This window comes from Ixodes scapularis, unplaced genomic scaffold (assembly GCF_016920785.2).
Source record: "Ixodes scapularis isolate PalLabHiFi unplaced genomic scaffold, ASM1692078v2 PGA_scaffold2__306_contigs__length_199485367, whole genome shotgun sequence".
Lineage (NCBI taxonomy): Eukaryota > Metazoa > Arthropoda > Arachnida > Ixodida > Ixodidae > Ixodes > Ixodes scapularis.
In genome coordinates, this window is record NW_024609857.1 from 175,497,656 (window position 1) to 175,780,379 (window position 282,724).

At 45.8% G+C, this 282,724-nt stretch overlaps 1 protein-coding gene and 1 pseudogene across 1 annotated transcript; one reads left to right on the forward strand and one right to left on the reverse strand.

Moving 5' to 3' along the window:
- Window positions 1-111,486: 111,486 nt before the first annotated feature.
- Window positions 111,487-112,244, forward strand: LOC121836670. Its single transcript, XM_042291629.1, has 2 exons — window positions 111,487-112,120; window positions 112,180-112,244. The coding sequence occupies exons 1-2, from the start codon at window positions 111,487-111,489 to the stop codon at window positions 112,242-112,244; spliced, it is 699 nt and encodes a 232-aa protein (XP_042147563.1).
- Window positions 112,245-115,550: 3,306 nt separating this feature from the next.
- LOC115328070 lies at window positions 115,551-240,118 on the reverse strand (annotated as a pseudogene).
- Between the last annotated feature and the right edge of the window lie 42,606 nt (window positions 240,119-282,724).

Genomic DNA, 282,724 nt, shown 5'->3' on the forward strand with positions numbered 1-282,724 from the left:
CGACTTGTACGGGCCAGAGCTCAACAGGGACTCGCTGGTGGGAAGGACATTGAGTTTTGCTGGATCCCGAGCCATGTGGGCATCGCAGGCAACGAGGCTGCAGATAGACTAGCTGCTTCTTCACAGAACCTTTTACCATCGAATGTCTGCATGGTTTACCAAGACCTTAAAGCGTCCGTAAAATTTGCACTTTTGCAACTTTGGCAATCTGAATGGAAGTTAGCCGATAACAATAAGCTTCATGTCATCAAGCCAGAACTTGGTGCATGGGAAACCTCGTATAATAAAAATCGTTTCCACGAAGTCCTCCTGTGCCGGCTGAGAATCGGCCATTCTTTCCTAACCCATCAATACCTGCTTATAGGTGAGGAACCGCCGATATGTGAGCACTGCGGGGAAGCTTTATCTGTTCTGCATGTTCTCTTTCTTTGCCGTGGCCTTTTACAACAATACAAGATCTATTTCTCTGAGTTTTTCAAGTACAACATCCCATTTCACCCTGTCTTACTTCTAGGGGAGCAGCCTCTCATATCACTTGAACGTCTTTTAGCTTTCCTCAAAACTACAGGTATCCTACATGAACTATAGCCAAGTTCTAGTCTAGTGAGTGTACTTTTACCAGTGTTTTTTAGCTTACCTAGTTTGGCGCAGTATGGCCATCGGAGCTCTTGCGCCATAAAACCCGTAAACAACAACAATCTTCTTCACTGCGTGTTCGTGGGACTCGGCGGACATTAGTAAAGAGTATAACTGTCACAGTACGTTGACTAATTGACCAAAATCTGTTAGCTTTGTAATTCATGGCTTTATGGACCATGTTGCAACTGCAGTGTTAAAAGCCAGTCAATATTTGAAGGCTATCCCTACTTAAACCATTCACAAAAAGCCAAGCTGCTTGGAGGTGTTCATTGTCCAACTTTTGCGTTTTAATGTCGGATGCAAAAACCGTGCTCAGCTTGAGCTCAAGATTTCGTGCCGTTAATAATGGGCAGAAGAGTGACCTAGTCATACCGGGTACGTCGTCACTATCTCGACAGTGTGTCCTTGGCGGAAGCATCGGCGTCATACTTCCAGGATAGTGAAGGTGCGTCCGAAGCAGCCACGTCCGCGCGACATCCTGAGGCCTTCTGAGCGCAAGATTTTGGAATTGGGCGACGAAAAGGCAGATTTTTAGCACTGAATATTTCGAAACTTGTTGCCATGCGCAAATTGTGTAAATTGTGTTAGTCTTTAGTATTCACTGCCTTTGAAACTAGAATTGAAACATACCCCATAAAACCATTATTAAAAATTTTGGTTAATTAGTTTTGAATAATATACTGCTAAGGGTTTTCCCCTTATGTAATGTCCTCTGAGCCCCACAAACACACATTAAAGTCAACATCCAAGTAACACTCACGCCGTTTTTTTTAAACTTTGTTTGAATCAAAATAGAAAGCTTCGTATTTATGTATATATAAATATAATAAATACCGGGTGCATGTGCATGCAGCCGTGCACCATCCCACTATAGAGGTCCACTTTTTTTCTGAAGTAAAACTGGATCAAACGGACAAGGCCAGTTTTACATAAACCCCCAGCACTGCATGTACCAAAGACTGCCAAACATGATTGCTCACCTCATAGAACACTGCGCGGCTTGAAGATAGCGGCTTGCGGTCTTTGACGGTGAGTCTACTCGCTTGCTGCAGCTGGGACCTGCAATAAATGCAATACCGCTTGCCACATCCCACGAAGTAACAAAGAAAAGCCAGTAATACATAAGTCTACAGCACGACATGTCCCAAGGACCGCTAGAAATTCTTGTTCGACTCATAGAACATTTCATGCGACAAAACCCTGCATTAAGAACCGATTGAACTTAGTATAAATGTTGCAGAAAAATAAGGATCTGTATTCAGCTGTTTCAAAACACGTGATCCAATGTAATAATTGTGTGGCCTTAAAGGGGTAGGGAAACGAAATTTCAGCGCTCATTTTCTAGCTTGAATGTGTTGCATGTTGCACCCTAACCTCAAAAAGACCAGTCTTCCGTTGAAAGGCACAAGAAAACTAATTTTAAAGCTAAATAAACGATCTCTCAATGTGCACCTGGTGGATGCATGCGGAGTCTATTTGGGAGGTAATGTAGCAACACTGAGGAACTTGCTACGTAGTCGTGACGTAGCAGATTCCTTCGGAGCAGCGCCGCCCTTTGGAATTTCAACATTTTCTTTCTTAGCTTTCCTCCTGGCTCAACTCACAAATCGCGCATTGTACCAAACGGTCCAAGAAGACGGAAAGGAAGGACTCCCCTCATTCTCGGACCCTCGTTCGTGCAACCGAAAACAGCCATTCTCCCCCTATACTCCGCGACAACTTTTCTTGGCAATGCAGCGGAAGGTACAGGCCCGCGTCCCCTCTCCCATTTTGAGTGTACGCAGGCAACGCAGGCTCTCCTCCTCCCCCGGAAATGGGGGAGGAGGATAGCCTCCGTACACTCAAAATGGGAGAGGGGACGTGGGCCTGTACCTTCCGCTGCATTGCCAAGAAAAGTTGTCGCGGAGTATAGAAGATTAGCCCGTCGCTCAAAACTCGAACAAAAGTTGCTTTCCCCATCCCGTTCAGCCCTAAGCTGACAGTGTTGTGGAAGCTACGTGCTCCTTGGGCCAGTCCACGTGGGCCAGCCACACGCTCGTCACGCCACGGGTACTTCGAACGGCTCGGTTGTAACGCGCTGACGCTATTGACACCACCACAACGCTGACAACGCCACCAAGGGCAAAGCTCATAACCACGCCTGCCTTGCTACTCCACGAACGCGGGGAATCTTTTCTTTCTGTTTTTGTTTGCGCCGGATATCCCATGACTCATTGCGCTCTCCGTTCGCTTCTCTTCAAGCGCTTGCTCGAGTGCACAGTTTGGAACGAAAAAAATAGCCAGTCGTTCAAAATACAAACGTGCGATTATCATTTACGGTTATCATCCGTCATGCTTGACTCACTTCCGAACGAAATTTGAATATTTCAATTTTTGTTTCCGTACCCCTCTAAAGAACACAACTGTGATGATGATTTAATGAATGATGATGAAATAATTTTGACTAAAGAGAGTGACCACAAGTGTATACTGAAATAATCACTAACAATGATGAAACCTAGAAATCTATTAGTGCCTTCCCTGTGTTTTGCCATCGAGTGGAAGAAGTTTCTTGGCCTATATTTTTATTAGAAACAGGTGTGATGAGTCCGTCTGTTTTTTTTTTAAATCTTGATGTTGTGCATATTTTTTATTTCCTAGGTTAAAAGCTCGAGGCATTCCCTGTTGTTTGTTCAATCACATTTACCCAAATATTAGTAGGTTGCTTTTTTATGTTTACTGTCCTTGGGTATGTCAGGGGTTGTGAACAGTAAAACGCTGTAAGGCCCAGGAAGGAATTCCCTTTGTAAAGTGGTGGCAAGCAGAAGAGAAATTGTAAATACTGACTTTATGTCTTCCCCTACGTTTTCTTTTTTGGGTCGCCTATTCATTTTTTGCCCATTAATGCTCAGCTGTGTTTGATACTTCTCTGCGTTTGTGTCATCCTTCAGAGAACCCGTCTTTAATAAATTATGTGTTTAGCCTGTTTAGCTAGCTTGCACTCTCGTTTTTGTTTATTAATAAATGACTGTAGGATTCAACTGCAAGCACGGTGTTAATGCATACTAATAAATAGCAGCATACATGTATTGACTAGTGCTGATGATTGGACTAGTTAGTAGGCAATTATTGAAAAGAAATCATGAAGAATGTGGGAACAGAGGATATGAACATAACACAGCGCTGTGTTGATCTCCTCTTTCTTTTTCGTGCCATTCACATTCCATGTTTTTAATAACACATTTATTAATAATTTTCTGCTTGGTATCATCTGTATAGGGGTTCACTGGAACGACCCACCTGCTATTGCATTCACTTTAGGGCAGCTCCCCCTTCCTCATGGTGCCATCGTTCAGGAAGTGCAAGGCGGGTGTCACTGTCACTCTTGTGGTTCAGTTCTCCAGGTTCCCATAGGTTTCAAGCTGCCTGCCAAACTGAGTCAGGCCTTCCAGCCCTGCAGGAAATGTCAATTCCACTCTTTTAGACGTAGACACCCACATTTTGCGTGTACGTAAAATAAGCTCTAACAGAGAAGAAACAAAATGATTGGCCTTTTTTTAATGCATCCTTTTCTTTTGCTGAGAACATACATAAACGTTACACGCTACTGTACATTCTGTGGTGTGGCTTAATTAAGGAAGAGCACTTTTTTCATATAACTTCTATATAAAGAAAAAAAACTGAATATAAAGGGTCGGGCATAAATGGTTGCTATGAACTGCCCTATAGATTTACACATTACCTGATATCATCAAAAGAGTAGAGTAGCGTAGGGCTGCACTGCACCAATTACGACTTTGTAACCAATTAATAGTTGGCATTTATTTGTTTATTACTATTGGCTATTATTCTTTGACAGAAAGAATAACCGGGCGAGTTGGTACGGTGGTAGTCTTTGAACTCCATCAAATATCCAGGTTTGACATTAGTTAATTTTTTCCGCCTTTTTTCATGTTTTTGCTTTTTCTTGCTGCTCTCATTTTTGTAAGGGCTTTCGCCACTACTAAAAAACATGACATCTAAACTCCTTTTATTTTTTGCATCACACAATCGTAAACTTAAAAAGTGGGCCGGTTCGGTAAACGCGAAGAGACCTAATTTCCGAGGGTAAAAGCTCTAAAAACAACGGACAAGTAAAAGAAACAAACACAGGGCGTTGTTTGTCCGTTGTTTTTAGCGCTTTTACCCTCGGAAATATGACGAAGAGACCGCGTGTGTCCAAGGCACAGGCATTACCTTATGCAAAAAATCATGCTGCATTCATGCTCGCTCTTGTAACGTTTTTCTCGCTCCCGTTTTATAAAACAAATCGGTGGCGAGCGGCTGTTAGGACAAGACGTCAGAACTAGCATGACCTGTGATTAACACTTTGGAACGGCGACTGAATGCTTGAACTGCCGTCAGACGGCACTTGAACGCTCCATAAAAGCGTCGTCGGAGGAGCGTTGGAGGACGGCGCCCAGAACATGCCCACAGTTCCGCCGCACGACAATCCTTCACACACTGCGGAAAGAGCCACAGGTTTTGAAGAAGATACGTACTTTCCCAATAACGAAATAACACAGGGCAGAAGCATAGTTAGAATCAAGCATAGCTTAGCAAGCACACGGTACACGACAAAGTTCGAAACAGCAGCCCACTTCGCAGAAACAAAAGAAAGTTGCTTATCGGCGTTTGCACGAGTCGTGCATGGGCGGTTCTGAGCTTACGGGCGTTGGCAAGACGCAGCGTCTCCCAGCTCTCAGTCATCGGTTGTTATTCTTGAACACGGTATTCGTAAGGAAGATACTTAAAATATCCACTAAAACGGCTAAAACGTAAAAAAAAGATTTCCGAAGCCTCTGGAACTTCAACGACCATTCAACCGAGCCCAACGGAAGCTGATTGCAATAGCGATGGTCTTGCGCAGTCTTCAAAAGTCTCTTTTCCTTTTTATTTATTGTTATTTTTTCAGAACGATACTAAGCAAATTATTATTATATTAGTAACAATAAGAATGTCCTTAAAATAATAATGTAAAAAATTAACAAAAGTTAGTAAATCTTAGGTTTTATTTAAACTTTAGGTTGTTTCTTTTTTGTGTAAACCGAAACTAACTTAAGCAACGTTTTCTTCGTCGTAGTTGTTTGCGTGTGTGTGCGTGCATGCGCGTGAGTGCTTGTGCGCGTGCGTGTGGATGCGTCCGCGTGCATGCGTGTGTACGTGCATGCGCGCGTGTATGAGTGCGACTGCGAGTGCGCAAGCGTCTGTTTGTGCGTTCTATTGCACTGCGCCCGCAAGAAGAACAATTGGATGTCCCTGGACACTGTTAAAACACTAACTTATTGATTACTAATATCAACAAGACCATTCTAAGCCTGTTATAAAACGTTTTGCAATAAATCCTGACCACACAAATTACTTAATTGATCAAAATGCTGCAAATCCCTGTCAATTAGCGCAAAGTGATTGTAGTATTACAAAAGATAGCTTACACAGAATTGAAAAAGAAGCATTTGAAAATGCATTCAAAGAATTAAATACCCCGGGTATTTATAGTGTGTTTGTTGATAGATTTGAATGAGAGGATATTAAAGGTACCAAAGGTCCTATTACTGGATGGAAATTTGAATATAATGAAAAAACTCAATCTACTGTAATTCATGCTATATGTTTGTGGAAAGAATTACATACATAAGGAAATTATAAAATTTTTTTTAATAGACCCTAGTAGTTAAAAGTTTACTAGTTTTCTTAAAAATCCCTTACATTCCTTATTTACTATTCAAAAAAATCTATATTTCCAACAATATACTGGATATACTGCCATAGAGATAAAATCACATACTGGTAACACATTTTATGCTCCTCCACTCGGAACAAATTATGAAGATTATGGGGATTGTATAGATATTGCTGTTAAAATCGCATTTAAATTAAATGAACAACAAAATATAGAGAGTATAAATGAGTTATCTAATCAGGTTAATTTAAATCCTGCTGCTATAGTTAATAAAATTCTTATAAAGGAGTTGCAAAGCTCAAAGTTACAAACTCGAGAAGTAACTAGTACCTTACTTGAGAAAAATAAAGGGATAATAGATACACCACCTTAGAGCAACTAAAGTCATTAGATGAGTTTATAGAACATTTTTATAAACAATTCCCTGATCTTGATATAAAGATTATAGGAGAAGAAAGCGAAGAAGCATATATGCGTACGTTATTCCAGTTAGTGCAAGAGTTTGGCTTAGATTTTCAAAACATATTAAATAGATTTGAGAAGTTTTTACATACAAGTAAATCAAATAAAACAATTGAGGATTGTCTAGGTAATAATAATACGCGAGTTTCGTATTCAATTTGTTTTAAAGTGAGTACAAAATCTCTTCGCCTGAACGGCAACCTTTCATAATTTCTTCTTTAGTTATCTGAGAACTTTAAGAACTAGTTAAAGGGAAATAAGCATCTATACCTACAAAATCGATATAAGGGGAGGCAAATAACGGATCTAGATTATACCAGCCACCGCTAGTGCGATGATATTCCGACCAATCGGCAGCATAAGTAAATTGTACATTACTTCCTACTATTTTTTTACTAAATGTGCAAGATTACAAAGTTCGCTTACTGTCGGAAAATTATTGGCTGCATCTTTTATAGAACGCGAGTTTCGTATTAATAGAGGAACTGAATAGCTGGTAGTAACTGGGTTACGAGGATATTAGTAATATTGTTTTTTTTATTACAAACCTTGAAAGGATAAGGATTATAGCATATTGATTAACCATAATTTAGGCATCTTAATTCGAAACTCGCGTTTTTAGAAGTTATGCTGATTAGCTCCGAGCATCGACATAATCTTTAACAAGTCGTGCATAGTGTAGGATGAAATTATTATAACCCTTTTTAACTCGGTTAAGTAACGCACTAAACTAGCATCATTAATCGTGCCGCCGTAATGAGGGTTGTCACGCTCATCTTTAGAGATAATTTTAGCATTCTCTATTATAACTACCGACTTGCCAAGTGCATGAATATGAGGTTAGAGGGTCGTTAAACTCTATAGCCGGTTTTATGCTGCAATAGCCTATATCTTAAACTATCGCCGAACCAAGAAACTACAGGTGCTATCCATTTAATATTAGGGCAGGTGTTTTGTAGCTGATTAAGACTAAATACGCTATCTGCAATATTATAATGATTATGGGAGTTAATAGCCTCATGGCTTATAACACCGTCGTAAGAACTTTCTTGAGTTTTATATTGAACTTCCGTATCGTAAACAAATTCCCCTGATTCCGGGATCATGTTAATGCTACTGATCAAATTTTGAACTTTTGCATAATTACTCGGTAAATAAATATTTGGTTTTCTTGTTACCTCAAATGAGAAATTTGGAATAATATTGCCGAAATCTTCTAAAGGTAATTCTTCAAATACTATATAGCTAAGTGACCTAAAAGCAGGAGTTTTACCGCTACCTAAGTTGGTTTCAATTAAAGGATCAGGTAATTGCGTTTCTGATCATTTATATAATCTAAAATTATACTTACCTAAATTTATAACTTCATCACCCGCCCATACTCTATTAATTTCAGTAATTTCTCTCTCACAAATACTAACTGAAAAAGAAAAGAAATAGCTATATTCAGTGAAATTAGTAGCGTATTTTAAGTTATGAAAATAATGGAAATATTCTTTATGACGGGTACTATTTGCGGCTTCTTTTATTGTGTCTGCCCAAATTATTTTTCTGTTAACTCTTGCAGTACCGAAAATTAGAGGTATAGCTTCGCCATAATTTGCCGTTACATACTTAAAGCTTTCTTTGAAATTTTTAATATTATCATACTCTATCGGTTCATGATTTAGTTGATCTAAATACTCCCCGAGCATTTTACCAGCAAATCTTCCCACGCTTGAAAATATGCCGCCGCCAAATGCATTTCCAACAGTACCACCAAGCGAACTAAAAAAACTTTCAAACATATTTATCATATTATAGTTTAATATGGATTGATATTAGCAGTATGATATGGTAACACTAATGTATAATAATTGTCATACCGTGTCTTGACCACGGTATGACACGCACCTTGAAAAAACGGAACCATAAATGTTTAAAAAATATATATTTATTCTAATATTATTTATTACGTCTATAGCTTGTGCAGAGATTATCGAAGTAGATAACTTAGATAAAATAAAACAAGATTTTAAAGAAAACTATAATAAAAATTATGTACCTCAGGATTTATTAGTAGTAACGGTTTTAATGAATTTTTGTTTAAGTCTTTAGGGCCTATTGGTGAACAAATTGATAAAGATATTTATCTTACACTAACCCCTCTTTTGCGTAATATTGATAAAAATCCAAAAGCTATTTATATAAATCAATTGATTTTAACTAATGATAGTTATAAGAATTACAAGAATCTGATTTTCCAAATTTTGTAAATGAAATGAGTAATAGTAAAATCCCTATAATAGCAGTAAATGATGGCTTTACCGGTAATTTTAATAATATTAATAAATTTGAAATATGGTTTGCCCATTATTTAAAGAAAAATTTTGATATTGATTTTTCAAATAGTTTTCCAAACAATAATTATATTATTTTAAAAATTTAGACAGTTTTGCTAATACTTATCCGGTATTTTATAAGGGTATATTGACGAGTAATAATATATCGGAAGCGGAAAAGATGATCAATTTCCTTGTTCAAATGAATTTTATACCGAAATGCTTTATAATGATTAGTAGTAGCGTAGAATTGCTAAGCTCAATGGAATTTCAACTTAATAGTTATAGTTCTAATATATTATTTATTGGTTATCATTATAATAATAAAAATACCCCGGAAAATAAAGATGCTGCATACTATAATAAAACAATTGGTGATTTAATACCTCAAATAAATAAGCTAAAAAGAAATAATCCACCTTTAAAGAATAATATTGCGAAAGATAAAAATCCTGATGACACGAATAAATAAAGTTTTATTGAGTTTACTTTGCTTAGTTATTTCGTATGCAGGCTACGGTCAAATTATTCCTACTTACTCCATAGATTCAGTAACAATGAAAAATTTATTACCGAAGATAGATGCAGATACGCTCGTACTTATAAATATAGATAATGCTATTATAACACCGAAATCCAAATTATTTCGATATCAGGATAATTCTTATATAAATTTTACTAAATATTTATATAGTCTTGCAGCGGATAACGCATCAGTTAATAAAACTATTGCAAAATTGATAGTGCAGCGTCAAATGAGGCTTGTTAACTCTAAGTGGGTAGATTTAATTAATAAGATGAAACAGCAAGGTGCAACAGTTTTAGGTCTTCAAGAAATAACGGCTCCATGTAATTTAATTGAAAATTATGAAGGATGGTTATATACCTTACTTTACGGACTCAATATTAATTTTACTAATAAGGTTAATGATAAAGATGTATTTAGATTTAATCCAAGCGATGCTGGAGCCCCTATTTTTTATTTAGGTATAATATTTACCGGTAATTTAAATAGAGTAAAAACTCTTATAGAGTTCTTAAAAATTATACCAAAACAACCTGCAAAAATAGTAATTTTTGCAAATAATAAAAAAAGATTTAGAAAATATGGACTCTTATTTAAGTATGGTTGATATAGGGTATTATGGAATTGAATATTTGGGATGGCAAATGTTACCGGGGTCACCTGATCATCAAATCGCTGAGTTGCAGCAATCTACGTTTTTAAATACCGGTCAGTGGTTAGAAGATGATACAGCTGCAAAGATGTTAAATAAATAATTATGAATGACAATTTAATTAATGCTTTAAAAGATTTAATTATTAATACCGGTGAGGTTGCATTAGATATAAAAAAGGCAGGAATATTGACTGATACTAAATCAGGTGGGTCAGTAGTCACTAATGCCGATAAGGAAATTAGTAAAATTTATCAAACTCTACAAACCTTAACTTCTCAAATAGCTATAGCATGTGGAGAGCAGCCGCTACCTATATTAAGCAGTGATACTTTTTGGTTAATTGATCCTATTGACGGGACACGGAGCTATGTAAACGGTAAAAGTACATATACGGTAAATATAGGGCTTATTGAAAACTTTCAAGGTTTGTAAGAAGTGTGACAAGTTTTACAATTTAATAGTTATAGTCAATTTAATAGTTATGGGATGTCTCGGACTGGTTTATTATGGGATTTGCCTCTTTATGTGTGTGAGTTTTTGTGCACGTCACCATATTCTCAAATGAATAATTTACTCAGGTTGACATGGTCATGTGACAGGTTCTAGCAGCATGTCATGAATATTTGTCAAGCATTTTCACTATGTTTTGATTTCATGTTGCCAGATATAAACTCGAGACTAACTGATTTTTTTACTGTACACTTCCATCAGTAGATATTTGTAAAAAATGCTAGTATAGAGCATTTCACCCTACTTTCCAATTTCTGAGCATGGAGTGATTTGTAAGAAAATGAAATATGAACTCTTATATAAAATTTTGTTTGCAAACAAAAAAATTGTACGGAAAAGAGGCACTTTATTATCAGCTATTTGCATGGATTACAACTGACATTATAAAAAACTAGACTGCTAACAACTGTTGCTTTTCAAGCGGAAATCTTACCTGTACATTATGGACAGAGCCATATATAAGCTTTCCAAAACCATTTCACATTATTTATTTAGCACCCTCTTCTTCACTAAATGTGGGGTGTAACACGAAACAGCACCCTTTTCGGTAAAATTATGAGGTTGTATTCCTAGTTTGTAGGGTGTTAAAAGGGTGTAGCCGAGGGTGTAAGTTGCTACAACACTCCTTTTACACCCTTCAAGGTGTAAAAACTTTTACTGTGTAGTACGGCCGAGCATCACTGGCGTCAATCACCACGATAGCGTCAATAGCGTCAACGTCAACCACCACCCGCCAACAACCACGTTGTTAACAACAAAACCAGCGTTCTGCACATCTAGGTCGAGATGTTAATTTTTGTTCTTTTACGTGTGGTTCGATTTTGAACGTTTCCGTTGCGGTTTTAACCGAAGCTGTTAGCTTTCGTTTGCTCAAGAAATCAGTATCCTAGCACCTATATAAAACATTCCTGAGACTAGCTTAAGTTTAATCAATATATGAGAGACGTCTTGTTTAGGCTCTTCCAAAACACAAAGCCTGAAATATCCAATCTTATCCGATTCAAGCACAAGCTGATCGGGAAGCGTGGCTAGCGTGGCGGTTTACTAAGCTGAGTGCATTGATACACCTATAGGTTTTTAAGGTAGAGGAGGGGGCTTATGGTTGGTGTACAAGTACACTGGCTGGGTAACGGAGGGTGCATCTTCCAGGAAAGGGGAGCATGTGCGCCCGATGCACCCGACTACAACTTTTTTTTCTTCGAGTGCAGTTGGGAAGTAAATACGTGGAGCACTAACCGAAAAATCGCGGATGTGGTATTCGCGCTAAGAGTGCCGCGCAGCGACAGAGCTGTATTGTTAGCGCGAAGATGACGTGGGCGCTGTTTTCGTATTTTATTTTCATAGAACAACGAAGGGCACAATATTTTTCCCACTTCTGGTAATGTTCCAAATGAACATATCACACGACAGTCCTAGTTAAGACAATACCCTAGCAAAAATAACGGTTTGAAATCAGTCCGGAAAGTGAAATCCGGACTAAGATCAAACCGGAGTCACACCGGAGAGGCGGCTTCCGGTTCGCACAAACCGTGAATTTTCAAATCCGGTTCAAAGTCAAATTGGAGGAATTCCGGAGAGGCGAATTCCGGTTCGCTCATACAGTGAATTTCCTAATCCGGTTCAAAGTCCAATTGGAGGAATTCCGGACAGGCAAATTCCGGTTCGCTCTAACCGTGAATTTCCTAATCCGGTTCAAAGTCAAATTGGAGGAATTCCGGACAGACAGATTCTAATTCGCACAAACCGTGATTTTCCCAATCCGCTTCAAAGTCAAATTGGAGGGATTCCAGACAGTCAAATTCCGGTTTCACACAAACCGTGATTTTCCTAATTGGTTCGAACAAACCGTGATTTTTGGAGTCCGGTTCAAAGTACAATTGAAGGAATTTCAGACACACAATATGCGGTTCGAACAAACCATTCCTTGTCAAATTCGGCTAAAAAACAAATTGGACAAAGTCTAGAATGAGAATATCCGCTTTGCACAAACCATACTTTGCCATATCTTGTTCCAAAGAAAATCGGATCAGCCGCCTGATGCCGAAGACTTTCAAGCGTATGGTTGAAATATCAAGTTGCAAACAATCCATCCCGATACCGTACGTACGGGCTGGTGCGTCGATCAAAGCTCAGACCGCAGAAGACAGCCAGCTGATATGCGGCGCCAAAAAGGCGACATCACGGCGATTTTTGTGCAAGTCATCGCCATCTGATTCCATCTAGCATTTTTATGCGCTCTGCAATACTTGTTCATTATTATGCTTAAACTACGTTTCGTTATTTTTTTAGTTATTTTTTAAATAATTGCTTGATAAATGTCAAATAACCTTTTTTATATAATTTTCTCCACATAAAAACAAACAAAAACAAGAACTAATTCGATGCCACAGCTAGATGTACACACAATCGGAAAGTGTCATTTCAGTATCCTTGACAGCTTTCCTGCGGTCTCCTTGTTTATGCCTGCATGCTGAACATTCTATTATGGTGCACATGCAGGCAATTTCAGGGGCTTTTATCAATATAGGTACGCAAAGCGGGGATTTAAACCGAAACCGAAAACCATTTAGGAACGAAAATTTTCAGTAACCATAACAGGAAGAAAATTGTTATTTGAAATTAAAAAAAAAAACAAAAAAAAAAAACGTAACCGTAAGCGTAACCGTAAAGTATTTACCGGTAACTGGTTTTAACCAATATTAGCCGAAAAATAATTTTTTTTTTTATTTTTATTTTGTTGATGCAACGGTCTGAAACTTCGGCACTTTGCTTCAGCCGATAGGTCTACATTCTTGGAGAGTTTGAGCTCGCCGTGATGTCTAGTTTACTGTCGCAGCCCGAAAAACACTGCTTGGTTTTCTCGCAAACTCCTTGCACTCTCTTGCCTAGGAACGCGGAGCGGTTACAGATGTAGCAGAATTAGAAAAATGTAGTGTCTAGAGTACCGTCCGACGGCACTCTTGCAGAGCATTCAAGTGCTGTCTGAAAGTCTCGTATAAAACAAGTTCTCAAAACAATTTTTTCTAAGCTGTAATGTAGCTTAGTGGTAAGATGTGTGCTTCCTAAGCAAGCGGTCCCGGGTTCGATCCCCAATGCGGGCTTATTTTTCTTTCTTTTGCTCGAACAGTTTGTTTTGGCGACGCATTTGGCGATACTTACATTTCTTTTTTACGATTAACAATTGAAAAAACGTATGTTGTTGACGAAACTTCGCTGAACAAAATGGTATGGGACTTCGTTTTTTGTAGGTGCATGGGGGACACTGGGGCTTGGTTTGCCGGCTGGACGTCGCGAAGCGGCGTGTACGGCGAGGTCAAATGAGCCAATAAATTTGTAATTAGCAGCGACATACCGTCACCGCGAACCGGCGTGTACGCAGGCGGGGGGCTGTGTCAAGGGGTGTCTAAGCAGGACACTACAAAACGCACGACTCCGACAAATCGTGAAAATTGAAGCGGACGCTTCTATTTTTACGATTTGTCAGAGTCGTGAAACTTTTTCCAGGAGTCGTGAAAATTGTCACGACCACAACTTCTCTCCTCGCCTCCTCCACTTTTCTCTGACGTCGGTGCCCGTGAGATTTGACGTCACACGCCACCTGCGTCTGGCTCACCTCGCCAACGCCCTCGCGTACCGCCGTCGCCTCGGCTCGAAGGCCAAGGAGGTCAGGCTTCGGGTGGCTTTGGGACATTCCTGCGTCGAAGGGTGCGTTTCGGCCGCCCTGGCTCAGCTTTCTTTGTCAAAATCCACGTTCGTAGCTCGAAAAAAATAAATAAAGTGCAGTGCGCAACAGTGAGACTTTTAATTGTATGTAGAAATACTGAGGACTTAAGAATACATAATTTATTTTATTAAACTCCAAACCAACCAGGTTTGTTTGTCTATGAGGTACGTTAGGAACAAGAGCCACGGGAATACAATCCAATCCACAGAAGTGCTGGAAGATGACACGACTATGGTGCCTGGAACGCGTCTCCGACTGGTGTGTTTACCGCGGCCAAAAAAGTGGTCCCTCGATTTCCGCCTGATGACGTCATAGAAGCGTCATGCTGTCGCCGGTCGCGACCCTGGCGGTGTCTCAACAGCTGTGGTGTCTACAGCAGACGCCTGTTCTGCTGCAGGTCGCTCCCCACTGTGACAATCTACGGAAGCAGCTGCCGAAAGTTGGGACGCCTGGGACGCCGTGACGAGAGCGACACTCGCGTTCGCTCGCGCTTTTCGCCAGAATCTCTAAAGCCAACCACCGGGATCGCGACAGTCAACAGCATGACACTCCGGCTTCTGTGACGTCATTTGTTGCCACTTGGGGACCACTTTTGATGTATGGGCAGCATAGGACGCTAAACACACCAGTCGGAGACGCGCTCCAGACACAAAAACACGACCTTGGATACCACGCGCGCTCGCCTGGCTAGCCCCCTCACACTCTAATCTTTCATTTCCCGTTTTCGGGACTTGAAAAACGGCGGAGGTCTTGAGCGATTGACCGACAGCCAACAAAGCGTATGAGTGGCTCTCCAGACCCAGGTGATGAGCAGAGCAAGGCCGCCGTGGAGGAAGCGAGGGGGAGATTTGACGGGGGGAAGTTTCCCCCCGGCAGCCTTGACGGAGGGAAATTTCCACCCCGACGGCCGGTAGCGGAGCGCGGCACGATTTGCCGGAGTCGTGAGTTTTGTAGTATCCTGCTTGGACAGGCCTTTAACGAGCTCCCGTGATACACGCGTCATCCGAGTTTCTTTCGGACGGCACTTGTAGGCGCGAGTGGAGTGCCGTCGGACGGCACTGTAGACAGAGCAAAAAATCTGTTGTGGTTACCATACAATACACACAAATACTTACTCTTGGTCGAACTTCAGTACTCTCAATAATGACGGGAATTGCTAGGCGGGCACCTTGCATCTTCTTGATCAGATCTTTTTTGGTCTCTGTTACAATAAGCAAAGAAAGTATTGAGTACGTCAAAATAGACCGCAAACAGAAAAGTAATACGAGGCATGTTCGCCAACTGAAACCCAGATGTCATCTTTTGATTCTTTCTTGATAGCATCAGAAACATCAAATAACTAAGCGGGAAACAGGAAGTAAAGCACTCACCTCCGAGCATCATAATATTAGCCGGATAGTAATTTTCCTCTTCGCCCGCCTCCGAGCGCCAGTAGGCGAGCTTCACGACTGTGGGATCGAGGTCGTCGATACTCGCCGGTCTAAACTTTTTTTATCAAACTTACCGGCAAAATCGATTTTTCGCCATCGAGGTATTTGACATACGCGTACATGTTTAGTTTCTCAACTAAAGTTTCTGGCAGCGCGCTTTCTGATCGGTTCACATTGTTTCCAGGCGCCGTGGAACTTTTTGGACTAAACGTAGACAACAAATGGATAAGGTTTTTCAGCAAAATATTTCAAACAGTGAATGCGGTATTTGTTAGCAAACATACACAGCCGTACACATTAAAGATAAAAACTATTATAAGTGAAAACAATTAAAATTAATTAGCCAGTGACAAAAATGAACTTGCAAAGCCAACAGAAAAAGGCACCAAAAGAACTTGTAAAGCCAATAGAATCCAATCCTCCTCGCCTCCCTCTCCTTTCTTTACCCCCCCCCCCCCCCCCCCCCCCCCCCGTGATATTGACGCATGTTATAGTGTCGCTTTCGCTTTCCTTCCTTTTTACGTCCACAGTGAAGCGAACTGCAGGGGAGGCCTTTGTACACCGCAAATGGAACATTCGAACCAGCAGAGGGACTCCTTCAGCCAGGTGCGCGATCAAAGTTACCGGGGAATGCTTGTTGTCTGTGTCGAGTGACGAGGAGCTGAGCTGTCGGGCGCCGAAGAGCGAGCGCGTCGTAGTTCTCTGGTCACGAGCAACGAGAGGGTGACCGCCACTAGCACAAAACGAGACTCGTCGGCTTCAGCCAGCCTTTCTAACTCTTGAGAATCATGGGGAGAGTACACCGAAGGAAACAATACTTAAGGAAGAAGCCTTTCGTCGTGCCAAGGTCCACACGGCATAACAGAGCTTTGCGGGCAAATCGTGCGGAAAGTACTGCCAGCACCGAAACTTTCGCGGAGCGCCAGGACGCTCGCCCGGGTTCCCCACGCGAAGCTGACGAGAGCCGTGACATCGAACAGGTCAGTGGATTTCCCCGTGTCAGGTGCGCGAGCGAAATTGACACAAATCAACAAACCGGAGAACAGTCGTTGCCAGAAACTTCTGCGATATCCGACGACTACGACGAGATGACAAGCGACGCCAGCAGCTCTGCACCCCCTGAAGACTCAGAAGGAGTTAGTCAGGACAGTGATGGATCTCTCCCAAGCTCTGACGACGAAGTGCACTCTGATGACGACAGAGAAGATGAGGCCGGCGATCCTGAGGGCGCGGGTGAGGGCGTTGGTGAGGGCGATCAGCTTCCATTTGACGACGTTCGTCTGCCGGGTTCAGGCACCACAGTTATGATGGCCATCGTGCTTTTAGCATCGTTCGTTATCGCTCATGCGCTCTCTTGGGCGGCGCTGGACGATTTGTTGTGCATCATGAACGCTATCTTCGGCTGCATTGCAATGCCACCATCCAAATACCTTTTCCGCAAGCTGTGGAACAAGGACAAGGCTAACTATTTCTACTACTGTGAAGCCTGTGAGACACTTCTGAACTTGGACATGACCTGCGAGATCTGCAACACCACGTACGAGTTAAGGAAACTTCGAGCCAATGGCTGCTTCTTTGTGATCATGAATCTTCGGAATCAAATTCAGCACCTAGTGATAAGGAACAGGCAGGCACTTCATGAAAACCTTGAGAAGATAGCTGCAACTGCCGCAAATGAAAACATCAATGACATCACAGCAGGGGCCGCTTACAGAAAGCTTAGGGAAGACGGAACATTGCGGTATGGTGATCTGACCATTACATTCAATACGGATGGCAGCCCACTTTTCAAATCATCAAGAAACTCAATCTGGCCCATCCAGTTCATTATCAATGAACTTCCTCCTAAAATAAGGTTCAAGCACCCAACACTTGCTGGTCTGTGGTTTGGGAAAAAACACATTAAAATGACCCTGTTCCTTGGCAAATTCGTCGAACAATTCAACAGCATGGAGCCACTCACGTGGACGCACATGATGAAGACGTACCACAGCAAAGTTTACGCTCTCTGTTGTTGCGTAGACGCACCAGCACGAGCAGCAGTGCAGAACTTTATGCAGTTCAACAGCTTCTTTGGGTGTCCATGGTGTCTCACAAAGGCTGAGCATAAAGAAGGTAAGAAACTGTGCAATATGCTCATGACTGAAATAAGAGTTGAAACGCAAGCACGTCCTGACAGTAATGATTTCCCTACTAAAAAGCTCAGAGACAGTCGGCACAAAGAACGGAACAGTCGCAGCACTGGCATTTTTCAGCATAAGCAATGTGCTGAATGCATGTGATGCAACATAATGACGAGGTTTCAGACTAAGTATATGTGATTTTTTTTCTTAGAAGAGCCAAATCCAGAAACCAAAGCTGAGCCAATTCTTGTTGAAATTCTGAATATATTTGGGTGTGCAGTTTCCAAAAGGCACCACACTGAAATCAGTCGTATGTAAGAAAAGGCACTGTACAGGTGGCTGCGGTACTGGGCTGAAATCTATACTGATGAGCAAACTTTCATGTTTATCTCAGATTTGCTCCACATGGGTTTGGTTCTTTTGAAAACAAAATAAATAAATAAAAAAAAAAACCTATGCATTATAAGATAAATAGGGCACTTAAATAGATCATTTTTAATGTCCACATTGCTCTAAATATAACCAACCACCTTGATTCTGAGGAAAAGAAACCCTAAAAGAAGCTCATATTACTTGAATAAGTGTGATGGTGAGCAAGCTCAATGGTTCAGTTATCACAAGTGCCAGGTAATAGCGTAATAGATTTCAGTATCTGAAAGCCATTCATGTGTTGTTTTCATTTAAAATATAGCTTTATTAAAGAAATATTTGCACCTCAAATCTTTTTATTTGAAGGTGGCTTGAACTATAATATCTAATTAAAAATGAACCAATGATATTATGAGTCTGTCTCTTTAATTATAGTTATATGTGCAATTACACTTAGACACATTAAGCACTAAAAACTTACAGTTGTAAAAATCATCACTGCCAGTAATAAGGTGCAATTTGTTTCCCTTCAAAGCAGAAATTAAGCCCAGTATTTTCCGATTTTTAAATTTGCAGAGACCAGATCTTATTATTCGTTACCTCATTTTTAGATTTCCGAAAGCTAAAGGAAATTAAATATTGTGATGCTCTCAGTTAGCAAAATATGAAAAATTGGAAAAAAAAAAACAAATTTAATTTTGAGCACAGACTTCTTATAAGACGTCTCATTTCGACCTAAAATTTTGTATGAGGCCGATTGTGAGCAAATCTCGATCAACTTACAATAAATCCAGTTCATCCACTATGGAAGTCTGCTAAAACAGGTGTCCGGGTGCACTTTGTTGTTTGCAGGAGGCATGCGATATCTATCATCGACCCCTGGACCAGAACGAACACCAGCAGGAGTAATTCGGGATGCACAACTGGCAGTTGAACTAAACACGGACATCAATGGTGTGAAGGGGCCCTCACCTCTGACGAACCTGATGGGATATAACATTGTCTGGGGCTACACGGTGGATTATATGCATTGTGTGCTCCAGATAACCGAGTTCCTTGTCAACTCATCCCACTCACAGGCGTCTTTCTACATTGGTGAGGACTTTAAACTCTTATAGCTAACATGGTTTATACTGAGCGAGTAAGGAAGGCATGATCGGGCAGCACTCAAGAAGTCCAAACAGTGACACCGTAGGCATGCGGATCATGCATATTTTCTGGCTACCTCGCTACAGATAATGTCAAGAGATAGAACAGTCATTTGGTTGTGATATAGAACCTTTATGCATCCCAGGCTGTATGCAAAAAAAAAAAAAAAAAAAAAGCAGGAATGGAGGAAGGAAGAGACAACAGCAGGCAGCATGCGATTACACCTAGTGTTGTCTTTTCCTCCCTCTGTCCTTGTTTTGTTTTTTTTGGCATTCAATGTGTGATGAAATACCGACTACCCTAACTTAGTATTTTGCTTTATGTGCCTTCTGTCAAACGGATGCTTCAGTCCATCCTTTATGAACTGTGCCACTCTGACATGATAGACTAAAGAAGGAACATAACAAAGCACTTAAAAAGGCACTGCAAAGGTTTTTGAGATGATCTCTTTATGGCCACAATGTGATCTACGTGCTCTAAGCGTACCAAAAATAAAAATAAATTACACCGCTGTGCGGCCTATTTTAGTATTGAAATGTGCTCAAAGTTTGCGGCAGCTCAGACCTACAGATGGCGCCACCGAACCAGGCCGAATACAGTTGAACGACAAACGGCACTCATCAGCCAACAACGAGCGATGGCTTTCCATGCAGACAAGGAACCGACCAGTCATGCTCACTCATGTGGGAAGCAATCGCTCGTGATCCTCTGACGGCGCCGTTCGTCATCTGGCAATAGTTCAATTTCTGCGATATATTGCAAAAAAAAAATCTTTTGATCACATTTTTAATACAAAATTATGGGGTGCACAATTGTAATATCTGAATTTTTAGAATGCTTAAAGCCTGTAGAATTGGTCATGACTAGGGTTCCATATCGTCTGTGTTTATTTTTCTTCAAAATCAGGGATATTTTTGCAGTGTTTTTTTTTCTCCCGAATTCGGTGGTTTTGTGAGTCTATTTTTGGTGTGTGCCAGAAATCGGGGTGTATGTCGTAAAAGCAAATGCATATCTATGGCATTTTTAGGAAAAATAACTCTTTATCTGCTGTTTCACAGATAAACACATGGAAACAATGTACAAAGAAAAAGGCGGCCTCACGGGCAGTTCACTGCGGTCAGTGTTCGGGGCCACCACAAATAAGCCTATTGATAAAAGGTTCTTGTTGCACAAAACTGGGGTTTTTCTTCTTTCATGTGAGCTACTATTCAGGATTTTTTGTTGTTACACATTTTGTGAAAAACCCTTCGGGGGTTACGTTTTCAGTGCTTATCGGGATATACCGAAAACATGCAGCCCTATTTATGGCAAAGAATAGACGATATTGGAACCATCTTTAGTGCCCCTTTAAAATACAGATGTGAGTGATCGGAAAGCTCAGACAGCTCAAATGTGGCCGCTTTGCCTCCTTATTCCAGGCAAAACAATTTACGAATCATTTCCTCACTAGTTACCTATAAATGACAATAACTATTCCATCCCACCCCTAAAATAAATAGTTTCATGCATGGTAATTTTTTTGTGACTTCTATGTATATCGCTATATATTTCCAGTATCATAGCTAGCGGTCCACTGCGGTATAACCATGTGGCTGGTTCAGGGGACAAGCCTCCCACCAGACCATTTTGCCTAATTTCTTGTATTTACAGCTTCTGTGGAGCAAACTACAAACTGTCCTTAAAATAGATTTTTTTTTTTTTTGCTAGATTTGTGATTAAAACTTTTTAAATATTCTGGGCCCGTTTGCTCGAAGCGCATACCGCAGCTAAAGTTAGCCGCAGTACCCAGGAGAGGGATTTTGAGATCACGTGATTGGTTCGGTAGGGATGCGGGGAAACATGGGCGGTGCCCCAGTGAGTGAGCGCCGGTCGCTTTGGAAATAATATGTCGTTTTAGCTGCAATATCAGGCGCGTGAGTCAGCAACGAATAATGGAGAAGGCCTTCGCTCTGCCTTACCTCACTTAAACCGCAAAGCATGGGCAATGACATCGCCGCATTTTTTAGAGTGTTTCGATTCTGGGCATTCCTAAGCCTAAAAATGAACGCGATAATTGTTGGCATGGCAGCGTCTTTGGAAAGCGGATTGTTGATAGCAGACAAAAGCAGACAGCGTCCCGACAGACTTTTTTCTCAATTATCCAAGCATCGCGAGGAGAACGCTGCAAGTGTAATTCTACGGCTCACGCGCACTGGCCTTCCTCTTATAAAAGATTTGAAGTAAAAAATCATAATAAGGCTTCGACGAACGCGCGTGCAAGGCAAAATTTGTTTTATACTTTTTGCTTTAGAACAGTTACTACTGCAGACGCCAGCACGTGCGACGCATGCAACTACAGTCGTAGCATGCACCTCGGTGCTTGGATAATTTAGAATAAAGGTCTGTTGGGACGCCGTCTGCTTTTGTGTGCTATCAACAATCCACTTTCCAAAGACGTTGCTATGCCGACAATTATCGCGTTCATTTAGGCTTAGGAGTGCCCAGAATCGAAACACTATCTAAAAAATGCGGCGATGTCATTGCCCATGCTTTGCGGTTTAAGTGAGGTAAGGCAAAGCGAAAGCCTCCTGCACCATTCGTTGCTGACTAAACCGCCCGATATTGCAACCACAACGACATATTACTTCCAAAGCGAGCGGCGCTCACTCACTGGGGACCCGCCATGTTTCCCCGCATCCCTACCGAGCCAGTCACGTGATCTCAAAATCCCTCTCCTGGGTACTGCGGCTAACTTTAGCCGCGGTTAGTGCTTCGAGCAAACGGGCCCTGGAAGTGCTCCAATAAGTTTGCCAAAGCACACTGCAATTACCTGCTTTAACTATGACATCCTGTCAGACATGAATACCTTGTTGAATATTCCAAAAAGTAGACTGTGCTTTTGCATGATGATGCAAACTTACAAAACACGTCATGTGAATGGATCTCTGGAAAAGCCAATCTATGATAACACAGGGATGTACTAGCTAACAGGACCTATCCCTGCACTTGTTTCCCTACGGGCAGACCAGCTTCTCTGAGGCTAGTTAACAAGCGCCTGCTGAGTATACGGCCACCCCATTGCTTCACACGACTGCGACGAGCCCTTTCGGAACGTGGGTTCTGGAAGGCGAGTGAGTGCAGACTGTGGCTGTTATTCTACAGCTTGTCCTGCACCATTAACATTCTACCGAACCGATATTGGCGGCACCTGTCCAAGTTGTCCGAAGCAATGTACATCCTGCTCTCCACGAACCTCAACGAATCTCGGATAAAGCATGCCGGTATGATTATAACCGTAATTTGTCACATTTCATATTATAACGCTGAGTTACTGGTGAATGTGTTATATCTAGATTTACGAATGAAGAATTAGCCATGAGACCGAACGTTTCATAAAGACGCAATTGTTGCGAGCCTCCGTCCCCGCGGGTGTTAGTGAGTGTGATTGGCTCGTAGAAATATACACAGCAGATTGCAGTAGGTGACATAGATGGATGTTACAAAATTACATTCTAATTACTTCAAAACTATCCTACGGAACTGCTATTGTGAAACAGCGGCTCCCTTTTCAGAGCTAAAAAGATAATAGCAGCTCTGTTTTGATTGAGGACTCTGCTCGTGGCTCTGTTTGAGCTAGAGACAATGGCACAGCCACAGTGGGGGATATGGGGGGTTCAAGCCCCTCCGAAAAGTTTTCCAAGACTGTCCACCTTGTCAAGTGACACAAGACTAACAAAAACTGTTATGACATTAAGCTATCGCTTATGTTAAGACATTAAGATATCGCATAATATGAGAGACAGCAACAGCTGGTAGTAATGATTCAGAATAATCAGCTATAAAAGGTGGATTGAATAATTTCTGATTTTGAATTGTAACCATTTACCGAAATGCGATTGATAATTTTTCAGTTTGAATAGAAGACCAACTTGTAAGTCTCTTGTGCGCCGTTGATGTATCGCTGGAACCACAGGTGGTCAGACACGTCACAGGAGTAGCCGTATGAATTGTAGACGAACATCCACCAAAATTTGGCAGGTGTCGTCTCGAACCTTGTGGCGTCTTGAGCTATCCCTCAACGCTCTCGTCGAACTTTTGTATTGTGCTAGCGGGTTTCGGAGTTGACTCTTCTGGGCCGAAGCTGCTCCGCACTGGCGCAAGAACCGTTGTGGTAGGCCACGACTTTGCAGGCGTATTGTGCAAACCTAAGCTCTCGATCTGCTAACACTGCCTAGCATAGTGGCTGAAGCCAGAACTTTTTGCGATGGACCCTGCGAATGAAAGAGAGCGATGAAACGAGGCATGCATGTGACAACATACCGTCAGAGTGCTCTTCCTGGCATCTTAACTGGCTCACGGAGTCCGTAGAAATGTTCTTAGCCAACTCATGGTGAAGCGATATAGAAACGCCAACCCTCGGTTCTGCTGGCACTGCCTCGTCATTGCAGGTTGCGCATAGTGATCAGTCGGTGAGCCTGCTGTTTTGCGTGGCCCAGGGAAAGCGATGAAGCCTCTGCGCGCTCACAGTCTGCTTCCTATCGGCAGTGGAGCAGCTGAGCACATTGGCCGCATCACTTTCTAAAAGATGCTATCAGCTCCTTTCTCATGAATTGAAAATATTCCCAGAAACCAGGGTGTAAGATAATCTTCAGGCATGTACAGCACGCTCTACGCAGCTGCCAGGTAAAGTTCGCTGGTTGCTTTGATTTCAAGCTGCGCATGAAGACGACTCGTTGAACTGGAGTCATCTTGGGACTTGTTTCTTTGCTTTCTTGGGGGAAGTTTGTCGGCTCTCGCAGTTGTGCCATTTGGCCGGCCGATAGCACTCAGCCGTGGGCACGGTGGCCGCGGGATGATGCGGCCTTTTTGAGCGCTCGTTGACTGAATGTTATCGGATTGATCTCACCGTGTATTTAGGAGCACTTTGTCCTCACTTAAAGGGTATATCTTACTCCGTGCCAGAAGTATTTGCCAATGGCGTCAGCCAGAATCCGGCGAATTGAGCCATTAACAGCTGTCGCTGTAGAAGTTACTGTCACCTTTTGCTGTCATTCTCTTTGGGATGCACATTCCCGTAAAGAAAGGAAGGGAATAGTAACTGGTTCCGTTTTGTGAACTACTAAGCAAGCAAAACAGCTGAAACTGGCCTTCCTGAAGACCACTCTGGATAAGAAGTTTGGCACTCAGCGACAAAAGATGCCATGAAATTGAGAACATTGTTTGCCGTTTGTCAGCTGGTTGCAGCGTGAGCAGGACAGACAGACATATGCTTATAACCGCCCCCCCTTCCCCCCCTCTTTATAAATTAACTGACAGTTGCATAAAGGCGCTGCTTGCTTGAGTACTGCCGTTCACGATGGCGGAGAATAGCGGGTACGTTGGAGTTGTCATTATGACCAGCAGGTGAAGCACTAACAAATAACACTTCAGGTGCACAATCTGTGGAGAAAACGCATTTGGAGACAGAAACTGAAGTGTAAAAGAACTATGTATGATCTAAGATATGATTCTGTTTGTTTAGCAGAAATTCATAACACTTTTGTGTATGCAACCTTACGCACTGCCAGTGCAAGAATTTGTGTTTCCCCCCGGGGTCCTTTTTTAAACTTTTTATTGTCCTAAGTGGTCGAACACGCTCCGCAACTAAATCCTGGCTGTAAGGTATCACCTTACACCCTTTTGTCCCATATAATACACCCCAAAACTTCATTTCGACGTAGAGCGCCCTATACCCGAGCAGACAGCACCAAATTTTGCCACGAGCTTGATAACGGTGCGATATAACTTATTAAATTGCTAAAGTACGTATCAAAGGCCAAAGAAAGAAAATACGGAGCTTTTGCAGTACGGCCAAGAAAACTCCGATAATCTTTTTTGTAGTCAATAATATGTACATCAGCTATCTTAATAAGTTGTACCACACGGCTATCAAGCCCCTCGTAAACTTTGGGGCCGCCTGTTCGATTATGGGGCGCTGTACGTCGAATTGAAGGTTTGGGGTGTATTATATGGGACAAGGGGTGTAATAATACACCTTTTTTTCTGAGAGTGAAACACAGTGCTGATCTTGAGACTAGATAAACATGAATTAATGTGTTGTCATCGTAATTACAATCCTGCTGTTGTGAGCGAAGTGCAACGAGGTAGAGGGCTTAGAGCGATGAACTGGTATCCCGTTCACTAGGCAAAAGTGACCCTTACCCCGTGGCTGTTATCAGATTGGTCTCACCGCTGAATACGTGATCGTAGCAAATCCTGAGGCTTCCACGAAAACCTAAGCCGAGATTTGTATTATGATCACTGTAAAAAAACATGATAAACTATTTTTCAATACTGTGAGCCTTAAAGATCAGTGTCTAGCTCGGATAAAAGCCCAAAATACAGCACTGTGGCTGATGGCTGCCCGTGTTTTTGTCGTAAAAGCACGTTTTGGACTTAAAACAATGGAAGCATGACTTATCTCGTCGGTACTGTTATTAAATATCAATAATTAAGCAATTATCTGTGTGCAGTATTTCGTTAAAAGCTAGACATTGAAACTCTAAGGTCACGTGTCTAGTGGTAAAAAATGTGCAACATGGTGGCCACCGCTGGGGGTCACTTTCAGCTGCCAGTTTATCGTTTTAAGCGCCTCTGTACCTTGTTGGCGAAGTGCCAGGATTGAAGACAAAACATACAGGACAGCACAGATGCAAGAAGCCCCACCGTTATATGTTGTTACGCGCATTCTGTTCTGAGGTCTTAGCGTACGTGTTCATTACAATAAGTATAACCTTCATACTTCATTCCTGTCTTTACATTTTGTTCATTTGTATTCTTGTGTTTCAGAAGACCTTCTGCAACAGTTCGTGGCTAGTGCCGCAAGCCTGTATGGTGACTCATTTATGCGTTTTAACATTCACCAACTGCTTCACCTTGGGAAGGCGGCACGGCAGATGGGCCCGCTGTGGGCACATTCAGCCTTTGTGTTTGAATCCGGCAATGGGAGCATCCTCAACCTTGTGACAGCAGCGAAGGGAGTACCACTGCAAATTGTTGAGCGGGCATTAATGGCTCAGCAAGTGGATGCGATCGTAAATGCTGACAAGTTGCCTCAGAAACTCACGGAAATCGCCAAGCGACTTCTAGGGGAAAAAAGAGTTCAGAAGAGCACTTATGTTAGGAAGGTGTGCCTTCTCGGCACAGGCAAAGTCGTCATTTTCACGTTGGCGGAGCAAGAGTGTTTTGTAAACATGTTCGGACAATCCTCAGGGACTGGCCAAGAGTATCTAAGAATGATATGCAAAGGTAAAGAAAGTGTATCACAGTGTAAACTATGTGAGAGCTGTCAAATCTGACACAACAGTATTTTCTACAACAGAAGGCCTCTACTTCATTATTAACAAAATTGTCACCCTAACTATCGCAGACGAAGAGAAATGCGTCCTGTTATGCACAAACGTAGTGCCCATTGGATCAACTCGGGTTCCTGGCCACATTAAAGAATGCTTTGTGTCACAGCTTCTGACACCTTCTGTAATTGATCCAGATGACATTGAGGGCTGCTGCCTTTTGATGGACTTCAGCTTTGAGGATTGCATTTACGTTGCAGACCTCCCGAATTACATCGAAAGAGACTAATGTCATGTCTTCGAAACTTTCGAAAGGGGTAACAAGTTTAAACTCATACGTACCAGGTCCACTGCTGACTTCTAGATCTCTACTCGACGGTTCACCTCTACTCCTGAGAGGACGAGGAGACGGGAGGAGAGACTGGTTCACCCACAGCGTTGTTAAACAGGACTGTGGAAAACAACACCCTGGGTTGAGAAGTATTTATTCCTTTTTTCTGCTGTCCTCACAGCAGTCGAGGCAAACTATAAGTCAAGCTAGCTAACTCAGCGGTGAACCTGGAGGATAGCAATACAACCTGTTGGTCTTTTTCAGCTTTCGAAAGCCATCTTTGTGCTTCTTACAAAAGTTGGTTTTGGGCAAGTGTAAAGCTGGGTAGACTGAAGCATTTCTTTTTGTGTCAGAAAGCAGAGCCAACTTGTGAGCGTTTCATTACACAGCCTGAGATCGACAACTGGTTTTGAGATTTGGCGACACTGGTTCATGCTGTAGATGAGAAATTTAGCCAGCGCTGTATGGCTGCTAGTCTGGGGTATTTAACATGCATCACACAGCAGTGATATCAAGAGCATGTGGCAGTACAATGCTCATGTAGCTCGAAATGGGCCAGGATCCTTGGAGTTTGTGGGTGACAGCATTTGCTTGGAAAGAATGATGCAGAAAGAAAGGACAAACCAGAAACGTCCTCTCTGAGTTTTTGACATGACCTCTTTGACCCTCTCTATTTTTTACCTACACTTATATAGTTCTTGATTTTAACAAAATGAAAACCCTGAGTTGTGCTATAATTCAACCTTTTTGTCAACAAAAATGTTTTTGGTGGATGCTTTGCAACAGGATTCTCTATTTACCTGGAATGGAGAGCGTGATGGTAAGGATAATATAAATAAAGGGAGAAACAAAACACAAGGTCGGGCAAGACAATTTCCCTACTGGCAGCAGACGTTTAATGAAAACTCCGACGACCCTTCTTTCCACCATTTATATTCGGATTGTCTTACTTTAAGCATTCAGTGCACATTAAACCTGCAAATTTGAAGCCCACAATTACTTTGAGCATATAAACATCTCACTGGGTGCCTTCCATAATGGTGATCTCACATACAAATCGAACTAAAAAGCTACCTTGTGAAAATCTCGTATGATAACAGCTCACCGTAAAATGCCTATCAGAGATAGTTAACTGCAGAACTATACGATACACTACTAAGTTTGCCAGCATTCTGATGAAGCTCCTCTGAACTTGGGGGTGTATTCACTTTTATGTCTCCAAAGCACATGTGCATACCTGCGATAAACATTTGTGTGCAAAGCTTTTTGTCAGACTGTCCAGCATTGGTCGACATAGATGTCTGCATACTTGTGAATTAAGGGTGAAAAGCATGTTCAGTGGTATCTCTATTTCCGGTTCTTTTCCTGTGTCTGTTTGGGGGATCGACGACACCTTCCAAAGCTTTTACGGCTGTGTTGGATAAACGGGCTTTTCGTAAGTCCAAGCTTTTACAGGCACAACCCTTCTATGGTTGCGAGCAGTCGGGGCAACGTGGAAACTCACAAAAGCCGACAATAGTGCAAAATTCCACAAAAGCAATGATACAGAAACAACCATTCATACACATGAGTTGAAGAAAAGTGCCTGTGAAGAGCTAGGACAAGAAGAGACCAACGCCTCCGAGGGCTGTAGACGACATTGTTTTGCTTCAGTTGTATGGGATGTCATATCGAACTGGTGGCAGCTACTCCTACTCATTGCTTGCTTTGACGTACGACGTCTTCTGTGTAAAATAAATGCAGTGAAGAAAACGCTCGAGGATGTTCTGTCACCAGAAAGGACAAAATTAGGTTGGTGCAAGCTATCTACTAGAGAAGCATGATTGGAATATGAAATTACTCAACCCTCGCATGTCCAGTGGTTAGAATGAACCGATGGAGGATGATTCTTGCAGTCAGAAACTTGTTACAGCATTAAGCAGTTTGAATAGCATTTATTAAAGTCTTCGTACAGCTTGCTCAAGAAATGGCAAACTGGGCATATGTATTACATCCTTTAAAGCTGTTCATTCGTGAAATGGTTTAAGCTATCAAAGAATCGACAGATGAGCATAATGAACAAAGGGAAATTAAAGGTAGTATACCGAGTGTCCCAAGTAGCGGCCAGGCTCTTTTAATCGACCGCAAAATTCGGTTTCTTAATCTATCGGGCTACAATTTTGTGCAGCGTTGCCCACAGATGGTGTATTTGTTTTTGTAAAATTTGCAAAGAGCGAACTTACTTGAGGAAAAAGTAAAGAAAGAAAAAGCTTAGCTCTTATGGAAACGCAGTGAAGCCACCGGTCTGCAAACAACACGGCACCGTTTCTCACGCGAGACGAGATGGTGCAAGCGGTCGCGACGCCAACTACCGCCAACGAACAAGCATACGACGCCGAGAGCCAGCGTCTCTGGCAGACAATCTTTTCAACTCAAAAGCGGCACGAGATTTTTACGTATCGGTTGCCAATGCATTATTTTACCATCCTTACTAATAAAACACATTGAATGGACACATAATGGATTAAAAATGCCTCGTCACGTTATTTAAACTGTTCTTTTCGTAGTACTAATGTCGTCTGCTTTGCAGTTCCTTGTTACGCCCGTTTTGGTTTCTGCGACTGTCGTCGTCTGCGGAACATGTGCCGCTTTTGAGTCGAAAAGATTGTCTGCTAAAGACGCCGGCTCTCAGCGCCGTATACTGGTTCGTTGGCAGCAGTTGGCGTCGCGACCGATTGTGCCATCTCTTGTCTCCCGTGCGCAACTGCGCCGTATTGTTTAAAGACCGGTGAGTTCACTGCGTTTTTATAGGAGCTAAGCCTTTTTCTTTCTTTACTTTTTCCTCAAGTTATTCGCTCTTTGCAAATTTTGCAAAAAAAACGACAACAAAAAAACACTATCTATGGGCAACGCTGCACAAAATGGTAGCACGATAGGTTAAGAAACCGAATTTTGCGGTTGATTTAAAGAGCCTGGCCGATACTTGGGACCATACCTCGGCAAACCTCATATATGAGGTTTGCCGATCCCCTCAAGCCTCACGCACTCACCCTCATCTTCACGGGTGAGGTGAGGGTGAGTCAGTTTCTGAACCATTCAAATTCATGAGTGTGAGGGTGAGCGAGGGCCGTGAGAGCTGCGAGGCCCGTGAGTGCGTGAGGGCGGTGAGTGCGTGAGGGCGGTGAGTGCGTGAGGGCCATGAGTGCGTGAGGGGATTGAGGGCGGTGAGTGGCGTGAGGGCCATGAGTGCGTAGGGGTATGAGGGCCGTGAGGGCAGTTAGTGCGTGACGGGTTTGAGGGCCATGAGCGCGTGAGGGCGGTGAGTGCGTCAGTGGCATGAGTGCGTGAGGGGTGCGAGGGCGGTGAGTGCGTGAGGGGCATGAGGGCGGTGAGTGCGTGAGGCCCCGTTCAGACGGAGCAACATTTTCAGCAATTTTGGTGTTGCTGGCGGGTTGTTCCCTAGCTTTCCCTAGATCGACAGGAAGTGCCGAGATCGGGTCCGGCTCGAAATAAGCGAGCAACTCTGAGCAATTCGAAAACGTTTGAAACGGCTGCATCCAATCATGGATGCAATATTCTCACGTGATTCCTCGTGCCGGTGATGATGACAACGAAAGACTTGTTTCTGGTTTGAAATTGATCGTTTGTGGAAATAAACTGTTTTAGAAAGATGCACTAGTATTTTCAACGAGATTTAAATGCATAGAAATATGTTTATAGCGCGTAATTGTGCGTCTAAATAGTGCAAGTAAAATAAAATTTCATGACCATGACAAATCGCAGCAATTGGTTGCTGCGTGTGAACGCGGGCGGCCCGTGTTGCTGGTATTGCGACGTCAAGTTTCTGGGCGATGTTGCCCCATCTGAAGCGAGCCTGATCGAGTGGCATGAGGGCCATGAGTGCGTGAGGGGTATGAGTGCGCGAGGGCCATGAGGGTGGTAAGGGACGTGAGGGCTGCGACGGCCGTGAGTGCGTGAGGGGCGTGAGGGCGGTGAGTGGCGTGAGGGCCATAGGGGCGTGAGAGCCATGAGTGTGTGAGGGCCGTGAGGTTCAGTGAGGGTGAGTGAAGGGCTGAAGGCAGTGGCGTCACAAGGGGGGTGCTGGGGGGGAGGGGGGGCAGATCGCCCAGGGTGCAGCGCTCCTAGGGGTGTCGCGGCGGGACGCGAGGGGGGGGTCGCGGCAGGCGACGAGCGGGAGTGGGGGGGCGGGTGTAGCCGCGGGCCACCGCCCCGGGTGCCGCTGACCCTAGTGACGCCACTGGCTGAAGGTGAGTGTGACTGTGAGGATGAGGGTGAGTGAGGGGCTGAAGGTGAGTGGCTGAAGGTGAGCGTAGCTGTGAGGGTGAGGGAGGGGCTTAGGTGAGTGTGGCTGTGAGGGTGAGGGTGAGTGAGGGCGACCTAAAATGCAGACCTCTGCTTGGGACACCCGGTAGAAAGACACCGAAATGCATTTTTTTAATATTTTTTGTACTTGGCTTTTAGTGTTTGTATATTGTTTGTGTTCCAAGTTTTTCTTGTACCACTCCCCTCTGTAATGACCCAGGGCCTTGATGGTACTTAAATAAATAAATAAATAAATTGATAATATTTGCTCTCTGGAGACCACAAAAGGGAGTGGAAACATTTATTTTGATATATATTTTCACTTAATTAAGCAGATAATGTCCGATATAGTTAGCTGAAAAATAAAAATACGCAGTCTGACCCCCAGGTCAAGTCATCCGTACCCGACCGTAACATCGGCACTTTGTCAAAATTCATGATGCTACTAATCGCCAAGCTTCATGGGCCATGAAAGCAACCGGGAGGGCAAGGGGCATGGACGTACCAACCTGGGGGGTGGGGGGGGGGGGCAAGGCCGCTGGCCCCCCCAGTTCTCAGAGTGGTTGGGGGCAAGGTATGTGTTTTGCCCCCCCCCCCCCCCCCCCCCTGAAACAGCCGCCACTGCAGAGGGCCAACACTGGCCTGCGGCACCCAAGGGATACCAAGGGTACCACCACCCACGGCGTGTATGGTTTGCTTCCCCACTCAAAAACAAGTGCGTACGCCACTGAAGGGGGGCACTTGTCCCCCTAGTTTTTAGGGTGGGGGGGGGGGGGGCAAGGCATGCGTTATGGCCCCCCCCCCCCCCCCGAAACAGCCGCCTCTGGGCAGGGCAAGCGCTGGCCGGCGGCGCCCAAGGGATACCAAGGGCACTGCCCCCCGGCCCTGGGTGTGTGTGTGTTTGGGGGGGGGGGCGGGGCGGGGGTATTGTTTGCCCCCTCACTCAAAAACAAGTTGGTACGCCACTGCCAAGCTTTACTAACTTTGTTGTCAATGTACTATCGTACATCGACACGTACAGCTATTATTGCACATACGGTTGTCCTTCGAAGCAAGCGGAGTTCGCAGCCTCGCCCGTGTAGCCAGGAGAGGCGAGCGCAGCCGTGTCCTGGCGTGGTTCCCGCCGGCAGCGACGATTAACCCCCGTATAGCCATGAGTGTGCTGGCGTGGTTCCCGCCGGCAGCGACGATTAACGCCCGTGTAGCCATGAGTGTGCTGGCGTGGTTCCCGCCGGCAGCGACGATTAACGCCCCTTGTAGCCAGGAGAGGCGAGCCCAGCAGTGTGCTGGTGTGATTCCCATCGGCAGCGACGATTCACGCCTTGGCCGATCCTGGTAACTCAACCCGACCAGCAGGAAGAAGATTGAGCGTTGTGTTCGTTGATGCACCCTTCACGTCGGGCAGAAGTCAGTCAGTCAGAGTTTTGAAAGTAAGGAAATCAAAGGAAGTGTTGTTGAGCCGGAGGCTCAATATGTCACCTTTGTTTTGGGATAGGGGAGGGGGATGTTGCCCCAGTGTCGCGCCGCTAACTCGCGCCGCCGCGCCACGCCAGCCGCACAAAGAAGCCAGCCAACCCCCCCCCCCCCCCCCCCCCCCCCCCCCGGCCGAGCAGAGCGGCCAGTGAAGTGATCGGGGAGAGGTCAATTCCTCTTCGCAGAAGTTGAGCTAGTCTTCTTTAAATCTTCTTAGTAGTGGGCCGTCACGAAAAACACCAGCGCCAAGCACCACCAAGGAGGCCTGTTGTACAAACCTAATGTTAAGCCCAATTAGGACCGAATCAGAATAATAAATAAATACAAATTGGGCCGGAAGGATAAAAAATTGTGGCCAGATGGGATTTTGTTTCCTTAGCCTTGCGCCGCGATTGAAGTGTCAATCGTAGTAGCAATTTGTCACCGAGCGCCTCGCGCGCCCGAGCTTGTCTAGGCGTGCGAGTTGCCCCATAACACGCGACCTTCCTTATTCAGGATTGTCGGTGCTCCTATGATTCAGGCCGCCGGTACGCGGAAACGCACCGCGGTGAGAATTAAGTTATCTCCGCTGGCGACGCAGAGGCCCCGCGAGCGGAGAGCCCTGCGCGGGAAGCTAACTCAGCGCGAAAGACAAGGGAGCGGATCGAAAAGACAAAAGTCTCCACGATCGTTAAAGAGGAAATACCTTTGTGTTCGGTGTTAATCCAGTTGGTTGGGTCGCCCAGTTGGTTGGGTCGCCCCGTGGTCCGGAACATATCAGGCGATCGTATCCAGAAGTGGCCTCCGCGAGCGAGCCGTCCAGGAGGACCGCGGCGCCGTAGAGTAGGAAGCGACGTCGGCACTATATACCTAGGACTACTCGGACCGCCGGCCTTGGATGCAGCCGCCCGGCCGCCCAGCGAGACGCGGCTTCCGTCGTGGATGGCACAGCGATATGCGATATCGCCAAGCCGAAGACGGAGCCAACGGAACGGAGAAACCGGCGGAGCTGGCGGAGCCACGAAAAAAGCTGATTTGACCGAGTACGAGCCACGAGTACGGCCCACGGTATGAGCAATGGGCCGTTCCTCGTTGCCGACCGGTGATGCGGTTTCTTCGGATTGATGTCACGGTCGGTTTGTTGCCGTGCCGTCCACGCTGACTTTGCTGTGCTGGTGCGGCTGTCGGCTGGCGCGGCTGTCGGATACTTGTGATGCACATTATTCGAGACAGTCGCCCCAAGACGTCGCCGTTACGAGTTGACCGAGGAATTCGTGTGAGCTCAACGTCGGTCTATGTTCCGTTTCGACATGTATGGCATATGTAACGATACCGGTGGTAGAAGATGGACGTTTTAATGGAAGATGTCGGTTGCCGTTCTGCATGTATGATTTGGTGATACCGGTGATCCTGAGATATAAGCGTTGCGCTGGAAAGATGTTGGTCGCCTACGTTATCGCACGCAAAATCATACCAGCCACACCCAATTTTATAGGCAAGCAAACTGACTGCCAGTATAGACAGACGCGGAGCCATAGCGGTGCCGGTATCTCCAGTTATGCAGAACGTCAAACCATACCAGCTGCATGTATAATAACAAGAAATTATGGTGGTGTCATACCAGAACTGTAGAGGCAGCAGGTATATTTCTTGTACGTTTTTCCAATAGGGGAGCATGAGATGCTCCGCATCTAAAAACACCCTATTAACTGTTTGCAGTAAACGTTGTGTTGTGGTAAGTTGTGAAAACAACTTACCATTCCCCGGCGCACGCTCCAACAGCCTCCCAGTACATGCTTTTCGGCACGTCCGGGTCGAAGTCGCCAACCCTCGCCGGTTTGAACTTCTTGATACGGTTCACGCTGACTATTGCCTTCGCGCCATAAACATAAATCACGTACGCTTAGTACATATCGACACCGATACACACCGATCGAGATAGCCCTAACGTCAATGCGGCTTTGGTTCAGAGAACTGGCTGGCACTGGCCAGCTGGCCAGCGGCGCGGGTACATAAGGATTGGATTGGATTGAATAAATAATCTGCCTTAGTTTATATTAGTACTATTATTACTTAAAATAGTTTTAAAACATTTAAAAGCATAAAGACTTACCATGTTAAGTTTATTTCTTGTTAAGAAAAACATTGTCCGTCGTTGGTTGTTTTTCTGCACTCTGGCTTGCAGCTACGAAATCCAATCCAATCCGATGTCAATAAACCGAAACCGAAACTACCGCGGTACAGGGCTCAAAGCTATGAAGCAAACTTTTGTTTATCTCGGCCTCGCTTCCCAGGGATTTGGTTTTCGCATTTTATGACTTTAAATATGCATGTCATAAAATGGTTGAGTTTGATAGCTGAAACTTTTAAACTGAAATGACCTAATATGTGATTTTATGATTAAAATTCTTTATTGAAAAAATATCACAGTTTAGTTTCGCGGTGCGCGCGTTCCCGTCGAGGTCTGATAATTTCTGGTCGCGTTAAATAGACCGATCTCACCGGCCAGTTGGACTACGCCACCGCTGCCGCAATGCAGCGAGGGAACTTTAGTCTTTGGGCACGTTCGACAACCTCGCTGGAGCTCTTCGCGTGTAGAGCACGAGAAGACACGAGCCCTCGCGTGCACGGCCGTCTGCCTCCTGTGAACTAAAGTTATGGCGGCTTTACGCATGCGCCCAACGCTTAGTGAGATCGGTCTATTGTGTATACCGGTAGAGCCTGTACAAGGTTACCGACCGCCGGTTTAAGTGCCGGCGCCGGTAAGGCGTTACCGGTCGCTCCGATACGTGGTTGCTGTTCGCCGCGCATCGATTTCTGGCCACCGGTACGTTATTACGGCCCACCAGTGTGCCGTACCGACTTCGCCTGTACGTGTTCACTCGCCGCCTGTGCATGATATGGGCAACCGGTACGGCGTATCGGCTTCGCCGGTACGTGGTTACCGGTTACCGGTGTGGCCTACCGGCGGTGCCCGTACGTGTTTACCGGTCGCCTGTACATGGTATGGGCAGCCGGTACGGCGTATCGGCTTCGCCAGTACGTGGTTACAGGTTGCCGGTACAGAGCTACCCTACTGAAAAAAGCCATTTGGCGCCCATATGAAAATAAATGGGTCCATACCGGTAACCGTTTAACCATACTGGTCACCAGTTTGTCAAAGGGGTCGCCCGTATGGCTCAAAGGGGTCCCCCGTATGAGCCATAACGGTCACCTATTTGGCAAACGGGTCGCTCGTCTGGGCAAATGGGCGACTCGTTTGGGCAAAGTTGTCGCACGTTTGCTCAAACCGGCGACCTTGTTGCAAACTGCACCGGTTTAATCAAACGGCTCTCCGGAGCCCGTTTGATATTGAACGTACAGATCGGCGGCGTGGGCACGCCTAGCGTTTCAGCCGTGGCAGCCAATGTTTTCCGGAAGGCTGGGAGCGCCGGTTCATCGATTTCAGATCGTCCGCGTAATGCAAGTAATTATATTTATATTTCAATTGCGCTGATTTTCGATTATACTGCAACTAAAACTAACACCTTTTTTTTTTTGTTTTACGTAAACGCGCGACGTTGGTGAGCCGATATTTTTGACAGACCTTTAATACTTTGTCCATCTTTGTTGCCTCAATTTAGTTATTCAGCTCAAATCTCTCTCGCAGAAGACGCGACCGCGTGAAAGAATGTACGTCTAGACTCCGTTTCACTTTAATTCAAGACGCAGCGAAGGTAGCACGCGTACACGCGGCTGCAAGAACATCGAGCATTGCTAGAGCACGCCCGCCGTTGCAGCACTCAAACTACGAGCTTGCGCTGAGTTCTTTCTTCGCTCGGGCGCAAGCCGAGCTTCTGGCAGCCCCGCCGCCATTTCCAAAGTTCGAGCGCGCGCGCGCGCGCGCGTTTCTTCTTTGGGACTACAAAAACGCATCTCCCTGGAATGCCTGGGGAGAGGGAGAGGGGCTGTCCCGGTGGTCCCAGCGCCTTGACCTCGCCCCCTCCCTCCTCTCTTGTCACCCCTGTCACGTGACCCACAGCAGCGCGCGAGCTACACGCTGATAAGCATCGAGATCCGGAAGGGCGCGCCTTGCAGCCGCTTTTTTCTTTGTCTGCTTGTTGTCAGTTGCTGCTCGAAGTTCGCTCGTCCTACCTGCTTCAATCTGTCGCCTAACCCTGCGGTCTTATTGGGATGTCTCTCGACAACGTATTGGATGTGCACCAAAGCTATCAGTGTTCGAAAAGACCCACGTGTATGTCGGCAACGAGCGATTCTTCAAAGAAGTCGCAAATTCTCGCGGTTTGGTTGGGTTCGGCAAATGACAGCTTGTGCGCCGCATCGTGTTGAAACTTCCAAGGAGCCGTTCCCTCTCGTTTGTGTTTGTGCGGTTGTCCTGCTTTGACCGTGTCGACAAATATCACGGATTACCTCTTTCAAGTCCGCTATTGTTATGGTAAGTGCACTGCAACCTACGTGTTGGCAACGATTGACTGTTCTTCTACGCGTACTCTTCTAAATTATCTGAAGAATTATGCAGCGCCTATTCGCGCGGCAGCCAGGAGAATAATTTCCCCGAAAGTCTACCTGTATAGTCTTCACAGATCGCTTGCACGTTTGTACTTGTCTACAGAAGAGGTAATAAACTTCGAGGAGAATTGAAAACAATCTCTTGTGTCGGTTTTCCTGTCCACTTACAAGCACCTACGCGAGTGCATTTGTTCTACGTGTTTTCTCCATGTTATAAATACGTTTATGAGTTTCGGGACGTCTTAAATATGTTTAAGATAACCAACCTCCCAGATGATACCCATTTAGGGCTAGCGCATAACTTGACATTTCGAAGTGCACGTTCAAACGTGTGGTCACGTGCCATGTCGAACGGGTACTCGTACCATACGGCACCCGTATCAAACGGGCACCTGTATCAAACGGGTACCGTTTCGAACGGGTACCGTTTCCAAACGGGTACCCGTATCCCATAATCACGTTTGATCCAAACGGATCGACAGGTTTGATTCAAACGGGCGACCAGTTTGCCACCCGTTTGAATTTCAAATGTTTTTTTTTCAGTAGGGTACCGGTTACCGATATGAGAATACAGGACTCCGGTGTGAACCGGTATAGGCCGGTATACATTTGTACAGGTTTTTTCAGTAGGGGCAGGTCAGGCACCGATGAGCAATATAACGAAAAAGAACACCTCCTCCAGGAGATCGCCGATCTGACAAGAGAATTTACCTACAAGTACAAGGCGCTCACCGCAGCACCACGTTGACGTCCCGTCGCGACCGTAGGCTGATGATCAGCGTTGCCATCCCTCTAGCAGATAGTTTCGGTTTTTCCGTAGATGCCCGAAACGAAACTTTGAGCCGTTATATTTATAAAACTACACACAATGTCGAGAAAAATATTATACCTTGAAATTCAGAGACACTGCTCAGGGTAAAAACAGTCGTAATCCCAAATTCAAGAATATATTGGCCGAAGTAGCACTTTAAGCATGTTTTGAATGCTGCAATTAGCGACTACAGCGAACTATAGAAAGCGTGCTTTTGAGGCAAAATGGCGGTCGAAAGGAGGTAGTTTTCGTCGTTCAGCACGTGGACCACCGTAAATTTCTTGCACTGCAGCGTGAACATTTGTGAACATTTTGTTGTGCATCATTACCAAGGCGTCAAGCTGTTCATGAGCACAGAAAATAAATAAATGAAATCAAATGAATAATCGGTGTTACATAAGAATGCAAAGCGATTATCGACAGTAGAAAGTTTCTTCTAGTCAGTGCTTAAAAATGACATGGCGGAAGCATAAGAATGATTACGGGAAACGATGTATGTTTCTATGCTGCCTGCGAGAACCAAGCAGCGATAGCAGATGACAGAGTCGAAGTGACCTCCTCTCTTGCTCTTCTCAGCGTGGCCGCTACGCGGAGTTGATTTCGCTGGAGTCACCAATTCTGCGGCCAAAATTACTGCCGCTAGCGGTCGCAGCGCCGATAATGTGGAATTGCTTTTAAGCTCAAGCTGTTAGCTTTATTGCATGGTACAGTTGCATTTTATTGTATACAGTTTTTTGTATTTTTTCGATTGAAGGCCCATAGGCTTTCGACTTTAGTTTATCGTAGGGCAAGACAAAACGTATGCCTACGCTTTTTATTATCATTGATGCTGTGGCCAGTGCTGCATACTTGAACTATTATTGGAAGCACCAATTAAACTACCAATGAAAAACATAATATCCAAAAGTTAAGATCTTCAGGGGTAGTGCTTTTCATATTTTTCCAGGGACTACTTGTGTTGTAGATACGGCAGAGCTCCTCTCGACTGCAGCTACGGGCGACACATAAAATTGTGGCTCATGACCAGAGCACAGAGTTAACCGCAGCTGCCACGGGCACCCCTTCGATCGATGTTGGAGGCCATGTACCTGCAGCTTCACCCGAGCAGACCATGAAACCTGAAGCTAGCCGTCAGGTGCAGAGGGGTAAGCTCCAGGCTTCCCAAGCAGCTCAAATGTTCTATAAACTGCACAGAAAATCCCTTGTGATTAGGTGAAGGGCTTGAGGTAACGGGGAGGTTCATAAACCGACACAACGAGTGAAACGTAAGCACTACCTTTTGCAATCGCCACGAACTGAAACCCACAGTGCCTGACACCGTTCAGGAAAAAAAATGTTTTGCTCTGTATGTTTGTATTTTGAAATACCTTTTTACAGTTTTTACCGAAGTACCTAAGGGATATCCTGTTACATAGAAGACAAATTCATCTTAATATCTGCATCTGCATCGAAGACGAAAAGTCGAATATTAGTTGTGACCACTTAATGTAATTCACGTGCAGTAAAAGAAAAGCGACTACAATAATTCATTTAACTATCTGGGCACCTTGATCTCACCTCTGTTCTTCAAGGCCTAGGTTGCCTGACGTTCACGTTGCCTGACGTTCACGTTGCCTTTGTGCTTCCGACGATCATTCTGTGCTCGTTCATCTTCTTTGTATTGGCGCGTTCCCGACTATTTCATGACTGCATCATGTTTCCTGTGCCTGCGTACGTTGCTGTGGGGCTTCTTTTCTTCTAGGGAGTCGAGGAGGCTGCAGCAGCGTAAATGAAGTTGTTATATGTTCATGTCAATTTGCAACTCCGTGATATCCTTGTCCGGTGTTATTCTTTCGAATCAAGTATGCAGCTGGGCAAAGTGACCACAATATAGACCTTCAGGAAATGTTTGTGCACATATCTGGAAAAACATTTGTGTAACATGCACTTGTGTTTTTTTTTTCTTTACAGAAAAAAAGAGAAAATTAGAATATAATACTTTTTAAAAAAAGGTTGCGGTTTAACAGGCAACCGAGGAAGGTAGAACAACCTGGAAGAGTGGCGCATTCCACTCGAAGAAAAGCGCCTCGTCCTCGAGGAGAAGCGCCTGGCCCTCGACAGAGACAAGCACGAGCAACAAGTTCGTGAGTGGGAGGAAGAAAAAAGTAGAGAGCTCAAGAAAGGGCAGAAAGAGAAAGGAATCGTGCACAGAAAAAACACTTTTTGCTCGCACAGCAGCAAGCCATGCTGGAGCTCGAGCAATCAGTGATTGCTAATAACTTCAAATAGACAGCAGGCTTTTAATTTTCACCTTTATTTTGTTTATTTACCATAACATAAATACTTAAACGAATGTTGAAATGGAAGCTCCGATAACGATTACAATAGCCAAAGAAAACTTGTTCAAAAGAAAACAACAACCTCTTTTAACTCGGCTCTCAGAAAATGACTAGAAAGGCCACATTATGGTAAATGAACAGTGTCACCAAAATTATGTAGAACATGCAAACTGTATAATCTCGTGAGTACAATGTCTTGACAGCAGCTAAAGAAGTGCTACATGAAATAGCGCTTAATGTGCAACGCTTAAAAAGAGACTAGAAAGACCACGTGTAGGTAAACTTGCAGGGCCCACCAAGCCTATACGAGACAAGCAAACTGTGTCTTATTTCATGAGGATGCTAGCTGCCACGGTTTCATGGAGGCAGAGCACCACCCTACGGATACCCAGTTTATTTGAATGTTGGTAGAGCTGCCCGTAATCTGACGGAGGCTTATTGCAAAGAAAGTGCCGCGATATTGAAATGTCTGTTGTACGTCGGAACATCCCCATATGGTTGAAATTAATCCTCAGTCCTGCGCTGGGCTACGCCTGATGCACTTTGTCGGTTTTGCATGTAAAACTTCAAAGATAGTGCTCATTAGAATGGCCCAACCAGGGGAGGTCGCTCACTCAAAGTTGAGATGGCGACTGGGCCGAGGAGAACACGCCAATTTTCCTTGGTGCAGGTGGCGGCCAAAGGTGACTGCTGAAATCGCCAGTTTTTGAAGGGCTCATTCAGTGTGAACATGGAACGCCCACTGCTTGAGTCATCTAATCACTGACGGTTTAGGCAGTCACCTAAGCACCCTAATGCGAAAGGGTGCTAATAAGTGTAGATTGACTGGCCAGCAAAACTTATGTTTTTCTTGGCCTAGTTACAATTTCGGCCTTTAGCGGGCGACCTCCCCTTCTCAAGCTGTTGTATTGAGCGCCATGTAATGGAGCACTTATCTTAGAAAATAAGACAGTTTGAGTGTTCCATATAAGTTTGCTGAGCACTGTACCAAGAGTATTTTAAAGGTTGTGTCTGTCCCGTACGATGGTTTCAAGTTTTGCTCCAAGTACGGTAGCCTGACATAAATCTGGCTACCGTACAGGCATGTATGAGAGTCAGTAAAAATTAGTAAAAGAAAAGTTAGTAAAACAATTTTGGGGTGGTCGGTAGCCGAGTGGTCTAACGCACACCAGCTTGGAGCACGTGGAGCGAAAGCTCGCGCTGCAGAACCCAGAGATCCTGGGTTCAATCCCCACCCCTGCCCATTTCGATCTGGTTGAGCAGCGTACCGGCGCGCGGTCGTGTATCACTACTGCGTGGTGCACGTTAAAGACCCCATGCTAGCGGTTGTATCGCACTGGCTAAATTGCTCATCTACAGCTGAGACACCAGACGCCCGCTGAGCCTTACTAACTTCCGGCTCTATAAGCATACACACAACAATTTTGTTTTTGCTTAGTAAAAAGTACCCGCACCCGATACATTTTCCCCACATCCTGCAAGTACAGCTTCTGATTCTTCTTGAAGTCTAGAAATGCGAGCTCAGATACTATTTTGCCGGACCCCCACTCAACAGCTTGTCGCAAAGTACTTATGCCACTGTTGAAGAGCACTTGCTGTTGCGTGAGGGTGGCACCTGCGTACGGCCTCATGAGAAGCCGCCGTAATGGGTACGCAGGGTAGCCGTAGATAGTGTAAGAGGGGCCCTGCGCAAGCTTTTCCAGCTTTTCGCAGAGGTCACTCTCGCGCAAAATGCCTGCATGAAACAGAGAAACAAGAAAGCACTGTTCTTTTGACCACTTTTAAAAACAAAAGTTGCATGGTATTTATTTGCCAGTGTGCTCATTTGGCATGCTCCATTTTGCAATGCAGTGTGAATGCTGCATTACAGTTTTTTGCCCTCTTCAGAACAGCACACTCTTTCAAAAAACTAAGTATTGTTGTAGCGAACCTCGAAGAAAGCAAGGGCTGCATGAATTGGAAGAGATAGTTAAATCGGAACATGTCTCTGCAGCTCAACAAAAAATGAAGCACAACACAGCATTCCAAGGCTTGTTATTTCAAGCACAGCGACTGGACTAGCTCATTTGAAAGAATTGCATTAATAATTGTATTGAACACATGATTTCCTTCGGGATTTCCCCGCAAGGGGCACCTTTGAAATCAGGTGTTTGATGAGTGGCATCACCACGGACCCCGAGCCTTGCGGGTTCACCCGCCAACGTCTGCCTGTGCGTGGCATTCCCGTGTCCGGGGAAACGGGCATCCTGGTGGTTGAGCCGAGCCCGGGGTAGGTATGAACCCTTCGGGGCCCCCCGGGCGAGGCAATACACCACTTCGGCCCCCTCTTCCCGTAGACGGGTGTCCTGGCCTGGCTCGACCAGGATGATTCAGTCAGCCGCCACTTCTACTATCCCCTCCCTTCTTTTAGCTTTGTCTTCTCCTTCTTTTCACTCTTCTCTTTTATCTTCTTTCCTTTTTCAACTTCTTTGGCGGCAAGGGCTAACCTTGGGTGGCGACAGACCCCTTGTCCAAAACCACACTTGGTTATAGTACCTGTAGAGTGCTAATACTCTAACTGTTCCAGCAAAGCCCTTTTTGTTATGGTTTGTTAACTATTCCCTCGTTGGGCTCCGTGGTGGGCGGCACACCACAAGTTCTGAACACTTTCTGCCTCTTATGCCTCCCTCCCTCTCTAGACCCGGTTCCAGGCCCTGTCCGGAACAGGTCATCGCCAAAGCACCAGAAACAGAACACTTTCTAAAGTTTTTTGCAGTTCACTCTGAAGACAATCAACACCCTGCCGTTAAGCTGTCTTCGTTCATGGTTGCCAAAGTTTTTGAGCACGTAATCGGACACTCGTACCAAGCAAAAAAAGTGCATTCTGGGGACGTTCTTGTTGAGGTCACCACACAAGCGCAAAGTGTGGCCATTCAAAAGAACAAAAGCATCGTCGATACCGCAGTCACGGTAACACCGCACAGAACGTTGAACACTGTGCGGGGTGGCATCTCTGAAGAAGACCTCCTGGATGTAAGTAAGGATGAGATCCTTGAAGGCCTACAAAATTTGGGTGTCACTGCAGTAAAGCGGATTATACTTCGCCGCGAGGGTCAGGAGATCCCCTCAAAACATCTTATCCTTTCTTTTGAACGGCATAGTCTCCCAGCGACAGTAAATGCAGGCTATCTGAACTGCCGTGTCCGTCCTCATGTGCCAAACCCCCAAAGCTGTTTCAGGTGCCAACGGTTCGGGCATGGGTCCGGGAGCTGCCGTTGAAGAGAGATCTGCGCCAAGTGTGGCAGCAACGAACATGTCGCAGACGTCTGTGAAAACACTGTGTGCTGCTCCGATTGCAAAGGCACCCATGCAGCGTACTCCCGTGTTTGTCCCCTGTGGAGGCAGGAGAAGGAGATCGTGAGTTTAAAGGCTAAAGAGAATACCACATACCTTGAAGCCAAGAAATGCTGGTCATTCCTCGCACAAGGCTCCTATGCCGACGTGGTGCGCCGGGGTCCTGCGTCACGTATGGAGCCGAGGGCAACCCAGGTCTTGCTCGAAGACCTGGCTGCCGCCCTCAGGACCCCAAAGCCTATCCAGGGGCAGCAGGCTCCCTCTCTTCGCGGAGAGGGTTCGCGGGCTGCTCCCACATCCCAAGACAGGCCAGCCCTTGCTGCGCCTGTACAGTCTAAACGGTCTACTACCAAAAAAAAAAAAAAGCGAGGCCCCCGGCCTCGCTCCCTGGAGAAACCGCCTGCAACCAAGGAGCTGCATGGGCCTCATGCAGCTTCTGTAATGCAGAAGGAGGTGGAGCCGAAGGACGGGGTTGAATCCCTCCCGACTACATCTGCCACCCTTGCGTCAGGTTCTAGTCGTGACCGCAGGTAAAGATCTCGCAGCTCCGACCTTCCCAAGCCGGAAGGCAAGCCTGCTTGCGGAGCTCAGGAGAGCGGTGCTCCTGCCCTATCCACCTCCCCATCTACCCCTGAGTCTGACCAGGAGGAGATGGAGTGGCAGAATCTGAAAACCAAACAAAAAACTAAAAAACATGTGATCCCTCCGAAGTGATGACATCTCTTTCACTCTTCACCCGTGTGCTCATAATTTCATATCCTAATAATGGTTTCAGTGCTAATGCAGTGGAACTGTCGAGGGCTCCTAAGTAACCTGGATGATGTGGAGTTTTTGCTGGAGGAACACAAGACACGCGTGCTTTGCTTGCAGGAGACTCATTTAAACCCTAGCCATACCAACGTCCTCAGACGGTACCAGGTATACCGGAAGGATCGTCCGTGCTCTGTCAGTTCTTCTGGAGGAGTTGCGGTGGTTCTTCCTAGAGAAGTGCCCTGTGTACAGGTCCCACTGTCTACCTCACTGGAAGCAGTGGCTGTACGGTTCATGCTTCACAAAGCTCTGACAGTATGCTCTTTGTATCTACCACCATCCTTTACTTTGAAATCCTCAACTTTTCATTCGTTTTTAGACCAGCTTCCTGAGCCATTCCTTTTGATGGGCGATTTTAATTGTGAAAACCCTTTATGGGGGAGTAAACGTCGTGCCATTCGATTGATTCATTGATTGATTTGGTGTTTATGGCGCAAAAGCTACTAAGGCCATAGGGCAATAAAAACGAGACTTTTGCTGGAAAAGGTTTGGAGAAAAAAAGAGGCTTTAGTAGCCAGTTATTAGATAAAAGATGGTAATGGGGTACCAAAAGGTAAAAGGGTGATGGGCATGATCTGTAGGTTAAGAAAGATACAATCGGTGTAGAAGGCCGATACTATCTAAAAATTTGAAAACATTAGTATGCGTCACAAGAGAATCATCACTTAAGAGCAGAGCTGGGTGTAGTGGGACTTGTTCTTGATACAGTTACGAAAAATACAAAAGCCGTTCTTCATGATAAGCAGGACATTCAACTAGAATATGAAGAATGCTTAAGGCATTGTCACACTGCTCACAAGTGGCGGCAACTTCCCCACGAAGGAGGTAGCCATGAGTCAGATGAGTGTGACCAATCCTGAGCCGGCAAAGGGCAACCTCAAAAAAGCGTTCCTGGTGGCGTGCACTCTGCCATTCGCTCAAAAGAGGTTTGATCATGTGCAACTTGTTGCCGCTTTCTTGGTCCGATTCAGCCTGCCATTTGCACTTAATGTGACGCCTGAGAAGGCCTTTGTAGTCTGCATAAGGAATGCTGTGGAGGTCAACTGTTCGCTTTACACAAGTACTTGCTGCGCGATCTGCTGCCTCATTGCCTGGAATGCCCACGTGGCTGGGAATCCAGCGAAATATAATTTCGTATCCCTGTCTTGAGGCACCAACAACCTTATTTTGCAGTTCAAGGAGCAGGAAGTGCTTGAGGGGTGTTAGTGAAGACAGTGCATGCAATGATCTGTGGGAGTCGGTGTATATGATGGAGCGAGAGAGTTTGTTTATCAAGTATGAAGCCTATGGTAAGAAGCAGGCCATAGAGTTCTGCTGTAAAAATAGAAGCAGAGGAGTTGATTCGCCTAACAAGTTGAACTGTTGGGCCAATCATTGAACACCCAGCAGCAGATTCCGTCTTCGTGCCATCTGTGTAGAAGCTTACATATTCGGAATACTGACTTTGCAGTGCTAAGAATTCCTGAAGAAACACACCATTAGGAGTATCAGCTTTCTTGTATCGCGTGAGTGAAAGGTCACACTTAATGACAGGGTGCTCCCAAGGTGCTCCCGCAACAGTAGACTGCACTACCGGGGGACTCCAATCGAGTCCCATGTTCTCACTGGCACTTTTCAATCTCAAAGAGAAGGGAGGCACAATTGTGGCTTTGTTTTGAAACACCCTTTCAGAGCGCATGTCTTCCACAGCCATTCGCGCAGGGTGATCAGAGATGGACCTGACTCTCAGGGAATACATAAAGCCCAGTGAAAATCTTCTCTTCTCAAGAGACAGCTCGTTGGCCTCTGCATACAGACTTGGCACAGGAGACGTGCTAAAGGCACCCGTCGCCAATCGCAATCCAAGATGATGAATAGGGTCGAGCATTTTTAGAATGGAAGGCCTAGCTGAACCGTAAACAATACTGCCTTAGTCCAGTCGTGATCGCACTATCGAGCGATATATCCTCAAAAGGAACGTCCGGTCGGAACCCCAGGATCGGTGGGACAGGACTTTAAGAATATTAAGTGATTTGTGAGCTTTTAATCTTAGATTATTAATATGGGCACCAAAGGTTAGTTTGCTGTCAAATGTAAGACCCAGAAACTTGTGCTCAGGCTTCACATAAACTGTGGAATCGTTTAGTGCAAGAACAGGTTCTGGAAGTAGTCCGCGTTTCCGAGAAAAGCACACACAAACTGTTTTATCTGAGGAAAGCTTAAACCCATTTTGATTGGCCCAGGTTGATAGCTTATTGATAGTTAGCTGAATTCGTCGCTCACACAGTGACAGATTGCGAGACGACACAGAGATGTGAAGATCGTCTGCATAAAGTGAATATTGCACCGAGGGGGCGATAGCCAATGCAAGGGAGTTCATTTTGACAATAAACAAAGTGACATTAAGAATGCCTCCCTGAGGAACGCCATTTTCCTGGACAAACACTTTAGATAAAGCTGTTCCTATCTGAACACGAAAGGTGCGCCTGCTGAGGTAGCTCTCAATGGTACGAAGCATTCGACCATGGATACCCATATCATACAAGTCCCTCAGTGTACTAAAACGCCAGGCTGTATCGTAAGCTTTTTCGAGGTCAAAAAATACAGATAGGCAATGTTGTCCATGAACGAAGGCCTCACGCACGACTGTCTCCAGGCGTACTAAATGGTCAAGAGTGAACCGAGACGAACGATAGCCGCATTGGTTCACATCTAGATGTCTACTTAGTTCAAGGAAATACATCAATCTTCTATTAATTATTCGTTCAAGAGTCTTTCCAAAGCCGCTGGTCAAAGCGATAGGCCTATAACTAGCCGCACAGGATGGATCCTTACCGGACTTGAGTATGGGTATGATTGTTGCCATTCTCCAGTCCAATGGAAAGTAGCCCTCAAACCAAATACGATTAAAAAGGTATAAAACAATATGAAGAGTGGAAGGATGGAGATGTTGAAGCATATAATAATGAATACAATCTGGACCAGGAGCCGATGACTTAGAGTTTTGGAGCACTATGTTCAGTTCGTGTAAAGGGGGCATTATAAGCTTCGCGTTCACCACCGGATGTTTTTAGTACCATACTTTCAGCTTTCCTTATATGTTGCAGAAAAGCAGGCGAGTAATGCTGCGAGGGTCGAGCTCCGCCCTCTCTCCAATGATGTGCACGATGCTCCTCAACTCCGCGCAGCGGCTTCTCTCGCTTTGAAAGTGCGGACGTCGGCCTGATCACGGTTAGGCCTGCACGGACTACTGCGCCGAGGCCATGCTCCTCCAACCCGCACATTGCATGGCTCATGCTAATTGCCGGGGACATCTCTCCAAATCCCAGGCCATCACCAACCTCCCCTTGCTGCGAGAATGCGGTTTACGACAACGTGGCCGCCCTACATTGTGACGTGTGTGATCGGTGGCTCTATGGGGAGTGTGAAGGGCTGTCGCTGCCCGCCTACCTACGCGTGGCCTCCTCGCAAGGTACTGGTTTTGTGGTTTATACCAGCTTCCTCCCTTAAATTACTCTCACCCCGCACCCATATCCACCGGAACGCCCCCTACGAAACTGCCAGGCCCATCGCCCGGGGCACAAAACGGGGTGACGCTAGTAATCGACGTACTCCTCCCACACCGAGGAAACGGCAACACATCGACATCTGGAATTCAAACGCTCTATCCATCAAGAACAAACTCGTATACCTTGCCGTCTTGTTTGAAACTTTGCGGAACACAATCTTTGGAATCTCAGAAACCTGGTTTGATGATACAATATTCAAAACGCAAACTGTTGACACCCAAAAATTTAGCATCTCCCGGAAAGACAGGGTCTCGTCGAGAGGGGGCGGAGTTGCCCTGATTGTACCGTCTCAGTTGACATGCCAACGGCGAAGGAACATCGAACTTATAGTTGCATGAACGCCAGCCTTCCCACAGCACCAGCACACCTACGTACATTCCCTACATACAAAGTTCAGTAAATATATCTACATATATCTAATTCAAATAAGACGTAAAAAAACTTATTTTGGGACACTGAGACGTTTATTCTGGCTGAATGAAACGAATATTATGTTTGCCAGTTTTATTTCCTACCAATTCCACTGGTTGCTTAGCCGTAATAAACACCAGATATGCCCAAAATTATTTTTGATCAGTAAAAAGAAACAAAAAAAAACAAAACAACATTATAACGTGTTTTTTATAAGAATTTTGTGTGTCTTTTTATTTAGGAAGGCACATCTTTTTATACTTTCAGATAATTAATCCACCATTTTCGGACACCTCTGTAGTAAATCGTTGCGTGATGCAGGTCACTTCAAGAGGGCCAAGAAAACATTGTGAGCCTTAGCAGGATCAAGCTGGCAAGCCGAGATACTGACGGTTTATCAAGAAGGGACGTAAGGGCTGTCGTGATACACATCATTGCTTTACTTATCTACTAGCTCCATAGTCAACATAATAACAACCTCTCCCCTGAGGCTTTCCTGGTAAAAGGAAGTAAATCTATTCACGCAAAACAAAAAACCAACAAACAAACAAAAAAAAAACAAACAAGTGAAACAAGCACATAGTATTTATGGTCGTCTTTCTATGGATCATATCCTACAATTAGGTATCCAAGATTTTCCGTTTTTTGAAGTTAGCCGCTGCTACAGAAAAGCTTAATCAAAACGCTTCCATCATTTTGGGGCAAAAGACATGAAATAAAAAAGTAGCATAGCATATATTTTCATTTCCCTTGCCTTTTTTGTACCCTCATGGTATATTTCAATATAATTTGAAAGTATTAAATATGTACATTTCAGAAGCGCATGACACACCTCCCCTGAATCTACATCTATAAAAGCATGCCCCTTCTGAAGGCCAGTCGGGGCACGACATCGTCAATGAAACTTCGATGCAAACCCATCTCTTCATCCAGGTTTAGCTACTACTTTGATCCTACCTGTTGTCGTAGCGACAATAGTTGCCTTTTAGTCATGTCGTGCCTTGACGACTTTTTTTGTGTTTTACAAGAGATTCCGTACTGTTATGCACATTTTTGCTTTGAATTGCGTCCATTTATTGCACATGCTTCTCATTTTGTCTGGAGACGTCGAGACGAACCCAGGCCCTGTCGATGTCTCTCAATACGATCTTATTCTAGAAGGGATTACCAGAACCGAAGTTGGCCAGTCAAGTAGGCTTACCGCTATCTCAACCCTTCGGATTGAGAAGAACACTACTGACTCACGCGTCAAAGAGCTGATGGAGAGAGTTACCGCTCTCGAACAAAATCTTGCCTCGGCCAATCTTCCTCCCGCCCAGTCTACTCTCGTCACAGACCATAGCACAATCCCAGCAGAGCTCAGCGACATCAGGGCCAGATGTGACGACGCCGAAAACGGGCTTCGACGCTCTAATCTGCTGTTTTTTGGTATGCCTGACTCGCTATCTGAAAATTGGTCCCGATCAGAAAAAGAAGTGGTTGACTTCTGCTTACAGCATCTTGGCATTGAACTCGATCCTTCGAATATTGAGTGGTCTCATAGGCTGGGGCGCTTTTTACAAAACAAGAATGGACCAATTATTCTGAAATTCCTACGTTTCAAGGATAAAGAGAGCATATTGGGCTCTGGTTCTAAGCTTCGGACAGGTCCTGCCGGACTTTGCTGTCCGGCAGGACCTGTCCGAAGTCGCTCGCTTGGCTCGCTCTCAGCTTTTTCTGCACGCCTAGCCCCAAAATGTGCCCTTTGAGATCCGTTTTAATAAACTGTATATGGCCGGCAAGTGTTTCATTTACGATGCCGCGACAGATTCCGTTATGGAGGTTCGCACCTTACACCCTCCGAAATCAAGTCACCGCAGTTTGACAACATCTTTAAACTAAAAGAAAACAAAAAACATTTTGGTTACTTAATTGTACTTACGAGCATACGCAACCTCGTACAAAAGAGGGACGTGTTAAGTGCTTACTGCGATAATAGTGACTCGGATATAGTCGTTCTTACTGCAACTTGGCTGACGCCTGATGTTCGGAATGACGAGTTTTTCCCCCGTCACTTAGATTTTTCGGTCTTCAGATGCGACAGAACGCAACAACGCGGTGGTGGCTTCCACATCGCAATTAAGAAGCACATTTCATCTTTCGTTGTATATGTGTGTTATTACTTTGCACTCTTTTGTGTTTGTATTTGCTCGGCATATAGCAAACTTGTACTTTTAGCATGTTACAGACCACCCAGCTGTGACGGTAATTTCACTACAAAACTGCACTTTTCCTTGCTGGAGATAATAAACCGCTTTTCGCGTGCCAACTTTTTAATGTTTGGTAATTTCAATTTTCCGCGTATATGCTGGTCAAGTCTCGTCTAAGGGCCCTAGTGAATCGCAGACATTCCTTGAATTATGCTTTAACTTTCAACCTAACACAAATGGTCGATTCCCCGACTCAGTTAAACAATATCCTGGATCTTGTTTTGTCATCGTCACCCGATCTGGTTTGCTCCATTGACTATGGCAATGGTTTCAGCGACCATAAGTTATATCAAGTCACCCTAACAGATTGGAAGATTTTAGTTACGGCGAAATCTGCAAAACGCGCCGGCCTTTCTCATCTAATAGAGGTGAACTTCGTCTTCACTTTTATACTGAAGAATGAAGTGGTGAATTTTCTTGGGTCTAAAAAGACGAGTCACAAGGTGTGTGAATTTTACTTTACAATTAGAAATACAGGCCAGCATTTTAGATCAAAATGTAAGCATATCTTTCTGGGTCTTTTATGCAGCTATAACGCTGTCAGGAAATTCGGATATGCTGAGGTGCTCGCACCGTTGCTTGCAGACTTGAAGAAATTGGAAAAGGGTGTGACACTATATTTCGATGCGTCAACCACGTTTTTCAAGGTGCAATTGCTACAATAAGCACGGACAACATCTGACAACACTGTTTAGCTGGATTTTTGAAGTCCTTCTCGTCAGGATATATTTGCCGCTTTTGCCTGGCCACTTCAGCTGACCTTCCAGTGAACGACGAATCAAAACTTACCCTGAGGACTGCAGTGACACATGGTTTCCACGTAGATTCAGTGGACAGAAATCCTGCAAATGTTCCAGTCTACGGCATCACTGAAAAATGTGCGTTTGACATACTTTCATACTTCGAAGTGATGGAATCGCGCCCTCCTTACATAATGCAAGATTTCCTCGAAGGGACTCCACCGCTGGTCATGACACTGTTCATAAAACCTTAGTAGCTGAACGCTGCTTTACGCTTGAAAACTTTAACTTTAACATGGAAACCTTCCCGTATCGCCGGTGTGGCTCTAAGGACAAGCTTGTTCCGATACAGAAAAGCTGAAGTTTCAAGGTTACAGGACGAGCCATTGAGAAGCTATGCTTGTCCTACTTACTCCCGTTGTTTCCAGCGGAACGTGTGCCAGAAGACCGTGAAGCTTGGAATGTATGTCTGCAGTTATGTGAGATTTCTGACATTATTCTTGCTCCAGTGATTGACTCATCTTGGTTGTCCTACGTGGATCACATTGTTGGGTGCCTTATTGCGGACTTCAACAAGGTCTTTTCGGGACGGGCCATCCCTAAAATGCAATACATGCTTCACTATGGAAGGCTTATGTATCTGTGTGGCCCTTCGAAACATCCGTGGTGCGTGGGGTTTGAGAGAAAACATCAATTCTTCAAACTGGCTTCAGTAGTGCGAAACTTCAAGTATATTTCGTTCACTTTAGCCAAACGACACCAGAGGAGGCAGTGTGTTAAGTTATCTACGCCCATTCCTTTGGAACCTGAACAGCAGTCTGTTGGCTCAGCGTTTTCATTCGCCTCACCTGCCCTCTGCTTGTTCAAACCACCTTCAAGTGTAGAATGGTGCTGGTCCTGCAGACCCTGCGCACTGAGTGCGTGAACTCAAATACATGGGCGTGGTGTAACGTAACGGACTCGCTTACATAACCGATATTAGGGGTGCCCTTGAAGAACCAGTGTTTCTTGTGCTGAAGTTCATTCTGAAGCTAAGAAACACTACGCCAACTTGCGGAAAAGTCCTTTACACTAAATACTTCGATACACACCTTCATGCGTATGTCGTGAACGAGACTAAGGAGTGAAATTCTATCTGGCCTTCTGGAGAACTCGACCACAGCCCGCTTGGTGTCTATCAAACTGACTGTGGCAAAACTGTGATCATTCTGAGGCATTGTGTATGTACTACAAACCTTGAAGTAAACCAGGGCAGATCCAGGTTCTCGACAAAGGGGGCGTTTAGCCTCCGAGGATTTGGGGAAAACATGCTCTTCGAGCGCCCGTGCAAAAGCGCACACAGACAACATATATGTAAATGAAAGGTTTTTGGAAAATAGACTGCTAGAGTGCACAAATGAACTCGCACATCACAAATGGAGCTCCAGGTGTCGTGCCTTCAGTGCGAGCTGTTTGCCTTTCGCAACACTTCAACAGTGTTCCGTGCGCCTTGCATGTGCACGCATACCCGAAGCTTGCCAGGGAGCAGCGAGTGTGCGCTGGAGGCCAGGCACTTGAAAGAGCTGCCCTGCCATTCTTACCTTGTTTCTTGATCATAGTATATATATATATATATTGATAAGATGCAGTCAGCAACATAGATGACACGACATAATGACAGAGCAGAAAATGGTTTGATGGGCACCGGACATATCTATTGTGCGTGCAATGTGAGGGTTATGCATTCCACTGCTCCATGGTTGTCCCCTTCTTCGTCTTCACTTTCTTCACACTATATATATATGTACACCATCAGAATTAAAAGGTAAAGAAATGTGGTATAACTTCTGCTATTAACATATATAATATACATGTATTAAATATAGTGTATGTGCAATAGTATTTTGTCTCCTTTTACGGAGAGGAAGAGGTTGATGGAGGAACGTTACTAAACTTGTCAGAGGGGATGATTCAGCAGTTGCTCCCTACTATGAAACTGCAAGTCAAACTACTGAAACTAATTGAACAGCTTTTTTATTATTATTTTACAGACGCTGTGTAAGGGCAGATGTAACCTGATCTTTTCTCCCGGCAAGATGGATGCCGGCAGCACTCCCAAGTTCACGGCTTGGATGACGGCCTTCATCAGTCGCGGGTAATGATCGCAATCGTCATTTCGCGGTGTCCCAAGAAGCATCGGAGGCCCGTTGGAGGCACCTCACTCTCATTAGCTTGAGGTCCGACTTGGTCAGCCCCAATTACAGGAGGTCTCTCGCACTGTTCCTAAAACCAAATGCTCCTAAAGTTCATGGTTTGGTGACCAGCGGTGGCTCCTTTCGGTTTCCCCGGACTTGTTGTAGCAGTCCGGGACTGTGTACTTGGCAGCGTTCTGCTCGTGTAAGAAGGCCAACTCTATGCTGGTGCCGACGACCTGGACATCGATGTTGACGGCCATGGCTCCCTTCGTCGCCATCAAGTCAGGCTTCATCACTTTCCCCTGGACCTTGTAGTGTGGCTCCCAGAGGAAGCTCCACTTGAGTTGGTTGGGGCGCATGGCAATGTGCCGGGCTATATTGTAGTGTCGCTTGACGCAACCCCGGTGCCCCCTGTGCCAGGCTTGAAACACATGGCCGAGAGACTCCCTTGTCCTGCAGCCGGCCCTGCAGGACACGCCATCCGGCCTCCCTATCTTGGTCCTCGAGAGAGTTGGTAGTGCATTGACCCGCAGCTTGATGACATTAACATAGTGCCACCCTGGTAGAAGTCGTGTGCCGTCCGAGATCCAAGGCTGCGCGGCTGGAACATGTCGGGTGTCCCGCAGTGCTACGCCATCATGGCTGCAATGAAGTCTTCCGGCCCACTACTTATGGACCTCGGCCTTTGTAGCCAGGGGTAGGCCGTTGAGGTTCGCCGCTTGCTGAGCACGGCGAACTCGGTCCAGCAGCATCCGGCATCGAAGGGCTGCTTCGCACCCAGGGTGATCGCTCAACCGAAGACCCTTGATCTTGGCCAGCGTCATTCCCGGGATCGCCGTCCGGAGTGAAGTCACCCCCAGTCCTCTTTCGCGGACCGGGACGTGGAAGTATCGACGGGAGTGTCGTGGGGTAGGGCCAGCCATTTACGTATAGCAGCCCTAATAATCCTGTCAAGCATTGACAGGATTCCTATCCCCAGAGGCCCAAGCGAGCCTATGGTGCAGCCGAGGTAGTAGAAATCCACGACGGATGAAGAGCCTTTTCTGCGGCTTCAGGGGAGCCCGGGTAACTTTCTCAGGGAGCTCCCGAAGGTCTCGGTCTACCCCTCCGCTCCTCCTTCCCTGGGTGGGGAACTGCACCCCCAGGTACCACCAAATCGTGGTGGTAGTCGCCACTGGCAGCGGCTGGTCCTGGATGCAGAAAAAAAAAAAGCCAGGTCGGTCTCCACCTTCGATTCCTTCTCTCTTCCGGAGGGTTCCAGGACGAGGGTGAAAGACTTCGCGACATTGACGCGCAGTCCCCGCGGCTCCAGGAATTCCGCCAACTCATCTAGCCTTTCCTGCAGACCCCTCCAGGTGGAAGCGAAAACGAGGAGGTTATCGGCAAAGGCCATGGTTTCCATTCGAAAATTTCTGCTCCTGAAGCCAACGTTGGTGTCTGTCGTGGCCAGGTACTCGTCGAGCTCTAGGTTGAACATGGTGGGGGACAACGGGTCCGCCTGCCACACCCCGGTAGTTGGCTTCACCAAGGGCTCTCCCACTTGTAGCTCAGGATCAATCGAGAGGTCCGGTACAGGTCACAAACGTGGCTCACGAAGTTCTCAACCCGACCTGCCCGCTCAGCCCCTCGTATGATGGCCTCGGTGCTAACTTTGTCGAAGGGTTTCGTCAGGTCGACAGAGGCCATGCACAGAGGCCGCAGCCGCTGCTTCACCTCGGCGATTGTGGTGGCCAGGAGGAGCACGTTTTCCGCGCACCCGTCCACAGTCTGAAATGCCCGCTACCGGAAGTTGAGGCCGACAGCGGCGGTAAGACACCGGGGGAGAGCCTTGTGGAGCAGGCGGTGAATCACCGGTGCCACCGTGCTTGGGCGGAAGTGGCACACCGCCGTCGCAGGACTCCAAAACACCGTACGCTCCGCTTAAAGTCCCGCAAAGACCCGGCCCAGGAGCATCAGCAGGTTGACCAGCACCCTCAAGATGGTCGAGGATTCTGCCCGGAGCAGTCGAGCAGTGAAACCGTCCGGGCCAGGAGCCGAGTTGAGTGGGAGCCTCGCCTCCCGCAACTTCTTGGCGGTGACGGGGAAGACGATATTTATCTCCCTATCTGGCTTGGCCAGCGGTCCCACGATTGGGGGAAGGGGGGGGGGGGGGTGCAATCATAAGTCCAGCCCAAGTGGCGAGGAACCCATTGACATCCTCCACTTCTGCCTCAGCTGGCCCGTCCAAGACCTCTCTTGCACAGTCAATGGGGCGCTTGTGGAACAGGTCTTGTGTCATAGCATACTCTCTGCGCGTCCTCCTCCTCTGGCTATCCTGAGGTGGTGTTCGCCCGGGACTCTAAGGCGGCGATCTTCTTTGGTCCAGGAAGAAGACGTCTTAAATATAATCGTTGATGAGATGCAGGAAGTCATCACCGGAGATGGCCTCTCCGGCAATGGCCCGGGGTCGTTGCCCCTGGAAAATCTCCGGCGGTTCTTCGCCCACCGCCTCCCGCACCGCCCGGATCAGTCGCTCTCTCGAAAACGTCCCGGGCTATCTCTCGCGGACCTCGCCCTCCCTGGAGGTAGACACCTTGTCTCCGAGGGTGATCATGTGCCTCAGCGGTGCCTTCTCCCAAAGGGGTGGCTCGGGATTCCCGGGGCCGGGAGTTCACGATTGCCCTCCCACCACCAGGTCTCCGCCGCCCCAGCCTTTCACCCCGCAGGAAGGCGGCCGGAGCCTGTCCCAGAGTCTCCCGGGCAGAGGGATGCTCATGTGTCGAGTCCGGGCTCTATGTCTTCGTGCTCAAAGAATCACCAGACGAGGGCAACGCCGGCGGCGAGAGTGCCACCAAATACCGTTGACACTAATACAGGAAACTTTGGGGTAAAATGGGAGACGGAAGTAGAACCGATCTTGCGATAAGGATTGCACAACTCGCCACTTTCCCCGGCAATGAATCAAGTGAGCCTGACTCACTAGAAATTTTGATAGTCTATGAAATATTACCTCTTTTTGAAGTAGCATAGGAAGCATGAGCTTGTGACACTGGACCTTTTGGTATTTTGATGTCAAAATGCAGTGTGCTGTATGGAGCAGTCAGGATTTGTATAGCGATTTCTTCCAATCTAAATAATCACTAACCTTTTCTGAGTTTGTTGATTTATTTCTTTTATTCCTATCGAAACGCGTCTTTTTAGATGTCCTTTGTTCCAGGTGACCATAATTGGCAATAAGCATCAATTTTATGAGATTGACTTGAAGTGACTGTAAATGACTAGAACTTTATTAATGTTGATGATTATGTGATTTCTTGTTTGTTTACACTTAAGAACGGCTTCAAATAGCTTTTTTTGGCTATTAGCCTTTTTCTTTGACCAGATTGACCTTAAAGGGATGCTGAACCGAAATCTGGATTCCCCAGAACACGTGGCAAAAGCGTGCAGCGCGATGCTACAAACACCAAAACATCACTCATACAGCGATATCTCGAACGGATGATCGTATTTTTCAGTAAAAGAGGCGCATTTGGCAGGAATGTTGACGTCATGTTTCTCTGAGAATAAGAGGAAACGGCCTCGCGTCTTCTCCGCCTCGCGGCCTTGATGGAGCGAACCGAAGAGAGGAGGAAACTAGGTATCTTGACGGTCACGCGCCTGTCGGCCTGGTTCAATCTCGACATCTTTTTCCAAAAATGCGGCCGTCCATTTGAGATATCGCCTTACAAGTAGTGTGGTAGGGATTGTAGCGTCCCGCCTACATCTCCTGCATTGTTTTCGGAAATCCAAATTTCGGTTCTCCATCCCTTTAAATGGCTGCCAATGGCTATTGAGGAGATAATTGGCAATTATCTGTTTCGGCGTTGGTGTACGCATATGGCTTCAACTGGCTATTATTGGCTATCAGCCTCCACTTTTATATATATTTGCTAGATATGGCTACAAATATTAATAATGAGTAATGAAAACTGACCTATTTCTGTTTATCAACTGGAATGACTTCAGGTGGCTATTGTAGGCTGTGGGAATATATTTCTGTCCAGATTGGCTTAATGGCTACTAATGGTTGTTAGTCAGTATAATAGCAATTATCTGCTGTTTGAGTGTTTATGAATGAGAATAGCTTGAAGTGGCTATTATTGGCTATAAGCACCTCTTTTTGATTAGATCGGCTTCAGATGGCTACAAACGGCTATTACTAGCTACTATTGCTTGAGCTATTTTTATATTTACGAAAAGTAATGTCTTCAAGTGGATAATGTTGGCTATTTGTATTTATTTTTGACCAGACTGACTAGAGATGGCTGCTGATGAATATTGTTGAGATCATTAAACAATTATCTGCTATTTCGGTGCTTAAAATGAGTATGGCTTCAAGCGGCTCTTTTTGGCTTATGAATCAAATTTTAGATAAATTTGATTGAAATGGTTACAAATGGCTATTAGTGACTAGTGCTGATTGATATGGGCGATTTTTGTGTTTACTAACTAGAATGACTTTAAGTGGCTATTGTTGGTTATTAGCATCTATTTCTGACCAGATTGGCTTCAAATGATTAGGTATGACTATTAGTGAGTATAATTGACAATCGTATGCTATTTCAGTGTTTATGGATGAAAATCGCCACAAGTGGCTATTACTGACTGTAAGCATTTATTTTTATTGCTATGGCTTGATATTGCTAAAAATGACTATTAGTGACTAGTGTTTAAAGTTATAAACGATTTTTGTGTTTACCAATTGGAATGACTTTAAGTGGCTATTGTTGGCTATTATCTATTTCTGACCAGATTGGCTTCAAATATCTAGCTATGGCTATAAGTGGGTGTAAACATTTCTGTGCAATTTCAGTGTTCATGAATAAAACAGGCTACAAATGACTATTATTGGCTATAAGCATTTATTTTTTTATTAGATTGGCTGGCTTGAAATGTCTACAATTGGCCTTTAATGAATAGTGTTGATAGTCATGGGATTTGTCGTTTGGTTTTCGAAACGAACGGACGTATCGATATGCACTCTAAGGAAAAGTTAGCACACCCCCCCCCTAGTCATCATGCGTTTTGACGGCTGTAACTACCCCACAGGCTTACTTAACTTCCCACTGGGGTTGAGCCATTGAGCGTTACAGCCCTGTTGGCAGGTGACAAGCATGGGGTAGTCACGTTTTATAAACTCTTCAATTGAATATTGAAGTGCATGCAGTAGTTCAATAATAAAAAGTCACTTCAAAAATAAAAAAAAGCACTTGAAACTTGTTTTATTTGTGCGTTGGTTACCAATTATTTAAAGTAGAACCTGTCAAAACAGGCGTGTGGCTCAGTTCGCCTAAATTGGCAGAAAACAAACATTGCCAAAGAGTACAGGCAACCTTGGTCGGCACCAACTAACACCCGAGACAGATAAGTATCGCGGTTGTCCTTTTTCCTTCTATCGCGGGTTTTACCATGTACATCAGTAAAGAGCTGACAGCTGGCGTCGTACTCGAAGAATTTAACCAAATCTGTAGGAAAGCACAGAAAGCTACGCACGGGCGTGAGTTGACTTGAATGTTCGCCGCAACGAGTCAAGGATACTCTTGTCGTTTTTCTATTGTGCGGTTCAGTAAAGAGCGTGCTCCCATTAAAGGTGTGATCGGTCAGTTCTGCGTGCAGATCAATGGCAAATGGCCTCCTCGGTTCAGCCGAACTTGCACGCCTGTCATACCCAATTTTTTTTTTTTGCCTTCGAGTGCAGTGAAGTGTCAAGCATTGCACACCACGACAAAGGCCGGACAGGACGAACGTACACAGATATCTGGGATATACACCAACTCATGTTTACAAACAAACCGGAGCGCCTCTAGCGGACGCCACCGGCGCCGCACATGCGCGATGGGGGTGTGGGCAAGAAGCTCGCCGTCGCCCATAAACAAACCATTAAAATGCGACGTTGTCGGCGTCGGTGTGAGTCCCCCTGCCCTTTTTCGCTTTTGAATTGTTAATTCTACATCTTCCTGGTGATGTCTGACTATCTTGAGCGGCGTCAGCAAAATTACTGAGGCTCGTTACACCGCAAAACTTCACGTGAATAATGGGACATGTGGCGATTCATTCCGCGTTGGTGCTGCAGTATGTACGCTAAAGCCTGATTCGCATGGTGAAATTTCGCTCACAATTTTCAGTCCTGACGCCACTCGGGTTGCAAAAACGTGAACCGTAGCTGAGATGGTCGACGTCGATACTGAAAATCGCAAGCAGAATCGGACCAAGTGAATTAGGCATTAGAAGTTAGTGATGGTCACTGCTAACAATGATCAACGTCTCCTTGTATCTTCTGTTTACATCGAGCCTGCTTACCAACCTTCAAATTTAAGTATTTTGAGGCCTGCACTTACTTCTTATCGCAAGTACCGGGCCGACGTTTGGTCGACGGGCCGGCGTCGTCTAACAGAGCAGACGACAAGCAGAAACGTTTGAAAGAGCAGACGACAGTTCGAACGATCAGGCGGCTGTTTGAACTTGGAGACGCACTGAACGTAGTCCGCAGGTGGTCCGCACAACTTGTTGGTTTTCTGGCGTTCATGTTGGAACAAAACAAATAAAATCTGATGATCACAAGTATCCGTGAATTCAACCCACAGTTCTTCCCGCCCAAGCAATTGTTGTCCAACGGCGTCTGTATTTCCCTTTTCACGGCACACATCCAGATTCTCGGTCTAACCGAGCACGCGAAAACTGACCTTCAAACATTTCTTGACACTTTTGGTACGGCCCCAGTCGCGGCGTTTTGACGAGAAGGCAGGTTTTTGTCTGGTTCCTTTCAAAACAACGCAGGAATACACGTCTGGTATGGGGACTTCTGCCCACAGCCCCAGACCGGAAGTGCGACCGAGGCGCCACCACCGCGCCGTGACGTCAGAGAGTTCATTGTCCCCTTAAAGAGCATTCCGTTCACCACAGATAGTTCCGATGCAAAAGTATCATTGACGATAAAGAGGCAGTCGACAGGATCGTGTGCAGACCAACAAGAACGTAGTTTAATAGACGTCGGCGGTATCTATCAGATAGCGCCGAGTGCACTGCGCATGACTAGTGCCTTGTCATGCGAGGCGTTATACATGATAAGCCCGATACATCTCTTCACGGATACAAAAAAACAAAGTACAAAGTACAAGTGCGTGTTGCTTGATTGAAGTCAGAGTCGTAATGGAGACGCTCTGGAGGCTTCACCGTGCGAGTCGACTTCCTGGCTTGTGACCCTGACCCGGGTGCTGTTGGCGTGACGGTGCTAAGGGCTGCGTCGTCGTTCCAGTAGCCAGCTTTCTGTTGGCCCTAGGTGCTGCACCGCCGTTTGGAGTTTCCTGAATCGGCGACGTCGCCTCGTTGCTCGGTGTCGACTCTGTCTGAACTGGAAGCTCGGTGCCATTCTCGTCTGGACGGGGCGTACTCCAGTCGTCGTCGTCACTCGCTTCCGCATAGTGCTCTCTGGTGTGTAGATGTGCTGCCAGTTAGGTCTCAGCATTCGGTGATCTTCTGTCAACACATGATAAGACCTGGGAGCGGCCGTGTCAACCACCTTGGCTCTCCACGACCATGCAGTGTCTCTAATCCTTACGACGTCTCATTGAGCTAACGGTGGCAGTGGTTGCCCTTTTCGAATTTGAACGTGTTTCTTTACTGTAGTGACTGTTACTTCGCCAAAGTCCGGAATGTTAGTCCGAAAACGCCTGCCTTGAAGAAGTTCCCTCGGAGATCGGTTGTATTCTAGTGGCGAAGAGCGGTGGGCCATCAGGCCTAACCAGAAGTCGTCCCTGGATTGTTCAGTTTTTTTCGTAATGCGCTTGACAATCTGCACACCCTTTTCTGCGAGTCCGTTAAGGCCCGACCACAGTAGCGTGAACGGCGCCGCCGGGCGGCGCCGCCGGGCGGTACCGCCGTCCGGCGTCCCAACGCGAGGAGTCCACATTGGCCTCCGTTTTGCCGGCGTCACGTGACAGCACTGGTTCCCGTGATCGCGCCTACCGTCGAATTTTCCGCTCTTTCGTCGTCTGCTCTTCGTTAGATTCTTCCGTTCCGCACTCGCTGTCTAGACGGTAAGAGTTCATAATGACCTGGTGATCAGCGTGAATGTGATTATCCTAACCTGCTCGTTGATCTTGCGACGTCGCCGCGCTCTGAAGGGAAGGAGGCGCAGGTTTTGGGTCCGGCCGGGTTGGTTCTACCGAAACACCGAAGGACAGGAGAGGTCTGGCGCGCCGCCGGGGCTTTGCTGCCCCGGCGGCGCGCCAGAGACGAAGGCTACTTTCGAAAGTGTCACCAAATCAACACGACATCCGTCACAACAGAGACGACATGCAACAAGTGCCACGGAGAAACTCACTTGTAATTCTGAATTGGTTAGTTTCAAGGAACAGCTCCGTTGGGGAAGGCATCGGGGGGAAATAGGGGGAGCAGACGACACCAAACACGTCCTTCGCTTCGAGAGGCGCCGAGGACCGGCTTGAGCGTTGCCATGGCATCGCGACGTCACTATCTACGCCACCTCCCATTGGCTCCTCTCTTCTGCGGCGTGCGGCGTCAAGCTCTGAACCGCGCACGGAGCGGTTGGGTGTGCGGCGCCGCACGTCGTGACGTTGAAGCCGAAAACTGGTTTCCGCCGGCAACCGGCAGCGACGACCGTCGCGCCGCAGGCCTCCGAAACGCCAATGTGGTCGCGCCTTTAGACTGAGGGTACTGGAGGCTGGAGGTGACGTGTTTGAAGTCATACCTCTTCGAGAAGGCGGAGAACTCGTGGCTGGAAAACTGCGGTCCATTCTCGGTGCAGACTTCGAGCGGTATGCCGTACCTTGCGAACATCGAGCTGAATGCCGCAATTGTGGTTCTTGCGCTTGTGTCCGTGAGCTTCTCGACCTCTGGGAAATTGGAAAGTGTGTCAGACGCAACGAGGTATGAGTTTTCTCCAAAAACAAAGATGTCAACACCAACCCTGCACCATGCAGAGCTCAGAAGTGGGCACATTACTAGTGGTTGTACTGGTTGCTTGTAAGAGAACGTTCTACGTGTAGAGCAGTTCTGTATCCGCAGGGTGATGTCGCCGTTGAGACCCGGACAAAAAACAAGACGCCGTGCTCTTTCTTTGCATTTCTGTAAGGCGAGATGACCGGCGTGAATTCTTTGTATGATTTCTCTTCGCATGTTTTTCGGTACAAACACTTTTGTTCCCTTAAAGAGTACTCCGTTCACCACAGACAGTTCCGATGCAAAAGGTTTGAGTTCACCTTGGAGTGGCTGGCCAGCTGACAGGCTGCTGATGCTCGACTGCACGTAGTCGTCCCGAGCAGTCTCTTCAGCCAGTTTTTTTTTTTTTGCGTTGCTTCCGGCACCATGGAACCCAGGAGCTGAATCGCGTGTAGTTCCACGTCGTCTGTGGCACCAGCCTTGTCGACTTGACCGACGGGAGACGCCCGCGACAGCATGTGTGCCAAGATTAGGTGCTTCCCTGGAACATACTGCAGGACATAGTCGTATTTGAGAAGTCTTAAAAAAAAATCTTTGTAAACGAGGCGGCATATCACAAATTCCTTTCATTGGAACAGACAAAAGCGGCTTGTGGTCTGTCTCAATGACGACTTTCTGCCCGTAAACAAACTGGTGAAATTTGTCGCAACCAAACAAAATGCTAAGCGCCTCTTTTTCGATTTGTGCGTAACGTTGTTCCACTTGCGTTAGCGCTCGGGATGCGTAAGCCACTTGTAGCCAATGACCGCCATGACACTGCAAATGCGCCGCACCGACGCCGTCTTTCGACGCGTCACACGTTATCTTCGTCTCCTTTCGAGGATCGAAGATTGTTAACGCGGGCGCTGTAGTAAGAATCTGCGTGATGCTGTTCCACTCGCTCGCATGGTTCTTGGTCCACTCAAACACCGAATGGGTCTTGATAAACGCTCGCAACAGCCCCGTTCTTTCAAACAGGTGCGGCACATATTTTCCGAAGTGGTTCATCACCCCCAGCATAGGCTGAATGTCTGCTTTGTTGTTTGGCACCGGCATTTCCAGCAGGCCTTGCACCAGCTTTAAATTTGGCGAGATACCTTTCGCTCCGATTATATCACCCTGGAACTGTGTTTCCGTTAAGCCGAACCTACATTTTTGTGCGTTAAACGTTAAACCAGCTTTTTCAGCAGATTTCAACGCTGGCACTAGGCGGTCATCATGCTCTTGCTGCGTCGCGCCCCACACCAGAATGTCGTCAATATACACGTGCACGCCAGGTAGACCATCGAACACTTGGCTAATTGTCCTTTGGAAAACTTCTGGCGCAGACGAGATACCAAAAGGCAGCCGGAGGTAACGGTATCTTCAAAAAGGAGTTGCGAAATAACATATTTTCGACGGTTTCTCGTCCAGTGGTATCTGGTGGAATCCAGAGTTTGCGTCTAGGCAGCTAAAGTAGTCTGCGCCGGCCAGTTCCCATTTTATGTCTTCCCGCTTGGGAAGCTGGTAGTGCTGCCTCTTCAAATGCTTGTTGATTCTTCTTCGGTCCATGCAGACCCGAAGTCTGCCATAGTTTTTCTTGACCGAAACCAAAGGGCTTACCCAATCGGTGGGGGAGCCTTCTCTTTTGATAATTCCCGCCTGCTCCATTCTTTGGAGCTCGTCGCGGAGAGGCTGATGGAGGGGCAGGGGCACCCTCCGGGCTGGCTGGACGACGGGGGCGACACCAGGCTGCTGTACCATGCTGTAGGGCTGCCTATGGCAGCCTAATCCATCGAAAAGGTGCATGAAATTTTTGGTAGCCTTGTACTCCTCCGAAGTTCCGATGGCGTCCACTGTGCGCTGCACAATTCCTAAGGCTTCGCTTGCGTCCAGTTCCAGTATGGCCTGGTGACCATCTTTCACGACAAAGAGCTTCACACTAGTAGCAGCTTTTCCGACGATCGCCTTCTAACCACGTCGTTCCAAAGTTTCTTATAACTCCTCCTATGTACGCTCGCAGGACAGAGCTACTGGGCTTCAACACTTCTGGCGCTTCCAGCTTTTTGTACATTGAAAACGGTAGCAGGCTTACTTGAGACCCGGTGTCAACTTTAAAAAGAATGCTCGAGCAGAAAATTGAGCTTTGATGATCCAATCGTGTTTTCCGTTTTCGCCGCCTATCTCCAGAACGTCAAAGTCATCGTTGACGTCATGTCTTTACTTCACCAACTACGGTCGAGCTAGGACAGCAAATCGCGAAGTGATTGAACTTCCGGCATGAGTTGCATTTTTTCCCGTAGGCGGGACACCGTCTGTCTTCGTGTCGCCGATTGCATTTTACGCAGCGTAATTGCTTTTTGTCTTTTTGGTCCGCCTTGCTGCCTTCCGGTGCCGCTTGTTGTCAGATAGCGCCAATGCGGTTAGCCGCCTTATTCCAGACCTGGTTTCGTTTCGCCAGAGTTTCCGCTACTTTGCACATTTCTTCTGCGAAGCTTCAAATCATTCGTGCCGAACACGATCTGGTCTCTGATCAATGAGCCATGCAGTTCTCCAAAATTGCACTGGGCAGCTAGCTCTTTCAGGTCTCGAATAAACTTTTCGACGAGTTCTCCCTCGGCTTGCGCTCATGAGCGAAATACGTAGCGTTCATGCACTGCATTGCTCACCTCGGCGAAGTATGCTTCAAACTTTCTGACGAGGGTTTCGTAGTCGTCCTGGCCTTCCCCGTCCTCAAACTTGAAGTTTTTGAAGACGTCGAGTGCTTCGTCGCAGGCAACGCTCAGCAGGACTGCAGCTTTTGCAGCTTCACTTCTTGGAGGTTCTTTCGATGCCGTGGCCTTCAGGAACAGCTCGCCCTTCTGCTTGAAGCGCTTCCAGTTTTCGAAAAGGTTGCCCGACAGTTGCTAGGGCTCCGGCGTTTTGAGCAGATCCATCGTCGTCATTGCGTCGTCCGACTACGCTTGGGCCCGCACCGGCCACTCCTGACACCATGTATCATTGACAATAAATAGGCAGTCGACAGGATCGTGTGCAGAGCAACAAGAGCATAACTTAATGGACATCGGTGGTATTTCTCAGATAGCGCCGGGTGCACTGAGCATGACTAGTGCCTTCTCATGCGAGGCGATGTACATGATAACCCCGATACACTTTTGGTACGGCCCCAGTCGCGTTTTTTTGACGAGAAGGCAGGTTTTTGTCTGGTTCCTTTCAAAACAACGCAGGAATAGACGTCTGGTATAGGGACTTCTGCCCACAGCCGCAGACCAGAAGTGCGACCAACGCGCCACCACCGCGCCGTGACGTCAGAGAGTTGATTAAAGTAGAAGTTTGGGCCAGTTGGTATTTCATGATTAAAGATTAAAACCGTGGCGTTTCAGAATGAATCTGGACTTAGCGTGAGTCACTTTCTAGAACTTTTATCTTTTTATCTCAAGTCGACGTTCGCGATCTGGAATGACGGTGTTTTTATTCAGAGAAATGGCGTGTGCATAGGGTCATGTATAGCCCCAGTACTAAGCGATATATTTCTTGCGTTCCACGATAAAGTCCTGTCAGGCAAGCTAGAAGGAACCAAGGTGGGGAAAATTTTTAGATTCGTAGACGACTATTTGGTGCTCCTAGATTGTGACAATGAGGAAATTGATTCGGCTGTGTCGTTTGTCCTGTCAACGTTCAAAGAGTGTCTGAAACCGCTGGTGCTGACGCATGAAGTACCCGTAAATGGGGCCATTAGGTTTCTGGACCTGAGCCTGCAACTTGGTCATGGCCATGTGTGCTGGATATATGAGCCAAGAGCAAAGAAACCCATCTTGCCTTTTTCGTCAGCGCATTCCAAACTTGTGAAAAGAGGAATTGCTAACCTCTGTTTTAGAAATGCCCTGTTTAAGTCCTGCCCCCACAGGGTGAAAGAAAGCTTCGATGCACAAGCGGCAAGGCTCAGACATGCGGGATATCCGTCTTACCTGTTGACGACAGTTGCTGAGAGCTTACTTAAGAAAGGACGTGAGGAAACTACCCAGCAGGCTCGTAGGGTTAACAAAAAAGTAACTGTTTTACCATACCTCCATAAGATATCTCACAATCTTAAGAAAGTTGGCCGTAGGGTTGGAGTTGATGTGGTTTTTTCGGCTCCAGAGAAGCTATCTGGGCTGTGCAGAAAAGTGAACCCCTGTTCTAAAGAAAAACAGGGCTGCACCAAAAAACACCAGGACCAATTCGTAGACTGTGTGGAGGGAGTAGTGTACTCTATTCCCCTCTCGTGTGGCAGAAGATACGTCGGGCAAACGGGGCGATGCCTCAATGATCGGCTGCAGGAGCACAAGTATAACGTGTTTAGAGTTGTGTCAGGTCACCTTGGCCTGCACTGCCGAGACTGTTGCTGCGCTCCCGTCTTTGACAAATGTGAAGTGATTAGGAAAAATAAAGACAAGCTCACTCGGGAAATCATTGAGGCGTGGGAAATTGGAAGATTGGGGCAAAACTGTGTCAGCATTCCGTCACTAACTTTATCAGATAAGGAACGTTCCTATTTAGACAAACAGTGAGAGTGCATAGCGATGGCTAGTGAGCACGTGGCATCCAGGTCAAGCTTTTTATTCATGTTTGTTTGTTGTGACAATACAGTATTTATACTCGCTGTTAGAACGAATAAACTTCAGTTGTAAGTCAGCGCCTTGTTTGTCTACCTTCTTGTTCTTGTCCGTGTCCTTGCGCTGTTTTAATCTTTAATCAGAGAGTTGAGTTCGTGTATAGGATTCGCCTTCACTGGCTCATTTCATCGAGCATATTTGATATGTGCTTAGAGTTTTGGGACGGTCGCACGACAGACAACGTCCTAGCGTGAATGTTAGTTCAACCGGTCGTGCGTTCAAGAGGTCGTGCGAGAAACTCCCACATGTCTGCCCCGCACATTAATCGAATTTCCTGAGGAGGTTGCCGAGTTGCCCGGTTGCACTCGCTTATTGAGATGAGTAAAGCTATGCGCAGTACGTCGTGTCCCTCGACCGCAAATGGCTATTCGTTCGACGCGGAGTGCTCACGCCATTTGAGTCACCCTTTTCAGACAGCGCGTGTGTCACTGGACTGGGGAGCGTCTTAAGCCAGCGCCCCACCTGCGTTCACTCCGCTTCGCGGCGACAGTGTGCGGCTGCTAATTACAAAACTATTAACCCACTCGATCAGCGAATTGTACAGGCACTCTAGGCGAAGGGATTTTCCCACCGCAGGTTAGCACAATTGTTTATACTGCTGTGCTCGTCTCATTTCAAATGTGGACAGCATACCTCGAAAGAAACCATTTACATTGCCATATAACACAAACTAATACAATAAACATATTAACAGGCTCTGAATGGGCTGTTTAAAATAATACGTCATAACGAAGACACACATGTCCACCATTGTATATGACCAAGTGCTGATATGAGGCCTCCAGTTCAGGACCACATTTCTAGAGTTAAAGCACACCTGTTTTAGTCACCTCATAGGCACAGATGTGTTGGTGAAAACAGTTTGTAGCAAGTCTCTCAAGCAATAGGAGAGCGTCATTCTTTGAGACATAAACGTTCCGTACCTGTGCGAACTGGGGGACTTCCCCGGTACCTACTACCAGAATGTCTTCTACCCTGTAGTCTCCGGCGTCTAGAAACACACTTTTAGTTTACAAGAGATCCACTTTGCTTCAAGCTTTGGGCAGCGGCTGGCAAGCTGTTTTAGTCAACAGCTCGGGCACACAGCATTTTTGGGCATGGAGGGAACTTGAGAAAGTTCATTTCGTAGCTTTGCAGCAGTTGGTGCCGAGTCGCAAGGGTTTTGTAAATGTTGCTGAATATTTTTTACTTTTTAAGCCACGAACTTAAAGTACTGGTGCTTCGCCTCGAAACGAAGACGCGTGGCGCAGAGGTCCAAGGGCCGCAGTCAATCTTGCATAGTGCACCATGTAGTGCATCTTTGGGAGGACTTTAGCTGTAGGATACATTGCCGTCAATGCTTCAACAAAGTCTTTCACTAGGACTTCAAGGTATACGACCCAGTCCTCAGTAATCTTTTCAGACAGCACGAAAGTGACACTGTTCTGCAGCTGGAGGAGCACACTCCAGTGCTTGTTTTCTTCCGGGACAGATGTACGGAATATCATTAAAAACAGCCTGAACACGCACCATTTTTGGGCCGCTGTGCCTTTAAGGCTTGCCCCCCCACCTCCCCCCCTTGAAGGAGTGCTGCTGTCAGTGATTCCGGACGGCTTTTCTTGTCATTGTACCCATAGAGAAAAACTTCTACCCTCTTAAGATCCTCCAGGGTCAGTGCTGCTTCGTCAATCAGACCATTGGTGACTTGCCTTATGATGTGAGCAAATGCACCCTCAAAGAGGTCGTGCATCATGTCGGGGGCCATTTGTGTAGTGACATCAAAATAAGCCAATTGTTCCATCGGAGATGGGCCCATAACGCCATGCAGCTTGCGACCTTCTTGCGGGATTGCTTCGGCTGCGACTAGGTGAGTGCTGTGGTCAGCCCTCGACGTGATCTGGCACTGCTCTTCACTTGTCACTGCATGGAGGTTGTCAGTTGTAGCCGTGCAGTAGCGGCATACATGCCCCTGAGAGAAGCTTGCCGAAAACCGTCACAACTTGTGCTGGGACAAGTTGTCGCCGCAGACTGCCACCACAAGAATCTTTATGGTTTCTGGGACGCCAACTACTATGACGGTAAGGCATTGGCAGATGAGTTCTTCCAACTCATCGAGGACTGGTTTTGAAATGGCAGAAAGCCCGGACTTTACTACGTCTTTGAACTTTGCCAGAACTACCAAGTAGACGGACCCCAACTTGGACCTGTAGCGTTGGTGCATATGCAACAATGTGAAGTACAGTGTTGTGAGTTTATGGATTCCACGTCTCGCACCTAATGGATTGGCTATTTCGACCTCGTCTGAATACAGTATCAGAAAGAGTGTCGTTACGGACGCGTCTGTGAGATCTTGTAACGCCCCGTACACGGTTCCAACCCTGAAGTCTCTGTAACACCTGAATTCTTCGTCCGTCAAGTTGGGGTTATGCGCGTCAATGAAGGGTCCTGGTTTCGCCTTCAACTGGAGCAGACTGCTCAACACTTTTCCGATCGACACGCATTGAAAAGTATCCCCGTCATCCCCAAGTGCCATTTCTTCTGAACTTGCGAAGGGAAATGCATTTTTTGCAAACTGCTGTCGTGCATTTTTTGAGTTCACACAGCTGAAAATCTGGTCAACCAAGCTGCAGTGAAGCAGTGATGCCACGTCTTTGGGCAGTGGATCCAAACTGAATGGCAAGGCCTGCTTAACCTCTTCAGCAAACCGGTCTAATTGAGTCTGCAGCATGAACTTCATGTCCGAAAACGCAGTGTCTGCTGCACTGTGCGGCACCTTGTGCTCCTCCGTCAGCTTAACAAAAACATGCAGACGGTCTCGGTGATGGTAGTGAGGAACTCTTGAAATGTTTGATGCTTGCTAATAGATGGTGGTTCATCATGACTTTCCGCTTGTGGACACGGGTCATCCTGCGACGTCGCTTCACACTTCGTGGGCTCTGTGGAAGTTCACTTAGGAAAATGACATCCTTGTGCCTCTCGTATAGATGTTTTCTATAAGACTGGATGTTTCTGTATGACTTGCCGCAAGACTGAGAAGTCCTGCTCACCGCCGTGCACAAGTCCAAGATGAGAAACCACCAGAGTCAGTTTGGATCAAATAACGTGCAGCGTGGTCAATAGAAGAAGGAACTCCCCTCCATGGTATTACCGTATTACTACCGGACTGCACTATTAACAGACGTCACCACGAATGAAATTTCGACCAGATTATGGCATACGGGGCCACGGAGCGGCACTCCCGAAAATGGAGCTCCTCATAGTTCTCGTAGATCTTTACTTCGGCGTGTAAAGTGGGGGAAGGGAGGAACGAATCCATAAAAAAGAAAAGGAAAAGAATCAGTGCTTCTTTTTTTTTTTTTTTTTTTTTTTTTTTTACGCGGAGCGCGTGCGCGCGCATGCTCCGTGTGCTTGTTTGAGCGAAACCGCATCGAATTTGCGCGCTAGTTGCTATTGCACACTTCAGCATTATTACCCGTGTCCCGGAAAAGCATGAGTGTCACCTGTGTAGTTAAATACAAAGAGTCCTATAAAAGGCTCGTTGTGAACGGCGAGAAAACGGCGTCTGATGTGAGGGCGGCCGTTTTTACGTGCCCTTTTTTTAAAGACCTCGTCGACACCATCCTCATACAGGTCTGTAGTTTCTTTGCACATAATTGGCGAAGCACGGGCCGATAATTCGGGGCAAGGGAGACCAAAGCCCCACTTCAAAATCTCCGAAGGGAGGGATTGTGGCGAGTTGCAGTAACCGGATCACGTTGTGACGCATCCGAGTATAGCTGCAGATTGCTGGCCTAACCGGCGCGTGCTCAATCCGTGTTCAACGTGACGGCACGAGGTCCCGCTAGCATAGCAAAGCTCTTGCGAACGATCTACGAAAATTTACTAACCACTGAATAGCGCAGAACAGTATGTTCTGCTGTGGCCTATTCTGACGACCCGCTGCATATCTCATTTTAGAACGTGCCCTAGCTCATTCGCTGGTGTCTGCGGTGGCGGTCTTTTAGTTATTTTAATAAGTAGGTTTTTATACATTTTTTATTTGTGTACGATATTTCTCACCGCATATGTTTTTTTCCTGTTAAAAGTCGCAAGAACATCATGCATAGTCATGTCATTCCTACTCTTGACTTCACTGCCCGTGCTCTTTTGCTACCCTACAATACCCTACCATTTAAAGTAAAGGCAGTTCATAGTGCACCATGTGTGCAGTCCCTTATAAAGACTTGTCTTTCAGTTGAACATTGTTTTAAACCTAAATTACTTTAATTTATGCCATTTTTTTAAACGAAAGCCTTCTGATTTAAATTTGTACTGTATATTTTGAAAATAAGTACACTAAAAACAGTGGTCGTCTTTATTGGAACAGGCATCATCTTCTGTGTTTTTATAGAAATTTAGAAAGTCTGTTCATAAATTTTCACAAGCATTGATTAATAAGCATACTTCACGTTCACCTGTCACATTGAAAGGTATGGGATCACAATGAAAAAAAAAGTTGCTCTCCTTATGTACAGCATAACTGAAAGCTCGGAAATACCACCTTGTCACCGGAACCCAGGTGCTGTTCTACTATTAATAATGTTTCAATGAAAAGGTGGTTTATATAGGAATGAAGACTGAATAAAATTGTTGCAGAAGGCTGGACTCGTGCTGCGCGAGTTAGTTGTACTTCACCTCGTCTTCTCCTAACAACTGCAATAATACACCCCTTCACGAAAGCATGACGTCTCGTCGTAGAGCTTCGAGGTCTATGTCTAGATGTAAGGTTTGAGATAGAGCACGTGAATGGCGTCTTTTTGCGTGCGACGTCTGTCATATTGTTGGTTCAGCACTTCTATGATGTACATTGAGAACATATCGGATAAGATTCTGTTCAAACGGTAGCAAGCCCATTAGTTTGTGGGTGGTAATCGGTCTTAATCTGATGGCGGATTGAGCCGCCTGGCAGAATTTCAGAAGTGACTTTGACAGGAAGGCACATGCACAGTCACTTGGAAGTTCTCGCGGTGTGCGATATTTCAATAGCTCATCAAAGAAGAAGTTGGGTTGGTCACGGCTGAAAGCTTGTTCAATGCTTGGAAGCATGTTGCTGGGGTGGAAGAAGCGTTCAAAAGAGGCAATGCCATTAGTGTTCACATCCAGCCTATCTTCATCAGGCTGGATAAAGATGACACCGCGGAGAGTGACACGTCTGGTGTGGAGCCTCTTGATTAAGCGTGATGTCTTTCGACTAAGCTTTGAAGAGGCAAGAACATACCCTGTACGGCTTCAGTGTCTGAATCTTTAGACCCTACGAGCAACACCCCAGACCACAAAACGGTCCTCTTAAAGATACAAGATCAAGAACAACACGTGAAAGAGTCGAAGGGAGCTAAATCTCACAGTCCGAACTGTTTTGAAGCATAAATAATTCTGAAATGCATTCGCTTCACTGACAGGCACTTTGACAATAAGAGTGCATAACCTGTGGTAGCGCGTTACGCCCACCCTCTGAGCCTAAGCACCCTCTGGCTACGTGCCTTTGCCCTCTCAGGTTTTGCCTGCCGCATTTTGCAGTATGTGTTAAAAGTTGAAAGGAACCAACAACTATACGAGGTCTTCAAAAGGTATACGACCTAAATTTGTCCCGCGAAAACAAATGAAATGAAGACAGCATCCTCTGGTGTGGAGGTGAAGGGAACATCAATGCAGAGGCACGAATTCTATCTGGCCCGCAGAAAATATGAGTCGCTGACAATCAGCCTTTGAGTGAGTGATTGTAATCAGTTTTCATGTTTTTCTTCTTTTTTTTTTTCTTTTCCTCAAGATGATGGTATGGCTTGAACATATGAATTGCTTCAAATTTTGTTCAAGCTTGGTGACACTCAAGTCGACACAATTAGAAAAATTCAGGAGGCTTTCGGCGACAATGCCATGAACATTGCACAAATTAACAAGTTGTACAACCGGATCAAAGATTGCCGCACGTCTGTGGAGAGCGACGCACGTTCCGGAAGGCCTTCAGCAAGTCCAAATAACGAGGTGATTAACCAAGTGCGGACTCATTTTGTGCAGGACCGCCGCAGCACCATTCAAAAGCCTGACGTGGCAGTATGTTCCAGTTCAGTGCATTCGATTTTGAAGGAGGATTTGGCTATGCGGTGAGTGTCTCTGAAATTCGTGCCGACGTTACTCACTACACTCTTAAAAAAAAGGCTCGCTATAACTTTCTTTGGGGGTATTGGCACGCCACAGAATTGACTCCCACCCACGACTCCAGTTTGTAGAGTCCCTCGACTCTTTTTTTAAAGAGAGTCGCCACGACTCCCTGTGAGGGGTCTTTGCGCGCTACAGATTTGACTCCTCCACGACTCCAGTTTGTAGAGTCACTTGACTCTTATTTAAAAAAAGAGTCCTGCGACTCTCGTCAGGGTAGTGTATGGGCGACTCCAGGTGACGTAGTCAACTGCGACTCTTTAACGACACTTATCCAACGGAGAAAAAGAGTCACACGACTCCTTCCTGGTAATCCTTGTGACTCTGTAACAAGAGTTGTGAGTACCCTCTTTTTATGGAGTCCCCCGACTCCTATCGCAAAAGAGTCATGGGAGTGCATGAGCGACTTTCCGAAAGATAGTCAGTGCTGACTCTCACTTTGTCCGGAGTATAGCAGCCCTAGTCAAGTATCAGTTTGTTGAACAAAGGGACGCATTGTGATCGTTAGGAGACTTCTTGCCGCCTGCGAGGTTCAACTTGAATTTCCCTAAAACAAGGGTAGTAACATCAACTGTGTGAAAGTATAAAAGTTGAAATGGAAACTTCCGATTTCACCTAAAGGAGACGGTAATATCAATTGTCTGCCAGTGTAAACGTCGAAATGTAGAACTGATATCTTACAATTTCCTGAAATGAAGCATAGAAAAATGAACGATGATGATCTTAACGATGCTGAACTGAATGCTGCTCTAAAATTTATCATGAAACACAACAGAAGCTTTCAGGACAGCATTGTTTTGTTACATTGAAATTTGCACACAACAAAAAAAGTAAAAGTTTTTCTTTTAATCGGCAGCTTAACTTTCTATTAGTTTGATTATACTTATCATTTACAATAGGTTGTATATTTTTTATCACATGTCTAGACTATTGGCACGAGCTGGTGTGAACGAGCATGTTCTGTTGCTTCATGCCTGCTTTAAGTGGACAGGTGGGTGGCAATAAATTGCAGGAGTCTCCAAATTTAACAATAAAGCTAGCTGTTTTGTCTCAGCTCACATCACTGCCATTTGTGCTAATGCAACTTCATGAGTCCTACCATGCAGGTACTGCAAAACAAACCAGAAGTATTTAAAACAATTACTTTATTAGAAACTAATGTGATACATATTGGCTCAAAAGCCTGCTTTGGCTTATGACAGGGGTTTTATCACAATAACTAAACAAATAACATCATAAGAAATAATACTAATACACAAAACTGGTATAACTATTAGACAAGAACGAAAATAAATTACAATGGCAAGTTTTGTGAAGGCTTGCTTTGCCTAGTTGGTGTTGAGGATTAAATATAATAAAAAAATGACACGTTTCCTAATAGCTTTGTTTGCCTACTTGCTGTTTTTTCAAAGCTTTGTTTTTCTTTTGGCAGTTTCTTCTTTTATTGTTTGGATCCTCAGATCAACAGATGCACACAAAAAAAAGAAAGAAATCTAATAGAAGTTTCGATACACAACGGAACACACAAACCTTTGTATGATAGCTGGAATATTCACCAAATACATATGGAAAACATTAAAACAGTAACCGTTATTGGTAATTATTTTTCCCTGTTCTAGGAATGTGCTCCGAGTGCTGTCACAACTTTCACTGCTCTTACCGAATTCTTTGTATTTTTTTACCCATGAGGGTGCTCAAGCACAAAAAGCGTGCTTCGTCGATCCCCCCCCCCCCCCCCCCCCCCCCACATATTGACCTTTCTGTGCTCAGTACATGGCTAATACCCGAGAGATTCTTGCTGAAAAGTCCAGGGCGTCAATTCATAGGTCCTCGCAGACAACGCCCATGCTGCCAGATGTCCATGAATGCTTTCCAGTGGAAAGACCCGCCGGGTTCGCGAAAGTCTTTACTGGGTCCTGGAAAAAAAAAGCCAATGATAAGAAATAAGTGCTGGACGTCAGACGAAGTTGTAGGTGAGCAAAGTAAAAATGTCGAGGACATGTTAAGTGCCTACAGTGTCATAGATGGAAAGTTCATGCAGCAGAGTGAAGGCAAGTGAGGCAGACACCCATTGCTGCCTTTCTATATTTCGCTTTCCCCAATTCTCACTTGATTGTGAAGTGTTTGTACGGTGGAACCAGTGCATCAGAGTGTCTACCAAATAACTGATTTCAAATTCCTTGACGTTTTTGGAATTTCCCTTGACTATTTTGATAAAAACTTCCTGACGACTTCTGGGTCGAAGGATCATAATTCGGAAACGTTATTCAGCATGTTCGTGCCCATGCGAAACCATCAAGCTTTGTTTCATATCGCCATTCCACTTTCAGTGGTAATGTTCCCTGATGATGCCAACGTTTTGACAATTTCCCTGAGAATTTCAGGTTGGTAGACACCCAGATGATGTATCAGGTTACAGATGGACACTATAAAAATGCAGACTATTGCATTCAAAATTATTTTAGCCATCAGGAGGAACCTAAAATATTCCCATGGAGAGAGATAGAGAGTGGAGGGGCGGGGGAGGCTGCTGCTGCTATTGTCTGCTTTTTATTTTAAAAGAATATCAATTTAAGGCTCAAAGGGAACGTAAATAATAAATCAGTAAGTGCACTGAGAGCACTTCAAGCACAAGGGGCACGGTCCCTAGTGAGGAAAGAGGGGAAGGTACCAAGTCTAGCTGAACCTGTTCTGCAGCACCCTGCATAAGCTAGGTGCTAGGCAAGACTGGGGCTTATATACTGAGAGTGTCTAGTACAGTCAAAGAAAGCATTATACAATTTTGGCTGGGCGAGGTGCTTCGTGGCTGCAATGAAAGAAAATAGTTCATTAAGACAGGGACAAGAAAGGAAGGGAAAACTTTTTTTCTGAATAAACTAGTTGGTAGTGAGCGCTTGTTTCTTCCTTTCTCGTCCCCGTCTTATTGTGCTTCCTTTTTAGTTGTAACGAAAGCAAGCCACGATGGAATTTAGAGAGCGCTTAAAGCTTGCTTTAACATCTGTGTGCATGTGAGGGAATGCTTCATGTACAAGGCCTACTACAAGGTAGTAATCATTACAATTTCCATCATCACTCATCGACAATGAAAAAAAGAGTACATAATGCATCTCTGCACTACAAAGTCTCCTATAACTTTTCGTGTGCTGTACCTATATAGGCATCTTTTGCATGCAGAAATGGCGGGACACTAAAACTAATAGTAATTTCTTTATCATCTTTGCTTAGATAAATGTTTCTGAAGTTTGGCAGGAAAGACCCGCCTTCCAACATGAGCCCGAATCTGGTCTTTGGTTTGTTTTGAAGTCAAGGCCAAGTACTCCTAATAAAATATTGAAATAACCAGTTGAGAAGACAGCAGATGATACTTATCTCACTTGGTCTCCAGCTTTAAAAAAAAAATATGTTTACATATGGCATAGCGAAGACACCCTTTCAAACACATTTATCTTAAACAACCACAGTTACATGTGATTTATCTTCAGCACGAGTAGTTACATCGACCACGCAAACGGCACGGCTTTCCTCTGCTCTTGTCCCTTCCCCCTTCTTGTTTTCTTTTGCGAAGATCGGCATTGATAAGAATAGCGTAGGCCCTGACGACAGCAAACAGAGCTTGTTAGTGGTTGTCCGCACCAATTTAATCATAACAGTCTAACCCTTTTTTTAAGAATGCAAACAAAAAGATGCTCTCCCACTGAAAAAAAAAAGAGGAGTGAAGTGGATTAGAGTATGACCATAGCACCTCTATACTCACAAAGCCTGCCAGTTCGACGACTGAGTCATAGAGTACCTGGTCACAGATTTGGAACGTGAGGATTTGGTAGCACAGAGCATTAAAGAGCCATTCCTCGGGGAACCTGGACGTCAGCACACAGCTTTTGCGGTGGTGAGTACCCAAAACATACTTTTTTCGTGTTTCACGTCCGCTGCGGCGAGACTCTTCTCCGTTGTATGCCACTCCACCTTTTCCATTTCGGCGACCGCTCCTCGTGGCAATCTGCCAGGTTTTGTCAGTATAAAGGAGGCTATGGTACGACATAAACTGGTGCTCTGTAGCGGGGCGCCATCCTGCTGTGTAATCTTTGGGCAGCCCCTTTGTCCACAGAACTATTAGAATGTAGAGGTTATCTATCCTACCTGTGACCATTATCTGCGACTCACAAATTTCAGTGCTGCATTGGATTGTTTACAGCAAGGCATGCAAGTGAGTCATGTTTTTTTATCCGCACAAACGCAAAACTTTCAAATGGCCCAATTGTTTACCTCGGCAAAAACTGCACGGTTCAGGGCACAGCCACGCAGGCGGCAAGGCGTTGACACCAAGAGGTCCCATTCTCTTTCCCTCGCTGGCTCTTGTGGTACCCTTGTCTCCGTCGACTGAAAGGAAAGTCCCTTCAGTGTCGTGCATACTTGAGCCTCCACTGAAGCAAAAATGATTCCATATGAACCTACTTGCCATTAAAGACCAAAGCTCACTTCTTCACTCTTATTTTCTACCTACCTAATACAATGTTTTGTTAACAGGAACACCACCGTTAACTAGAAAACTCATTCGTAATGCAAGTCTAACGTAGTAAAGAATCATGTTCAAGGTCTAATTAAACAACAATTATGGGCACTTAAGACACCCTCTTAAATGGGTGGGTATTAGTGGACCCGATTTGGCTAACATTTGCGTGGCCTAGCTTGACAACATAATAAATGACATTGTTTCTGGTCACATTATTTTTTTAGATGCCTTGGCATTAGTTCTGACCTTGGACTGGTTTTGAGCGCAGCAATATAATGTTTGAAACTTCGCCATGGGAACTACGAAGTTCTTTCAAAACTAGATAGCGAGCTTTAAAATAAAATAACAAAAAACGTTGTACAGATGCACGAATATAATTACCATTGTCTATGCCCGTACCTGCTGGCACCTGTTTCCAGAAAAATCAACAAATACCAAAGTAATGCACATATTATACATCGTGAAGAGGCCTGCCGACTACCTGATGAAATGCCAAGAACGCATGAACTGTTAAGTTTTCCGTTCACTGCATGGTTCTCTAAAGGCCCGTTCACACTCTTGCGACCTCTTAAAACTGGGTTCCTTAAAACCTCTTTCAACGGATGGATAAATGGATGAATCCGGCTGAGCCCTTTGGATCGGGCGGTAGCTTATGCCACCTAGCCATTTTGTTTCACCATTTAAGCTTAGAATATTTATATGTGAAATCTATATTCACTCCGCACCGCAAAGAAAGTGGGACTATGAAACCCCCTTGCCATTAGTTAATAAGAAAATACCTAGTTTTCTCTCGCTTTCTGCCACCATTCACTTAATCTTTGCTTGGTAATCTCTACAGTCTTGAAATCCACACTCCCTTCGCTGTCTCTAAAACCCAATGACTTTATTAAATCTATGTTGTCTTCGGTAGGCATAGGGTGAAGCCCTTTACAGTAGAGTATCAAATGCTAAGCCGTCTCGTCCTCCTCTCCACAAGCAGTGCACACTGTATCCATTTCCTGGTACCTCGCTCTGTATGATCTGGTTCGCAGAACACCCGTCCTCGCCTCAAACAACGAGCTTCCCGTAGAGTTGTCATAAATGATTTCTTTGGCAATAACTGTTTTGTTTAATCTATAGCTTTCCAGAGCCGTCTTTGTCTGCATTCCGTCTAGCCACCGATCTCTTTCTGTGGCCTTAAATTTCTTCTTAACTGAGACCTGCTCTTCCGCATCTCCACTATAGCCTAAAAACTTTCCTCTTAATTTCCTAGTGCGCTGTCTCCACCCTGTGTCTATACTCCTCATGCATAAATAGATGAAAACCTTTCATGCCCATTGGTCCCCATTCATTTGCCTCGACCGATCCTCAAATTCTATCTGGCTCACCACTTCCCTGCTCTCAAAAGACGCCCATCCCATGTCTCCTTGTACTCCCTGGTTTGACGTTTTATAATGTGCCCCCAAAGCCAGCCTACCTTCTTTGCGCTGTTTTATTTCTAGTTTTGCATCCACTTCGGATTTCATGCATAGCACTGCGTTTCCAAAAGTCAAGCCAGGCACCATGGCCCCTTTCCAAATCTCTCTCACCACCTCATACTAGTTGTAATTCCAAAGTGCTCTCTCTATTTTTCATTACAGGTGCATTTCTGTTGCCCTTACCTATTATATACTTTTCATGCTTACTGAGATAGTCTGCACCATCACATGTCCATACTCCTAGATACTTGTATTTACTAGCTCTCTTAACTGTAATATTCTGTATTTTCTGCCTCTCAACTTCATCACTGTTAAGGGGGGACACTACCCAAAAAAGTAAATTTTTGAACCACTTGTATGATTTATATTATATTTACAAGGCTTGTTTCTGTTGATGTTGAGAACATTTCTGCCAATATTTGTTAACCTGGGTGAAGTACAAAAAAAACTGCAAACAATCAAAGACGAAAGTGGGCGTGTCTGCATGGGAAAACTTTCGTTTTGAAATTACTTATAAATTTGTCGCTTTCGTGTGTTACATTGCATTAGGACAGTTCAGACCAGATAACCATGGAGCTATATTTCTATGTTATTCCATCTTTCATGACAAAAAAGCCACATAAACACAAATACAGTTTTTTTTTTAAATTTCCATCCTTTGTCCAAACTTTTAGTTCTTGAGCATGAAAAATGACAAAAATAAAAAAATACAAGCTCATAGTTATCTTCCCCTTAAAGTTTCACTCCAGAAAAGCTCATACAAATGAATCCAAGTTGCGTAATAACAAAAGAATAGTTTTCCTAAAGTGAAATTTATGCAAAAAAGTGGAATGGAGAAAAATGCGTTCAAAGTGCTCCAACCTCTACCTTTTCTTTAGCATCAGTGGACCGAAAATAATTTATAAAAAAATAACTAAGCAGTATAAACTAACGAAACTTTCTGGGAATACTCTCTAGATGTTGGCGGAAGTAAATATGACAATTTTCAAAATCAACTTTTTTTTGCTGAAATTGTTTTTTGTGGGTAATGTCCCGCCTTAAAAATCATCACTGCTGATTTTTCACTACTGAATTCTAAACCTAATTCCTCTCCTTCCTTACCACAGATGCTCATAAATTCCTGCAACTCTGTCCTGTTGTTAGCCATTAGTACAATATCATCCGCATACATCAATCCCGGTAAGGATTGCTGAATTTTTTGGCCTAGTTTACTGTATGAAAGGTCGAATCCAAGCCCACTCTTCTCTAGTCTATCCTCCAATCCTCTCGGATACAACATAAACAGCAAAGGCGATAACGGGCACTCCTGCCTAAGGCCTCGTCTTACCTCTATTTCCCCCGTCGCCTTTCCTTCCCATGTTATAATCACCTTATTATCTTTGTAAATGTTCCTTAATAGGGCTGTTAGTCCTTAATTTAGGTTTAAGCTCTCCTGTATGTCCCACAGGTTCCTTTGGTTCACATTGTCATAGGCACCCTTGATATCCAAAAATGCCAGCCAGAGCTGTCTGTTTTGTTTTTGCACTATTTCTATACACTGTGTCAGAGAAAATATTTTGTCCTCCAACCTTCATTGTTTCTAAAATCCGTTCTGTAACTCGCCCAGTATGCCCTTGTAATCTACCCATTCCTCCAGTCTGTTCTTCATAATGTGCATTACCAACCTGTAAATAACTGGTGGCACGGTTATGGGGCAATTATTCCTAATATCAGAATTATCTCCCTTTCCCTTATATATCATACTAATCCTACTAAGCCTCCATTCATCTGGAATATTTCCTTTTGTTATCATAGTGCTCACTACCTCCCTTGGTTTTGCCTCAGATTTAGGACCCAAATTCTTCACCAGCTTGATTGGGATCCCATCTGTGCCTGTCGACGTGCCACTAGGGACTCTTCGTTCTACCTTTTCCCATTCTCTTTGTCCAAAATCCGCGATATCACAAGCTGGACTGCTACTTCCTTTGGTTCTCCTATCTTCCACATGTACCCGTTCCCGAAATTTCTCCTCTATCACTGCTCCTATATATCGTATCGCATCATCTCCCTCTAATTGATCTCCCTGATGCGAGAGTATGAACCTCTGTCTAGTTTGCGTCGTTTCACCGAGTGAGTTCAAGTGCTCCCAAAACTTAGCTGCGTTTCTATCTTTCTTGCTTACATTACTCATACATTCCTGACTCTTTCTCTGAATTTTCGCATTGATCAAACTGGATGCCTCTCGGCGACAAGTTATAAAAGTGTCCCATTTTCTCTTTACTTCCGTTTCTGAATCCCCACTGCGCTTGGAATACCTGTGTTCTCTAGAGGCTTTTTGACGTTTTTGTATCGCTAGCTTCACTTCTTTGTCCCACCAGCTTTTTGGTCTATGTCCTTGCTATGCCCGTACCTGCTGGCACCTGTTTCCAGAAAAATCAACCAATACCAAAGTAATGCACATATTATACATCGTGAAGAGGCCTGCCGACAACCTGATGAAATGCCGAGAAGGCATGAACTGTTAAGTTTTCTGTTCACTGCATGGTTCTCTAAAGGCCCGTTCACACTCTTGCAACCTCTTAAAACTGGGTTGCTTAAAGCCTCTTACAACGAGAGGACACACTGGCACCATCTATTGGGTAGCAGTGTAAACTTGGCGGTCTGGCATATTTACTATTTCTTTTGCGCATTATCCTTTCTTTCTTGGCTCGAAAAACTTTTGTCAACGTTATAAACAAGCCTTTCTTACAGGTATTACACACGTTCCACCTCGGTAATTCCGCAAAACCTTCGCTCTTGTAAAATGCAGTTCCAGGGTCACTGCATAGATAGCGCCAGAATGCCCCCAGTGTGTACCCTCGTCCTAAGAACTTTTAAGACGTTTTAACAGATCTCGTCTCTCTCGGTCATACTCGGTTGCAAGAGTGTGAACGGGCCTTAAGACTCAAGTTTTTGCCAACTGTGTTCTTTTTCTTTAGTCTTGAAAAGTGTTTCCAAGATAGCAGTGCCCATGTATCCTCCCGAAGTTGCTGGTGCATGCTTGGGACACCCTCGGAAGCTTCTGCCGTTGACTTTGGAAACCCGTGGACGCACACATACTGCGGTTCCATCCTCCAGCCAAGGCTACCCGCTTGCTCTTGCACAGCTTTCGCAGTTAGTTCATGCTGAGGCGAGACGAGGTATAGTGGCATTTGCACATTCAAGATATCAAAACCCACCACATGTCGCTCCGAGCGGCATGATAATGATACCCAAGAGCTATTTCGCGTATGGTCTATAAAACCTATATAATGTACGATGCTGAACCTGCCAATTTCTACATAGTTTAGAGCCGGGAAGGCGGACATGCAGCAAGGCACGCACCTGCAATTGCATCCACTTTGACAGGTGTAATGGGCTTCCTTCCCACGGCGCCATACTTTGTCACGCCTGGAAGGTTGGCCTGTCACACTCCTATTGACCAGGTCCTCGCCCTTGTAGAGGCTCCGTGACTACAGGATCAGCAGCGCGAGTCGAACTTGGCATTGCCTATGGCCCTGTCAAATTTTTCTTCTGGTCGGGAAACCCCGCCTCGGAGGTAACGCTGCAAGTGTAAAGATAATCATAAATAAACAGGTGATCAAGCAAGTTTTAGTACAGGTATAGTGCCTGGGCGTATTCCCCACTGGTGCAATTGCCATCTTGTTTCTCTCATGTATTAAGAGTTGTCCCAAGGAAGCAACAATGATGTTACAAAACCAAAAGTGTCATGCTGTCGAAAGTCTGCAGTTGGTCTTCAAACCTCTAGTGAATAAGACAAGCAGGCACAAGTGCCGCTGTCATCATGGCGTCCCAACTTGTTACTGTGAAGTGACTGTGGACTGTCGAGGCACCGTAACGAATGGTGCGGCAAACACACCGGATGACTAGCCCCACCTAAACCCCCTAGACGAGTTTGTGCTAGTTTCGTAAGTGGCATGAAAGCGCCTCAGCAGGAGGCCCGTGCAGAACTTGAAGCAAATGGCAGTGTAGCCCTGAAATGAGAGGCACTTGGAAGTGAGTGGCAGCACAGTACTCACTCGTGGAATGTGTCTCTCGCTTTCAGACAATTAAGGCTGGACCGCGTGTAAGCGATTTAGTGAGCAACAAGACGAGCATCGGCAACGGCGACGGAGATTTCTCACTGTCGCTTGTAACGCTGCTCGGTCTTGAATTACAAGAAAACGTCGCTCATCACATTGGTCGCTTGCTCCAGTTGCTTTCATGCAGTGTGCCTCGTCGTGCGGCTGAGCGATAGCAAAAAGGGTCGCCATCGCTTGTCCCGTCGCTCCCTTCATGGTTGTCAGCACTTGCAAAAATGTGAAGTGTGAAATTTATGTAGGGCTTTGTCCATGCCGGCTCTCAGACTGTTGGCAGAACTTTGGGTTTCAGTGAAATACGACCACATGGTTTCTCACTCTGCTTATGTACTAGAGAAGGAAAGCTGACGAGGAACTAGTTGAAAAATCAGTTGATGATCTCTTCAAGAAAGTTGTTCGAAACACCTCATTTTCTGTTGTTTTTTTGGCTGTCTACAGTGCCGTCCGACGGCACTCCACCCGTGCCTACAAGTGCCGTCCGAAAGAGAGTCGAACAGCACATGTATCAATGGGGAGCTCGTTAACCAACCCCCCGCATACATTCATGCCGCCTCGCGGCAACAGTATGCGGCTGCTAATTACAAAACTATTAACCCACTTGGCCCCGTTGCACATGACGCCTCGCAGCGTCCAGCCCCTCTGTCCCATACCAAGCCCCGCTGTCCCCCATGTAGCTCCGGAAAGGGGCGCCCATACCATTTTGTTAAAGGGGCCCTGCAATCATATTTAAGCGCCTACCTTCTTTGCGGTTCTAACGTCTCCTGGGGTTCGGGCAAGCCAGCGGGCACGGAGAGAGTAACTAAATATCAGTGAGTCATATTTTAACCGGAAGACGCGGAAACCTCCTCCACCTACGAGGGCGACCGGCATCGCCGAAAGCGCGCAATATGTGACGTCTTTGGTCCTGGGCTTACCACTGGTCAAAGCCGCCAAAAGCTTTTTTTTAGTCGAAATACAAAATATAAGTGTCGCGAACTATTTCAGTTATGTATGAAACTAGTTTTTGTTCGGTAATTCAGATCAGAAAAGAGACAAATGCAGTTTATAGACTACGGAAACAAGAAAAGACTCGTCGACAAACCCGCCACCAAGCGGCAGAAAAAACGGCGCATACTAGAAAAGGCTTGTGGGATGAGGCTCCGACGAACAGCAAGCGTAGAAAGGTCCCGGATGTACGCGTCGGCGCTGCGGTCGTATACCGGATCGAGGATTCAACCGGTTCCGAGCGTTCCGAAGGCTTTCAGCGCGTGCTTGGCTGGCGATTTGGCCATTTGGCGGTATGGTAGCGCGAAGTGGCTCCCGTGCTGAGCTGATCTTTACACCGTGTTTGCTGTAGTTTGTGGCCAATGAAGTGTTATGCCAAATTAGTCCTTCATCGCGCAGCAAATGCAATGCAAGCCGCCCTGGCCACCCGCCTCATACAGCCTATCCAGAACATGCTTTAGTGGCGCCCTCTCGAGCCGTCGACACGGAGTGCGGCAGCCGTGAGCGTTCGATGAGCTCACTACTCCTCTAGTTCAAGGCCACTCAAGCCAGGACCTACGACGTCATGAAGGAGGTTATTTTTTGTTTGTTTTTGTAATTCTAAATTGCCTATAACTTTTAAAGTAAAGCGAAATTCGAGAAAAGATTAAGTTACTACGTGCAAATTAAAAACCAGTCAAAATGTTTTTGCAGGGCCCCGTTTAAGCAAAGTTTCGCCGACAACATCCTTGTTTTTTTCCCAGTGTTAATGGTAAAAAAGAAATGACGTAAATATCGCCAAATGACTCGACAAAACAAAATGTTCGAGAAAACGATTTTAAAAAGTAAGCCCACACTGTGGATCGAATCCGGGTCCGCTGCCTATGAGGCGAGCTATGCTACAATTTCCAATAAGCTACGCTACAACTTCGAAAAACTCGTTTTGACAATTCGCTTTATATAAGACGTTCGGACGGCACTTGAAGACGTGAGTGGAGTGCCATTGCACGGCACGTGAACGTTCTGCAAGAGTGCCGTCGGACAGTACTCGACACTACATATATATATATATATATATATATATATATATATATATATATACCGGGTGTTTTTGCGAAGACGTTCAAGAATCCTAAAAATTAGGGCTATTGAAAAAAAAAAAAAAAAGTCTCTTCGGGAACAAACTACCAGCAACGGCGGACGTCAGGAATTGCCAAAAACCTACTAATTAGCCAGATAATTAATGAAAACTTGTTAATTAACTTTTTAATTAGGGGAAATAAACATATGGTTCCAATTAGAAAGTTGCTGAGCGTTATCGAAAACCACTAAATCAGTCATTTTCAGAAAGACTGAGCGCGTGAGACGAGTAGTAGCGCACTAAAGTTACCACTCGTGGAGCAGGTACAAGGCCAGCGGTTGCGGTAAGGCGCCCGCGCGATTTTTCCGCCTCTTATCTGGCGCCAGCCTTGTACCTGCTCCACGAGTGGCAATTTTAGTGCGCTACTACTCTTCTCAAGCGCTTAAAGTCTTTCTGAAAATGACTGATTTAGTGGTTTTCGATAACGCTCAGCAACTTTCTAATTGGAACCATATGTCTATTTCCCCTAATTAAAAAGTTAATTAACAAGTTTTAATTATTTATCTGGCTAATTAGTAGGTTTTTGGCCATTCCTGACGTCCGCCGTGGCTGGTAGTTTGTTCCCGAAGAAAGTTTCTTCTTCTTTCAATCGCCCTAATTTTTAGGATTCTTGAAAGTCTTCGCAAAAACACCCGATATATATATATATATATATATTTTTTTTTCGGTAATTACTCAATGCGCGTTTTTTCACACAACCTTCACAATACACTACAGCCAGAGGGCTAGCAAATAAGTGCAACATGTACAGCATTTTGTATAAAAAGTTCGTGCCCTAGTCAAAAAAGAACTCTTCTCAAGCAACATCATCAATGCAGAGAATCGAACCTGAATTCAAACACTCGCAGTGAAAGCAAACTGGGTGCAAATGCGAGCGCCAGCACGTAATGAGTACCTTTAGCAGTCATGGGTTCCGCGAAACACACCACCTAGTTAGGTGGTACCAAGGCGCCACCCGATTTGTAGAACTCGTCTTGTCCACCAATCCACGAGATAAAGCTCCCAATACACTTACGAAGTCCCGTCCCCCCCCTCCGGCTTCGGTGGGACCTTCCCCTCTGTGTGCGTTCCCGCAATCTGACTGCTCGCTCAGTGACAGGCCGTGGTGACAGGTCGGTTGCGGGACTTCCTTGGGAAAAGCTCGAAGGTCATCCCATGCGCAAAGCATGTGTGCGACAAGGAGCCCCACACGTTCGCCGCGTTCGCCTTCACGCTTCCTGCACACACACACAAGGACACTTCAGAAACGCTCCGAAAAGAAAGCATTGAAAAAGTCAAGCGAATAGGCGAGTACTCACCAAGTAGACTCAAACCCACAGCTGGGTCCATGGGCGCGGCGGCACCTGAGACACTTTTTGTATTTCGGAGAACGCTGCTCTTCGAAGGCACTAAAGGCCTGAAGCTGCCCGAAAGTTTGCAGCTTGCTTTGTTTTTGATTTTGGTTACGCTGGCGATGGCGACGCGGCGACGTTCGCTGGTTACGACGAAACTCATTTGACGCAAAGTGAATGTTTCTGTTTTAGTCGACATACATTAGAACTTTTAAACGTAAAAAAAATTAGTTGAAACATTTATCTAATTCTTTGTAATGAAGTATGTTGGTTGTGTACTAAACTGAACCTTGGCCTGTCTCAGCTTCGTCGTGTACTAAACTGTCGCTTGGCCTGTCTCAGCTTGGTTTTATTTTAACATGGCGGCGAGAATCGTTGCGTGCTGTGTTTTGCTCAACCTATTTTCTGTGCATTGGTCGTCCTGTTAGCCACCTCCTGCAATCCACATCAGCCGCAAGCATGCTGTCGGAGTATTGTGTGCCCGCCGGAAAGAATATAGTTTTCTCGGAAGCAAGGCTGCTAGTAGGGCTGCTCGGATCGTGGCTTGGACGTCGTCGGCTCCCACGAACCGCGTCCGCGAGCCTCACGTCGTTTGCTTGGTTCCTTTACGTTTCCGGCGATGAATCCCCCAGCCTTGGCCTTGGCCTCATCCCTACAAGAGCTAGCTGGTGAAAAACAATCTACGACAACGCGGCGTCTTTGGAATGCGATTGCTACGATCAGTGGCTCTTAAAACCTCAGTGGCCCCCCTTCAATTGTGAGTTCTCTGTGTGTGTGTAGGCGTTGTAAAGAGAGCTCTTCGATGTGAGCGCTCTTACCTTCACACTGTTAGAAAATTCCATCAATCTACGTGGAAAAACCGAATAGAACATGTCCCGTTTTCTGGAAATGCATACAATGTGCTGTTTGCTTTCAAAAACGGGAACTGTACCATATGCATTGAAATGTGCTATTTAGGCAATAAGTATGAGCTTATCCGTATAAATAAAAAAAGCCTTACAAGACTACAGTTTATAGTCGGTTCAACTGGTATAAGCGAATTGAACGCGGCCAAAAGTGCCGGATATCCAGCAATTTTTATGGAACTCTATCAGACCGCGGAAGTACAGTGCCCGTGTAGCCGTGTTACGCCGCGCGCAGGAAGACATCTCTCACCCGCGCATGCGCAAGCCGCTGCCGGCCGGCGTGGGCCCGCGAACTGCGGTGTGCCGCTGCCCGTTCGGAAGGCGAGTTCGACGTTGTTATCGCGTCGTCAGAGGCGTTCAGCGGTGCGTAGACGGCTTTGTTTTCCAAGGTACGTATACGTTAAGTTGTTCCTAACGCAGTGTTATTTTACTATCCCTAAGGGTGTCGTATATTCCAAGTTCGGGATGCCCAGCGTGTAGCGTCTCGTCTTCCCAGCTGCATAAAGCTAGCCCTTTTATAGTTCCTGATTCGGGGCGGCATACTGCCCGACTCTACTTAGTATTGATGGTATGCTGCGCTGCGCAGTTACGCGGAAAAAAACTGGAGAAATGAAGTTAATGCAGAAGGACAGACAAAAACATGCATGAATTGGCGCAGACTAACAACTGTTTAATTTCTTTCTCTTTTTTCTCCCCCGACCCGTATTTCCAAAATTGCGGCTAAGAAAACGAATGGTTGATGTCTTGAATTTGTTGGCTTCTGAACTTGATGGTGTTTGCTGTAGCTGCCTCTTTGATATACGAACTGGATGGTGTGTTTTTGTAGCGTTTACCTGGGGCCTGGTGTTTGCGCCGACAAGTTTGGTATCTTATTGAGTAGATCTATTTCTTCTTGTCGCAAAGCTAGTGATGGCTCACTGACGCACGCTCCGTGTCTACCCGAGGCCATGCGAAAAGCCTCGATTATTTCACGCTTTGTTCTGTCCTTTGATCTGGCCAAGATGGAAGTAGTGTCAAGGAGAGCTTTGCAGTTGCATTTTGAACAATGCGATGCAAGGTTGCCAGGTGCTTGCAGTTGTCCGCATGCATGGTTGTGCTCCCTTAGTCTCTCGTTAAGGCATCTCCCAGTCTGCCCGACGTAGGATATCCACACGACAGTGGTATTTTGTATACCACACCTTCGACACATTCAACAAATTTGCTTCTGTGTTTCACTTGACACAGTGCCTTGCTGTTAGTCTCGTCCACTTCATTGTTGACCTTCCTGCGTAATCCTTTGAGCCTGAAAGGGGCAGATAGTGACACTCTGACTTCGTACCTTGCGGCGATGTTTTTTATCCTGTTTTTTATCCACGAGTAGTAACTTCAGCGCACTGTTGCTCTTTTCACGCGCTCAAAGTCTTTCTAAAAATTACTGATTTAGGGGTTTTGGACGACGCTCAGCAAAATTTCTAATTGGAACCATATGACTATTTTCAGTAATTAAAAAGTTAATTAACGAATTTTAATTAATTAGCCGACTTATCGCGAAGATTAACCACCCCCGAATGCCCCCTGGGCGTATAACTCACTCGCACAAATCGGATAAGTGTAGCTTTCATGGCTTTTTTTTTTAAAACAAAACGTAAGAAAAAAAAAAACTCACTTTCGCTGAGGCATTGTCAATTACATTAAACAAAGTGTCTAACTTTCGGCAGCAATTCGGAAAGAAATATGTTTTGTAGAGCAGCATATTAGCGTTAGCATTTGTGTTTGTTTGGAACGTTCAACAGCAACCTGGAACATTTTGTACCATGTTTTTGTTGAAACTTTGAACTAAGAAAGGCAAAGGCCTGATGTTAACGTGCTGCTTTCTAGACACCCTTATTCCCAATTCGCTTGATAATATTCGTTGCTCACATTTGACTGTCAAAGCCAGTTCCTATTTAGTTACGCCGCCCAAACTAAATTTCCACCTGGCTTTGCTATACCAACTCTTTCTGTTATAATAAGTGTTGTGCCAAGGTACGGTCATGTCAAAGTACCTGTGCGCCGAAAATTAGCACCTCGCACATCAGGTTATTACACAACAGCTGACCGCAAAAGCCCTTGGCGGCCAAACCGTGTGTTGGCCGACAACTTTGTTTTCTCGGCTTTGGAACCACCTTTCGTAACGTTGTTTCAATTGGGAGTACAGTCTACTAGTCTTTTTTTACCTGTAAAGTCTCCACCTCCCCCGACCAGTGGTATTTTCTTGACAGCCTTTTCATTGTCAAAACCGGTTCCCAATGAGTTACGCCGCCCAAACCAAAATTTTCACCTGGTTTCCCTATGCCACCTTTTTTTTTGTATAATAAGTGCTGTGTCATGTTACTGCCAAGTCCAAGCACCTGTGTGCCCAAATCTGCACTTCGCACAGCCCGCTATAACACAACATTTTGGGTTTAATATTGGATATTCCGTACAGCTTTATTTCTTTATTCGTTAGAAACATAACTTTCACACCTGCTGTCCTAAAAAAACTTAGCAATCTTCGTGCACAAACTTAGTGAATATCTCACTCGCCTCATCTCGCCTCCAAATATCATCGTTCCAGCAGTCTTAGGTTTACAGCGACGAGCGAAATAAATTTCCCACTCAGAGCAATTGTGGAGGCGGCCGTCTTGTTTTTCGGAAAATTGCTCCAAGTCCTTTTTCGGCCGCAACTAGAGAAATTACCCCTAATAACGACTCAAACTTAATATATAAGAAGTGGAAAACAATTAAATGCCCTTCTGCCCCCGCACTCATGCAACGTTACCCTCAACTTATCGGCTTAAAAAGCAAAAGTTTCGTCCGTGCGCGCTTCCGCCGCCACAGCTTGGCATGCGAAAAGGCGCCGCAGGCTGCTGAACGCGCCTCACAGTCGAACGCCAGCTCCTCCGCTAGTGGCGCTGCGCGCGTTTTTCAAAGCGCCCCCTATAGTTCCCACACGGAGTGTATTACAGTATCTACAAACTTGCCCTGATTGTAGCCACCGGATCGTGGAGCCGACGAATTAGGGTTGTTCGAAACGCTTCGCGCTGTCAGCACAGCTAAGGCAGCAGTATTTTACAATAAGGCAAAGCGTATGCCAAAACGGTCGTAGCGTTTTTCATGCTCAAATTGTCATTTTTACTGGCGAAAGGGCAAAAATGAACCAAAAACCATGCTGAACCTCGAGAGGAGTTGTGACTCGCAAGCAGCCGCGGAGCAGTAGCAGATGAAAACGCGTGGAATAATGGGCCGGCAGCGCCACCTAGATGAAAAAAAAATCGGACACGGTTTCGGACCCCCTCCAATGTACAGCGTCTATGGGAAGTTCCGTAACTGAGTTGATCTAGTAACGTTGTAATGAAGTATGTTGGTTGTGTATTAAACTGAACCTTGTCCTGTCTCAGCTTCGTTGTGTACTAAACTGTAGCTTGGCTTGCCTCAGCTTAGTTTTATTTCAACATGGCGGCGACAATCGTTCTCTGTGCGTGCTGTGTAGTGCTTAACCTGTTTTTTGTGCATTGGTCGTCCTGTTATCCACCTCCTGCAATCCACATCAGCCGCAAGCATGCTGTCAGAGTATTGTGTGCCCGCCGGAAAGAATATACAGTCTTCTTTGAAGCAAGGCTGCTACTAGGGCTGCTCGGATCCTGGCTTGGACGTCGTTGGCTCCCGCGAACCGCGTCCGCGAGCCTCACGTCGTTTGCTTGGTTCCTTTACGTTTCCGGCGATGAATCCCCCAGCCTTGGCCTTGGCCTCATCCCTACAGGACCTAGCTGGTGAAAAAGAATCTACGACAACGCGGCGTCTTTGGAATGCGATTACTACGATCAGTGGCTCTTAAAACCTCAGTGACCCCCCTTCAATTGTGAGCTCGGTGTGTGTGTGTAGGCGTTGTAAAGAGAGCTCTTCGGTGTGAGCGCTCTTACCTTCACAGTGTGCAAACTCTTCGAATGGTTATTCAAGAGGCGGCGCTGCAAGACGCGAGCCTTCGGCGTTGCATCAACTCGCATTGTGTTTCTCAAAATGGGCACTTATACTCCTTTTCATACATAGCGTGCAAAGCTGTCAAAGGTACTAAAGTGGTGCGCATGAAAATACAAAAAAAAAATGTGTTCCTGAGCGCGTTTCGTGGACGAGTGGTAGCGCTGCTCTGGCGATACCGACGTCTCGGCGGCAGTGGTTCGAACCTATATACTAGACGCGCAGTATTTTTTTTCTTTTTTAGACATACTTTATGTGCAAGACTGTGCGCATTTCCAAACTGCATATTTCAATTCTTCCTTTCTTCTTGCTTTTTATGTATAAGTCGCCGAGAGGCCACATTTCTACCATCTGCTCTGCCGCTTTGCAAGTGTTATTTGCCTCCAGCACCGAGTTCTATATTTTTTTTTCGTGCAGCGTGGAATGAGGAACCTCACTGATAGCAGCCTTGCCCCAAAATTTATAATAGGACGTTAATCGACAATAGTTGTGGACTGAACAGTTTATTTTGAGATAGCTGTCAAGGGTAGGAATCCCCCTCTCGGGGTACTTGCGATGCACCTTCAGGCGAATTGCGTTGTGTGTGAATTCGGCATGCTTGACAGTCCCTGGCTCGAAACTTCTACATGGCGAGGTCTTCGCTTCGGGGACGCCACCTTGCCAGATAGACACTGCGCCTTGTATTTCACGACAGTACGGGCGCACCGGAGTGTGCGCCCGTACTGTCGGTGCGCCCGTAACGAGATGTGACAACAAATAAAACTTGATTTGATTTGGTGTTGTTACTGACCGTCTCCAGGACTTCACGACCGACTTCTCCGGGAAACGCGTTCTTGTACTCGCGTACACGTTGGCAATCACCTGCTTGCACTGTTTCAAGGTTTACGCACAAAGAATCTTCGAAAATATCCGAGCAGCAGAGGTACTTGAGGTTGTTGCGTAAGACGCCATCTTCTCAAAACCAGCCAGTGCCACAAAACCCGAAAACCCGCAGCGGCTGCCGCACGGACGAAACCGAAAACAATTTAAAGTAGTTTACATTATCTTTTCTTTTTTATTGAAAAAAATATTTGTGCTCCGTTGAAATCGTAATGCCACTATCAGTTACTAGCTCCAAGGAGGCTCATTTTTCGAATTTTTTATAAGTGTTTTTGCAGGGGACGCACTTTTTTATGGGGTGAACGTAGACGCGGTCGGCGATGCAAACCGGTGCGGTAGCTTTGACTGCGTTGCATGCTATGTATGAAACGGAGTATAATCTTGCATAAGCTACTGCACCTTCACTCCCTCCCAGAGACTCATCCCACGACAGTTCTAGAAATATGTAAAATGCAGACGCAGGATTCGGTTTCGAATAATATGCACGACGCGAAACTTTTTTAATCTCGTATAAAACGAATTTTCAAAACGAGTACTCGCAGGTGTAGCTATGTGGAAAGATGTCCGCTTCATACGGAGCGAACCCAGGTTCGATGCAAAAAATAAACATACGTGTCTTTTTTTTTTTACAATTATTCTTGAGAAAAATGGGGTGTTGTATCGCTTCTGGCCCGGGTGGAACCCAAAAAAAAGCTCCCTCCCCTCAATAGGGATTAGAGGGGATTATTTCCCTGAACCCCCGCCCCTGGAAAGGGATTAGCATGGATTATGCTCGGACCACTTCTTTGCATAAACCCAAGGCAATCGTCGCGCTCTGATAGGACGTTCGACACTGAGCTTTGTTAGACCAGTTAGACGCCTTCGATTATATTAAAGAGAAAGGGAAGTGCACGCGTGGATAGACTGAGTGACGGGGGGCCATAGTGGCTTCAAGAAAGCCGGGTGACCACATGGTTAGAGTACCCCTCTATAGTCGGTTACAAGTCAAGAAGGTAGGAGAAGCTCCTCCCACAAGTGTGATGCGCCCGTTTCAAATCTCTCCGCAGTCGAAAGAAGAGTTCACTGGAAACGCTCCTTGTTCCGCTTCAATGAATTCCCACTTGTCTCCGATCCCATTTTTTAAGAAAGCGACCTTTGTATTCATCGGAGAGGGAACCGAGCCCCTGAAAGCAGCCTTTGTATCCATCGGGGGGGAAGCTAATCCCCGAAAGTCGTATTTGTTTCCGTCGGTGGGGGAGAACTCTAATCTCCCTCTCGTGGCTTCCACAATGCTAAGTCAAAGTCGAAAGATAAAGCAAATATGTACAGAAAGGCAAGACCCTCCTCGCGCGTTGGCCGCGACGTCACGGAAACGGTGGGACGCTATTGGATGCGGAGGTGGCGGAGGGATATCTGATTCCCTTTGAGGGGCATTTGCCGCTACCTTCTTAACCTGTAACTGACTATAGTACACTCAACATGGTGGTCAGCGCTGGAAAGGCGGCTTGTCTTGTTTTGGATCGGCAGGAACACTTTGCTACTTCGAGCAGCGAACGGCAGCTAAATTAACCGCTGATGCTACCGTGAGCTAGCATCGACTCATAACGACTCCGTGAAATTCGGCTTGTCTTGGATTGGCAGAAAGACTTTGCTACTTCGAGCAGCGAGCGGCCGCGAAATTAACCGCTGATGCCGAGTGGTTTTCGTGACGACTCGTCCATGTCTCTTCAATCTGCAAAATGCGGTTTGTTTGTTTCGCTTTTCTACGAGAGTACCGATTTTGTGAAGCAAGGTGCGTTTCTCGGGCTTTGCGTAATCAGGATAAATCGTGTTCTTTTCAATACGCGTCGAGTACGTTGCACCCACTCCCCCGTGAACCGCGCGCCCGAAAACCACGAGAGACAATGTAATCGAACGCCTCGGACCCCAGAACCACCCGAGACGGCAAAGCCCGCCGAGGAGCCTCTTTGATCTCCTACTTCTGCGTGTTTTCTCGTACTATGTCGACTTTGCGGAGTAAGAAAAACAAGGGGAAAATAAAAAAAAATAAAAGTGAAGGGCAACCACACGCGCGTCTTTTCGTTTTATTATTTGTGTCCCCGTCTCCGATTATTAATGAGTCGTTCTCCATCTATAGACGCTTTCAGCGCGCGCCAGATCAAGCCACCATAGCCGACCTTCTGTTGTCTTACCGAGATGCCGGACCACTGAAGCGGGCGTTGACGAGTCTCCGGAAGGGCCTATGCTGGGGAGAAGGACAAAGTAACAATTAAAATGGCCACAACCTGTCCTGCTGTGGTAATGATGAAGTGGAGCGAACGGAACAAGAGGGAACACAAACTGAAGGTCGGTTATGGCGGCGCCCATGCACCGCTGCCTGAAAGCGTCTATACAGTATACTCCGTTTCACCTTATGTTGTACCGCAAATAAGGCCAGAAGCGCGAGCTCATAGCCAGTCATAGCGTGGCAGCTGCCCTTGTTGCACGAGAGCTTGTGCCGTCGAGATGTGCCCTACAGCAAGGAGCTCGCGCTTGTAGCCTTTCCTGCGGTACAACACTAGGTGAAACAGAGTATAGCCTGCGTTTTTGCCACGAGTTTGTGACGTGTAAGCAACGCAACTCTTCACTGTTTTTTTTTTTTTTTTTTTTTCCGCTGCAGATTTTTTCAATTTTTATTCGTGCCTGGTTCTGCTACTCTTCTGCCCTCGCCTCCCCTCCCCTCCATGAAAGAAAGGCCCCCACAATAACGTGTTCCAGTAGCCTGAAGCAAGTCGCTCTCCTATTGTTCACCGTTGAAATATTTTAGGCTGTACAACAGTAATGTGTGCACACTGAAAAGTAACTTCTTGCTGCAATGTTTGTCGTTGAATATTGGATCACCAGCACAAATATTACTTACCGATGAGTGCCCAGGACAGCTTAAGAGACACCAGTGCACCCTTCAATGGTTCAAACCACTGCTTGATGCACCACACAGGTGACTGTGGCATAGTGACAAGCACAACCAGGGTGCTTCCTGTTTAATGTCGGAAACACTTTGGAAAATGCAGTTACCACGTGACCCTGAAGTTCTAGAGAATCTTAAACCTTGGTGCCATGCAAAATAACTAAGCTAAAGAAACTGTCAAGGAAGAGTCACAATAGGTGCAACCCACAGGGTCTCGTGACTCCACATACCGGGCCGGGCAGCTGTGGATCAGCGAGCAGGTGTCGTAGGGTTGCTGCCACTGCGAGCGGTGCAGTGTCTCATAAAAGAAAACGGTTGCTGGAGAAAGCTCTCATGAATGGAAAGTCTGTGGGGAGCTTGGAGTAGTGATGGTGATCCTGAAGCAAAAAGGATTCAAGCCAAGCCTGTTCCTCTGTTCCATGACGTATGGCGTCCTCCCCTTAGCAGAATTCCTGGCTGTTATTTTCCTTCCTTACGTGCGCGTGCCCCCATCAGCAGCAATAGTAATAATTGCACGTTGCTTCAACAGGACGTGCTGATTGGGAGGGGCTTGGTGGCAGAGTGTGTTAGCACACTGCAGCTCGCAGTTTGTGGAGCGAAAACTTGCACTGATCGCCTCTGCCCGTTTTGACCTGGATGAGCACTGCACGTGCACATGGGCGTGTATTCATGCTATATGATTCATCTTAAAGACTTTAGGCTATCGGTTGTACCGCACTAGTCAAATTTCTCACATAGAGCGTGACAAAGTGTCACCATGCACTGCAAGACCGACCTTCCTTCTTCTCGACAAATAATATCCAATTTTCTTTGTTCCTGCTAATTTGGCAGTCGAGTAAAAGAGAAAAAACAGAACTACTTTTGTGTGTGATGAGAAACGTATAAACAACTCCATATACCAAGTTTACCTACAGCCACCTGAAAACATCGCACCTCTTCAAGTGTGAAAGAGGGGAGGCCTGCACGCAATCCACTACACTCTGTTTCACATTAATTTGGGAAACTGTAGAAACTGCGGCATCTGTGCAGGCCAAAGGAGTCTGCTGTGAAATTAAGACACTTAGGAAGAACGTACACCGTGTGCCTAAAGACATTAGATGGTTAAAAGGCATTCATACTTTCAGTCGGCTTGCAAACTGTAGCAAGAGTGTTGGTTTGTACCATAGAAGTTTCAATTGCCCCAGCTTGAACTACTAGGAAAATGACTTCAAATTCGCAATAATACTGAGCGCAACTAAAACACATGGGGGAACGGTGGCCGAGTCGGCTAGCACGTCTCAGCTCCGGGCATGTGGAGCGGAAGCTCGCTCTGCAGAACCCGGGATCGTGGGCTAAATCCCAGCACTTGCTCATTTCGATCTGGACGAGGATCATACCAGTACGCGTTTGTGTAATCACTACTACATGATGTACGTTAAAGATCCCAGGCTTTTGGTCCTACTGCACTGGCTAAATTTCACATCTACAGCGGCAAGCTTGGCACCATTCGAGGCAGGCCGACCTCTCGCTGTCTAAACATCCTCAACACAATGCTACTTTTTTTTTAACTGAAACACGTACAAAAGGGAACATGCCTATGACCTTGTACAGTAATGCATTGAACTGTTTGTGAATGCTGTGATACACAAACGGGCAAGAGGCAAGAACGAGAGCATGCACATTCACACTGTGGCAGCAAATACACCACAGCAGCCTTCTTTGCCGTTGTTGCCATGGCGGATGGAAGAGCAGGGCAGCGAATGCCGATATGACTGAAAACATTGTAAAAGTTATTGCTTTGCTTTTAATAAAAGTTCAAAAAAATTTAGAATAATAGCTTTTTTAAAAAAAGCCACCTTCGCAGTATTTTTTGGAGAAGATGGAACAGTCTGCCGTGATGGTGAGGAAATGCTGCAGCCTTTGCCTTCCGCCAAGTTATGGAAAAACACAGTACATATCATTCCACTTGGAGAGAAGACGCACCTTTGAACCAGAGCGCTCAGATGGGACTTTTCCTCGGTGCGTCGTCTGCTTTGGAAAACAAGCTGTACAAAACATCCGTTAGCATGCAACACGATTCCAAATTTCACATTTCGGCTATTTCAGGTGCAAATATGCAAATTTAGAAGTGTGAGTTAGCGTGCAATGCTATACTCAATGAGGAGATTAACTGGGCACAATCTCACAACCATATCGCGTGCAAACAAACCAGAAAACTGGAAACAAGCACATAAACAATGTGCGCATGGCCAATCTGCTCTGGCAACAAAACAAAAAAACTTTACACCAATTTGGATCGGAACTCATTGAACCCCCTAACAGCGGAGTCTGAAAAATAAAGTAAAATAAAGCACTCGCCAACAATAATTATGCATATTCGAGGCATTTCGTCGACTAAAAACAAATCCACCAGAAACCCGGTGCTTGCTAAACCTTCGAGAAGAAAAACCAAGGTTGCTTTCATTATTGCCGATATTTGTGGCAGTGTTACACACCAACTTATAACTTATGTTTACAAACAAACTGGAGTGCCCCTAGCGGATGCCACCGGCGCCGCGCATGTGCGATGGAGTGTGGGCAACAAGCTCGCCGTCGCCCATAAACAAACCATTGAAATGCAATGTTCTTGGCGTCGGTGCGAGTCCTCCTGCCTGTTTTCGCGTTTGAATTGTTAATTCTACGTTTTCCAGGCAATGCCCGACTACTTGAGCGGCCTCAGCGAAATTACCGAGGCTTGTTGCACCAAAAAACTTCGCATGAATAATGTGACATGCGGTGACTCGTTACGTACGAACGCCACAGAATGTATGCTGAAGCGTGATTCGTATGATAAGATTTGGCTCGCAATTTTCAGTTGCGACGTCGCCCGGGCTGCAAAAGCATGAATCATGGCTGAAATGGTCGGCGTCAATACTGAAAATCGCAAGCACAATCAGACCAAGTGAACCAGGCATAACAAATCAGCGACGCCCACTGGTAACAATGATCAACATCTCCTTGTACCTACTGTTTATATCGAGCCTGCTTACCAACCTTCAAACTTCAGTCTCTTGAGGCCTGCACTTCTTATCGCAAGTACCAGGCCAACATTCGGTCTACGGGCCGGTGTCGTCTAAAAGAGCAGACGACAAGCAGAAACGTTTGAAAGAGCACACAACAGTTCGAACGATCAGGCGGGCGTTTAACTTGAAGATGCACTGAGCGTAGTCCGCAGGTGATTCGTACAACTTGACGGTTTTCTGGCGTTTATGTTCATCAAATAAATCTGATGACCACAAGTATACGTGAATTCAACCCAGAGTGCTTCCCGCCCAAGCTGCCGTTGTCCGACAGCGTGTGGTTTTCTTTTTTCACGGCTCATATCCACGTTCTCGGACGAACCGAGCACAAGAAAACTGACCTTCAAAGCTTTCTCGACTCTTTTGGTACAGGCTCAGTCGCAGAGTTTTGACGAGAAAGCAGGTTTTTGTCTGGTTCCTTTCAAAACAATGCAGGAATACACGTCTCACATGGGGTACTTCCGCCCACAGCCCCAGGCGGGAAGTGCGGCTGACACGCCACCACCGCGCCGTGACGTAACAGAGTTGAGTTCGTGTATAGAGGGGAGGGGGGGGGGGGGAGGGAACACATACCTGTCCTTTAGATGTGGCACATAAGGCAGAACGCTTGGTACGTTCAGAAGTCAGTTGGATGTGATCAATTATATCCGTAAATAACAATCGCACATATGTAATTCGAATGGATGGCCATATTTTTTGTTCCAAACAACCCACCCTGGCAGGCGCTCGACAAGTTGCAGTCGGAGAAGGGTTCATTTGTTACTTCGCTTGCTTCGTATCCCACAGACCACAGGCCACGCTACTTCCAGGCTGGCGCGATTATTGGCTTTGCCACTTGGCGATGCCAGCACGTCACTACTTGGCCCTCTGAGACGCCCCAGGACCGGCCGTGACAGCCACGGCTTCGCAGTTGCGTTCAGGTGGACGCGCCATACTTTCATGGAGCGGCGCCGCTCTAGGTTGGTGTTTATCTGGTGATCTCATTGCCTATGCTCCATCCCACAAGTTGTCTGCAGCAGGTGCAAAGGCACGAGCACGTTGCTTTCAAACGTGCCATTCTTGCGCAAGTGCTCATGCAAAGAAAGCTCACTGGAGTCCTATGCCCCCGTGGCCTTGCCTTCGTCTTTGCTGCGCACACCCTGCGACACCGAGTATAGTCGACATCTATGGCTGGGATCAGCACAATTGAAAGCGCTATAAATCTTAAGTTGTCTCTAGCTTCGTATGTAAAAGCAATCGTGCATTTGCGTCAAGGATCGAGGGAACCAACTATGAGTTTTGCAAAGTATATCGTAGGAACCGTATTAGCCTCTCGCGCAATAGACGTAGTGGCCGGAGGCAGTGCTGCCAGTAGGTGAAATTTCTCTGAACGTAATAATGGAATACCTATGCTAGGTGATTAACGAATGAAAAGAGCAGCAGATAACATACCGAACCCAAAATAGCCATCCATGTGCTGCGCAAACGAACAACATCACAGGGGCAGTAAGGAGGGGGCCGCTAGATGTTTAGTGCAGCCCACCACGGGGTACAGCTGAAAATGGTGAAATGCCTACACTTGGCTCGTGCCCTCTTCTTCGTTCGCCCTGCCGAATTCCGTGAAATTGCCCAGATGCACATAGACAGCACGGCAATCGAACAACATGGCGCCACCCTGAAAGCCCCAAATTCAATGATGTATAGCCATTGACAGGTGTCACCACAAAAATAAGAGTTGCAGCTGCTTGCTTTGGCTTCAATGGTACAAGCTGCGCCAACAGCTCTATCGACCTACTTTGCACAGCTAATACAAGCAGTGCTAGACAATGATACAATTAGATAGCCAAAGCGGTGCAACTGACAGCACTCCTAAGCCCCATATTTATTGCTGTAGCAGACACATGGGCCATAGTCGCTTGCTGTGTTCGCTATAGTTAGTAATACCACCCGAATGGCAGCATGGCCTTGCAGTTGTCCCATCTACGGCACAAGCTTTTTGCCTTCAAGAATGCTTTGGAATCTCGTAAGCTTGGAGCATGATGGGGCCTAGAGCCTGTGCAGCCAAAGCACAATGGAAGGTGACGAGCATGTGCTGGAGGCCTGTCTGCTTGCCCACGGTGACACAGGACAAATTTATGAACCTCCGAGAGGATGAGTTCACATGAGCCTCACAACCGTTGCATTGTGGATATCGCATTATTTTTGTGTCTGCACACACAGCCAACATTTCAGAACCCACACAGAGTGCTCGCTCACCGCCCGGCAACATCACCATGACTTCGAGTGAAGCAATTCGCTACCCGCCGAGCGGTTATGTCGGAAGTCTTGGGAGACGTAAACGAGCATGTTACAAGCAAGCCACAGCTGCTGTATTATATTGAGCATTGAGTTGTGCCATCTACCCGAAGTCTATGAAAGTGTCCCATCCCTGCTTCCCACTGTGCTGTTAGCCGGCGACTGACAAGCCTGACCTTCGACGCTAAGCCTGTTTTCTCCGGTTTCCCCAAAGTGCCCTCATGGCAGGTCATAAAGCTAGCGACCCCGAAGGCGCTGTACGGCCAAGGAGGAGAACAACTGCCATAGTTATTTGACCGAAGTCCGAAAATCGTTGCATGGCCCCTTTAAAGACCAGTTTTGTTACGCACAAGCAATCGAAAGGATACAAATGTTTAGATATGCCCAACTGCCTCGCACGACGGTGGGTCCAGGAGCCATCACTGAGAGCAGAATGATCGTCATCCCACAGGCGAGTTAGGCTTGATATTTACAAGATCACGGCCAGTCAATCCGGTTTTGGTGGCGTGTCATCATGTACACAATTTCGCGATGCGCATACGACTGATTGGATTTTTTTCACCACTACAGAGCGCTGCACGTTAAAGAAATGGAATGGCTCTTCTTAGTGCTCGTACAACTCAACGCAGGCAGGCTAACCTTACACACTAAACATCGTAACACCCTTGTGGGTGTAAATGGCTTGTCCTATAACTAACACCCATTTGGGTGCAGCAAAACGCCCTAAAGAAAGGGCGTTATTCCTAACGCCCCTCAAATAGGGTGTTTTTCCTAACACCCTTAAAGCACGGCGTTATTCCGAACACCTTTGAATTAGGGTGTGATTCCACTGTACGCCTTTTTATTAGGGCGTTATGTCTGCGCAGTACGCCTTCTAAATTGTTTGCATCACCGCCAGAAAGGGAAATAAAAAAGGCGCGATTACCAACACCCATAAAGTAAGGCGTACTAACCCAAAAGAGTGCACGAGAAAATGACTGCAAATGTCTGGTTCACTTTTTATTTTTTAATCAAGGTTCTAACAGGTTCTACAAAATTCTCTTTAGACGATTGCAGGCAGGTCATCTGGCCGCAGCCATGTCTCAGCTTATGCGGGCAAGTGCGTGCAATTACAACCGTTCCAAAGGGCAAAGCTACGTTCACGCGCACGTCATCAAACTTGGCGAAGGCAAGACTGAAAGAAAAAGTTCTCTTTTATCCTCGCAATTCCACCACGACCGACTCACTTCTAAACCAGTGGCGGTCCGTGCGTGTAAGGTCATAAATATATCAACCGGATATTGTTTCATAACCCCTTCAAATTGTACAACCGAAGGCCCTAGTTGAATCTCCAACTGTACTTTCCTTGTGACGTTCATGCTTCCTTGCACTGGTGACGTGGACAAAACTGACAGGCTTGCAAAGGCGGTACGACCGGGAGTTGCTATAGACGTAAGCGGCAGTTCATGTTTGTAAACCGTAAAATGGTCTATTGAAACGGAAGCAGGGAGCCTATGTTCGACAAATGTTTCGTTACTCCTAAAAATAAACGTAAGTGGCGGAAGTGACGATATCGCGTTTGATTGGTTAGAGGTTCAAATGACGAAAGTTACCTATTTTTGCCATTTGACCTTCCAACCAATCAAACGCGATATCGTCGCTTCCGTCACTTCCGTTTCTTTTTAGGAGAAATGAAACATTTTTCGAACATAGCCCCCTTGGACTACTATCAGAAGCATGCTTGCAGAGTACTCACAAATAAAACAGCGATCTCATGTAATCCGTGATAGATGCATAATCCGATTCGGCCAGCACAGAACTATCCACAAACACAATGTCGAGGATGAAGGCGGTCGCTCACAGTCAGCGGAAATTTCGCGGTCGACGATGAGCACCTCTCTGTCATGATAGATGCGTAATCCAATTCCGGCAGCACAAAACAACGCAAACACAATGCCGAGGTTGAAGGCGGTCGATCACATTCAACGGAAGTCTCGCGGCCGCCGATGAGCAGCTCTTTGTCGAAACGCGTCCAACAAATACAGCACAATAATTCCATGGACTCCGACGAAATAAACGACCATTTCCGAAAAGTTGGCATGGATGCATTCCGGCCGTTCACGACGAGAAATAACGGCTGCGACTCAAACGCACGAAAAACAGGAATACACTGAAAGGCGCCCCCCTTTTTGCAAACCGGACCTACGTGGCCCCTACAACTCGCCATAACTTGGCATACTGCAAAGACTACGGCCCCAGTAGCCCATCAGCGCGTCAGAGCGAGTCACGTGACAAATTTTCGTCCAAGCGTCCTTGTCCTACGGAGAGCGGTCACGTGTTTTGCGTCACCCCTCTGATTTGCTAGAAGCGGCCTTCGCACTCGCTCACAGCAACACGAAGACACAAAAGAAGGTTTCGAGGCCTATCAGAAGACGAGGTCAAAGGAGTTGGACAAAGCCGCTAATCTCCCTCTGCTGCTTTGTATTGCCACCGGCCCTGCCCAGGGAAGGTCGCGAAATTGGACTCGCCAGGGCTTGCTTTGCGTAGTACAACCTTGAGCGTCTCAAACTGCCACTCCTGTAGACGCGCATGATCTGGTGCGGACCGCGAGATCACAAGATAAATACGAAAAACCATTTTGAACGCCGCCGACGACGCGGTTTCACGTGTACCAAAGAAAAACCGGAAAAAAAAAGCGTCGGAAAGCTAGATATTTTGGTGTCATTACGCAGAGATAAGAGTCGCGTCCCTGGGGGTGTCATTAATCCGGCACTTTCGATTGTCTTGCGACATTGTTTCTTCTGAGCTACACTCCAAAATAAAGTATCAGTGAAGGTGCTATAAGTAGTGCGAAACCCAGTCAGGTGAGTTTGTAATATCCGAAATGAGGGCGCCACAGTTTGTTCAAGTCTTCAGCTTAAAAGGTCTTTCTCAGGTTAAAAGGAAGCAGAATCTATTTCGGTTAATCTTGCTTTGTATTGTTTTTTTTTTAACGTCCGATTTAGGCTGTCAAGAAATAGAAATACCTCGCCGGCATAGCCGATTCACGCAGGACACTCTTGACAGTCAACCAAAAACGGCGCCAAGTACGGTATGTCAGGACAGCGTCGGCGCGACCCATCCCATTTTTCAGATATTGGTTAGACCAAAATAATATCGACACAATCTTTCCGATTAAATACCATAACAGCGCAATAGTGTGTGCTGCCTAGATTGTATATTTACAGGTCTTCTTTTTTTTTTTGCGAGCGGAGATGATTTTTTTTTTTATAATCAAGGTTGAACCGATAAAAGTGATGCACGCGCAAAACGTAATTTTAGGCTCGTGTCGAACGAAGAGTTCAATAGAGGTTGCAAAAACTATTCTCTAGCACTTCCTAATCATACGCGACTCCGTGTGGTGATTAATTATACTCGATGTTTGTACGTTTGTACCGCCGTACGTCAACGACAGTTTCACCAAAGCAATAAATATTGCTTTGTATTGTAATAAAGCAATAAATATTGCTTGCATTGTAAACTGGCGATAGGACCACGTCAGGCAGAGATAATCTGCCTTTTGTCCTGTTACCCTCGACCTAGTGTCTAAATAAAAACCAATTCAATTCAATTCAATATGAACGGCTATGAAATCATGGGTGTATTTAACAGCATCACCATTACGCCTCTTTCACACCGTGTGGATGAAGGGCGTATAATTCGCCCATACACCCTTTTTACACGATTTCAGACACCATCGCTGCGATTGGGGCGTAAAGAGGGCGTGTAAAGGGTGTAAAACGTCAGCACACCCTTTTAACACCCACCGATATTCAGAAATCGTCTTAAAAGCTTGTAAAAAGGGTGTTTTTCCTAACCTACACCCTTCTTACACCCTTTTTACACGAATATGGGTGTTACAATGTTTAGTGTGTACCCTGCCTAAACATCCATGAAACCGACATGACAGATTTTTTGTGCTAGTAAACCAACACACCAGTCTGGCTGGATTTTGCAAGCAACAAAAAACCTGGCTCCTTTACGAGATGACGATCATTCTTTTTGTGCTCACGACTTTCAGTGGTGGCTAACTGTACGCACTCAAAGATCTGTACACCTTTGATGACTCACATGTAACGAAACTGGTCTTAAAGATAGGAGATCAGGTGGTGATGAATGTCCATCGACTCGCAGCCACAGCTCACTGTCTTGGACATGTCACGATTCGCACGCAGACCTCAAACAGCATTCTAACTCTCCTTGCAACGGTAGTGCATACCTCAGCACAAGCACACCGAAAAAGCACTTTCAAGCACAGCACCTTCTACAGGGATATAAGGAAGCCACACAACCAAACATAGCAACAAAGCACCTCGGTGATGGCTAGCTACACTTCCTGGAAGAAACGGATTAGTTGCAGGCAGTATGACAGGCACGCCCGTAAGAGACCGTGTTGGAATCCAGGCTTCATCACTTTACTTAGTTTGAGAATCCAGAAAATGAACGAATGTGGACAAATGCAAAGTTTTGTTTTGCTCTTTGTATTTCCTTCAAATCCTCGCGGCTATAAATCGCAGTGAAGAAAATGAAAAGAAGATAAAATTAGATGACGCGTAATATGCAGCCTCTTATCTTCAACGACATCCGTCGTTCCGCTTTCGCTTCTCTATAGATTGCCGACAGCTTCCCCGGAAGCGACGCTCAGGCTTTCTGGACATGCGGGAAGTAAAACATTTGATCAAAGCAGGGCTATCCGACAAGGCCGATTCACATGTTTCTTGCGAAAGGAACTTTGCTTACTGATGATTTTCTCAAATGCCGACATTAGAGAGCGTTTTCAAAGCAACAAACACATACCTTTCGTGTTGTTACACGGACAGCACGAACGCGCGTAGCCCCAACAAGCCGTCTCGAGAACGCAAACGTTTGTTTCGTTGTGGGATATAACTACAGATTTTATAAAAGAGCGTACCTCCGCTGGTACGATTCCAGCTACTAAATATGAGGACTCGGGTGTGCAGAGAAACGAAAGAGAAGACGTTTCGAGCAAGAGTTATTTGAAGAAAGCGATTGCTATTTCTGTATTCTTAAATACTTCTTACTGTACTGATATAGAGATTGCCTGGAAATGCTTGAAAGTTGACCATGGAGGTGAAAGTGAATGCACCGACTCACCTCACAGAACTCGCAGAACAAAAGTCGCCATCTTGACATTCCGATTTGGATTTGGATTGGATCGATGGATGGATGCTAACTGCTGGTGACCATTGTTGCCAAGACGCTCGCTTTTTTTTTCCAGCATCAAACATTAGTTTGCATGTTGTCTGTAACTTGCGGCGACAGAAAGCTCTAACTCTCAATCACTGAGTGCACGTCATGCGTGACGACGGGAATCGCTCCGACATTAAATATTAGCTGGCATGTTCTCCGCACTTTGCAGCAATGGCCAGAGCCTGTTGAACTGCTAGCTGCAATGATTTAACAAAACGGACATCTCAGTGAACAATAAATATAGCAGTAAAATGCTCTTTTGTTCACTGAGACATCCGTTTTGTTAAGTCACTGCAGCTAGCAGTTCAATGGGCTCTGGCCGTCACTGCAAGGTGTGGACAACACGCCAGCTAATGGTTTATGTAGGAACGATTCCTACCGTCGGGCCTCACGTACAGCTCAGTCATTAAGAGTTACGGTTTTCTGCCGTCGCAGGTTACAGACAACACGCTAGCTAATTTTTGATTCTGGAACAATTTCCGTATTTGTGCATCACGTGCAGTACTGTGAATGAGAGTTACGACCTTTTGCCATGCTTCTACGGGTCGAGTTACGGGCAAAAACCGTAGGGCCTCATTACTGTCATGCTCGTAATACCTAGTTAATGCTGTGACCTTGATGCAAGACTACGGTAATTGTACCGGCATCAAAAATTGACTTGCGATTTCTAGTAATTGGACGGGATTTTTTTTACAGTGTATTCACGCACTTTCACCATGATTTCTGGATGACCATGATTGAAACATTTTTATTTTTAATCTCGAAGAGTTTCTCGCACGCACATATTAATTTCGCTTCTCGGGACCACCGCCATGGTATTAATTCCGTCTTCTAATTGGCTACATTCGAATTTGTAAAGACGCCCTAGAACATGCCCACCCCGCTTTCGCCCAATGGCGCCTACTCATTTGCCTCCTATATCTCCCAATGAATGACCAAACTATATTTATATAAGGCTCTTAGGTCGGGGAACATACCTGACGGGCTTGTAATTGCGCGCGCTGCCCACACGAGCGACACGCGCCTTGCGGTCGAAATATATTTTTACGACGTAACGACTGGTCTGGGCTTTTTTCGCGTCTTCTTGCGTTTAGTCACATCTTCGGGAAAAGCGAACGTGATATTCATTCTCGGGCAAAAAATACCGTAGAATTCACCTCTAACTCGCTTGTTTTTAAAAACATCTTTAGCTTCCCTTTAATTTTCATTTTGTGTTAACTAATTTGTATAGATAGATCGCGACCTAGTGGTGTAAGATCAGGTTCTTTTACCTACCATAGGTAAATTACTTCTTTCCTAACTACTGGTAGCCTAATTCGGATATTCGCGCGATATTTGAGGGCGGGGGGGGGGGGGGGGGGGGGGGGGGGAGCGTCATGCAACGTAATTGAATAGTATACAAATCTTCAAGATTTGTTTTGTTAGATACGAAAGATTGGGGCGCTTAATATCTTCGGGCGGAAAAGGTTACTGCTGTGCGCGCACGCGCTTCTACAAATAAAGAACGAAAAAGAGCGCGCCTCGTAAATAAGCAAGGCGTGCACCGGTGGGAGTTGTAACGTTTGATAAATAATAATATATTACTCATAACTAATAGCTAAATACTATTAGAGCTAGTAAGGAAACTTTCTCCGGCACGGAGAGTGTTTTCGGATGCAGCAATATTATGATTATCCTTAATATCACCCTCTTGAAGGACTAACAGGGTGTCGTGCAGCAGGCTAGAAACATCAAGAATATATCACCAATAGTAAGCAAAAGTAAAACGATTGTTTTTTTACCTCTTTGAATGTAATATAGAAACTTACTGTCTGCAATTATTTCAGGACAATCAAGAGTCAAATTAACTTCGATTTGCTGCCAAATAAATGAAGCAGTCATTAAAACCAGCGGCGAACAACTTCGGCGTTTTGAGGGTACACGAGCACAAAGACCTGGATGCGTACTTTTTTATTTTCCGTTTTACAAAACTTCAGGTTACAAATTGAACGAAAAAGTATACAGGCAAATTGTGACAGTTCCCAGCCGGCTTTCATTTTATTATTGGGTTCAGGATTAGGGACCGTGCCTAAGACGAGTGCACTCGCAATACCAACTTCTGCCTCCGGTAGTACCGTTGTAGCGCCCGTTTTGCTACACGCCGCGCGTATATCGGTGCCTCGCAGTGTGCACGAGAGAGGCCCAGACGAACGAAAGAGCTCTCGTCACCCCGCCACGAACCAGCGACGAGTGCCAAAAGATCACGCCAAGCCGCCGAGAAGCGAGCCGGAGCCAAAGAGCGGAGATACATCCATCGGCGCTCTTTTTTCTCTTCCCTTCACTCGTAAAAACCAGCCGTACTAGAACACTTGAACATGCGGCTTATGCACTTCCTCTAAGCCATACGAACACACAGCACCGGTGCGAAGTGAGAATAGACTCAACTTGCCCGGGAATTTACGGAAAAGTATTTCCTTGACGTCACCCTGCCAATTCTAATCGAACCCATGTCCCCTCGGGACCTCATGCCTTGCCAAACTCACGAACCCACCGACCTGATGAACTCACGCTCCTCATCGAACTTACGAACTCATCGAACTCATCGAGCTCATGAACTCACCGAACTTACGCAGCTCATCAACCTCAAACACGAGTTTTCGAGACTTACAACTCACTCACCCTCACCTCACGCCTGCTACATGAGGGTGAGTGAGGTGAGTGCACTCACGAGTGAAGTTTTTCGAGGTATGGTTGTTGTGTTGACGTGGTCATGTGTCGGTGTGTCGCATGTCTAAGAAGTTTCGGTCTTACTTGGTACTGGAAATGTCTTATTTAGCAGGTGTGTGCTCGACCGGCTCGACAGTTCAACCTTTAAGACGTTACACTCCTGGTGGCGTTGTTCTGAGAAATCGCACGTCATTTGGGCACGCGTCACACTTAAACGTTTGAATCTTCAACGAAGACGAGCTGGATATCCGTCTATCTTGCCATCACGTAGCACATGTAAGTGCGTACATTACGTTTATTTCTGAGAGTTTAGCACTCTTTTTGTGCCTCCACGCCTCCACTACCGTGCGGATGGGTCTTCGTATGGTTGCAAAGTTTCGCTTTACATCTGTCTCCCGCCCTGTTTTTAACCGGGTTTCGTGAGTTCGCTGTTATATTTACATTTTCTTGTTCGTTCGTGAACCAGTTGGTTAACTACGAGACGGTCCGGATGTTAAATAAAATATTCTTAATGCAACATTGCCTACGCTTGAAAACAAAAAAACAAAAAAACAAGGCGTCCGACCTGTTCGAGTCCTCAAGGAACTTCTGTCTTGCGGCGTGCGTATTCACAAAGAGATAATAGCGTACAAATTTATGTATATGATTTAATAGGCATGAAGAAAACAAAGAAGAAATACAAAAGTAAGTTGTGAGCTCAGCCCGGTGTGTATGTTGTGTATTGTGTGTGTGTGCTAATTGTACTTTGTGGGTGTGCAAATTCTGCGCTTGGATGTCGGTAACACGGTGAGTCCGTTTTATTGCTAGTTGTGAAAAGGACATGCGTGCTAGCGCCCTGTCGGTGGCCTTAACGGGTGCCGAGTTGCACTTTATCAAGAGGTGCGGCAAGTTTGTGTAGGCACGTGTCGGCATGCTAGAGGTGTTTTATCGGGTTAATTGTGTTATTTTATCTTTCTCGTCTCTTGTTTACTTTCAGTATCGTGCAGATTTAAAAAGATTAATTGCCCGTAAGCGCGGTGTTTGTGTGCGCCTTCTTCAAGTCTTTCTTTTTTTCGCGCTGTTTTCTTAAACTATGCTAAAACAACTAGCTTAGTTCCAGCCCTTGTATAAATTGAAGTCATGTGTCACGCTTTCGGATTTCAATATTTGAAGAACGCACTTGGCAACACTGCTTTGAACTTTGCAGGCAAGGAAAGCTGGGGAATTCAGTGCGTGGTTTGCGTGTGAGTGGTTTTTGGAAAGGCGGAGATTTAGAGACGGGGTAGAGAACGCAGAGTATCTGCAACGGGGATTTTGATACGGGGTTACAGGATTGGGTTATTTCATGCACCACCCGAAATGCCAGTATTTCTTTAGGGTTGACAAATCATAACTTTGTGATACAAAGCTAAGAAGATCGAAGTTGGAAAATGTAGATTGAAGTCGGGAGTTATGTTTTCCTCGGAAAGTACCAGAAAAATACTTGAAGTAAAGTACAAGTACACACTCACAGGATGTACTTTAAGCGAAGTACAAGTTTTCTAAACCTGCTTAATTTAGGGCTTTAAATGGAAACTGATACAGTTTTTAAAAAAAAAAATGAAATAGAGGTTGATGCTAGTGTAGTAATTTTGTCCAGTGAATCTGAATATCAGGTTTCTTTTCCCCGAGGATGTAACTAAACGAGAGTAAAAACGTAAAACCTCCAACCAGTACTGACCTCAAACGAGGATATTTCGGCCGCCAAGCGCGTGTCGCTTGTGGGCCAATCGGAAGCTTGCCAGATATATATTCCCTTGGACTGGCACCAGTCGTGAACTCTTTTTCTGCCCTTTTTTTAAAAAAAAGCGCGTGCGTGCATAGCTTTGATAGGCGCTGAAGATGCGTAAGAGCGGAGATTCCGAAAACTTGTTTTGTGACGTCAAGCTTCGGAAGGGAGGGCCTTCTGTGGCACTTAAAAATGATTCTATGCAGCCTAGATTCACCAAATTACGAAATAATTTTGATATTTGAGATCCTGGAGGTTGAACTACTTCTCACACTGTCGGAAAAAAACCGTGGTCAGTCGTTTTTATTTTTAAATTAATCTTGTTCTTTTTTAAATAATATATTTTACACCCACAAGTGTAAAATGAGATTTACAAGAATGCCATGGCAGTGAAGGGTCTGGAAAAATGTACAATTAAAAGTGTCATGTAGTGACATTGTATATTCGTTGTTATGGCTATCAGCGCCTATCACCAACGCAAGCCGCGTTCGCTTATCATAACATGCGCAGTGTATATAAACGCTCATACGGAAATAAACCGTTGTTCTGTTCCAACCGCACTGTCTGAAGGTTCTATTACGTTGGCGACGAGGATGGGATCGACGGATGGGCGAGTCCCGGTCGAGTAAGGCAAGATGTTGGTCGGCAGGATCGGCGAATATCGTCTCGGCATGAATGCGTCCTGGAATGAATACGTCGAACGGCTAGAGATGTTCTGCGCTGCAAACAACATAACCAAGGACGAGCAAGAACGAGCGGTTCTGCTGAGTTTTTGCGGCGAGGACACTTACGGGCTGATCGTGACCTCGGTCAAGCCAGCAAGACCGACGGCGGCGAGCTACGACGACATCAAGGGGGCGGTGCGGAAGCACATCCATCCAAGGCCTTCGGAGCTGTACGCAAGATTCTTATTCTACCGAAGAAACCAAGCTCACGGTGAGGCGGCATCGGAGTATGTTACGGCACTCCGCAAGCTGGCTGAAGACTGCGGTTTCGGTGATAAACAGCTTCCACTGGACGTCATGATAAGGGACCGGTTCGTATGCGGCATCAAGAACGAAGCGGTTCAACAGCGGCTGCTCGCAGAACGTGACCTTACGTTCAAGGTGGCGTACGACATGACGCTGACGGCGGAAGCAACGGAGAAGCAGCAGCGCGATATACGCAAGCAAGCTCAAGATGGAACCAAAGAAAGCGAGGGTCTGGTTCAAGCGACACGCATGAAACTGGACACCAAGGAGGATGACGTCAGCTGCTTCCGCTGCAACGGTAAGCACGCTCCGCATGTATGCCGTTCTAGAAAGGCTGCTTGTTTCAAATGCAAAAAGGTTGGACACGTGGCAAAAGCATGTCGTTCAAAAGACGAGAATCAGACGCCGCGGAAGCCAACTGACCTGCGCAAGCGGGAGGGGAAAAACAAGGGCGTCTATGAAATGAGCGCATTGTTTTCTGTATGCGAAGTGCGTGAACAGGCTGAAAAGTTCGTGGTAGAGGTGCACATTCAAGGGCAGGAGGTTCCGATGGAAGTCGATTCAGGAGCATCTTGTTCGATTGTGAGTGAAGAGACGTTTCGGTTGATCGAGAAGAATCAAGGCCACATACCGCTGCAAGAAGCCGGCACAAAGCTTGTAACCTGGTCGAATGAATCATTGTCCGTGGTGGGTCGGGCAAACGTGGAAGTGAAATTCAAAGGCTGTAGAGCGGAGCTAACTTTGTTAGTAGTAGAGATGCGTGGTAACAGTTTACTCGGACGTAGCTGATTTGAGTCGCTGGGCATCCGTTTGAGTGGAATTCGGCAGATCAAGGTGGAGGACGTGACATCGCGTTTTGCTGAGGTTTTCGGCAGTGACCTGCCTGGACTCAACGGACCGCCAGTTCACATAGAACTTCGAGAGGACGCCCGCCCGGTGTTTCTCAAGAGTCGTCCTGTCCCGCTGGCCCTCAAGGACGACGTGGCCAAGGAAGTGGATCGCCTGGTGCAACAAGGCGTCTGGGAGCCGGTTGAGTACTCAAACTGGGCGAGACCATTGGTAGTGGTGAGGAAAAAAAACGGAACCTTGAGTTTATGTGGGGATTACCGTAGTACCGTAAACAAGGCTATTAAAAGCAGCGGATATCCTTTGCCCACGACCGCGGAAATGCTAGCGACGTTGGGGTCGAGTCAAATTTTCACAAAGCTCGACTTAACTCAGGCGTATCAACAGCTCATCCTAGACGATGAATCAGCAGAAATGCTGACCGTAAACACGATTAAAGGGCTATGCAAGATCCGGTGGTTGCCGTTTGGAATCTCGGTGGCGCCGTGGGTGTTTCAGCGAGTCATCGACACGTTATGGGCGGGCATTCCGGGGGTGAAGGCTTATCTCGATGATATCTTGATATCGGGAAGAAACGCAGACGAACACTCGGGAAGGCTTTCAGCCGTGCTGGCGCGTCTACAAAGCGCGCAGCTAAGAGTAAACAAAGAAAAGTGTGAATTCAGTCAAGCAAGCATTGAATTCCTGGGACATAGATTCGATTCCACAGGTATCCACCCGAGCCAGAGCAAGACTGACGCCATTCAGCAAGCGCCACCGCTGACAAGCAGGAAGCAGCTTCAAGCTTTCTTGGGGTTGTTAAATTTCTACGCCAGTTTCCTCAAGGGGAAGACAGAAGTGGCGGAACCCCTTCATCGGCTGTTGGACCACGAGCAAGAATGGAAATGGACAGGTGAGCACCAGCGGGCGTTCGAAAAGCTGAAGAAGTTGCTTAGCTCGGATGCAGCACTTGTTCCCTATGACCCCAAGCGGCCGTTGGTTTTGTGCTGCAACGCGTCGCCTGTCGGGGTAGGGGCCGTGCTGGCGCATAGGGCTGATGACGGGAAAGAGCAACCTATAGCGTACGCCTCACGAACTCTCGGTGCTAGTGAACGCAACTATGCGCAGATTGACAAAGAAGGTTTAGCAGTCGTCTTCGGAGTGAAAAGGTTTCACCAGTACCTGGCCGGAAGAGACTTTACCGTAGTAACGGATCATAAGCCGCTGTTGGGGTTGTTCAACACTGAGAAGCGGGTGCCAGAAGTGCTGTCGCCCAGGATGCTTCGCTGGATTTTGTTGTTGGGGGCGTATAACTATCGCATTCAGTACAGGCCAGGCGAAGACAACTCCAACGCTGATGCACTCAGTCGTCTGCCAATCGTGGGAGGCGAAGACGAGCCACAGCCACCGGGGGCGTGCTCCTGCTTGAAGCTGTCGAGTATGCTCCACTCCAGGCGGCAGACCTCGCAAGGATGACCAAGAAAGACTGTATCTTATCGAAGGTTAAGGATTGGATCCTCAGTGGCTGGCCGTCGAGGCAACCGGACAATGCGTTCGCGCCTTACAAGGTAAGGAAGTCCGAGTTGTCGTTGCATCGGGATTGTATACTGTGGGGAAACCGTGTGGTCATACCGCAAGTAGCAAGAGAAAGGGTACTTCAGTTGCTGCATGCAAACCACCCGGGAACGAGTGCCATGAAAGCTTCAGCAAGAGGGCTTATGTGGTGGCCAAAGATGGACAGCCAGATTGAAGAATTTGTGCGGTACTGTCAGCCGTGTCAAATTAACCGCCAAAGCGACCCCAAGGCTCCAGTGCATTTCTGGGTCAAGCCAGATCAACCATGGAGTAGTCTACACATAGACTTCGCGGGGCCAGTCAAGGGAGAAGTGTTTCTAATTGTAGTTGATGCGTACAGCAACTGGGCAGAGGTAGAAATCATGCCATCAATGAAGTTTTCAGCTGTCGTCACCAGCTTAAGGAAAATGTTTGCGACTCACGGGGTGCCAGACGTAATTGTCTCTGATAATGGCACAGCATTCACTGGTGCTGAATTACAAACGTTTTTGAAATTGAACGATGTTCGTACAGTGTTCGCAGCACCTTATCATCCCGCCAGTAATGGCAGAGTCTAACGGATGGTAAGAGAAGTCAAGGAAGCTTTGAAGAAACAACAGGAAGGCACAACTCAGTGTAAGATTGCGCGGTTCTTGTTTAAACAACACACCATGCAGCATTTTGTCACGGGAAAGTCACCGGCAGAATTGATGATGGGGCGGAGGTTGAGGACAGCCTTGGACAGACTTCACCCAGATCGTCAGCGTGAACCTGAGGTTCAGGCGTCGCCAACAAAGTGTTTTGCTGTGGGTGATGCAGTCTATGCAAAGAGTGTCAATCCAGGACCCCGGTGGACAGCAGCTACCGTGGTGGAAGTGCGAGGCCCGGTGTCGTACACGGTCCAACTGGACAACGGGGAGCGCCATCACAGACACCGAAACCAGCTTAAACGAGCCTGGACGGCGCCTCAAGGGGACGCCAGTACAAGGGTGGACTACCACGTCAGGCTCCCACCCACAGCGGGACCCTCGCAGCGGCCGGAGGCCAGCCCGGAGTCGGCAATTCAAGCTCCGATTCCACCACGAAGATCAACACGCAATCGACATCCTGTTGTACGCTATGGCATTAATGATTAACCAAGCATTCTTTATTGTTTTGTGCATCTAATCGTAGGAGAAAGGAGTGTCATGTAGTGACATTGTATATTCGTTGTTTTCGCTATCAGCGCCTATCACCAACGCAAGCCGTGTTCGCTTATCATAACATGCGCAGTGTATATAAACGCTCATACGGAAATAAACCAGTAATATTAAATTTGGAAAGGAGCACACGATGAAGAGAGACATTTTTTATTCAGGTTGCACAACCTCTCCAGTTGCCATGTTGACACACCAACCGCTTACACACACCTGTTGAAAAAACAAACAATATTGTTCAACGTTTTAGTAGAAGTAGTGTACAACAGCAAAGAAAAGATCACAGGAAGGATTACAATATCATAGATAACATTTTACCCAGAATGAGAAGTAAAAGCTTTCCTCCAGCTAAAACTTAGAAAAACAAACTTTTCTCTGTAAAATATAATAGTGTGTTGCGTAAGATTCCAGACGGTGAGTGGGGATGGCTCACCCGTCTTGTAATGAATGTTTAATTTATAACACTTGCATTTACCGCAAGCGGTTTCTCGGACGTCTGTTGGCTTTGTGAATTGTAGGCTCACATTGTGGTCATTTACAATGCCAACTGCGCTGTTGGCTCTATGCTGGGTGTTCCACGTCAAATCGTACAATAACAGACCGGGTCATATTTATTTTACTCTCCTATACAGACGTTCTTCGGAGGAGCATTCAGCCACATATCAACGCCGTAGCTCATTTTCTTCCGGAGATATGAAATTTCGAAGCTCGATGCTTGGATATTGCCAAGGATTCACCGCGGTAATTTGCACAGCCGTCAATTTCACACCGAAGCATGCGCGTACTAATAATTTTTTCCACTTATTTAATGAAAGGTTCACAACATTCCACAAAATATTTAAAAAAAATTAAAAAAAAATGAAACATTTCAACGAAAAAGCTAAAAAAACTCGCCAAGCGAACACGTTTTAGAGACATAAGCACAATTTTTTTTACCAACAAATTACTTTAATGAAATGGCTCAAAATGTATCAACAGGACACTTTTTAAATGCATTTTAGGAATATATATAGATATAAAAGATGCTTAGCCATTATAGTAAATATGTTAATATTGCAGAAACGCAGCTGATTCCTCTGAATGTGGCAAAATTGCACGTCAATGCCTAAAAAGCTCTCTTTTATCTCTTTAAAACTTTTTTAATTGTCCGCAGTGCCGCGAACTAACTTGTAAAGGCAAAACATTGAGAAGCATGTAGTGGCGTAGCTAGGCAATCCTGAAGCCGGTGCACCTACTTTTTTTGTCGCCCCCCCCCCCCCTTCCCCCCCCCCCCCCCCCCCCCCCCGGGGACAGCAGAGTCCGGTGAGGAGAGCGGGAGGGCCGGGGGGGGGGGGGGGCGCAGAGATGCACGCCCCTCTTCCCTCTTGCTACGCCTCTGATAACATATATGACCTACAAAAGGGTGAAAAACGACAACAAACCTTGCTCAAATTAGGCTAGCCTGTCTTCGTTATAGAAGGTTTGCCTCCAAAGAGACATTTTTTAGAACCGACAAAAGTCGCACAGTGGTGCTGCTCTATCGTAGGGCGTAGAAAGTCGTGCTGTACCACCTAACTTAGCTGTATATTTTTGTTGCCTTGGGTCACCCCCTAAAATGTCCCTGCCCCCTCCTCTTTGTCTTAACACGTCCAAATTAAGTGTTTTTTGGAGCGCCGTAAAATGCTGCGCTCGCCTTGTACCTTACAATACTGGTGTATTTAATAGTTTTAGATGATGCCCACAATGTTTTAATATGAGTGATACGTAAGAATTTATTAGGTACGGAGCTAATTACTAGAAATAATTATCAAACTAATTTTACCAAATACAGTTCTGTTTTCCTAAATTTGCGCTTTGGCAGGGATCAGTACAACATCTATCCTTTTTCTGTGCAATGCGCACTTTTCGCACAAAAGACTTGGCCCGCGTTTCGTGAAACACCCGGTATACATAGAGGTATACAGATGAGTGCTTCTCCCAAGGACATGCCTTTCACGTAGTATATATAATGTACAGAAATATACACACTATTACCCGGACTCTATCATTGTATAAACTGACGTGTAAACATGCAACAGCAATGCCCTTGTGGTTATCTAATTTCAATTTGTATTACATTGTACTGTAAGCATCGATAGTTAGAAATGGTGAGCTGGATTGTCTGTTGTCACACAATGTTGAACACCAAGATACCGACTTTCCAGATAATAAATGGGGTCACCTGAACAGTTACAAATGGTTCACGACAAGAAGGACAACAGGTCACCAGGAGAAAATTTTATGTTGGTCTTAACACGTGTGCGGAAAACTTAAGTGCACGCGTGCGACACTAAAATGCAACGATTGGTTAGAAGCGAATGCAGTCCCCCACTGGCTCCAGCAGTCTTGGTAGATCTGGGTGTACCTGTAATTCTTCAAAAATATTTGTCACACGATTCTACAAGCGCAGAGAGGTTTTTCGCGCCCGCTTCTCTGGGGGTTCACCTCTGCGAGTTTGTGTCGATGCCGTGGCAACGAACGCCTGATTTTCCTAAGGGCATTCAATCAGCATCCAGACTCTTGGATGGGCGTGACCGACAAACTTCTGGAACCCGGTATTCCAACCTTCGCAGGTGTATGTCCGGTCTTTATCTTGAAGTGTAGCGTCGTACACATTCCACCGTTCCGGGGGAAACTCCGGTCGTCGTCGGCATCTCACTCAGGCAAAGGGAAGAATTTGCTCTGGGTTCCGCCGCAGAAGCAGCAGAATCATAACGGAAGGGGCTGTTGACATACGTGCAATCAAAGTACTCCAGCAGGTCGCCGATGTCACCGGTAGACTTTTCCTTGATGTAGGTTAGTCCTTCGGGCACAAGCTGTGGTGAAAGGAACGCGAGCCTATCCAAAATCCCGCACGGCTTTCTAAATTGGTCATCTGTCCTAAAGGACACACTCCCGTTCCTTGAAAATATTTTTAAAACTTGGCTACTGAATGGTGTGCATATTACAGTTTTGCTTCAGTTTCATTTTTACAATACCCTGAGATAATCCTTGATTTCAAATATGTTTACGCTGCTCAATGACATAATAAATTTAATTTTCCTAGCCATTCACTTTAAATATTAACCTTAACCCCAAGAAAACCTATGCATTAGTTATGAAGAGACATCGTGCCTAACCATTATGCGCGCGTTTTGCGTGACATATGCACAATGAAAATGCGAGGTCGACAAAGTGTGAGTTCGCTTCTTCGGTGACTCTTCGGGTTCAAAAACTTCGGTTTACGAAGTTTTTTGGGCGTGGCACAAGGGTGCTTTGGCATACCTTGAGTCAAGCAATCTTGATCATATCAGTTCCACTCAGTTTCAGTGACCTAAAATTTGGGTCCCAAATCGTTGCTTCTCTGCTTGTTATGGCTTATCCGTCGACACGTTTGCATGGGCTGGGATGCCAGTTCTCCTAAATGTGGTGCAATGTCCATCGCGTCCGCAGTTTATCCCAGCCCGTGTTTCGCCCGGGATAGCAAGAAAAAAAAAAAGGTGAGCTTTTGTCCGGGTCTGTGAAGAAACATATGTGCTTTTGCCCTTTTATGCTTTTGTCCGGTAAGCTTCTGTCCGGTGAGCTTTTGTCCGGTGGGCTTTTGTCCGGTCAGCTTTGGTCCGGTTGCACAAACTTTGGATATAATGTCACAAAATCACGAAAAATTCAAAATCCCTTTTATCACCACTGCTCTCAAATGAAGAGAGAGAGAGAGAGAGAGAGAGGTGAATCAAGACTGCGCCGGGATTTCTCCGAGAAATGATGACGGCATACATGACTGCGTTTTATCTCTTCCGTCACCCATACGTTGTTCTATGTAAATATGTGCTGCACAGTAAAGCTATGTTCGTGATATCTGTGATTATGTGCGTACTCAGTGAAGCTATATACTAATAGCAATTTATGCGTCTTCTTTTTTTTTTTTCTTTAAAAGCAATCTGGGCTGCAGTTCTCTCAACATCTTGGCCTTCCTAGGATGAGTCAAGAGGGAGCAGTCCTTGAAAGAAATGAAACTCACTCAAGCAGAGGGCGGCACTACGTCTTTAAGGATGTCGAAGAAGCACGGCGACTGCAACAAGCGCCTCTAGCATGTCGTCAGCCACTACGACAGTCGCAACCGTCTACAAAGGTTGAGGTTCGTTTTAAAATGCTCATTACTCGACTAATAAACGTTTTTGTTTTCAAGTGTAATCATGACGCACTTGGTATTCACTTATTAAGTAGGTAAGGACTTTCATCGCTTCCAACTGCGGCAGCACCTTTTATACATCTGTTATACGTCAGTAATGATGGGTGCGGGCGCCAGCCCGATGTAAGTGTATATGAGCGTAGTCGGTTTCGCGACTCACTGTATACCGAAGGTCGTGCATTATAGTAAGCATTTCAACAAATAAATAAACTCTGAACTTTCATTTCCGTGCATCTTTAAAATTTTGTATGAGGAATTATCCTGTGATAAAGTTCCCCTATGACAAATTATACTATGAGCCCACTTGCCATATGGCCAATTGGCCTGTGACGAATCAGCATGCCACGAACGGCCCTACACCCGGTTGTGACGTCCTTACCTTATCGACCAATGAGGATTTTCGCGACCGCCATTTTCTCGTCGCGCCACCAACGCTTGCTTTTCTGCGACACGAGGTCTTTAACGCTGTCGCGTTAATACTTTGCTGTTGGTGACGAAAGAAGAATATCCGCACTTCATTCTTTCCTTTCTTTACGAATTATTTTTTGTGACTCCAAATACTATTACAATATTAAACATTCAGATTTTTTTATAAATGACTGAAAGTAATTTCGATCTCAAAGCAACGTAGTTACGCTTGTGGGACATGTAGTCTATTATGTGATCGAGAAATGCACAGAATTAAATACACAGAAAGCTTTGGCATTTAACAAATTTCATAAATAAAAATATTCAGTCATACCAAACGTTTTAACCATTATCTCGAATGTTTCTGGGTTATGTTATTTATTTATTTATTTTGTTACAATACCCTTAAGTCCGTGAGGTGGTAGAGAGGGGAGTGGGGATTACAATATTGCTGAATCACTTCGCGAAATGCGGCGGAGTCCCCGGTGGCTGCGATGACACCGGGAAGGTCATTCCAGTACACAATTGCGTCGGGGATAAGGGCGTTTTGATGTGTTGTGGAAAAACATCGCGGCCGGGCTATTTTTCTTAGGATGATTTAATCTAGAAGACGAATAGGTTGGCGAAGTGAGAAGAGTCTGATGTAGTAGGGTCGAATGATAGATTTTATGTAATAGGCAGAGACGAAAAATTTTCCATCGGGTAGCAAGTAAGGGAAGACAAAGGTCAGATTTTATTCGAGTGACACTAGAAAAACGGGAGTAATCAGATTGAATGAACCGGGCAGCACGGTTTCGGACAGCTTCAATACTGTTTGTTAGCGAAGAAAGGTGAGGGTGCCAAATGGAGGATGCATGCTCTAATTTCAATCGTACTAAGGAAATGTAAAAAAAAAGTCGCTTTAGGTTACTTGGGACAGATCTGAGGTTGCGGCGGAGGTAACCTAGGCTTCGGTTCGCAGCAGACACCACTGAATTAATATGACTGTCCCAAGAGAGCTTTTTAGTTAGAAAAACACAGATATACTTGTATCTGTCAGTTTGTTTGTAGATGAACAGCATTAAGACAAAGAGGAGAGGAAGTTTGGAAGGTGGAACGAGATTAGTGCATGTGTTTACATTTGTTAACGTTGAGGGACATTTGCGATTTACTACACCTTTTATTTGTAGAGTCAAGGTCATTTTGTAGCGCTGCAGAATCAGAGGGAAATTCTATTTTACAATGAACGACACAGTCATCTGCAAATGAACACATTGATGAAGACACCTGAAGTGGAAGGCCGTTGATGTAAATAAGGAAGACTAGTAGACCAAGGAATGTTCCTTGGGGCACGCCGGATGTAACAGGGGCCAAGGCAGATGAAGAGTCGTTAGCATGAACAAACTGGTTTCGTTGCGAGAGGAAAGATTTAATCCATGAGAGTACGTTGGTGTCAAGGTTTAACGATGAAAGTTTTAGTAGCAGTTGGTTCTGCGGTACTTTGTTAAAAGCTTTAGCAAAGTCAAGAAATACAGCATCGGTTGGAAAACCGGAGTCGAGGTTAGAAAAAAGTTCATGGGTTAAGCAAAGAAGCTGTGCTTCACAAGAAAAGTTTCTACGGAAGCCGTGCTGTGCCTTGTGAAAAAAGGAAATGGAATCGAGGTGAATGGATAGATTCTTATGGATTATGTGCTCCAGTATTTTTGAAGGTACAGAAGTAAGAGAGATAGGCCTATACACTCCGTGCGACGCGACTGGCGCGCCGCCGCGCGGCCGGTACCGAAGGTGGGCAGTGAGAACTCCAGAGAAAACGAAACCGAAACCACGCCGCGTACGTTGGTACGCATTGAAGTCGGAGTGGTGCGGTTGCGCTGGGTTCACAGCATGAAGTGCTGCCTGTGCTGCGTCATTAAGTTCTTTAATAGTTATACGTCGTATCTTGTGGAGACAAAGTTTCACAGTTTTTCACCTCGCCGATGTTTTGTGGGGCAGCGACAACGATGGAGCCGTGCCGTACGACGCGAGAAATTTGGTGTCCCGATCATGTCGGCCACTGTGTCGGCACGGCTGACATATTCTACACTGCCGCTTTGCGCTCTGCGTTTGTTTTCGTACCAGTAACGCCTACATGTGTCAGCGCCGATGGGACGAACTGAAATGCCATCCCACACTCGCGGGTATGCTGTGCCAATTTCGTTGGAGGAATGCCCTCCAAACAAGTTTCGTCCCCATCGTACGTGTCGATGATATTTCCGGACAAGTATGGCACGCAATCTGTACTTCATGAAGAAAGATTCGAAGAGTAAAAAAAGTAACAAATATAAATCTAAAGAAAACAACAATGAAACTCGGAATCACTGGAGAATCGGCGTTTGAGTATGGAAGTTTATGTGGTGTGCTTTGTTTCATGATCAGCCTTCTTCTGGATGTGGAAATGCTGACACCCCGAGTTCTGTAGACAACATTTTTTTTTCTCGGCTTTAGAGCGACCTACCGCAAAGCGGTTCGAACTGGAAGTACCGTCCACTGGTCCCTTCCCACCAGTAAAGTGTGCACCTCCCACGATGAGTGGTAATATCTGACAGCCTTTGACGGTAAAAGCCAGTTCCCATTTAGTTACGCCGCCCAAACTAAATTCCCACCTGGTTTCGCTGTGCCAACTATTTTTGTTATAATAAATGTTGTGCCAAGTGACGGCCATGTCAAAGTACCTGTGCGCCGAAAATCAGCACCTCGCAAAACAGGTTATTACACAACAGCTGACCGCAAAAGCCCTTGGCTGCCAAACCGTGTGTTGGCCGACAACTTTGTTTTCTCGGCTTTGGAACCACCTTTCGTAAAGTTGTTTCAATTGGAAGTACAGTGCACTAGTCCCTTCCTACCTTTAAAGTCTCTACCTCCCCGACCAGTGGTATTCTCTTGACACCCTTTTCATGGTCAAAACCGGTTCCCATTGAGTTACGCCGCCCAAACCAAATTTTCACCTGGTTTCACTATGGCACCTTTTTTGTATAATAAGTGTTGTGTAATGTTACTGTCAAGTCCAAGCACCTGTGTGCCCAAATCTGCACTTTGCACAGCTCGCTATAACACAATATGTTGGGTTCAGTATTGGATATACCGTACAGCTTTACTTCTTTATTCGCTAGAAACATAACTTTCACACCTGCTGTCTAAATGAAACTTGGCACACTTCGTGCACAAACTTAGTGAACATCTCACTCGCCTCCAATATCATCGTTCCAGCAGTCCTACGTATACAACGACGAGCGAAATAAATTTCCCACTCAGAGCAATTATCGTGGCGGCTGTCTTGCTTTTCGGAAAATCGCTCCAACTCCTTTTTTGGCTGCAACTAGAGAAATTACCCCTAATAACGACTCAAACTCAATATATAAGAAGTGGAGAACAGCTAAATGCCTTTCTTAGGTCTCCCCCAGCACTCATGCAACGTCACCCTCAATGTATCGGCTGAAAAAGCAAAAGTTTCGTCCGTGCGCGCTTCCGCCGCCACAGCTTGGCATGCGAAAAGGCGCCGCAGGCTGCTGAACGCGCCTCACGGTCGAACGCCAGCTCCTCCGCTAGCGGCGCTGCGCGCGTTTTTCAAAGCGCCCCCTATAGTTCCCGCACGGAGTGTATAGTTTAAGGGAAATGATTTATTACCGCTCTTGTGGACTGGAATGACCTTTCCGATTCTCCAATCGTCAGGAACTGACGCTGTATTCAAGGACTGCTAAAACAATTTGGTTAAAAAACGACTCTTAACACAGTACGCTGCAGTATTTTATAATTAATGTTCTCGACACCACAGGGTGAAGACGCTTTCATAGATTTAATAATTTTAACAATACCGTCAAAATCAACATATATTGGATCCATACAAGGGAGGTTTTTAGCAATGGTTGCTAACAATACGAAAGGACTTGAAATGGTGAACTGAGCAGAGAACATGTCATTTAAAACTGAGGCACACTGACTCGCCTCTAGTTTGTTTTAAATTCATCTTCCAGGTTAAGTGGCGAGCGTCGAGTATGGTTAACAACTTGCCAGAATTGGCGAAGGTTATTGAGTAGCAGGGATGGGAGGGTTCCCTAGTCGTAAACACGTTTCTGTTCCGCAAGCATGCATTTGTATTCATTCGCGCATTCATTATACCTGTCCCAAGATTCAGTGGTGCTATTATTTTTGGCTGTCCGAAAACGGCGTTTCTTCTTATTGTTGAGTATTTTCAGTGAGCGCGAGTACTAGGGGTTAGAAGATCGGGAACTTATGGTGGTGCTTGGTACATGTTTTTCAACAAGTTCTAATAACTTGTTCTAAAATTTACACCAGTTTTCCTTCAAATCCCTACTATCAAATTTATCTGAGAAGACTGAGAAGTAATTTGAGAGGTCCAGGTTAAACTGCTTATAATTTCTAAACAAACAAAGTTTAACAAGCTCACGACAGTCACTGGTACCATAAACACAATCACCAGGCGAATTCCATTTAATATCCGGGAAATTAGAATCGCCAAATAAAAGAACACGATGGTCAGGAAGTTGCACACTTAAAGCGGACAGCTCGTCATGCAAAGGAGGCAGAAAATTAGATGATGATCGGGTGGCCTATAACAGGCGCCAAGCAAGATTGATTTAAAACAGCATTTCATTGATACCCAGATTGCTTCGATAGTGCTGGAGATAAGGAGAAGGGAACTTTGGATACTTTCATGCACGCATATTAAAACATTACCACCACACGGCCGTATCGATCTCGCCTATAAATGATAAACTCGGGGTGATTCGGCAATATTTTATTGCTGTCTATACCGGGATGAAGCCAAGTCTCGGAGGTTAGTACAATTTTAGCATCACAAGAGGAAATAAGAGAACAAAGTTCCTCTCGTTTTGGCATTAGGCTACGCGCATTTAAGTATAAAAAAGCAGTAATTTGGGAGCTAACCGCGCCAACAATTAGAGATGTAACAGCGGCAACAACACCAGTGGGGGAGCTAATAGCGGCAACGTTTAAGAGGTGTTCTGGTACATCCCATATGTTTCTAGCGATATTTTACACATTTTGATCTTTGCGTCAATTGGTGCATGTATTCCGTTTGGGCGGCGGAGAAAGGATCACTGGAGAAACGCTCACCGCAAAACCGGCAGGTGCGGAAAAAGGCTCACCAGCCCTTGAGCGAATGCGGAGAGTAGCTCAATGATTTTTTTTTCATATCTTAGCGGATTTTGCGTCACACATGTCAATTTATCACAATTATAATTTGTCACTTGATTTAAAAAAAAGTTGTCCTTTTTTGTAATATCCTTGACGTTTATTCGGCAAAGTCCTCAGAAATTAGTAATCACCCATTCTGTCTATTAATCACGTCGCAAGTATGTAAGCAGAATAAGGGACACCCGTAAAAAGAACAAATTCATTCACAGCTTGCAGGGCGCCGTAAAACGCTCTGGCAGATAAAGTTTTTTTTTGCAAGTTAGTATGAATAGCGTTGTGGTGAACCGTTTCAGCTCCGAAGATTTTATGGTGTCTAATCGATAACTTCGTTGTTTGTTGATGCATTTAATTTTGGCGAAGCTGTTTTCTTTCTGTTTCTTTATCTTTTTACCAGTCTTGGGTAGTAACGCGTTACTGTAATTTCGTTACTTTTTGGTAACTTGTAACTGTAACGAGTTACTTTTTAAAAATCTAACTTGTAACTGTAGTTCTCTAACTTTTTTCTGAGGTAACGATGAAAGTAACGACGTTACTTTTGTCGTTACTTTTCAGTGTTTTATGAATAATATATCACTGAACGAGGTGCAATTTAGCCATTCCTTGCATTTTTGCAAATCGTCTAGTCCGACATTTCGAGTGCCAAGTTGGCCTTGCACAAAGTTGTGAATACGTTCTTTCTCGCGAGTCACGACCCGAATATAGCCACGTGTAGATTTTATGAAAAAAATATCTAGTTACCTATAAGCACGCGCTTGTACTTAGTGACTGAACACTTACATCTTAGTGTCTTGAAGCCCTATCTATGTTGTGGTTTTTCTTTTTCCTATGCAAACGCTTTTTAATCGGGTGCATCAACCGTGAAACAACAATACACGTGGGGGGCACTGCACATGTCTCGTATTTTGATTAGCGCCTCTACTCCGCACTGCGCATGTTTCGTATTTCGATTTGCGCCATTACTCTGGCGTTGAAACTTTCAAACATTAGGGAGTTTTAGAGTAGCGCACGCCATAGCTTTGCGTACGCTAAGAATAGCGTCGTCGCCACTGCGCATGCTCCGAACGCAAACCAGGTTTTGCGCTTTGCGTGCGCAATTTTACGTGCGCTATTTCTCGGAAATAGCGTGCGTACGCAAAGAGTCTTTGCGCTTCTCCAGGGTGGATTCGTGATGAGAAGTTGGCTAAAGCCAAGACGAGCAGAGTTAAAAAAATGGCGGCTTCCAGGATTATGTCGGCGGCTGCTTTAGCTGCGTCGTGAGTGCAACGTCGGCGGCATCCTCGCGACTTCGATTTTCAATATGGGACTACATTGTACTCGGTTTGGCAACGATCCCCGGCAACTTGATGCTTGTGACGCACGAACATTTCTCGGCGAGGGTACAATGTGCGAAGGTCAGTACACGAGACCTCTCTGGCCGAGGCGACGCAAGCGGACACGACCGGTCAACCGCTCGCGTCGCATTCTCATTTTTAAACAAATCCAAATTAATACTCTGAATAAAAAAAACTAGTTTTTTTTTCTAAAGTTGCAGCATTTCGTGGGTGAAATAAAAATTGTGACTGTAACTTGGTGGCGTCGCAAGCGCGAGATGGTTGGGCTTTTGCATCGCGACGGAGAAACGCGATTCTAAAACTCTCTCGCGTCGCGCGCGCTAATATAAGCGCTAAATTTAGCGCTAGCGTGCGCTAAAATTGCTTACGTTATTCTAAAACTCCCTACTAACTTGGAGAAGCAACTGCTGCTAAGTTACAGTATGAAGTAAAAAGCGTACTTTTTAATTTTATGCAATAAAACGTTGAGGGGCGTTTTCTCGTTTTTTTCCCTCATTTTTTGTGTTATAGAAAGTAACTGAAAAGTAACGTCGTTACTTTTTAAAAGTAACTGTAACTGTAACGAGTTACTCTTTTGTTGCAGTAACTGTAACGGTAACTTCGCTACTTTTTTCTGAAAGTAACTGTAACTGTAACGAATTACTTTTTAAAAGTAACTTACCCAAGACTGCTTTTTACTAATGAAACTAGTTGATATAACAGCTTCATCCTGTAGTATTTGTTGTCTTCACTCCCTTGGAACTTGGAACTTGGAAGCATAGAATATATAACTTTCTGGAGCGCGACAGAGGTACGGCGCATGCGCGACACATTGACAATGTAGTTCGTTCACTTGCGCGACGTAGACAGATTGCGCATGCGGGACCGAAACGTTTCACGTAACAGCCCACAACTGCCGATCACTCTGCCATCCATTCTTTTTTTCATTAGTGACTAAGAGGGAGGCCAAGATTCTGATGGACAAAACATAGTTAGTCAATGTCTATTAGAAATCAGTAAGCCTGATTTCTTGTGTCGAGAAGAAATAAATAAATTGAGGAAGGGCCGCTGGTAACTATACTCGGCAGAAATATGCTTGTCAAGTATAAGAAATGTCACGAATATAAAAAAAAATATACGTTAATTGTTTTACAAATTGTCACAGTGACAAACTGCCCAATGACGAATCGCCCTATGTGATGAATTACCTTGCTACCTGTTGACGTGTAACGAATCGTCATTTGGCGAACGGTCCTACAGCTCCGGTTTTCAAAGGTGAAAAGAAGCTTCGAAGATACTTTCAGACACCGTGTTGTTGTACATGTACTTTCGGGTGTGCAGCATGTAGAGGTTTGATTTTTAGGCTTTGGGCAGGCATGATTAAGTTTTCGAACTTTTTCCTGCTTTCCAAGTTTATAACGTTTTCAGTTAGTCTTTCGTTGCTCACTGAGTAAACCAGAGGAAACTCTCGCCTGCAATTATTCATTATTCATTTGGGACCATATACCCAGTAAGTTTCGCAAATATTTCAAGAAAAGGACATATCTTGTCCAAAACTGACGAATTTTAATGGTCATATTATGATATAGGTTAAGCATGATCCCACTGCTTCGCGAGGAAAATCAAATCAAATCGGGGAGCTTTTTTCGCATCCGCTCAAGGGCCAATTTGCTTTTCTCTGCATCCGCCGGTTTTGCACTGAGCTTTTCTCCAGTGAGCTTTCCTCCAGATAACTTTTCTCAGAGATTCACTCCGTTCACCGTTAAGCTGAGACTAAAAGCTTACTATTTTGTTAAACCACGTGAGACTGGGTGTGCAAAAAACTTGAAAAACCGAAAATAGAAGAGACAGGAAAACAACTCAATGAGACGACATCTCATACTCAGCTAATACGTTTATTCAGTAGACTTCTTATATACATAATTTAAGACAAGACCCCGAGACTGGAAAAGGCGAAAGACAAAACCACACACGAAGTGGTGTGTTGTGTGCTTTCTTTTGTTTTGTGTTCGGTTGGGTGTCTTAATATTTGAGGTTTCTTTCCACGGCCCTGTTGGTTCGGTCCGGAAAGGGTGGATCGAGTTTTCGCTTGTGTCTTATCTAATTTAAAAAAAAGGAAGGATGTTCGAGGGAAATGATTAAGGTTAAACCAAACTTCTTTTGTTACTTGTTGTTTCGGCTTTGTGCCAAGTCCTGTTCAGGATGTCTTTTGAGCGCAATCCTTCTTATGCGGGTTTGTAAAGAGCGTTTTCACTTTCTGTCTTTTTTCCATTGGCTTGTGGGCCACCGAAACCCTATATAAACATGAACTTCTGTGAAATAAAATCAACTGTGTTTGGGACTCTGTGTGTTGAGTTATCCTTCATTTTTCCCAGTCTCGTGGTTTCGTCTTAAATTATGTTAACACTTCACCAGCTCGTCTTCGCCCAATCGTTTTGTTCTTAAATACACACTTTCTATCCGAGGCCGTCACCAACCAACACAACGGAGACTATTTTTTCCTTTCTTTTCTATTTTTCCTGCAAACGTTGTAGCCACCAATGTAAACACTAATGACACGCCATGACCTTGCGAGGTCATTCTACCTTCGAGCAAATCTCACACTTCTGGGAACCCCCCACCAGCCCGCAACGACCTTGCAGGCCAAGCCCACCGATCTAATAAGAAAACCTAAAGCAGAACAAAAAACACGTTACACGGCGCGCTTTTTGTCACCTTCGTATTGAAAGCTTACTTTCCAAAAATTCTTTCACTGCTAAACGAGACATAACAAACACGCACATACGCACAAGGCAAGAACCAAAATAATTATAAACGTAGGAACGCCCTGGTACTGTCAGCAAGGTACATGGATGATTGGCTAATAGAGTCGCCTATTGACGTAATTCTAATTGTTTCTCTTACAACCCGTTTGACATCATTGACCTCTTAGTGTGCTACTTTCGTTTCCGACCACTGGTCTCTGCAGTTGCATTCCTGTATATATGTTGCTAGTTCAGTATCGGCCGCTTCGATTTTTACGTTTCTTTTATGCTCAGTTAGTCTATTATTCAAACACCTGGAAGTTTGCGCCCATATACTTAGACCCACAGGCTAAAAGTATCTCTTACACGACTAGTTTCTTACAAGGTACCGATTTATTTCTATGTCTTTTCTAACACCACTTTCTTTCTCTTTGAAATGGGGGAGGTAAGGTTGCCTAACTTAAAATCCATACTGAAGACCACATTTACACCAAAGTTCTTCGCACAAGCTTTTAGGCTGTGAGAAATCGCGTAGAAATAGGGCATGACTGTTAATTTGTTTTCGATCTTCTCCATCTTTTCTTGACCTGGTCATTATGGTCAAGTGCCTCCTAATGAAGTCTTCGTATCCCGCGCTGCTCAGCTTCTCACACTGCCCTTTGACAGCCTTCACTATGAAGTGTACACAATATCTCTTTAAAACATTAGTGATCAGTGACCTAACAACGCCCGTTTTTACAGTCTTAGAGTGGCAGCTTTTTGTTGAATGGATGGGATTTAGATTTGTTTTTCAATTTTTCCAGCATAATGCTTCACCCACATGAATTTGTAGATCCAAGAACTACATCCAATTTTTTCTTTGGATGCTCCACCGGGAAATTCAGCTCAGGAGCTGATTAACTTATTAACATTTCTAGCTTTTTCTCCACTCCAGTCTGAAAAGCACACAAAACGATATCGTCGACATATCTACTGACAACACAGCTGTCCGAAAGGGTTTTTCTCATTCCATCAATTACGGCAGAATTAAGAAAGTTCACATAAATCTCCGCCAACACTGGCGACACAGAAGAACTTATGGGGACCCTTTCTTTCCCCCCGCACTTATTTCTTTCCGCCTAACCTACCACTATTGAACGAGGACAAAGATCCAAGACCCCAACTAAGCTCTAGCACTTCCTTCCCCCTCCTCCGCCTTCACCGCGAGCTCGCTGGCTTCCGCAGTGCTTTGGTTGCGCGTGCCTGGGTGTTTTCACACTTGTGTTAGCAAAGCAGAAAGCTTGCGCTGAAGTCGGAGCCCCTGGTCTGAGCGTAAACGGAATACAGTTGCAACACTCAGTTGTGCAAAGTATTTTGCTATAGCAACAACCTGTCTTTGAGTATATTACCTATACATTTTGAATGGCGCACATTTTTAATACAATTGTGGATCATATAAATTTGTCAGAAGCGTACTTTATAATATTCATCGAAAGCGAAGAAAACATTGAAAAAATATGCACATTTATAGCTTACTGAAGACACACCACAGGGCCTGCCATCTGGCCAATTCACCACCATTCGACGTCCTCTTTCTGTGCAGCACGTGTATTTACAAGGTGGTGCCGGTACTCGCTACAATGAAATAAAAATACAATACTTGTATCAGAGGAACTCAGAATCAAGCGAAAATATTTGAGAATACTCATTTTCGAACACAGCGCTGGCGATTTGTAAGCAAGTTTCTCACTCCGTGATAAGGATCGTTTAATGTCTTGTTACGAATTTGATGACAGTGTATCACTGTATCTGTAACCTATTGTTTTAGTGTCATCAGAATATTCGTGCTTATGATGCGAGTTAATATAAGTACTTTTTTCTCAAAATTTAGCTTATTTATCTCAAAAACGATACAGGTCTCAAATTTAGCTTCTTTTCCAGATCCGCCGGGATTATATTTGTAATGCGCTAAAATTATATCCTAACATTTACCACTGCAGAGTTTGTATACAGCGCGAAAACTACATTTCACCCCGCATTATATCTCTCATCGTGTCGATCATGAACTAAAGGTACGTGAATATAAATATAATAGAAACCAGTTTAAATCTTTTTTTTTCCCCAAATATATTAGCGAATGGAATCAATTGCCTTCGGAGGTTGTTGACATTTCGTACAATGACATTATTTTTTGCTCCATTGTAAGAAGTGTTTTTGTTTTTTTTTGTTTGCCGTGTACTGGGTATGCGTGTGCGCGTTCTGTTATGCTGCTTTGTATTGCTCAAGCGTATCACATTGATGTACATCCCCCCCCTTTACACACACACACACTGTAATTCCTGCCTGGCGCTGCGAGAAAGTGAATCAATAAATAAAAATAAATAGGTTCAGACGTTTGTCTAAAGTTTAGTAGGGTACGTTGGTTGGGCAAGCGCTTATACAGTATACTTCTTGTCCTTATTTTTTTTGCGCTATTTTACTACGTTTTGGACGCCTCTGAATAGTTGTGTATTTGTGTATGAGTGCATGTATGTATGAATGATATGTATTTTGTATTCTGTATTTGTATTTGCAGTTTTGTGAGAAGCGTATAGCCATACGCCATCCGTTATATTTCTGTGTATTCAAGTTGAACCTGATTGTAAAACATGTTTTCCTCTTTAATGTGCACATGTTAATCAAATATTTCTATGCTTGCAACTGGTTGGTCTGTTTGTGTTATTACCATTTCCTTTTTTTTCTGCTGTGCGATGTATAAGGGTCGGGGGGCCTTGTCAGGTAAAGTCTGTTTACCTTTTGCCCACTCTCCCGTGACTCAAGAAGTCCAAATAAAAGTTATTATTATTATATGTTCGTCTAAAGCAACATTTCATTTTTTATGTTTACGACATTCTTTTTCCTTCTTCCAACTAAAAAAAATGAACAGGTTGGAAAAAGGTATGATTCAAGATCTATCTAGAATAACCTGACTCGCGTTACACACAAAACCATCACGCGGCAAACATTATCTTTAAGAATTGAATGAGGTTTTTTCTAGTACATTGATAATCTGCTCTCAAATGGCGCTACAAACAAGGATGAATAGTTAAGAATACTTTTTTTATCAATGAGCCATTGTGAGTTTAGAGGTAAAGCAAGTTCTATATTACAAGCTAATGAGGTTGAGCCTCGGATTCACGAGATATTGAGGGTCACAATGTTTAACCGCTCGCCCCAGCATTTTGCCTATACATCACCTCTACGTACTGAGGTCTCAGTGATGCGTTCTGTGAGCTTGAGTTTGGCCACCGGTGTGACAACTAAGGCAATGCACTTTGTCCTCTTGAGTAATCCTTAGTAAACAGGATTTGTACGAACGTTTGGCCAGACGCCGCTGTCGAGGGGTGCCAATTGTCTCCACTTTTTGCTCCAACTCTTCCACACCAAATTGGCTTGTTTGCAAAGCAATTTTTACAAAAGTTATTAGAAATTCAGATGTGGCTTACGTTCGCCAATTTTATAAATATCAAAGGGAGTGTGGTTCTTTTAACATGCTGATTAAATTAACTTGCCTGTCCGTTTATGTCAAGTCCTTTCTTCGATTTCTGAAATAAAATGTAGACTACTAAGTTCAGGCTTGTTCCTTAATATTTGTTCAGTCGTCAGAAATATCGGGTGCTACACATAAAAATGGAAAATATGCCGAATGGGCACGAACATTACGAAATAGGTTCGAAACATTTCAAGGGAAGAACTACAGCACTGTATTCATTGCGCAAAACAGCTTGCGATGGCGAAACATTAGCTTCTATTAATTATTGCTTCAGTCGCGCTTTTCGTTCCTTACACATATCACGCGTTTTTGTTCTTTTAAACCACGCAGGTTAATATTTTGTCGGTGTATAAACCTTCAGAGACTACAATATATAAGTCCTCAAAGCAAAATGTTACCTCTACTTGTAGACAATAACGCGTATCTGAGGAGACGGGAGCATATCCAATGGACAAGCCAACGATGCCGTATGCTTGCTCACACTTGAGATGCAGGGCTTTGATAGACTAGGCTGTTTTAATAGACTGCCCCAATGACTCCAATAAAGATACCGGATATTCCCCCGACGCCTTCGCGTGTGCATCGCATCGTTATCGGGTGTCGTTACCGTCGTTATTGGAAGTATTGGAAAGCTCTACTAAATCTTTCTATGGACTTTTTAGATATTGAAAATTGTTTTATAAATTTATTGTGACACCACTACAACTAAAACAATCCACTGCAGAACAGCAAGAATGCGGCTTATGGTCTGAATGTTCAACGAGACTGAATGTACGACGAGCCTGAATGTCCATCAAAACAAAATATCCAACCGAGACGGAATGTCCAAAGTGCCTGAATGTCCTAGGTACCTAAATATTCATTATTAGATCGTTCGTCTCGTCGGACATTCATGCTCGTTCGAAATTCCGTCTCGCCTGTCATGTGCTTGACTAGTTTGTCTTGTTAAAAGAACAGACTTCTGTGTATATTTAATCCGCGTTCCTGCAGTCATTTCAGTATTTTCTTCATACTAAAATGTCGTGCCACTGATGCCGACGCCGACGAGCCGACAGAAGAACACAGAGCACACAGAAATATTCTAATTTTATTCATAGGAATGCATGATGGGTAGTTAGTTGAGTGTCGGATGCGCAGCTACGTGCCCATCGGTTAAAGGCGTTGATTGTACTACGCCAAACACTCGTTTTATATTGACAGTTTCAATGTTTTGAATGTTTTGATGACATAGGGCAGCCAATTTGAAATGTAAAATAGGGATGCGGTCTCCGGTTGTTTTAGTGCATCGCGATTGGGGAACGTCTATGCTTCAGATCCCATGAATCTTTAGTTCAGTCCTCATCCCTACCCGTTTCGACCTATAGATGAGCTATGTACGGAGACCCGCATTGTAAGCACAGGACCGCCCGCCAGCGCCACTGAATATGCGCAGATTAAATATTAAAATTTTTGAAAGCAGCTTTGGGTGCTGTTGGGGGAAGGCACCCCCGCAGCTTGCACAAGTGTAATTTCGCACTATCATTAAAATATGTATATATTTTTGTTTTAGTAAGATCTACATCTAACACGCCTGTAAATACACGAGGGTGGTTGGGGTGAGACCGGACAATTCATGAGTAATTGCAAAACAATCGTGTAAACTGGACAATTTTTTGTTTTTGTTCTTTTATCTTCTGAACTGTCAACTACTCTCTGTAGTTGTCTGTTCACAAGATATTGAATCGTACCCCGGTCGTTCAAAATTTTAAAATTCGGGATTTACATGAATATGTAAATCCGACTACTCTAGCACTCGCTACTCTAGCATACTAGAATTTCGGTAGACCACGCGAGGGGCTGACCTCCTGATCCTGTAGTCATATGTGCCCTTGTAATATGCACTTATGAATATATCGCGGTCGCACTGTCGCAGCGGCTCTGCGACAGAGTTACAACCAGATGAAATCCGATTGCAGCCTCGGTATGGTACCTGGGCGCGTATGGGTGTGATTCCTGCATGCCACGTGCCAGAAGGGGCAGAGCGGAAACAACGGAAGCGAATCCTAAAAGGTGTTGTAATAATTATTAACATTACTTACTTGCTGCTTAACACATGGTTCACAGCGACAGCCATCGCTTTGGTGAACGAAGCATGCAAAACTAGTCGTCGCGATAAGCGTCAATATGCCTGATTCTCCGCACAATCACCGGACAAAAACTCACCGCTTACAACTTCACCGGAACAAATGCGTACAGAAGTAACTTTGTATTTTATCACTGACTTTGATATGATAATCGAATTTTGGTTGCTGGGGGACCGAGATGTTTGCGATCGTCCACAGTGAGTTCTTCTGAAGGGAGGACATCGATATTAACAACACCGATCATTTTGTTAACGATTGGCCGCAAGTGTCAGAGGAACATGAGGACTGCATGAATCAACCGATCAGTATAGCAGAAATCAACTGGAAAATCAAGAATCTGCCAGCAAACAAAGCCTCGGGCTCGGACGGAATGGGCTCCGAGTCTTTTTAAATGTTTAAATCCTCCTCCACCCCATTCTGCTGACAGTGTTTCAAGACATACAAGAAATACATCTACTTTCACAATCGATGAAAGAAAGCTTAGCTGTGCTAATTCAAAAAGTACAAAACCTGTGAAAAAATTCCAGAATTAACAAACTTCCGTCGTTAAACACGGACTACAAGATAATTGCGAAAATATTTGCTGGGCGTTTGTACGTTAGTCTTAAAAGCATCATCTGAGAGCACCAAACCTACGAATTAAAAGGACGGTCCATTTATTGCAATCTCCACGTCATAGGATTTCTCAGTGAAGCGACAGTGGAAGGTCATCAGTCACTAGCGGTGCTGCAGACGGATCAGGGTCAAGTGTTTGATCGAGTGACCCACATGTTGCTCATGAAGGTTTTGGAATGACGTGGAATGGGGTGACGTGATGAGAGATTCGATAGCGCTGTGCTACAAAAGCATCACCACGCGGCTTTTAATAAATGGGAAGGAAGAAAACCCAGTTTCCGTTCAGCGTTTTGTCCTTCAAAGCTTCCCCATGTCAACCATTTTTTCGCTCTACAGCTGGAGCCACTGTGCCTCAAGGTGCATCGCTACGCGTCGAGTTTTGGCCTCAAGCTGGAGAGAGCATGCGTCAAACGCCAGGCGTACGTGGACAAAGTGTCCTTTGTATACTCTTCAAAGCAAGAAATTGAAACAATCTTAGATGAACTCGTAGGCTACGGTTGGTTTTCCGGGCAAGAATCAATAAGAACTAGTCAAACAGAGCTGGATAGGAGAGTGGGGCACAAAGTCATCGGAGTTCATATCCGTTAAGTGGTCTACAGGCGTGGAAAAAGATCTTGGCGTGCCCATGGATCTGTCAGCACCCACGTCGCAACAATAGAACCCGAAATTGGCGTCCATACCAGCAAAACGTTCTTCTTGGACAAGACGCTTGAAAATGCTCTCCAAAAGGTATGTCTTCTGGGTGGTGTCATACCCTGCGATCCTGCAGGTGGCGCAAGTGGTTTGTTGCGGCGCAGGCACAACCCACCCACAGACATTGGGCCACGTTTATTTGGCAGTCGCGAATGGAAGGGATGCGAAGGGGCAAACCGCTTTAGAGTCTGGAAAGCGATATCTTCGGGCTCGTGAATGTGACCCCCAAGCTTTAGCAGCGTTTTCGATTGTTCTGAGATAGAAAAAAAGAAAAAAAAAAAACAATCTTCACGGCCGCACCCCACTGCTCAGGATATGGGAACCTGCAACCGTGGATAACGAGTACCACGGGTTGGGCGACCACGTCGAGACATCTCAGCTATTACATGGAAGTTGCCGACTCAATCAGGTTCTTCTTGGTTCACTTCTTTTGGGAATATCTTCTGACGGTAAAACCAAGACACTTTACTCAAACACTGGCTTAGCAGTCTAACCAGTACCGTTGTACCGATAGTACATCAGCGCTCCTCAGCCTATTCGATGTCTTCAAGCAGATAAGAAAGCTGCCCGTGGCTCAAAGCAGCAAAAAGTTCTCTTTTTTTCACGTTGAATTGCTCCCCGTGAAAGTGTGGCTTGACAAGAAAGGCTTCATTGTATCGTGGTCGCTAAACTGTGCTTTGTGAGGGTCTGTGGAGTGGATTGCGTGTCCGTGGAGTGCAGCAACGTTTACCTTTTCTGGGCAAAACTGAAGTGCATTTTTACTGTAGAGCTTAAAATTGACTGTAATGTGTTCAAATGGTTGTCTCTTGAGAGCAAGGAGGGTTCTCCAATTGTGCTGCGTGTTTTGTCGATGCTCGGACTGCATGGGGTTTAGCGATCTCGAAGTACGTATCTGGAGTGCGGCATCCGTGCCAAGCGATCATGCGGTATTCTGCGGCCAAGTTGAGGTGCACTCCCAATGTTACGTCGAAAAGATTTCTAGAGGACAAGGAGTGGTGGGACTTCATCAAAACACGTCTCTAAAAATGGTGCACGTGAAGTGTTTGCGTGTGGTATTGCCGCGCGCGCAGCTGGTCAAATAGGCAGCGTGCGCGTGGCCTACCGGTTATCGCGCCTGCCTCCCACGCGAAAAGCCAGGTTCGAATCCTGGAAGCGACGCATCTTTTGTTATTCCTGCAATTTAGTTTTGTGGTAAATTCGAGAATCCTGTTGGGCTTGTTCGAGGTCCGAATGTTCTACGCGTCGAACATTCTACGCCGATTATTCCAGAAGCTCACGCATGTACAATCGGCACGGAATGAAACCCGAACGCCGGAACGCGAGGGTACGGGTCCTACTAGGATATGCTCGACCCTCGCGCGGCGCGTCTGGGACCTCCGAGTTTCGCCGGTGGCGCGCTGTTAGTGCGGTCACTCAGGGTGTTTTCGAGTCGCCGCAGTGTCGTCCTGCCGACACCTGCGGCTTGCGCGCGGCGCGAGAAGGTCGATGCTGGGAGCAGCAGCAAGCTGCTTGGGCGCGCGCCAGCGGAGCATGGCCATGTTCTCTTCTCCTCCTGGCGTGCGCAGTTTTATTGCTTGTTATACGTATCGTAATTTTATAATTAGCAGTACTTATAGCTAAGCAGCTTGACATACGAGACAGAAGAACAAGTTGGGACATCTGACGAGTGCTGGCTCCCAACTGAAGGTTGCTAGCACAAATATTTAGTATATAATACATAAAAACATCCATACCTTCACTCCCAGAGCTCGTCCACTAACCTTCCTTGTTCTTCGGGCTCGTATGCCTCGCTGCGAATGCCATAATGCAGGTCTAGCAACTCGCGCACTCAACAAACATTTTTGTTAATTGTGGCAACTTGAGCCTTGAAGAATACGCCACTCTGTGCAGATTCTGGTCCGATCTGTCCAGCGCTCCCATTATTTATCGCTTTTATGTATCAGATGACCAGTCTTATCTATTCAGTGCTAACATTAATTATTGCTTTGTGTATTGCAAGGGCGTAATGAAAGTTGAAACATTTCGTGCACAGAAGACCCATAGTGCTCAATGACCTGTCACCGGAACTACGCGGAGGCTCCGGTGAAAAACGTGGCATACGCGGTTTCTGAGAAATAGTGAAACGTCATAGACGTGAAATAAAATTTGTTTATTGGCAGAAGCATATTCTTTTCGAGAAAAAAAATAAAAATGCTACAACAAACCGCGACGCGGATGCCTCGGTTTTTGTTAAGCGATGCGCATGTTTTCGTGCGAGGTTATCAGTCGATTCTTATAAAAAGCGAGGAATTGCTCGCTGAAGCTCTCTTTGGTAACCACCGATCTGCCAGGATATCGATTCCGGAGCCGAATAAATTCATCACCCTGTCTGAGCAGGGCCTATCGCAAAGAGCTATAGCCAGGTTAAGCGGCCGCCCAGTGTCGACTGTCGAAAGGTTTTTGCAAGCGTTCCATTACGAACAGCGTATCGAAAACCTTCCTCGTGGCTCAAGACCAAAGGTGGCGACGGACGCTGAAGACCGAATGATCGTGGCTGCTGCAGTAGACGACCCAACACTGACGGCTAAAGAAATACGCAATGAACTGGGCCTCAGGGTCAGTGTTTCGACAATATGTAAGCGGCTGCACAAAGCTGGCATGCGCAGCTGCGTGCCTGCCAGAAAGCCGATGCTTTCGGCTGACAACAGGCACAAGCGGCTGCTGTTCGCTCTAGAACATTCATCGTGGACAGTGGTAGACTGGCAGAACGTACTGCTCACCGATGAATCTGCCTTCATGACGCGCTAGGAGAAGCGTCAGCGGATCTGGCGAGCCGACTGAACCAGGTAAGTGTTTGCCTAATCATCGAAGAGTTGCACAATTTCGTTGAGAATGCTAGGCGATCGATTTTTCAGTTTACTCTGTCTTAAAAGCGGGGAATCTAACATGTGCTTTTATTTTAGAGGTTTGACAAACACAATTACTACTGAGCACCAGTTTTCCCGAAAGTATTAGTGCTGGGCGCGCTACTTCATGTAACTTATGCCATATAGAACATTCAACTTAGACAAGCGCTGACGAAATAATTTAAAAAATTTTCAGGCTCAACCCGGTCATTTTTTAGCGCGTCGCCAGTAGCGGCCGCTGCTCCATGAGCGTGTGGGGCGCGCTCTCCAAGGACGGACTGGGTCCCCTGGTGCGCCTTGATGGCCGCTTCATCGCCGCCGCTTACATGGACGTCGTCGAGACCGTTCTACTGCCGTACGTTATGGACGGCCCGTTCAGCGACGGCTACTTCTACCTCCAGCAAGACCGCAACCCAATCCACATGGCACGGTCAGTGACAGAGCTGTTGGAAAACCGGGGGGTAATGGTTTTTGAGTGGTTCCCCAAGGAGCAGACATGAACATCATTCAAAATGTCTGGGGGCCATGAAGAAGAGCCTTTCCCACCGGCCTCTCCATCGGCGTTCGGCGGACGACTTGTGGGCTGCGGTCGAAGCTGAGTGGGAGCGGCTGCGCGCTTCGGACCTGGTAACCAGCCTCTTTGAAAGTATGCCTCGTCGAATGGCTTCCGTCCTAGGTGCTGGAGGCGAATTAACGAAGTACTAAGAGATCCGCTGCTCTTAATGGAACGCCTGCACAATCCTGTTTATTGTGGATAATGGGCGGCCGCTTAAAATGACTATAGCTCTTTGCGATACATCCTGTTCGGACAGGGTCATTTATTTAGCCGGCCCAGGCTGTTGCTGAAGCTGCTGCTGCGGCGCCGGGGCATCCGCGTCGTGGTCTGTTGCAGTAAAACAGCGCGACATACGAGACAGAACCACGTGGCACACGCGGTTTCTGAGAAATAGTGAGTCGTCATAGACGCGAAATAAAATTCGTTTGTTGGATATTTTTTTTTCAGAAAGAGTACGGTTGTTCCAATAAACGAATTTTATTTCGCGTCTATGACGACTCACTATTTCTCAGAAACCGCGTGTGCCACGTGGTTCTGTCTCGTATGTCGCGCTGTTTTACTATAAGTACTGCTAATTATAAAATTACGATACGTATGACAAACAATAAAAACTGCGGACGCCAGGAGGAGAAGACTCCATGAGCGTGCTCCGCTGGCGCGCGCGCAAGCAGCTTGCTGCTGCTCCTAGCATCGACCTTCTCGCACCGCGTGCAAGCCGCAGGTGTCGACCGGGCGACAGTGCGACGACACAAAAACACCCTGAGCGACGGCGCTTACAGCGCGCCACCGGCGAAACGCGGAAGTCCCAGACGCGCCGCGCGAGGGTCGAGCACATCTTAGTAGGACACGCACCCTCGAAGCCCGGGCGCATTTTCATTGGTTTTCAGGGGCCCACCAGGTGGAGCAGCCTGTCTCGATGTCCACGCGTTCCGGCGTTCGGGTTTCATTCCGTGCCGATTGTACATAAGCCGCAGTCAGTCTGGTTTCAGCGCTCGATCCTGCGGTTTCGCCGACATCGACGCCCGCGACGCTCTCCTGCTTTCTACTGCTTCCTTTTTCTTTTATTAATTTGGGCACAAGTTCGCCCCATTAAACGTTTAATTTAATTCAGTTTTCCTTGCCTCATCACTTGTCATTCGTGGCAGTATAACGGGCAGGCTTCTCATAGTCTAACTGACAAACAGCCGGCGTGTCGGTTGTCTGATTTTGCTCGGAAAAAGCTTTCAAAAACTCAATAAACTTAGCATAGTTTAAAAAAAGAAAGAGTGCCTTTTGTGACCTTGTCAGTAGCGTGTCTGCCTCGCAACTGAAGCGTCGTGGGTTCGAATGCCGACTAAAATTCTTCAAACTGTTTTCTTTAGGGCAAATTAATCACTATATAAATTGAAATCTTTTGCCAAATGCGCCGACCTTCAACTCGCATTACCTGTCATGTTTTAATCACTTTCATTCCACGCGTGACGTCAAGTTTCCCGTGGGCGTTGGGGGCTTTTTGGAATTCTCGCGCGAGGTCATGTGACTGTGACGTCATGACCCTTTGACCAATCCTGTATTTTAGCCCTCGCCACCCACGCCGGCTTTCCTGAGACACAGGCTCCTTAACGTTACTGCGTTGAAATCGAAGAACAGTTTTAACGGACCTTCTCGAAGGCTCAGAACAGACCCGAGGAACTGGCACGAAGCTGGAGATCGAGGTGCTGTAGCCCTTCATTCGAGGTTCTTCCTTCGTGAAAGTAAGACCAGAGGAGCAACCGAAAAAGGCGTCTATAATACTTTTAGTGGTGACTGAGTCAGGTTGAATGATTGAGTGGTTATCGGCCTATCTGAAAACATGGCAGCCAGGAGAGGAGTTTTGAGTACGCGCCAATTCAACTTTTTCAATGAATAGAGAAAAAATCTCGCTGAGAACAGGGCCGACACAAGAGCCGATGCAAGCTCCTTTCTTTCGGCGATAGACTTTTTCCTCATGTTCGACAGAGGTTGACTGAAGGTAAAGTTGAAGTAGGTCAACGAATCCTTCAAGAGAAACACCAGGGGAATTCTCACACAAATTACCGACTCCGGGAACATTACAATGAAACTTCTAAGGCCTCATTTGATTACTGTCGTACCGTAGTCGTACACGTAGTTCCTGCATATGTTGCGAACCTCGTTTTGAAGGGTCGAGACTTTTATGGGGGCATAACAGTAGACAGTGCCGGGAGATCATAGAGTCATTCGGCATGAACAACGTAAACAACGTTTCTAATCTCTCACTGTTTTGACGAAAACTTAAGTTGCATTTCTAAAATCACATATCACTCTGTCCACCTGATTTTGCATTTCATCTTATCGCATTTTTCCTCTGTCTCTTTGTTGCTTTTCTTTACTTCAATTTTCCCGCATTTAATCAGTTTATGACTTTTGGACTTTCGTAATGTCCGTTGTCAGTGGGAAGATGAGGTTATGTCCATCGTCTAGATGATGTGTTCCTTCAATCTTGAAAAGCCAAAGTTTGTGATTTTCAGTGCTAAACTAACAAAAGGCATCCGGCACGCCCCAGCGAAAGACTGAGGGTTGATTTCAATCGTCCCTTCTAACGTGCAACCAAAGGCTCGGCTACATGGTGCCCTTTCAGCAAATAGCATTTGTCATATTGCGGGCACCTCGGCCTGGATTCGAACCCGCCACCCGGCGATCCGTAGGCCAGCGCTTGACCTCGGAATTACCCCGAAACATTCACCCTTACACTAGCCGCCTCGGCTAATGTAGGTGTGAATTTCTTGGGGTAATCCCTATTAGCGTTATACAGAGTTTGTTTTGTATAATATTTAAAAAGAGGCGCGGAGAAGTACCCCAATACCATGTTAACTTTGCCCTACCTTGGTGGGAAGAAAAAAAACTGTCGGATGTAACGTTTGTCATCAATTAACTTCTGAACTAATGTTTAAAAAATAAATCTCGTAATTACTGTTAGAGAAACACTGTGGTTAAAGGTAGGTCGGACGTATCCCGATCCCTGAGTCTAAAGATACGTGGGTCGTTCCCGGAACCTTGAGTCTAAAGGTACGTCGGATGTATCCCGATCCCAGAGTCTAAAGATACGTCGGACGTACCCGGTACCCGGAATCTAAAGGTACGTCGGACGTATCCCGATCCAAGAGTATAAAGATGCGTCGGACCGTACCCGGAACACGGAGTCTACATATACGTCGGACGTATCCCTATCCCAGAGTCTAGAGATACGTCGGACGTACCCGGAACCCGGAATCTAAAGGTACGTTGGACGTATCCCGATCCCAGAGTAATAGATGCGTCGAACCGTACCCGGAACACGGAGTCTACATATACGTCGGACGTATCCCGATCCCAGAGTATAAAGATGCGTCGGACGTACCCGGAACACGGAGTCTACATATACGTCGGACGTGTCCCGATCCCAGAGTCTAAAGATGCGTCGGACGTACCCGGAACACGGAGTCTACATATACGTCAGACGTATCCCGATCCCAGAGTCTAGAGATACGTCGGACGTACCCGGAATTCGGAATCTGAAGGTACGTCGAACGTATCCCGATCCCAGAGTATAAAGATGCGTCGGACGTACCCGGAACACGGAGTCCATATATACGTCGGACGTATCCCGATCCCAGAATATAAAAATGCGTCGGACCGTACCCGGAACACGGAGTCTACATATACGTCGGACGTATCCCGATCCCAGAGTCTAGAGATACGTCGGACGTAGCCGGAACCCGGAATCTGAAGGTACGTCGGACGTATCCCGATCCCAGAGTATAAAGATCCGTCGGACCGTACCCGGAACACGGAGTCTACATATACGTCGGACGTATCCCGATCCCAGAGTCTAGAGATACGTCGGACGTAGCCGGAACCCGGAATCTGAAGGTACGTCGGACGTATCCCGATCCCAGAGTATAAAGATGCGTCGGACGTACCCGGAACACGGAGTCTACATATACGTCGGACGTATCCCGATCCCAGAGTCTAAAGATGCGTCGGACGTACCCGGAACACGGAGTCTACATATACGTCGGACGTATCCCGATCCCAGAGTCTAGAGATATGTCGGACGTACCCGGAACCCGGAATCTGAAGGTACGTTGGATGTATCCCGATCCCAGAGTATAAAGATGCGTCGGACGTACCCGGAACACAGAGTCTACATATACGTCGGACGTATCCCGATCCCAGAATATAAAAATGCGTCGGACCGTACCCGGAACACGGAGTCTACATATACGTCGGACGTATCCCGATCCCAGAGTCTAGAGATACGTCGGACGTACCCGGAACCCGAAATCTGAAGGTACGTTGGACGTATCCCGATCCCAGAGTCTAAAGATGCGTCGGACGTACCCGGAACACGGAGTCTACATATACGTCGGACGTATCCCGATCCCAGGATATAAAAATGCGTCAGACGTTGCCGGAACCCGGAATCTAAAGGTACGTCGGATGTATCTCGATCCTAGAGTATAAAGATGCGTCGGACGTACCCGAAACACGGAGTCTACATATACTTCGGACGTATCCCGATCCCAGAGTCTAGAGATACGTCAGACGTACCCGGAACCCGGAATCTAAAGGTACGTCGGACTTATCCCGATCCCAGAGAATAAAGATGCGTCGGACGTACCCGGAACACAGAGTCTACATATACGTCGGACGTATCCCGATCCCAGGATATAAAAATGCGTCAGACGTTGCCGGAACCCGGAATCTAAAGGTACGTCGGATGTATCTCGATCCTAGAGTATAAAGATGCGTCGGACGTACCGGGAACACGGAGTCTACATATACTTCGGACGTATCCCGATCCCAGAGTCTAGAGATACGTCAGACGTACCCGGAACCCGGAATCTAAAGGTACGTCGGACTTATCCCGATCCCAGAGTATAAAGATGCGTCGGACGTACCCGGAACACGGAGTCTACATATACGTCGGACGTATCCCGATCCCAGAGTCTAGAGATACGTCAGACGTACCCGGAACCCGGAATCTAAAGGTACGTCGGACTTATCCCGATCCCAGAGAATAAAGATGCGTCGGACGTACCCGGAACACGGAGTCTACATATACGTCGGACGTATCCCGATCCCAGGATATAAAAATGCGTCAGACGTTGCCGGAACCCGGAATCTAAAGGTACGTCGGATGTATCTCGATCCTAGAGTATAAAGATGCATCGGACGTACCCGGAACACGGAGTCTACATATACTTCGGACGTATCCCGATCCCAGAGTCTAGAGATACGTCAGACGTACCCGGAACCCGGAATCTAAAGGTACGTCGGACTTATCCCGATCCCAGAGAATAAAGATGCGTCGGACGTACCCGGAACACGGAGTCTACATATACGTCGGACGTATCCCGATCCCAGGATATAAAAATGCGTCAGACGTTGCCGGAACCCGGAATCTAAAGGTACGTCGGATGTATCTCGATCCCAGAGAATAAAGATGCGTCGGACGTACCCGGAACACGGAGTCTACATATACTTCGGACGTATCCCGATCCCAGAGTCTAGAGATACGTCAGACGTACCCGGAACCCGGAATCTAAAGGTACGTCGGATGTATCTCGATCCTAGAGTATAAAGATGCGTCGGACCGTACCCGGAACACGGAGTCTACATATACGTCGGACGTATCCCGATCCCAGAGTCTAGAGATACGTCAGACGTACCCGGAACCCGGAATCTAAAGGTACGTCGGACTTATCCCGATCCCAGAGAATAAAGATGCGTCGGACGTACCCGGAACACGGAGTCTACATATACGTCGGACGTATCCCGATCCCAGGATATAAAAATGCGTCAGACGTTGCCGGAACCCGGAATCTAAAGGTACGTCGGATGTATCTCGATCCTAGAGTATAAAGATGCGTCGGACGTACCCGGAACACGGAGTCTACATATACTTCGGACGTATCCCGATCCCAGAGTCTAGAGATACGTCAGACGTACCCGGAACCCGGAATCTAAAGGTACGTCGGACTTATCCCGATCCCAGAGTATAAAGATGCGTCGGACGTACCCGGAACACAGAGTCTACATATACGTCGGACGTATCCCGATCCCAGAATATAAAAATGCGTCGGACCGTACCCGGAACACGGAGTCTACATATACGTCGGACGTATCCCGATCCCAGAGTCTAGAGATACGTCGGACGTACCCGGAACCCGAAATCTGAAGGTACGTTGGACGAATCCCGATCCCAGAGTCTAAAGATGCGTCGGACGTACCCGGAACACGGAGTCTACATATACGTCGGACGTATCCCGATCCCAGGATATAAAAATGCGTCAGACGTTCCCGGAACCCGGAATCTAAAGGTACGTCGGATGTATCTCGATCCTAGAGTATAAAGATGCGTCGGACGTACCCGGAACACGGAGTCTACATATACTTCGGACGTATCCCGATCCCAGAGTCTAGAGATACGTCGGACGTACCCGGAACCCGGAATCTAAAGGTACGTCGGACGTATCCCGATCCCAGAGTCTAAAGATGCGTCGGACGTACCCGGAACACGGAGTCTACATATACGTCGGACGTATCCCGATCCCAGAGTCTAGAGATACGTCGGACGTACCCGGAACCCGAAATCTAAAGGTACGTCGGACGTATCCCGATCCCAGAGTCTAAAGATGCGTCGGACGTACCCGGAACACGGAGTCTACATATACTTCGGACCTATCCCGATCCCAGAGTCTAGAGATACGTCGGACGTACCCGGAACCCGGAATCTAAAGGTACGTCGGACGTATCCCGATCCCAGAGTCTAAAGATGCGTCGGACGTACCCGGAACACGGAGTCTACATATACGTCGGACGTATCCCGATCCCAGAGTCTAGAGATACGTCGGACGTACCCGGAACCCGGAATCTAAAGGTACGTCGGACGTATCCCGATCCCAGAGTCTAAAGATGCGTCGGACGTACCCGGAACACGGAGTCTACATATACGTCGGACGTATCCCGATCCCAGAGTCTAGAGATACGTCGGACGTACCCGGAACCCGGAATCTAAAGGTACGTCGGACGTATCCCGATCCCAGAGTCTAAAGATGCGTCGGACGTACCCGGAACACGGAGTCTACATATACGTCGGACGTATCCCGATCCCAGAGTCTAGAGATACGTCGGACGTACCCGGAACCCGGAATCTAAAGGTACGTCGGACGTATCCCGATCCCAGAGTCTAAAGATGCGTCGGACGTACCCGGAACACGGAGTCTACATATACTTCGGACGTATCCCGATCCCAGAGTCTAGAGATACGTCGGACGTACCCGGAACCCGAAATCTAAAGGTACGTCGGACGTATCCCGATCCCAGAGTCTAAAGATGCGTCGGACGTACCCGGAACACGGAGTCTACATATACGTCGGACGTATCCCGATCCCAGGATATAAAAATGCGTCAGACGTTCCCGGAACCCGGAATCTAAAGGTACGTCGGATGTATCTCGATCCTAGAGTATAAAGATGCGTCGGACGTACCCGGAACACGGAGTCTACATATACTTCGGACGTATCCCGATCCCAGAGTCTAGAGATACGTCGGACGTACCCGGAACCCGGAATCTAAAGGTACGTCGGACGTATCCCGATCCCAGAGAATAAAGATGCGTCGGACCGTACCCGGGACACGGGGTCTACATATACGTCGGATGTATCCCGATCCCAGAGTCTAAAGATGCGTCGGACGTACCCGGAACACGGAGTCTACATATACGTTGGACGTATCGCGATCCCAGAGTCTAGAGATACGTCGGACGTACCCGGAACCCGAAATCTAAAGGTACGTCGGACGAATCCCGATCCCAGAGTATAAAGATGCGTCGGACGTACCCGGAACACGGAGTCTACATATAGGTCGGACGTATCCCGATCCCAGAATATAAAAATGCGTCGGACCGTACCCGGAACACGGAGTCTACATATACGTCGGACGTATCCCGATCCCAGAGTCTAGAGATACGTCGGACGTACCCGGAACCCGGAATCTAAAGGTACGTCGGACGTTTCCCGATCCCAGAGTATAAAGATGCGTCGGACGTACCCGGAACCCGGAGTCTAAATATACGTCGAACGTATTCCGATCCCAGAGTCTAAAGATACGTCGGACGTACCCGGAATTCGGAGTCTAAAGGTACGTGGGACGTATCCCGATCCCATAGTATAAAGATGCGTCGGACCGTACCCGGAACACGGAGTCTACATATATGTCGGACGTATCCCGATCCCAGAGTCTAAAGATACGTCGGACGTACCCGGAATTCGGAGTCTAAAGGTACGTCGGACGTATCCCGAACCCAGAGTATAAAGATGCGTCGGACGTACCCGGAACCCGGAGACTACATATACGTCGGACGTATCCCTATCCCAGAATCTAAAATACGTCGGACGTACCCGGAATTCGGCGTCTAAAGGTACGTCAGACGTATCCAGATCCCAGAGTATAAAGATGCGGCGGACGTACCCGGAACCCGGGGTCTACATTTACGTCACACGTATCCCGATCCCAGAGTCTAAAGATACGTCGGACGTACCCGGAATTCGGAGTCTAAAGGTACGTCGGACGTATTCCGTTCCCAGACTCTGAAGATACGTCGGACGTACCCGGAACCCGGAGACTACATATACGTCGGACGTATCCCTATCCCAGAATCTAAAATACGTCGGACGTACCCGGAATTCGGCGTCTAAAGGTACGTCAGACGTATCCAGATCCCAGAGTCTAAAGATGCGTCGGACGTACCCGGAACCCGGGGTCTACATTTACGTCACACGTATCCCGATCCCAGAGTCTAAAGATACGTCGGACGTACCCGGAATTCGGAGTCTAAAGGTACGTCGGACGTATTCCGTTCCCAGACTCTGCAGATACGTCGGACGTACCCGGAACTCGGAGTCTTAATGGTACGTTGGACGTATCCCGATCCCAGATTCTAACGATCACGGCAGCACCCATCAAAGAAGCTCTAGGTAGGCACATATCTGATACTAGCATCGATCAAAGAAGCTCTAGGTAGGCACATATCTGATACTGGTAAACGGTTGGTTGCAATTGAAGGAAAAATGGAGGCATTTTCGAAAAGTGCAGAAAAAATGGAAAAATGTACCACTGAAGTTAAGGAGTTGAAACAGCAAATAGGAAGGCTGACAGATAAGGTTGACGATTTGGAAAACCGCAGCAGGAGAAACAATATAATCGTCTACGGTGTACATGAGCGAGAGGGTGAAACTGAGGTATCACTTAAAGAATCTGTATTAAAGGAAATATTTGAAGATAAGCTGGGAGTCACAGCGACCAGTGTGGAACGGATTCACAGACTTGGTAGGAAAGCACCTAACAAATCCCGCCCTGTCATCCTAAGGCTGTATGATTTCAATCAGAAGCTTGATATTCTGAAAAACGCGCGGAAGCTAAAGGGAACTTCAATTTCTATATCAGATGATTTTTCCAAAAGGGTGCAAATGATCAGAAAGCAGCTGTGGATGACGGTGAAGGATTCGAGGAGACCTGAGGACAAGGTGTCTTTACGGTACGATAAGCTGGTCATTAATAACGAAACATATATTTGGGATATGGATCAGATGCGCAGGGTGAAGATTACAGGGACACCGGGGGATGACAGAAATTGACGTCAGAGAAAGAAATGTCGCGAGTTCAAATTGATTAATTTAAATGCTAGGAGCGTAGCTAACAAAGTCGAGGATATAGAGCAGATACTACTGGTGCATTCTCCTGATGTAATGATAGTCACGGAAACATGGTTAAATGCTAATATATTAAATTCGGAAATATGCCCTCCTGATTACAACGTGTTGAGAAAGGACAGATCCTCAAGAGGAGGTGGAGTGGCAATATTTTTCCGACAGGAGATATCTTGTAAACAACTGTGTGACATGTCTGACTTGGAATCTTTGTTGTGTAAGGTCGTTGTACACGGTGTATCATATGTAATTTGCGCATTCTACAGGCCACCAAATTCCCCATTAAACCTCATTCCACTGCTTAGTGATAAGCTAGATAATTATACAAACTTCAGGGGAAATTTTATACTAGCAGGGGACTTCAACCTACCCAACATAGACTGGTCCGAGATGACGGTTGGAACTGTTGACCGTTTACATGGAGATGCTCTTTTGGAGGTTGCCTTTTCTCACAACTTAACACAAGTTGTTCATGAGTACACTCGAAGCCAGGGTTGCTCCCATTCAATCCTTGACCTTGTGTTTTTAAATGATAAGTTGAGCGATCTTTATTATACGTGTAAAATACATGAGGGTATTTCAGATCACAAAATGATTGAAGTGATTATACCGGTGAAAATTATGAATAATCACAATACCAAATTTGTTAGAGTACCGGATTACCAAAAAGCTGATGATGTTTCCATACTGGACCATTTGGAATTGTCACTTGAAAGGTTTACTAATTATGTGGATACTTGTGGCGCGGATGTAGATCAAATATGGTTGTACTTTGTGAGCATTGTTAACACCTGTATCAAGCGATACGTGCCTTTCAGAAATAAGAAAACAAATGTGAAAAATCCATGGATTAGTAGAGATATTCTTCACCTGAAGCGTAAGATTGCCCGAGTAAAGAAAAATAAGCGACATAGTGCTGTACATGCTCCTAAAGAAGCAATTTCCACCTTAAGTGCCAAACTAAAAAAAATGATAGCTGAGTCAAAACAATATTTTTATAACGTAACGCTGAGATCATTTCTTTCAAATGCCCCGCAAAAATTTTGGAGATATGTCTCGATTTCAAAGAGGGATACAGTGATAACAACAGTAAGTTCAAACGAATTCAACACATTTTTCGAATCGATATATACTGTGGATGACGGACATCTCCCTGAAATAGCCCCCGACACGTCTCCAGGCATTATCGACGTAGTAGTCACCGAGGAGGGAATTTTTCATTTATTAAATAACGTTGACCCAAAGAAATGTCCTGGTGCTGATGCCATTCATAACGAGTTTTTGAGACGTTACGCAGAGTGGATTTCGAAGTATCTATTCATACTCTTTAAGGTGTCACTGCGTTACGGTGTACTACCAATGCAATGGAAAGTTGGGAAAATTATTCCAATTCACAAATCTGGAGACAGAAACAATCCATCAAACTATAGACCGGTATCTTTAACTAGTACGTGTAGTAAACTTCTAGAACATATAATGTTTTCACATATGATTCAATATCTTGATAATCACAATATTCTTACCCCGTTCCAACATGGTTTTAGGAAATCATTATCGACGAGTACACAGCTAATTGAGCTAGTTCATGAACTTGCAAATAGAATAAATGACAGGGGGCAGACTGACTTAATTTTTCTTGACCTCTCAAAGGCGTTCGATCGAGTATCGCATCCTAAACTTCTTCTGAAGCTATCGGCTATTTTTAAAAACGATCAGTTAATTACGTGGATGACCTCTTATCTCTCCAATAGATCGCAATATGTATGTCTTGAGGATGGGACTTCTTCACTTCTGCCAGTAACATCAGGGGTACCACAGGGTTCCGTGCTGGGGCCACTTTTATTTTTAATTTATATCAATGACATCGTTAAGGATGTTCAAGTTCCGGTTAAATTATTCGCGGATGATTGTGTCATTTACTCTGAAATAAAATCACCCCAAGATCAGGTAGCACTTAATGAGGCTTTATTAAAAATTAAGGAATGGTCAGACAAATGGCAAATGAAAATAAACAACGATAAAACCGTTGCAATGACAATTACTTGGAAAAAGAATCCCTTGAAATATTGCTATTCAATAGATGCGATTCCCATTAAATTTGTTGACCACTATAAGTATCTTGGAGTGACAATAACCAGTAAACTTCTTTGGAACCAGCATATCGATGACATAACGAATAAGGCCAGGGCAAAATTATACACACTAAGACGCACCTTAAAATTTGCGGATAACGAAACAAAGAAGACTGCTTACCAATCAATTGTACGACCTATTCTAGAGTACGCGCACACAGTATGGTATCCGCACACGGCAGAAGGAATAAGTAAACTTGAAAGCGTACAAAGACTGGCTGGAAGGTTTATATTTAATAAGTTCAGATATAGTGTGTCTGCCTCGAGCTTACTAGAGCAAGCTAACATCCCGCCATTGGAGGTTAGAGCTAAAATAGACAGACTGCGAAATTTATATTCTTTTATTAATGGAATCTTTAATGTCAGTAGTGATAGATACATACAATTTTCATCAAGCGGATCAGCTAGACTGAACCATACTAGGGCCATTAAACAATATCCTCTTAAGCACGATGTCTTCAAATATTCTTTTTTTCCTCGGGCAATCAGTGAATGGAATTCTTTGACGAATGAAATAGTCACCCTCCCATCACTTGATATTTTTGTTGAAGCAATCGCTTCCGCCACGTGAAAGTGCTCATAAGTATATTACATCATGCCATTATGTAACCACCCCTGCTATGGCTCACAGATGTGACCCGCAGTATTCTTTAAATAAATAAAAAAAAAAAGATACGTTGGACGTGCCCGGAACCCGGAGTCTAATGATACGTCGGACGTATTCCGATCCCAGAGTCGAAAGATACGTCGGACGTACCCGGAACCCGGAGTTTTAAGGTACGTCGGACGTATCGCGATTCCAGATTCTAAGGATAAGATGGACGTGCCGGGAACCCGGAGTCTAAAGATATGTCGGACGTATCCCAATCCCAGACTGTAAAGACACGTCATCATAGCGTAATCGTGCTTCTTTCTTTCTGCGAGTCATCGCAAAAAAATGGGGCATATAGTGTATGGCTACCGCGTTTCGTTCCAATTCCCTATAAACACTGCGTGCTAAATATTCCTAGCGATCAAATGAGGCTATGAAGCACGCGCAGGTAATTCCATTACACAAAAATGGTTCAAAGAATTAATTTGGTAACTACGGGGCAATATCGTTAACAACTGTTCCTAGTAAGCTCATGGAGCATATAGTATTTTCAAACGTTATCAATTATTTATGCATTAACAACGTTATTTTTGTAAACCAGCATGGTTTCCGGCGATCCCATTCATGTGAAATTCATGAAACTCTGCATTCCCGCTCAGCAACGCAACGTTTCGAATGTAGCAATGATATTCGTGAAACTCTGCATTCCCGCTTAGAAACGCACGCCATTTTTATTGATTTAAAAAAAAGCCTTTGACAAAGTACCTCATCACCGTCTTATGTTAAAACTTCACTCGTTAAAAATAGACCCGTTTGTAACGAAGTGGATTGCCGACTTTCTTTCTAACCGAACTCAATGTGTTCATCAGGAAACTAATGATTCGTCACCCCAACACGTAAAATCGGGCGTGCCTCAGGGAACCGTGCTTGGTCCACTGCTTGTTTTCATATATGTCAACGACCTGCCTACTCGTGTTAAGTCCAGGATAAGATTATATGCCGACGACTGTGTTTCATACCGGAAAATAGAGGACCTAGATGACTACGCTTTCGCAGAGTCATCTTATGTGTCTTGAGAGGTGGTGTGAAGAGTGGGAGTTGCAAATTAACGTTTTCAAAACAAAATATTTGAACTTCAATAATAAACGCACATCAACAAACTTTAACTACACCCTTTTCAGTGTTCCCATAGGAAATGTTCCTATATATGTATATATGTTGGACTTCATTTCACGACCAACCTTTCGTGGGAACCACATATTAACCACGTCACGGCAAAGGCTAATCAAACTTTGGGCCTTCCTAAGACGTCACTTACACCTGGCAACACAAAACAAAACTGATTGCATACACACCCCTTCGTTCTAAGCTCTAATACGCATCTCTCATCTGGAACCCGCATCAGTCATATCTTGATGGCAAGTTAGAAGCCATTCAAAACCATGCCACCCGCTTCGTCCTCCGCAATTATACCCGTACAAGTATAACTACCCTAAAACAACAAACTAATATACCTCTTCTTGCTGACCGACGTAAAATAACACGACTAACTGCCCTTCATTACCTGTACTATTATTCACCATCAAAGAAAGAAAAATATTGCCCAGCTGCTCACCATGTCTCGGCACGCATGAGCAACTCACGGAAACTTCAGCCAATTGCCACTCCTAGAACTAACAATTACAAACTGTCTCATTTACAGTTCTCTATATCGGACTGGAATTCCCTCCCCGACGACATCGTACCAGTAAAAGAGCCCATTAGACTTCCTTCCGCAATTGCCACTCTTTACCAATTCTATAGTCTGACTGGTAGCGCCACCGCGGGTCCGGCGGGCGCTTGGCGGCGTTAGCGGCCATGGTAATAAAGTCGGTGGCCATGGGGTTCCAGCTCAGTTGTATTGCGGGCCAAGGCGGCCCGCTGGTTATCTGTAACCTAACATGTAATAAATGTTGTGTTGAACGAACATAACAACCATATGTAAAAAACGGCGGAAGAAGGAAGATTCCTAACTCCTGTGGACTTGTATCTGTAATGTTGCCCCCCCCCCCCCTCTTTATGTAAAAAAGTCCGTACCGGGCGCTATAAGGGTATATTACATGAAAGGAAATGAAATGAATTAAGAACTGTATATTTAGTAAAATTAGAAGTTCAATGGCTTCTAAACAAGAGGCTGGTGCACCTTTGAGCTTTGGCAACACACATAAGGCTCATACAGTACTACCACGATCAGTATGAGTGCGAACACCGCTCCGCGTGTCACGCGGTACTATCAGTGCCCCCTGCCGACTTCTCTTTGAAGTACACGTGCACATTGGTTTCGAGACGTATCGTGTCTAGCGATCGCCGCACCAGTCTGCGCTTCCGGGTCGTCTGCTAGCGAAAAACGGTCGGCGAAACTGTTCACCAATGACCAACGTTACTAAAACACTCAGTTGGGAAACTCCCATAGAGACAGCTTTGAAAAAGTGGCCCCAATCTGTCTCCGAGCACCGAGCTAATGACGAACACAACGCCACCATCTCTCCCGCAGCGGACACTCGAGGAACTCCACGTGTCTTCTACTTTGGCTTTCAGAACGGATACAGCAGAAGAGGTTACCGGGGTGCCACCCCCATCTCCCCGGCGGACGCGCCGCGTCAAACACTCGCAGTTAAAAAGCACCTAGGTCAGGACGCGCTACCTGAAAGGACCGGTGAGGCATGGTTGTATAAAAATAATATAAATTGTTCTGCAAAACCCTGCAAACTAAAGATTTTAAAAAGATAACGCGCCCCTCTTTTTGTACTAAACTCCAATAAATTTAATACAAAAAGAGTCTTTTGTTTGTTTTTACGCAAAAACAGGCTTTCAAAAAGCTCAAGGTGACCACAGTACAGACAAACGATAAAGAGTGGCGCTGTTGTCGCATTTAGCTCGGTCTCGGTGGACGCCAGCGGCCCAGGTTTCGACGGCGAGTTTCCCAACTGAGTGTTTTAGTAACGTTGCCAATGACGAAGAGCATTTTTCGCTAGCAATGTGCGCCCTTGAAAATATTTGTATAAATATTTTGGGGTTATCCTTTTGATTAGGAAGTTTTAGTAGATTATTCCCCTGACTAATGTGTTCGAGCCGCGAAGTAGTGGTCTTGTTATCGCACGATAACCCCCAGCGACACCGAACTTTATGCTGTGTCATGTTGCTTTTACAGAGCTAAAAAGCGAACGGTATCATTTAGGAGATTGGATATTTGGGCGAGTTGTTGGGGAATTCATCATGGGAAACAGCGCGAAAAAAGCGACGAGGACGTCCCGTCAGTTTCTTAACATCATCGTCGTTTCTTTCGCGCTGTTTTTATGATGAAAGGTATCACCCACATTCGCACCGCGCTATCTTCTTGCCTGTGCGAGTTGGTGGTCCTTTGCTATCGCAAAACTCACGCGAAGTAAATAATAGGCAGTCTTGGTTGATTTCAAATATAGTGCAAAAAAGACGGGACACAAAGGGCGAAGCAGCACAGAGGACGAGCGCTTCTTCGTCTTTTTTGTCCCGTCTTCTTTGCGATATTTTTAATATGAATGTCAATTACTAGCTTGACCAGCAGACTAAGCCTTTACCAAGCTTAGTTGATTGTTTTGAAACATTCGATAACAATGTAATGCATGCTTAAAGTCGTCGGCGATGTATCGGGTATTGTTATCGGAGTCAGGGGAATATTCTACTAAAACTTCCTAATCAAAAGGATGAACCTAAATATGTTTAAACAAGTTATTTTTGCTGGCGCACATTGCTAGCAAAAAATGCTCGCCATTGGTGAACAGTTTCGCGGTTTCGCCGACCGTTTTTCGCTAGCAGACGACCCGGAAGTGCAGAGTGGTGCGGCAATCACTTTAGACGAAATGTTTCGAAACCCAGGTGCATGTGTAGTTAAAAAACAGTCGACAGGGGCACTGATCGTACCGCGGACCACGCGGAGCGGTGTGCGCACTCATATTGATCGTGATAGTACATCAGCAAGTTCACGAGTGCAGAATCGCTGCTAACATGTAACTTTTAATTAATTCAGATTGAATTACCACATGCCACTAATAAGCTCCACAAATCGAAGGGAAGCAGATTTATTGTCAGGTACCAAGTGAACTTCACAAAAAGCATAAAGATTGTTATGTGCTAAATGAATTCACTAAGAGCTTTAAGACATTAGAAAATAATAATACATTATTGCTTTCATCAGTCGAGTCGTTGAGTTATTTATTTACAACCAGGTTAAAAGCCTAAAAAAGCACACATACGCAAGGAAGCATAAATAGAGGGGCTGCAGTATGACCTGGAAAAGTTAACAATTGCATCTAGCAAGCTCCTATTTTAATCAAGTTTTCAGAGCATGTGGCTGCGTCTGAGAAATTGGAGCATTCCTGTGTACTTCGGCCACCGACCAAGACAACTTCGTGTACCGATTAGCGGGAACATGTTTTTGTACTCTTGGAAAGTTGTTTTTGGACGAAACTGATATGTATCCGTGTCCAAAGATGTGTCCACATTAGAATTCCAGCAGGTATAAAAGTACACTAGACAAGTTAATTGGGCAACAGTCTTACGCTTATTTTTTTTTCAATATTTTCGGGTGGCAAACATGGTTACAATTCAGGTTACATAACACACCCTCTTCGTACACCAATGGGGTTATGAAAATTGAAATAATTCTGTAACTCAAAATCAATGCTAGAATTAAAGACTCACATACAGTCAGAATTTAGAAGACAAAAGCATAATGCAATGCTTTCTTTTCTGACGGAATTTTAGGACAATACTCTAAATAAAACTTTGAAACTTGGTGCCTTAAAATAGTTTACTAATAAAGTACTGTAAGCTGGGTGTAAATCAAAAATAATCTCCGCAAAAAATAAAGAAAATCTTCTGATGGGCTGAAAAAAAAAAAAAGAATCCATTTCCTACTCCATTGCATCCGAAACAAATGGCATGTCTGTGGAAGTTATGATTTGCCCATTTATTTCCTGCGCTTATAACAATAGTTGTATTCGCCCTCTTTTATTCCCAAGTTTCGGTTCCGAATTTTGTAAGGAGCTCGTGCTCGTTACAGATCCCGATTGCTAGCGACTCCAGTCCTTTTATCTTTTTTTTTTTAGATGGCTCTGTCATGCGTCGAGGGATGGAAATGCTTTTAAACATGAAAATATGCTCATTTATTCAAGTTTTTCTGTCTTGAAGTTTTCTCTTATAATTATTATGTTCAAGAAGAGCGTGGCACACCCCCGACCCGACAGTCTAACGAGCAACTCAGCAGGGTTGATAAGCATGCTTCGTTTTCTCTTCGTTTGCATTGTAGACGCGTGGAACAAGTTAGGAACATTAGGGAGTCTTAGAATAACTTCCTCAATTCCAAGGAAATAACGTCGTCGCTACTGCGTATGCGCAGACCCAAAACGAGCATTAGGTCTCAGGTTTTGGGGCCCGTTATTTCTCGGAAATAGCGTAGGTAACCTTAAAGACCGACCAAGGAAATCACTTTCCGCAAGGAAGGGAAATGCCCCTCGTGTCCCTCCTCTCTTCACCCTCTCCTAAAAGTCACGTGACGGCAGGGACTTCTTTTATGTCGGCTTTTTCTGTGAGGATAATCCTGAAAAAGCCCAAAATGAGCGGCTAGCCGCGAGCGCCACAACGACCTTGAGACTTCCAGGTGTCTTCTCTCGTTGACGCGGGTACGCTCAATCCGCGAGACTCAGCGCGACCGAACGCTTTTTTCCGTGAGCTGCGGGTCCGAGGCCGCTCGGTCGGTGGAGAATGGACCTCTTGGCGAATATGTGCTGCCACCAAGACAAGCGACTGGGTTCGCGGCTAAGTGGCGAGCAAAGAACGCGCGCGCAGGGCCTCTCCCACCCGTTCCACACCCAAAACGTCAGCTACATCCTGTTTCCCCGTTGAGGCGCTGTAACCTATAAACGGCTCCCCCAAACTCGCCTTTCTCTCCATCGTGCGTAATCTTCCGCCCCGAAGTCGACACAACAAAACCATCTTCCCTCTCTGGTCGGCCAGAAGGAAGAGAGAGAGAGGGTACTGGAACCGATGTTTCTACAAAAGGTCCATTGGAGATTGAGGGGCCGCGGTATGCTGGGGTCGTTCCAGCAGACGCCCTCTGGCATCGCGCGGCTGATGGAACCATTCCCGTGTCGGCACAATGATTGGCCTGCGCAATAAAGGTTTCAGGTCGTCGATTATACATTTATTTCCGAAACATATAAATCAAGTGGCTTTCCTTGATCTCTTCATTACTGTTCGAAACATATATCCCCTCTCATAGGTTGTTCATCCCATTTTGCACTTTTTTGCGTATTTATTCTACCTTACCTCTGCTTGATGACTGTTTTATAACTTGATAAAGGCATTTAATTATTGGCGCGGGCTAGTGCGATCAACGCTGTACCGGATTTATCCAATATTAGAAAGACTGGCGTCAGGAGGGTGGAAGAAGCAAACCGAAATTCTTGCTTCTAATGAAGACGGCGCAGTCGTAAGATAGGTCTTTGCTTCATCCGCCTACACAACGCCCAATTGTTTGCACTATTACAACTTCTTAGTAACCTAGCTGAGTGCCACATTTTACTCATAGTTACTAGAGATGTGGCCCCACAGGCTCTCCCGTTATGAGCGAGTCGACTTTTTAATGACCGGCAACTCTCCTGAGTGAGAATAAATATTATCACCTTACCACAACAACCACCCCTTTCTCTCCCCCTCCCCCACTCCCCCTTTCCGAGTTGAGGCATACCCTCCCCTTTTCCGAGTTGGGGAAATATCACGCCACTCCATCAATCAGCCTCCAGACTGCGCTTTTCGGCTACTCATTCTCAACACGCTCAAACGTGGAAGTAAACACAATGCATGAACGACGTCCAGTTTGTTTGCAACCTAACTAATGTGGCCCTACTGTTGGGACCCAATCAATTTCATCATCAATCAATATTTGTTATGATTTCATGGTGAAAGTGTGTTCGTCTTGATGCACAGCAGAGATCGATCCAAAGGGAGAAATAGGTCCTTGTATTTATTTTGAGGAAATACGCTCTCCTGTGGCGCTCCAGTGCGTAAGGTGAAAGCACCCGAGGCAGTGCGTAATATTTTACAACTGTCGTTGACGATGAAATATTTGTGGAAAGCGCGTAAAGATGTTTACACCGTATTGTTGCACCCTAAAAAACAGACCATACCTAAACACAACAACATCTCGCAATTAAAAAAAAAAAAGATCAGCCTGCGGAAATTGTTGCTTCCCCCCTTCTCCCACCTCTCTCTCTCTCTCTTTTCGCGCCACTAAAAAAAATAGCGGCCGAGCAACGAATATCCACCAAAACCTCGCTTCTTGGAGGAAGGGCTAACTCATCTCTCTTACGTCATGACGCGGTGGTGGCGCATCGGGCGCACTTCCGGTCCGGGGCTGTGGGCGGAAGTCACCATGTGAGACGTCCATGAAATGCGTTGTTTTGAAAGGAACCCCCGAAAAACCTGACTTCTCGTCAAAACGCCGCGACTGGGGCTATACCAAAAGAGTCGAGGAAGGTTTGAAGATCAAATTTCTTGTGCTCGGTTGTCCGAGAACGTGCATATGTGCCGTGAAAAGGGACAATCAGACGCCGTCGGACCACGATTGCTTAGGCGGGAAGCACTTTGGGTTGAATTCACCGATACTTGTAGTCATCAGATTTTTTTGTTTTGTTCCAACGTCTACGCCGGAAAACCATCAAAGTGTACGCACCACCTGCGGACTAGGTTCAGTGCGTCTTCAAGTTCAAACGGCCGCCTGATCGTTCGAAGTGTCGTCTGCTCTTTCAAACGTTTCTGGTTGTCGTCTGCTCTTTTAGCCGACACTGGGGCCGTAAACTAAACGTGGGCCCAGTACTTGCGATAAGAAGTAAGTGCAGGCCCCAGAAGACTTAAGTATGAAGGCTGGTAAGCAGGCTCGATGTAAACAGTTGATACAAGGCGATGTTGATCATTATAACTAGTGGCCATGACCGATTTGTTATGCCTAATTCATTTTGTCCGATTCTGCTTGCGATTTTCAGTATCGATGCCCCAGCGACGTCGCAACTGACAATTGCGAGCGAAATCCCATCAGGCGAATCAGGCTTTAGCGTACATTCTTCGGCGTCCACGTGGAATGAATCGCCGCATGTCACATTATTCGCGCCAAGTTTTGCGGCGTAACGAGCCTCGGTAATTTCGCTGAGGCCGCTCAAATAGTCAGACATTGCCAGGAAGACGTAGAATCAACAATTGGAACGCGAGAAAGGGCAGGGGTACTCCCACCGACGCCGACAACATTGCATTTCAATGGTTTGTTTATGGGCGACGGTGAGCTTCTTGCCCACACATGTTGGTGCATACACCTACATGAATTGGTGTATACACTAACTCATGTTTACAAACAAACCGGAGCGCCCCTAGCGGACGGCACCGACGGCGCGCATGCGCGATGGGGTGTGGACAAGAAGCTCGCTGACGCCCATAAGCAAACCATTGGAATGGGATGTTGTCGGCGTCGGTGTGAGTCCCCGCGCTCTTTTTCTCGTTCGAATTGTTGATTCTACGTCTTCCTGGCGATGCCTGACTACTTGAGCGGCCTCAGCGAAATTAACGAGGCTCGTTACGCCGCAAAACTTGGCGTGAATAATGTAACACGCCACGATACATTTCGCGTGGACGTCGCAAAATGGACGCGAAAGCCTGATTCACAAGGTGAGGTTCTGCTCGCAATTTTCAGTCATGACGTCGCTCGGGCTGCAAAAGCCCGAACCGTAGCTGAGATGTCGACGTCTATACTGAAAATCGCAAGCAGAATCGGACCGAGTGAATGAGGCATAACGGTCGGTGACGGCAACTGGTAAGAATTATAAACATCTCCTTATATCTGCTGTTTGCACCCAGCCTACTTACCCGAAGCAACCTTCAAGCTTAAACGTCTTTTGAGGTCTGGACTTCTTATGGCAATTACCGGGTCAACGTTTGGTCTATGTGCCGCTGTCGTATGAACGAGCAGACAACAAGCAGAAACGTTTGAGAGAGCAGACGACAGCTCAAACGATGAGGCGGGCGTTTGAACGTTACGATGCACTGAGCGTAGTCCACAAGTGGTCAGTGCAACTTGACGGTTTTCTCGCGTTCATGTCAGAATGAAACAAATAAATCTGATGACCACAAATATCCGTGAGTTCATTCCAAAGTGCTTTCCGCCCAAGCAATCGTGGTCCAACGGTGTCTTTCTTTTTTTTTTTTTTCTAACGGTTCCTGTTTTCTTTCTCGGAGGAACCGAGCTGGCAGAAAACCCGTGAAAACTGACCGTCAAACCTTTCATGACTCTTTTGGTAAAGCCCCAGTAGCGGCGTTTTGACAAGAAGGCAGGTTTCTGTCCGGTTTCTTCCCAAGTAACACAGGAATGCACGTGCCCCATGGCGGCTTCCGCCCGCAGCCCCAGACCGGAAGTGCGACCGACGCGCCACCACCGCCCCGTGAAGTCACAGAGATGAGTAAATCTGTCAGAGAGTTTCGAGAAATAATAGGCGACCATTGAATCTAGCCGTCTGCACAAATCATGGAAGGCATATTTCCATTTTCCTTTCACGGGATTAGAAGGCAAGACGCTGGGGGAATTCATGTGCACTAACATGCTGCTTCTAAGAGAGAGTACGAGATTTATAGCGCATGTCAATTTAGATGTAAATAGTTTAATCACTGTGCACAAACGTTCGCGGCCTGGAGGATGACGTGGAAGCATGGCGGAAAGCAGCATGCAGAAAATAGAAGTCTCTATGCACTGCACTGATGTGAAAAATTATTACGTATTTTGTCTTATTTCCGTGCGAGAATAAAAACAGCGTTTAGAAACCGAACACTGCGTTTCGAAGAGCACCGAAAGTACATAGAAAACCGGGAAAACCTGAACAATACGAAGCGCCTTGCGTCACTCAGCTTGTCCTGGTTTCTTTGTTTTTTGGGAGGCTTTTAAAAAGGAATTAAAATTATGAACCGACTAACCCGACTTACCACATTAGAGCAGTTTATTTTCATTACGACAGGCTCTCTTTCATTACGACAGGCTCTCAGTTTATTTTCATTACGACAGGCTCTTGCGTAGTTCAGCTTGTACTGGTCCTTTTTTATTTTCGGTTCCTTTCTAAAAGTGAGCTGTAAGCCACTGGACTAACCTACCAAATACATAATGTGCGGAAGCGGAGATGTGGAAATGCGACAAAAAGAAAGATTCGCCCGCGTTATTTGAGGACTCGAAGATACAAAATCGCACCCCCCTCCTCCCCCAACCCCGCCGCCGCCGCTACCGCTGCCCGTGTGAACCCCGGATAATGAGCTTATCCCGGCTTGTCCCACCCTAAGATGCAGCAACAAAAGAGGTCCCCCGTCGTCGAGATAGCAGAGTGGGAGAGGGGGAACTCGGAAGGGTGGCGAGAAGGATTTTCCTCCTCGTCGGAAAAAGTTTTCGAGGGTCGGTCTTTAACGCGCCCCTAAGACATACCGCTACAAATGGCGGCGTCCACGACATCTCCGTTGATTGGGTCTTCGACGCCACCGCCCGCTCGGGAACTGCTTGAGTCGCACTCGGTAATCACGACCGCGGTCCGTATAGTGGACGCGTATTGAAAACGCCATGAATCGCTGAATTCACAGCTAAAAGCTATCAAAGCTGGTGTACTTACGATCGCAGCAGAAATGCAAACATGCCGGGGTAGTGGATCGCCGTGGCTCCTTAAACGCCACACAGGAACCCCTCTGCGAAGTGCCAACACTGACCCCGTAACGAAGCCAAAAAGTGGCAGCAAAAAATAGAGGAAGCAAAAGAGAGAGCCAAAACAGAAAAGTGAAGGGGTCAGCATTAGCGTTTCCCAATCGGGGTTGTGTGTGTAGTTTCCCAAGGGTCACGCAACGCATTTCGTATTAAGTACCAATTTTCAAGGCTATGCATACAAGTGCAAGTCAAACATGGAGAATTACCAATCTGCTTTCTATTCTGCTTTTGAAGTTGCAGGGACAAACTCGCCCGAGCACTTTTCGTGGAGGGAGTTGGGTAAATGACGCTACTCACGAAAATCACGGAGATGCGGTCCTCCGTGAAGCCGCATCTGGACCTGATGCCTGGCCAGCAGAATACCCCCTCACAAGCCCGACCACACTTGACTGTGTCAGTTTACACGCGGCGCGACGACGTCATGACCGTGGCAGACGTGGCAGACTTTCTGGGCGATCTGCAGACGTAACTCCGTGCCTCCGGTGCCTCGAAGTCCTTTATCGTGGACCGCATCGTGCCGCTCGCACTACAAGCGAGCGCCAGGTGTTGATTAAGATCACAAACCCCCTTCACCAGCCTGACGGACTTCCAGACAAGGCTACGAGAAGAGTTTCTGCCTGCTGGCTACGCGATGCAGATTCTGCGAGACCTCTCAAGTCAAGGACGCAGCACCCGGACAAAAGTCAGGTCCTGTACTTTCGGTTAATACAAGAGTTCTTCAAGAGAGGGGACCTGAATACACCGGAGTCAGACACACTAGCTCGGGTCAGCAGACAGTGCCACCCAAGATACCACATCTACCTCATCAACCGCACCTTTGAGACCCTTGAAAAGCTAGCCCGGGCGCCCGCCTCATCGAGGAAGCTATTCATGCGGTTTGAAACTACGTGCCACCGCCACCAGCCAAGCATGCGCTCGAACTGTCCCAACAAGACCTCCCTCCCCGAAAATATTGAGAAAAAAAAGCGTAACATTGTCGCATAATTGACTTGACTAATGTAATTTTATACATGCTGAAATTCTAGTGTGGACACGTCCTTTGGACGTGGATAGATATCAGTTTCATCCAAAAACAACTTTCTAAGAGTACAGAAACATACTTGGAAAGAAGAGCGTGCTGGTAGGGGTAAAATATAAATAAGAAAGGAACATAAAAGACGAGGACTGACAAGACGTCTTGTCCGTCCCCGTCTTTTATGTTCTCCCTTATTTATATTTTGCAAAAACATGTTCCCATTGATCGGTACACCAAGTTGTCTTGGTCGGTGACTGAAGTTCGCAGGAATGTTCTAATTTCTCAGACGCAGCTACATGATGAGAAGAATTAATTAAAATGGAAGCTCGCTACATGATATTCTTAACATTTGCAAGTGATACTCCAGCCCCTCTAGTTCTGGTTCCCTATACGTATGTGTGCACTTTTTAGGCATTTTAACCTGTTTTCAAATAAATGGCTCAACGACTCGACTGATAAAAGCAATAATGTATTATTATTTTTTAATGTATTGATGGTGTTAGTGAAGTCTTTTAGCACATGGCAATCTTTATGCTTTTAGTTAAGTTCATTTAGCACACGACAGTAAATCTGCTTCCTTTCGATTTAATTAGCTTATTAGTGGCGCGTGGTAATTTAATCTGAAATAATTAAAAGTTCTAGGTTAGCAGCGATTCTGCACTCGCAAACTTCCTCATGTACCGTGTGAACCATATGTTTGTTGCCACACCACAAAGGTGCACAAACCTCTTGTTTTAAAGGCATTGCACTTCTAATTTTACTGAATCTAAAGTACTTGCAGCTTCATTTGACCGCTAGGAACATTTAGCACGCAGTGTCCTTAGAGAATTGGAACGAAACGCGGCAGCCATTCACTATATGCACAATTTTTTGCAGTGACTTGCAGAAAGAAAGAAGAACGATTACGTTGTGATTGCGTATCTTCAGAGTCTGAGATCGGAATACGTCCGACGTATCTTTAGACTTTGGGATCGGGAAACGTCCGACGCACCTTTAGACACAGCGTTAAAGAAATTGTAGTGAATTCCAGCTTGGATTTGAGGGTAGTCAAAACGCAGGCTAATTTGAAGTTAAATCGGCAAAACGGTTATAATATTAGTTATTATATTTTTTCCGTTGTATTTCGTAGCTTATAGAAAAGTAGAGATGAGCTACTAGTCCCGTGTACATCGGTGTGGAGAGGTTGACGCACAGTACATGGGATTCTGCCAAAACCTCCGAAATGCGAAAGAAGTTTTGCCTGGAGACGGCCACCACGGCCGGGGCAGAGCGGACAAGAGTCCTGAGTCAGCGCACGGCTTGGACTCGGGTTCAGTCAGTGAGTAGTTCCAACCGAACGCTCACGTAACCGTCGTGCCCAATATCTGTCCCGCGTTTTTTGCTTCTCAGGTTATGCCAAAAATTCGTATTTCTTTTTTATGTCACAGGTGTTGGTTCAATGCAGCGACGCTAGTGATGATTAGTCAAATAAATGGTAGATTTGTAACGCCGCTATTTTTCTTTGTATCCGCCAACAGATTCTCGTGAACAAGTTTTTCTGAGTTCTATTCGCGCCCAGTTTTCAAATCGGGTGGAAAGAAAGCAGAAAAACAAAACCACAACTATCTCGTATGGCATATTATATTTTCGAAAACTTTAAAAAGTGTTTGTTTTTAGCAATGTTCAGCTTCAATACTGCAAATACTTTTGAGACTAGTAGTAGAATCAGCAACGTTTAGTTCATTGTTCAAGTGATCGCGATCGTTAAATTTTAATCGAATATATGGAAGATGCTATATGTTGGCATAAGATACCTTATCTACGAGCCAGGTCCGTAGCCAGGAATGTTTTTAGGGAGGGACCCGCTCGCTGAGGCCACGACTTTTACGCATTGGTAAAGAGAGAGGGGTGGGGATCAGGAATAAAAAGGCATCTGGCGAGCCGCCGGGGCTGTATAAACATAAAGAGCAAGCCAATTTTTTTTTTTTTTTTTTCCGCCGGGGCCTTAGTCTTTCTGAGTAAACGAAGCGATGAGCATGTGATTTGCAAGCTCGTCACCATTCGAAAGGCTTGTATAATCTCCCTTTCGAAGCGGTCACGAAGATTCGACAGCGTTATCGTGGCGGCCAAGTCGGGAGCGCAGCCGCGACATCGCGCGACTTTGCGTGTTTATCGGGTGCTAACTGTTCGGCGCGGCGTCCTCTACATCTTGGTCATGCTCGTGGAACCGCTTCTTTACGCAGCTACCCGTTTGGCCGATGTATTCATCGCCGAACGACATGGGCATTGAAATATCTGTTCAGTCTTGAACGTGGCTAGCCTCTTAGCATATTTCTTGGTGCAGCTGGGCGACGAGAACTCCTCTCTGTTTACCGACTTGTACAAGTCTTCCCCATCTTGATTTAATGTGAGAACTACATCTGTGTCGAATCTAGAGGCTTTTGATTTAAACGGGTGGGCCGTCGTGTGTATGTAAGGAGCTGGAACCGACGTGTTTGTGAGCAAAAAAAGAAAGAAAGAAGTGAGCTTTGCGCTTGACATCGGCGAAGCCGTCTTAGAGTTCTCCCGCTCCCCCCCCCCCCCCCCCCCCCCACACACACACCCCAGTATATCGAAGGGGGGGGGGGGGACGGCACCCCCACCCCCTTTTGACTATAGGCCGGCTACGAGAGGTGATTGAAGAGACGTGACCCTACCTGGGAATAAATTAGCTAATTATAATGAAACCTCTCCAGCAGGTAGCGCAACCTTCTTGCACCAGATAGCGGAAATTGTTGGTCGCCATTGCCGAGAAATGACCCTTTCCCACTGCCCGCGCTTCCTTAGGGAAGATCCTTGAACGCTGCTTTGAACTTTTATTCTAGCCATCCTACTCGCCGGATTGGGCACCATCAGTCTTTACATCTCTTCCCTGCACTCAAACTACATTTAAAGGGACGGCATTTCTGACCAATACAAGTTGATATTTTTCTCTTCGTGAGTTTGCAGCAATGGAGCATCACTGAGAGAACTGCGTTACACTCAAAGGAGATCACGTACAGAAATTCTAAAGTGCCACTTACGTGGGACAACTTTGGCGAGGGAAAGTTCACTACTATGTGACGATATTTTTTTTGGTTATAAATTCAATGCTTTAAAAATATTGCTTTCTGTCTAATATTGTGTTAAAGGGGACGTAATGTCAATGTCACTTGCGCAGTCATGTTATCGAGTCGAATTAATTTTCGACCTGGCACTTGAATTGGAGTAAATAAACTACAAACGATTCGTTCACCGTCGGACAAAGAGAGTATCTCCAACTTACCTCGCATTCCTTAAACGAGTACAAACCGCATGGGGAGCTCATAGTTCCTATGTAGTTGTACGGCAGTGGATATAGCAGTGAATTCGGTACATCTTTCCAACATCCGAAGTTTTTTGGGGGCTCCTCTTCTCTGAAACATACAGTAGTAATTGCGGAACGTTTCCAGATAGTTATGTGAAGGCGTCGCAGCATAATAAAAGCATATTTGTGCGTAATTTTTGTTACTTTATTTGTAACCAACAAAACGAGGGCGCATCGACGGGAAAGCGCTAATAAGGTAAATTGAGAGAGATACATATTTCAAATTGGCAAGAGGAAGCGAACCGACGACCGCAAGATTTTGAGCCCGACGTTTAACTACTCTACCAAGGGGAAGATTTTTTGCGCCTTTATTGGTCAACGGATGAACTTGTGATGCGGTGGCTATTAAAACGATATCATCTCTTTTATGAAGCGATATCACGGAACGTGGAAACAGCGTGAGCGTGTAGCCGCGATTGTTATGTTTCAAGTGTCAGATAAAAACAAAAATAAAAGGGGCTCGTCCAAAAGAGTCCCCCGCATTTCGTGTTTGGCGAAACACTGCATCAGACAGTCTGGCAGACACCTTTATAGTCGACCTTCCCTCACTGTAAGAAACACTTCGTCTCACTTGCAGTCAAATGAATCTCGTGAATGTCTGAGGGTCCGGCTGTCTGTAATTGATGGCCACAGTCGGGGGTTGGAGCACGTTAGCATCCTTGTCAGACATGGCCGGTTGTCCGGTTTTGTGCTCACGTCGCTGCTCCGGATTTAGAGAACGATCGCGAGAAAGGGAATGCCTCACCTCGTCCAACCAGTAAAATTGTGGATGAATCCACGACTGCATTGCACTATAATAGTTTCTGCCAGGCTGTTGGAAAGAGCGTTTCCTCAAACGCTAAATACACGGGCCCGCCCAGTATGGGCCCCACTTGCACCTCATTTCTAACAATAAACATGTAGTAAAGGAGAAACATTTAAATTGCACTAATATTGCAACAGAAGTCGTTCGTTAGATAGTGCGAGGCCCATTCGACGCATTTTATTCGAATTGCCTTTGAATGTGACAGAAAACTCGATGGACATCGACGAATGTATTTTTCTTTTTTAAATTCCACTGCAGCTCCTACGCAGTTTAATAGAAAAAAGTTTAGGCAGTACACGACTGCGATATGCTATCGCAGTTCAACGACAATCTGCACAGTGATCTCGGCAAGAATAGCTTAAATAAAGAAATTAATCTTTGTACTAATATGATTTTCATATCTTCGAGAAAGTCTTCGATTGTTCATGGATGTGGATCAGATGTGATTACTTAAAGCCAAAATAACGAGACTTTACATTTAGATATGTAATAATACAATGTGCTTCAACTTTTTAAAAGAAGTATGTTTTAACAGACTTACGGTTTTATTTCAAGTAGTTTCCTAATTTCCCATCTGCCTTTAAGATGGACGTTATATAAGAGACTTACGTCTGGGAGGCTCATAAGGGAGTGATGCAATAAGGAAGAAGTTTGTAGTGGAGCGTTGAGCCTGCCGTCAAGTCATAAAAAACGGCACCAAAATACAGATGACATTAGTAAAGCACAATTAGATAACTCTCAAGGAGTTTATAACAATCAAGTACTGATAGAAACCCCAGTTTTTTATTTAAATGGAAGATAAATGTTAGCAAAGATACAAAGTTCTCATAATAGTTTTTTGGGGAATATCGCCAAAACGCATTCATTCATACAAAAAGTAGTATTCACATTGTCGTCATCATTTAGTTTGCAAGAAGCGTTCAGTATATCAGGAATTGACAAAGAAATCACGGGATCTCACAAAAGTGGTACATATTATATGTTATCTTTCTTCTAAAGATCGTTATTCCGTCATGGCTTTCTCGATTTTCGTTTCGCCTTTCTCGTTTTTACTACGGGGTGCGCAGAATCAAACCACTTTTTAAATAATCTTTGTGTTGTTCGAAACCGAGACACGACTCATGCGAAAAATCGGTAGGTGGTCGCTTATGTCCTGACGAAAGAGTCCAGGGAAAAGCTCAGTTTGGTCTATATTTGTTTCACATACATCTATAAATCTGGAGCTCTCACTTGCTATTCTAGTTTCGAGTTTTACTAAATTTGTGCTCGCGGAGTACAACACTAGGTCATTGAAATCTATTGCGTATGTATCATTCACTATTGTGTCAAGGTTTATATCCCCATAATTGAAAAAAAACCTGTAGTCTTGTTAAAGAATTCAAGTGCAGTAGATCGCCAAGGAAGCCGAGAAAGCTAGCCTTGTTTCCTACTCGTGGCCAATTTACCACTACAATTTTTTTTTTCCGTACGAACAACGAGGCACTCGACATCTGCATTAACTACAGACTGTTCCTGCACAGCAGTAAATTGAATTTCAGCTATTAAATATACAAAAATTCCACCACCTGGTTTTTTCTTGCGATTTATACTAGCACAGCCGTAGTTATGAATGTTTGATGGTGCCTGATTTTCACGTAACCATGTTTGTGTAAACAATAGTGCATCAAAACGCAAACAAAGGAAAAAAAAAGAAAAGTCAAGGGCGCGTCCTGCTTTCTATTTTTACTTCTTGTATTTAAATGAATTGCAAAAAGTATGAATTGCAATTTCTGCATGTCTCATCGAACTGCTCAGTAGTATAATATTCACATTGCTGAGCCAGCATAAAAAAAGAAGAGTATCGACGAATAGATTAGTAAGATCTTCGCTGCGTCATTTTTTTCAAAGATATCTCTACCGTCACTTGGCCTTTTTCTCCGTACAAGCGGTCAGCGAGGATATTGAAAATTGAAGCTTTCAAATTACTTACAAAAGAGCGAGCTGCTGAGCGAAACACAGAACACCACTGAAGGTTTTCCCGTTGTCGTGAATAAACGCCACACTCTCACTTTCGCAAATTCTGCCCTGCAGGGGCAGACCTATAACGGAAGAAATGTTAAAAATACGCTGTTTCACATGTCATCTCGTTATGAATGTAAAATTTTAAGCTGCAGAATTCTAAGCACCTATTGAATTCTGACTTATGATACCGGATGTTTCAGCGAATACTTCTATAAACTGCTGATAATAGGTTGGTTGCGAAAACAAGAAACTGTTTCCTGAACAAACAGTCAGCCAACGTGGACATTATATATTGAAACACTAAGATAATTACCTAAACAATGAATTACATTCTACTTTTTACTAGGGAAAATAAACATATGGTTCCAATTAGTACCCAGCTTAGAATCCTTAAAACCCACATAGTCAAACTCAATTTGATTTCGTTTATTTAGGAGATTTACTTGTAGCATTTTCCTGATAGATAGCGCAGAATTTATCCGGAACAAACGAGTTGCTCGCAGCTGCGCATCCAGGTCGGGCGCTCTGGGTGGGCTGGGGCCACGGTCTGTTCGCCGCCCATCTAGGCGAGCAAGAATTTGTACGGCGGCGTCCGCCACTACCGGCAGGGGCCAGCGGCCGGCGCGTGGCACGAAGAATATAGTCGAAGAAATGGCTCCTATTTCGGAGTGGCTCCGAATTTGGGTCTACGTTCGAGCTATTCAACCTATTTTGTGAGCACCTTATTTTCTGGAGTAGTCGCCGCCGTGATTTGAGCACCTGAGTGTGACGTCACCGATGCAAACAAACAGTTGATGGGAGCGTTGTTATGAACGAAGGCATGGGACTGGATTTTGCTTCGAAAACACGATCGGTTCAAAATCGTACGTGGCGTTTAAACGTCTAAAAAGAATAAATATAGAGAGTTTAGATTTCGCACTTTGCGGCGACAACTTCCTGTCCTCGAGACTTCTCGAGATGCCTACTGCAGACAACGAACGCTTGACCAACGCGCTCTGAATGGCTGAAGCATGCCGTCTGCAACAATTTGAATCGTTTGCATAATGATACGATTTTGATTTTGTAAACATTTGGAACATGAGGTCTACAAAAGCTCACAAGGTTTAAAAAAAATTGTATTTGCGTGCGAAACCATACTCTCTGACGACGATCAAGCACGCATGGAGTTTTGCTAAAAATACAGCGAGAAAAACTCCTGCTTAGAACATGATATCAAACCAGCGTCGGGCCTTATTCTTTATTTCTTAATTGACGTGCAGTTGAAGCAGCAATTATTTTGACTCAAATATGAGCGGTTTGACACTCAAAAATTTGTTTTTAAGGCTCGCCATATGGTACGCGTTTTGTATCTACTTGTAACCATCACCATCACATTTTAAAGTAAGACCCCAAGTAGCGAAAGAGCTGGATATTAACGTCGGGTAACATATTGTCGCGTGCTTGACCGAGAAAGATGATTCTTCTTACATCTAGATGATTGCGTTTACTCTAACCCCAAGTGTAAAATATAAGGAGGCAAGAATGACTTTGCCTCGTCGGTCTCGAACATTCCATATCGAATATTCGAGATGCCGTGTGTAGTAGATAAGAGGAGACAAGGGTAGATAAGGAGTCGGGCGTGAGCTTTGCCGACTCAGATTCTCCCGGCGACGAGACACATTTTCTTTCGGTCCAGCCCAAGCCGCGACGTACGCTGCAGCTGTTTCGATGCGTTCCTGGTTTTGTTTCTGTCACAAGTTCGCCGATTAAACATAGATTTTCAGTTTACGCTCGTCGAGCCTTTTCGATCCTTTCTGGTAGAGTGCGGGGTAACAGGGGAAGCGTTCTTTTTCGGTCACGCACGCGGCAATACTTACATATGTTGCGTAGTGTTCGTTTCATCACACAAATGTGCAGTGAAGAACTATGCTGTTACAAATTCTTGAAACGTGTGCTGGCCTGTACTTCGACCTTGATATACTTCACGTCGTTGTCATATACGTGATTCGGCTTAACAGTGCTTTAACATTCTCAAATATTGCGGAAGGGGCTCCACAGGAAGGGGTTTGCGCACTCGCGCACCTGGAGCGTCGATCAGAGCTGTGTACGGGCACTCTCGCTTCCGAAATTCCACAGAGAGTTGACCCCAAGAATAGAAGTTTCGTCAATCGTCACCAACTTTATTCAACGCAGCACGGAATCCCTCAGAAAGAGGGATTCCGCGCCTGCGTTGAGTCGTTTTCCGCCACGCCAAGTGACCCTTGTACATCTTGCGACAATCTGCTTATAGAACTGAAGTCATTGTCTGGCCTAGCAGACAGACTCGCCTCGATGAATAACGACTTGGAAAATCGTTCGAGCAGAAATAATCTAATCTTTCATGGTTTCACGGAAAGGGCAGACGAAACCAGTGAGTCATTACTTTCTAACATATCATAAATATTCTCGGATAAACTGAATATTACCTGCCCACGTATTGAAAGGTGCCATAAAATAGGTCGAAAACACGACGATGGTTCACGTCCTGTCATTATAAAACATCTTGATTTCCGCGAAAAAATTGGAAGTTTTGAAAAATTCTTCGAAGCTCAAGGGTTCAGATATTCGTATATCAGAAGACTTCTCTGTTCATGTCCGTTCTGTTCGAAAAAAAAAAGGGATGCATCGGCCTCCTTCCGAGACAGTGGCTCCACCGTCCTCCTTCGATATGATCATGTGTTTATAATTAATGTGTGATCTAATTGTGACGATAAAACTAACACTTTGGTTAAGTGTTCCGACCACACCGCCCAGTCTGCTACCACCGCCCCATCTACTGATGGTCGTCGACTCGGCCGCGGTTTCAAAGACGGTTTAAGGGACAATCTTTCTGTCTTTAATGTTAACGCCAGAAGTTTAGTGTATAAGTTCCCTGATTTTCTGTCACTGATTTCTTCCCACTCTGCTCACATTATTGGAGTCACTGAAACATGGTTGCATGATGGCATATATGACACTGAAATTACACCCTCTGGTTTCTGCGTGGTTAGAGGCGATAGGAAGTACGGGCGTGGCGGTGGCGTCGCACTCTGTTTAAAGACCAATATTAAATTTTCAGTAGTACAAGGGCCTCCTCAGATTGAATCAGTGTGGTGCAAACTTCATGTGGAAAATAGATCTTTACTTGTTGGCGTTGTCTACCGCCTTCCCGGGTCTCCTATTGATCAGTTGCACGTTTTATGTGACTTTATGCACGAGCATAACCTGTCTGCTTCCAATTTAATATTAACGGGGGATTTTAATTTACCTGGCAACCAGTGGTCGTCTTTTTCGCTATCTCGTCCTGACGTTCAAATATGAAGAGAGGACCTAACCTTTTGTTGTCATTTGGTTTAAAGCAGATTGTTCAGGAGAGCACGAGAGAGTTGTTAGTTTTAAATTTGGTCTTTCTTAGTATACCTCTCCTAAAAAACCGTTTTGAACGTGAGGTCGTTGGCGGTATATCATATCGTAAGGCATTCTTAGTTTCTGTCGCTTTTTTTGTTACTAAAACTCGTTTTGCTTATCAAACTTGTCCTGATTTTAACCGTGCCGATGACGTGTCCATAATTGACTCATTAAGCCACTCCATCGAAGTGTTTGAACAACTAAGTATTTCCAGTGGCGTAAATGTACTCGTTACATTTTTGAAGGCTTGGTTAAGTCATGTATCCAGCGATTTCTGCCACTCAAAACTAAAATAAAATCACGTTGTCACCCCTTGGATAACAAGGGAATTATTGCGTTAATCGCAACGTGTTGGTAGACTACGGAGTGGAAAACGTTGCGCTGACCCTGTAAAGACTGCTCAGTTTAACCAAGCAAAGGAGGAACTCCGACTTAAAACTAATTTCGCGAAAGACTTCTATTTCCGTGTTACATTGCAAAACTTAACGAAACGCAACCCTCGAAGATTCTGGAAATCTATTTTACCAGGCAACCCGACCTCAAACTCGTTTATAACTAACGACGTAACTACCATGGACGCGCTGACAATCGCTACAGCTTTCAATACATACTTCCAGTCAGTATTTACAGTTGATAATTTCGAGATTCCTCCTTTTAATTACGTTTCGCAGTCTGCGGTTGACGACATAGATGTGAACGTTCGGGGTGTAGTAAACCTGATTTTGAAGTTAGATACAAAAAAAAAAAAAAAAGTCCTGGTCCTGATGACATTTCTCATGCATTTATTGTCCGGTACTCCCTTTGGTGCAGTCTGTATCTCACGGTTATTCTTCAGAAATCACTGTCAAAGGCCTCAGTTGCTTCATCTTGAAAACTCGCAAAAATCATCCCCGTATACAAACCTGGCCACTCACATTCACTGCCTAACTACAGAGCAATTTCTATAACGTCACATTCCTGCAAATTATTGGAACATATTGTTTACAGGCATGTTATGGAGTTTCTGGAAACTAACAATAATTTATGCAATTTCCAACATGGTTTTCGACGCGGTTATAGTACTATGACACAACTAACATATTTTTTTTCATAAAATCGGTCAGTCTCTTGATATCGGTAATCAAGTTGATGCGATATTTTGTATATTTGTCAAAGGCTTTCGACACAATTCTTCATTCTAAACTTCTACGGAAGCTTAACCTAATTCTAAATAATCATCACCTGGTCAACTGGATATCCAGTTTTCTTTCTCCTCGGTCACAGTTTGTCTACATTAGCTGATCCAAATCTAGTACAGTTGATGTATCACCAGGTGTTCCACAAGGATCAGTTCCTTGACCGCTACTATTCTTGTTATACGTCAGTGATATGCCACGCTATATTTCCACTAAGATACGACTTTACGCTGATGACTGCGTACTATATCACGCGATAAACTCCTCCGATGACCATACAACTCTTAACGATTCTTTTGTGAATTTTTGTACGTGGTGCGAAACCTGGTAAATGATTTTAGGCTTTTGTAAAACCGTTTTAAGAACTTTCTTAGATGTTCGTCACCTTCTATGTATAATTATTCATGTGACGGATTATGCTTAGAAAGGCTTTTTGAATATAAATATTTTGGCCTCCTTTTCCCGCCAGATTTGTCTTGGTCTAAGCCATATCGATACGACATATCATAAATCTCTTAAAAGACTTGGATACTTGCGGCGTACGTTACGTGTGACACCTCAAGAAACTAAGCTTCAAACTTTTAAAACTTTGATTAGCATAATCCTCGAATATGGTTCTATTATTTGGATTCCCTAAAAACAGTCCGAATAAAATAAAGTCGAATCAGTTCAAAAGAAATCAGTACGTTTATTTGCCGTCGGTATGACAAAAACTGTTCTCCTTCTTCTAACCTTTCCGTGTTATGCCTAAGACTTCTTTCTGAGCGTCCTGGTATTGAGCGCCTAAAGTCTTTGTATTTCATGCTCACCTCATCACGTTTTGACTCTGGATAACTACATAAAGTTTCTCTAGCCAACTGCAACTAGGAGGCACCACGGATTAAACTTTTTAGCTTTTCATCCTCGTACTGATATGCTTAAATACAGTTGTTTTTCCTCACACCATTGAACGCTGGAATTTGCTACCAGGAAACATCCGGTCACTACAAACAGATGAATTTCTGTGTGCCGTCGACAGTGGTCCATAGTGATGTCTGGACCGTCTGTGTATAACCCCCCTCCTGCCATAGCCCCACTGGGGCCGCAGTATGTAGAAATAAAAATAAATAAATAAAAGAACCACTGAACCCGCGAAGCCATCTTGCCGTCTGCAAGCAAGGCAAAGGCAGTTATGAAACTTTATTATGGGATTTTGTCGTCGCTTTATGGTAATGAAAAAATAGAAAAAGTCTTAACGATTAGATACTCAGATGACACAATGCTTACAAAAGATTATTTACTTTTAGGAGACAATTTCTGACCTCACGTGGAGCCCCTATGAATTTGTCGATGAAAACTGCCCTACCAACGGTTTGTTTTGTGCGGAGCGTCATGTAGGGACTTCAAACACGTATGGGGTAAATTTTTGACCGGCGCTCTAGTGTATCACGTAGAGCTTGCATTCTTTCGGGAGCTTCCTATGGGCTCTAAAAAGTACCTATTAGACTTTTTCGCACTTAAAACGTACATTGATGAGTAACTTTGAGAGACCATAGGAGGCTCCCGAAAGAGCGCAAGCACCACGTGACTGGTGGCCACTCACGTGACTGATGCTTGCAGCTTTTCCGCGGGCTCCGGCGGGCACGGACTACAAATTCGTTTCGCGCCGTAAATATATCTCAAACCTTTGTTAATTTTTTTTTAAATTAATTTTATGACATTTTTTTTGGATCCGGGCTGTTTAATATTTTCCTTTGCTTATATCATTTGCAGGCCAACCCAGTACAGACGAAGTGCAGCAGCTGCGCCTGTGCGCCAACATAACTGACTTTTAGTTTGTGTTTCCTCTTATCTTGATCGCTTCGCTTCATTATTACCACAGCAGGACAAGTTATTGCCATTTTAGATTCGACTGTACTTTCCTGCAGAGCATTGGTCTTTGTGGAGGTTCGTCAACACCCGCTTGAGTGACTTGGTATCTTGATAATACAAGATAAGTTTCGAAATGGCGGTGATAATCTGGCACGTGTGCAAAGCGTCTGTAGGTATAGACTGGAAACGAGTCTGGCCAAGGAGCGTGACTTGCTTGACACCTCGTCCACTACGTCACTGACACGTCCTGCGAATGCTGTGGCCACGCCCCAGTTCGTCATTTTCGAGCCAAACCGGCATCGGGGCGCTATATTGTGCGCTTGGCTCTCGGTTCTATCCAGCCTCTGACCGTTTTATTTTGTTAAAAAAGTAGTATTCATGCTGTCTTCTGTTTATTTAGGAACTACAGTATGGTATTTTCCAGATGCCTTGTTAATTATTTTTCCGTAGGCGCGGCGGCCGCAGCCCCCTCATACGCATCGCCTGCGCTGTATGCGTCGTGCAAATTTGGATTATTTAAGTTCTGATATTTTTTTTTTCGAGCGATGCGCGACCACAACTTCTAATATTACGAACTTTCGGTAGAACTTTTGGGTTAGCAAGCGTAGACAGGTGGCTAGTGTTTTAGAGAATGCCGTCGTCATACGAGGTCATTTGGAATGCAACCGTGTTTTCTTCGAAAATTGTGAGAAGGAGGGAGATAGGGCAAAAAGCCATGCAGCTTTTTCCCTATATCCCCGCTTTGTATATAAAAAAATTATTATTATTACTATTATTATTATTGTTATTATTATTATTATGTAAAGTGAGCTAAAGCCATTCGTTCGAAACGTTAGTTTTTCGAAACTTTGTTCTTTAGTTAACGAAATGTCTTATTTTACGTCAGCTTGTAAAATGAAATGGCTAGCTGGAGGTGATACTCCTGCTGTGGGATGGTCGACCCGTGTGCTTTCCTGCCGCGAGCATGAACTGAGCTCTTACATCAATGAGACATCACTCTTTTTAAGTGGACAACTTCGAGGAAGCCGAAAGGTTAGGAAATCCACTTTGAGTAACTAAGTGTTAGACAAAATATAACCTAGCTCGTTTTGAAATAATAAATATAAATGCAGTTGATTGGTCGTTCGTAACACTGTCGAGACTCCAGCATCTGTCATCGTTTCATTAGATAAAATGAACAAGAAAAAACAAACGAAAAAACTGGCTTTTTTATACATACACAAAACTTATTGGAAGTAGCCAAAGTTTAATTTTATTCACCTAATGGTTTAAAAGGAAGGCGGAGAAAATAACTTGAACAGCATGTAGCATAGTACATCCCAATATTCCGGTGCATATTGGGGAAAAGGAGCGACCGTGACGCCTTAAGCGGTTAACTTTAGAACTACGCGGATGGGAACCACAAATAAAATGACTCAACGCTCGGCCGACATAACCGAACGCGGCGTCAGCGTTCGGCAGGAGTTCGGGTTCTCCGGTGAGGGGAAGGAGGGGCTCTTTTGTTTCGACTCCGGCCTGCATGAACAATGCAGCATGCATGGTCCCAGCTCAGCACAAAAGCCGAAGTGGGTCAAGCTCGCATTCTCTGAGGACAAATCCGGCACTTAACGTCGCTTCGTCGATTGTTAGTATTCTTTACATTAAACTGTGCCCCGCGCTCTATGGTAGAAGATGACATGGACATGCTCATAAGGCCTGTTGGTATGTGCACAGGCCTTGTGTTGAGTAAACACCGAGCTTTGGGGAAAAAAACCGGTCACAGCGCCCCCTATAGTTCGATCTCCTGCCCAATAGTCGCATAGTGGTCTTGACCACGGCAGTATCAGCATCATAGCTTCTTGAGCAACAAGCTAGTTCAAGATTTGGGTGTGTGCCACGAGATCGAAGCTACTGACCATTATTCAGAAACCCGTAGCCGTATGATCACGTTTGTGACGACAGCCGTATTTTAAAAATGAAAAATTGAAGTCAAAACAAGCATTCTTATCTTTAAAAGCCGGAAGCCTGCTATGAACGTTCACTTTATTTTCATCAACTATATATTTTGAATACTTTTTGTTTGGGTGTCATTAAGAAAGCGAAAGCCTTTACTCCTGTGGTCGAAGCATTCAACGGCACAACAACCGACCCTTTTCTAACGAGAGAACCTAGAAAACTGAGATGAATACGCCGAATTACATGCGACCTGCATGCGCGCGGGTGTGGTGCGGGATAGGTGATGGCGGACAGGCGTGCGTCCATCCCGCAACGTCCCGCGTTGCTAGGCGGTTGCTTGGCGCGACTTCGCTCCCGTAGGAGGAGCCAAAAGGAAGCAAAAGGCCACCGCGGACACTGAATGGCTAAAATCTTCCCATATCTATGGCTCTGTGTCGGCAAGTCAGGCTGCGCCATCTCACGGCGTTTGTCAGATATAGGAGTGAATCTTGTACGCACTTGCTACGTAGCGAGGCGATGTCCGTTCAGACGCCTCTCTCTCTCTCCACCGTGGCCATGGCTGCTACGGAGCCATGGCCACGGTGGAAGAAGAGACAGACGAGCTTATCGAGAGCGTGGGAAATGGCAGAAGCAGCACCAACAGCCTTAAAGGGACACTCAAGCGGTTTTTGGAGAAGCTACTTTTTGGTGCGATGGTGTTAAGGAAGTGTCAGTGAATGAGTATCTTCAGTTTTAGAAGGCAGAAACGCCTATTAATCACGCAGGAATAAAATACGTGCGGACTCTTTTCTGTACTTGCGAGGACCAATGAAATTATCGTATGTTTGAAAATTTTGGCGGTCTTTTTAAAGTTTCGCTAAAAAAACAATTTTCAGTTCATTTAAATATGTTGTGCATGATAATTTCACAAGACGTAAAATATTTCTAGTTTAGAATACGCGATAACGCAATTATCGTTTCACAAACAAGGGACTCCGTTTTCTATTTGCCTTCCTCCGCGGGGGGTGATTTTCCCGTTCCCCAGGGATGCGCGGAAGCGCACGTGTCTCCGCGCGTTGCAGGCCGGTCCTGCCGGTCGCGGGCCGGCCGGCTCCTTCTATCCGCAAACGTGGCGTCGGTGGTGATCGTCGGAATGGACGGCCTGGTGAAAGCTCATCGTTCCGCGTAAAAGCGCTATCCTTGACTGTGAATTTTCGTCGTGTTTCGCTATGATAACCCAGCACGTACTAAAAGGGAACATCCACCTACTCGTGCGGCGACGTCGTGGCGGCACTCTCAAGATAGCAGAAACGCCAGTGCCGTCGTGTTTGTTTACTTCGACTACAGTGGTGCTTTCTAAGCATTTGTGTCCTCGAACATCGCCCGGATTTCTGATTTGGCGCATTTCATGCGTGTGCTCAAGTTCAAGGTACTACTGGCGCGTACCGTATAAAGGATACGAATTTTCACGCGTTTTCATCACCGGAGAATAGTGATTAGTGTTAGCAATCCTGAACGCTCGCAACGTCTATCTGATCACGAAATCATATTTCTACGTTGCTATATCGCTGCTAAGATTACATTGTCTTTTATAATCGTAGAAAAGGCGTGTGGCGATATTTGTACTATTGCATTGTCGTGTATTAGAGTCATGATCGTCCAAGACGGCGCTGCATCTTTTTATTTTATTTTTTTCATTCGCTGTACCCTGCAAGCCTATCAAGAAAAAATAATAAAGCTTTAGACTAGAAAACTGTCTGTCTATATTCTGTTACGGCATTGAGTAGCAGTGCGTCCCCTTTTTTAGAGGGGCCGCTGACACAGCTGACGGCGGCGTACAGAAGCGGTCGCCGTGCTGACGACCCGCTGCGCTTGTTGTAGTGGTTACAGGTGTGTGTACGCGCGGCGCAGTGCGGTCGTTCCGGTTGCAACAAACGCAGTCGTAGGTACGCGCTCGTTGCACATGTCTGAACCAGCCTTCCCCCCGTTCTCCCGAGGCGAAAGTCAACGTGGCGACATCGTTTGACATCACGTACCAGAGGTAACGCTACGATGTCAAACGTTGATTTGGTTACGACTTGCCCCAACCGCAAATCGAAGAACGCCCGAAAAGGTCTGCGTTTCGTCGTCCTCGGAACCCCAACATGACTCCGAAGCGCTGCTATCGTCCACATCGCACGTCGGAGTGGCGTCATAGGAAATCATCCCCAGGTCGGCTGTCCGCCGAAGAACTTCAACCTCTAACGGCGTCAGGTCCTCGAGCGTAGAGAACTCCGCCATGATCGAAGCTCGAATGACAAAGAGGTTCGGCCGATGCGGCTACCTCGGGATCACTGCGCGACGGAACGTCGTCCAACGCCATTGGCCCGAGATCTTTTTGATAAGCGTGCGACGACCAATGAGAGTGGTTTCGTTTTCGGATGGATCCGAGGTTTGGCGGCCTTCAATTACATTTTTATTAAAGATATAATCATCGTATGACTATACTTTTTGTTTTTTAGGGATACTTAAGGCGTCTAAATTCAGCTGTCATTATCAAAACACGAACTCAAAAACCACTTGACTGCCTCTTTAACCAGAAACCTCGCAAACGAACACTAATAAGTCTAAGACTTTTCACACATTCTGTCCTTGCCATCTTTGTCAGCGTCATCAAGATTATATAATCTTTTTTTTTTTGAACGCGGTAATTATGTCCATTATTGGGTAATATGAGCTGAAACAAACCATCTGGACGTTTTGCTGGGTCCACAATTCCTACAAGTTTCAGTATCTCTGAAATTAAAAAAAAAAAAAAGAATAGCTTCAAAGATTTAGTTTTAGACTTCGCGCTTTAAGTCAAGTTTGAAGAAAGGCATTTTTAAAAGCTTACAGGAAAGCCGAAGAAGTGTAGGGGGCTGTTTCGGATCATGTTTTCCGCGGTAGTGCATGCCTTATATCTTTCTAAAAGGAGTGAACTTAGGGCCGGTTGCACCAACGCCGCTTACCTTAACCCAAAGCGGCACTTTCCTAAGCCGGCTTAGCGCCCTAAACCGAGCTCAGGTAAGCACGGGTTTAAATTCCGGTTTCACCAACGTTAAGCCGGCTTTAGACGCGCCCCTAGCTAAACGCTGGATTTGCGTAGGGAATCTAGGGACAAACAGAGCGAACTAGGGAACGCTCAGACGGACGAATACGATTGGCGGAGAGGAATCGCGTGATGTAAACAAAAACAAAAAACTGCCGTAGTAGCCGTCGTCGGCGTCTGCTTTTCGCTGTATTTCTTCGGTGAATAACAAATTAAAGGTCTCCAAATTCAATCATTTTTTTCGTTTAACTTTCAATAACAGAAGTCAAAGCTTCAAATAAACACGAATGCTCTTTACATCTGTGATTGTGTGTTTAATATCGGTTGATAACAGGATATTTTGACAGTGGTAGTAGTTTTCGTGCTCACAATTTGAGATGAAGGAGCCATCGGGGGCCCCAAATCTCACCGAACGCGAGAAGGACACTCTACTCGCTACATCGCTGAAGACAAAACATCATCGATATAAGTAGGCAGGTAAGATGACTACTAAAATCAAGTAAAGCCTGAGACCGATGAAGTTCAAAACAGTGACGAACTAGCCAAGGCAGCCGCGAAAATGCCCGGAAATCGTCGAATAGAAGTCCTCGAGAGGTCAGGTCACGAGATCTTGCATCTACGGTACTTGTTGCTATCAGCAAGGTGACAGAATTGCACTATACCGTCGTTGAACATCCGCTGCAGCCTCAAACGGACTTCAGTTTCACACTGTCGAGTTCAGAAAAAAAAAAAACTCCCACTAGTACATCACATCGTGCCGATAAGAACGGTCGTCTCTTCGTATCGCCTGCCCCAGCCTGCCCCGATACAGAAATGAACGAATCTAGCATAGTAGTCGTTACGATTTGTCGTCGCCACGAATGAAAGATATAAAGCAAAATATTCCTAACAAATCGCGATCACCAAAAAAGTTACGGTTATGGAACGATACAGTTTTTTGAAGCCAAGATTCTACTCGCGAGATTAGGAAAATTCACTGAAGATTGTTTCAAAACTCAGAAAACGAAAGAAATTGAATTTTCGTTGTTTTATTACTTAAAAGCGCCGCAACTTGATGCAAACGGCAGGTGTGTCGACAATCAGCTGATCGCCGAGATCATGTACTGCCACTATCCAACGCGCTGATCAAATTGAAGGATACGCGCTGCAAGTGTAAATAAACAATACGTTACGGTTATGCGAAAATTAGTAAGTACATACGAATAAGCTCGTTGACAGAAGAACCAGCGGGAAGACAGACGTGAGCCCCGTGAGCCCCACAGACCCACAGCTCCGTACGTATCTCGGTCAGGGCTAACACGCCCTGAGAGTGGAGAGCCGACTTGAAAACAGGTGTCGATCAACACTTCACGCGACAATATTTTGCATCCTTGTCACAATCGAAGGTCATTCTGTCGAAACTTTCACGCTGATGTATCCTAAAACACTTTGCAAAACCAATTTCGTCCACCGCGTCGACCGCGACAAACCAGCCGCCATGCTTTAATTCCAGGATTAAGAAACAACCAAAAGCAAAGCGCCCAATGTTGAGCGCTTAAGTTAAGCGTAGTTTGGTGCCAGGTTTAGAGATAAGCGATTTTGGTGCAACCGAACGAAACGAAAACTTAGCTTAAGTTCCCGGCTAAGCTCCGCTTTACGTTAAGCGGCGTTGGTGCAACCGGCCCTTAGTGGTTTTTCATGATTCTCAGATAGCTTTTAATTAGAACCCTGTTTTTTTTTCTCACAAGTTAGTACTATTTGGCAAATTTAAGTTAATTATCTTCGTAATTTGTACGTCATTTACCATTCCCGACATCCGCCATGTTCTCGCAGGTTGAAAAGGCTTTTTTCCTCAACCTTCCTAGTATTGGTAATTTTTGAAAGTCTTCGCTGAAACAATCGGTATAGAATGTCTAGCGCGATCTCGTATTTGGTGAAGTATGTTAGCAGTCTCGGCAGCGATTTTCAATGACGTTTATTGTGTCTTATATATGCCAACCAGACATCGTAGTAATTTTCTATTCAAGTATGACTAGAAGTTTTTGACGAGCGTGTTTTAACAGCAGATGTAAGAGTAAGAAAGCACTAAACGACCAGGAGGACGAAAACAGACATGTACAAGCTTGTACATGTCTGTTTTCGTCCTTTTGCTCGTTTTGTCCATTCTCATTGTTACAAGTATGCCTAGTTGTTGAATTTTCTAAATCAATAATGCGCCATAAATGATTAGAAACTATCCCTTGGTACCTTTATTTAGTTGCGAGACAGATTTTTCCCGTGGTGGAGGATGCGTCTTGGAGGAGTTTATTACGTTGAAGCATTTCTCTTTTACAAGCTTTTCTCTTTCGCCCATACGCTTTTAGTGTAAGTTAGGATAAAAAACACACACACTCGCAGAAGTTTTTTTCGAACACATGTATGGAGTTTCAAGTGGTATGTGTGCTGCTGATGACAGGTTTTATTTATTTAAAACCTTTTACTATGTGAGAGTGGCAGAATATCGCTAAAGCAATGATTAGAAATGAAGTTGTACTTGCCGGCCCATGTCCTATCGTTGTTAATGAGGTGGGTGTCTACAGGATGACTGATAAAAAAGACAGCGTTTGTTAGTATATAATAAAATGAATAATGTCACCTGGGCATACGGGCACAAAGTAACAACCAGGAACTATAACGATCTGTGAAAAGGCCATGTTTCTAGTTAAATAGTTTAAGCAATTAAGCTGATGCTTCATCGTGCCATTCATAGCTTTAAAGGAAGTCGTCTCATTCACACAGTAAATCTGCTTGAGTAAGTTCAAAATAACTTTTATTTGTCTTTATTTTTAAACAACACAGCTGCTATGTTTTTTAGTATTGAAGCGTGGCGCGGATGTCATGACATTGAACTTCGACTCTGCTCCACCCGCATCTGCACAGTTTATCGGGACCGAAAATAAAAATACGGAGTCATGTCCCTAGAGGTACTGTGCCTTGTGTTGTGGATTTTTGGAGCACAGCGTATCTTGTGTATGAGGGTGGTGGGAGAATGCTTCATCATCTGTGTATGCTGCGGCACTGCTGCCGACTATCAATATAAGATAAGCCCAGACAGGGCGCCATATTCTTCATTCAGCTGGCTGAGCAGACTGTTGGCTTAGAGCAAGGGTGGCCAGGCTAACCCGGCCTAAGAGCCGCAAGCGAAACCACAACACCTCTAAAAGCCGCGGGGGGAAGGGGGGGGGGGGGGGGCACTTAGACGTCTTGCCACAAAAATACTGGAAATTTTCTGAGACCGCAGGAGCGTCTTTAACCCTTCGTTTTCTTGCAGATCAAGCAGTTCTATTTCGAAAGCTCCTACATCTTCCAATCTTTACAGGGTTGGACAGTCGACACTCAACACATCAACCATCAAAGGTTCATCAGAAGCGCGAAACGTGGCTTGAATCGGTGAATACCTTTGAACCGAGAACGAAAGTCCCTCTCGAGTTCCTCAAGCTTTACGAAATATTCTCTGAGCTTAGCATTGGTCAGTTCAAACTCAGGTTTAGCATACGGCATGCCCTTCAGCCACGGGAAGTGGATCAGACGCTTTCTTCTCAAGTCGTTTTGAAAAAGTATTTGCTTGTTTTAGAAGCTGAAGATTGCTTGGGTAAATTCCAATACCATTCTTTCTTTCCCTTTCAGCGACATGTTTGTATTTTTAAGGTGCTGAACTACAATAGTGAGGTAACCGAGATCGACACACCAACCGTCGTCTTGAAGTTCAGGACATGGCTTCTCTATACATGGGTTGCACTGACGTCACATCGCATACTTTTGACCACCATGTAAGAAGAGGAGAGAGAAGCTGCTTTTGTAAGAATCTTGAGTGACAGGTTAATCTTCTAGGATCTTCTGGGAGGAGTATAGCGACGCCTGCGCAAATCCGGGAGGCACAAAAGAGGGTCCTGATAAGAGGGGATCTCTTTCTTGCCCTCTTCTGTGGTGGTCATCTGAGCGCTCATTGAATGACGTCACGTGCAACCCATATATCGCCTCCAGAAAGGCTTCAATTGACTTCAGAAGAACCACAAACTTTGATAGTACGTTGCTCATTGACAGCCAACGTACTGAAAAAAAAGCAAAAAAAAAAAAAAGAAAAACGTCTTAGGACGCTTTATTAAATTCCAGTTCTTTGAGAAAGTTGCGGAATCGGCGTTGGGTTTTTGCATTCGATAATTTGTAGTTGACGGCTCGAAGGACGGAGTTTTGAACATTTTCGTAACTGAAGTGCTTTGCCACCAGGTGCTCACAATGAATAATGCAATGAAATCGGTGAATATCTGGATTGCCAGGGTCGCTCCGCAGAAGACCTACCAAGCCCGCATTCTTACCAAACATAGCAGACGCTCCATCAGTGAAAATAGCGACGAGTTTCTGCAGGGGAATGTGGAACCTCTCCAACGTTGTTAACAATATGTTCTTAAAGTCAACACCACGAGTGGTTTCCTTGACGACAACAATATCCAGAAGCTCTTCTTTCACGCTTTCGCCGGATGAAACATGACGAACGAAGATTACAAGCTGTGGCTTGTCTTTTATATCCATAGATTCATCAAAGGCTGATCTGAATGCTTTTTACTGTTTGCGCCTTTCTGAATCTTGTCGAACACGTAGGCGCTTAGCTGTAAAGCGCGCCTTTAGGCCGAATGTCGTGAAACTGTAACTTGGTTGACCAACCTTTCAAGATTCTTGTTTGTATGCAACAATTCCACGGCGTCAGAGATGTTGTTCTTCACAAATTCTCCTTTCGAGTAAACTTGCTTGGTACGATCAATATTCCAGGCGATTGAAAAGCTTGGATTAGCTGCTGCGTCAGATTACTTGCTTAAGGCCTTCATGAAGAACTGCTGATTCTGAAGTTGTGATTTGAGCTAAGTCAGCTGGGCTTTTCTCAACTCAGATGAAGCTGGATGGTCCCGAGAAAAAGTTTCGTGATTGTTCTCATAATGCCGTCAAAAATTGCTTGCCTTGTGGTGCGAAATTCCGTCATTACAGATGAGGCAAAGTGGCTTACCGAATTTCTCTGTGAAAGTGAAATCTTCCTCCCACACAGGAAGGAATGTCCGATGTTCATCTTCGTACTCGCCTTTCTTGTTGGACGTCATTGCGACGATAGCCGCTGAACCTCGTCACACGTTCGCCAAGGGTGGTTAGGCGTACGCAAAAATTAAATTCTTGTCTCGACGGAGCAGATAGAATACCGTAGATGCAGTTGAGGGAATGATGACGGTACTCCAGTTCATCCCTGCAGGGAATGCTAATAGCCATTTAGCACTTTTTCTGTTCCGTGTGCACATGTCCCCTTTTCCAATTCAAGCACGACCTTAATAGAGCAAACCTTTTGCCGTTCTATTCACGCGTTCCAGCAGCGCCTTCACTATACTCCGCGACAACTTTTCTTGGCAATGCAGTGGAAGGTACAGGCACGCGTCCCCTCTCCCATTTTGAGTGTGCGCGGGCTCTCCTCCTCTCCCCAGAAATAGGGAGAGGAGGAGAGCTTGCGGGTCATAACTGCAAGCCGGTAAAGATAACAATGAGAATTATCCCGGTCCTTTGTAATCTTGAACATAACATTTGTGACTAGTGGAAGCTATGAATGAGGTCAACTCGAGCTTCCGCGACCTTCAACAAAAAACGAAATGGAAGGAACATCCGTTTTCTAAACGGGACAAGTACCACCGGCGAGTGACAAAGACCTCAAACAGAGCATTTCCTCGACCTCAAGCCAAAGTGCATGTATGGCTTGGCTACCCCTGTCCTCGATTCCTTTTCCCCTAGGGTCCGGGAAACCCTCTCGAACAAAGAAAGAAACAGGATTTTCGGAAGCATACGACTCAAAGGCGGTTCGACTGTACGTAGGGGGGCACAAGGCTGCCAAACCGAAACCTGTGCTTTATTTTGAAATGCTTTCCTTCTTCCCTGAGGAAACGCGGAAAATGGGGGGGGGGGGGGGGGGGGGTGAAGGCCCCTTAGGAGGGATCCGCGAGCCACACCTAGACCAGTAAAGAGCCGCATACGGCTCGCGGCCGCGGTTTGGTCACCCCTGGCTTAGAGATGTAAACCAAAGTTGCAAAAAAGTTCCAAAAGTCGGGATTCGTTATAGTAAAGCAAACTGCACCGACTTGACAGAACAATGTTAACTATTAAATCAAACGTTTCGACTCCCGAGCGGGAGACGTTATCAGTGCGTGTTTTGGGACACGAATGAGAGGAGTACAGAAACCAGTGGGCTATTTAAGGACATCGGCGTACACTTTGGTTCAGGCCGCACACAGGTTTGTGTGCGGCCTGAGCCGAGTGGACACCCAAAAGAGGTTATTTGTTGAGGACCAAATGGTGACGTTCAAGAAGGCAGTCTAAATTTCGTTTTAGTAAAAACGGCATCCAGGAACGTAACATAAAAGAACTTGTTGTTGGGCTAGTTGGTGTTGACTGAATTGAACCATGGTTAAAAGCGCTAAAAAAGACGTACACAAGAAAGGAGACAAACACGGGCGCTACTCACAACTGTATTGGGAAAGGAAGATGGAAGTACATATATATATATATCTGATACACTTATCGTCACCCAGGCTACTCATGCGCGAGATACAAGAGCATAAAACCGTTTACATGTATTTATCGAAAAAACGAATCTCAGCGTTATACAATGCTATTGACGTGTCGCTGACGCACTGGGGTCCCCTCTTCTTGATAAAATATGCCTCTTGCAGTTCGCGTGCCCTTTGAATTCTGCTTCTACCGAGAATCTTGGTATCACCGAAGCGTGGCTCGCATTTGCAGACCCTACAGTGCGCGGGCAAATGTGCCCCGTCATTTGTCTTTAAATTTTGCGCGTGCTCTCTTAAACGGTCATTCGTGCATCGTCCCGTTTGTCCAACGTAAGATTTTCCACACGTTAGGGGGATTTCATACACGACCCCCGTGACGCATTCGATGTACGGCCTGGCGTGCTTCGTGCCACATCCTCGATCGTTCTTGATTTCTTTAGTAATTCGAGGGCAAAGTTGTCCGAGTTTCTTTGGCGCTGAAAACACGAGAGGTACTCCGTACCTGTTCGCAACCTTCTTGAGGTTGTGCGCCATTTTGTGTACATATGGTACAACCTCTGGCCTCATATTGCTCAGTGCCGACTGCGTCACTTTACTGGTTGTGTGGCCTTTTACTTTCTGTAGGGTGACCTCTGCCACACTCGTCAAGACCGTTTGAGGGAAGCCCGCTGACAATAGTCTAGTCAATTGGTTGTGGAAGCTGGCCTGCATGCGGTGAGCACACGACTTCTTGATAACTGACTCTAGGCAGAGCGTTGCAATTCCTCTCTTTACCACCTTAGAATGCGCAGAGTCATATGGCAGGAGCGCTTTTTGGGATCGTGGTGAATACATCCAACACACGTGTCCTTCCTGCAACTTCAAGCTCAGGTCTAAAAACTGTAGGTGATCCTGGTTAGGGAGTTCATGTGTAAAATGTAGGCCCTTGCCATGTCGTCTAAAAGCATCTAAAACCGAGTCCACCCCATGTTGGTACATCAAAGAAGTTTGCTTTCTAAAAACAATTAAAAAGTCGTCTACGTATCTAAAAACTTTAAAAACATTAAAATCATTGAGTACTTGCTCAAGCGTCTGATCTATTGTTGCTAAAAATATATTACAAAGTGCGGGTGCCACACATGATCCGATGCAGATACCCTTTTTCTGCAAATAAAGTTGATCGTTAAAAGCAATAAACGTGCTGTTAAGATACGCTTCAAGCATGATTAAAAAATTGTCAACCGTCACTCCCGCTGTGTTCTGGAAGGGGATAACACCATTCTTATCAATGCACGCCCTAACTGCCTCAAAAAGTTCACGGTGAGGGACTGAATAGAACAAATCCTCAATATCAACAGAGAAGGCGTACCCTACGTTCTGGTTGCCCTCAAAGAAGCTAACAAGTTCATCTGATTTTTTGGTAAGAAAAGGGTCCGTCACCTGCAGGCTGTTCAAAACTTTTAACAGATAGTGACTTGCATTTATCTGCCACGTACCTCTTTCACTAACAATGGCTCGGAACGGAATATCCGTTTTATGCGTTTTGGCTGCAAAGAACACGCTTAATGCGTCGCCTTTGCATTTGGAAATATCTTTCGCCAACTTGGCGAGTTCTAAGCTTTTACACAATTTAAAAAAAAAAAACACTTTTTGCTTTTGACGCTTTCATTTTTGCTGGAGTAAAATTCTTCTCTATTGCCTTGGCAGCCTTTTCATTAAAAACACCTTTTTGTAAAGCCACAAACCCGCCCTCCTTGTCCGACTGAAGAAGGCACAGCTCATTGTCTCTGAAGAAGGTCACCACACCCTGTAAGGCACTGTTTCCGCTTCTTCCAGTGTTTGAGGGACACGACAATAGGCAGTCCACACCTTCGAGCAGGCATCGCTCTCTGTTCTCATTTCCCGCCTTGGTCGCCACCCTCCGATTTAGAGCCACTAATTCTTGTGCTGGGACCGCAGGCTCAACCCCGTACTTGGGTCCCTTGCCGAGAAGGTTGCTTACACATGAACTCCCTAACCAGGATCACCTACAGTTTTTAGACCTGAGCTTGAAGTTGCAGGAAGGACACGTGTGTTGGATGTATTCACCACGATCCCAAAAAGCGCTCCTGCCATATGACTCTGCGCATTCTAAGGTGGTAAAGAGAGGAATTGCAACGCTCTGCCTAGAGTCAGTTATCAAGAAGTCGTGTGCTCACCGCATGCAGGCAAGCTTCCACAACCAATTGACTAGACTATTGTCAGCGGGCTTCCCTCAAACGGTCTTGACGAGTGTGGCAGAGGTCACCCTACAGAAAGTAAAAGGCCACACAACCAGTAAAGTGACGCAGTCGGCACTGAGCAATATGAGGCCAGAGGTTGTACCATATGTACACAAAATGGCGCACAACCTCAAGAAGGTTGCGAACAGGTACGGAGTACCTCTCGTGTTTTCAGCGCCAAAGAAACTCGGACAACTTTGCCCTCGAATTACTAAAGAAATCAAGAACGATCGAGGATGTGGCACGAAGCACGCCAGGCCGTACATCGAATGCGTCACGGGGGTCGTGTATGAAATCCCCCTAACGTGTGGAAAATCTTACGTTGGACAAACGGGAAGATGCACGAATGACCGTTTAAGAGAGCACGCGCAAAATTTAAAGACAAATGACGGGGCACATTTGCCCGCGCACTGTAGGGTCTGCAAATGCGAGCCACGCTTCGGTGATACCAAGATTCTCGGTAGAAGCAGAATTCAAAGGGCACGCGAACTGCAAGAGGCATATTTTATCAAGAAGAGGGGACCCCAGTGCGTCAGCGACACGTCAATAGCATTGTATAACGCTGAGATTCGTTTTTTCGATAAATACATGTAAACGGTTTTATGCTCTTGTATCTCGCGCATGAGTAGCCTGGGTGACGATAAGTGTATCAGATATATATATATATATGTACTTCCATCTTCCTTTCCCAATACAGTTGTGAGTAGCGCCTGTGTTTGTCTTCTTTCTTGTGTACGTCTTTTTTAGCGCTTTTAACCATGGTTCAATTCAGGAACGTAACAGAGTGCCCGCCTAACAGAGCAATCTAGCAAGATAAGTTTTCCAAATAGGAACTTCACCATGTTCAAGGTGCGGTTTGAGACATCGAGGCCATTCGTGACAAATCCGAACAGCACGTAATTAGATGCCGCAAAATAGACCATATTCAAAAAGCCTGCGTGCTCAACCGGTGTTGAGCTACCGCCTACAGAGTGCAAATGGGCAAGACGTCCAGCGAGAAAACCCTCGTAATGAAAACTTCGGTTTGTTCGAAACGAAAGAAGACGTCGAGCTGCTGCTGCGGACAACACTTGGGGAACAAGGCGTTTAGGGTGTTCCACCAAAAATTAAGCTGGAAAGTGAGGCACATGTATCGATGATGCCGTACCCACTATTCAAATCATGTTTTTTACGGATGAACTTAACACCGGCATCGCTGCTGCTTCGTGCGTACACAGAAGAGTGTGTGCGACTGGAGGAGGTGGTAACTGTAACCGTGGTGCATCAACACCTTGCTCGCCAGTTGCCCCTGCACGTTGTCAGCCAGGAGGTCCTCGCTTTTATTGAAGTAACTGGCTGCATCACTTCTGGTAGAACTGAAACAGCCTGAACCACATCACTGCTAAAGACAGGCGGGCCTTGGGGCAGGTCTTCAACAAGCATTCGGCGTTATTCCCCGACGAGCTCGGTGAAATTCAAGGTAAGCAAGCTCGACTGTTTATCGAGCTTGAACTGCAACCCAGGGTTTTTAAAGCAAAACGCGTTGCTTTTGTTTTCAGGAAGTCGTAGAAGAGGAACTGGAAACGCTCGTGGGCCCGGAATTATTGAGCCAATTTCAAACAATCGTTTCGCATCACCGGCGATAAAAGGATACATGGCGCCATGCTCATTTGTGGGGATTATAGAGCGTCATTAAATCCGTGCTCGAAGATTGACAACTATCCTTTGCCTAATACAGAAGAGATCTCTGCCACCCTGTCTGAAAGATAAGTGTTCTCCAAGATTGATCTAAGCAGGGCGTAACTGCAGATGTGTGTGTGTCTGTGTATACACTTGTTTATGTGTTTAGTGGCGCAACAGCAACGAGGGCCACGCTGCGCCAAACAAATGTAGATTGCTGTTCAGATTCATTACTTATGGCTAGGGCGCCGTGTTTTCGGATCAATACGAAAAACTCCGAAAAACATCCGCCGGTAAAAGTTTTGTCAATTCGGATTTATCCGACAAAACTCCGAATTGTTATGTGCCTATGCCATTCCCCCCCCCCCCCCCCCTCCATTCCCACCACAAAAAAAAAGTGTTTTTTTTTTTTTTTTTTTCAGTTTGAGCTGCGCAGAATCAATGGTCCTGGCAAAATGACGCCATAATTACCTTTCAAGCCTCAGACCGTTTTCAAAAGGGGGTCTTACGGCTTTTTTCGTCAAGGCTGGTTCAGGAAAACAGGTCATCGTACCATTCGTGTCACGACAAACGCCACTCTTTTGTTTTTCAATTTGGGAAATGGGATTTGGGATTTAGAGAAAGGAGAGGGCATCTTTCGGAAGGTAACAGTGAAAGCTATGGACCATAGAGATTGTATAAAATAGGAAAGAGGGGCAGTTGAAACTTCTCTATTACATCCTTAACCACTCCACCTCGCGCGGCCGCGCGATAGAATGATAGGATGGCTACGAGCTTCCTTGCGGCTACATCCGGCAGTTTATTTATTTTAAGGTATCTACGTTTATCGAAGCCACACTTGTGTGCGACTTTTGTCGTGTGTCAAATTAGTCTTGACAGTGACACCAACGCCAAATTCAACTGTAAAAATCTTAATTGATACAAACGCGTTTCATTGTTTTATCTGGCATACGTTTGTATCCTGTTATTATTTATTATTTTTTATAGAAAACACTGCGAAATGAATCGCCGAATTTCGGAGGATTGGGGATTTACGAGAAGTAAGCTCCGATAAACATCGACATTTTGCTAAAAAATGAACTCCGAAAAACACCCTCCGAATTTAAAGCAAAATAAACTCCGAAAACACGGAGCCCTACTTACGGCTTATACTAAGATTGAATATATAATGAAGTTAATGTTCCCGATGAATGGTGAAGAGGAGACTTAAAATTTGCGCAACAAGCCATCTTACAAAGTAGTTAATGACACGCTTGAACAAAACGATAGGGTGTTCGCCTAGCAGGAGTGCAGGATGAAACGGGATTCTTTATGCAAACAAAATGAAAGACGTTTACAAATTTCTGTAATGCGAAATTAGAGGGCAGCTCATGAGGAGGAGGACGAGAGCGCGTGCCCCTCCTCGTCTTTCGTAGCCTCCCTCCTCCTCTCCATCCTCTCCCCTCTTTTCCTCCGCCTTTCCTTCTTTTCCTCCTCCTCTTCCTCTCCCCCTCCTCCGCCTGCGTACCTTCCCATCCTCTTCCTCCCTCCCCTCCTCCCCTCCTCCTACCACAGTTCCCCGCAAAATTTTGCTAGAAAATTGACGCCACGTGACCTCCACACCAATTCAGCATTTAGCGGGGAAATTGACGTCACATGACTTCGTGTCACGTCACGCGTGAACAAATTTCGTTTCTTCGCTAGATTTATTGGGAAGTTTGACGTGACGTAACCTCAACTCAAATGCAATTTCCCGCTAAAATTATCGGGGCGCTTCAACACCCCCTAGATAAGCAGAAGGCCTCTGCGCCTTCATCACAGTCAGGTCGATCGAGGCTTGAGATTGGGAGCGAGTGCTGCGTCAGTGTTCGGTTGGAGGTCGTGTTCAATCAACGCGTCGAAGATCGAACTCGAGCCCAATAGCCGAGTTAGTGCGATCCGACTCTGATAACGTTTTATGAAGGGAGAGGAGGCGATGCGGGGGCTTTGATTATTCTAGGTGGTGGTGGGCGGTGACGGCGACGGCGACGGCGACGACGCTAGACGGGGAAACGGGCGCCTAAGGTCTGCGCTCTAAAATCTCTAAGGAACAGGTGCGGTGACTCTGATCAAGGTTTGGCCAGAATCAAAACACGGAGTGCCGTCAGGGCTTCCCACGGTGATCACAGTCTGGAGCAGCATATCTGCAAAGGAGATGCCCGGGGGGTAGTACACTGTGACCAATTCTGCGGCAACACTGGAGAACTTCGTGGAAGCAATTTTTAGAAGATGAATTTTCCCAGAATACTATTACTGGTTTTAAGGTTATGATGATGATACAATTAAATGCAAAGGTGCTAGCGAGCTGGACAAGAATGACGTAAATAATCCCTGTAGAAGGCGAACAAGGGGACAAACGACAAACATATTTCCAAACGCAGCAAGGTGTCTGGCGCGCCCAAAAAAAGTCCGCCTAGTCCTGGTCCGCCTAGAAATTAAAAAAGTCCGCCTAGAAATTAAAGCTTTTTTTTGTGTAGGTCTCTGACGTTCCCTGATTTAACACTGCGCGCGTTGCATTATGGGACATCACAGACGTATGCGCCAATTCAACCCCCGCTAAATTTAGTTGAAAAAGTGAATTGGTGTATAGGTCTTTGACGTCCCATAAGGCCACACTGCGCGCGTTGTATAATGGGCCATCACAGATATATACACCAATTCAAATTCCCCGCTAAATGTAGTGGAGAAACTGAATTGGTGAGGAGGTCTGCTACGTCCCATAATGCAACACTGCGCGCGTTGCGTTATGAGACGTCACAGGCCTATATATCAATTCAACGTTCCCGCCATATTTCGCGGACAAATTGAATTGGTATGCAGGTCTGTGACGTCCCATAATGCGACACCTAGCGCGTTGCATTATGGGCTGAATTGGTGTTAGCGTCAGGTGACCTGAATTTTTCCGGTCCGAGTCTGTAATGTTGGCTTGACCTAGTTTCGCCTTGATGTCGCTCCCCCCGAGGGTGACACAAATGATGTCGTGATCTGAGCCAAGATTCTCCCCCGTGTTATGCCAAGTTACGTCGAGGTTCCCCCGAACCAACGTCAGATCAGGAGTGGTGTCTCTGACCGTGCTAGTGCCTGTCCTGGTCGGCACACCCGATTCGTTAACCACCTCCATGTCGTGATCCTCTATAACTTTTACCGATTGGTTTCCTCTTTCGGACGAACATTTTTAACCCCACCTCGTGTGGGCCGCGTTGAAATCTCCTAGCACTAAAATCGGTCTTATTCTTGCTTCTGTAATGCAGTCCAATATGGTGCCTTCAAAGTCAATGACCCTGCTGGACGGTCGACAATACGCATTCAGGACGAAAGTGTTTTTGTCACTCCCACTCTCCTGCTGTGAAGTTCGATGAGTGTATGTTCGCACCCTCGCTGAGCGGTCACGGGCCCTGTGGCCGCCACATTGTTGCGGACCAAGATCGCAGTACCCTTTTTGCTAGGGTCCGTATACGTAATGTATCCCGCGAGCTTGGCTCGGCCGTTGGTCTCTTGTAACGCTATTATATCCGGTTTCTGGTCCAATTTATCAACGTAGAGTTGTAACTCCCCTATCTTGTTTCTGATACTCCTACAGTTCCATTGAAGTAACGCCGCAGTCTCTTTCTGCTTTCCTTTAGTCTTCTTTATTTTCTACTTTTTGAGCGGTAGAGTTGTGCACGGAGCCAACTTCTCGCGGCCTGATCCGTAGATTAACTCGTGATGGCTTCATCTTGGCAACCGTGAGATGCTTAATTTTCGCATCCAACGTCATGACTTTAAAGGAGAGTTGTCTGCGTTTGGCCTTCACATTATCCATTCTTACTGTTAAACTGTTCACTTGCTCAGACAATTGAGAAACTTGGTTGGAGATTTGCGTAAGTATGCTCATGACCGTCTCCATTGTCGGAGGAACGGCGGCCTCGGCCTTCTATTCCTCCATGGCAACAACTGCCGTTTCTATTTTTGGAGCTTGTGTCTCTGACTGCATCAATGTTGGTGGCGTAATCAGCGCCGGTGGCGTAATCAGCGCCGGTGGCGTAATCAGCGCCGGTGGCGTGATGAGCGCCGGTGGCGTGATCAGCGCCGGTGGCGTGATCGGCTTCAGCGCTGCCGGAGCAGCGCAGGTGGTGTCTCTCTTGGCTACTTTCTTTTTAGCTACACTGTTGTCATTACCATTGTTCGTTGCTCTACTGAGCGCCTCGATACGCTTCATCATTGCCGCTATCTGATTGCTTTGGCTCTTGATTTTATTTTTGTGCCTCTCTATCATCTGCTTGAGTTTCAAACAGTGTCTACACTTTTTGTCTTTGGAAGGGGAGGGGGAGCGAAGGGGAGAGAAATTGCTATTGTTGAGAGCGACGGAAGACCCCGCTGCCCAGCCCACCTGTTTCTCGGCGCCGTTGCTCCGCCGGGTCCTCAACGTAGACCTCAAACGAGATTCGCGCCTGCGAGCCCCAGCCGCCGATGGTGACCTGGCACCGCTCTTGCTTCTCCCTCGCCTTGTCTGGGAGGGGCTAAGACGCCATCTGACGCCTGCCACGTTGTCTGCTGCCACGCTGGCCCCCTCGGCCGCTGCTGCTGCTGCTGCACATCTTCTCGTTGCTGACGTTCCCAACGCCGTTTACAAACTACGTATGGCGTCTTGAACCTTGCTTTACATTCCTTGTCCGCGGTTAGGTGGTTTCCCCCGCAGAGGCTGCACTTCTAGCCTCTGTGCAAGTAAAGCGCTGACTGCCTAGCGCACAGGACACAGTTTCCAAAAGTTCGTCGCATGTCGTCTCAGGATGTAATCGTGAAATGAAGAGAGCCTTCTCTCTTGGATGTTTCACCACGGCACGCAACTTACTGGTTTTGTTGGAGCCCACGGTGATCTTCACGCGTCGACGTGGTGGAACTTGCTGGAAGCCGTCCTCGTCGACGACTGCTCCGGCCGCCCTCGCGGAGCACTCTGCGCCAGCTGCCTCTCGATGATCCGAGCTCGCTGTCAGGAGTCCGGTTGCGTCGGCACCAGCCGACCCATGCCGCGCACTAGGCTGACGTTGACGCAGCTCACCGTTTTCGAATGGCTTTGCTACTCGGGTGGGTGGTAGACCCTGGCGATACCCTCTTTTCGGGGAATGCTGAGAAGCTTCGGAAACAGTTGGCCAACTTGTGGCCGCATCTAGGACAGTCGGAGCGGGCTGAAGCATCTCGAAGGAGGTAGGTGCTGAAGCAACCTGATGTGCAGAATCCTGGACGTCGGCGTTCAGACATTTGCGGAAAAGGTCGCTGTTCCTCGCCAGGTGCATTCGCAAAGATTCGTTCTCATTTCGTAGCGCGCGCACTTCTTCCGACAAACCATCGATTTTTTCGCAGAGCTGCTGCACCAACTTGTGAAGACTGGAGTCCTCCGTCGTCACTTGTCCCGACAGCTCGTCACTAATCTGGACCGAAGATGACGTTTCCGGACTCTCCAGTAGTGCCTTCGAGGGTCGGCGCTTCGTGCACGCATCGCATTTAAACGCGCGAACACCCTTTTTCACCAGAAAGTTGTAATCAGCTTCAGGAACATTGACACACTCGCAGTGAAAGCTGCGATGTCACGCGCCCGAGCACACAGTGAATCGCTGCCGAGATATCGGAGCGGAACAACTGCCGCACACGTCCTTCATTCTTGAGCGTCAGCCAAGAATGATGGATGACAAAATTTTACCAAAAAGATGTATTGGAGGAAATAACAATAATCAAATGGTATTGTGAACTTATAACACTCGTACAGGACCCAAGACGGAGGCTATAAAGAGGAGGCAAACACAAGACGTCTCGAACACACCTACTAAGTTTTATTCAGGATACTTCTTCTATACCCCCAACTCCACACCGCCATCCAATCGAAGACGGCCCAAATTTCGCAACAGTTTACACACGACTACAACAGATGGTCAAGAGGTTTGCATGAAGCAAAGGACAGCGCCCTGAGAATCGCTAGTTCATATCTACACAATGGCCAAGGTCACTTCCTTCTACCGACGAAAGCTCCCAAACGATTGCAATCGTAAAAAAAAAAAAATTACAGATTACAAACGCAAAAGTTTTTTTTTTTACTTGCACACGCCCCAAAGTTCGCTGCAGTTTGCAAACGACTACAAAAAATAGTAAAAAGGTTCACAGGAAACAAAGACAACGCCACCAGTACCACTAGTTCATAGCTACACAATAGCCAAGGTCACTTCCCTATAGCGACGAAACCTACCTATGAAATAAAAGTATTTGATTCATTGAACTAAAGGCATTATTAAAAAAGTCAATGCAATGTTTTGTTAGTTAATTAGCCTGGTGATCGTCGCAGTCATCTACCATTCTATGTCCACCTCACCCGATAGACAGAAAGGAGAGGGGATGTGTATGTAATATTAAATGTCCTATTGTTTGAATTAGGAACAGCCAAAGCGGAGCACACAGGTCCATGAATTCTATTTATCTGGAGGAGACGGTGGTGTCATTTTATATGCGTGTCTGTCTACGAAAAAATGGCTAAAAAAATAACCATTAATTTACAGATTCACTTGTTGAATGACTCGAGTCACGGGAGTCGCAGCAATGAAGTTATAGTTTACACCGAAAGCAACTTACCCGGTTATAAACAAAAGAACATCACAGCCGGTGTAATACGATGGCCTTCGTTCTCTCAGCTTAGTCAATTCTTGAATAGTTTTGTCAGCTTCAACAAGTGACTTACCAGACGAAACTCCTTCAATTACAGGTAGTGTCTCATTTCCCTACAACAAGAATGTTGCAAGAATTAATATTACTATTAGATTGTTTTACCAAAGAGCGGTGCTATTGATTTGAATGAGGGACTGCTAAGCTCGGGGAAAAATTTTCTTGGCATTTTTGAGCAGAGGAGGAGAGCGCGTGCAAACCTTTGTTCCGCGCTCAAAACAGTAGATGGCAAGCGTGCCCGCACCTTTGACTGCACTGCCTAGAAAAGTTCTCCCCGAGTGTAGGGTCGCTGTTTTTCTACGAATATTTAGTATTAGCTTTTATTGGTTTCCTGTACCTTCGTTTCTTTGTGCTGCTTATCTAAACAATATGAACAGCAAAGCAACACATATTGGTATTATGTAAATACTGGATATAAAAATTTGCAAATATTAAAGCAAAAATTTGATGTTATCAATACTACAACGAGTCCAATTATGAAATACCTTATTAATTGCCCCTAATACTTTTCAGGAATTATTTAAGAGTGGACAATGACAACGGTTGAAGAATATCCCGCAATCTTTGTTACATATTTTATTCTCCGATTTGGTATATTGCTTTGCATATTTCACATTTAGCTGGTTTTTACAGACAAGTGCATTAACTTTGACGTGATAAAATGATGTGGTTGTGCCGGTTCACGAGCCCAGAAGCACAATGTATATCGACGATGACAGACCATTCGCCTTGCTCTGGTTTTTCCAAGGTCTTTGGAAAAGTTATGTTTAAGCGCCTTAGTTTTTTTTATATAGCCTGCGCTCAAAATGAATAACAACAGGGTTTGTCGTGGCCGGACGACCTGTTGAATATAATCCTGTAGCTTTTTCGGAGTTCGCGACTGCTATATTTGGGTCGCGTGGGTAGGTTGATGTTACTTACTTTGACAGTTCGAAGGCGCGTGAACTTGTAGATTACAGTCTAGTGTTGATTAAGCTGGTTAATCTGGGTATTCGGGTTTTTTCGATTAGTGTATGAGCTATCTCAGTAATTGCTTAAGTATGATTTAAAAAAAAACAAAAAGCACCCGAGACTGCAGGTAACGACACACCCATAAAAGTCTCAAACACAGATGGCATTTTATTTTAGCAAACCTGGTTAAATTGGGAAAAAAAGAACAAAAAGGGGAAGAGGAAACCCGAAGAACACCTCTTTCCACAAACGTACATTCCAAACAGTTAACAGGACAATGACGGCCTCCGCAACATCTTCCGCCTCTCTTCTCTTTAAACCGTCTCATCCCGACCCGAAACAAACAATACAACTTTACTTTCCAAAAACGTGGAGCCACTTGGAAGACAGACCTTTTCAAGGCTTAAGAAACCGCCGAAGTTCGCTGTCCAAATGAAACGAAGGCTTATTAACATTGTTTCCGTGACTTAGTATTGTGAGTGACTCTTTTATCAAACGTTTGTGGTCTTCTTTTTTCCTTTCTTCCACTGATGTTAAATTCAGCAACGGCACAACAATGTCGCGGAGGTCGTCATTGTCGTGTTAAATGTTTGAAGTGTACATTTGTGAAAAGAGGTGTTCTTGAGGTTTTCTCTTCCCCGTATTCTTTCGTCTTTTTTTCCATATTTAACCAGGTTTTGGAAAATAAAATTTCAGCTGTCTTTGAGCTTTTTGAGAGTGTGTGTCGTTACCTGCAGCCTCGGTTTTTTTTAATCGTGTTTAATGTACACCAGCTCGTTTGCGCCCTAACATTTATTTCATTGCTCAAATACTCTGTCCTATCTAGGATTCAAGTCATGTCCCTATATTTGAATTCCGGGCTACCAAAAGGGTCGAAACCCGGACCCTAGCTAATCAATATTTTCGTAAACAATCTTGAATGAGCATGGTTGAGTGTTTTGGGATCTAAATTTCGATAATTACAGAGGGACATGGTCGACAAACAGATGACACAGGCTTCAGTTCGCTGATGACATGAAATTTTATTGTAGTACCCGTACGTCTGATGACTGTGAATAGTTGCAAAATGACGCAGATGCAATTAATCTCTGATGGCGCACAAACTTGCTGTCTTTAAATTTCGGAAAAGTTTAGGTTTTTCAGGCGTAAGGTCTAAAATCATTGCTCATTCATAGCGATTAGATGGCTCTAGCATAGCAAGCTCTTCTGTTGTACGTTGCTTAGGTGTTTTGGCTTCTCATGCTTCGAGCATCGCTTATTGTTTTTTTTTTTCGCTTGCTATGGGTTATTTCACGCATTACTCGTGGCTTCTACAGTTACACTTGCATTCTGCAGCTATTTCGCTGGCTAGTTCTAACGAGGTTGAAATCTTCTTTTATTGTATGTCATTACCGAGGTGTTATAGTTTAGAGCTTCTCCAACGACGCTTCGTAAGGGTTTTGTATGATCGCCAAATTAGACGAAGAGTCTTTTTATGACTATCTGCATATTTTAGCTGCTCTTGGTCTTTGGCTTCTTGGTTTAATACAGCGGGAGACAAGCATCTTATGCTTCCCTGCCTTATTTTTTAAGCAATGAAGTGAATGAATTGGAACACTGATGGTTTCTAATAAATGTTATTTTACCTATAAAAGAGCGAGGTTGCAAATTTTTCCTCTCTGTATTTTTTATGCACGTATACAAAAGTGAATGCTGGGATCTCAGCACAGTTAGGAAATCAACTAAATTAAATATAAGTATAGTATTTCAAAACGAGCTAGCTTAATATTTGTTGATAGTTGTTTAACACTGACTGGTCACTCGAAGTTTATTTAGTAACCTTCAGGGTACCTCAATGATATTTGGGAAACAAGAACGCTGTCTCATTGATGAACGATCTTAGCTCATGCACGGCTTGATCAGCGAATATCAGGAGCCTCGTCTAGAGCAATCAATCTTTGTTTTTCCATGCTGATGTTTAATTGAAAGGAAATACCATTATGAAGAAACGAAGTTCCGTAAATATAACATCTGGGTCAAATGGCTTCAGCTCATTTCACATTCTTAAGGAAATGTTTTTTTAGAAAATACGGGTGCACCCCGGAAGATCTCGGGCGACGACGGCACCCTGTGAGGCATTGACAGCGTGAATGCGCTCGCCAACCTGCAAATTTCCCCCAGCGTTCGTCAGCTGGTAACAGATTGACGTTGGAAAGTTTATAAACCTCCTTGAGCTCTACCTAAGGATAACGAAGGTTGACATTCATGAGCGTGTTTTCGCGCGAACGCAATGTGGCTGTATAAGGTTTTCTGTAGCGCCAGTACTGTCTGAGATTTACCTGAGCGTGTTGGACTGTGTAGTGCACTCTAAGTTAGAGTTGATGCCGCGAGCTTGTACAATTGTGAGGCGGTACGTAGACGCCTTAGTTTATTTTTGTTTTTGAAGGTTTTGATGTGCATGAATGATTTGATTTTGTAAAGCAGTAGGCTCCTGAGTTGTCGTTTACAACAAAGAATAGGACAAAAGGCGTTCTACCATTTCTAGAATTGAAGGTCTTTCCTCACCAGGGTTTGTGTTGGGGCTACGGTAAATACGCACCCAAAACCATGTTGCTCGATCACAGTTGTCACCCAAAAGGCGGTAAAACGAGAAGTTGCACCCTTCCTTCTTAGAAATGCCTTAAGCAAATCATTTTGCTACCATTCACAGAAAGGGGTTCTTTCTCAAATGTCAAGAATAACTCAATCGGCCTACTGTAGGAGATTATAGTGAGTCTTTGCAAAGGTTGCAAGTTGAAGAAATGTAATGAAGCGCAAGAAGCCTGGAATCTGGGTCTGTTTGCCTTATAATATATTTTTTCACACACTTCGAAGGTTCTGGCGGGAGGGTATGGTGTAAGCATTGTGTTTAAAAATGATTGAACTCAGTACTTAGCCCTTTATTCGGGCGATCAGCGTGGGTTAACCAGCAACGAATTGTGAAGGAGCGGTGCTCTACGGCGTTCTTATGGCATGTGGGTCCACGTATGTTGGAGAAACTGGTCAGTGTTAGGAATAATCGCGTACTAGCACATAAAAGGGCAATGGCGTTAAAATCGCCGACATGGCCAGCATTCCGGGAAACGACGGCCTAGTTCCGGGTTTTCACACCATGTTCCATGTTAACCTTAATCGAGATCACGCCTTTAAAGTGAAATAGAAAAGAAAGGGATTACTGCTATCTTAACATAATCTTTTACGAATCTTTCCGCTTTTTCATTGTTTTAGCGTTAGAGTCAGCCGCCGCCCTTTTTTTATAAAAAAATGTTCCATCACGCTTCAGAAATAGACAAGTGGGAGTGGGGTAAAGTGTGTGTGGGGGGGGGGGGGGGGGGGGTGAGTGCTTGTCGCGAACAACTCTTAGATTGTCTTTGACGCTTGTTCCTCCTGTGCTTTTAGCAAGCTGAATTTACTATTCCAAAAGTGTGTATTTTCTACCTAATTTACCTCCTCTCAGGTGTATTTCATTTTGCGTCGGTCATATCTTATATATAGGCATATTGCACACCGATTATTTCACGTGGCTCTATTGGTATTGCAAAATTTGTGGTTCCGTGAACTGTGTATGCGGGATTAATCAAGTATGATGTCGAGTAATGAATTTTTCATTTCTGCAAAAACGTGTATACACTCTAAAAAAAAAGGGTATCACCATACACCCTTTCGTCCCATATAATACACCCCAAAACTTCATTTCGACGTACAGCGCCCTATAGTCGAACAGACGGCACGAAATTTTACCAGGGGCTTGATCACGGTGCGATATAACATATTAAACAGCTAAAGTACATATCAAAGACCAAAGAAAGAAAACACAAAGCTTTTGCAGTACGGCCAAGAAAACTCCGATAATCTTTTTTGTAGTCAATAATACGTACATCAGCTATCTTAATAAGTTGTACTACACGGCTATCAAGCCCCTCGTAAACTTTCGGGACGCCCGTTCGATTATGGGGCGCTGTACGTCGAATTGAAGTTTTGGGGTGTATTATATGGGACATGGGGTGTAATAAGACACCTTTTTTTCTGAGAGTGTAAGGCTTACATTCCTGATAAATAAATAAGTAGATATCTATAGATAACAACGAGGCAGCTATCTCTTTCGAGCTACCTGCACGAATTATGTAAGCAACGCTCTCCGGACTTCTAGAAAAAAACATTTTTCGAAGTGATTTTGCGGGCTTTAAAATTAAAAATTGTAGAGCACACAAAACAAGCGATACAAAATTATTAAATTGTTAAAAAATTCTCAGCACAGTTTATTGCTCCATTGGCCCTAAAACTCTTCTTTGCTTTACCACTACGCAGCCTGCGAAAAAGTAATGAAGAGTTTCAGAGGCATTGCAGCAATAGACTGCGCTGAGCGGGAAGGGAATAAGAAGTAGAAGATGGCATCCATCCCTTACGTTCACCGCGATTCACACGGCTTAAAGGGGATCGCAGCAAGATACGTTTTGAGTGTCGTTTTGTCGGCCAAAAACAAGCTGAGCCAGATCTGTCCCGCCATAGAAAGGCGTGTTAGTAAGCAGGAAAATCCGAGTAGTCCTGATTGCACTGTAAAGCATGGCGCACAGTTCATATCATGCACCGTTGGAGCAGGGTACAGGATACCTTTCTCATGTTGGCGGGTGTATATTGGCCAAACTGTGCGCTGTTTGAACATCCGTCTAAGAGAGCACCAGAGTTCATTGACGGGCTGTGCGTACACCAATCATCCGATGCATTGTCGCGATTGTAAGTGTGAGCCAAGATTGAGCGACACTGAAGCTTTGTTCGAGCACAGGGACCAAGTGTCTAGAGAGATACTAGAGGCATACCAAATAAAAAGGGCGGCAACCTCTTGTGTCAGCCAACCGTCCTTGGCACTGCTGGACAGTGAGGGGGCGTTTTTGGATTTGGGATATCATTATGTCACTTTTATGACTTTTAACACGTGCCATCACGCTGCTATGAATTGTCTCGTGATACGCAGACGGGGGGTGTGCTGCCAAAAAGGAATGGTCGTTTTCATGTGTTTTCGTATTGAAATATTTAAATTGATAGTCAGCGCTCGTCCCGCGCGTTTCTTCTTTGTCCTCGTCTGTTTTTCGCACTGTTTCCTACGATGAAGGTATCTTGCTAGGCCTATCGCATTTTCATAAACTCTAACTTTTCAACTGAATTTCGCGATAATATAGTCATCCCACCCTCGCCCGCATCTTCCCTCGTCATGATCACCCCAACAACGTTCTAGTTCCTTCGCAGAAACAAACCTGTATAAAGTTTCCCCGCTTCTGCAGCGCATAGTCGACTGGATTGAGTCGGCAAGCGAAATCGCACAAACAACAAACCATGACACGCTGGTTTCACTCTTACGTGTTTCTTTATTATTTAATCTTTTTTTACATCTTGTGAACCCTGAGATGGGTCTACAAGATGGTTCCCCTTCTCTGTGTCACAAGATGTCAATTCATTACCATCTCGCCTGCTCCCTATCACTGCTTACAAATCTATTTTCTTTTTGTTTTCTAAGCAGAACGTATGCGTTTGGTACCTTATGTTTCCACACGTCAGTTTCATCATAGCTGAGTAAGTTTTTACTATAAGGTTTTTTTATGTACCCTCTTTTTTGGTAGCTCTTGTACCTTTCTTCTGTTTCACTTTTTAATGACTTAGACCTTACTTCACGCTGGTGTTCGTGACAAAGCACCATGTAACACGTTATTTAGGTATGGTATACTGATTACGTTTCCTTTTATATTTTCATACAATTACAACATTGTGTCACTATGATGATATTTTATGTACACTTCCCCGTCTCTTTAATGCCCCTGTGGGCCTTTAGAGGTAATAAAAATATACACAGTGTCTCTAGGGGTAGGGGCGGTAAGATCGCAGCGACCCCACTGAGCAGTGGGGGCCAGGAGGAAGCACCCCTTACGTGAAGGTCGTAAGAAAGCGCGCCTTTTTACTTTAGCCCGGCCGTGCTATGGCAGGTTCGAAATCAGTCGTGCCTAGTTCTCGAGCACGTAGAGAGTACAAGCCTGCCAAAGGTACCTGCGTGTTCATGCTGCAAGTTGGTGTCTGTTGTTTATTCGTCTCTCCTGCCATGGAGTCCTGTGGGACGCAGGTGATTAAGTAGCATGTTCCGCCCAGTTTTACGGCATAAATAGTGTTTTTGTTTGATAAGAGTGTTGAAAAAATGCTAGCTAATGCGGTTCCGGAACAAACCACTGAACATGGTTATCGAACCCGTGGAATCGTTACAGAAGTGAGGATACAGGTAGACGTTCGTGTCATTAACAATTATCCAGAATATTTTAATTATGTACTTATTGTTTACCAGCGACGTTTTTATTATTTGCAATATTATACTTTAGCATACGTGCTTGTCAGGTTTCAGTAGTGAAAAAAAATATTGTTATAATAAAAATTAACTGATTTTCTATTATGGGGAAAGTAAATTAATACGTGAGTGAAAAAAATGAACTCTTCACAAGGTTCTCATAAAATGTTGACGTGGAATGCTTTAACATTTCATGCGAAATAAGCCTCTAACATTTCAGAGTAGGAACCCTCAGCAGTCTATACGTTTTTTTAGAGCTTATCCAAGCCTCCAGCATAATATTTTGGAGGATTCGGAGGCGCATATGAGCGGACTGGGTCATGCCTCCTGCCACGGATTGTTTCAATAAACCGTCAGTTGCGAATGAGAACTCGTATGTTGTTATTGTCTCAGTTCTGTCTCTATTCTTCGTGCGTTCTGTTTTCCATTATTAATGAATACCAACTGACCCAGTTTTTTCCATTCTGGAGCGTGAGGCTTCCGCTGCGCCTACTTTCATTAAATTTTCTGAAAACACGGATTTGAATTCTTGTGCACCGCCCAGTACAAATATAGGTCTTATTTGTTGGAAACGTATTTGTTGTTACGTACCTTATGTTCTTCAATTCGCGTAGCTGACAGAATAACTTTGGTGTTTTCTAAATCTTGAAAACGCAACTCGGCCTGAAAATACAACCATGGAATATCCTTATATAGACCAAGCTTAATATGCAGTTTAGTTGCAGTATGGCTGTGCACGAATGCACTTGTTTAAAATTATGACGAAAAAAAACGACGTTTGAATGTTGTTAGTTTCAGCTTTTACGAAAACTTACAGCTTTTACGAGCACTTCAAGATAGGCCCGAAACTCTTCAGGGGTGGAAGAATAAGGATTTATAGTGGTGTATTTTTGATCATAGAGTATGCACACACCAATCCAAGCCGTCATTTCTGTAATTAAAATAAAATACTGTTGTTTACTTCGGATACTATAAAAAAATTAAAAAAGACAACAAAAAAGAAAAAAAAAACAGGTTTTTCATGTAATGCTTTAAAACTGTAGCCAGATGCGCGATTCTCCTGGGCTACGACGAAGCGTGGAGCGTAAAAGCCGAACGAAGTTTGCTCAATACAAAGTTAAATATGCCTTAGACAAAGCTAATAGCAATGACATCAAACTTAAGGGGCGCTTGTTTCCCACACAGATTGATGTTTGCCTCGCACAGGTCCTCTACATTTTCTTGCTTTAATATGACATAATTATAAGCATACCTAGGTTAATTCAATCAATCTTCTTTTCTGCTCCAAATTTCGTATAGTTTATGCATCAGGGTATTAGATTTTTGATTTTTCTAGCAACACTGAGCTGCCGAACGTATTCATACCGATAATAATTTGTGGAGAAGGGGAACAAGAGGGACAAAAGACAAACACAAATCTCCGAACAAAGCTAGGTTACTGATGCGCGACCTAACAAAATCCGCCTTTGTCGTTTCTCCAGCGACTATTATCGTCATTCTTGTCCAGCTCGCTTGTACCTTAGTTTTAATTGCATTATCATCGTATTCATACCATTGTTGGAAAAAATACCTGACAAAAATATTTAAGTTAAGTTACTAAGTACCTGATTAATAGTTTTTTTTAAATACTACTCGAGTTACTTTCATCGTAAAGTATCTTAAGTTGAACGCAAGTACTTAGAAATGCAATTCAACATCTTTGGAAAATACTTCCGCTTTGTGTAAGCTGTTTCGACGTCAGTGACAAGCACAATTTTACATCTGCGCAAACCTGGTTTACGAGAAGGGCTAGTAGCACGCCACAACACATAAAATAACAACATCGTAGGGTTATTTTATGCAGTCCGACTAAAAGGAGCAAAATTTCACGGATATATGTTAAAAAACATTTCTGTGACAAAAAAGAAGAAAATATGTCGCTCCAGTTAGAGTGACATTGCTGTATATCACGTCCTGTGGCGCACTTTAGACGCATCGTTAACTAAAATTCATATACCATATATGGGGAGTTCACTATAAACAAACTTGGGATACGAAAATGAGTGAACAGATAATAAAGTGTGACCACATAATATCCACGGCACTGGTCGCACCTTTTTCACGTAGGTTGCGTTCAGAAAGGCGCTCAACGTTGGGGGAGGCTTTGTTGGCTTTTCTAGAGATCACCCTGCTCGTAGTTTGTTTCCTGTCCTTTTCTCTGCTTATCAATGCTCGCTTACAGACAGTGTTGGCGACAGCAATAAGTACCAGATTGACGACAAAAAGAAAGACAGAAAAAACCTTGACGTTCTGCAGTAGCGGTTTCAAACACCACAACAAGCAAATAAAATAAATAAAGGTGTCTGTTTTCTGTCTACTTGTTATTTAATTCTATTTGGTTTTTTCTTGTCACTGAAGTCTGCATTGCTGTCTTGGGTCGTTTCATGTTTTGCAGAAACAAAAGGCGGCTTCGGGAAGGCGAGGGGAAAACACTCATTGTGCGAATTTTGCCGGAAAATATGAGTCACAATCGGCACAAAAGTGATGTTTTCAGGAGTTCAATCTAATGATGAATTCAACTGGTCGTTTTGGAGCGCGCCGGGATCACTAGACCAGATCTGAGATAAAGCACATTTTTCGAACGGAATCGCTCCGCCTGCAGATCCTCACTTGGACATGACCACCCCTCCGGAATCGGCGGCTGCCTTCCTGTCATTTACCTTCCCGGGAATATCCTTCTCGTTGTCCTGGATCTCGATGCACATGTTTTCGCAATTGTGGCGCTAACAACACGTGTTCAACGCATGAGTGAAGTTAATCATGATGTGAAAGATACGTGTCGATAAGCGATGTGCATCAGTGTAACCGCGTAGCCCACTTGCCTCTTGATCGGAATACTCGCGAACGGTGTCCAAGTACGTCTCGATTTTCGGCCTCTTCTGCAGAGGTCCGAAAATGCAGCCGAATTTTGCGGGTCATACGAGCAAACATCGTCGTCGCTGCTGGTCGCGCCACTGCTGCCGACCGAGTTGCTCGAGCAACTTGACGACGAACTGTTACCACGAAGCAGCAGCAGCAAAGCGGACGGCACTTCTCGAGCGGCCATTACGAATTCTCCCGATGCGAGAAGCCCGGCGAGAAAGGAAGTCAGGTGTGCCCGTCACGGGCTGGCCAGGCTGGCTTCCTGTCGAATCCGTCGAAATCGGCGGAACGACTTTTCTCGGATCCGGATCGAGGTCTGGAGTGGGAGCTGATTCAAAACGACGAGTGGAACACGTTCGTCTCGATCCCGATCGCCCCGTGAAATAAGAGCGCTCCCACAAAGTCGATCCCGGTACGCTCCAAAACGACCAGTTTAATTCGCCATAAGTCACCGCAGCTTATCAGAGCTAGCAACAGGATTTTGTTGCTCGAAATAATGTTCACGTTTGCTCGTGCCGCGCCCACGCCAGCTTATACCGAAAAACTCGGAAAATGGCGGAATGTCAAAAATATATTTGATATATTGAGTATAAGATACTCAGAAATGTAATTTAGATACAATATCAAAGACTCTAGATCAAAAGTATTAGCCAGTTACCAATATACTTCAAAAAGTATTTGAGATACAGTGTCCTGAGTAGAGTGTTTGAGATAGGCGCTAGTCTGACATACCGCACGCGCATTCCAGATTACCTCAAGGGTTTTACACCGCCGATAAAAGTACTCTCTACCCACATGTATAGTAAATGCATGTAAAAAGCAAAGCGGCCTGCTCACACTCCGAACAGCGCTATTTACTTTCGCTGACCAAAGACAAATAAAGCCTACGTAGCAGAGTCTGCAGCGCGCTGGGCTCACACGCAAGTTGCTCGGGTTCGATTCCCGGTACAGTACGTCCTTTTCCCTCTGTTAATGCAAGTAGAGTATTCTAGACAATTGAAGAAGCGTCTAGGGCTTGTTTATGTACGGGAAAGGCCGAAGCAGAATATTCTTGGCTCTTAGAGAAGATTCGAAAGAAACTGCGCCCCGCCGTATGAGTTAGTCTCGCCCCAGCTCTCGATCCTGTTGTTACGGCTTTATTAACGCCCGCGACGCTAGCCTCCTTCTATTTTCTTTTGAGAGCAACTTCGCGCCCATTAAACGTTTAGTTTCCTTCAGTCATTTGCCGCCTGATCAATTGTCATGGGTGACAATATGGCCATGTACCCGTTATTTTGAATACATGGAGCTGAATGGCCTCAGTTGCAATCAACCGGCCTCATTTTTTCAATAACAATTTTAAGATAATCGCTTATATCTTTTGAATAACATAACCGTTACTCCTGGAACTTTGGCGTATGTTTTGGACCGCTAGAACTACATTTGGGTGCAGAAGGGGTGTTTGGCGATGTGTCGTTCATGTTTGCAGTAAAAAAAGAAAACAAAAAGCTGTAATATTGTTTGTTTGGGGACGGGCTGTAGTTGAGCACACATCAAAATCACGTTAATATTAATTGAGTAACATTTATAGGGACAGATTCGGTTTTTTTCCTAAGGCACGTTGTCCAGATGACGTCATAGTGTCAGGTGACGTCACCCCAAAGGCATTGCAAATGCACAATATTCGTAGGTATTTCGTGAGGTCCCGTGACAACGTGACGGCCTTGACACTAACGCAACGTGACATAAAAAGTCACGTGGCACAAGAACGCCATTTTGTCACGTGACGTGGCGTTTTTTGGGGCTTATCCCAATTTATTTCGAGCTTTGTCTTTTACTAACATCTTTCCGTTGCTTGCTGGCCGTGAATACCTGCATGTTGTGCAGGAAAGTGAACGCACCTGCCTTTTTTAAAGTGTGGGCGAGTATCGGGATGCCGCTCGATGGTCTAAAGACGCCCGTGCATTTAGTTTCCTTTATAGCACTGGATGAGCCATTCACTGGGATCTAAGAAGCACACCTTTAAAATGGCAATGACCCCCCCCCCCCCCCGCCAAATATTTTGAATTCACTTGATCATCCTTATAACCTAGGAAGCACAGCATGTGTGATTCGCGAATTATGCTTGAGTTATAAATTCTGTTATGCCGGTTCCCGGAGAGCTCATGTGGTTTCGGATTTTTTTCACTCACGACACACTCACGTACTCACCGGGCTTATCAGAATAATCGAGACTAGTGTAAATTCCCTCAGGATCCATAGATCAGTTTGCGAACTACACTTTGTCATTCTGGAGCCAGCTGCGTTGGACGACGGCCGCCTGCCACCATGCAGGGCCCCGTGAGGAATATGTACGATTATATATGCTTTAGATCCTGTTCGCCCCTTCCTCGTGGCGCAGAGCAAAAAGCACCGGCGGTGGATTGCACGTTTTGGGATTCGGCTTCCGCTGTGCCGCTTTTTTAAATTGGTGATGACGAATAGACATGCGTTACTGTAATAGGTCTTCTATTTGCCTTGTAAGCCGCTGGCTGTTAGAGATTACGTATGCCTTATGATTTCTTGGCCTACGTGTAAGGGGTTTTCGCTACATTCCGGAGTAATACTTTTCACATGAAATCTATTCCTTTAACACATTACGCGTTAAAGGGCTCGACTTGAAAAAAAAAAAAAAAGAACGCCCTGCAGAGGGACAAGGAGCAACAGCTCTTATTTTCTGCGCTTGTCTCCGTATTAAGCCCTTTTTTTTTTTGCTTCTCGTTATTCCTTGAATGCGCTCAGCACATTGCAGCAAATGGCTCATGCTTTGTCCCGCGGGAAAGTAGGTGTGCACGCACCTCTAGGAGTGCATAGAAGTGCATAGAGTGAGAACATTGCAAAAACACTCCTCTTTCCACGCATTGCTCCCGTTGAGTAAGGCAGCGGTTCTCCAGTGGGGGTCTGCGAAGACATTCTAAGAGTCCGCGAAGCCTTGTCCCATCAGTGAAACCCGAAAATAGAAGTTGGCTTTTTCTTAGATTGAGAAAAAACGTTCGAAGCTTTGGGTGAATTTTCTTGTGTGTACGTTACTGAGAGAAGTCTACTCCGCACAGGTCCTTACTTCTATTATTTTATTAAATAATTATCATAATTAATCTATACATTTCCCATCTCCCCTTCGCAAACGAAGTCGTCCATCATCGCCGCCTATCCACAAGGGGTCCGCAAAGCATCTATGGTTGAGAACCACTGCAGTAACGCATACCCAGGGCAGCATTGATCTCGAATCCGAATATTTAGCGTCCCCACAGCTACAAAAAAAATGTTCCTGACACCTTAAGAAACAAAGAGCGTGGCTTAATATTGTTTCGTTTCTTTCCTCGTGATGTTGTCTTGAACCAATTCTTGTTACCAAGTGTCGCAATCCCATTGACTCGCCACGCCTTGGCTTTCTTAAGCTGCCTGTGACCACAGTTCGTTCAGGAGAGGTTTACAGTTGCCTGTGCATTCAACCTACTTTTCTTTGAGAGCATTTTCCTCGCCATCCAGTTAGCATCGCCTCCCATAGGGTACGTGAGAACTGGAAAATAGGTCAACATTGACAAAGGATGAGAGGCATAGTTATTTCGAACATCACGTTTATTCTATGTTTAAAATGTTCTAACCACTAAAAGCAATGATGACACCTTTATACGAGGGTATGTTCAGATAAGAACGGTGATAAGGGTGTCGTGTCTATTTTTTGGTTTCAATTAAATTTCTATATGAGATCGAAGAACATGTTCATATATAAAAAAATGAAACCTTACTTTCTCAGAAAAACTGAAAAAAAGTCATTGTTTTTGTAAAAGAAAAAAAAAATTGCATTGCGTGGAGGTTGGGCAGCGATTTTCCCTATTGCGCGTAGACACTTTGAGGGCCACATAAATAACGAACAAAATGTTTTAAAATGTGAATATTCTTATGTATAAAGAAAGCAAACTGGTGTGTTTGGATTAGTTATTTTTATTTTAAGTTTATATTTAAGGTAAAATAATAAAGACAAACTTGACGTTCGAAGAGTGCAACATTTTCCAGGATTCTATTGTTTTAATTGCGAAATATAAATGTTTAACCCGGTTTATGCTGTAGTCAATAGACCTCTTTCGAAAGTCAAGGGCCGATTGATAAAAAAATCGGATCCACTGCACAATGGTGGAACAAACGACACCGCGCAACGTGCAAGTAGCGCGAGCGGGTGGGTTCGACTTGTGGTCCCGACAGTGTCGAATCAAAATGTTTATCGGCACGGTTCGTGTTCAAGTTCACGGCTTTCCTTTTAGTTCCGGTTCATTTAAGGGGAGCAAAAATAACGGTTCAAACCAGTTTGACCCGGTTCAAACGGTTTGCACGGGTTTGAGCCGCTAACTTGAGAATAGTCTTTCGGCGTGGTTTTGGCAATCGGCACTATTTCCGCCCTGAATAGAGTAACTATATAGAGTGTTGATTGTTTTGTACAATTTACTTTCAATTTCAGGTCCTGAAAATAAGACACTGCGTTACTTAATTTCAAAGGAACAGGGAATAAAATGTAGTTTAACATAAAAATGTAATTTTTATGCGACTCAACATTCATTTGTCTACCTCAATCACATATATTTTACCCGAATCGAAAGGTTGTCACAAAGTTTGGTAGGGCGTCTAAAATACCCGTGATTCGTACAACTTTGCATCGCAGTATTGAAAGCTGAGTCATAGTTGTTCGTTTCAACTAAAGAGTTAATTGCAGCGCATAATTTTATACAATAGGTTCATCTTTGCCGTATTTATATAATCAAGTATAGTTTACGATATGCGCTTTAGGTTATACAAGTTGCGGCCGCCAGGACCAAGACATTTGGCAAGCTTTGCAAAATTCGAATTCCACACGTACATACCTGAAATTGGGCACCGAAAAATAGTACCGCTAGAAGTGTTATGCCTATTTTTTTTAGAGCTCAGGTTTGAGGTACCGATCTATTAGAAACAAAGCAAAATCGGAGGCTGTGTATTTCATTTGTCATATACGAGCTAGCCTGTTTGTCGTCTGCACACTGGTTTATGCGTTCGCTCTCGGGAGGCTTGCTCAAAGCAAAAAAGCTAAAAACCAAAAGCAGAGGCTGGCGATGAGCAAGACAATTGCGATAATTAGTACTTTTAAAGAAATATATGAACAGTTCCCAGCTAAGATCAAGCTCAAGCCAATGTGAAGACGACGAACGTCCAGTATGAGGTATAGGATGTGTGAGGCCGCCATTTTTGTTCTATTTTTATTATTTCACCACTTCTGACTTGAGCTCTGAAAAAAAACCAATAGTGATAAAAGTTCTTGCAAAAGTACGTTTGAGTACCAAATTGCAGGTATGTAGGTTAAGTGTTCAATTCGAATCTTGCAAGGCGTGTTATATGTGTTAGTTCTTACGACCGCGGCCTGTATATGATAGCCGCGCAACGTAGCTAAAAGCAAAAGTATTTTCGAAATGTCATGAAATTGTTTTTTGGCAGGCCCTTTCAGTCTACCTTTTACTGAAACATTGAGCGGGAATCAGAAACGCTTGTTTTGGTAACCAACATTGTTTACACTCAGCACCGGGATGCAGGCAAAAATCGTAAAAAACAAAATAGTGATCGAAATTGTTCACTGCAACTTATACGGACATTCATACTCCAGGCGAACCTGGCTTAAAATAGCGCGTACCCAAGTGAACGTTTTTTTCTATTATGCAAGATAAACTGGCATACCCTGCTGTCGAGATTTGTTCTTTACAAGATGCCGGTCTGTTCCATTCGCAAACAAGCATCACCCTTGCTAATTGATGTTTTTTTGTTAAATATAACAAAACATTATTTTATTCTCTTCTCAACATGGCAGCTACTTAACTTCTCACTTTCTAGCGGTCTGCATGCGTACTTGTCATAATCCGCCATACATTCCTGTGTATACCTTGTTTTGTCCAACCCGCAGACACATAAAATTGCTATTCATCACATAAAAGAGGAAATAAATTAGTTTTTAATGTTTCAAAGATTATATTTGTGTCAGGAACACATAAATATTTTAGACTCTCCCAAGTCAATTTGAGCCTATTGAGAATAAAAACGCCGGCAAAGATATGCAGAGTATCTTTCAAATAATTTGCGGGTGCATTCACTTCAGATCAAATCAATTCAAATCAAATCAGTATATTTTTGTCACGAACAGTATATTCGTTACAAGGACGCTGAAAAAAAAAAGGTGCAGGATCGAAGCTTGATTAGTTCTAACGCCCCCAATTACGAGGTTGCAGTGACAATGGTAAGATGAACATGTACATACACAAGTGCACATACACATATAGAAAATGCGTGCAAAATGGTACCTTTTATAGTTGTATATTATGCGAAAGAAATTAGGCTTCCAGATTACAATATTTCTTGGATGGTGTGAATAATTACCGAGAATAATATAATATCAGGAGAAAACAAAGTGCTTAATAAGGCGGGTAATTTGCAATGGTATCTTTGAGTAACAAAACTTGTTCGAACCGTGTGAATACGCCAAGGGGCCCGATACCGTGATGGGTAAAATGATTGATTTCTTTGGAGCTTAGCAAGATTTAAAATAATTCTATTACTTTTGGTTGCAGTGCACTTACCATAATAATAGCGGACTTGAAAGATGTAATAGAAGATATAAGTCGACACGGTCAAAGCAGGACAACCACACAAACATAAAAACGAAAAGGAAGGCTCCTTAACGTTTCAATACGATGCGGCGCACAAGATGTCATTTGCCAAACCCAACCAAACCACAAGAATTCCTTACTTCTTTGAAGAATCGCTTGTTGCCGATATACGCGTAGGACCCTTCGAACTCTGAGAGCTTTGGTGCACATCCAATACGTTGTCAAGGAACATCCTAATAAGACCTCAGGGTTAGACGACAGATCGAAGCAGGTAGGACGAACGAAGTTCGAACTACTAGGGAAAACAAGCATACACAAAAAAGAGCAACTGCCAGCGCGCGCGCTTCCGGATCTCGGAGGCTATGCTTATCAGCGTGTGGCTCGCGTGCAGTTAATGTCCTCCTCTTCCTCGGGTCACGTGACAGAGGTGACTAGAGAAGAGGGAAAGGACGCGGTCAAGGGCGCAGGACACCGGGGTCGGGGACACCACCGAATCCTCTCCTCGGGCACTTTAGCACGAGGTGTTTGCAGAGGCTGCAAACACGTCGTGCTAAAGTAGGTGAATCGCGCGCCTTCCAGCACGCTTGAACGCTGGATGTGGCGCCGGCCCGACGCTCGCCTTGCGCCCGGGCAAAGAAAGCACGCAGTGCGAGATCGTAGTTTGTCTGCTGCAATGGTGGGCGTGCTCTCGCAATGCTTGATGTTCTTCAGCCACGTGTTCGCGCGTTACCTTCGCTGCGTCTTGAATTGAGGTGAATCGGAGTCTAGAAGTATATTCTTTCACGCGGTCGCGTCTTCTGCGAGAGAGATTCGAGCTGAATAAGTCAATTGAGGCAGCAAAGAACGACAACGTTTAAAAATTCTGTCAAAAATATTGGCTCAGCAACGTCGCATATTTACATTAAAAAAATGCTTATTGTTGTTGCAGTATAAGCGAACATCCGCGCAATCAAAATATAAATATAATTACTTACATTACGCGGACGATTGTAAATCGATGAACCGGCGCTCCCGGCTTTTCCGAAACAGACTAGCACTGCTGAAACTGACGTGCACATGCCCCCGATTTGTACGTTCAGTATTAAACGGGCTCCGGGGAGCCGTTTGATTAAACCGGTGCAGCTTGCCGGTCGCCGGCCACCCTTCTGTGGAACATGGTCACCGGTTTGAGCAAACGTGAGACAACTTTGCCCAAACGAGTGACCCCTTTGCCCAGACAACTGACCCGGTTGCCAAAAAAGTGACCTGTTTGCCCAAATAGGTGACCATTATGGCTCATACGGGGGACCCCTTTGACAAACTGGTGACCGGCATGGCTAAACGGTTACCGGTATGAACCAGTTTAGTTTCGTATGGGCGCCAAATGGATTTTTTTTAGTAGGGCGGCTTCATAAAGCCTCGACGGCCTGTGCGGGCTCCAGGCGCACTTTCGCCACCTGCTCCACAAAGAAGAGTCTTCAGGGGGAAATCAAGGTCGTAACATCGTATCTCCACAAGAACGGCAACGCTCGGCGGTTTATTCTTCGGATACTCAAGAAGCCAAACCAGTCACCCGTAAATAGGCAAAAAACGCATTTTTCTGTCCATTTGTTTTATTGTTCCTACGTCTCAGGGTTACTATGAATGTCATCCACCTGTTGGGTGCAGCATTCCACCTCCGGTCGCGTCTGTACGCCTTACATTAGCTGCACCAGCGAGGCCCTTGCGCGCGTCCTCGGTCGCTAAGGGATTGCGGTGACTCATAAGGGCCTGACAACAATCGGTCATCGACTCTCCTTCCGAAGGATTGGCTCCCCAAAGTAAAGGCCAAAGGTTTGGCCTATTGCATACCATGTAAAGATTGCCCGGCTCCATACGTTGGCGAAAGTAAGTGCTTCGCAGATAGGCTTACGCGACCCAATTACGATGTCGGGAAGAAGGATGTGGAGGCAAGCGCCCTCGCGGACCACGCAGAAGCAGCCGGCCACATAGTCGACTTGGAGGGAACCACTGTGCTAGCCTTGGAGAGGAATTGGCGAAAGCGGCTTTTCGTTGAGTCTTAGTTTACCCAACGCACAAAGAAGAACGTGAATCGTTCTTCGGGCTCTTTACCCAGCAGCTACGTCTCGGGACTGCGTGACGTCAGCAAAGCTCACTACATCTGTACGAGCATTTAAGCGACGCGTGTTCTTTCCCTCACTCACCCGTGAAAAAAGGACCGAACTGGTCCCGCAACGTCGGGTAAATGTTTATTAATTTTTTTATTAGAGTACCTATTTTTCGCGTAATACAGTCTTCAGAGCACACAATTCTGGCTAATCCACCCAAGAATCGCTAAGTACATAGCACGAGCACGCATTTAGAAAGCTGTCTTCCTTTGTTGTTATAGTCACCAAGGATCCGTCATAGACGCTTGTTGGATTGCTCGTACACCGTCTTCGTGTATAGCGGTGGCTCATGACCCATGTCGAGCTAGATGGTCATCGCGCTCCCATAGACTTGTTCGTAGAGAAGGGCATCCAACAACTTGAGTACTGTAGTATCGGATGCACCGATAGAATTTTGAAATACCCGGAGCCAATTTCGAATCTATTAGTGGTTCTGGGAAGGCTGACCTCTGTCACGCGCTTGCAATTCCACATGGATATGGAGAACCTTGCGTCCTTGTGGGGTCGACTGTGCAGGTGCAGTTGTAGGCAAAGTTGTCCGCTCGTCGTGATGTTCAGGAGATCCTGTCGAGCTGTGACCCGAAGATGATGTGTCAAAAGGCAAGACACTCTCAGAGCTCTGCTCGGAGGCTTCTTTCGAGTCCTCGGTTTGCGTAAAGAGGCAGCTCATTGTTGATCCTTGAATCTGAAGGATTAGTGCTTTGACGGCATCCATTGCAACAATGGTGTGTCAGTATTCGCTATATGAAAAACATCTAGGCTAAACTCTCCTTGAACGTCACTGTTGCGTTGAACGCTCCAAGGACTTCAATACGTTGCCGTGAGTAGTCGAGGAGAATTAACAGTGGTGAGATAATTTTTTCGACATTCCTGAAATACTTTTGAAATTCTTTGTTTTCGATGATGGACACGACGAGCCGGTGTCTAAGAAGAACGAAGGTGGTCTATCATAGACACCTACTTTGTAGTGAATAACCATCAGGGAAGGCGCTACATGGCAAACTTGTGTCTTGTCATCCTTTTCATCGGAGAAGATTTCGTGGTTTCGCACGTGACTTTGACGGCGGACAGGTCAGCGCCTGCTGCGACACACCGCGCTGGAAATGTCTGATCTGGCCGCAACCGTTGCAAACCGTTCCTAGTGCTGTGCACGTGTCGTAACTCTGAATCCACAATCTACCCCGAATCCACAATTTGCACATAATCGACCATCCCGATAGGCCTCGCGCCGCTTAGGTGTTCAGGCTTGAAATGCAAGGCGCGGCTCTCCCAACGCAGTGGATGGAGTCGATTTCTGGTCGTTATACCTCGGAGCACCATAGTCAGATCTACTCCGGGCGAAAAGGACACACTCACATGACTCTTGCTGAAATCGCAAGCTGTGCCGGTCGCCGTGACGCAGTGGAAGTTTCTGTCTGTAGTCAACGGTTTAGGGCTGCGTGCGTGACGTTGAATGCGAGAGGCTTTTCCGTGATAATGGTTATCTCTTTTGCTTCGGCCTTGACCCTTTCAATGTTCGGGACGATTTTTCATAACTTCCTCAAAAGGAAGGGTGCTATCCAGGAGCAGCCGTTCTTGAATTAACTAGATAGTAATCCGGCCGTGAAACATTTCCAGATGTTTTCGTCCTGTTTAGAATCGAAGATGGCCGGAACTGCCATATCTCGAAGGGTGGTCAAGAGATCGGACCAGAATTCTTCGGTCTGTTGACAGCGCCGTCGGAAGCGGTGACGCTCCAGGCTAAAGTCGCACGACCTTTTGAAGTGCGCGCTGAGGGCGTCGACAGCCTGTTGGTAGGCATTTGTTGTCAGCAATCCAGAAGTGGCTGCCGCTGACGTCGTTGCTTTCGACGGCACAGCGAAAGGGCGGAAAAAGGAAGACCCGTTGACCCTCTATTCCCAGGCAGTGGCGGAGCAGGTATCGGCGGCGTTCTAAGGGCAGTACATAGGACACAGACGCGCACATGTGACATTCTAAAAGCGAAATTCATTGCTCCCAGAGAATTCCGGAAGTCCCTGGCTTGTCCAAGAAGTCTGGAGGCGGCTCGAGTCCAAATCCCTTCATGCTTGTTTGCCAGAAAGGATGCGGTGTCTGGAGACCCGGTCTGCAACGACCACTGTTGAACGCGGCTGCCACGACACTCAATCTTTAATCTATTCGGCAAAGAATAGGAACTAGAAAGGGCAGAGGACAGAAGAAGACGAAGTGATAATTAACAAAAAGCAGTGCCTCCTATATAAGTTACACTATGCCTGTCAGGTTCTCTCCAAGAGGTGTCCAGGCTCGATGCTTCACCGCACAACACGCAGGACCGGCTAGGTAGCGCCGCCAGGTCGATGTTCGTGTTCCTTTTTTCTAGCATGTAGTATTTACATTATTATTAAAGATATATCATATGCATGTTTTTTTAACAACATATGGAACACTTTTCTGAATGTGACGATCATGATTCTAACGAATTTCGCTGAGGCAACATGCCTTAACCACGAAACAAGCACGGCCAGGCCTTGCTTGTGCAGCGCGAACGCTGAGAACGCTTGGCCGCATGCCCGTCTGCTTCGGAAGCAGCTGGGGGCTTGGGCGGTTATCTTTATTCTTTATTCTTCATTCAGGTAGCTCCTGCAGCGCCGTTGAGGCATTATTGCAGGGGGCGAACAACATAGAAAAAAAACATTTCTGCATTTGGGGCACAAACAGTTTCAACACTTAAATTGTTCCAATCCCTAATGGTCCTAACAAAGAAAGAATTTTTGCACAGTTCCGTTTTGTTGGAATATTCGCGTATTTTGTGGATATGATCTTTACGTTGGGAAATATAGTAAAGGGGTAGAAGGTAATGAAAACCATTAATACCAGTGTGTTTATTATAAATGCTATATAGAAATTTTAAGCGCAAATTTTTCCGCCTAAATGTCAGCAAACCCCAGCCTAATGTATTCTTCATGTCCGTGACGCTCGAAAAGCGGTCGTACAGCCCCAGGACGAAGCGTGCCGCACGATTTTGGATCCTCTCTAAAGCGTCTATGTGATTTTGCTGAGCAGGATCCCACACAGTGCAAGCATAATCTGTAAGAGGTCGAACGTAGGCAAGGTATGAAAGTTCTTTTATTTTTTGTGTAGACCTTTTTAGATTACGCTGGATAAAACCGAGTGCCCGTCCCGCCCTCATGACCACATCGTCAATTTGCGCATTCCACTTGCAGTCTGCTAATAAGGTCACCCCCAGGTACTTTACTTTACCGTCATTTTTTAGTGGTTCATTATTTAAATAATACTGAGTGTGAAGTTTATTTTTTTTGTTGCGGGTGAAGGTGACATGTACACATTTGCTGACGTAGAACTGCAATTTTGATAGACTGCACCAGAGTCGCGCGCATAGAAATAGTTGGCGCCGGGTCCTGTGCGGGTGAAATGTAGGAAATATGTGTAATATTCTACTGAAAACATCGCGATGGTTTCAATATGAAAAGTGTCGGTCAAGGATATTGCATTTCTTGCTGTCGGTGCTGCTTGGGTGCGACATCATTGAACCTCCTACGGAAGAGATGGTTGGCTTCACTACACGGCAGGTTTGTGCGTCTAGGTTGCTCCATCGCACGGCAGCCACACGTATTATATGCCCTCTCCGCTCCGCTTCCCAGTGCTTGGAGCCGACAGGCATTGCGTAACTATAGGAGGCGCTTCTAAAGGATACAACACCGCTGAAGTAGAAAGGCATTGTTGGGAAGATGTAAATCAACAAATAACCCCGAAATAGAGCACACGAACTCACACCGACGCGAACATCTCAATCCAATCAATGGTTTGTTGATGCGGGACGACGCGGTTCTTGACTGCACCATATGTCTCGTGCGCTCCGGTTTGTTTGTAAACACGAGTTGGTGTATTGTATTTAAACAGCTTCGTCCCTCGTGCTTTTGACATATGTATCAGATTGCAAAAAAGAGCCAAATCGTTTATGACATGATTTTGATTTTTTTTTTCAATTCTAAGTATATATTTACAAGAAGCAGTTATCAGCCATTTGATATGTAATAAATTCGACTTACAAAATAAGTACTTGTGAGATACGGCGTCGTGGTGAAAAACAACATCCAACATAGATATATAACGGCAGTTTATTATCGTGGTAGCGGCAGTTGATGATCGTTCCGGTGAATCGCGTGCCTGGATTGCAGATCATCGTCTTCGAGCTAAACAGTCCGCTTTTATATTTTCCTACCACCGGAGACGGAAGTAAACCCCCTTCATGCTTTAAAAGTAGCGCAACGTGTGTCGATGCACGTGGCACGTGCAACGTGCAGCCCTTCGAAAGATGATGACGGCACAGCGGAGGACTGAGTTAGATTTCAGACGCCATATTCTTTCTAGAAGTGTCGCTTGGCACGTCTCTCGAGTATTTCCACATCAATGAATGGCGCCACTTTCCCCAGGATGGAAGGACGTTAGACGGAACATGCGTCAGCGGGAGTGGACGATGACACGGTGGTGGCTGTGTTTCTTATCGGCCACGCAGCGCTGCGGGCGGCCGTCCTTCGCAGGAGTAGACGACGACGAGGCGAAGGCTGCGTCCAAATGGTGGAGATAGTGCGCCGCCAGAAACTCTTTAGTGCGTATTTTAAATACTTGTAGTTTAACTGGCGCCACTGCCTATGCCACACCGGAGAGTTTAATATTTACCGTCGCCTTCAAACGCGTTGTTACTATGGTGTGTGCGGGGTCAAAAAGCACGACATTTTTACCAAGAACAACTGTAAAAATATAGAAAGAGCGAAACCTGATTGAGTGACAGCTGGTATAAAAATCTGAACATCTGCCACTGCCGTGGTGAAAGCAAAACGATATTTTTTTTTTGCCGCAAGATGACAACAGATGCCTAGAGAAGGTCAATTCACGGCTGAAGCCTGACGCTCGCCCTCTCGCGGGCGCACAAGGAACCAGAAGAGCGGGACTGCAGCGGAGACGATGGCTAGAACTGTCGGCCTTGGTGCTGCTGTTATCCGCATGGTTCTGGTCGGTGTGTTAGTGCATCACGCCGTTGTAACAAAGAAAAGCGATTGTGCTAATATTGGAAGTTTTGTGTTCCACTTCGCAACTTTTAGTAGTCAGCATGCTCGTTTTCTTCGCGCACCTCAACTTCTTTGTCACCTGTGGCGCGCGGCATGGTCCTGCCCTGAACGCTTTGTATTTGTAGGAAAATCAATTAATTTTAACACATTGACCAGCGTAAACGGGCAGTGGCAGGAAAAACATTGGAGAATCGATCACCGTCTCTTCCGCCATCTTGCAACTACCGCCTCGCCACCAATACGGCGTTGGAGTTGCGAAAATACCATTCGAGTAATAACCTTCTGCGAGCAGCCATCTTTGTGGGACGTGCTTTCCCTACGAAACCTCAGGCGGCGGGCATGCATCCATAAACGAGTGACTCGGCATTTTATGCCCAGGGAGGGGCTTACATTCGGTATAAACATAGCACAATTGATCGACGGCTGGGACTTCGAAGCTGTCCACTGCTGGAAGGTGGCCAAAACTTATTGCGATTGTTTGTTCCTGTGGGAGCCTGATAGGAAAAACGTCAGTCGAAAAGCAATTCCTTCTAAAAAGCTCTTTACCACCTTCGTGGGCGATGAGTGTTGAGAATGTAGCGTCTTGTTCAGATGTGTTAGTTGCAACAATTATCCGTTTTGGGTCAGATTGTTGCGATAGTACTCGTTTGATGAGGAACCCAGAACGGCTATTTCTTTTCGAGGACTCTACTTTCCCAGTAATCAATCCCTTCTGTTGTTGACTCGGCGTGTGAAGTATTGCTAAACAACATTCAGTTGCCTGTTTCTTTTTTTTTGAGTTGAAGATATGTTTATTATATATTTTATACTACAATAAATTGCAAAAATTCACATAGCCGTCGCTTCGAGCCAGATAAAAAATGGAGGTGCCATGGCAGAAGCGAAAGCATTCAAAACCTTCACAAGCGGAAAAGGAAAAAAATCTGTCCAGCGAATTAGCCATTTATATTGTCACGAATGACAAGTGATGAGGCGATAATAACTGAAGAAACTAAACGTTTATAGGGGGCGAACTTGTGCCCAAAAATAAAAAGGAAACAGAAGACAACAGCAGAGTGCCGCGGGTGTCGAGTTCGGCGAAAGAGCAGATCGAACGCTGGGGCGAAACTGACTCCGGCTTGCCACGCGGAGCCGCTTTTGTACACGCGTGGGCTTCTGGAGCATCCGGCGTAGAAGGTTTGGAGCGTAGAACATTCTAACCTCGAATCAGCACCCCCCCCCCCTTCTCGCTCCACCACTACTGAACCTTCAAGCACTGCACAAAAGGCGGACTCCACTCAAATATTGGACATCAAAACATCTCAACGAGAACACCAACGAGAAGAGGCACTTCCCCAAAACCAGACTTCTGTCAAAACACCGGCCGAGAGCAAAACCCCGGAACAACATTTCTCACAAAGACAAGATTGCACGGGACCATCCTACAGCCAGATACTGACCACAAAGAGGCGCAATGAACAACATCCTCTCCGTATTGACCAAACCTTTGACCGTTTGCAACCAAGCTCTGGAGTCTGGTCTGCAGTCATCCTTGCGGCAGAGAAGCCCGTACGTGATTTCCTTTCACAGTTTTCGTCTCCAGTTGCTCGACTTGCGCTACAGGCATTTGAATTTCTTTTCCGTCTTTTAGTTGCTCTTTTCAAGTAATTCATGGCACAATACCGATCCACCTCTTCAACACGGGAGGTGGGTGAGCCGGCCCGTTCACAACCCTGATCTGCACTTTCACCGTTCTCTTCTCCTTCACAATACACAGCTCCCGCCATGCGCGTTCCAACTTTGCATACATCATACGCCCAAACGATTCAGCGCCCCCATGCATCCGCACAGCAGGGTTCGCACCGGAACTCGCAAGTATACGACGTCTTGAACACGCCTTCGAGCTGCTAATGAATGAGGTCGGGATCATTCGTACCATACAAACCGAGATGCACTACGTGAAACACGAATTCCCACGCACCGTCGTAGTAGTTCAACAATTAGTAGCCAATATGCAAACGATGGCTGGCGCGCAAACACCCAGACTTATTAACATCGAGGAACCTTTATCTCCTACGTTATCTCAACATGGCGTCCTCTAATAGTTCGCTAACAATTTGGCAGTGGAACTGCCACGGTCTCCGCAGAAAGAAACGGCTTCTCCTACAATTTATCCATAAGCAGACAAACAAACCTGACATCATCCTGGTTCAAGAAGCTAACAGTCCTATTACATTACCTGGATGCGATCACTTTATGCAAGGCAGCATCACCAAAAATGATAAACTAACCCCACAAGGAACCCACATACCGATTACTACCATCACGTACGTAGCTAGGCATATCCCAGCTATTCAAATCGACACCGCCTCTATAAACAACTCAACTCAGGAGCAGGTTATTGTACAATGTCGCCTCAACAATCGAGATGTTATCATCGCCAACGTGTACTGGTCTCCAGGACTCGACTGGCCATCTGTGAGGTGGATAGACGCGTATACACAGCAACACAAGCACATGGACATCATTCTAGCTGGTGATTTTAATGCGCATAACACATCCTGAGGCTATACACGCACCACCAAAACCGGGATGCGTCTCGAACGCAAAACTCAGGACAACAGATATACGCTCCTTAACGACAGAACGGACCCCACGCGACAGGGCAACAGCGTTGAGCGAGATAATAACCCAGACCTCAGCTGGCACCGCGGTGTGGGAAATGCCACGTGGACGAATCTTCACGACAACCTAGGCAGTCCTCCTCGCATCAAGCTGATCCTCGCATCAAGCCCCGCCCCACTCACTCAGGCCCAAAAACGCACCTCACTGACTGGCACCGGTTTCGATTAGACCTAGACCAGGTACACGGGCCGACAGATCTACAGTCCTGGGTCAACGCCATATGTGAAACGAAATCAAAGCACACTAAAAATATCACACGCACCCCTGAACACCCGCAAATCGACTCTCATCTGCTTAACCTTTGGAACAAGAGACACAGACTAGTCCAAAAATGGAAGAAACAAAAAGGAAATCGTGGCCTTCGCAAGGCCATCCAACAAATCACGCTAGATACTGAAGAATACGCGCAACAACTTTGTACTGAAAACTGGCTTGAAACGTGTGACCAGCTAAGTGGTAAACTCCACACTCCTAAGGCGTGGAAAAGTTTACGCACGCTTCTAGGACAGGGCTACACACGACACACAATGGACAAAATTATGATGCACTCTGGCAAGACGCGAGAACAGACAGCAGAAGAAATTTACCAAACGTTCTATCCCATCGTCCCGAGTACAGAGCCACTTCCTAGCTATCCACCCGAATCACTCGACCAAATGGACACAGGAATCAACAGCAACTTTACGGTAGGTGAGCTACATGCGGCCCTATCTTCGCTCAAACGAAACACGGCTCCAGGCAAAGACGGCATTACTTACACTACCCTCTGTAACCTCCCACTTCCACAATTATAACAGCTTCTTGAATACATAAACACCGCATGGGAATCTGGCACCCTTCTACAAGAATGGAAAGCGGCAGTGATAATCAAAATCCCTAAACCCGGCAAGCCCCCAACTCTATTACCAACCTTCGTCCGGTATCCCTCACATCATGTGTAGGCAAATTAATGGAACGCATAGCCCTCAACCGTCTCAATTGGTACATAGAAAGTAGTGACGCTCTCCCCCACACAAGGACAGACTTCCGATCACATGTCAGCACTCAGGACACCATGCTTCGAATCTCGGAGGACGTGTACCAAAATCTTAGCCTAGTCCAAACCCGAACAATCACGGGTGTAGACATACACAAAGCGTTCGATAACGTACCACATTCAGCCATCCTTACCAACCTTCTGACACTACAACCGGGCACTCGCCTCTACAACTATATAAAAGCTTTCCTAACTGGTCGTTCTGTACAAATCCAAGTCAATGGAGAGCTTTCGACACCCCGAGCACTAACTAGCGGCGTCCCTCAAGGTTCCCTTTTTTCCCCCACTCTCTTTAATATTGCCCTACTTCACCTACATGCCCAGCTCAATTCTATATCACACCTGCATCACAACATTTATGCAAATGACATTACAATCTGGTGTTGTAAAGGATCCCTTGGACAACAGGAACACACGATCCAGCCAGGTCTGGATATCATTCAGAACACCACCTGAGCAGTATTGGCCTCAAATGCTCTCCCACCAAATCTGAATTCATTGTAGTTACCAATCAAACAGGTCGTAAAGCAGAAGAGCAACGTGACAGCATCAAGCTTCACATTGACCACACCCCTATTCCTCGCCGCTCTCACATCCGAATACTGAGATTCCTCCCACAGGACAATGGCAAGGCCCACGTATGGATGGACACGATGCTCCGGCAGCTCAATCAGATTTACCACTTGCTAAGTAGAGTAACGCGCAAAGAGGACTCAAGGAACAGGAGCTTTGCAGGATTATCGAGGCCCTTGTGTACTCCCGTGTGCTGTACCAGCTTCCATATCTATCCACCACCAAGACTCAGCTCTCCATATTGGAAGCAGCGCTCGGAAGATACACCAGACTAGCCCTGGGAGTACCACGATTTGCCGCAAATTTTCTAGTGGCCTCGACTGGTTTTTTTAACACACTTGAAGAACGTACCACTATTTGCCGCCAAGCACATATTGCAAGGCTTCAAACATCCCCCCAAGGCCGCAAGCTCCTCGAGCATCAAGACTACGACACCACCACCTTGCCTCCTTTTCCACCACCCCCACCCCCACCGTGGGAGTCCCTATCCCGCGTCACAGTCATGCCCCCCGCGTCACAGTCATGCCCATACCTCAGCATATGCATCCGGACAAATAAGCTGCCCGACGTACACAACTAGTCCAACGGATAGACCGCGAGACACCAAGACCGGATACCACATATTACTACACAGATGCCAGTCACAGTCCCAGCAGAAGCATAACGGCTGTAGTAGGGCCTGGCTATGAGCATATTAATGAACACAGCAATGTCCCGACCGCATCCGCCGCGGAGACCCTAGCGGTTCTTGAAGCCATCACTCGACCTCATCATCCTACTCATCATATTTGCATTCGAACAGATAGCCAGGAAACATGCCGCAGTTTTCGGGATGGTGCGCTACCCGGACATATCCACAGCCTTTTGCAACGTCACCTTGACACGCATCCCTCCCTCCATGTTACCTTGCAGTGGATCTCCGGACATCAAGGCGTAGAGGAACACAACCGAGCTCATGAGCTCACCCGCTTTACGAATTTTCCGGGTCCTCCGTGCCTCTGGCCGTCCGACTATGACCTCAAAGAACACCGAAAACTCTTGCATAAGGAGCGTACATCTTTCTTAAGATGACTACGCGCTAACACCGCCACAATTATCGCTCCCCCCAATCCCTCTCGCGGGAGGACAGCGCCATTCTCCCCAGACTTCAGACCAATTCGGTCGTGACTCCCCTTTTTCGACACTATACCCAGGGCCTTGCCGGACGCCCGAAATGCCCCAACTGCGGCGAATACCCCTCTCTAGAACACTGCCTGTGGCAATGCTCCTACATTCAACCTACCCTCCTATCCTCTCTTTCCTCCCTATCCTACAGTCTCCAACCTCACTCATGGACGGACTTGCTGAGTCCACCAACCGATGCCCATATTCTCCTGCCGGCGCTCATTCAGCACGTGAAAAACGTTTTGGGTGAGGACTGGTGGGTGACTAAATACAACTGAGCGTATAAATAAAGAAAGTTTTTTGTCTCTCTCTCTCTCAAATTACCGAGGAAGATCGCGTCCGCCACTTGTTCAAGGGGCTCTCACAAGACCTCTTCGCCATCGTCGCTCCCAAATCGCCTACGACGGTTAAACAACTCATCACCGAGTGCAAGACATATGAGCAACTACAGAGCGTCCGCATCTCCAAGCCTCCTTTTGATCGCCTACCAGAGGTCTCTATTTCCTCTCTTCCTAATCTTGATCTACCGACGCTGATTCGCGGTATTATTCGGAAAGAATTGCGATCATTTTTAGACCAGTTCCGTGCGTCTGCCGACACTCCCCAACCTCATCCCCAAACGCACAGCGTGCAGAAAGTTGTGCAGGACGGGCTCCGCGCTGCGTTGGGTTCATTTACACCAGCGACCCCGACATGCACCTCTGCGCCGCCCTCACCTGCACTGGTATGCTCAATGCCACACGATCCGCAACCCTTCTATTTACCGCATTAATCCCCACTCACGTCGAGACCACACACCCCTCGCCGAAAGTGCGACATTTGGAGGACTGAAGACCAGAGACACATTTGTTTTTACTGTTGCACACCCGGTCGTATCGCCCGATATTGCCGCCGACAATCGAATGCCAACGAGTACAGACGCTTCCCTGAACCTCGCCCACGCTATTTGACTGATGACGACGCTCGCCCTTTTGACAACCAGCCTCAAACTCAAGCCCCCTTCTCACATCGCGACATCCGCCGAAGCCGATCTCCGTCTCCGTATCCTCGACGACCGCGTTCGGTGTCGCCCCTCAACGTCGCCGCTGCAACCCACCAGACGTCAAACTGAAGCCAGCAGCCTGCGTCGCCCCAGGAGGTTAGACTGCAGTAACAAATTGCTATATGAATCCTCCGACTGATGGCCCCACTACTGTTGCTGTTGAAATAATGGACAAAACATCATAGCCCTCGTCGACACTGGTGCCGCCAAATCATGCATTTCTGAGAGTTTTCGCCGACGTTTGCGGAAAGTGATGAGGCCAGCACCCGGACGCTATTTACGTATGGGGAATGGAGACTTGGTTCAACCTCTCGGATGTTCAACCTTATTCGTGATTATTGGTGCAAATCGTTACATTGTCACCTTTACAGTTCTCTCCAGCTGCGTTGCCGATGTAATACTAGGCTGGGACTTCTTGGCATTAACGGATGCCGTAATCGACTGCGGCGAGCGCCAGCTCCATTTGAACTGTTCTGATATCAAAGATAATTCTGACCCGCATCGCGTTCTCCTCCGAACTCTCCAAACTACAACTGATATAAACCTGCCTCCATTGACTGCTCGTGCCGTAACACTCACGTCCAATATGCATTTCCAAGACACTTACGGACTTGTTGAGCCGCTGCCTACCAGCTTCACGCAGAAAGGCTTGCTTGTACCCTACTCCACTGTAGACGTCATTGGAAACCGTGTTAATTTATACCTTACAAATGCCTCAGCCGTTCCAATTATTTTACCTAGAGGAGCTGCAATCGCGATCATTCGAACTTACCAGCACGAAATGTACAGTACTTTGTTAAATGACAATTCCATTCCTATCCCGCTTCAATTTCAAAGAATGTGTGCTCCACCGCCCTAACAACGCAGATGATTGACACCAATTTGCATACAGACCAACGGAACGCTCTGGTCAATCTCCTGCAGACGTATATTGATTTATTTGACTTTAACCGATCACCGCTTTGAAAGACATCGGAAGTGCACCATCAGATCCCCGACACTGGCCAGGCATCTCCTATAAAAAAGCCGTCCATATCGTATACCCCTTGCAGAACGTAAAGTGATCCAAGACCACGTGACCGATATGCTAAAGAGCGACATTATACAACCCTCAACAAGCCCTTGGTCGTCTCCTGTAGTTCTGGTGAAAAAAAAAAAAAAGACGGCTCGTGGCGTTTCTGTATTGACTACCGGCGCCTGAACAAGGTCACTAAAAAGGATGTTTATCCCCTCCCTCGCATCGATGATATGATGGATTCACTTCAAGGCTCGTCCTTCTTTTCTTCATTAGACCTACGTAGCGGTTATTGGCAAATCCCGGTAGCTGAAACGGATAAGCCGAAGACTGCATGTGTCACCCCAAATGGTCTTTTCCAATTTAACGTGATGTCTTTCGGCCTATGTAATGCTCCAGCGACGTTCGAAAGAATGATGGACACCATACTCCGCGGCCTAACCTGGAGCGCCTACCTCTGCTATGTCGACGACGTCATCGTCCTTTCTGCAACGTTCTCAGACCAGCTACGCTGTCCCGCCAGATTTTAAACTGCTTTCGCGCCGCTAATTTGCAATTGAACTCGAAAAAGTGCAAGTTTGCAGCTCAGGAACTCAAAGTGCTGGGCCACCTTGTAAGTTCCAAAGGGATCCGCCCAGACCCAGGCAAAGTTCAAGCTGTCTCCGACTTCCCCATACCCAAAAACCAGACAGATTTCCGCGCTTTTCTAGGACTTTGCACCTACTTCCCCAAATTTATACCCCGTTTCTCCGATCTCGCCTAACCACTTAACCTGCTGCTGAAGAGCGGCGTCACATTTCAATGGGGCTCAACACAAGCAGCAGCATTCCAGTCTCTCAAACATGCCTTGATATCGGTTCCAATTCTCGGTCATTTTGCACAGGGGGCAGAGACAGAAATCTGAACGGACGCTAGTGGATATGGAATCGGAGCTGTCCTGACTCAGAATGTAAATGGGAGTCCTCGCGTTATTGCGTACGCCAGCCGAACTCCCAGCTAGTGTGAGCAAAATTACAGTATCACAGAACGTGAATGCCTAGCGCTCATTTGGGCAATCTTGAAATTTAGACCATACCTATATGGTACACACTGTAAAATTGTTACTGCCCATCACGCCCTATGCTGGCTTGCGAGCCTTAAAGATCCGACTGGCCGCTTTGGACGCTGGTCCCTGAAGCTTCAGGATTACAGTTTCACTGTTTTATACAAATCCAGAAAGCGGCACGTTGATGCAGATGGCCTTTCACGTTGTCCGTTGCCCTGCGACACTTCACCTGAAGCCCCTACTGACCCCGTGCCTCCCATCACTGTATTGGATACTATCGACATCGCATCTGCCCAAGCATCCGATACCACTTTGAAACCTTTAGTTGATTGCTTGATGGGGATCCCTGGTTCCGCCACTAAGCGTAAAACAACACCGAGCTCGCCTTTTCACTCTTCGCGATGGGATCCTTTACAGAAGAAACTACGAGCCACATGGACGGACCTGGCTACTGGTTGTTCTCCGAGACCTCCAACAAGTCATTGTGCGATCTCACCACGACGACCCTATTGCAAGACACCTCGGCTTTGCGAAAACCTACTTCCGGGTACGTGCAGGCTACTTTTGGCAAAGGCATGTTTCGCACCATCAATAAGTACATTCGGACATGCCTTCCCTGTCAGATGCACAAGACACGCACCAAGCAGTCATCCAGCCCTCTTCAGTCCATTACACTGCCCGATCGACCATTCCAAAAAATTGTAATTCACTTCTTGGGTTCCTTTCCCATGTCTGCAAGCAATAACCGGTGGGTAATTGTCGCCGTGTATTACTTAACCCGGTACGCCGAGACAGCTTGCGTCCCAGCCGCCACAGCTCAAGAGGCAGCGAACTTTTTCCGCAACAGATCCTCCTACGACATGGAGCTCCTCAGGCAATATTAAGCAATCGGGGCACCCCATTTATTGCTAAACCTCTCGACGAGCTTCTCCGCCTATGCAACACAGTTCACAAACTAACCAGCGCCAATCACCCGCAAACCAATGGGCTAACAAAACGATTCAACCGCACGCTGTCGCAAATGATGTCCATATACGTTGCAGAAAATCAAACACAATGGGACGTTATTGTACCATACGTTACTTTCGCATACAATACCGCTCGTCAGGCCACGACGGGCTTCTCGCCGTATTATCTGCTATTTTCCCGTCAACCCGCCACCACTCTTGACACCATATTGCCCTTTGCGCCTGATTCTCCGATGTCATCTTATCCTTCGGAGGTTGCCGGCCGTGCCGACGATGCTAGACGACTGGCGCGTCTCACAACCCTTCAATCTCAGCAGCAACAACAGCTTCGACACGACGAGACTCACAACGACACCACGTACGAAGTTGGCGATCAAGTTATTCTCGCCACACCAATTCGTAAGCAAGGAAAATGCGAAAAGTTGCTCCACAAATACATCGGCCCATTTCGTATACTTCGCCGCATCTCTTCTACATCCTACGAAGTAGAGCCTGTCGCACCTACCCGAGATTATCGCACCAAATCACGGGATATTGTTCATATATCACGATTGAAACGTTACCATGCACCCCACCTCTGAAGACGCCATTGCCGGTGGCCGGCCCTTCTACCGCCGGGGGAAGTGTTGGATAGAAGACGACGAGGGGCCGAGAGAGGATTGTCAAGCGCGTGCACTGGCTCGGTTCAGTGGCTACTCAGAGCATTGCTCCGTGTACGGCAGCGAATCATCTACGCCATTAAATCACTCTTTGTCACCCTCACCATATATATATATATATATATATATATATATATATAAAGAGAGAGAGAGAGAGATAATGGGGCATGGTGGCGGGAGGCCGAAGGCATGGGTATATAACTGAGAAGAAAAAAATCTTTGGTGAAAACAGCAACCACGGACTATTTATTCTTCGACGTATCGGCCGGGGTCCGGCCTTCGTCAGGAAGAACTTTCACATATGAACGCGGGTGGTATTTATACAATGCTACGGTCGAGTCCAAGGTTTAAAAACGGTGGGATGACGGTTGGAGTTTCCAAAGAAGCGCAGGAGGAGTTCCAGATGGGCAAACATTTATACAATGCTACGGTCGGCTCTGTATTTCGGCGGGGTGACGGTTGGAGCTTTCGCAAGAGGGAAGCGAGGGCAGTTCGTACACGAACTGCCCTCGTATACGAACTGCCCTCGCTTCCCTCTCACGAAAGCTCCAACCGTCAAAATCTACGAATACGAATCTACGAATCTACGAATCTATTTATTCGCACCTCCACCAAAATGTTACGGTGTTGTCGTTGAAGGAGTAGACAGTCTCTGTCGGTCGGCTTTTATTTGGAACTGCCGGGCTCAGCTCGAGCTGTCGCGCGCCCTAGCCATTTGTCTGGTGCGCTCTTTTTCTTCATCTATATAACATTACACCCCCTTTTGTTTTGCGGTCGTCCCGACCGCTATTAACAAAATAGATATGTAGGCATTTTTTTTTTGTAACGAGGGTGGTGGTGGTTTATGAGGTGGGTCGGGGGGTGTAGGGCTTCATGCGGGCGACGTGGACTACATCGGAGGCTGCTCGGCGTCGGTCAGTAGTGTCTTGCTGTTGCTGCACGTGGTATGAACGGTCGGAGAGCTTGCGCACGACTACGTACGGGCCGATGTAGCGGTGGAGGAACTTGGTCGCCAAGCCCTGGTGACGCTGAGGTATCCAGGGTAACACAAGGTCACCTATTTCATATGAAACGGGGCGGTGAGTCTTGTTATACCGTCTGTGGAAGTGCTCCGCCGCATCTGACTGATCTCCAGCCCACAGCCCTGCAACACAGCCCCCACCTCAATGATGCCATGAAGACAGGGCGACATGAAGTGACAGACGTAAGCGAAGAACCATTAGGAGTGTTACGTGATGACTTGAGGACGCGATTGCGAGACGATGATTGTGACGACTGAGAGCTACGAGAATTGACGAACCCCTGCCCCGTCCCCAGCCCAATCTTGTGAAGGCATGACGGATGTTCCCCAGCCCGGACAGTGTCGTCGCGGGGCTGTGACTGCTGCTTCGGTAGGTAATGCTGCTAGAGCGTCTTCCGGTCATGGAACTGCGACAGGTTCTCATATTTCGCGGCAGGCAGCAGTGCTTTGTTCATCTGTCTTCATCAGTTTCTGTTTTGTTTGCGTGCATATTTTCCTTGCGTGTTCTTCATTCATCGGCCGGGTCGTCCTCTTCCAAGGAGGGGGTAATCTGACGATGAAGAAGACGATGCTGCGGCAGTGCTGTGCACTACTATCGCGCGCTAGGCCCACGCGCTAGGCCCTGCCGCCATTAAATGATTCGGCTTCATCATGTGAACATCCTTGTCTTATCCTGCCGGCCCCGCATCTCCGTAACAATATATATATATATATATATATATATATATATATATATATATATATATATATATATATATATATATATATATATATACAACGGGCATGGCGGCGGAGAGGCCGAAGGCGTGGGTACAGCAGACGAAAAGAACCCTTGGTGAAAACAGCTACAACGGACGATTTAATTTTCAACGTTTCGGCCGGAGTCCGGTCTTCGTCAGGAAGGCCGGAGTCGGCCGGAGTCGGCTTCCTGACGAAGGCCGGACTCCGGCCGAAACGTTGAATATGAAATCGTCCGTTGTTGCTGTTTTCACCAAGGGTTCTTTTCGTCTTCTATATATATATATACCGGGTGTTTCTGCGAAGACTTTCAAAAATCCTAAAAATTAAAGCGTCAAAAAAAGAAAAAAACTTTCTTCGGGAACAAACTACCAGCCACGGCGGACGTCAGGAATTGCCAAAAACATAGTAATTAGCCAACTAATTAATTAAAAGTTGTTAATTAACTTTTTAATTAGTAGATATAGACATATGGTTCTAATTAGAAAGTTGCTGAGCGTTATCGAAAACCACTAAATCAGTCATTTTCAGAAAGACTTTCGGCGCGTGAGAAGGTTAGTATTGTACTAAAGTTACCACTCGTGGAGCAGGTACAAGGCTGGGGCTAGATAAGAGACGGAAAAATCGCGCGGGCGCCTTATCGCAACCGCTAGCTTTGTACCTGCTCAAAGAGCGGTAACTTTAGTGCACTGCTACGCTTCTCACGCGCTCAAAGCCTTTCTGAAAACGACTGATTTAGTGGTTTTCAATAACGCTCAGCAACTTTCTAATTGGAATCATATGTCTATTTCCCCTAATTAAAAAGTTAATTAACAAATTTTAATTAATTAGCTGGCTAATTAGTATGTTTTTGGCAATCCCTGACGTCCGCCGTGGCTGGTAGTTTGTTCCCGAAGACAGTTTCTTCTTTTTTCAAACGCCCTAATTTTTAGGATTTCTGAAAGTCTTCGCAAAAACACCCGGTATATATAAAGTTTTTTTTTTTTTTTTTTTTTTTTTTAGCTTAGCAGATTTGTTTGAAAAAAGGCGGTGAAAGTTACACTTATGGGGTTTGCGGAGGGGAGTTATACGGGCAGGGGGAGGTGTATATATCGTATAGGGAGCTAATAGTAACGATCAGTCGGCTAATTAAGTGAACTTTGTTATTTAATATTTAATAGCGAAAATAGACGCATGGTTACGGTTAAAAACTTGCTCAGCGTCATCAGAAACCACTAAATCAGTAATTTTCAGAAAGACTTTGAGCGCATGAGAAGCGTAGTAGTGCACTTACGTTTCCAATCGTGGAGCAGGTACAAGGCTAGCGGTTGCGGTAAGGCGCCCGCACGATTTTTCTGTCTCTTATCTAGCCCCATCATTGTGTCTGCTCCACGAGTGGTAACTTTAGTACATTGCTACGCTTCTCAGGCAATAAAAGTCTTTCTAAAATGACTGATTTAGTGGTTTTCTGTAACGCTGAGCATGTTTCTAATTGAAATCATACGTGTATATTTAATAATTAAAAATAATTAACAAATTTAAATTAATTAGCCGACTGATTGTTACTATTAGCCCCCTATACTATGTCCTCCTGGCCGCATAACTCGCCCGCACAAACCGCATAAGTGTAACATTCACGGCTCTTTTTCCACAAATCTGTTAATTAAAGCAAACAAAAACACCATATATATATATATATATATATATACATATAGTGTTGAGACGTTGATAAAAGAGATTTAAAGGAGCTGTGCAACGATATTCAATTGGAATGTTTTTCTCTCTACACGAGCTTACTGGCACACCTGGGACTCAAGGATACTCACACGCAACGCCATCGGCCAAGAAACTCCTTTGTTGCGGTGTAATTTCAAGGACAAAAGCGATCATTTTCATTCAATCTCTCCTTTGCAAAATTTGATGACGTAACTCGGGGATCGCTGTACACCCAAGTGACGATATTTGAATGCGGTTCATAGATTGGACCCGAGCATTGCGTGGGCACTCGACTTGGGCTCGTGACAATTGCTAGCTCGAGAAGCATTCGGGTTGTGACCCGTGTCCAATCGCTGCAACGACGACAACAGCCGAGCCATAACAATGTCTGGAACTCAGCGCGTGTCCTGCGCTTTGCCAACCCCAGCGCGTGGCTATGATCAACACTGGCGGCATATAATCGGCTCCAGATCTCGTGGCCGCTTGTCCTGGCTGCGAGTTGAGGAGGTGAACGGTGCTCGTTTTTCTTTAATTTTTTCTGGAACTTCTAGTGCGTCGGGTGAAAAACGAACGTGTGTTTCATAGGTCATTAACGCCAGGGATCCGTTTTAAGCGGTAATTGCGCAAAGTACAAAAATTGTTGCATTGCCCCTTTAAGATAGGAGGAAAATGCGACCAGTATGAATGGCGGTACAGCATTCAAGAAGCGCCCGTGCCGAGCGCGCGCTTGGTCAAACCCCTGCCTGTCTGTCCGTGCCACTTCTTCTTCCTTACAATATATATATATATATATATATATATATATATATATATATATATATATATATATATATATATATATATGTTAATTTTGTTTTATATGAAAGAACATCGAGCCCTCTGGTGAGTTCGTTTATTAACCTATCCAAAACTGCCGACGCGCAAAATGGCCACGTGTACTACTTCAGATGGGTACATACTGCGACCATATCTTCTGGTGACGTCACGAAGCGCTTTTTCCTTCTGCGCCGGCGCAATATGTTTGTCGTTTTGACGTTTCACCTATATAATCTCGAACCAGCCAAGCAATTTGAGCTGGAAAGTAGGAAAGGTGACTCGACGAAAAGCTGCAGAAAGTTCGTGGACGAAGACCTTCCGAGGTGAGTACGTGTTATGTCCAAGCAATGGTGGCAATGGTGGCATTGATTAACAGGACAGCCTCTCCAGTGTTTAATGATGTGTAGTCGGTTCAATCTGAAGAATGCCACCGAAGTTCCCTCTCTTCCCCGAATTTTCCTTCTATTAGCGACGAGATGTTTCGGTCGCTCCCTCTTAGGATTTTCGTTCGTGACGTCACGACGAGTATTTGCATCGCCGTAATTGGCAGGATTGTCCTCTGCCTCTCCGCGATTAGCAGCATTCGCCTTGCTGTAAACCGCTGATTAAGTAAGCACTTTCCAGGAAGCTATATGGTTTGGCCAATCGCGAATTTTGACCGCAGCCAGGCTTTTCGTCGCCGCTAAAGCTCTGCTTAGCTTCATTAGTCGCGTTTGCATGAATGCGAACTAGTCGCATCGAATCCAGTTGTCGCATTCAATACGGTCACGTAAACTTCATAATGCGCAAAGAAAGCGCATCGCATTCAAGTCGCTAGTCATAGGTGGATCGAGATGGCTAGTGCGCATTCATTCAGCCCATGTAAACGGAGGTCGCATCGCATTTTGGAACTGGGAGGATTATGGGAAGGCGCTCGCTGCGGGATCGAGTGAACATCTGCGAACATGGCGGCGGCCAACCTCGTCGGCGGCGCGGAGAGCGGTCTTGTATGGTCGCCCGCAATTTTTTCCCGAGAGCAAACGCGAGCTTTTATTGCCATCATAAGTAAGCGGAATATAGCGGAGCTGCTCGGTGAGGGCGGTCCCCGTCCAAGCCTTGCGAAGCACGACCCAAAGGCCTCGGCGCAAGCACGAACGACACCGAGAGCTTCGAGCACTGTAGAGCACTGCATGGTAGCGGAGAACGAGCAGCTCCTACATCGGTGCCGTTTCTGGCTGCGCAGGAGACTTTCGGATTTGGGGTCCGGTTGGTCAGGTCGCGATCGGCGAGGTCTAGTGCGGCGAAGCGCGGAGGCTTCCTCAAAGCGTGCGCACACACGTCGCCTCTGGTCAAGAGTGACCCGGCGGCCCGGCCTGGAGCCGTAAACGCTTGGGTTTTGATGTTTCTTCCTTCTTGTAACTCCTTCCGCAGCACAAAAGACAGCGGGCACGATCTTTGCGTTCACTGAATGCGTCGAAAGGCCTCCGCGTGCGATGAACCGGAAAACGTGGTTCGGCTGGTGCCGGAACTGCATAACTTCGAGCTTTGGTACGGCGTGGCGCCACGTTCGTGTAGGGCTTCGTGCGCATCCGTGTAAACGTTGCCGCGTCGGCTTCGTTAGAAGAACGAGTTGAGTCGATGCGCTGAAGTGGCTTTCATGTAAACGAGGCTATTTTCGACCGCAGCTAAGGTTACCATCGGATGGAGTCAATGGAGCAGCCTCAAAAGATAGTCATCATGGCGCTCGCTGCCTCTCTGGGTTTGCTATCAGCGGCTAAACCAATCACACGCACACAAACACACAGAAAAAACGCACGTTCCCTGCGCATTCAGTGTGCGTGGTCGGTTCAGCCCGAGATGGAGAACCCATAAAGACGATGGGTCGCGTAAGGAAGCACTTTTTGGCGCTTCTTGGCTCGAGAACGAAAATGTTTATTCATAGAATTGGATTAGAGCATTGGACCGGGGGAGTGAAACTAAGTAGAGACCATTTGATGTTGACATATCGATACTCTTTATGTAACGCGCGAGATTTGGGGTGTACGAGAAAGGCCGGAGGCCCGTACCAAAAGGCCTAATGTAGTATTCACAATGGCGTTCCAATCGCAACCGCGAAGCGGATCCGCTCGTCGTCTTCATCAAATGCGCATGAAGCTGCGCTGAATCTTTAGGAACCGCGTTCGGCACCGCTTAGCGATCGACCGTCAGTTTAAATGGTGCACCGTACGACCAACTGAAAAAAAAAAAAATGCCGATCAGCAAAAGACACATACACACGCCTAGTCTGTACACACAAATACAATGCATGTATAATAAAATGCACCAGAATAAATTTAGGCATACGCGCATACTTGCATTTTTCGTGCCAGCACGCGCAACCGAAGGACGACGGGAGGCAACGGGCAATGCTATGGCTAAAAATGTTCTACCGGAATCTTAATGAGTGAAGGACGGTGTCACCCTAGTCACTGGCATATCGGGCTTCTGTATTTCTTTTCAAAGCTCGGTGGCGCGCGTTGTTCGGTCTTCTCATCGGCCACACTCTGATCGGCTGCCAAGCGATAAGTTCGGGACTCCCCAGTCTCGTTTCTTCAGCTGTTAGGAAGTGTAAATCTTCCCGACAGATCGGCTCTGCGTTCTGCCATCTTCGTCTGCTGGGCTGCGAAACGCCTTCTGAGCCTCCACTCTTGCTCTGTTGTGCGCGATATTAGACGCTTCGCGCGCGTCCACACCTCAGTGACTCAGCATTTTTCGATCTGGTGATAAGCGCTAGCAAAGTGTGCAAGAGTCAACTCGAAGGAAAAAAATGTGAGTTGAACACCTACTACTTAATAACACGCCTTTTTGAATGGCTTTTTGTAAGCCGGGACTAGATATTTGTAAAACAATTCTAGTATAATCGAGGCTAATACGACACTTCTCACGATAAATAATTAGATATATAAAAATTAATGTTACCTGAGGCTAGGAACAGGGAGACCAGTGCATTCGGAACCATGGTTAGAGTAGCTATTGGGCCGGGATGCTTTGCAAGGATGACTTTTCATACGATGTACGCCACGTCTTACTAAAAGATAAAAAAAAGAGGCCATTGTTTTTTGTTATATTTTAACACGAGCTTCACAGGCGCTCATATTGACACGCGTCTTTCCAACACCACAAACAGCTGGAGGAAGCGAATCTCGAAAATTTTGAAACGGCAATGTCTAACAAACGAAAACATTGCATTGTGTTTTACGAATCCATCCTTAACACAATAGACTTTTCCGGAAAATTCCAGAGACGTCGAGGAGTTTTCGAATGCAAGGGGCTCCATGGCGCCAGAAACTGAAAACGGGCAAAAATGGGCTCCATTTCCCATATAAATTTTCAGCAAATCATTTATAGCTCTTGAATAAGGTATCGGATCGAGCTGAAAGTTTGGCATCTGGTTGTGACCAGGTGGCTCTGCCAGTCCAAGTACTAATGACAACAATTGTCTAGGGTTCACCCCGTGGCCACTTCATGGCTGTGACGTAGAGCTGGATAGCAGCACCTGGAGAAGGAACAGGATAAACAGTGATGCATGTTTAGCAAATATGTTTAGCACGAACTATAAATCATGAACGTAATTAAATTATAACACAGCAGAAAGGATACCCAGAAGGTCCTGGTAGATGGTTCATTTTCCTTTATTATAAGAGTCCCACTGAAATTGTGTGGCTGATACCGCGGTGGCCGGAAGAGCTACGTGCGCTCCGTGTGATTCCGTTTTGCCTTGCTGAAAGGACTCTCACTCGGGGATCAACTGGTTCTGAACTTGCGAACAGTTTTTGGTTTAGGTTTGGCCTAAGAGTGCGCTTTATCGGCATCATGCCCAGAGATATGGTCACGAACGCTCGAAGAAAGCATGCTCATCACTGTTTTTGTTAGTAAATGTTTCTAGTGTAAAATTCGAGAACGAGTACCGTCTAATAAACAAATACATGAAAATCACCCGATTCTCATATTTGAAAAAAAAAGAAAAAAGTGTGGTGTAGAGCGCATTTAATAATTAGAAGGATGGCACGAACCTTGCACTTTAATGGTCAGAATGATTGCCTTGACTCTGGCCAGTCTCTCTCAGACAGTAAATTCTGAGTTAGTAGCCGTGACATGATGCAGATGAACAGATCTAAACCGCGAAACCAAAAACTGATAAGCGTGTGTTGCACTTTAGCTGAGCCCCGGGTGAGTCCTCCCCTTGGGTAGATTGGAATCTCCCAGAGCGCACAAAGGCGCCCCTACCAGCCACTGCCTTGCCCAGGCGCTCCCATTGGGTCTTTCATATTGCAGGAGACTACATAACGCAGGAACTGCAGAACTCAACAGTGAGAAGTATGGAGTCCCTCTATTTGTAGTATACTACTGTCACTAAATTAAAAATAAAAGTCACTTCGAGCACCTCAAGGTGAACTCCACCTATAACATGCAGTACTGCGGAAGGTTGCTCAGATCATTTTAGAGCAAATTTTAAATTGCCGCAAGGTAATTTTTTTCTTTTTTGATATTAAAACCGAAACTTTAGCAAAACTGTACTATAAAGACAATGATTTTTATGTTTTTTAAATGCAGAGAAGTACTTTTTGATATTTTTGTTGCATACCTGTAAGATTACAACATAATGTGGCTTCCACTGACAGCCCTGAAGCTATAAAACCAGAAAAACCAAACTTTCCTGTAATTAAACCGCAACAAAAAAAATTGAGATCAGAAAATAATTCACTCTGACTTAAGTACGACGTTTTTTCATATAAAACGAAATTAACATATATATATATATATATATATAATTATGAATATAGATAAAAATGGCAAATTCGCTGGACATTTTTTTTCCTTTCTTGCGGGTGAAGGCTTGAAATGATTTTGCTTCTGCCATGGCACCTCCTTTTTTTATCGTCTCAGAGCCGCGGATGTGTGATTTTGTACAATTTATTGTAGTTCAATATACCGGGTGTTTTTTAGAAGACTTTCAAATACCCTAAAGCGCTTTTGAAAAAAAGAAAAAAATAACTCTCTTCGGAAACAAACTACCAGCCAAGCGGACGTCAGGAATAGCAAAAAAACATACTTATTAGCCAGTCAATTAATAAAATTTGTTAATTAACTTTTTAATTACTGGAAATAGACATAGGGTTTCAATCAGAAAGTTGCTGAGCGTCATTGAAAACCAGTAAATCAGTCATTTTCAGAAAGATCTTCAGCGCGGTAGAAGAATAGCAGCGCACTAAAGATATCACTCGTCAAGGAGGAACAAGGCTAGCGGTTGCGGTAAAGCGTCCGCGCGATTTTTCCTCCTCTTATCTAGCACTAGCCTTGTACCGGCTCCACGAGTGGTAATTTAGTGCGCTACTACTATTCTCACGCGCTCAGTATTTCTGAAAATGACCGATTTAGTGGTTTTCGATAACGCTCAGCCACTTTCTAATTGGAAGCATATGTCTATTTCCACTAATTAAAATGTAAATGAACAAATTTTGATTAATTAGCCGGCTAATTAGTATGTTTTCGGAAATTCCTGACGTCCGCCGGGGATGGCAATTTATTCCCGAGGACAGTTTCTTTTTTTTTTTTCTTTCAAACGCCCTAATTTTTAAGATTTTTGAAACTTCACAAAAACACCAGGTATATAATAAATATATCATCAAAACAAATTAAAAAAAAAGGCAACTGATTGATGTCTGGCAATACTTCACGCGCCAAGTCAGCAACGGAAGAGAATGATTGCCAGAAAAGTAGAGTCCTTGACAAGAAATAGCCATTCTGGGGTACTCATCCAACGAGTGAATAAACTATCAAACAGTTTAACCTAAGAAGCACAATTGTTGCTACTAATGCATCTAAACAACACGCTGTACTCTCAACCCTCATCAGCCACGAAGGTAAAGAGCTTGTCATAAGAAATTGCTTTTCGATTGACATTTTTCTTCTCAGGCCTCCGCACGACAAAACAAGCGCAAAATCTGTCAGCCATCTTCATGCCAATTGAAAATACCGTTGTGGACAGCTTTGAAGTCCCAGCCGTCGATCAATTTAGCTATGTTTATACCGAATGTATGCACCTACCTGGGCATAAAATGCCGAGCCACTCGTTTATGAATGCATGCCCGCCGCCTGAGCTTTCGTAGGGAGAGCGCGTCCCACAAAGATTATTTCGCAGAAGGTTATTACTGGAAAAGTCTTTTCGCAACTCCAACACCTTATAGATGGCGAGGTGGCATAGTTTCATGAGGGCGGAAGGCACAGTGATAGATTCTCCAAGATTTAAAGCGCCACTGCTCGGTAACGCTGGTCAACGTATTAAAATTAATTGGTTAGCCTCCAAAAACAAAGCGCTCAGGGCAGGAGCATATGACCGTGGACGGAGATGTTTACATGCGCGAAGAAAATGAGCATGTTAACTATTAAAACTTGCAAAGCGGAACACAGCAATTCCTATATTAGCGGAATTGCGTTTATCCTTTACAACGGCGTGATGCACTAACACGCCGACCAGAAACATTCGGATAACAGACAGCGGCAGCAAGGCCGACAGTCCTTGCCACCGTCTCCGCTGCAGTCCCGCTCCTCTGGTTCCTTGTACGCCCGCGAGAGGGCGATCGGTAGGCTTGAGTTGTGAATTGACCTTCTGTACGGCTCTGTTGACATCTTGCGCCAAAAATATCGTGTTGATTTCACCGTGCCAGCGGCAGGTGTTCACACTTTAATACCAGCTGTCACTCGCTCAGGTTTTGCTTTTTTTATATTTTTACAATTGTTCTTGGCAGAAATGTCGTGCTTTTTGACCCCGCGCACATCATACTAACAACGCGTTCGAAGGCGACGGTACATATTAAACTCTCTAGTATGGATAGGCAGCGGCGCTAGTTAAACTACAAGTATTCAAAATACGTACCAAGAGTTTCTGACGACACACTATCTCCACTATTTCGCCGCAGCCTTCGCCTCGTCGTCGTCTACTCCGGCGAAGGACGGCCGCCCGCAGCGCTGCGTGGCCGATAAGAAACACAGCCACCACTGGTGTCATCGTCCACTGCCGTTGACACTTGCTCCGTCTCCGGTGGTTTAAAAATAGAAGGGGGAACGGTGGCCGAGTGGGCTAGCGCACACCAGCTCGGAGCACGTGGAGCGAAAGCTCGCGCTGCAGAACTTATGTATTCAGGGTTCAATCCCCACCCCTGCCCGTTTCGACTTGGATGAGCGTCGTACCGGCGTGCGGTCGTGTATCACTACTGCGTGGAGCACGTTAAAGACCGAGGCTAGCAGTCATACTGCACTGGCTAAATTGTTCACTACAGTGGGTAACGATGCCGGCTTGTTCTGGCAGACTAATTTCCACTGTATAAACAACTAACGACAAATTTGACTTTTTGACTTTTTAGAAATGATAGAAGCAGACTGCGTAGCTTGGAGAAGACGATTTGCAACCCAGGCACGCGTTTCGCCGGAACGATCATCGACTGCCGCTACCAGGACAATAAACCGCGGTGATACTAGGGAGTTTTAGAATAGCGCACGCAAAAGCTTTGCGTGCGCAAAGAATAGCGTCGTCGCCACTGCGCATGCTCCGAACGCAAACCAGATTTTGCGCTTTGCGTGCGCAATTTTAGCGTGCGCTATTTCTCGGAAATAGCGTGTGTACGCAAAGGGTCTTTGCGCTTCTCCAAGGAGGATTCGTGATGAGAAGTTGGCTAAAGCCAAGACGAGCAGAGTTGAAAAAAAAATGGCGGCTTCCAGGATTATGTCAGCGGCTGCTTTGGCGGCGTCGTGAGTGCGACCTCGGCGGCACCCTCGTGACTGCGATTTTCAATACGGGACGGCATTGTACTCGGTTTGACAACGATCACCGACAGCTTGATGCTTGTGACGCGCGAACATTTCTCGGCGAAGGTACGATGTGCGAAGGTCAGTACACGAGACCTCTCTTGCCGAGGCGACGCAAGCGGACACGACCGGTCAACCGCTCGCGTCGCGTTCTCACGTTTAAACAAATCTTAAATAATACTCTGGGCTCAAAAAGTTGTTTTCTCTTAAGTTAGAGCATTTCGTGTGTGAAATAAAAATTGTGACTGCATCTTGGTGGCGTCGCAAGCGCGATATGCTTGGGCTTTTGCGTCGCGACGGAGAAACGCTATTCTAAAACTCTCTCGCGTCGCGTGCGCTAATACAAGCGCTAAATTTAGCGCTAGCGTGCGCTAAAATTGCGTACGTTATTCTAAAACTCCCTATTTCTATGTTTGAATTTGTTTTTCACCACGACGCTGTATCCCACAAGTACTTATTTTGTAAGTTGAATTTTAGAGTTTAAAAATAAATTCAAAATCGAAAGTTACAAAACAATTTGGCTCTTTTTGCGATCTGATACATATGTCAAAAACACGAATCACGCAGCTGTCTGAATACAATACCAATACACCAGCTCGTGTTCACAAGCAAACAGGAGCGCATGGGCGATGGCGCGCGGTTGAGAACCGCGTGGTTTCTCTTTAAGAAACCATTGATTGGATTGACAGGTCCACGTTGGGCGTGAGTCCCCGTGCTTTTTTTTCGCATTGTTTCTATTGATTTTACTTCTTCCCAACAATGTAATTCTACTTTTGTGGTGTTTCATCTTTTAGTTATTTTTTATTGAGGTAGATAAAAAGGAAGTTAGAGAAATTAGCCTGGAGATACTCACCTGACTGGCTACTCTGGTGGGGATGTGGTAAGTGTATGCGATATAGAAGAAGAAAAAAAAGTAAAAACAATGAAAAAGATCACACTTACAGATTGAACATGCACATAAAATCGACGCAAGATAGAAGTCAGTGCAAGATGTTAGAGTCTCCGGTCGAGGTCTGTTACTGTCAGGAAACGTGTGAGGGCGTTCGTAGTTGTCAAGGCACAGGCTTCATTATCCCAGGGGCCCAGGAGAAGCATTCCGACGACTTCGTCTTCTTCTGTCCTCAGCCCTTTCTAATTCCTCTTCTTTAACCAAATAGATTAAAGATTGATTCTCGTGGCAGCCGAGCTCATGTGTGGTCGTTCCAGTCCGGGTCTCCAGACACCACATCCTTTCTGGCGAACGAGGATGGAAGGATTTAAACTCAAGCCGCCTCCAGACTTTTTAGACAATCCATGGCACCTCGGAAATTTCCTGGGAGCTTTGGATTTCGCCGTTCGAATGTGACATAGGTGCATTCGGTGCCCAGGCACTGCCCATGGAATGCCGCCGACACCTGCTCCGCCTCTTCCTGGGAATAGAGGGTCAACGGATCTTCGACAACCTGCCTTCTTTCCGCGCTCTCACTGTGCCGTCGCGAGCAACGACGTAAGCGGCAGCAACTTCTAGATTGCTGACAACGAGTGTCTACCAAGATGCTGTCGACGCCTTCAGCGCGCAGTTAAAATGGCCGTACGACCTCAGCCTGGAGCGTCACCGCTTTCGACGGCGCTATCAACAGTCCGAAGAATGCTTGTCCGATCTCTTAACCGCGCTTCGAGACATGACATTTCCGGCCAACTTCGGTTCTCAACAAGACGAAAACATCCGGGAACAGTGACGGCTGGATTCCTATCTACTATAATTCGAGAACGGCTTCTCCTGGATAGCACCCTTCCTTTTGAGCAAGTTGTGAAAAATCGTCCTGAACATTGAAAGGGTCAATGCCGAAGCCAAAGAGATAACCGTTATCACGGAAGGGCATCTCACATTCAACGTCACACACGTCACCGAGACCGTCGACTTTTGACCTTCGCGTGGAGCTTCATGCTCCCGTCAATTAGTGGGACAGAAGTTTCCTACGCGTCACGGCGACCGGCGCAGCTCGCAATTTCAGCAAGAGTCACGTGAGTGCGTGCCTTTTGCCAAAAATAGATCTGACTATCGCGCTCCGAGGTATAATGACCAGCACTCCACTCCATCCACTGCGTTTGGACAGCCGAGCCTTGCATTTCAACCCTGAACACGTAAGCTGCGCGAGACCTATCGCGACGGTCGATTATGTGTGAACTGCGGATTCGGTTTGGACCGGTGTAAAAGCTACGACACGTGTCCAGCACGAAGATGGGCTAGCAGCGGTTGCGGCCAGATCGGACATTTTCAGCACAGTGTGCCGCAGCTGGCACCGACCTATCCGCCGTCAAAGTCACGTGCGAAACCACGAAATCTTTTGCGACGAAGTGCTTGACAAGACACAAGTTTGCCGTGTAGCTACGCCTCCCCTGATGGTTATGTACATCAACGTATATGTCTATGATAGACCACTTACGTTCCTCTTAGATACCGGCTCGTCAGTGTCCATCGTCGAAACACAAAGTCCTTCAAAGGTATTTCAGAAGTGACGCAAAGATTATCCCATTGCCGTTAACTCTACTCTACTACTCCCGGCAAAGTATTGGAGTCCTGGGAGCGTTCAACGCAACAGTGACGTTTAAGGAGCGTTCACCCAGGATTGTGCTTAATATAGCGAATTCCAGCACATCGTTTTTGGGAATGGGTACCCGTTAAAGCTATGAACCTTCACATTCAAGGATCAACAAAGAGCTGCCTCTATACGGAAACCGAGGACTCGACAGAAGCCTCTGAACAGAGCTCTGAGAGTGTCTTGCCTCTTGACCCATCGTCTTCGGATCACGACGAGTAGATGACACTGCCTACAACTGCCCCTGCACAGACCTCAGAGCGAGACGGGTCGTCGGATTTCACCGAGGCAGCGTGGATGTCCTGTCTTCAACCCCACAAATATGCACCTACGCCTAATGAATTTCTGACGGAAGTTGCTGCTCCAGGCCGTGAGAACGCGGCGAGACTTCCAACAGCGCTACCGGGCCTTCCAAGGTCCTTGAAGGATTACAGTCACATCTTCTCTCCCGAGATGGGTCACGTGAAGCACTATTCTCACAAGGTTCGGAAATGAGGGCAGCCCGTACAGCATAATATGCGTCGCATAGTGTACCAATAAGTAGGCCTTGGTGGCCGTTTTTGGACACTACCAAAAATAGAATGATATTATATTATTAATATTATTATTCCATTCATGGTGCGGAAGCCTGTGAGTGAAGAAATCAAACGTCTTGAGGCAGCGGGAATAATTTGGCGCACAAGTGCCTCAGAATGGGTTTCACCCATTGTTGTGGTCCAGAAGAGAGATGGATACATTCGGATGCCTGTAGACCTTCGGGACGCTAATTAGGCTGTCTTTATTGAAGTTACCCTCTTCCTCATGTTGAGGAGCTTGTGAATGCGCTGCATGGCGCGAGACGTTTCTCAAAATTGGACTTGGCGTCAGCTAGTCACCACGTCGCACTTCACCCTGACAGCCGAGACGTAACCACGTTTGTAGGACATGATGGCTTATTCCGCGTCAAGAGAGTTTGTTTCGATCTCGCTCCTTCTCCAGCAAACTTCCAGCAGATTATGGCAACGATTCTAGTAGGATGCGAAAGGGTCCTGTTTTACCTGAACGACGTCAATGTCTTTGGTAGGACTAGAGACGAACACCTGGAGAGATTACGTTATCTCCTCCAGCGAATCGCTGATAGTGGACTCGAGCTTAACAACAAGAGTCTTTTTGACGTTGCTAAACTCTCATGCTTAGGCCATTATCTAAGCGGCGAAGGAATCGCCCCACTTAAACAAAAAATGGACGTCATCAACGCAGCTCACATCGCAACAGACATTTCGCCACCCCGCGTAGTCCTTGGGATAGTAGAATACTACAGCCGCAACAGAATTTCAGCCCCAGTGCCAAGTGATTGACAAAAGACATTGCATTCATTTAGGATACCGAATCTGACACCAGCTTCAAGAACATCACAGCAATGATATTTTCAGTAGGGGTTTGAAGATGTTTGACCTTAGCCTTCCCATCATCGTATCCACCGATGCATCTGGATAAGAACTTGGTTCCGTGCTCCAGCACCGCAGTGGGAATGAAGTTTAGACCATCGCTTTCTCCTATCGCACACTTAACGGAGCAGAGAGAAAGTATTTGGTGGGTGAAAGAGAAGCACTGGCATGCCTGCGGGCATGTGAGCGGTGGCACAACTACCTGTCGGGCCGCCGCTTCACCTTTCAGACGGATGATGAAGCCTTAATGACGCTGCTAGCAACACGGGGTACAGGCCATCGACCTCACCGAATTACGAGATGGACAACCCGTCTTCTCTGCTAATACTTTCAAGTCTAGTTTCAACGTGGAGCGGAAAATCAGGTCGCAGTAACCTTAGGAAGTTTGAAAGTTGGCGTCGCCAAAGAAAGACAACTCTACCATCTCTCTTACTCATAAGGACGGCGACCCGCTTCCGGAGAGCGACGGCCCTAAGGTGTTTAACGAATACTTTTATTTAGTGGCTCCTAACGAGTGCTTCCCCTAACCCAGAAGAGATATACGAGGACACGCCTCCGATCAAAGTTAACTCCGCCGGTATTAAGAATTGACTGATGAAGTAAAACTTCCTTCAGCTGAAACCAACAACACGAACTATAAAATAAAAAAACAGTGTTATTATTAGTGAGTATTTGAACATCATCTTTAACCAATTCCTCTCTCAACGCGTCCTTCTGTCAGACTGGAGGGTTGCCAGAGTTCTTCCAGTTTATCAGGGTAGCCACCCTCCTGTTTTGAATTATAGCCTGATTTGTTTAACGTCCATTTCACGCAAACTACTTGAGCATATTCAGGACTCAACTATCTTGAGGCACCTATTATGAAATTCATTTTTCTTTAAACAGCAGCACGGTTTTTAAAAGGGGCTTTCATGTGAAACATAGCTTTGCGACTTCATCTATGATCTACACACTAACATTTAATATCATGTACAGACCTACGCAGTATTCTTTTTCTAAATCGTTCGACTGTGTTTAATATCAACGCCTCCTTCCTAAACTAACATTCCTTTGTGTTGAGCAATTAACGTTTGCATGGAGTCCAGAGTTTTTCTTTTCCCGCGTACAGCCGACGTCCATTAATGATCATGGATCTTCAGTAATAAATGTTTCTTCTGGCGTTCCGCAGGGATCTGTCCTTGGGCCTCTACTCCTTTTAATATTTATAAATGATCTTTCTAGTAGAATTTCTTCTAAAATACCTATTTTCGCAGACAATTCAGCCATTCATAACAAAGTAACCTGTGTGCAAAATAATACGCAGGTGTAAGAAAAACTAGATAAAATTAGCAAATGGTGCAAAGAATGGATGACGTTATTAAGCAAATAAAAAAAATGCAAACTTTACACGGAAAAACTCCACACTGGTGTTCCGATGCTTTCTAGAGTCCGATTTGATTGAAACAGTTACTGTGTATAAATATCTTGGTGTCAGGTTAACATCAGACCGTTTCTGAAATAACCACATCGAAGCCATTAGTGCTGACTCATCTAGAGCTCTCGCATTAATCAGACATAACTTAAGATACGCTCCACCTTTTTTCCGTAAGCTGGCATCAGACCGAAATTTGAATATGCTGCAACCATCTGGAACACCCTTTAACTTTACCTTATCAATAACTTGGAAGCAGTTCAGAGCAGAGCTGCTCATTTCATCTTTTTGTTTTTTCTAAATTCCCCGATTCTGTCAGTGTCTCACCGCTGAAAAGTCAACTAAGCATGTCCTTTTCGCAGCATCTGAGGATTGTCTCTCAACTCTGCCTTATTGATAAAATCTACTATCACGTTCCCGACCTCAAAAGCACCCTGTTATCACCCCCCCCCCCCCCCCCCCCCCCCCCGACCGTACATCTCGCCTAAACAACGCCTGCACCGTCAAACCCATTTCTGTTTCTTCTAGCGCTGTTAATCGATCATTTATTTTTCAGGCCATCAGCGACTGGAGCAGTCTCCCATACTCCACTATTACCATAGTCGACCCTGATGACTTGTTATTTTATGAAACAACATCGTGCTTGATATTATACTTTTGTTTGAGCTTGTCCAGACGCGGCCGACGCTACGAGGTAATGAGACCAATCAAACAACGTCAAAAGCGCAAATTATTGGGCCTTTTCTCTTTATGATTGGTTCAGTATGATAGAACACGTGCACGAACACGACCAACATCATGATGCTAAGCTTCTGTCGCTTTCTGATTGATCCCATCATCTCATAGCAGCAGCTGCGTCTGAACTTTAGGTGAAACGAAGCATTGCCTCGTTCTTTTTTTCTACATTTTAATTTCTATACTTTTTGAGTATGCCCTGCATGTATCATGTTCCTATTTGGCAGCTTATGTATAATCCCTGATTACATCCCCCCTTATGTAATACCCTTAAGGGAACTTTCAGGTGAAATAAATGAAATGAAAACGAAATGAAAAGAAAAAAAAGGTGTCCATTCATTCTAACCTGCGTTGACCGATGCACTTTGTAGCCTAAAACAATCCAGTCGCCGACATCTCTGCTAAGACTGTCGCAAGAACATTTAAAGGATCAGACTTAGCAGCTCAACACAAGAAAATGCAAACACAAAAAAATATATAGCCACACTGCTGGACTGGCAACCATTTAATGCCACCTTTTCGTCCTTCTCAGTTAGCCACCAGAATAAGGTGCCTTATTTTCTATTTTCTTCTGCATCGTCCTTTTCAAAATCGCGCCCTTGCGGACCCTCGCAAGAGCTCATTTTTCGGGTAGCCAACTGGGGACGAAGTGGCCTTAAATGGTTGCTACTCCAGCAGTGTGAATGTAATTTTTTGTGTGTTTATGTCCTCTTATATTCAGCTGGTAATTCCAATAATTATGAACCAACTTGCTCAGCTTCAACCCGCAACAATTGAAGGGATGTGGATTGCACAATGCGGCTGCCCATCTTCGGTAGCGACGGGCAGAGAACGTCAGTTACGGTGGACCTTGTTTGCGTGTCTGACGCAGCCGCTCGAGACCCGCCATATCTCCACCACTGAAAACTACATCTCCGCAAGCTATGCCTTAACTGTACCTGCGCAGATATGCTGTAAATACACCGCTTCTTTGTTTGCGGGCTAACCTCTTTGAGAAACCCAAGACAACTGCAATATTACCATCCGAGATGTGCTTCAAAAACTGGCACCAAATCTTCCGGCAGATGCAACTAACACCACCACGTTTTCCAAGTTCTCTAAGGGTTTTTGTCAGTAACGAGTTAACTACGTTCACGTTTGCTTTCTTACGCGAGGAGGATTTAAAGAAGGGTTTGACCCTGCCTTACCACGGACCTCCCAAAGTGGTCAACCGTACCGTGAAAACCGTGACCCCCAACTTTCCAGTGCATCTTGGCCAGGCCAAAGATGCCGAATCATTGGCTGGTCGACGCTCGCGCTGTGTCTAATACTATATAGTATCACCGTCATTTCGAACAGCAGCTACAAAGTACTGTGTTGGTGGAGGCTAGGAAAAAAAGCTGTTAAAACGGCTTGAGTGGTTCCTAGCCCCTAAAAACTAAAAGAGCAGCGGAAATGTCAACAGAAAAGTACAGGACAGCTCAATTACTTTATACATCGACAACATAACTGAGTAGGAACTGAACATACAAAAATCCTTAATTTCAAATAAAATTTAACTATTCTGAGTAAGGATTATTTTATCTCTTAGGTTGGGGAGCCGATATATTTTCGGGCAGTAATTATTGTGAACGAAAATAGTTAAGGGTACTTGGGAGAGAATATGCCATAGTGGGGAGACCCTAATTAGTTCTAAAAAATGAACTTCTCAAGGTTCTCTGATGCGTGTTGGGTATATCAGTCTTAAGTAGCAATGCGTTACTTGTAACGCGTTACTGTAAGTTTGTTACTTCTTAGGTAACTTGTAACTGTAACGAGTTACTTTTTTAAATTGTAACTGTAGTTCTATTACTTTTTCTTAGGTAACGATGGAAGTAACCACGTTACTTTCGTCGCCACTTTCCAGTTTTTTTATGAATAATATATCATTGAACGAGTACATTCTAGCTATTCCTTGCACTTCCAAATTGTCTGGTCCAACACTTCCAATATCAATTTGGAATTGCACAAACTTGCGTACACCTTCCTTCTCGCGAGTCACGACTTGAATATAGCCACGTGTAGAATTGATGAAAAAAAATCTAGTTATCTCTTCAAATGGGATTGTGCCTTGTGACTCAACACGTACATCTTAGCATCTTGAAGCACTACCTAAGTTGCGTTTTTTTTTTTTCTGCGCAAAATCTTTTTTAATTAGGTGCATCGACCGTGAAACAACAATGCATCCGGATGGCACGCGGAGCGCCGGAGTAGTGGCGTATTTTGATTTACGTCACTACCCCGGCGTGGTGTCAACACTCGAGGCAAAATTTACTGCTGTTTGCGCGGGGTTTGTTTCTGGCTTGCAGAGTACGAAGTGAAATATGTGCAGGGACCCTAGGAACATAGCTCAACCGTCAACAAACCAGCAATGGGCTAGTGCTACTAAGGATAGGGATGTTGATGAGAACAAAGTAGAACTATCATGGGCGGCGTACAGAGAGTATTTTTCTGTGGTAAAGGTTGTTGCTAAAAAGAGCGTAAACCACCGCACTTTTTAATTTTATATAATAAAACTTGGTGACAAGCGTTTTCTAGTTTTTCCTAATTTTTGTGTTGGAGAAAAGTAACTTAAAAGTAACATCGTTACTTTTTTAGAAGTATTGTAACTGTAACGAGTCACACTTTTGTTGCGGTGACTGTAACGGTAACTTCGATACTTTTTTGTGCGAACGTAACTGTAACTGTAACGAATTACGTTTTAAAAGTAGTCCAAGACTGGGGTATATAGGGTGTTTTTTTTAAAGATTTACAAACTTGTTTTAAAAAATCCGTCGAAGTTACACTTCTGCGGTTGGTGCAGGTGAGCTGTACGGCCAAGGGCAAATGTTTGCGTAAGTCATCTAATTAATTAAAGTTCAATCCTTAACTTTCTAATTATTGAAAATACAGATATGGTTTTAATTAAAAACTTACCGAGCGTCATCAAAAACACTAAATCAACTCTTTTTAGAACGACTTGAAGCTCGTGGAAAACTCAAGGGCGCACCAACGTTTCCAGTCGCGCAGCAGGCGCAAAGCTAGCTCTGGAGGAACGCGGATGATTAGATCGTTATCGCTTTCCGCCACTGCTAGCTTTGCGCCTGCTTCACGAGTGTTAACTTTGGCGCGCCCCGGAGCTTCCCGCGAGCTTCCAGTCGTTCTAAAAATACTTAATTTAGTGGTTGTTGATGACGCCCAGTAAGTTTCTAATTGTAACCGTATGAGTATTTTCACAAATAAAAAAGTTAAATAAGGATTTTTAATTAAATGCCCTACCTATCGCAAAGATTAGCCACGCACATTATGTCCCCCTGGCCGTATAAGCCTAATGTACAAACCGCGTAAGCGTAATTATCACGCTTGTTTTTAAACAAATCTGTAAATCCTAAAACAAAAACACCCTGTATTTATATTTGCTCTTGTATGTTAGCTAGGCCTTCAAGATGTTGTGTATGCATATTTAATTCAGCTCTATATTTGGCACAAAGGCGGTTTCTGTAAATTTTTTTTTTTTTAAATTAGATAGATTAATAATTATATAGTTCGTCAGAAGGAAGTTTCAGCGGAACATTAAAAATGCTTCGTAGCATCTTCTTTTGTAACAAAATATATGTTGTAAGTTTGTATTTGTAGTTGTTCAACAGACTAATTGACCACAATAAATTTGTTATTTAAATGGTGAATTATGTAAAAGCAACTTTATTTGAAATGGTAAAATATATTTGTGGCGGTACTTCAGACCACAATACTATACTAGATAATTTTGACGTAATATAGTTTATATCAACACCCTATGACGTGTTCTCTAAAGGGAATTTTATTTTCAGGTTATTCAGGTCACCTCGCAGCGCCTAACTAAGGCATTATTGCGAGGGAGGGATGCACATACATGAGCAAATGTACAAAATCACAGGGCACGATAACATGAGCGCGCAAATCAGATTTGTAGTATTTACATGGTATACTCAGTTGAACAGTGGCATGGGCATGAGAACGCACAAATCAGTTGAGGAAGTCAGCATTTACAATAATATCGAAGAACAAAGCCGTAGATGTGATGTTGATTGTATCTTCCGGTAGAGACTTCCAGTCGGTTGTTGTAGAGGGAAAAAAAAATACAACTTAAGTCTTAAATTCAGGTTTGAAAAAGTAAAAACATTATGATTACATATATTTACATTCTTACCTGCTTATTGCGGAGAAGGCGCCGTGTAACCGAGCTTTCGGTTGCTCGTCAAAAGATCCCTAGGTGGTCGAAATTAATCCTCAGTCCTCCGCTGGGGCGTGCCAGATGCCCGTCGTAGGTTTGGCACGTAAGACCTCCAAATTTTACTTTGACGTTCTTACCCTTAGGACAAAACAAATATGAATATGTTGTATTTAATTTAATCATAACCCGTTCACCCTACTTCATATGTATAGTCTTTCTAACGTTACGTTTGCATTTTTTCCAACTTGTGTGGGGCTATCTCCATTAAACGGCATCCTCGTGTCGTCTACGTAGATAACAATTTTGGAGATTTGCTCATATTCACGATATCGCTAATATAAAGGTTGAACAAAAAAGGGTTACCACGCAAGCTTAGAGCCCATTCCACAACCCTGTAGACAAAAATGCCGGCGCGCGAGCTGCTTTTTTTTAGTAAGTCTATAAGTTAAAAAAGGGTAGCTGTGTTACGCTTTTGTTGGCGCCTGAAACCAACTGGGGAATCATATATGGTCATGAGAAAAGACGCCAAATCGGTCAACTAGTGAACCTGTAGTGAGTGCGCTTGCGGCAATACCAGCGAGGGAGCTCGAGAGACGCAACTGCTGGCGGAACAATACAGTTCCGGGTGATCGCAGTTATCGTTCAATGATTCTGCACATGTAATGTAAATATTGCAAAATATTGTAGATAGAGATTTAAAGAGTTACGTACCACGAATTCTACAAGCCTATTGACAGACCAAATGTTTCTAAGTATTTAAATTCTATTGGAGACCTATTGTCGAAGGAAAGTTTACGCTTGGTTACACCATCGTGAAATTATAATGCGACAGACTGATTTATATGTTTATATTTGGTCGCTCGACATCCTGGAGGTACTTATAGAAGTGTACGATTATTTATCCTGCTTAGTTTCGTGAGGGTCTAGGGAGCCCGAGTGCAGAACAAAACGGTTGGCAGCACTTGTGGAGGAAAGGCAAGCACCCGGGGGAACACTGAATGCGAGAGTAGATGAACGGCTTGACTCACTTGAAGGCGACGGTTGGGACAGACCGACAAAAAACGAACTTAAGCCTATTACTTCTTCGAAGTGTGATCAGTATTTATAAGATTTTAAACGCTGCGAGTTACTCTTGGTGCACCAGTGCTAAGTGAAACGTAGAAACCTGAAAGCTTTGAACGCATGTTTCCCACACGACTCTATCAATACAGACAGTGTTCATTTGTGTCGATCTGTCCTTAAATTATTGAACGAACAAATAGACATTCTTTATTCTTGTTCAGGTGGAAACTTCTTGGGAAATTCAGATTTGAGATTTATTTTATCTTTAATATAAATATTAAGACAGTCAAATGTACTAAAGGACTACATGCTACTTGTTATTGACATACACTCTCAACAAAAGGGTAGTCGTAGGGTACTACATTTGGGGTAGTCAGAAGCCGTCACAGATATCGCTACCCCCCTTAGTAATACTAACGACCCCATGGGTAGTCACGCGGCGTGCAATCAACAGGTAGTCACAGTGAGCACCCCCAAAAGCAACATGGCGGCTGGTAAGCGACAGTGGAGCAATACGAGTAAGGCCTAGCGAGCTGGACTGCTTTTTGCTAAAATACAATTCTCAAGTGCGTACTTCCGTCCGCTGCCTTCCGTGCGCACTAAAGCACTCCAAAACGCGCCTCGAAGCACCGCCGGCACCGCACCTATTGCGAGTAGGAGCGGCGATGTGAGGGGGGGCATTCGAGGGGGTTTGTCCGCGACTGCTTTCGCGCGGCCGGCTGCATTTACTTCGCGGCCAGAAAACATTAAAAAAAGGAATCGTATAGCGACAAATGAAATTATGTCTTTATTGAACAGAGAATCTCCTTGCTGTGCTTGCCGCAAGTGATTCGGCGTTTTCGGTTGACAGCGGCGAGGCGAGGCATCACCGATTCAAGCGGCGTCGGTTTCAATCGTTCAACGCTCCTGCTCACCTGTTAGCGTTCGTTATCCACTTCCAAGTTCCTGGTAGTCCCTACCGCGTCTGTGCATGCACTATTCACCGCACGGAACACCCATCCTACTGGCTATGGGACTGATCCACTGATCCCACTCGGACGAGAGGCCGATAACCGAACCCTTTGTGGCTGCTCCGTGGAGCCATGGAGCGCCTCCATGTTTTTCACTCAAGTAAATAGACACAAGCACGCGACTCCTTGAATTGGGCGGCGACACGCGCCACCTAACGGACAAAGCTCAAACTAAGAAAAAAAGAAACCAACAGTCTTTGCTTTGAGCGCCTCGCCTGACGTGCCGTACTACATATTCCACACCACACTTCACACATAGGCGACATACAGACATCATGCAATATTATACTGATCGCGTTCACAAACAGCACAAGGTACGACATGAGGTATTGACACTCTACATTCCTATATACACGACTAGTCGACACCACCAGCTTATATACTGCTGTATTTTCTGTGACCGATTTGGATGGTGACCAATGTCATATTTTGCATAAATACGAAAAGACTGTGCAAGATTTATCCGTATATATTATTTTCCTCTACTGCACTTAGGAAAGCGCTCGTATCTCTAATGTAATCCATTGCAAAAGTGAACTGCAGGTTATAAATCAAATTGAATGGTCGCTACACGTCACTTTTCAATCAGTTTCGTTTTCTCGCTTGCCTACACTTCAAGTATACAGAAGCCTGTTTAATTAATTGTATTAATTATCGAAACCCATTTCTGCAATCACAACTTTCTGAACACGCTGATGCATTTTCTTTTCTCTTTTTACATATCCGAATGACTTCAGCGGCGGTTGAGTAAATGTAAAGTACACTGAGCGCGCGCAGGTGATTCTAGCGAAGCCCGTCCGCCGGTCCTCACCGAAGCGTTGTTTCAGTTTTCTTCTTTTCGCTACAATTGTTTCTGCTCAACCGCGTGTCTTTCAAATATGCGTTCTATGCGCTCGCGCTCGCGCCAAGAGGGCAGTGCGGAATTGCTGCTTTCATGCCCTTGCCTTCACCTACAGCGAATGCGAAATACGTATGCTAAATTATCTGAAGCCTGGTTCAGACAGTTGCGTTTGACTGCGTTGCGGCAGCGAGAACCCAGGACATCCCTGCTGCTTATATCGCGTGCCAAGACGACTCCTTGTATTGGATTCCACGCCTCATACGAAGCACAGATGTGCCGGTGAGTCGCTTCCGGTTCTCGGCGCAACGATGTCAAACGCATTCAAACTCAAGTGTCTGAACCGGCCTGAAGCATCAAAGAACGCCGAGAACATAGTTCTCTCCGCTGCACCTGCTGGCTTCTCCAAAAGTACTTTTCTAAAAAAAAAAAAAAAAAAAAAGGAAAAAATTCTAAACCGAATAGCACGTGTATGTTTGCGAACGCCTTATTTTTGGAAATTTACTTGGAATCCTTTATATAGGTAAAAGGAACGCGTGCCGAAAGGCCTGAAATCCTAGTCCCCTTCAAAGTACTCCACCTTGGATGACACACACTTGTTTGAAGCATTTTTTATCGGTACCCAGGTAGCACGCCAGAGGAATGCCCAACTTGGGCAAAGGTCTGGCAAACATAAGGGCCCAACTTTGGCGCAGTTCGGTTTTTGCACCATGGCATTCATCAGTGCCAAAGTACGGTGCCTAACTATAGCCTAAGTTGGGCGATCCTACGGCATGCCAAAGTTTGGCTCTTCTCCGGTACGCCAGAGGAGTGCCAAAGTTGGTGCCATACTTGAGCCATAACTGCCATAGTAAATCCTAATCTAGGAATTCGGGGCATGCCAAGGTTTGGCATTTCTCTGGTCTGCCAGAGGAGCGCCAAAGTTGGTGCCATACGTCAGCCAGAACTGCCAGAGCAACGCCTAATTTCGGTATTTGGGACGTGCCAAGGTTTGGCGTTTCTCTGGTCCGCCAGAGGAGCGCCAAAGTTGGTGCCATACTTCAGCCATAGCTGCCAGAGCAACGCCTAATTTCGGTATTTGGGACGTGCCAAAGTTTGGCTTTTCTCGGGTCCGCCACAGGATTGCCGAAGTAGTGCAATACTAGAGCTATAACTGCCACAGCAATGCCCAATTTGGGTATTTTGGACATGCCAAAGTTTGGCGTTGCTCTGGTCCGCCAGAGGAGCGCTAAAGTTGGTGCCAGATTTGAGCCATAACTGCCATAATAAAACCAAAACTGGGAATTCGGGGCATGCCAAGGTTTGGCGCTTCTCTGGTCCGCCAGAGGAGCGCCAAAGTTGGTGCCATACTTCAGCCATAACTGCCAGAGCTACGCCTAATTTCGGTATTTGGGACGTGCCAGGGTTTGGCGTTTCTCTGGTCTGCCAGAGGAGCGCCAAAGTTGGTGCCATACTTCAGCCATAGCTGCCAGAGCAACGCCTCATTTCGGTATTTGGGACGTGCTAAGGTTTGGCGTTTCTCTGGTGCGCCAGAGGAGCGCCAAAGTTGATACAATAATTCAGTCATAACTGCCAGAGCAACGCCTAATTTGGGTATTTCGGACACGCCAAAATTTGGCGTTTCTCTGATACGCCACAGGAGTGCCGAAGTGTGCCATACTTGAGCCATAACTACCAAAGCAACGCCTAATTTCGGTATTTCAGCCTCGCCGAGTTTGGCTTTTCTCTGGTCCGCCACAGTTGTGCCAAAGTAAGTGCCAGACTTGAGCCATAACTGCCGCAGCAAATGTTAATTTGTCGATTCGGGGCATGCCGAAGTTTGGCTCTTTTCTGGCTACCCACTGAAGTGCCAAATAAGTGCCAAAAGTGGCAAAGAAAGCCGAGAGGCCAGCCCAAGTTTCGAATATCTCTGGTGTGTCACAGAAGTGCTCTTTTACGCGTTCCAGGAGAGAAATAAAATAAATAAGCGTTGGAAGCACGATAGTAAGATGTCATCACCTCCGTTCCCAAGCAGCACGGCAATACTTTGCAGTATCGTGCCAGTGCCGGCCGAAAGTCGGTTACAATATCGCTCAACTGTCCAGTTTTGCACCACCGTTTGATACCCGGCAGGTATTGCCGTACAGCTGTTTCGCCCCGGCCTAGTGTTCGCGTAATATTGTGCGAAAACTCTACGATGCGTCTGCTTCGTATTGGCCAAACGTCGTGCAAGTATGTGTACGTTACATGTCATTTGTTGCATATCCAATCACTTATACGGACAAACAAATTTTTTCGATCGCTCCCAGAAGTTTATTAAACAACTATCATTACACACAGTGTATTCTCAACATATTTACAAAGGTCACACTTCTCTGTAAAACGAAAAGCAAATTATAAAATACAATTAACACTGTCCTCATGCCAAGCAAAACTCATCACACGTAAAACCGCGGAGAATGAAAGGAAAGCAGGGCGACTATCAGAATCATGCTTGCAGTGCACTTACTAATAAAAGAGCGATATCATGTAATCCTTGATATATGCATAATCCAACTCGGGCACCCCACAAACACATCGAGGAAGAAGGTTGCGCACATTCAACTGACGTCTCGTCGTCGGCGAAGAGCAGTTTTTGTCGAAGCGTGTCCAACAAACACATCACAAGTATTCCACGAACTCCGGTGCAAAAAATGACTGTTACCGAATAATTGGCATGGACGTATTCCGACCGTTTACGACGAAAAAACACGGCCACGTCTGCAACGCACGAAAGCAACAGAACACTGAAGAGCCCAGTTCGAAAACCGGACCTACGTGGCCTGCTTATTTCTATAACTAGGCAAACGGCGAAAACGACAGCCCCAGAGATCCCATCAGCGTGACAGAAAACGTCACGTGACAAATTTTCGTCCAAACTTTTTTGTCCTACGCGTCCTATGTAGAGAGGTCACGCTGAGTAACGCGTTTCGCTTCATCCTTTTGATTTGCTTAAAGCGGCTGTCGCGCTCGCTGACAGCCACACGAAGACGCAAAAGCAGGTGGGGAGGATTTGCAAAAGGCGAGGTCGAAGGGGCATCAACAACGCATAAAAGGAAAGGCGGCTTCTGCCGGTGACCTTGTCGCCTTGCCTAGTCTGTCAGCGTTCGGCTTCCATTAAAGGGGTCATGAAACGCTTTTCCAACTTTTTCCTGTTTCGCTTTCCTCCTGAACTCATAAATCGCGCATTCCACCAAACAGTTGAAGAAGACGAAAAGGGGGAGTCCCCTCTTGCTCGCACTCTCGTTTGTGTAATCCCGGACACATCCATTCTCCCCCTAGAAGATTAGCCCGTCGCTCAAAATTCAGACAAAAGTCGCTTTCCCCACCCCGTTCATTCCGAAGCTGGCAGTGCTGTTGAAGCTACGTGCTCGTTGGGCCAGCCACACTTGCCACGTGAGCGTGGCAAATGTGGCTGCAGAGAATGAAGTCAGGTGATGAAAGGGAGGCGGCTGATTGGTCCGGCAAGCGTGTAGCTTCCACCACAATGTCAGCTTAGGGCTGAAGGGAATAAGTGAGGTCCGGTTGCGTGTGACCTCAGTTTGGACCCGATAACGCGCTTTTGGGACCGCGGTTGTATCACAGTGAAAAGGCAGAGAGGTTGCGAAGGGGAGGAGGTACGAAATAGTCCGCTCTGTTTTCAAATTTTCGCACTGAAAGTCAGGCTTTTGACTTTCTACCTTTTTCTTTTGGTCCACTGAACGATGTGCTATTAGTAAAATCCCAATCTAAAATGATTTATCCCAACCCAAAAATCGTTTCATGGGCCCTTTAAGGGCCTAAGAAAGATAATCTCCTTTCTTGAGAGCGAAATGGACGGGGTGGTTATGTTTTCCGGGCTTGTCGCCATCCGATAGGCCTCAATTATTTCTCTCCCCATTTGCTCGCAGTGGCCTCCCATGGCTGTCGTGCCGGTGAAATTAGGAGCGCAAAAATACTCCACAAGCCGGGCGAAGACGTGATAAATGTAATAACAAAAACGGCTTGACATCACAAAAATAACAATTTAATTAAACGTTTCGCCTCCCATGCGGGAGGCATCTTCAGTAGAGCGCAGAGCGAGTGAGAGTCGCACAAAAAAGTTCGGTTATTTAGGCATAAAGTTTGTGTGCACGTCCGGCAGGGGGCCACGGTTCTTGTTTACCAGCGATGAATCACTTCCGCGTTTGTCGTTCTGGATGAACCAAGATTCCAGCAGCTTCCTCGGTTCCCACCTTTTATCCCCCTCCAAGGTGGATGCCTTGTCAATGTCAAATTGGTGTCCTGACATCCATGCGTGGTCGACGAGTTCGGACATGAAGCGGGTGGCGGTCCCGTGCGTGTTCTTTTAGTCTTGTTTTTCCTTTTCGTCTCGTCGCTCCAATGTAGGAAGCGTCACATTCCTTGCACTGTACCTGGTAAATCACGACCCTTTCTGCCTCTGGCAGGGTCGGATCTTTTGGCTTGGAGATAACATTGGCGATTGTTCTATATGGTTTGTATACAGTTCATACCCCCAACGGCCCAAGGCCGCGTCCCAATGCCTCCGAAACCCTTAACGTAACGTGTTCGTTCGGCTCGATCCAGGCGCCGATGGGACATTTGTTTGTTGGTCAACAAGAACGCATTGGTCTTAATGAGTTGAAGTCAGACAGCTCCATCATGATTTTAAAGGCCGACAAAGGAAAAAGAACCGTTGTGCTTGATAGGGATGACTACATGAAGAAGATGTATGAAGTTATAAACGACAGTCACTATTTCGTGAGGCTATCAAGAGATCCCTCTGCTAAGTCCGAAAGAGAGTTAGTTGACCACCTTCGAGAGCTGAAAAAGAAAGGACGCATCAGTGACGACCTATACCGTCGTCTCTTCTCCTTTGACGCCGCGACACCCAAGATGTATGAACTCCCCAAAATTCACAAACCGGGTTGCCCCCTACGCCCGATTGTATCGTTTATTAGTTAATCCACTTACAGCCTTTCCAAATATCTGGTTATGATTCTGAGCCCTCTTACAAGAAAAAATGAGTTTAGCCTCCGGAATTCCCATGACTTTGTTGAACTTATACGCGCTCAGACCCTGCTACCGCACGAGGCTATGGTATCCTTTGATGTGATTTCATTATTTACGAATGTCCCCAACGCCCTGGCGGTTGATGTCGCCCGTGACCGGTTGTTGGCAGACCAGTCGTTGTCCACTCGCACAACCCTCCTTGTTGAAGACGTTATACTCCTTTTGCGTTTTTGTCTCAACCAGTGTAATCTTAGTTTTAATGGGGACATATATCATCAGGTCAGCGGATGCCCTATGGGGAGTTCAGTTTCCGTCACCGTCTCGAATCTCGTCATGGAATATGTTGAGGAAAGGTAATGTCTGGCATTGATTTCCCCGTGAAGTTCTACCGTCGTTATGTCGATGACACTTTTGTAATGGTTAACAGAGAGAACGTAACTGATTTTCACCGCAATTTGAATAGTGTCCACCCCTCAATTCAGTTCACCTGCGAACATGAAACCGATAGTACCTTGCCGTGTTTAGATGTACACCCGGGGACAAAAGTCTCCAGGACACGCGAGCTGCGACTGAAACGCATTGCTCTGCCATCTGCCGGCGGGTCGCCTGGTTTCGAGATCACACAAAAGCGCATGCGCGTCCTACTCTGCCTGCAAACATGTGTGTTTTCCCGCTCTTCTGAGGCACAGCGCCTAACTCGGAATCGGGCGCGTGGTACCGCCTCGGAGATAGCGCTGGCGGCTGACGAGCATCTGCTACACATTCCGAAACTCGAGATACCGCCTGGGGCATTGCGCCGCATTTCGCTGTATCAGCGCACCTTGCTTTATAACCATTTGAGTTTATCGCTCAGTTGAGCTGCCGTGACTTCTTGGTTTATAGGTGCCATGTCAGTAAGCGCTATCTCGGAGGCGGTACCACGCGCCCGATTCCGAGTTAGGCGCCGCGCCGCAGAAGAGCGGGAAAGCGTACATGTTGGCAGGCACAGTAGGACGCGCATGCGCTTTTGTGTGATCTCGAAACCAGGCGACCCATCGGCAGATGGCAGAGCAATGCGTTTCAGTCGCAGCTCGCGTGTCCTGGAGACTTTTGTCCCCGACTGTACGTGTCCATAGAACTAGTGAACCTTTTCTTAAGATGGAGACATCCGTATATCGTAAACCATGTGACAGACAAAACTTTCTTGACTACCACTCTCATCACCCTACTCAACACAAAAGCTCAGTTGTAAGATCGTTACTTCATCGTTCAGAAACTGTCCCATCTAAGTCAACACTTAGCATTCAAGAACTTAGCCATGTGCGGGAGGCTTTGAAGAAACGTAACTACCCCGACTGGTTTGTCAATCGCGTTAAGAAACAAATGTCCCATCGGCGCCCGGATCGAGCCGAACGAACACGTGACGTCGTGTGCATCCCGGAGGCATTGGGACGCGCCCTTAGGCCGTTGGGGGTACGAAAGAACAATTGTCAATGTTATCTCCATGCCAAAAGACCTGACCCCGCCAGAGGCAGAAAGGGGCGTGATCTACCAGGTGCACTGCAAGGAATGTGACGCTTCCTACATTGGAGAGACGGGACGAAAAAGAATAACAAGACTAAAAGAACACGCACGGGATGTCGCCAATTCCACGAACGCCACCCGCTTCAAGTCCGAACTCGTCGACCACGCATGGACGTGAGGACACCAATTTGACTTTGTCAAGGCATCGACCTTGGCGAGAGATATAAGGTGGGGACCGAGGAAGCTGCTGGAATCTTGGTTCATCTAGAATGACAAATGCGGAAGTGATTCATCGCTGGTAAACAAGAACCGTGGCCCCCTGCCGGACGTGTACACATACTTTATGCCTAAATAGCCGAACTTTTTTGTGCGACTCTCACTCGCTCTGTGCTCTACTGAAGATGCCTCCCGCATTGGAGGCGCAACGTTTAATTAAATTGTTATTTTTGTTATGTCAAGCCTTTTTTGTTATTACATAAATTAGGAGCGCAACCGGGACATTTTCTCCCGTGAATGACTATCGGGTGCTTTGAGTCCGAAGCAGCTCTTTCGGCGTCCATTTGATGTTCTCGGAGTCGGTCGTTGAGGCATCGCCCCGTTTGCCCGATGTACCTGGTCCCGCAGGACAGGGGGATCGCGTAGACTTCCTTCGGTTCCTCTCCTTCCGCCAAGATTTCTCTTTCCGGTACTCCCACGGAGCGGGCGGGTTTTGAGGTTGAAGCCGAAAATAAAGTTCGCTCTTTCCACTTTTGTTTGCGTTTCCTCCTCTCCTGCCCTCCTTTCCTCACTTCACCGCCCTCCCCCGAGGGGCCAACACGGAGAATGGATTAGGAGACGCCTCCGTTAATCCGGCATAACCCGCCGTAGAGGGGGCGTGCTGCTTGACTAAAAATTATCTCGCTGCACAAAAAAAAAAACAAAAAAAAAAAAAAACGTCGCGGGCAGCGATTTAATGCGCTTTGCCGGATGCGTAATGCTTCGTCCGCCTTGAACAAGCTGGTTTGCATTGGACTAACATTTTTCGAAGCGCGGCAGGTTTAGTGTAGGTGCTATCATAATGGTCCAGCAAGACTTCCCTGTCCGCCACAAGCTAGCCAATAATTCAAGGACATAACGACGGCAGCGTATTCAAACAGTGTAAAATAAAATGTATATAATATTTATAAGAACACCATCGTCTTCACTGCTTGGCTTTCAAATTTTTAGCGCCGCAAATAATCGTAATCAAAATATTTTTATAATTGAAGACCCCTCGTCGTGCATCGAACCCAAAATTACGCTTACGTGAAACATGATTCGGCGCGATAGCAACTCGAGTCACCGTAATTTTTTTTTTTTAACGTGGATTTTGTTTTTTAATTTTACTGAGGTACCACTGGCAGAACACGAATCGCATACTTGGAAGGATCTGAAAACTCATATAGCTGGTTGAGTGAATGCAATACTATCGCATTCGTTGAAGCTCGATTTGTTGATTCGAACTTCAACAAATCACACGCACCCATTCTCCCTATTTCTGTTTACCCAGTCATAGTCGTTCCCTCACGATGCAATACGAGTACAAGTAACGGCAGTTTATGCAATGTTGACGATACACAGCCGTGATCGCACGGTTTTTAGAAGCGCTATAGAACGAGCACAAGCGTCGAATTTCGGTACTCTGATTGATTTCTGTCTTCCCGCCGTGACACCACACGAGAAAAGCGATTTCGTTCTGTCTGTGAAACTAGGAACAAAGAAAACAAGATATAATCCCGTAATAAAACAACGCGAAATGGATCTCTGCAGCCAATACCCAACCGTTCGCGAGGTGACTGGGCAAAAGCATATATTACCTCCGTGCCTTTACCCTGTGCGCACCGAGAGAGAGAGTCATACAAACTCCTTTGCGCTATTATCAACACGATTGCGTTTGCAAGCCGGTAGTTTGACTCGGCTGGGATTCGTCCCTTCTGACTTTCATAGCTCTCTATGAAACCAGAAAGGTAGATACTTTTCTCCATTGGGTTGGTTTGCCCGGGGCCTCCAGTTATTTACGGCCAAAATCACACTAGAGGCGCTTCAGCAAGGTTTACTCTGGTCGACACACGTGCTCCTTAAAGATGCCTGTCGTCAACTCTTTCCCAAAAGATACTTGAAGAGCCAATCTTAGAGACCGACGGATAACGAGGCCTTAGACCTCAAAGAAATTATAACAGAAATTTGGCGTCGTCATTCCCAAACTGGTTGCCGGACGAAATCCAGGGTTGGTAATAGTAACATAAGATACGTACGGCAGAATTCCCTGCCATAAATAAAATGATTTGGCTAACGCCAATGTAACGCGAAATAGGTGCAAAGAGTTTTGCGATAGGAAGCGTAAACCGAAAAAAAGGAAAAAAAATAAATAAAGAAAGAAAGAAAGAAAGAAAGAAAGAAAGACTGAAGAAAAGGAGAAATTAGAAAAAAAATCTCTGGTGACTTGGCCAAAAAAAATTCTGTTCATGTGATTTTTCTTGCCACGTGACCAAACAACAAAAAAAAAAAAAAAACGAAAAGAAAAATAACACGAGAAAAAAAACCATCCCCTGCCCGGTTTCGAAGCTAGGCCCTCTTGATCGTGAAACTAGCGCGCTATCCGTTGCGCCAACATAACTTTTTTTTTATTTCTTTATTGCAGCCAACATAACTTTTTTTTTTCTTTCTTTATTGCAAGTTGCGCCAACATAACTTTGCCAGTAATGCTCACGCATTCCCACATCATAGGCGAAAGCTTAGGTGCCTTCGCAGTTTTTCATGCATGTGTTATTTTTATTTGTGGCAAGGGTTCACGTCCAGAATGGTTTTAGAGTTTTCGACCAAAACGAGTTTTCTTCATCCGAGTCACCTTCTAGAACCAGTAGACCCCACTGGGTCGTCCGGCTAATCAAGCAGCTATTTTCAAATTCTCTGGCGTGCCCGTCCTCGGATCCGAGGTCGCCGTTTGACAAGCTTAACTTTCTTCCACCTGGCCGGAACCACCACGGCCAGCTTTGTTCCGTCCCCACTCCCTCTCGAGAGGATGGCCTCGCCCCGAGGCTAATCCCATTCTCTAAACCTCCTTCCATCCAACGCTTGACCTGTCCCTCCCCGTCCCCCAGCTTCGGGAGAGAAGGTTCTTCTCTGCAGAACATCCCGTTTGTACAGCGGCTTTAAAGTTCAGAGATTGTCCTGTCTTTATCGTCCCTTTTGTGTCTCCACTTTTTAATGTTTAAAAAGTATCAACACGCTAAAATAGGACAATTTCCGGGATTTCATTTTCATCCCCCAAGTGTGATGCGGGAACCGCGCCATAGAGCCACGGTCGCTTCCGCACTTTGTTATCGCTAGGATTTGACAGTGCTCAATCACAATGCAAGACACGCACAGAGCCACGCTCGCTTTTGCAATGCGCCGCATAAAGGAATGTCCAAACAGGACACTACTCCGACAAATCGTGAAAATTGAAGCGGGCTTGAAGCGGGCGCGTCCGCTTCAATTTTCACGATTTGTAGGAGTCGTGCGTTTTGTAGCGTCCAGTTTGGACACCCCTTAATAATGATATATCTTGTTGAGACGTGCGCACATCCGTCTTGCGCAGTGTTAGCTCAATGGCAGCACTTTCTGTAAAGGCGGATTCACACCGGGGATAGCAGTCGCGCGATCCAGCTAAATCGCATCGCAAAAAAAAAAAAAAAGAAAAAAAAAGTAATTAGTTGGTCAATTTGGCGTGCGCGATGAGCGAGTCCAATGCCTTCGTTGGCGAGTCGCGTCTCAAAAACTCTCGCTCCGAACGCCGTTGGTTGGCTCGGCCTCTCCGCGACTAGAGTGCATCGCAAAACGTCGGGTCAGCAAGCGACTGCTCAAAACCCGTCACTTTTTGCCCGCGATGGTCGCTTTTGCGATGAAAGTTATGGCGCGACTAGATCGCATCGCCGGTGTGAACGCGCCATAATGTCGAACCAGTCTCACGGCGCGTCCCGATATTGGCTTGTGTACCTACGCGCGAGTAAAACATCTGGCACAATTTGCGTTTGCAAAGCCTGCTCCAGCCGCGTCAAAACATTCAGCCAACCTTTGGACTGCAGAAATCAAGAGACAACCAAAATAAGATAAAGTTGCCAGCCGAATAAAACTTGATTTCTATTTAATTAAGATGAAGACCACCCGCGTACATCAAATACCTCATCAGCCGAACTCCAAGGCAGTAAGCCTAGTTCTGGCACTTGTTTGGCACCTTTGGCCCGTTGCTGCCAGATCACAGCCAAACTATGGGGAAGCGAAGCCTAACTTGGGCACTCGCTTGGCGACTTGGGCCCAAAGATGCCAGAACTCAACCGACCTACAAGGTAGTAAGCCTAACTCTGGCACATTTGTGGCGATTTTGGCCCGAATGTGCTAGGTGACAGCCGAACTGTCAAAAAGTGAAGCCTAACTTTGGCATTAGTTTGGCGATTTTGGCCCGAAAATGCCAAAGCTCTGCCGAACTACAAGGTAGTAAGCCTAACTCTGGCACACCTGTGGCGATTTTGGCCCGAATGTGCCTGGTGACAGCCGAACTGTCAAAAAGTGAAGCCTAACTTTGGCATTAGTTTGGCGATTTTGGCCCAAAAATGCCAAAGCTCTGCCGAACTACAAGGTAGTAAGCCTAACTCTGGCACATCTGTGGCGATTTTGGCCCGAATGTGCCAGGTGATAGCCGAACTATCAAAAAGTGAAGCCTAACTTTGGCATTAGTTTGGCGATTTTGGCCCAAAAATGCCAAAGATCTGCCGAACTAACGGGCAGTAACCCTAAATTTGGCATTTGTTAGGCGATTTAGGCCCGAAGATGCCAGATAATAACCGAACTACCCGGGAGCGAAGCCTAAGTTTGGCACTTGTTTGGCGAATTAGGGCCAAGATACCCAGACTGTTGCCAAGGGAGGTCAGGTTTGGCACTACTTTGGCTTCTTCGGGCTTTTTAATGCCCTAAACTGCCAGACGCAAGCCAAGTTTTGGCCCAGAACTCGGTGCTGCCTGGGTATGCTCGATGAAATGTACCAAATGAGCTAGTGAAGGCGAATCATATATCCCAAGACAGAGGAATACTGAAATACACAGGCATGATCCCAGATATCTGTGTACGTTCGTCCTGTCCGGCCTCAGTCGTGGTGTTCAATGCTTCATACTTCACGGCACTTGAAAGCAAAAAATTGCGTATGACGGGCGTACAAGTTCGGCGGGACCGAGGAGGCCATTTGTAACTGATCTGCACGCAGAACTGACCGATCACATTTTTATTGAGAGCACGCTCTTTACTGAACCGCACAATAAAAGACAACAAGAGTATCTCGTCCGGCGAATATTCCAGTCAACTCCCGCCTGTGCGTATACCTTCCTGTGCTTTTCTAGAGATTTGGTTAAATTAATCGAGTACGACGCCAGCTGCCAGCTGTTTACTAGTAGTACATGGTAAAACCCCTCGACGGAACCAAAAAGGACAACCGCGATACTTTTTACATGCCTCGGGGTTTAGTAGATGCCTTCCAAGGTTGCCTGTACTCTTTGGCATGTTTGTTTTCTGCCAGTTTAGGCGAACTGAGCCACACGCCTGTTTCATCCGGTTCAAACTTGAATAAATGGTAACCAACGCACAAAGAAAAGAAGTTTCAAGTACTTTTTGAGATTTTTGAAGTGACTTTTACTATTGAACGGCTGCATGCACTTGAATGTTCAATTCAAGAGTTTATAAGACGTGACTACCCCATGCTTGTCACTGGCCAACAGGGTGGTAACGCTCAATGGCTCGAGCCCAGTGGGTAGTTAAGTAAGCCTCTGGGGTAATTACAGCTGTCAAAACGCATGGTTACTAGAGGGATGCTCACTTTTTCTTAGAGTGTGCAATATGATCAAATAAATAAAATATTTTTTTACAAAATACTTTTCACAGTCGCACTTTTTAGACACTTTATTTTGTATCTAGCAAAGAGACATGCTCGTAACGATTTATATGACTACGCAATGTTGGTGTGTTCCTGATGAAAATTACACCATTTGTTAAACATTTGTATGCCCACAGCGAAACTTTGAACTGCGACTTCTTATTATGTCCACTCGTCTATACTATACAACACTCTTGATACTGGTCATTTGAAATTACGAGTTAAAATTAAAGCCGTTTACTACTCCGTGTAATGCCGAATTAGAGTGAAGTCACGTGACTCCCCCCCCCCCGGGGGGGGGGTCACGTGACCTCGGGGATGGGGAGTCACGTGACCTCGGGGGAGGGGGTCGCGCGACCCTGGGGGAGCGGTCACATGACCTGGGCGGGTTACGTGACCTCTGAAGTAACGTGATCTTGAGGGTCACGCGACCTCTTGGGGTCACGTGACCTTGGGGGGGGGTTAAGTGACCTGAGGGTCACGTGACCTCGAGGGGTCACGCGACCTTGGAGGAGGGGTCACGTGACCTTGGAGTGACCTTGGGGGGGTCACGTGACCTTCGGGGAGACCTTGGGGGTCACAGGACCTCGTGGCTACGCCGACGGCGACGGCGACACCGACGCCGACGGCGTCGCCGCTCAAGCCTTAAACGGGCGCCTAAGAGCTGCGCTCTAAAAGTTCACCCTCCTGGTTAGATTCCTCACTAAAGCGTGTGGGTAGCGCCATTTTTATCTACCGAGCCGAGCATGCGCATCATCTCGCTTCTTGGAAATATTCTCCGCCGGTCCTACGTCAACAGTCCAGTCAGAAGCAGACTTGTGCATAGTATCTTAAAATGTATATTGACCAGATTATGCATTTACCGGGGGGTAGAATCTCGTCCACGTCTCTCAATTTTGTATTTTGTGTTTTAATAAGCACATACGAATCGGGATGTTTTTAAAAGGTCATCTGGTCATTAGGTAAACCGAACGCATAGGAAAGGTGTTCAACCAAAACCTCGTGCTCTTATTTTTCGAGCTTGTGCCTCTTTATTTTCGAGATTTTTATGTTATATTGCTTATTCTTTATATTCTGTTCCCTTGACCTAATTAGACTTACTTATCGTACGTCCATCGTGTTCTCCTGAAAGTGAACTGTAATTGTAGAAATGATATCCCCGCTTTTGTATTTAGATGACGCTACCAATTAGTCCTCGCAAACGTTAACTGTTCCTGGCAAGAAAGTAGTACTCAAGTTTATTTCTGGATGTCCCTTTTAGGTTAATTTGGTGAACCCAACCTGCGTTTCAAGAGGAGGGGGACGTGCTACAATTTATTTTTATAGTATACCTCTAAAATAAGAGTCTCTAATATACGTGGCACCCGCACAGTCTGCTTGGCGGATTGTGACCTTCCGACCTGTGGCACGTGAGATTATCCTGAAATAGAAGCCGAAGTTCACGTCGGCTGACCATTTCAAGATGTCAAAACGCAGTGAAGAAAGAAGTAATGCAAAACAGAGTATGTAAGAAAAAAAATTTTTATTTCTTTTTATGTGATCCGATTCTGTAATGTTGAGATCGAAGGATTCGAGGTGGCACGCACGTACATCGGAGCAATTTCAAAATTCCCCTCGCCGCGAGGTCTTCTGGAATTTTCCGGACACGTCTATTGAGTTTAAGGGTAGGTTCGTAAAACACAATGCAATGTTTTCGTTTGTTAGAGATGTTGACGTTTCAAAAGTTTCGAGATCCGCTTCCTACAGCTGTTTGTGGTGTTGGAAAGACGCGTGTCAATATGAGCGCCTGTGAAGGTCGTGTTAAAATATAACAGAAAACAATGGCTTCTTTTTTATGTTTTAGTAAGTGGCGTACATCGTATGAACAGTAATCCTTGCAAAGCATCCAGGCCCAATAGCTACTCTAACCATGGTTCCGAATTCACTGGTCATTCTCTTGCTAGCCTCAGGTAATATTGATTTTTATATACTTAATTCCTCATCGTGAGAAATGTCGTATTAGCCTCGATTATACCAGAATTGTTTTACAAATATTTATTCCCGGCTTACAAAACGCCATTTGAAAAGGCGCGCTATTAAGTAGTAGATGTTAAAGTCACATACATTTGTTTCCTTCAAGTTGACTCTTGCAGACTTTGCCAGCGCTTATCACCAGAGCGAAAAATGCTGAGTCACTGAGGTGTGGACGCGCACAAAGCGTCTAATATCGCGCGCAACAGAGAAGAGCGGAGGCTCAGAATGCGTTTCGCAGCCCAGCAGACGAAGATGGCAGAACGCAGAGCCGATTTGTCGGGAAGATTTATACTTCCTGGCAGCTGAAGAAACGAGACTGGGGAGTCCCAAACTTATCGCTTGGCAGCCGATCAGATTGTGGCCGATGAGAAGGCCGAACAACGCGCGCCACCGAGCATTGGGAAGAAATACCGAAGCCCTCACTGCCAGTGACTAGGGTGGCGCCGTCCTTCACTCATTAAGATTCCAGTAGAACATTTTTAGCCTCAGCATGGCCCGTTGCCTCCCGTCGTTCTTCGGTTGCGCGTGCTCGCGAGAGGAATCCAAGTATGCGCGTATGCCTAAATTTATCCTGGTGCATTTTATGATACATGCATTGTATTTGTGTGTACAGACTAACGTGTATTTGTGTCTTTTGCTGATCGGCATTTTTTTCAGTTGGTCGTACGGTGCCTCATTCAAACTGGCGGCCAATCGCTCAGCGGTACCGAACGCGGTTGCTTAAAGATTCAGCGCACCTTCATGTGCATTTGGTGATGACAATGAGCGGATTCGCTTTGCGGTTGCGATTAAAACGGCACTGTGAATACTGCATTAGGCCTTTTGGTACGGGCCTCCGACCCTTCTCGTACACCCCAACACCCCCGCGTTACTTAAAGAGTATCGGTATATCAAAATCAAGTGGTCTCTACTTAGTTTCACTCCGGGTCCGACCGGAGACGATGCTCGAATTGAAGTAAGTCAATCATAACTGACGGCTGGTCCCTGACGTACGAACAAATATTCTCTCTCTCGAGCCAAGAAGCGCGAAAAGTAAAGCCCCTGTATACGAAAAAGTAGCGATATCATTTGAAGAATGCCGCCTGCTATCTGGAGCGATCCAGGCGACGCTACCCTCGACGCGCGAGCGCGAAAAAGCAAAATATAACAATGAGAGTGTGCATGAGGGACAAGGAGGGAGAAGGAATGCCTATGCTGTCGGAGTGCAGTGCAAGCTACGAGCTCATTATGCCAATCAAATAACGCCTACTGTGTTACGTCACGGCTTTCACCGTGTTTCTTTGAGCACATTCTTCGAGGCTGGTAGACCGTGACAGTGCGTTTTTGAGCCTGTGTGTATGTATTTTGCGTGTCTTTCAGCCTTTGACTGTGCTCTGACTCAAGTATAGGACGGCCGTCTGATATCTTGGAGCGATCCAGGCGGCGCTACATTCGTCGCGTGGGTGTAAGATAGCAAAACACAAAGATAAAAAGTGTGCGCGTCAGAGGAGGAGGGAGAAGATGTCGCTACCTTTCTTATTCAGGGACATTAGCGAAAGGTGCCTCGTCACGCCGCCTATCGTCCGTGTGGGTTCTCCATCTCAGGCTGAACCAACCACCCACACTGAATGCGCAGCAAGCACCGTGATTACTAGCTTTTGAAGCTGCTTCACTGACTCCAGCCGCGGCTGCGGTCGAATATGAAGCCAAGCAGAACATTAGCGGCGACCAAAAGCCTGGCTGCGGTCGAAATTCGCGATTGGCCAATTCATATAGCTTCCTGGAAAGTGCCTACCTAATCGCCAATTTACAGCGGGGAAAATGCTGCTGATCGCAGAGAGGCAGGAAAAAATCCTGCCGATTACGGTGATGCTGATTCTGGTCGGGACGTCATGAACGGAAAACCCAAGGGGGCGCCACCAAATTACCTCGGCGCTAATAGATGGCGCCGAATTCGTGCAATGGGGGAAACTTCCGTGGCATTTTTATTATCTCACCGACTACACATCATTAAACACTGGAGACGTTGTCCCGCTAATCATTGCCAGCATCAAATCGTTTCGACATAATATGCACTCATCTCGTAGGGTCTTCGTCCACGAACGCTCTGCAGCTTTTTGTCGAGTTGCCCCTTTCTATTTTCCGGCTCAAACTGCCTGGCTGGTTCGAGATTATATAGGTGAAACATCAGAAGAACAAAAATATGTGCTCCGGCGCAGTAGGAAAAAGCGCTTCGTGACTTCACCAGAACATATGGTGGCAGTATACACCTATGGCAAGTGTTACACGTGGCCATTTTGCGCGTCGGTAGTTTTTAGTAGGTTAATAAACGAACTCTCGGAGAATGGCGCCCACGACGTTGTGTCAATAAAACGAAATTAAGATATATATATATATATATATATATATATACATATAAAGAGAGAGAGAGAGCGAAACGTGGCGCTGGATGGCGAAAAATATATACGGCAGAAAAACGCGCTTGAGACAGTGACTGGAGTTTTTAAAACACACGGCCTTATAGCCACGCGTAATCGGAGTAGACATATCTAAACTTCGATAAGTGCTGCACGTTTTGCACTTAGAGTGCGAAGAAAAAAGACAGGGAAAACGGCGGACGAAACTTGTCAACTGAAACAAGCGTGTTGCATGCGTGACTCATACGAAAGACAGGGAAACTATTCATTATCAAATCTAGATCATTTCCCGCAAATTTTTTATCGTTTTATTCTGGTACACTTCGTTATTATTAATGAACTCAAATAGGCAGTGTGCTTCCTAAACCTACTACACTAGTGCTGTCACTTTAGAATAAGTCTGTTGATTAATCAACCTTAGGAACATCGAAGTCGTCATAAATGTGTACTTTGTAGTTCGAGAAATCAACCTTGCTTTCGAGGAATGCGAAAGCTCTGTAGAAACGCGGGTTTTGGAGTTAGGAGAAAATTAATACAAGCGATGAGACAATTCGAGCCGTCTGACGCAGGCATTTCAACCAGACGTACTTTCCGTAGGTCTCAAAGTCTCTCCATCTTACTACCCGAAATAAAGATTTGCGCGTGTTTATTTGTATACTTCACCTTTGAAATTATTATTAGTCAACTGGCCCGAACAAAGGGCTGTGTCCCCAAAATGAGCTTCTTACTTGGCTTGCTTGGGTTATTACTTGGCTACCATTAGATTTCCGCGTTTTGCATCCTTTACACATCTATAGTCTTATAATCGTGTTCAATCTCAAATTTTAGTAAAGCGCACTTCATTTTTGCGATGACAATATTGTCACGAATGACAATTGATGAGGCAAAGATAACTGAAGAAACTAAACGTTTAATGGGGCGAACCTGTGCCCAAAACAAAAGCAAACAGAAGAAAACAGGAGAGCGTCGTGGGCGTCGATGGCGGCGAAACCGCAGGTGTGAGACTGGCTCCGGATTGTCACGTGGAGCCGCTTTTGTGCACGCGTGGGCTTCTGGGGCATTCGGCGTAGAAGGTTCGGCGCGTAGAACATTCTAACCTTAAATCAGCCAAGACGGTTCTCGAATTCACCAGAACATCGCATTACAGTGTCAATAAAAATGTGTAGCCGCAGCCAGGAATCGAACCCTGGCCTTCTGCATGGAAGGCAAGAGCGATAACCGTTAGGCCACGGGTGCTCTGCCTGTTTCCTCAGCTGCGCTCGCGGCGTTACTCCCCCCTTTAAAGAAGTGCATCGTGCCGATGCAGCACAAAACGAAAAAAAAAACAGCAACAAATCTACAGCAAAAGGACTTCAGAATCGCGAGCCACAGTTCACAGTTCACAGTTCACATTTCACTCGTCGACGAGAGTGGAACGTTCTATCGTTCGTAATACGGCTTCAGCCGGACGACGTGCTCCACCTCGGGTCGCGGCTGACGTCTTGCAGATGGGCGCGTTCCGTCGGAAAGGACTTCGTAGTTCAAATCGCCGAGGCGTCGAATGATCTTGTAGGGTCCAAAGTAGCGCTTCAGTAGCTTCTCGCTGAGACCCCGGCGCCGGATCGGTGTCCACACCCACACCCGGTGTCCGGGTTGAAAGTGGACGTCCCGGCGACGAAGGTTATAGCGGCGTGCGTCGACTCGCTGTTGGTTATAATTCTTGATTCTTGCCAGTGTTCGAGCTTCTTCCTCGCGTTGCGAGATCATTTCAGCATCGTCGTTGCCATCGTCGGCCGGCACGTGAGGCAGCATGGCGTCGAGCATTGTGGTAACCGTCCGGCCGCGTACCAGTTCGAACGGTGTCATTCCCGTGGTTTCTTGAACCGCTCAGTTGGACGCAAACGTGACGTACGGCAAAACCTAGTCCCATATCTTGTTCTCTACGTCGACGTACCTGGAAATCATGTTGGCGATCGTCTTGTTGAGCCGCTCCGTTTGCCCGTTTGTCTGCGGATGATAAGCGGTTGCTCGTTGATGGCTGGTATGACTGAGCCTGATAACTTCTTGAGTCAGCTGTGCCATGAAGGATGACCCGCGATCTCCAATCAGCACTTCAGGTGCGCCGTGTCGAAGGAGATTGGACTCGACGAAAAATTGGGCGACTTCCGCGGCTGTTTCCGATGGCAGGGCTTTCGTGTCGGCGTATCGTGTAAGATAATCGGTCGCAACGAAAATCCACCGATTTCCATGCGTCGATGTTGGGAACGGCCCAAGCAAATCCCTTCCAACCTGCTGGAAGGGCGTAGTCGGGGCAGGTATCGGCTGCAGGAGTCCTGCTGGCTTCGTCGTCGTCGGCTTACGTCGTTGGCACTCGTGGCACGACCGTGTGTACAGGAGGACTGTTTTCGGGAACCTCGGCCAGTAGTACTCGTCACGAATCCGGGCGAGCGTCCTGCTGTAGCCAAGGTGTCCAGCCGTCGGGTCGTCATGGCATGCTTGAAAGATCTCTTCTTGCAGGCTGGCCGGAACAACCATCAGCCAGGCAGGGTTGCTCGTTCCGAAGTTTTTCAAGAGCACGCCTTGCCGCAGAACAAAGCTTGGCAAGTCTCGGGCCAAGACTCGCGGAAATGAACTTCCTTGACCTTCGAGGTGGTCGATCACGGCGCGAAGTTCGGGGTCGTCTCGTTGAAGTGCTCCTATGTCGATATCTGTAATTGCTCCTAGAAAACCGGCGTCATCGTCGTCGTCGGTGCTGTCTGAAGGAGATTCGACTGGGGCCCTAGACAAACAATCGGCGTCATTATGCTTGCGGCCAGACTTCTGCGCAATGGTCACGTCGAATTCTTGCAGTCGAAGGCTCCAGCGAGCGAGGCGTCCTAACGGGTTCTTGAGGTTGGCGTGCCAACAGAGAGCGTGGTTGTCCGTGACAACACGGAACGGGATTTTGTATAGCTATGGGCGGAAGTTGGTTAACGCCCACACGACAGCGAGACATTCCTTGTCGGTTGTTGAGTAATATTTCTTTGCCTTGGACGGTGCCCGGCTTGCGTAAGCGAACACCCTCTCTGCTCCGTCTTGTCTTTGGACGAGCACCGCACCTAACCCGGCGTTCCTGGCGTCTGTGGGAACTTCCGTTTCCGCTGATGGAGCGAAGTGTCCGAGTATAGGGGGCGACTTGAGTCTTTCCTTCAGTTCGTTGAACGCTTGTTCTTGCTCGTCCCCCCCAGTAGAAGTTCACGTCATCCTTCGTCAGATCCGTGAGCGGTGCAGAAATCTTGGCAAAATCGCGAACGAAACGTCTGTAGTAAGCGCACAGTCCAAGAAAACTTCGTACGGCTTTCTTGTCTGATGACTTCGGAAATTCGGCGACAGCGGATATCTTTGCAGGGTTAGGACTTACACCTTGAGCAATCACGACATGGCCCACGAATTTGAGCTCGCCGTAAGCGAACCGACATTTTGACGGCTTCAGTGTCAGTCCGGCATTCTTGATAGCCTGTAGCACGGCTCGCAAACGTATCAGGTGCTGGCAGCTACCGCGACGTCGTCGAGATAGACGAGAGAACTTTGCCATTTCAAGCCGGAAAGAACGGTGCCCATTACGCGCTGGAACGTCGCCGGTGCTGTGCATAGTCCGAACGGCATTACTTTAAATTCGTACAGCCCGTCCGGCGTGACGAAGGCGGTCTTTTCACGATCTCGTTCGTCAACCTAGATCTTCCAGTATCTACTCTTCAGGTCCATCAACGAAAAGTATCGGGCGTGGCGCAGCGGATCCAGAGTGTCGTCGATGCGTGGCAGTGGGTAGACGTCCTTTTATTTTACGGCGTTTAGTCGGCGATAGTCCACGCAGAACCGAAGAGTCCCGTCTTTCTTTTTCACCAGGACTACCGGTGAAGCCCATGGACTGCTTGAGGGCTGGACAATGTCGTCATCGAGCATTTCTTGGACCTGCCTCTGGATGACATCTCTCTCTTTCACAGAGGCACGGTACGGAGGCCGATGAACAGGAAGCGCGTTGTCTTCAGTGACAATTCGGTGTTTCGCAATGCTGGTTTGGCGAACCTTTGACGACGTCGAGAAGCACACATTGAACTCAGCGAGAAGGTCACTGAGTTGTTGCCGTTGTGGGGTAGGCAGGGTTGGGTCGATGTCAAACTGCGAAGGCGGCGTTGTTTTGGGTGGCCACGAAGAGAGGTCTTCTGATATTCCGGCGATTTCGGCTGAGTCCGAGAGTTCCTTGGTGTGACCCACGGCAGTGCCCTTCGTAAGGTGCTGGGCCTCCTGTCGGAAGTTCGTTACGAGTGCGGCAGTGTGTCCGTCTTGGAGCTCAGCGAAGCCTCTTGCGATGCCGATCCCTCTTCCTAGAAGCAAATGGAGGCTTCCTTCGAGCGAAACGTCGCTGCAGAAAGCCTCATCGACTCCGACCGGTACGAAAACACTTGACCGCGGCTGTAGGTTTACGTGGTTTGCGAGGACCCGTACCGCGGATGACGTCGCTTTGGAGTCCTCCTGTGGTGGAGCAGGTTTTCGTAGCGTCGGACTCTATGACGGCGCCATACTCCCAGAGAAAGTTCATTCCGAGGATAACGTCCCTCGAACAGTCTTGCAGAACGACGAACTTGACAGGGCACGTCTCACCGTGGATCACGACGCGAGCAGTGCATTCTCCGACCGGTGTGATGAAGTGTCCTCCGGCGGTTCGTATTTGAGGTCCGTCCCAAGGCGTCGTGACTTCTCAAACGCGGCGGGAGAGCCTCCCATTCAAGACTGAGTAGTCTGCTCCGGTGTCCACGAGTGCTGATGTGTCATGGCCGTCGATGACGACGTCTAGGTTATTGCACACCGTTGAATGGGCGTCGTTTAGATCTCTGGTAGTGTTCCAGTGGGGGCCCTCCGACGTTCGTAGAGGATCTTGGCGTCGGTCGTCTTCGGCAACTCCACCACCAGGTGTTGCCGCGCCTAGTTTCACCAGCGAGGAGCGAGGGGTGACAGGCTTTTACGTCGGGTTCGGTGGATTGGCGAAGCTGGACGTCGTGGCGATGGCGATCGGAACTCTCGACGGGACGCAGGCTCGGGGAACTGAGGTCGTCGCAGGAACTCGTCGATCTCCCGAGGGCGTTCACCATAACGGGGGCGTAGGTCATTCGGGTGGAACCCACGCAGCCCGAGTCGTCGGTATGGGCATTGGCGATAGGTGTGGTTTGCTTCCTCGCAATGGAAGCACAGAGGGCGTCGGTCGGGCGTTCGCCACACGTCGGTCTTCAGAGGTGCGCGGGGCTCTTGGGCGGCGTACTGAACCTGGTCGTTGAGGCGGCGGTCGTGCTGCGGCGCAGGAGGATAACGTCGGGGCGGCGCCACATAGGCTCGAGGAAGTGGCGGTGGCCGTCCGGCTACTGCGGCGTAGGTCAGGGTGGGCTCCTCGGGTGCAGCTACGCTGGCAGGAGCCTCTGGTTGAATTGCCCGCTGAACTTCTTCGCGCACCACTTCGGCTATTGACAGCGAAACCGGCTGGTTGGCAGCAGGCAGCAGCTTCCGGAGCTCCTTTCGGACAACGTCTCGAATGACCTCGCGGATGCCCGGGATACTGGAGGCAAGATCGCAGCTAGACGGCTCGAGGGCAGCGTGTCCGGTTGGTCGATGGTAGTGGCTGGCTCGGGCTTGCAGGGCAGGCTCGATTTTCGTCGCCTCAGTGACAAAATTTGCGACTGTTGTCGGAGGGCTACGAACAAGGCCACCGAAGATGTTGTCTCTCACACCCCGGATGAGGATTCGAACCTTCTTTTCTTCCGTTGCCTGAGGGTCGGCGCGGGCGCTAAGGCGCAGAACGTCCTCCACGAAGCCGGCGACGCTCTCGTTGGGGCCCTGGGTTCGGGTTTGAAGTAGGTCTTCGGCTCTCTCTCGGCGATGTTGGTTGAGAAATGTTGCCTTCAGCTGGCTCTTAAAAACATCCCACAATGTCAAAGAAGGCTCGTGATTTTCGTACCAGTACTTGGCAGTCGCTTCGAGCGAAAAATACGCGTTTTGCAGACGCTGCTCGTCGGTCCAGCCATTGTGGCGGGCGACACGTTCGTACTGGTCAATCCAATCCTCGACGTCTTCGTAGAGTTCACCGTGGAAGGGGGCAGCCGTCCGCGGTGCGACGGGCATGAAGATGATGGGAGAAGCGGCGGGGGCTTGTGACTGGTTGGCCATCGTCTTCTTTGGTTTGGGTTTGTCCAGCAGCAAACCGGACTCGGGATCCACGCCCTTGGTGCGGCGTTTCGTGTGAGTTTTAGGTTCCGCGTTGAGTGGTCTTCTCACCGAGCCGGGAATCGGACTTGCACTGCGGGCCCCTGGAGGGGAACGCTGCGCGGGCATGCTGTACCCCGCACCTCCACCAAAATGTAACGAATGACAATTGATGAGGCAATGATAACTGAAGAAACTGAACGTTTATTGGGGCGAACTTGTTGCCAGAACAGAAGGAAACAGAAGAAAACAGCAGAGTGTCGCGGGCGTCGATGGCGGCGAAACCGCAGGATCGAGCGCAGGGGCGAGACTGACTCCGGCTTGCCACGCGGAGCCGCTTTTGTACACGCTTGGGATTCTGGAGCATTCGGCGTAGAAGGTTCGGCGCGTGGAACATTCTAACCTCGAATGAGCAAGACGGTTCTCGAATTCACCAGAACATCACATTACAGTGTCAATAAAAATGTGTAGCTGCGGCCAGGAATCGAACCCTGGCCTTTTGCTTGGAAGGCAAAAGCGATAACCGTTAGGCCACGGGCGCTCTGCCTGTTTGGTCATCTGCGCTCGAGGCAATATCGCACTTTGTTTCTCGGTATAGGCAGCCGGCAATGGCCAGGCGGTGCCACGATAGCACTGCATTCAGCGCCACAATCGGAGGCGTCTCGGTTAATGGGGCGGCCAGTTTGCTCGTCGGGCCGTTGCGAGCGGCGGCGACCCCGATTTCAGCAGTCCCCGTGTGCACCTGCGTGCCATGTCCCTGGTTCTTTTATGCGGGTTTTTAAGACCATCGGGAGCCTTGATAGGTCCAAGTGTTGAGAGAAAATTCTAGAGTCGTCATTTGGACACCAGTTTGAGTTGTCTTCACTACTTGTGGCCGCCCGATCGGTCTGTGCTTCGCTCGTGTCCCATGAAGTGACACAACACAACGAGAAGGCAGCGAATGGGTTTATTGTACATCCCGGTTGCTTGGCTTCGAGAGTCGGCAGTTCGGACCCGCCGACCCTAGTTGCCGCCCGTCGTTCAGAGCTTACAGTCGGAGCCCGTGTTTAGGCCTGCGGATCGCCCTTCCCACGCCAGTGCTGCGTAGGCTAGTTGTTCCGGTCTATCACAGCCAGAGTCTCGCTGCGGAACCACTCCGGGATCGTCATGGAGGCCAGTATGGTCAGGGTTCGCCGCTTCCGCCGGTCCTGATCCGAACTGCGCTGGTGGAATGCTCCCGGGAATCGCCATGGGCCACACCAGCCAGAACGGCTCTATCGTTCCTGCCCGGCCCCAGCCTCGTGCAGCACGCTCTTCCTCTTTCCTCGCCGGCTGGCCCCCGATCGCGCCTCGCTCGGCCGTCCTCTCCTCCCGACGCCACACACACTAGAATAAAATTTGGGTAATTAGAACCAAACTCTGCATGCTACAGAACCGTACGCACATTGCAAAGCCTGGTGTAAAATGGCGACAGGCAACGAAG

Coding starts and splice junctions, on each gene's coding strand:
- LOC121836670 (XM_042291629.1), top strand. CDS start 111,487: ATGTTGGTCGGCAGGATCGGCGAATATCGTCTCGGCATGAATGCGTCC. Junction 112,121..112,179: donor CAGCTGCTTCCGCTGCAACG/GTAAGCACGCTC, acceptor AAATGCAAAAAG/GTTGGACACGTGGCAAAAGC.